Source organism: Pseudopipra pipra, chromosome 4 (assembly GCF_036250125.1).
Source record: "Pseudopipra pipra isolate bDixPip1 chromosome 4, bDixPip1.hap1, whole genome shotgun sequence".
Taxonomy (NCBI): domain Eukaryota; kingdom Metazoa; phylum Chordata; class Aves; order Passeriformes; family Pipridae; genus Pseudopipra; species Pseudopipra pipra.
This window is the reverse complement of record NC_087552.1, coordinates 1,061,886-1,328,579: the sequence shown is the minus strand read 5'-3', so window position 1 is coordinate 1,328,579 and position 266,694 is coordinate 1,061,886. Positions and strand designations below refer to the sequence as shown.

Below are 266,694 nucleotides of genomic sequence, written 5' to 3'. Positions count from 1 at the left end.
GAGGGTTATAAACAGCAAAGTCTGTGGAAAATGAACCTGTCCTTGTCCCGATCCCGCTGAGCAAACCTGGAACCGTGGCTGCTTCCTGGCAAACCTGGCGTTAAAGTGGCAGCTCTGCGGGGGAAGATCCGGGCTCCAGGAGGCACTGGGAGGCTGTTCCAGCAGGAATTCGGCATGGAATTGCGGGCTGTAGGTAGAATTCATCCAAACCTGCAAAGCTGAGACCGGAACCCAAACCTGGGCCCCCTGCAGAGAACAATCTTTGTGCTGCCCTGTCGGCCAAAGCCACTGCCCAACAGTCCCCTCGTTTGACTTTCTAGGTGAATTGTGCACAAGCCAGTCCCCCATTCCCTATCCAGGCTGGGAGTGCTCGTGCCCTTGGCACAGATGGCTCTGGCTGGGCAGGAACTGAGAGCAGGACGTGGGGCAGAGTGGATCAGCTGCCCAGGGAACGTCCAGGAGATGAAGCTACGGGATCCTCATTCCAATCAAGGGAACACATTCTGTCTCTGGCAGGAGCCGGGAGCCAAAGCAGATCCCGCCTGGCCAGGGTGGGGGGCAGCAGTTGGATCCACTCTGGGGGAAAGCCCCTGTGCCTGCCAGGAGCTCTGACTCTGTTTGTCCTGCCAGCTCTGACCAGTGTCAGGGCCACTGGGAGGGATTCAGAATCCACAGAAATCCCAAATCCTACTGAGGGACTCAATCAAAGGAAGAAAGTAATTTTTGTCATAAAAAGCTTAAAAAAACTGTTAAAAATTCTAGGACAGCAATCCTGGGATTCTCAGGAAACTTAGTAGTGCTCTTGGTTCCATTTCAATGTATCTTTAGTCCGTCAATGAGCAGCTTGGAGAACTTCCCCTGGGGTTTAGAGGCTGAGCAGGCTTTGCTTTGGATTGCCTGGCACCTCTGGCCCCAGCTGGTGCAAACACAGCTTGGGCCAATGTGGTTAAACACACTTTCCTACAAAAACAGTTGCTGTATCCCCTAGAAACTACCCCAAGTTTGCAGATAAAAATGTCACCTCTGTCCCTCCTCAGTTATCCCAGGTTTTCCAAGCTGGTTCAAACACAACTTGGGCCAATGTGGTTAAACACACTTTCCCACACAAACAGTTGCTGTATCCCCTAGAAATTACCCCAAGTTGGCAGATAAAACCTTCATCTCGGTCCCTCCTCAGTTATCCCAGGTTTTCCCGGCTGGGAGCTACAAGGAGGCTGTAAATTGAAAGGCAGAAAGAGAAGATCTGTCAGCAAAAGGCACAAAGAAGGGGACAGGTTTCAAAAAACATTTCTGCAATCTAATGAATAACTCTTTCCAGTTTCCCAGGGAGAAGAACAGGAACTCACAGCCACCAAGGCCTGACAGTCCCCTGCAGCCAGAGCTCAGCACACAGGCAGAGAGGCAATTCCAGCATCTAAAAGAAAAAAAAGAAGAAAAAAGTGATTTATTTTGGTTTCAAGTTATTTTAAGTTGTTCCAAGCAAAGCAAGCCTTGCTCTGGTTTCAGTTGGGTGAACAGGGAGCGCTGGGCACAGGGCACGTCATTAATGCCCAGGGGATGGGGCTTTGTGGGGGAGGGAAGAGCAGCTGATGGAGTTGCCCAGTCCAATTCCTGCCCCAGGCCTGACTGGCCCAGGACAAACCCTCTGGCAGGCAGTGGTTTTGTTCCCTCTCATGGTCAGTGCCCCGTGTGTCCCTGTGGGCAGTGCCAGGCTGGGGACAGGCACACGCAGCTGGCAGCACTCTCTGCCCCAAACAGCCTCGGGGGGCAGCGCAGCCCCGGGGATCGAGGGGGGCTGGAGGCGGCCCAGGAAAGGACCCCCCGCTCCCCCCGGGGCAGCTCCACAGCCCCCCTGCCCTCTCTGCCACGGGGGCCCCGCTGCTCCCCCGGCTGGCACAGAGCCCCCTGCCCATGGCTGGCAAATCAGGGCCAGGGCTCGGCCTCGCTGCAGCCGCCCCACACAGGAGCAACTCAGGGATCAGCCCAACATTTCCCTGCTTGGCCACTGCAGAGACCCTCAGTTCCCCTCAACAGGTTCCTTCTCTTCCCAGCAGGTTACCTGAACTTTAACACCCACAACTGTCTGTCTCTCACCACTCATCACATCAGGTTACCTCAGTGTGTTCATTCCCTACCCTGCAGGAAATGAACCTCCTTTTTAACCCCCAAACTTTCCCCTTCCAGCCCACTCCTGATTACCTCTTTTTGAACACAAAATTGAGTCATTCTCTCCCTGAGTTTACCTACCTTTTAAATCCCAGAGTCTTCCCTACCTGCACACTCCTGATTACCTCTTTAGGACCTCCAAATATTCATGCTCTGCCCTGCAGATTTGCTCAAGTGGGACCTCCAAAATTTCCCTACCTCTCCACAGCTGATCACCTCATGTATACCTAAATATGTTCATGCTCTACCCTACAGACCACCTCAAGTTTACTCTCAAAACTTCCCCCACCTCCTCACCACTGACTACCTCCTTTTTGCCTCCAAATATTCATTCTCCACCCTGGAGGGTTTCTCTAGTTTTCCCTGTCCACTGATGACTGCCTTAGTTTATCCCAAAATGTTCATTCTCTCTGCCAGACACTGCCACACATTTTACCCCCAGAACCTTCCCTGGGCCCACTGTGGTGTCCACTCCTGATTGCCTCCTCTGCACCTCTCAGGATTCATTCTGGACCCTGGAGATTACCTCAGAGATTTCTGCCCTGAATCTCCCCACCTGGCCACCACTGATTACCTCAGTTGACCTCCTGATGTCCTTTCTCTCCCCTGGAGATAACCTTGTTCAAAACCCCCAGAGTTTTAACTCAAAATATTCATTCTCTGCCCTGGACGTTCCCTCAAGTTTTACCCCTGTAATTTTCCCCATATGTCAACAACTGATTACCCCAGTTTACCTCAGGATGTACATTCTCTGCTCCACGTGACCTCAACATTTACAAAAACATATTTTCCCTCCTTGCCCATCACTGACTGCCTCACTTTACCCCAAGGTATTCATTCTCTCTGCTACAGATTCTACTCCCAAAATTCTCCTTACCTACCCACATGTAATCAGCTCCTCTGTACAAATACATGTTCATTCTCTACCCTGTGGGCTACCCCAAGTTTACCCTAAAACACTTCCCAACTGTCCACCACTGAGTACCTCATTTATCCTTCAAAATATTCAGTCTCTGCCCTGGACGTTCCCTCAAGTTTTAACCCCAAAGGTTTCCCCCCATCCTGCCCACCCCTGACTGCCTCAGTGTCCATCAGGAGGTACATCCTCTCTGCTACAGGTGACCTCACTCTGGACCCACTGCATTTTCCTGACCTCTCCACATCTCAGCAACTCACTTCTACCTCAAGATGTTCATTCTCTACCCAGCAGACCACCTCCAGTTTACTCTCAACACTTTCCCCACCTCTCCACCACCCAGGAACTCATTTTCACCTCAGAAGATTCACTCTCTGCCCTGCAGATTCCCACAAGTTTTACCCCCCACATTTTCCCTGCAGGTCTGCAAGGTTTACCCCAGTTTACCCCAGGAGGTGCATTCTCTCTTCTCCACATGACCTCTGATTTTACAAACACAAATTTTCCCTCCCTGCCCACCACTGACTGCCTCACTGGACCTCAAAAGCCTCATTTTCTCCCCTAGGTGACATCCACACTTACCCTCACAGTTTTCCCTGCTTGCAAACTACTTATTACCTCATTTTTACCTCCAAACATTCATCCTCTGCCACACAGATGACCTCAAAGTTTCCCCCAAAACCTCCTCACCTGTCCACTACTGTTTGCCCCAGTTTACCCCAGGAGGTGCATTCTCTCTGCTGCACATTACCTCAGGTTTGACAAACAAAGATTTCCCTCCCTGCCCACTGCTGACTGCCTCACCTTACCCCAAAAGATTCATTCTCTCTGGGACAGATTGCCCCACATTTTACTCCCAACATCTGCCTTACCTGTCCACGTCTGACCAGCTCCTTTGTACCTACAGAGGGTCATTCTGCACCCCACACACACCTCAGGCTTATCTCAAACCTCTCCCCACCTGTCTGCCACCCAGTGCCTCATCTTTACCTCAACAGGTTCCTTCTCTTCCCAGCAGATCACCTGAACTTTAACACCCACAATTGTCTGTGTCTCTCACCACTCATCACCTCAGGTTACCTCAGTGTGTTCATTCCCTGCCCTGCAGAGAATGAACCTCCTTTTTAACCCCCAAACTTTCCCCTTCCAGCCCACTCCTGATTACCTCTTTTTGAACACAAGAGTCATTCTCTCCCCAGAGTCTTCCCTACTGCACACTCCTGATTACCTCTTTTGGACCTCCAAATATTCATTCTCTGCCCTGCAGATTTGCTCAAGTTTCACCCTCAGAAATTCCTCTGCCTGTCCCCCTACTGACTGCCTCACTTTGTGGGGGTCAAATCTGTGGCAATGTGCAGCAGAGAGAAGGAATATTTTGGAACAATTTTCCCTACAAGTCCACCACTGAGTACCTCATGTTCATCTCTCAATATTCATTCTCTACCATGCAGATTACCTCAGATATTTCCCTCCCAATTTTCCCTATGAGTCCACAACTGATTACCCCAGTTTACCTCAGGATGTACATTCTCTCTGCTCCACGTGACCTCAAATTTTACAAACAGAATTTTTCCCTACCTGCCCAACACTGACTGCCTCACTTCACACCAAGATATTCATTCACTCTGCTACAGATTGCCCAGATTTTACTCCCAAAATTCTCCTTACCTACCCACATGTAATCAGCTCCTCGGTACAAATACATGTTCATTCTCTACCCTGTGGACTACCCCAAGTTTACCCTAAAACACTCCCCAGCTGTCCACCACTGAGTACCTCATTTATCCTTCAAAATATTCACTCTCTGCCCTGGACGTTCCCTCAAGTTTTAACCCCAAAGGTTTCCCCCCCTCCTGCCCACCCCTGACTGCCTCAGTGTCCATCAGGAGGTACATCCTCTCTGCTACAGGTGACCTGAAATTTTACAAACACAAATTTTCCCGACCTGCCCACCACTCACTGCCTCACTTTATCTCTAAATGGTCCTTCTGTCCTCTACAGATGAGATCAAGTCTTACCCCCAACATTTCCCTTCCTCTACATCACCAATTATCTCTTCCTGGCACCCCAAATTTCCATTCCATCCCTACACATTCCCTGAGTGTTTCCCTCCCAAGCATCCTTCTTTTCTTCCCTGTTTAATAACTCACACTCCAGCCCCAGGCTCTCCACTCCCCCCTCAGTGGGACCCCTCCAAAATGCCACCTCCCTCCCCTCTGCAGCACCTCACCTTTTCCTACACAAACAGTTGCTGGGTCCCCTCAAAATTACTTTTCTGCAATCTAATGAATAACTCTTTCCAGTTTCCCAGGGAGAAGAACAGGAACTCACAGCCACCAAGGCCTGACAGTCCCCTGCAGCCAGAGCTCAGCACACAGCCAGAGAGGCAATTCCAGCATCTAAAAGAAAAAAAAGAAGAAAAAAGTGATTTATTTTGGTTTAAAGTTACATTAAGTTGTTCCAAGCAAAGCAAGCCTTGCTCTGGTTTCAGTTGGGTGAACAGGGAGCGCTGGGCACAGGGCACGTCATTAATGCCCAGGGGATGGGGCTTTGTGGGGGAGGGAAGAGCAGCTGATGGAGTTGCCCAGTCCAATTCCTGCCCCAGGCCTGACTGGCCCAGGACAAACCCTCTGGCAGGCAGTGGTTTTGTTCCCTCTCATGGTCAGTGCCCAGTGTGTCCCTGTGGGCAGTGCCAGGCTGGGGACAGGCACACGCAGCTGGCAGCACTCTCTGCTCCAAAGACACTTCTGGCCTCCTTGGCAAACTGCCCCTGACACTTGGTTTTCTTCAGGAGAAATTAAGGAATTGCTCATGGCAGTTTGGAGATGAAGTTATCCCAAAGGGAAGGAAAGAACAAATATTCCTGTCAGAGCCCTTGGGATCTGCTGGGCTGAATTGGGAAGGGCCCATTATCTGCAGAGCAAATACAGGACAACCTCAAACACAAAGCCCAGCCTGTCCAGTGGGGTGTGAAAGCACCACTGGGACAAACCTCCACTCTCCTGATTCTTTTCAGGGACTGCTCCAATCCAACTCTGAAGCTGCCAAACCCAAACTGTCCCCAGTACTCTGGAACAACAGGATCTTCTCAGGGATGATACATTGGAAGCACAGTCCCAGCAAACACTCCCAGACACACAGAGGCACAACTGGAGCTCATGGCTGGGGCTGGGAAGGGCTGCAAGGAGGACACAACTCCCAGGTAGGGGAGCCTCGGCAGCAACAGCAGCAAATTCCCAGCTTGGATGGCAAAGCAGAGAGACAAAGGCTGGCAATGCCCATGGCATTGGTAGCTTTCCCTTCTGCTCCCTGTGGGGCCACAGCCCGTGAGGAAATCTCCAAGGGGGACAGAAGACCTCAGGAGGCAACAAAAGACAGCAGCGTCTGTTGCCCTGGTCCTGTTCCAACTCAGCCTGCGGGCCCAAACCTTCCCCCTCCAGGGAAACACTGACCTTCCCGGTGTCAGGCTGGAACACAGCCCTCATTCTCACCTTCCACACGCTCCCAGGCTCACCCCAAATTCAGGACAAGGGGCCAAAGGCCACTCGGGCCGGGGCTCTCTCTGTCTCTGTGGGCTCAGGGACTGCAGCCACCAGGGCCCTCCAGCACGGACAGCCTGGACCCAGAGCAGATCCCTGGGCATTAGCAGTGTCCTGGGCATCCCTGGAGACAGAAACCATCAGCCTCTGGGATAGCACTTCATTGCTGGCACACACAGCCTGCCAAATTTAGGGGGGCAGCTCTCGGACCACAAAGCCCAGTCTGACCCAGTTCTCTGGGCACCAACACGGACTCCACAAACCCACAGGAATGAGAATGTTCTGCTGCTTTGACAAACTTCAGCCCAGCTTTGCAAACCTCAGTCCCTGCAGCTCCTGCTCTCCAGAGCCCCGTTCAGGGCTGGCTCCAGTTCCCTGGAGAACCTGCCCCAGCCCCACTCTGGGCCAGCCTGAGCAGAAGCCACTGGGCTGCACAAGGAAGAACCCTCCCCTGGCTGCTGCAGCTGGAGGGAGATCCAGCTCCCAATGGAATCCTGGCAGCAGCCTCCCAGAGGGTCTCTACCCAGCCCTTAGCAGTGGCTCAGAATGGCAGCAGCTCCAGTGCCAGCTGGGTCCCTGCACGAGTCCTTGTCCCAGCCCTGCCACACGGACACACACGGGAGACACCCACGGGCACACAGGTCTTGCCTGCACAATTCCTCACCCACAGCTGAGGGAAAGCCACACAATATCAAGAAATACCCTGGGCTGAAAGCACTCATCACTCCAGTCCATCAGGACTTGGAGGCAGTTGGGGAGGCAACAGACCCAAATTCTAATCCTACCTCTACATTTCTAACAGGTTCTCTTAGAAAGATCCTGGACAGGAACTCAGACAATAGAACCCAAACACTGCACAAGCAATAGCAGAAGGTTTGCCAGGAAGAACAGAAGTTCCTTGTTTTCCTTAACGCTCTGGGAGTGTAGGACCCAATCTTTGCAACCAAGGGACACCAGAGATGTGATTAATACTTAAACCTCTCCCCCATGGTTCTGTCTCAGAGAACTGGGCCAGCCCTGAGCTACTCCCAGGTGCCTGCAGTGCTTTGGGGAGGGGCAGGACAATGTCCCACTTCTGCTTGGAAACATTCCAGATGAGGAAAAGCCACTTCTCTTCTCTCTCTCTGACCCAGAACCAGAACAGTCCTGTGGGACAACACGGACTATGCACGGATGGCCCGAGTCAGTGGGGGGAAAAACCCTAAACAAACCAAACCACCCCAAATTTCAAGATAAAAACAGGCTGCTTCCTTAATAGGAACACACCAAACTCATTGAAGCCAGAGAGGAAATTACAAACAAACAAACAAACAAAAGACCCAAAGAGATACTTTGCATTGATCATTCCGAAGGAAATTCTCCACAGATCAGAAGCAAGTACCAATACTTTGTCCTCTATTGAAAATTAATGACTTGAGGGGCTGGACATGTCCAGTGAGGGTTCAGGGCTCTGGTGGGTCCTTTATGGCTGATCCTGACCGGCCCAGGCCAAACCCAACCACCCCCATCCCTGCTCCATCCCAAACCTGGGGGCAACATTCAGACAGTCTGGAAACACTGCCCTTCCCTGCTACTCCGTCCTTCCTTACACATCCAGTGCCCAGGGAGCAAATGCCAACACCAGGAGAGAAACGTGTCCCTCTGACTTACCCCACCCCACGGGCAGCACCAGGAGCCCCCAGCCCGGCCGGCGGGGCTGCAGCCTCTTGCCTTTGGCTGCTCCCAGCCCAGGGCACTGGGCAGAGCTGGGCTGGATCAGGGCTTTGGCCTGGCCTGGAAGAGAGGAGAACAAGGCAATTAAGGGCACTGGGCAAGTCAAAGGCTCCTGCCCTTCACCCTTCTCTTCAATTGCTCACTAGAGAGTTTTAGCCATGAAAAATCCAGGGGGGACAACAAATAAAATGGGACCTTTTCCACCATTTTTATTCCTCTCTACTTCAGGCACTAAAAGGAGGCTCATCTTTCTTACTGCATTCCTTGCCCCATTTGAACAGAACCCTTTTCATTCCAAACCTCCCTTGGGAGTCAGTCAATCCTCTGCCATTGGACTTTGGGCAAAGGAAGAGACATCTGGGACGATGGACCCCAGGAAATGAGGGAGAGAAACCTGACAGGGAAAGGATTCAAGGCACTCCAGAACTCAGAAATGTGTTCATGCCTTGCCAGCCCACCCCCATTCTGTGCCACCCACCTGAGCTGGGCAGGTGAGGCCAAGGCTCCCCTTCCTGCTGCCAGTCACTGTCCCACCACATGGATCCCCATGCTGGGCAGCACTTGGAAAAACTTGGGAAAGACAAAAGGGAAATGGCACTGCCTGTCAGAAAACATGCCCGTGAACAAACCTTCTGGACAAATGTAATCCCATCCCTCTGCTCCACTAAACCCAGGGCAGGCAGGTCTCTCCAGCCCAGGGAGAACAGGAAGGAGAACTGCAGGAACACAGGCAGGCACAGGCAGCTCTGGGCACTGATTCCCTGCAGACCTCTCTGCACTTGGGGCTCTTGGCACTTCATTTATAAAGAATGGGGGGCAGCAGCCCAGGAATGCCCCTCAAAAACACAGAGAGAGAACAGGAACAGGGGTTGTTTGGGAACAGGCTGTGTGTCCAGCAGGGATGGGAACTGGAAACACGGGAGGCTGGAGGAAGGCAGGGGGGGAGCACGGGCCTGCCTTGGATGGATCCTTTTTCCCTTTGCTCAGGGGCCTCAGCTCCACCCTGTCTGAGAGCAGCAGGGAACTGCTGCAGGGGAAGAGTTCATTTAGGCACAAGCCAGTGATGCAGCCACTGGGGCAGGGCAAGAGGGGAGAGGAACTGACACAAAAATGACACAGTCACCACTGAAAGGGACTTTATTGAGCTGCAACACAAACACATTCACAGCAGGCCAGGGCAAGAGGTGCCCCCAGGACCAACCAACACAGCAGCTGGGCTGGCAGGAACACCCTCTTCTCAAGTTATGGAGCCAGGGGCTGACAGTTGGGATCTATCCCAAAGATGCACTCAGGCATCAGGGCCAAGTCCTGCCCAGTCACTGCAGACAGTTCAGCCCCAGCAGCAGTGGCATTTTCTGCCTCTCCCTCCAATATTATTTGGGACCCAACAGCTCAAGGCTGTGGAATTTTAGCTCCAAGGGTGGAGGGCACGGAACAGCTGCACACACCTTGGCTGCCTTGGCCCAGCACACACTCACTGCACCTGCAGCCTTTGAACAACTTCTTCTAGTTGATCCCAGAGACAACAACTGCATATTGTTCATAAAACCAGTATAATTACTGTGATCAGTGGATGGATTAAAGTGTTCAAAAACTTTGTAGCAGGAGGTGAGAATCTTGTAAATACGTCCCCACCAGTGGGGAGCAGGGACTTGTTCTACCTGATGCCCAAAATCATTAATTGACCCCTATAATTACTGTTTGCATTTGGTGATCAAGTCAAGTCTTATTTCAAAGTTGTAAGGCAATAATTTGCACTTACATCCAAAGAAACCCCTGGTTTACTTACACTGAAGTGTCTTATTTTTCCAGCATGGTATCAGTTGGTGCACTGCAGAAATTCAGGAGACAAAATCCAGTTAATTTTTGCAATCCAGGATGTGAATACAGCCCTCCAGATCAGTTCATTGGTACTCATTAAGTCCTTCTGTGCCTCATTTCTTTGTATTACAATATACACACCATGGCATGTGCACTCAGCCCAGTTCATAAGTTACTGCTGTTCCCCTGTGCACAACAATTACATCTTGGGGAACCATTAGAGAGCTGCCCAAACTCCCCATCCCATTCTGGAGTGAAGGGTGGGGGGTAAATACAGTGGGCATCCCTTGTGCTCCTAAATTCAGCACTCGGGACACACCTGGCCCAGCTCTTTGCCATTGGTTACCAAACAATTCCATGTCTCCACTGTCTACAAATCCAATACCAGCTCCTGTTCCTCCCAGTCCCGTGTCCCCCCAGCCTCACTGCCAGGGGCAAGATGGGAGCACTGGAATCAGAGTGGGGAAAGGAATTCTGTTATCCTGATGATGTTGGGCTGCAGGACAGAGGCAGCAGGTACCCAACAGTTGGACCAATATTCGCCTCGGGAGGATGATGCCAAACTGTGCCATCCCCTGCCCCAGCTGATCCCTTTGCTCTTTTGGCAGCACTTCCCAGAACAGCCCAGCAGGCAGAGCCCAGGGGACGGCCCTGCTGCTGTGACACTGGGGCTGGGACTGGCACCTCTCACACAAGGGGGACAACGATGCCAGGGAGACCCCCTGGACCCAGCACCGTAAGGGAAACTACAGCACTGCATGGCAACAGTGCTCCCAGCCCCTGGAATCACATCCATCCAATCCCACTGAGGGCACCAACAGCCGCCCGCACAATGAGCCCGACAGACCCCGGCCCTGCCAGAGAGTCCCCCCGGGCACAAAGGGACACTGACCCCTGGGCAAGGGCCACTTGCTTCCCACGTCACCTTGTCCTGGGGTCCTGGTTTGGAGCTGCTTTTCCATCTCCATCCAAATCAAACCAAGGCACCCGACCCAGGCACCTTTTCCAGGGAACTGCCCGGGCCAACAGCATCGCCCAGAGGGACCACAAGGGCTGTGAGGATGGCCAGGATCCACAGGTTCTGTAAGGTATCAAGCTAGAACATGGCAATATCATTCCCTCCACTAACATTTATTCACAGGAACATATTCCCATTTTCCTTGTCTGCATTCAATCACTAATTCCGTGAGGGTGTCACTTGGGAGCCAAGTAGCCAAACCACTGCCAACTGACCCCAAATCCCTACAAACCTGACACTGCCCTAGTTCTTCCTGTTTCATTCCCACAGGTACAGTGTCTCATTCAGCACATGGACTACTTTTGCCTCCCCCGTCGTGACTCTGGCACAGGTTAAAAGCTCCTGCTTTCCAAAAGTGCTTCCCACTGACAGATTTGGCTGACCCAGCAGTGAGCCATGCATGCTCCCTCTCTGCTCCCAGCACTTGCTCTGGGGCTTTTCCCCATTTCCCCAGTGATTTGTGCTCACTGTCCAGGGGATCTACACTTGTTGCTTCAACCACAGGGCCGGGGGCAACTCCCTCCCGAGGCCTCGCTCCTGCCCCGACCCCTGCTCTGGCTCTGGCTTGGATCCACCATCTCCATTCCATGGGGCTGCCTTCCTGAGCAGGGCCTGGCCTGGGCATCCTGGAGGAGCTTTTTACCCAAGGCCCTATGGGGATTTCAGGCCCTCTTATCATTTGTTAAGTTCCCTCTAAAGCCCAAGAACATACTCAGAGCTGCTTCTCCAACAGGGTCTATCTTGGGCTGGCTTCCAGTAACTTCCTATTCCCAAATCCTAAGGGCACTTCCTTCCTACCTGTAACAGTTCATTAGGATACATGCCCAGATTAAAGACAAGTGCCACAAGCATTCAAACACACAAAATATCTTTATTGCAGTGAGAACAATAATAATAATAAACTTAGCAAAGAGAATCAAAAGTTAAAAAAGGATACAAATGAACTGCCTTATTGTGTGGCATTAAAACAAATACTAAGAACAGCATTCAATACAGTACAATATTAACTAGTAAAAAGGGAGTTAAAGGGATACCAAAAAGGATCTTAACACAATATTATGGATAACTATTAACACAATATTTGGTTAGTAAAAGGGGAAATTAAAGGGAAAATATTATGAATACTAAATAAAGGGTATTAAAGGAACACTAAAGGATATTTAAAGCCTTTTTTCCCCAATTGCTTCCTATCACTAACCTGTGCCCACCCCCCCAGCCAGGCAGGGCTGTCAGGATCTGCAGCAGCTGGTCGGTGCCCATCCCTTAGCGGGCGTCCCCGCGGAGCAACACAGGCTCGGTGGCAGGATGAGGATCGCTCAGCTCAGCAGTCCTGACAGCCCATTTGATCAGCTCCACATTACACCACGTAGGGCCAGGACGCAGTGTAAGGGGAGGCCTGAATGGCAGCCAAACCCCGCCTGATCATTGCCTGGTGGCAACAGCCTGGGCCTGCCCTACTTGTAGGGCAAGGGGCCAGCCACCCCTGCCCACATCATCTTCCTCCCATCATCATCTTTCTCACCCCTAGGGATGACCTCTCCCATGGTGTTTCAAGGGTAGATGTACCTACCTTGCAAGATGTAGCAGAACCAAGGAAGAACTCAGCTCTGATAACAGGGGATATCAGGCTGACTTGCTGAAAAGCACAATGGACCTTACAATTAGCTTGTGCCATCAAGTTACATTGTACCACACTCGAGCTGGTTTCACAACCTAATAGGATTTCTTTCTCATGCCTCTATGCTCCATTGATCATCTAATTCAAAAGTACCCCCCTTACACGACCCTACTTCTGCCAGAGGCTCCAATTGGCATCATTAGCACTGGCAGGAACCTTCAGTTCCCCCTCTGCAGCTCGTATTGGCCACAGGTCTGGAGCCTCTTGAATTGCTCCCCGAGCTGTTTCCAACCCTCCCTGCTGCTCATTTCCCACTCAAACTCACACTTCTGCCCTTAGACTTTATGGCCCAGGCCAAGGACTGGTCCCAAAGGAGGACCTTGTTGTCACCAAAAGCCAAACCAACCAATAAACTGCTGGGCTTCCACCTTGCTCTGGGGGTGACCAAGCCTGAAGTCTCCTGCCTAGTCCTGGGCAAAACTTCCGGGGGACCACAACACCTCTGAGATCCTAAAAATATCACAGGTTGGGCAGGTGCTTGAATTTTGTCTGGATTAACTCCCCCCCTTCCTTTCCATGTGCTGCACTACTCACTCTAATGGTGCTTGTACTCCCTGAACCATTCCCTCACCCATCCAACCATCCCTTGTCCCCTCTCTGACAAGGACAGTGGGTCCAGGTGTTCTGCCACGCTCCCAGGGCACAGGGTGGGACTGTGGAGCCACCCTCGAGGGGGGAAACGTGCCCTGCCTGCCCTGCCCAGGGAAAGGGAACTGCCCCCAGTGTTCCCCAGCACAAGGCACCCTTGGGAATATCCACTGCAATGGGACACTCAGGGACAGCAACAAGCACTGCACGAGGCTGCTCTGGCACAGGACCAATTTAAGCTCAGCTTTTCTCTGGACCACTTCACTTTGCTTCCCACCTCATCCTGCAGTCAGAACTTGCTGTCCTTGCAACTTTTTAGGGTGACCATAAATTACAGAGGCCTCTGCTCCAGCACCCACGAGGGCCTGAACCATCTGACAGGATCCATTTTTCCAGGGAATTCAAAGCTCCACCTGAGGACCAGGGTCTTTTCTCACCCATCCCTGTGCTGCAGCTTGGCCTCCATCTCACTCTGCTTTCAGTTCTCTCCATGGTTGAACATTGGTAGCCCTGGCCCTGGGCAGAGCTCGGCATCCTGATCCCATCCCTCCTGGCCCCGGAACCGCTGACTCAGCAATGGGGGGCCCTCCATTGCCAAGGGCACGGTCCCGTCGGGGCTCACGGGGGGAGCAGGAGGTCGAAGGCTCCATCCCTGCTGCTACAACCTTCCACCACTACAGCCAACAGAGGGGCCTCTCCAGCCCTGCCTCCCAAGGCATCCTGAACTAACCCATCCCAACTCCACAGGACAAACTGCTCCCTCTCTGCCCAGTCCAGTCTACTCTCAGCAATGCCTGAATCCATTGCAGGGACCTTGCTTTGAGCTCCCCAGGGCCGGGCACCCCGAGGATCTCCCCGAATAATCCTTTCGGTGCGCGCTGGAGTCCTCGGGGTGCCCCAACCCGGGGGGCACCAACAGCACTGTTTCTCCAGGGGGCAAAATTTGGTCCTAAAACGCAGGGGGATCTTGCCTGTGTCCCAGACTGGTCCGGGGATCTGAGGCCCTTCCCGAGAAAAATCTCGGTGCCGGCGTGAAGGGCCAGAGATCCCTTGGAGCCACGGGAGAGCAGGCACAGAGTCCCTCCTGGGGGGAAATTCTGCTGCCTCAACTCAGCTCTTCAACGAAGCCTCTAAGACTCAGCTGGTGAGTTTTAGAAGCCAGGCATTCCTTGCTTACAACACCCTGCCATGATCCCAGCCCAACGGGTGCCCTGGCAATCAGATCCCAAAGGGCACACGGAAGTGTCTCCACTGCAGCTGATGGGAGGGGTCAGCATTACAGGAGGGTTCATTTTCCTTCCCTGCATTCCTGTTCCACATTCAGGGCATTTTCAAACACTTACTACATACACACCTACCCTTAGAAGGTTTCCAAGGGGCTTCACCGAGGGCCTTCCCAGGTCTGCTCTGTCTGGAGCCCTCAAAGTCCTCAGTGCCTGCCTTAGGAACCTCAACACAACTCACCTGCTTACACAGCAACTTGCTGCTGCTTGCCTGCTGCCTCACTTTCCTTCTTCCTTCTTTCTTCACCTCCCTTGCTTGGTCCCTTTCAATCCCTTGGCTCAGCTCTCTGCAGTTTCCAGGCTACATCCCACTGCAAAAAGGATCAGCTCTTGTTACATCTCAACATGCACATATCATTCCCACTTTATACTTGACCCTAAGGATCCACTTTGTTCTGCTCACCAATCAAAAGGAGCTTTCTGAACTCAAGAATAACAGACCCCAGGTCCTTTTTCTGCAACTTCAGCTGCTATCAATGTGACCCACAAGACCTGGAAAGGCCCTTCCCACTTCACCTGCAGGGCTGGCAGTCCCACCACTGGACACGGACCCAGTGGCTGGGCAGGAATGGAGGGGCTGGGGCATCCAATCCATCGGCCCAGGCGGCACCAGGAGTTCCTGGAGTTCCTGAGGGGAGAGCCTCAAGACAACAAAGGATTAGGAAAAGGATCATTTTTAACTTTATTTTGTATATCTCCTGGAAGATGGGGAGTTGGACAAAGCCTACTGGTGCAACAAGGACACACTCAAGGCTATCTATTCAAAGGATCTATAATGGCCAGTCTTCGCAAGCGAAGATTTGGGAAAGGTCATAAACCCTTCGAGCCTGCGCAGTGGATTTTTTAGGTGAGACACAGCGTGCGCTGAACTGAGCCCACCCTTTAATCCTGAGGTTCATCTGCCGGGGCCGAGCAAAGCTTGGACAGTGGCAGTGAGGTCCCCAGGACGTAGCTGGATTGCCATACAAGGCTGACGAGCTCCAGCTGCCCGGGGGGCCGGGAATTGAACCCGGGTCGCAGCGGTGCGAGTCCTGCACTCTAACCACTAGACCACCAGAGGCCCCTTCAAAGGATCTACCAGCACTCAAAAGCTATCACTGTCCTTCTTGCAGGGGGAACTCAGCAAACTCTGTTGGCCAAGAGCCTCCTGGAGGATTTCCAGCTTTTGGGGCTCCCTTTTAACCATTTTTCCCATCACTGTAGCTGGGACTGTCACCTGCCCTACAGAGGGAACAGCCCACCCAGTTCACTTGCAGGGATGCCATTAACTCAAAGTCCCTTCTCAGGGGGGGTCACTGCACACCTTGTCCTTTGTTTGCCCTCCCCACCAAAGATGCTTCCAACAGTTCTGAGACATCTGGCAGACCCAGAGCTCTCCTCAGGGAATGCTTTAGCTGCTTAAAGGCTGCCCTTGCACCATCTAGCCAAGGCAGCAAATGCTTACAGGCTGTTGGAAAAGTTGGCAGAACAGTCTTACCACACATCCAGAGGGAGCAATCCAGAGTCCATCCTGTCCTACCATTCCCAGCAAGGCAGTTCATGGGCTGTCTGGGGCTCAGGGAGGAGTCAGGGGGCTTCTTTTCTTCCTTCCTGCTTTCCAGATTTTCTCCTGCCAAAGCAAAGGTTTCTTGGCTTTCCTTGCTCAAGTAGATGCAGCAAAGGCCATCTTTTCAATCCAACACTGGAAACTGCTTCAGGTTGTCATTGAAGGGGGTTCTCTCAGGTCCTGCACTGATCAATCATCTTGGACATTGGTTTTCTTGGCAGGTTCTTGCATTCACGTCCTACAAGCAAACCAGGATGAGCCAATTTAGCTGTTACTGCAACCAATCCAGTCTGGCATTCTGATTTTAAAGGATACTGGGTTTGCCTTACCAGGAGAGATCCCACATCAGGGGTAATACCTACAGGTTCTGCCCTCTTCCACTCTCCTGCAGTTCCATGGCCCACACCACAGGAACAACTGCAGCTGCCACTTCAGTCAGGACCTTGCTGCTGACAGGAGTTATTCCCTGCACAACAAGAGCTGCTGCTTGGACACATTTAGTTTCAGCAATTACAGTTTCAATAGCCCCAGTTTTCCATTTCATTTCTGCCTCAACTTTTCCAGTCCATCTCTTCCTAGCACAGGTTTGGGTGAGTTTGGCAAATAGACCAACCGAAGAATTCCCCCATGTTTTCCCAGTTTAACCCCTGTCACACCAATCACCTTAACACTGCCAGTCCTTAATTCTCCCTCTATTGGGTTAAGGACTGAGGAAGCTGGACCTGTGTCTGACCAGGACATGTGCAAACCAAATGCTGGGGACTGGAACACCCACCTGGCACTCCTGCAGCTCTTACCATTACATTCCAGAGAAAACAGCCAATTGGACCATCACTGCTCATTTCTTAATCCCAATCCCACACTGCTTTGGCACTTGGAGCACCACTTTTAGAACCCAATTACAGCCCATTAGAGAGCTCCATGTCTAGCAAGGACAGGGACCCCTGGGATACTCTCAGCAATGCCTGAATCCATTGCAGGGACCTTGCTTTGAGCTCCCCAGGGCCGGGCACCCCGAGGATCTCCCCGAATAATCCTTTCGGTGCGCGCTGGAGTCCTCGGGGTGCCCCAACCCGGGGGGCACCAAGAGCACTGTCCCTCCAGGGGGCACAATTTGGTCTCAAGGCTTCAATGGACAGCCCAAAAGGCATTTCAAGAGCCCTTCTCCTTGGAACCCACCAACGGGTATGGGGAGGAAGCCACAAGAAGGCCTCATTTCTAAAGGCAGGGGGATCTTGCCTGTGTCCCAGACTGGTCCGGGGATCTGAGGCCCTTCCCGAGAAAATCTCGGTGCCGGCGTGAAGGGCCAGAGATCCCTTGGAGCCACGGGAGAGCAGGCACAGAGTTCCTTCTGCAGGGCCAATTTTCCTGCCTCAACTCAGCTCTTCAAAGAAGCCTGTAAGTCTCAGTTGGAGAGGTTTAGAAGCCAGGCAATCTTTTATTCCTATGCTCTTAAATCATTCCAGACCGCCAGGTGCCATGGCAATCAGCTCCCAAAGGGCACACACAGGTATCTCCACTGCAGCTGACATGGCAGCATTACAGGAGGATTCATCTTCCTTCCCTGCATTCCTGTTCCACAGTCAGGACATTTCCCAACACTTATCACCATACACACCTACCACCCTTAGGTTTCCAAGGGGCTTCACCGAGGGCCTTCCCAGGTCTGCTCTGTCTGGAGCCCTCAAATTCCTCAGTGCCTGCCTTCGGAATTTCAAGAGAACTCACCTGTTTACAGTGTAACTTAGAGGTGCTTGTCTACTGCCTCAGTTCCCTTCTTCGTTCTTTCTTCACCTCCCTTGGTTAGTCCCTTTCAATCCCTTGGCTCAGCTCTGTGCACTTTCCAGGCTACATCCCACTGCAAAAAGGATCAGCTCTTGTTACATCTCAATACTCAGATATCATTCCCACTTTTTTCCTGACACACAGCCATTAGGCCAGTGTCTCATGATTTAAAGCAGAGTTTGACTCCTCAGTGACAACAACAGCTACAGCCCTGAATCCTAACACAGGCTGAGACACAGACACGGATGGGAACTCTGAAGGATCCACTTTGTCCTGCTCACTAATCAAAAGGAGCTTTCTGAACTCAAGAAGAAGAGACTCAACATCCTTTTTCTGCAACATCAACTGCTATAAATGTGACCCACAAGACCTGGAAAGGCCCTTCCCACTTCACCTGCAGGGCTGGCAGTGCCACCACTGGACATGGACCCAGTGGCTGGGCAGGAACGGAGGGGCTGGGGCGTCCAATCCATCCGCCCAGGCGGCACCAGGAGTTCCTGGAGTTCCTGAGGGGAGAGCCTCAAGACAACAAAGGATTAGGAAAAGGATCATTTTTCCCTTTAATATGTATATCCCCTGGAAGATGGGGAGTTGGACAAGGCCTACTGGTGCAACAAGGACACACTCAAGGCTATCTATTCAAAGGATCTACCAGCACTCAAAAGCTATCACTGTCCTTCTTGCAGGGGGAACTCAGGAAAATCTCTTTGCCAAGAGCCTCCAGGAGGATTTCCAGCTTTTGGGGCTCCCTTTTAACCATTTCTCCCATCACTGTAGTTGGGACTGTCACCTGCCCTACAAGGGGAACAGCCCACAAAGTTCACTTGCAGGGATGCCATTAACGCAAAGTCCCTTCTCAGGGGGGTCACTGCACACCTTGGCCTTTGTTTGCCCTCCCCACCAAAGATGCTTCCAACACTTCTGAGACATCTGGCAGACCCAGAGCTCTCCTCAGGGAATGCTTCAGCTGCTTAAAGGCTGCCCTTGCACCATCTAGCCAAGGCAGCAAATGCTTACAGGCTGTTCTTAAAAGCTGGTATAAAAGTCTTACCACACATCCAGAGGGAGCAATCCAGAGTCCAGCCAGTCCCACCATTCCCAGGAAGGCAGTTCATGGGCTGTCTGGGGCTCAGGGAGGAGTCAGGGGGCTTCTTTTCTTCCTTCCTGCTTTCCAGATTTTCTCCTTCAAAAGAAACAGCCACCTTTTAAACCTAAGGTTGTTATTCAAGGTGGTTCTCTCAGGTCCTGCACTCATCATTCATCTTGGCCATTGGTTTCTTGGCAGGTTCTGGCATTCACATCTACAAGCAAACCAGGATGAGCCAATTTAGCTGTTACTGCCACCAATCCAGTCAGGCATTCTGATTTTAAAGGATACTGGGTTTGCCTTACCAGGAGAGATCCCACATCAGGGGTAATACCTACAGGTTCTGCCCTCTCCCACTCTCCTGCAATTCCACTGGCCCACACCACAGGAACAACTGCAGCTGCCACTTCAGTCGGGACCTTGCTGCTGACAGGAGTTATTCCCTGCACAACAAGAGCTGCTGCTTGGACACATTTAGTTTCAGCAATTACAGTTTCAACATCCCCAATTTTCCATTTCATTTCTGCCTCAACTTTTCCACTCAATCTCTTCCTAGCAGAGGTTTGGATGAGTTTGGCAAAGAGACAAACTGAGGAATTCCCCAATGTTTTCCCAGTTTAACCCCTGTCACACCAATCACCTTAACACTGCCAGTCCTTAATTCTCCCTCTACTGGGTTAAGGACTGAGGAAGTCGGACCTGTGTCTGACCAGGACATGTGCAAACCAAATGCTGGGGACTGGAACACACACCTGGCACTCCTGGAGCTCTTACCATTACATTCCAGAGAAAATAGTCAATTGTACCATCACTGCTCATTTCTTCTGTGCCACAGCAACATCATTCCAGGCCTCTCACTGCCAACCCTATGCTTTTCCCAGCAGCTCCAGTGGCACCAGAACCTGCCCTGAAGGCACAAAGGGTCCTTTTGGGAGCACCACGACCCATCTGGACTGTAACACTGGAATTCCATCTCCTGGACAAGCTGGGAGAAGCAGGGAAGACAACCAGGACCTTACAGGTCAATTGGGGGCACCTCTTCATCCAACAGCAGCTCCAAGAAAGGTACTGAGTCAACACCTCACCAAAAACACAGGAAAACAAGTGCCAACACTTCAACAATCACTCCAGTTTTCAATTGATAAAGCAACACTGAAGAAAAGCTTTTCAGACACTTGGGAAGAGTCCATCCCACTTTAACCAGTGTGTGGGACTTGTTCCCAGCCTCCTGAGGTTCATTTCCCACCTCACTCAGGGCTGCAGTATACCTGGTTCTACACACACACACACAGGGAGCTGCTGCTCCTGCATTCCAGTCTCCTGGTTCTCCTTGCAACTCCTCCAGCTGTTTGCCCAGCTCTCCAGTGCCCATCCCTTTGCCCACTGCACTTGTTCACAGCCCCAGGGCTCCCAGGGCCACCCTGGGCTCTCCCCTGCCCTGACACTCAGGGCCCTTTCCCAGCCCCGACTCCATCCAGCACTGACCCAGCTGCTGCACCTGCAATTCTCCTGCTCCTGCCCTCCCTCTGCCTGCAAAACACCCCTGCCAGCTCCTGCACCCCACCTCTTACCTCCCAGCAAAGCAGAGCTGCATCCTCCTGGATCCTCCAGCTGGATGCTGCTGGCTCTGGGCAGCTCCCACCCTTCAGCAGGGGATGCCAAAGGCAGCTCTGGGGACTGGCCCGAGGGCAGGGACACCCACTCTGGCTCACACCAACACTCAGCCAGCTCAGGCCTGGGCTCTTCTGCCTGCAGGGCAACAAACAGCCAAGCAGGGACACTGGGACACTCCAAGGAAACAGGGACAACACACTCAGCAGCCTGGCACACCACAGCCCCCAGACCTGCCCAGGCTCCAGCTGCTGCACAGACCTGTGGCAACACAGGACCCAAACCCACCCCCAGCACAGACAACCCTGGGCAGGTCAAGCTGCTCATTCCCAAACACAACCAAACATCCAGTGCCACTGTCTGCCAGCCCCTGCTCCCAGCAATCAGTCATCTTTCCCATTTCCTTTCTTTACAGGTCCTTCCATTCACATTCTACTATCAAACCATGATCAGCAAATTCAGCTGTTACTGCAACCAATCCAGCTTGGCTTCCTAATTTTAAAGGATACTTGGTTTGCCTTACCAGGAGAGACTCTGCCTTAGGGGTAATTCTTACAGCTTCTGTCCTTGCCCATTTTCTTGGAATTCCACTGGCCCACACCACAGGAACAACTGCAGCTGCCACTTCAGTCGGGACCTTGCTGCTGACAGGAGTTATTATCCCTCTGTAAACACCAAACTGCTTCAATACAAACAATCCAGTGGACACTACAACTCCTTGGCACTTTCAGTGTAACCAGTGCAAGTCAGTTCCTAAGTTACACAAGCTTTTCTTCTCAAGTTGTAATTAATTAAGATATCAAAACAACAACAACTGTGAGATAAGAGATCCCCCCCAGTGGTTCTACTTTTAGGGAAACAAAAACCCAAACCCCCATCCCCAGTACTACAATAGCTCAGCTCCCAGAAAAGCCCAGGGGCTGTGCTGGGCTTTTGGCTGCCCTGGAGCACAGGCAGGAACACGATGTCACCACCCCACAGCCACAGCTGAGAACCCAAAGAGCAGCCACACCAGCAGCTCCTGCCAGCCCTGCTGGGCTGGGCCTTGGGGAGGAAGGGCACTGACCTTTCTTCCTGCCTAGGAGCAAAGAGCCTCCTTGCTGAGCACTTCTCCTGCCAAGGGCATCAGCTCAGATGGGAAGTTCATCAAGGGCAACTTCTTGCACTGAGCAAGATTCCTCTTCCCTGGACAATCTCTTTGCAACTGAACTCCGAAGTACACACAAGAAGTTCAGGCTACATCCCACTGCAAAAAGGATTAGCTCTTGTTACATCTCAACACTCAGAGAGCATTCCCCCTTTATTCTTGACACACAGCAATCAGGCCAGTATCTCATTATTTAAAGCAGAGTTTGACGACTCAGTGACAACAAGAGCTGTTGGAAGAGTAGGCATAACAGTCTTACCACACATCCAGAGGGAGCAACCCAGAGTCCACCCCGTCCCACCATTCCCAGCAAGGCAGTTCATGGGCTGTCTGGGGCTCAGGGAGGAGTCAGGGGGCTGCTTTTCTTCCTTCCTGCTTTCCAGATTTTCTCCTGCCAAAGCAAAGGTTTCTTGGCTTTCCTTGCTCAAGCAGAAGCAGCAAAGGCCATCTTTTCAATCCAACACTGGAAACTGCTTCAGGTTGTCACTTACAGGGGTTCTCTCAGGTCCTGCACTAATCAATCATCTTGGCCATTGGTTTCTTGGCAGGTTCTTGCATTCACATCCTACAAGCAAACCAGGATGAGCCAATTTAGCTGTTACTGCAACCAATCCAAGCTGGCATTCTGTTTTTAAAGGATGCTGGTTTGATCTTACCAGTAGAGATCCCACATTAGGGGTAACACCTACAGGTTCTGCCCTCTTCCACTCTCCTGCAGTTCCATGGCCCACACCACAGGAACAACTGCAGCTGCCACTTCAGTCAGGACCTTGCTGCTGACAGGAGTTATTTCCTGCACAAAAAGAGCTGCTGCTTGGACACATTTAGTTCCAGCAATTACAGTTTCAATTTCTCCAGTTTTCAATTTCATTTCTGCCTCAACTTTTCCACTCAATCTAGCACAGGTTTGGGTGAGTTTGGCAAAGAGACCAACTGAGGAATTCCCCAATGTTTTCCCAGTTTAACCCCTGTCACACCAATCACCTTAACACTGCCAGTCCGTCATTCTCCCTCTATTGTGTTAAGGCCTGAGGAAGTTGGACCTGTGTCTGAGCAGGGTACGTGCAAACCAAATGCTGGGGACTGGAACACACACCTGGCACTCCTGCAGCTCTTACCATTACATTCCAGAGAAAACAGCCAATTGGACCATCACTGCTCATTTCTTAATCCCAATCCCACACTGCTTTGGCACTTGGAGCACCACTTTTAGAACCCAATTACAGCCCATTAGAGAGCTCCATGTCTAGCAAGGACAGGGACCCCTGGGATACTCTCAGCAATGCCTGAATCCATTGCAGGGACCTTGCTTTGAGCTCCCCAGGGCCGGGCACCCCGAGGATCTCCCCGAATAATCCTTTCGGTGCGCGCTGGAGTCCTCGGGGTGCCCCAACCCGGGGGGCACCAACAGCACTGTCCCTCCAGGGGGCCAATTTGGTCTCAAGCTTGCCATGGACAGCCCAAAAGGCATTTCAAGAGGCCTTCTTTGGAACCCACCAACAGGTATGGTGGTGGAAGCAACAAGAAGGCCTCATTTCTAAAGGCAGGGGAATCTTGCCTGTGTCCCAGACTGGCCCAGGGATCTCAGGCCCTTCCCGAGAAAAATCTCGGTGCCGGCGTGAAGGGCCAGAGATCCCTTGGAGCCACGGGAGAGCAGGCACAGAGTCCCTCCTGGGGGGACAATTCTGCTGCCTCAACTCAGCTCTTCAAAGAAGCCTCTAAGACTCAGCCAGTAAGTTTTAGAAGCCAGGCAATCTTTTATTCCTATGCTCTTGAATCATTCCAGCCCACCAGGTGCCCTGGCAATCAGGTCCCAAAGGGCACACAGAGGTATCTCCACTGCAGCTGATATGGTAGCATTACAGGAGGGTTCATTTTCCTTCCCTGCATACCTATTCTATACTCAAGACATTTTCTAACACTTATTACCATACACACCTACCATTGTAAGGTTTCCAAGGGGCTTCACCAAGGGCCTTCCCAGGTCTGCTCTGTCTGGAGCCCTCAAAGTCCTCAGTTCCTGCCTTAGGAACCTCAACACAACTCACCTGCTTACACAGCAACTTGGTGCTGCTTGCCTGCTGCCTCACTTCCCTTCTTCCTTCTTCCTTCACCTCCCTTGCTTGGTCCCTTTCAATCCCTTGGCTCAGCTCTGTGCACTTTCCAGGCTACATCCCACTGCAAAAAGGATCAGCTCTTGTTACATCTCAACACTCAGATATCATTCCCCCTTTTTTTCCTGACACTAGGCCATTAGGCCAGTGTCTCATTATTTAAAGCAGAGTTTGACTCCTCAGTGACAACAACAGCTACAGCCCTGAATCCTAACACAGGCTGAGACACAAACATGGATGGGAACTCTGAAGGATCCACTTTGTTCTGCTCACCAATCAAAAGGAGCTTTATGAACTCAACAATAACAGACCCCAGGTCCTTTTTCTGCAACTTCAGCTGCTATCAATGTGACCCACAAGACCTGGAAAGGCCCTTCCCACTTCACCTGCAGGGCTGGCAGTGCCACCACTGGACACGGACCCAGTGGCTGGGCAGGAACGGAGGGGCTGGGGCGTCCAATCCATCGGCCCAGGCGGCACCAGGAGTTCCTGGAGTTCCTGCAGGGGAGAGCCTCAAGACAACAAAGGATTAGGAAGATCATTTTTTCCTTTAATAAGTATATCCAATGGAATATGGGGAGTTTGACAAGGCCTACTGGTGCAACAAGGACACACTCAAGGCTATCTATTCAAAGGATCTACCAGCACTCAAAAGCTATCACTGTCCTTCTTGCAGGGGGAACTCAGCAAACTCTGTTGGCCAAGAGCCTCCAGGACGATTTCCTGCTTTTGGGGCTCCCTTTTAACCATTTTCCCCATCACTGTAGCTGGGACTATCACCTGCCCTACAGGGGGAACAGCCCACACAGTTCACTTGCAGGGATGCCATTAACTCAAAGTCCCTTCTCAGGGGGGTCACTGCACACCTTGTCCTTTGTTTGCCCTCCCCACCAAAGATGCTTCCAACACTTCTGAGACATCTGGCAGACCCAGAGCTCTCCTCAGGGAATGCTTCAGCTGCTTAAAGGCTGCCCTTGCACCACCTAGTCAAGGCAGCAAATGCTTACAGGCTGTTCTTAACAGCTGGCATAACAGTCTTACCACACATCCAGAGGGAGCAATCCAGAGTCCAGCCCGTCCTACCATTCCCAGCAAGGCAGTTCATGGGCTGTCTGGGGCTCAGGGAGGAGTCAGGGGGCTGCTTTTCTTCCTTTCCAGATTTTCTCCTTCCAAAGCAAAGGTTTCTTGGCTTTCCTTGCTCAAGGAGATGCAGCAAAGGCCATCTTTGCAATCCAATACTGGAAACTCCTCAAGGTTGTCATTCAAGGTGCTTCTCTCAGGTCCTGCACTCATCAATCCCCTTTGCCGTTGGTTTTCTTGGCAGGTTCTTGCATCTATATCCTACAAGCAAACCAGGATGAGCAAATTTAGCTGTTACTGCAAACAATCCAAGCTGGAATTCTGATTTTAAAGGGTACTTGGTTTGCCTTACCAGGAGAGATCCCACATCAGGGGTAATACCTACAGGTTCTGCCCTCTTCCACTCCCCTGCAATTCCACTGGCCCACACCACAGGAACAACTGCAGCTGCCACTTCAGTCGGGACCTTGCTGCTGACAGGAGTTATTCCCTGCACAACAAGAGCTGCTGCTTTGACACATTTAGTTTCAGCAATTACAGTTTCAATAGCCCCAGTTTTCAATTTCATTCCTGCCTCAACTTTTCCAGTCCATCTCTTCCTAGCAGAGGTTTGGGTGAGTTTGGTAAAGAGACAAACTGAAGAATTCCCCAATGTTTTCCCAATTTTACCCCTGTCACACCAATCACCTTAACACTGCCAGTCCTTCATTCTCCCTCTAATGGGTTAAGGACTGAGGAAGTTGGACCTGTGTCTGACCAGGACATGTGCAAACCAAATGCTGGGGACTGGAACACCCACCTGGCACTCCTGCAGCTCTTACCATTACATTCCTGAGAAAACAGCCAATTGCACCATCGCTGCTCATTTCTTAATCCCAATCCCACACTGCTTTGGCACTTGGAGCACCACTTTTAGAACCCAATTACAGTCCATTAGAGAGCTCCATGTCTAACAGGGACAGCTACCCCTGGGATACTCTCAGGAATGCCTGAATCCATTGCAGGGACCTTGCTTTGAGCTCCCCAGGGCCGGGCACCCCAAGGATCTCCCCGAATAATCCTTTCGGTGCGCGCTGGAGTCCTCGGGGTGCCCCAACCCGGGGGGTACCAACAGCACTGTCCCTCCAGGGGGCCAATTTGGTCTCAAGGCTTCAATGGACAGCCCAAAAGGCATTTCAAGAGGCCTTCTTTGGAACCCACCAACGGGTATGGGGAGGAAGCCACAAGAAGGCCTCATTTCTAAAGGCAGGGGGATCTTGCCTGTGTCCCAGACTGGTCCGGGGATCTGAGGCCCTTCCCGAGAAAATCTCGGTGCCGGCGTGAAGGGCCAGAGATCCCTTGGAGCCACGGGAGAGCAGGCACAGAGTCCCTCCTGGGGGGCCAATTTTGCTGCCTGAAAACAGCTCTTCAAAGGAACCTCTAAGACTCAGTTGGTGAGTTTTAGAAGCCAGGCATTCCTGCACACTGTGAGATATTTTAAAAGCTTACTGAGTGAAAAAACAAAGCTTTTATCAGTGACATCTGATCTCAAACAGTCAGCTCCTTTCTCCTTTCAGTACAAAATTATTTTCAGGGAATCATTTAATAGGAAGTGCCCAGGAACCCCAGACTGTGCTTTCCAGAACAGAAAATAAACAGAGGGAAGGAGCTTTGCACAAGTGTAACATACTCCAGAACACACCTGACTTTAGTTTTACTCTGTATGTTCAAATAGAGCAGAAGACAAAAACTCCAGCAGGGGAGCTGGCACATTACCCATGGTACCCTGAAAGTCCCCATTAAGAGACCTGGAGAAAAATTGCAGTTGTGCGAGTCCCTTTTGCCTGCAGATGGCTGGGGATCCTCTCCATCCACCTCGTGCTCTCCCAACAGCAGAAAGGGGAACCTCAGGGACACGGTGGCACTCGACATCCTGCTGAGAGAACAAGGAAACCTTTAGCATAAAGGGGAGTTGGAATCTAAAACTTCCTTTCCTGGGAGCTTTGTGAAGCCTGCAACCAAGAGGGGGAAAATTTGCATCTCCTTTGGTGCAGGTGTCAACAGAGGCCAACAGAGCTTTCACCTTTTTCAGACAACTGTGCCCCTTTTGGCTCCCTGGCAGCTCCAATGGCCCCAGAACCCCCTTCCTGCACACCCACGGCTGTCACACACAGGCACCCACACACCTTTGCTCCAGCCCACACGGGGCCAACATTTCCTCACCCTGCACATCCCAAGGGGAGTAGTTTTGCTAGAGAGCACAGCAACCCCCCTGTCCTTGCAAACTGCCTCCCTGCAAAAAAAGGAATAATTTCTCCTGGACACTCCTCCCACAGTCAAGGTCTTTTAAAATGTGCTCAGGGTCCCTCCCAGCTTCTGCCTGTCCTTGCATTTAAAGGCATGGGCATGTTTCAACAGCAAACCCAGCTCCTCACTGGCAGGATAAGCCCTGCTCTCACCTGGACAGACTCCCGGGCTCGGCACAGCTGTGGCTCATGGAGCAGCTTCCCAAGGCCCTTCTCTCTCCCAGCAGGAAGCACAACTCGCCTCCACTCCCCAGCACCAGGGGAAACCACGAGCCAGGCTGCAAACTGACACAGAACGAGCAAAAAGCATTAATGCAGCACCAAGAAACCAAGTTAAAGCAGTCTTTGCCACGTAACCCTGCACGGGGAAAGGCTTTGGGATTCCGAGGCAATCCCTGAGACACCCAGAGAGCAACAGCCCCGCAGCCCTGCCACGGCTCCCCCGGGGTCACCCGGCAGGGAAGGACCTTACCCGGCCCCCGCTGCCCAGCACAAGGCGCCCCTAAACGCCCCCCGGCTCCCCCGGTCCATAACCCAGCGGCCAAGGCGCTCTCCCCTCCGCAGCCCGGGCAGCAGCGGGGCCGCGCCCTCAGCCCTCACACACAACCGACCGCACCCGCCCCGCCGGCCCTTTATACCGCGGGCCGCCAGCGCTGCCCAATCAGCGCTCGAGCGCCGCCGCCCAATCCCAGCCCGCCTGGCCCTGCGGCCCCGCCCCGCCCGCTCAGCTGAGGGAGATCGGGAACTGGGGACAGGAACCTGCTGCTGGGGGAGAGCCTGGAGATGGAATTGCACACGGGCACCTGAAGCCCAGGCGATTTGCTTGCCTTGGCAAGGCCCTGTGTTGCTCCCAGTCACAGGAAATCTCTGTTTCCCTGCCCATCCCTGGAGACAGGTGGCCCCTAAAATCCCCGGCAATCAGGAAGCACAGGCTGGAGGAGCTGGCAGGACCCAGTGGCCGTGTGTGCTGTGTGACACCGTGTCCTGCAGCCCCACGGACCTGCACAGCAGGGACAGGTCCTGGCAGCGTTTCAGTGCCGAGGCCAAAGCTGGGGCTCAGGGACAGCTGGGGCACGTGGCAGCTCTGGGAATCTCTGCCATGGATGGCTGGGCATTCCAGGACTGCCTGCTGGGCAAAGGAGCTTCTCTGCAGACTGTGGAACCAACAGGTCTCATGGACTGTAAGAAGCCAGAACTGCTGCAGGACTGTAGAGGAATCTGGGTCAGAAGAGACAGTTCAAGGTCTCTAAGTCTGACCTCCTGCTCAGGCCACAGTCACCAATGGGATCGCACCGGGCTGCTCAGGGAGGGATCCAGTCATGTTTTGAAACATTCCACGGATGGGGATACCACAACTTCCCCAGGCAACCCGTTCCATGAGCGACTGTCCTGACAAAATACCTCCCCTCCTATGCAGTTGGCAGCAACAGCTGGGCTGGCAGGAGCAGAACCTCCCTGCTGGGCCATTCCCCAGCAGCCCAAGTGCCCTGCACAGGGCTTGGTGCGGAGGCCTGGGCGGCTCGTTCCTCCAGCTGGGCATTTTAGGAGCTGCCCTTGCCCCGTCACTGCCAAGTCCCTCTGGCAGTGGTGCAGCTCCTCAGCTGGAGTGCCTCTGAGGGACCCCCGGCCACGTTTCCCAGCAGCTGAAGGAAGGGAGGGTCACCCCCCAAGCTGGGCTGCCTTTCTCTCGCTGCCTTTTCCCCACCTTTACACTGCAGTGACAAGAGCTGCACTTTCCCAGGGAACGGGGCAGTGACAGGGCAGAGCAGCAGGCAGGAACCCCCTTCTTTTCTGCAGCCCAGTGACTAACTGTGTGTGAAGGGACAGCGACTCTGGTACCAACTCCACCTCCCACTTCTTGTCACAGATCGATCTGAGGCACTTGTCAGGTCAATACCTGCTCTTTTCAGGAGCACCAGGCTTGTGGTCAGTGTCCTCATTGTAGCCCACGAATCCCACTAGGTGTTAAATCAGCCTCTCTGTCCTGATTCTTCTCATGAAGAATTAGCATTAGTGTCAAACCTTGTAAATGAGATACACAAATTATCCTGGGAGTGTCTATGTTACAAGCTCAGTTTGGATGTGTTGCTATCCCGAAAAATGTGGGAGGGAACAGTGACACCATCCCTGCAGTGCCAGGGCTGGCCTACATTCCCAGGAGAACTCTGGAGGGAGAGACAGAGAGTTTAAAACATGAAACCCTGGCATTGCAATTGTTATTTCTAAGGATGTGTTTCTATCTGATACAGTTGTTGGGGTGATTACTCTGGAGAGTGTTTTGTACCTCAGGCAGTAAGTCTGGTGTATCAGCCTCCTCGTGAGCAGGAACCAGCAGGTTCCCCAAAGGAATGTTATGTCAGACTCTGTCAAACACAGCACGGAGGTGAGCAGGAGTGGTGCTTGTGCACAGCTGAAGTGAAGCACACTTGGATTCGAACTGCTCTGGGAGATCTTTGTTGAGATGGGTATTTCTGCACAGCTTCTTGTGACATGTCGAATTTAGAGATGAGCTGATAAAGGCAGTGACACTGTTCTGTCGTCACTGAGCTTTTGAGGATTTCAAACCCCTTATTATTAAGTCCTAAATCTCTACCACTGCTTATGAAATGGATGACACCATATCAGTCTCTTTGAGGGAGCCATGGTCACAATAAAAATAACAAACTCAGTCATTTCTCTATGGAACAGGCACAATGTCACAGCAGTCCCTGTGCCTTTCTTTCCATGGAGTGGGTGCCTAGTTTGGACTCTCTCACTACACCTGCACTAGGAAGCAATGCTGGGTCACGGCTCCTCTCCAGGGTTTTTCCGCACTGTCAAACTCTCCGTGTGGTTCAGTTGCACAGTTCAGAGCGACTCCCCAGTGGTGTCCCAGTGGTGTCCCAGACCTTGCTCAGGACCAGCCTGGGGATGGCAGGGGCAGGGCCATCTCTAACAGAGTGGGTGCAATTACCCTGATCGGGAGGGTGAAATGTAGAACTACAAGAACACAGCCTATGCTGCACCTCAAGGACAACACAGAGATCCTGGCCCTTCTCGTGGATGGGAACAAGGACTAGAGAGCCAAACTCCTTTCCCTGTAGAGTTATGGCCCTCTGACCTTCTCTGGACGTACACCCCCAGGTGTGCTTCACCTCACCAGCCTTCGGCTGTTTAACCACTCCTTAGTTTCCCTCTCAGTAAAGGAACAGAAACAGCACCCTCTAGTGGGCCATCTAAAATAGATGGGGCGAGTCACTAACAGGAGACTTCTGTTGCCATGCACTAATTAAAAAGGGAGCCAGAAGACGCACTCAGACACTTTCCTTCCCCCAGCTAAACTTGAGCGACATGGGTCTCACTTTATGTGATTTTGCCTCTACCCAGTTAACTGAGTCCTAGGACAAGGCATTGCAACGTGCACGGTGTCAGTGAAACACGTACACTTACTGGTACAAGCGTACTAATGCAGTTACCTGTGCCTTTTTGAATCGATTCACTCCTGAGTAATTACCTCTGCAGAGGAAAAAGCACGGGGCGGTAGAGGAGGGAGGAAGGGAGGGGCGAAAGGAGTGGTCTAGAGGAATATAGAAGAGCGGAGGTGGGAGGCCGAAGGCCGCGCACGCAGGGACAAAATGGCCGCCTGAGGGCGCCCTCGGGGGCTCGAACCTCCTGGGCCCCGCCCCGCGCGCGCCGAGACCGGGGCCGGGGGCTCGTTCCCGGGGGTCCGGGACCGGGGGCTCGTTCCCGGGGGTCCGGGACCGGGGGCTCGTTCCCGGGGGTCCGGGACCGGGGGCTCGTTCCCGGGGGTCCGGGACCGGGGGCTCGTTCCCGGGGGTCCGGGACCGGGGGCTCGTTCCCGGGGGTCCGGGACCGGGGGCTCGTTCCCGGGGGTCCGGGACCGGGGGCTCGTTCCCGGGGGTCCGGGACCGGGGGCTCGTTCCCGGGGGTCCGGGACCGGGGGCTCGTTCCCGGGGGTCCGGGACCGGGGGCTCGTTCCCGGGGGTCCGGGACCGGGGCTCGTTCGCGGGTCCTGCCCGTGCCCGCTGCGGGTTCCGGCCGGTGCCGCCTCTCGCCTGGCGGGACTGGGGCTGGGATCGGGACCGCCGCGGGCGGGAGGAGCCGCTCCGGGGCGTGCGCTGGTGCCGAGTCCGGCGCTGCCGCTGCCGCTCCGGCTGCGGCCATAGCGACGCTGGGATCCCACCAGGGAACGGGACACGGTTCCGCTCGGGCCGGGGGAGCCGGGGCTGCGACAGGGCACGGGCAAGGGAGAGCGACGGCGGTTCCGTCGTGCCTCCGATGCTCTGTGAGCCCGAGCAGCTGCCCGTCTGTCCCTGTGTCCGTGTGTCCATCGGGCAGCGCCGTGAGCGCCCCTGGCCCAGGAACTGGCACTGACCGTGCCGCGGGTCAGGCACAGGCTGGTCCCAGCTCTGCCTTCAGCTCTCCCTTCCCTCCATGCCCTCAGAACTCACGGGATTTCAAACAGCGACTTTTTACCCTCCAATCAATAAAGTGCAGCTTGTCTGACAGCACCTGCCAGGTGAGATCTGACCCTCTCCTTCCTCTCCCCCCATTGCTCTGGAACTCACACTCTCCAATGGCAAACCCCATGTTTGTGGAAGTCCAGTTGAAATATTTAATCTTTATTTCCACATGGGGAGGGTCCTTTATTTCCACAGGGCCTTGCCACGTGAGTCAAAGCAGGGGAAGACTTGGGATGTTGAAGGTTTTATTGTCATGTGCTCCCCAATACACACACAGCATCAGGAGTGGACACCTGACAGACAGAGCAATGAGCTTGGAAGAAAGGAAATTCAAGGGTCCAAGGAGTATCTGCACTGGGGGCTGGAAACCTCTGCTGAGCCATTGCCACTCTTCTTTCCTCTGAGGGACCCCACAGGGGCACCAGGATGTTGCCAGAATTGGATCTTCGGGGCCCCAATCACTTCACAGCATTAAATGGGTCGGTCCTGGGGATTCCTTACGGGGGGGCAGCAATTGCATGTGAAACTTTAATAGCCCACTGAGAAATGAGAGGCCTGTGACAAAACCCTGTCATCTTCTTAAAGAATACAAATCAACCATTTCTCTACAGCAGTTTAGTAGCTTAAATTTCCATTCTGTCCCTACAACACAGCATCTAATTCCATCTCTGGATTTGATCTTGGCAAAAACAAGAGTCACCTGCCCTCGGCGTAAATATTTAGTACATAAAATACTGTCAAGAAATCCACTTTTTAATAAATATCTGTAGCTCTCACTCCCCTATACAAGTCCTTTACAGCAATGGGCCGGAGGGAGCGTGGCCGGTGGGGCTGAGACAAGGTGGGGATTGGCATAAATTAATGATTGCAGTCGGATGCGCCGTGCTCGGGGAGGTTTGGAGGTGAACCATGCTGGAAAGAAACATCTCTCAGGCCTTGAAATCCATGCTTCCCGTCAGGAAAAAAATCCTCTCTTTGAAGTCTCGGCGGCGCCTGTTCTGCCTCTGGGTGCTGGTTCAGCACGGACGTGGGGGGCACCTGGGAACCCCTTTGGCCTGGGACCAGGACAGTACTTGCAGTATCTACAGGGTTTCTGTATCTCAAAATCAAGCATCGCACTGATGATGCCCCAAACCCCCCAAGCCCCTTGTGCCAGCAGTTTAAATCCTATGCAAATGAAACCCCTCCTTTTATGCTAATGCTGCTTTAAACACCAGCCCCTTGGAATGTCCATGGAGCAGAACAACACAGGTAAACAGTTGTGTGACAGCACAAAACTCTTATGATAACCCTGATTTCCTGCCCTGTCCAGGATTTACTCAACAGCTGCAAAGGTGCTTGTGCAACATCCCTTTCCAGGGATAGATGAGCCAAACAAGTCCTGAGGGCTCCCTTGGTCCGTGGCAAAGGTGTTTTGTCAAGTGTTGCTGTCTGGTCCCGCCTGCAGTGGGGCGTTTCCTCCAGGTGAGTGTTTGGAACCCAAAATCATGGGGGAGGGTGAGGTCAGGGCCGCCTTTGGGCCCAGACTGGACGGAGCCCTCAGCGACTCCTACTCCCTGCCAGGAATGTTATTTGGGTTTCCTCTGTGCATCCCAGCTGGGCAGGGAACACAGGGCAGGAGGAGGCCGGAGCAACAGAAAGTGAACCAGCACTTCTTGTCCTTTGTATATCCAGGGGACGAGCTGTGCCCTGCAGTGTCCTGCCCGGGGCACACAGTGCACTCCAGGTGTCCAGAGCTCAGGGAATCCCCCCCGGAGTGCCCAACAAAGCCCCGTTTCCATGGCTGTCCTCCAAAAGCCTTCCCGTTCATCGGTCCACAGGGCCAGCCCTTGGAGGCCATCGCTTCCCAAGGTGCTCCTCGCTGTTCCCAGAGGTCCTGGCTGGTGCAGGAGCCCCTGCTGCCATGTTCTCCGCTGGCACTGGAGGCAGAGCCCTGCGAGGACCAAGGCTGCTACTGTTGGCAGGGGCCTGGTGCAGCAAAGCCAAGAGCCGGGAAGTCTTCCCAGCCGGAGGAGCTCTCCGGTGTGGAACACCGGTGCCTTTAGGCTCGGGGCTGGAGGGTGGGATGTGCCACTCAGCCTCCTCTGTCGCTGGAGGCGGCCGGCCCAGGGAACTGCTCCTGGGCAGGAGCTGAGCCCGGGGGGGCACCGCAGGGGTGGGCACTGGCGGAGCCCTGGTCAGGCTGCCCGGATCCAACGGTGTGTCCCTCTCGGTCCCGGCAGCTCCGGGAGGTGGGAAGGTGCTGCTGCGCTGCCCGCAGGATTCGCAGCACAGCTTGTGGTAGCCAGGGATGGAGCAGTACCGGGCCAGCACTTCCATCTGGCAGAAGATGGATTTGTCTCCCAGGCAGGGCTCGTCTGCAAAACAAACATCCTGGGGATGGGAACCCAGCCATGGGCACTGGGATGCCCTGGCAGCACTCGGATGGGCACAGATAAAGGTCTGCCCATGGCTCCTCAACCATGGGTGGCTCTAAACAAGCCCCCGGAGAAACTTTGCCCTGCTCAGACCCCACCAACACCCCAAAAATACCCAAAAAAACCCGCTGGCAGTTGGAAATGTCAGCACATTGTGTTTGCAAGGAACTCAAGACAGCAATTTCCAGTGCCAAACCTCCTAGAGCTCCCACACACCAGCCAGGTACATCCTACCCACCCAAAATCCCTGCCCTTCCAGCCTGAGGACATCATTCAGCAGCAGCATTAAAGCCAAGGGAACCTTCACTCACAAAAATTAAATCCCCAGCAATAGCCTTTGGAGATGCCTTAAAATAAAAGATTGTTGTTACATAAAGTTCTGTTTGGATGAAGTTTAGAGTTTTCCAGGGACCAACTGGAAGTGCAGAACTAATGGAAAGTGTTACCAGATGGGTCAGACCTGAGGTGCCCTGAAAGCAGGCATGTGCATCCCTTTCCTTCAGGAAAAGAACTTCCAGAGGCCCCTCCCGAGGCTCTGAAATGAAATCAGCTTCTTGCATGAAGCAACGTCCTCACCTGTGCACAGGTGCTGCCTCACCACGTGCCAGGAGTGTGTACAGCCCCCCCCCCTCTCCTGATTTAAAATACCAACTGGAGCCTGACATCAGGGGGGGTGAAAATCAGCTGAATTCCAGGGAAGTTGGTACCAAGTTCCCCCAGGGACACCACTGGGGCTCGGGGACGACAGTTATCATTAGCAGATCCTATGGAATATAAACCTGTCCCTGCCCTGATCCCAATGAGCTTCCTTGAATCCTTCGCTGGTTCCTGACAAACCTGGCATTAAAGCAGCAGTTCTTCAGGGGAATATCCGTGCTCCATGAGGCAATGTGAGGCTATTCCAGCAGGCATTCAGCATGGAATTCTGGGCTATAGGTATAATTCCTCTAAACTAGCAAAGCTGGTACTGAAACCCAAATCTTGGCACCACATAGAAAACAATGTTTTTCCTGCTGCTGCATCAGTGAAAGCCCCTGGGCTGGGAAATTTTGGCAGTCAAATGTGCAGAATTCTATAAATCGCAGTAACCAGCATCACCCCGAAACAACAAACCAAGTCCCAAACAATTCCTTTTGCCTTTCAGTAGTGACAGTGACCCTTATTTGGTCCTGTTCTCCCACGGTTCATTTTGGGGTATCAGTTTACACTGGTTTAGATTCCATGACTCCGCCCACAGGGCAGAGATTTGCAGTTGTGCTTTTCTACTTCCAGGAGGTTCTGAAGCAAGTCATATACTCACATAATCCCTTTTTTTTATTTTTTAGGTGAATTCTGCACAATTCATCCCCCATCCCCTATCCTGGCCAGGCTGGTGGGCAGCAGCTGGATCTGTTCTGGCAGAGAACACCCTGTACCTGCCAAGAGCTCTGGCTGTTTTTCCTACCAGCTCCTGATCAGTGTCAGGGCCACCGTGAGGGAGTTAAAATCCAGATAAACCCCAAATCCTACAGAGTGAATAATCCAAAGGAAGAAATGCATTGTGGTCCTAAAAAGCTTAAAAATCTGCTAAAAATTCTATGAGAACAATATAATGGGATTCCCTGGAACCCTATTAATGCTCTTGGTTCCATTTCTTCTGTATTTTTATTCCCTCAATTAGCAGCTTGTAGAACTTATCCTGGAATTTAAAGGTTGAGAAGGGTTTGCTTTGGATGGACTTTCACCTCTGGCCCCAATTTGTGCAAGCACAACTTGGGCTAACACAGTTAAACCCCTTTTGTGCACATGTGCAGGAGAGACCCCAGTGTAGGGAAGCACCGACTGCCCGGAGCTGTGACATCCAGAATTTGCCAGACCGACCACAGGAAAAAAGCTGGATTCTGTGCCTGACCCCACTCCCAGCACTGTGCTCTGCAGGCAGGAACTGCTCCCCCCACTGCAGCCCTTCCACCCGTTCTCTTACCATCACAGGGAGCGAGCTGGCAAACCCTCACGGACTCAGGCCGCTCCCCGTCGCACCGGTCCCCAGCGCGGCACAGGACCTGCCGGCTCTCGGTCCCCTCCCCGCAGGTCACTGAGCACTGCCAGACACAGAGGGGACAGCTTAGGACTGACCACACAGATGAATAAGGTCTTCCCTCCAAAACAGTCATTGTACCTTACAGAGGAACTCAAGTTTTACCCGAAAATTTTCCCTACCTGTCCACTACCAATTACCTCACTTTTACCTCAAGATGTTCATTCTCTGCCCTGGAGATTATCTCAAATTTAACCCTCAAAATTTTCCACAGATGTCCACTACTGATTACATAATTTTTACCTCAAATTATTTATTTTCTACCATGTAATTACCTCAAATTTAACCCTAAAAATTTCCCTGCCTGTGCACTACTGATTGCCTTAGTTTACCTCACAGTAGTCATTCTGTGTGCTATAGACTACCTCAAGTTTAATTCAAAAGTTATCCCTCCTACTGATTACTTCATTTTTACCTCAAAATATTTGCTTTCTAAACTGGAGATTACATCAAGTGTTTCCCCTCCCCAAAATTCCCTACCTGTCTGTGACTGACTGCCTCAGTTTACCTCTAAGTGTCCCTTCTCTCCCCTAGAGATCACCTCAGATTTTCCTGCCAAATTTTTTTTCCCTCATTTTTACCTCAAAATATTCATTCTCTACCCTTAGATTATTTCAGGTTTTATCCCCCAAAACTTCCCTAACTGTCCACACCTGATTACTTCATTTTTACCTTAAAATATTTATTTTCTACCCTGGAGATTACCTCAAATTTGACCCCTCAAAATTTCCTGACCTGTTCAATACTGATTGCTCGAGCTTACCTCAAGATGTTCAGCCTCTCCCTAGGGATTGTCTCAGATTTTAACCCCAAAAGTTTCCCTACCTGTGCAGTACTGATTGCCTCAGTTTACCTCAAAATGTTCATTCTCTGCACTACAGACTTCCTCAAGTGCACTCTAAAATAATTTTCCCTCCCAGTCCCCTACTGATTACCTCATTTTTACCTCAAAATGTTCATTCTCTACCCTACAGATTATTTCAACTTTTACCCCCAGAAATTTCCCTCCCTTTTCACGACTGACTGCCTCAGTTTACCTCAGTGTGTTCATTCTCTCCCCTGGAGATTACTGAGCACTGCCAGACACTGAGGGGCAGTTCAGGACGTTCCGTGTCACAGCACTGTGCACAGATCCCCATGTCCCAGCCAGCCCCTGGCACCGCTGCCCACCTGGGACCAGGGTCCAGCTTTCCAAGGCGCAGGACACGGTGCCCGGTTGCAGGACCGGCGGCTCTCAGGGCGATCCCCGCTGCAGAACTTGGCGTGGACGGAGCGGTTGGTGCCGTCGGGAAGAGGCTGGATGCAGCGCACCGTGCGTAGCTGGTAACCAGAATTCCCACAGGTTTTGGTGCAGTGTTCCCACTCATCTGCTGCCCAGCTAAAAGGAAAATGGAGTCAGATACCATCATGCCTGTTGTCCAGCTGTGTCTGCCCCATCCCTGGAAGTGTCCAAGGCCAGGTTGGATGGGGCTTGGAGCAACCTGGTCTAGTGGAAGGTGTCCCTGCCAATGGCAGGGGAGTGGAATGAGATGAGCTTTAAGGTGTCCTTTCCAACCCAAACCATTACAAGGTTTTATGATATAAATGTATATATATGTGTGTGTATATATATATTTAAAATATACTAAAACCAGCCAGTCAGATCAGTACCCATTCTTACACAGGTAGAAATTCCTCTACATATTTCCTCCAGGAAATATATCCTCCTACCTATATCCTCCAGGCTGGAAAGCCGTCAGCATCCCACCACATTCATCCCACCCAACATGGCTGGAGCAATCCCTGCTCTCTGTGCCTGGCTGCACTCACAGGGGCTCCGTGCACTCCTGCAGGTTGCACATCCTACGGATGGGCTTTGGCTTTTTGCTGCCTTCACAGAAGCTGCGATGAACCATCTTGTTGTCACTCTTCCTGCGGCACCCGTATTTGGTGTACTGGAACCCTGGGAAACGTGTCAGAGAAACCAGGAAAACCACATCCTTGTCAGAATGTTTGGTTAAATAGGAGTTTCCTGGCCTGTTAAATGGGTTTACAAGACAATATATTTTGGGGTTTGCATTGCCCATTCTTTGCCTAAGAGCCATGGACACGCCATGAATACAAATACTCAGGAGCATCAGTGTCTGAGTATGGACTTCCAGAGTGGCTTTGGGGGCTGAATTTAAACATCTAAAAAGGCCTTTTCCTTCCTAAGCTGAAGGTGTGACACTTGGGAACAATCAGGCACTTCAGGCATTTAACAGCTTGTGCTGCTGTTAAAAAAGGAAGGCCAAGGATCCTAAATCATTCCCTTCCCCCAATTTTTTTTGTAATCTGTCCCTTGTTACAGGTGCCCCATCCCTTGCTCACCTCCACCACAGGGTTTGGAGCACTGGGACCAGCTCTTCAAGGCCCACTCGAAGGTGTCCGTGTCCTCCCGCAGCACGTTGTTGCTGTGGATGGTCGGCACCGAATCCTCGTGGATGATGTATTTGTAAGTCAGGCTGGATCTGGTGTCGTTCTCCCGAGGAATGATCTACAAATAACCAGACATAAACCCAGAGCTGTTACTGACTGCTCTGCAAAGCAAAGACACTGAGCTCTGAACGATCCTTAAGGTCCTTTCAGACCCCCAGCCCCGTGTCCCCAGGGCTTGACGCGTCACCCACCAGCACCACCACGGCGTCGTGCAGAGGCCCGTCCGTGTGCAGCGTTTCGATGTCGTCCTCGATGCTGTATTCCCACTGCACGCCCAGGTCGATGAAGGATCGGGATCTGGCCTCCTCCCCTTTCCCGTTCAGGATATAGTGTCCTGTAGCCTGGTTCTTGATTGCTGGGAGGAGTGAGAGCAGAGTCTGTTGTGCCTCCACCACAGCAACTGGGGTGGCACGGGGAGGGGTATTTCCATCAAGTTGTGAAAATACCAGATTTTCATCCCATTTTAATTTCCTCTACGCACACAGGGGTGTCCCAGATGCTAAAATCCATAAGCAAAGAACTGAGGAATTGGAGCCTGGGTTTGGGTTCCTGCAGCACACCTCAGCAGCCAGGCACAGTGGGGATTACTATGATGATGATTAGGAGCCAATTCATTAGCAATCTGAATCACAGAATGGTTTTGATTGAAAGGGACCTTAAGGATTATCCCATTCCAACACCCATTTAAATATGGACTCCCATTCTTTTCTTCCGGACAACTTTTTCCAATACACCATAATAATAATTATTGATACTGAATTTGATTCATCCCAGCAGTGCCCATTTCCATGCAACAATCTTTGGTTAGTAAACATGCAAACTCGGGTCAGTTTAATGTTTTGGAGGATTTAAATGAGCAGTAGGTGTTTGTTTGCTGAAGTGTGAGACTGCAGGACTCAGCCCTGACCATGCCATTTGGAAAGCCCACATTTACCCAACCCCTTCTCTGGGTTCTCTCATCCCTTGGGTTCTCCATCAAGAGCTCCCTGTGCTTCTCCTCAGGGCTTGAACGAAACCTGAGCAGAGAAACACTTACCAAGGAAGTGAGGAGAGGCCTCGTCTTCTTGGATAAACACATGTCGAGCCCCAGGAGGGATATCAAACATCTTAAGGTACCCTTTGGCACGTGCAGGGTCAGTGGAGGCAGCAGGGATGGAAAGAGAAAGGAACAGCCATGGTCAGGAGCGCAGGGCACGGCCCAGCTCTGCTTGCAGGAGAGGGATCCACCAGCAACCGAAGAGCAGGGCTGGGAGACACGGAGCCAATCGGTTTGGAACGTGTGGGACAAGCCCTCCCTGGGCTCTTCTCTTCCAGGGAGAGAAGAGACACCAGTTACAGAACAATTTGCCACTTCCCAGTTAGGATCAGTTTAATATTTACAGCCATGCTGCTACAGGCTGGATCTATCCACGACTCAGGTAAAAAGATGTTCCCTGTGTTCCTCGGCACATCAGAGCACGAACACAAATATTCCTCATAATTTTCCCAAATTACTCCTCAGCCAGGCTGTTGGGTTAGAAGCCCTTGCACTGACCCAGTGTGTTTTCTGCCTCCTTCATCCCAGACAGGGGAACACTGTGACCTCCTCTGGGCAAGGGAAGGGATCCTCTGCTCTTCCCTTAAACAGAACGCTTGGAATTAATGCCCTGGGAGACCAATGCAGTCATTCCAGTGACTGGGGGTCACTTTACCAGCATAAAATATAATTTACATTGTGGTCAAATGCATTTACAGCACGTCTGGACCCATCTGGCCAAGATGACCAGTCAGTGGAAGTCGGACCAGTGACAATCCGTGGGGGAATTTTAAGTTGCATACTTGCAGATTTCATTTTCCAGAAAATCAAACTCTTTTTGGCACTTCTTGCTTAAATGTTTCCCTGTTGGAAGAGGTCAATTAGTCTTTTTAATGACCAGATTGACAGAGTCAGGGAAAAGCAACCACCATTCCCTGAACACCTCCACCACTTCCATATCCACCCGTAGTCAGGGGCTGATGGGCAGCAGCATTCCCTGAATGGGATCAAGGGGTGGTGTTAAGCCCATTACTGTCAAAGTTTGAAGGACTCTGGCATTATCCTGTGTCCATGAGTGTGACACAGAGCCCAGAGCCCCCAGGAACTCCAGCCAGCTGCAGGCAGATGTTATTCCTACCGAGCTTTTTGGGAGTGCGGGTGAAGGTCCCCTTCACGGTCCGGCAGTGGGAGTCATCCCCGCCGCAGACCCCGCACTGATCCTCGGCCTTGTTGGAGCCAATTTCCTTGTCACAGCCCACTTTCTGCAGAAAAAAAGCAAAGACTGGATATTAGGAGAGAATTCTTCCCTGTGATGGAGGTAAGGCCCTGGCACTGGTTGCCCAGAGAAGCTGTGGCTGCCCCATCCCTGGAAGTGTCCAAGGCCAGGTTGGACAGGGCTTGGAGCAACCTGGGCTAGTGGAAGGTGTCCCTGCCCACGGCAGGGGGTGGCACTGGATGGGCTTTAAGGTCCCTTCCAACCCAAATCAGTCTGGGATTCCATAATACGAAACAATCAGTGGAAGAGAAGTGGAGCATTTCCATGGGACTGGTCTGTGCTGTTCTCTAATTTAATTTAAATCTCCAGGAATTATGAGGAACGCGATGCAGCAAATATGGAATTTAGAGACATCTGCCAAGTCTCTCTCTGCCCTTGAGCTGTTCCCATTGGTTGTCCCTGGGGCAGCTGCCACTCACCACACATTCCCCACGGACACAGATGCTGTAGGGATCCTTGTAGGAGCAGCGAGTCCCATCATGCACCGGCTGCTTCATGTGAGCCACATCCCCGGTTTCCCTGGACTGGCAGTACAGGTGACATCTCTTGGGAGCTGTGGAGCCAGGGAAGAGAAGGAACTGCATGGATGGACAATGATCCAGGTGTGCTCCCGAAAAATATCCCACTGACAGAGCGAGGAGTGAGAAAGGACAGGCAGGTTTGGGAATGGGGATGGGGGCAGAGCGGTGGGACAGGGTGATTTAGGAAGGAACAAGTGGGGAATTTGGGGGGGATGGGGAAGTTTGGGTGGGATGGGAAGGTCTGGGGAGGGAACCCGGGGATTTAGGGCAAAAGTGGTGGTCAATTTTAGATATAAATGGGCAATTCTGGAGTCATAAAGGTGAATTTTAGGGATAAACTGGGGGATTTGGGGGTAAAACTGGGGATTTGGGAGTAAAATTGGAAATTAGGACAAACCTCATGCTTTTGGATGTAATTGTGCAATTGTGGGGCAAAAAAGTCAATTTTGGGAATAAAGGGGCATGTTTGGGGGGAAATGGGGGATTTAAAAGTAAAAAGGGCAAATCTGGGTTAGAGGGAAATTGGAGGTTAAAATCAGGGATTTAGGGCAAATCTGGTGATTTTTAGACATAACTGAAGAACTTAGGGTCAAAAGTGTCAATTTTAGGGATAAATGGGCAATTTTGCGTGGGAAATGAGTAATTTAGGTCAAAAATTGGAAATCTGGGTCAGAGCAGGGAATCTGGGGGTTAAAATCTGGGCTTTAGGGCCAAACTGGTGATTTTCAGATAAAACAAACAGAGGGGGTAGGGGGGAGAAACCAACTAATTTGCTTTTCTGGGAGTTCTGGGCCTGTCCCTGCGATCTCCAGGCCAAGGGGAATGGCTTCAAACCCTTTCAGGTGGCACTAAAGGCTCAGAGCAGGACGCACGGTCGGGGTGCTCGTAGGGCAGCCAGTGGTGCCGGCTGCCCCGGAACTCCAGGTGGGAATTGCGCTGCTGGCACTGCTGTGCCCTGAAGTCCTCAAAGTGCTTCGGACACTCCTCGGTGCTGCACAGCTGGAACTCAAAATTGACCCCGGCGCAGTCGTCACCTCCGTTGATGGGCCTGTGCGGAGAAAACATCCCAGAGATTCTCATTAGGGAGAAATTCTTCCTTGTGAGGGGAGTAAGGCTCTGCTTAGGTGAAATTTAACTTATGGAGCCCTCATCTTTCAGAAAATCAGATTTATTTTCAGGTAATTTAAGCCTGGCTCCTGAGATAACTATTCAGGTTAAAACTGTAGCCTTTCCCATAGTTCCTTCGGGAGTAAAACTCTATATCCATTTATCCAGGCCCCACAGTTCCAGTGGGATTCTGAGCACCCTGGGGGGCTTGGTACTCTTTCTGACAATTTCCAGGGTGACCAATACATATTATTTACAACATCTTCCTCTGCATGATGTGTTCACCCACTTCTCTTACATTCCAAGGCTTGCTTCCCATTTAATTCTTCACAGAGCCCAAACCCCCTAGAAATATGTCACATGAAAAAAAATAAATAAAACTCCATGTACTCTTAATACAGCTCTGGTGTATAGCTAATAATAATTAATGTAATATAGCTCTACTGTATTAAAAAAAGTATATAATTATATCCAGTCTATGGCAGGTTTGGAATTGGATGGGCTTTAAGGTCCCTTCCAACCCAAACCATTACATGATTCTATGATTCTGTGAAATTCTTTGATTCCACGAAAATGATCCAATTTCCAGGGTCCTGAACAGAATCTCCACCTGAACCCTAATTACCATTTCAAATGGCCCCTCCCTGGACCCCCAGGAGGGTGCAACCCCCAGACCTACATTGGGTTGTTGCACTGGCGCGTGCGGAAGCGAACCCCAGTTCCACAGGTCCGGGAGCAGGAGCCAAACTTGGTCCAGGGTCCCCAGTGTCCATCCTGCTTCAGCTGGTTGGTGTTCTTCCACATGCAGTGACCTTTGTAGCACCACTGAGGGAATTGGGGCAGGAAACAGGTGAGAACAAACCCCAAACCCAAATCAAACACATCATCACAGTACAGGAACATTTTGCTGCTGCCTGGGGCATGCTCAGATGGTAAAAGTGACTCTCCAATATCCCAAAAGACAGGGAATTTCCTAAAAAAACAGGTATTTGAGTATAATTTTATAACTAAAAATGGACTGGCAGCAGGACACCCACTAATGGGGATATTAAAGAGAAAAATCAAGTGCTACTCCTCAGCCTACACAAACATTTGCCACATGGGGTCTGGACCACAAGCTCTGAGCAGCCACCCCACAGGAATGGCATCATCTGCATCCTTGGATTCCTAAAGATACTTGATGGACACTTTGCAGGAAAGAACCCAAAAAACATAACAAAAGGGTCACAGAATGGGTTACACCTCCATTGGGGTTTCTATGCCCAAAACGTGTGACAGCAGACCTTGTACAGCTCAAGGAATATCCTAGTGGGAAAGCACAGCCTCCTCTCTTCCCATCCTCTCGCTCAACCCAAGAGAGGCTGAGCAATTCCCTCTGTTTCTCTCTGTGCCCTTTACCCCAGATGAACAACACTGTTGGTTTTTTTCCCCAAGACAAACACAGTGCAAAGCCCAGACTCACTTTTCCAGGGGCACATTCCGTGCCGTCGAGGGGAGGTCCCTTCTTGGTCTTGCAGAAATAGGGGTTGTCGGGGTGGCTGCACCACAGCTGCTTGCACGGATCAAAGGTTCGGAACTGAAACCCACAAGAGGCGGAAGATGAAATGCAGAACCTGAGGTTACTTAGAGTTTTTGGGATAAGGATCCAACCCACTCCGTCAATCCATCTCACACACACCAGTGAGTCCCGTATCTTCAGGGCAGTGCTTAATCCCTGCATCCCCCAGCCCTGAGCCAGTGACAAGAAAGGAGACAGCCAGAAGTGGGAGGAAACTGAGAGTTTTTTCCCTTTTCTTCCTCGGGATCACTCCCACCAGTCTGTGTCACGTGGACTGTGCTGCCACCTACTTGCCCATTATCCCACAGGACTGGGTTTCCCCCATAAATATCCCTCTGCTCTTCAGAGCTCTGTTTAAATACTCCATTAACTGCCCTCCAATGATTATTATCCAGTTATGACACACTGCAGCTCCCCAGTCAGGCCAGGCCCCCCGGGACGTACCGCTGTGCACATCCTGTAGCCCACACCGAAGTCGAAGCGGCACTGCTCGTCCATGGAATAGTTGATGCCTGGCAGCTCAGGAAGCTTGGGCCAGTCGTGCTCGAAAGGGTCGTCAAGCAGACAGTCGTAAGAGCTGTGGGAAGAGACACAGGAAAAAACCAGCATGAGCAAATGTATACTCCTAATTCCTGCCCCGTCCCGGGAAGTGTCCACGGCCACGTTGGACAGGGCTTGCAGCAACCTGGTCTAGTGGAAGGTGTCCCTGCCCATGGCAGGGGGTTGGAAACATGAGCTTTAAGGTCCCTTCCAACCCAAACCACTCTGGGATTCTGTGACAATCAGAGGCCTATTCCAAATCCCACTGGAGTCAGCGGGGTCTTTCCACTGCCTTTCCACCCCCAGCAGACGGGCCGTGGGACAGCCCCCAACAAGCACACAGCATTCAGAGGTTAGAGCCTTTCTAACACAGATTTGAAGGGAAAAAGGGCCTGAAAAAACAGGGATCAGAGCCCGGGTGCAGCGGGGAGGCCTTACTGGATGTATCTCCTGAGCTCCTGGCCGCTGCAGCGGGACCAGTGGTAGCGGTGGAAGGCGGCCTGCACCAAGGGGGCCATGACACTGCCCATCGCCGTCTCGTCCCCACATCTGTTCCCCTGCCCGTCGTGCTCCATGCCCAGCCTGGAACAAAGAATACCTCTCAGAGCCACTGCGACACAACTGTAAGGAAACAGCTCTCCAAGAGGTGCCAAGTCTGACTCGCCAGCCCAGGCAGCTGGGGAGGAGACAGCAGTGAAGGACACACAGCCACCTCCTGTCTCTGCTGGGCCTCCCAGGTGCCTTCCTGACCCTTCCCTCACCCCAGACAAAACAAGTTCCCCCTCTCTCTCCCCTTCCTTTCTTCCACCACTTGTCTCTTCATTGCCTCAACCACTGCTGCATTCCCAGGGGACGGAAATAAAACCAGGACAGCTTCCATAGAGCCATTAAACCCGACCCCCCTGGAGCAAGCAGGAGGTGCAGCAGCACATTTTGGTGGGATGTGATTGCAAAAGTTACACTTACACGTGCCCAGTCTCATGAGCAACAACAAAGGCCGACGAAAACCCGTCCTCGTGGTTGAGGGTGCAGCTCCGGACCGGGTGGCACATGCCCGTCACAGGAGCGTATCCTATGGAGAGACACCAGGCCTGAGTCTTGTGCCCAGGACGTGGATTTTAAATGAGACCCCCCAATAAACTTCTTTTTCCTCAGGAAAAGCTAAAATTGCTCTGAGTCCAGGGCAGCCTGACCAGTGCCTGCCCTGATACAACCCACACCTGGGGAATCCTGCCCATTAGCATTAGTTCCCTGAGTCCCAAAGATGGATGCAGGTGTCAAAGTGGCTGGGATGTCTATAAACAGAAATCTGCAGTGAAGGATGCAATAATATAAAGGGAAGTGGAACACCAAGTACATCGAATGTTCCCAGTGATCCCTGCAAACACAGGAGCTTGGACAGAGTAAAGAGGTGTTGATTTACAACTCTCAAGTATAAAAATTAGACCTACAGTGGGACATAAAGGGCAAGGACCCATGGCAAGGTCTCCTTGCTTTTGAAAAAGTCTGTGGAACAAAGAGCAGGAAGTGCTAGCAATGCAATTCCCAATTTTTCCTCTTTTCTGGCAGACGCCAGCCAAGAAACACCGAGCCCAGAGAGCTCTGCTCCAGGTCAGCTGCATTACCTTGCATACCAGCGGGCCCAAAATCTTGCCTGGTTAAGAAGATGGCATGGTCGTGGTGCTCGGCGTGGCCGGGGTCCGCCTTCTGCTGCTGATAGGCCCAGCGGCACACGTTCTCCAGGCTGCGCGAGGGGTTCCCCCTTTCGATCAGGCTGATGGACTGAAGGAGCAACACCTTAGAGCCAGCAGCTCCACCCACGGGCAGGGAATCCACACAGAGGGTGGATTCTCTGCCCAGGAGCTGAAGGTGGAGAGCCGGCTCACTGACCTTTGCGTACCCCAACATGATCATTCGGACCAGCACGACGTTGATGTGAACGCCCAGGGACTCGTCGTGGTAAATCTCATTCACCTGAGGGGAAAAGAGGGAAAATTAAAAAGAAAACAACCCACTGATGACACCAAAGGAACTTCCAAGGCCACGGAGTAGTTATTTCAAGTGCTTGTTCCACTACAGTCCTCTCAGAGGAGGATTCAAGTCTCAGATCATTTCCACACATTGAGGAATGTAGACTCACTTCCCATCACCACATACCCCTCATATGGAACTTTGGGAAGCACACGTCAAGGTTCCCTTCTAAGTTTCACGGATCAGGGCCCAAAGAAAAGGGGACCAGGGAAAAGACTTGAAGTTCAAACGCTGCAAATCACAGAATCCCAGACTGCTCTGGGTTGGAAGAGACCTTAAAGCTCATCCTGTTCCACCTCCCTGCCACCTTCCACTATCCCAGGTTGCTCCAAGCCCCGTCCAACCCAGCCTGGAACACTTCCAGTGCTTCTTGTTTTGAAGCATAGTTTTTTTAGAAAGCAATTAATGCTGCTGCCCTACTTTTTCAAGATCAATTAGAATTCCGTGGTCACTTCTGTACTAGAAAGAGGCCTTGTGGAAGGGAAGTTAGAAAAACAGAATTATGCAGATAAACCAAAAATTGTCCTTCTTTGAGGCCCTTCCCTGTGTCTGGGAAGGTGAGAAATATCCTGGCACCAGAGTGTGAAACATCTGCAGGTCCTCAATGAAGCTCCTCATCCCCCTAAAAACAAAATAAATATTATGCTGTGGGCAACTGGTGAGAAACAAACACCCCTGTTCAGAGGCTGCTGGGTTTGAGCAGGAGTTAGAAGGGTTTCTATTTTTCAGTCTGGCTAAACAGAGCTTCCCTCTTCCCCTCAGGGAAAAAGGTCACTGGGAGGTTTCCAGACTGTGGACACGAGGATTTGAGCCCATGGTTTAAACATGCAGTCCCTGGGGCTGAGAGCAGTGGCAGCAGGACAGTGGGACAGGGACAGCAGGACAGTGGGACAGAGCTCAGGCTGCCTGTCCTGTGAAGCAATTATCCCAAAGGTCAGTTATTCCTCTCCTATTTCCTTCCCTTCATGCAGAAGCATCACTCCCACAAAGGGCTGGGCCAGGAAAAACGTTCACAACTTCCCCTGTGCCAAGAGACAGCAGGGAGTTTCCCAGAGACAGGAGTGACTTCCCAGGAGACAAAAAGGACCCTGGAATTGACCTAAGGTTTCAAGTCTTCAAGATTTCCCCATAACCCCCTTTTATCCCATCCTCTGGATGGCTTTGGGTAGCTGGGTGTCAGCTCACCCTGGCTCTGGCCCCACAGCTGCTCCCAGCAGATGGAGCCTCAGGCATGTAAAAAACATGGAAGTGGTTTGGGACATGGATCAGCCCTGCTGCTCACAGAGTTATAAAGGTTTTAAAACTAAAAAGACAGTATTCTGCAATAATGTGTAATGGAGCTTTATTGTTGATGTACCATGGGGTACGTGGGGAAAAAGAAATTATTTCCTGAGTTATTCTGGAAAACACATTAGTTGGGTTAAATTCATATAGGGATAATTTTTTCCTCTCAAATTCTAAATTCTCAAATTTAGATTATTTGCAAGCCTAAGCAATTATTTAAAAAAAATTCCAGGAATGAAAAGGTAAGTGTAAAACATACAAGAATATTCCCATGTCCATCAAGTCATTATTAATGAGAAGCCTGTTCCTCATCTCTGTCCTTAGGAGGCTGTTTTTCTTTCCTGAAAAACCTTACAATCCCACAGTTTCTAAGACAGATCTTCTACTTGTACTACCAGGAGGTTTGCTCAAGAGAGCCATGGGGGGTTTAGAACACTTTTTTTCTCTACATGTTTATTTTTTGGCCAGGTTTTCTCTAGAACTGCGTTGCAGGAGGAGCTCGGAATTACTAGAAATGGATCATGTTTACATTTTTTCCTTACTGTTTTTCAACTATTTCCAAATTCTTGGAATTACCCTCGAACGTGTCATGCCCTAGAAAACTACTGTGAAAAAGATGAAAGAAAGGAACATCCTGAAAAGAGAAATCCATATTCAGTAGCAGCCCAAATGATCCCACTGCTATTATTCCCAAGCCAGGTGCTCCTACAAAAGCTCCCAAGAGCAGCTCCCATTCCCAAAGAAGCTGCAGCAGACACTCACGATGTTCATGAGGGTGAGGAGGTAGTTTTGGACGTGTTCTTTGCCGTGGAATCTGACGACGGAGTCGTCCACCCCCAGCAGCACCTCGATGTTGTGGTCGTCGTCTCCCGCGTGCCGGCGGCGCCGCAGGGTCTCGTTCAGCTGCTGCTCCACGTGGCCGTGCAGGGAACTCAGTGCCCCCAGGAGGGACCCTGCAAGGACAGTCAGGCATCAGTCGAGTCCTAGCTCCTGTCCCATCCCTGCAAGTGTTCAAGGCCAGGTTGGACGGGGCTTGGAGCAGCCTGTGCCCCTGTGGCTGTTCCTGTGTCCCAGCTGGGAGCATCCCCATTCCTCCACTCTTCCCATAAATGCACAGGGATCTCCCTGCTCTACTAAGTCATCCGAGCAACCAGCATCCAGCAGATGGAGAGGAACAGTCCTGCCTTCCACTCGTGGTGTAACGGGGCACTTCTCCCAGCAACAGCACAACTTGCAGCCCTTCTCCTCCACGCTGGAATTCATGAATGCCAAGGCTGCAAGTCCACAAAGTGTCCCTTCCCCTGTTTTCAGTGCTCTCAAGAATGCCCACCCTGGGACAGCACACCAGTGGGAAAATCACAGACTAGCTCCACTTCCAAAAGTTGCTGCAGCTGGCGAAGCTGCCAAGCACAGCATCCAAGTGAAACCCAGCTGAGAAGTGAAGCAGTGGGTCCTTTCCCTAACTGCCGTGCCCTGTCCAAAAAATACCGGCTAACACAAGGGGTTGATCCGTTCTCTTGTCTGTTTTCCGTAACCCAGCACTTCAGTGCCTTCAGGGTCAAACAGTGAGGATCAATCCCAGGCTACATGTACTGCCAGTAGCTCTGTTTCAAAGGCTGCAGTGTGCATCCATGGCCAAGCACTTAACAGAACACAAGGGATCTAAGTCCATCGAGTCCAACCACTCCTACAGCACTGTCAAGGCCACCACTAACCCATGCCCCCAAATGCCACATCCCCGTGGCTTTTAAATCCCCCCAGGGATGGTGACACCACCACTGCCCTGGGCAGCTGTGCCAGGGCTGGACACCCCTTTCTCTGAAGGCATTTTCCCTCATGTCCAATCTAAACCTCCCCTGGCACAACTTGTGGCTGTTTCCTCTTGTCCAAACATTTGTTACTTGGGAGAAAGACAACACATGAGGCAACAGTGAAGAAACACACAGAACCAGTCTGGCTGTTTGGGGATTTGGGCTAGACAGACTAATCCGTGCTAATCTCATTCTGGAATTAGCTGGCTCGTTATGTCTTCCTTTTTTATTTTGCTGGTCACCTGCATCACTTACATCCCGATGGTATCAGCAGGAACAGATCAGCCTGTGCTCTCGTGCCAGGGGAAATGGTTATTCTGGGTTACAGCACATCTTTCCTGGAGTGTAACTGTGGAAGAATGGAACTACAGCTCTTTCTGTGCTATTAAAGAAAGCCACAATCTGCCCAATTCTAATTCCATCTATGGTGTCATCAGCCAAACCTCTCTGTACCTGAAGAGAACCCTCAGCATTGCTCACATGGGAGACTCTCACCATCTTATATTGTAAAACACGTGGGCTGAATTCTGTGCTACAAATGACACTGTTCCTTATATATATATATATATATATATATACACACACACAGCCCCTTAAATCTATCTCTGTATATATGGTCCTCCTATGTGCTTACTTGCTCAATTGCCTAATTTAGCCTTTTCCTGAATACAGAGATAGGAAAAGTGTCTAGGGAAGATCCACACCTTCACTAACTCAGAATTAAACTAATGAGAAATCAGTTTGGAACCAACTGAGATCAATTTTAAGTCCCTTGCCAAAGAGTGTGTTAATGTATAAAGAGTCCCTAAGGACAGATGTGTTCTGCAGCTACTAAAAAATTCCATTCTGCAGTTCTCAAAGTAAGGAAACTAGGCCAGTCCATCCTGCCGCTGCCTCCTGAGGCTTATTTTCAAGTGTGCCTTTTGAAAAACCAGGGAAGAAAAGAAGAATCATTTAGTTCAAATGCAAATTCCAAGCAGTTCCAACAGAATTCTCACTGATCTCCAGAAGAACTGTGTACATGCAACATTTGTGTGGTGCTGCTGGTACTGCCTCATTAAGAGCCAGCAGCAGCAGAAACCACCCAGGTCGTCAGGGCTAAGACACGATGACAGCATGTCCTCATTAGGTTCTGGGATGGGCTGCAACTCATGGGCTTTGATTTATAAGGTCCTTAAGAACCAAAATTCTGGCAAGTTATGCATTCTCCCTTATCTTTTCTTACAAGTTGCCTGAAATTGCCTTTTACTCCAGAAGCATCAAATGAGTTTCTAATGCTACCACCACAGTTTTGTGGCATGAGAAGAATGTGTCCTGTGCCGAGGACCCTGCCCCGAGCCCCTTCCCATGTGGAGCATCAACACTGGGACCTGCAGTCTCAACGCTGGATTCAGGGCCTTAATATTGTCAGTGTCTCTGGAGGAGAGTTTGTTTGCTTAACTGCTGCCAAAACTTCTGCTTGTTTGTTTTTGGGGGCTGAGGAAAGAGTTTGTATCTGCAGCGACCCCAGCCGCGCCAGTTGGCCATAAAAATACACAGTTTTACTCCGTGTTTCACTGTATGTTCAAGGCTGTATCCGTGAAGCACTTCCAGAAGCCCCTGCAGGGCATCTCTCTGGGATATTTCACAATAAATAAATATTATCTCTGAAATTTTGATAACACAAAGCAAGCCAGCTCTGCTGCTGCAGAAACACGGTGCAGCAACACAGAGGAGAACATGGGATTTAACATTCCCCTCAAGGCACATGGAACAATTACTTGAGCATTAGCGAAAACCAAACCAAAAAAACCCAGAACAAATCTCTTGTCATAGAACCACAGAATCCTTGAGGTTAAAGACTTCAGATCATGAAGTCCAACCATTCATCCATTATTGCCAAGTCCCCATCAGCTGGATGCTGTCCACCACGTGGCCATGGAAGTGCTGCTGCACCTGTGAGGGTCTCAGGATGTGGCAGACAGGATTTGGTGGTGGTGTCACCCCTCGTAAAGGTGTCTTGGTGTCAGAGGAGGACAGACAGTAAAGCATTTCCTAATAGAAATAAAAATGCCAGCAACCCGGTTCAGACACCAGCAACTTCACCACACTGAGGAATGAAGAAAACAGAGAAAAAAGTTCTTGTGACTTCATAAAAAGCCCGGGTATCTCTCACCTTCCTGAGAATCATTAAGCTCGGAGAATTACCTCTGCTTATGTTCTCTTCCACCCTTGGGAGAGACAGTGACTGGCAGATTTACAAACAAACAGGGATTAGAGGAAGGTCTGAATCTTGGGGCTCTGCAGGATTAGCTGTGAAATGCACAGCCTCCATGGGCCACAAACACAGACCCCAACTCACTTTGTTCTTAGACTTAAAAGAGAAAACAAAACATTTTGAAGTGCTGACTGCTTCCGTGAAATATGTGCTTCTCTGGTACCTGAGCAATTCCAGCTGCAGAACGATTCTGGGAAGGATGGAAGATTTCCTGCACTGTGTTCCTTGCTCTGACATCACGGGAAGGCTCTTCCCTTCCACGCGCCGTCAGCGAAACCCGCTCTGAGCACTCACTCACACGAGGGCTTGATGCCAGGGCACACTCAGGGAGCCACGTAGAAAGGCATCATCCTCTCTGTATTTGAATAGAGCCAACTCGGGATAAGTTTTTCCAATGGAAATGGCTGGAATTTTACCCCATAATTTTCTTGTCATCGCTTCCCTACCTGGCATGAGGCTTTCTAGGACTGCAGGTTATCCATACCTGGCAGCAAACACACACAGAACATAGCCAGAACTTAAGGAAACTATAATTAAATATGCCTGAATTTAGGTCAGCTATTAACTGTTCTTTTTCCATCCCATGACCAGAAACTGGGAATACAAATAGAAAGGAGGAAGTTCAGCCTGTTCCAGAGTTCTCAGTGCTGCAGAACACACTTGACACACTACCTGGACAGTTTGCAACAGCTCTGCACTTACCTGATTCCTGGTGAAAGTGCTTTTAGACCTGTGGAAATGTAGTAGTGATGGTGCTGGTGGTGGAAATGTCGCTGTGAGGTTCTAACATGCAAGCAAAAGATGAGGAATAAGGCTCAGGATCAAACCGAGCCTGTTTGGAATAAGTGCTATTGCTCTCCAATAATGAAAAGCTGAGGGAAGACACTGAACAACCAAAGAGGAGAAGCCCCTGAGTGACAGTTTCTCCCTGCACAGCCCACAGACACGGCACCACCTCGCCTGGACACCACTAATACCAGATCACAGCTCCGCGCTGGCTTAACACGGCCTCGGGACTTGCCCGGCCTTGCCCTGGCTCATCTGCTCTGCACCTTATTTTTAGCTGGGTTTTAGCCCTAACAGCCAACTTAGCCAAGAGACCGTTACCCTACAACTATGAACCACATCTCCTACCATTTCTGCTTTCCTAGTAGCAAAAAATCCTCCCCTCTCACATTTCTTTATTTCTCTCTCTATATATAAATAGCAAGAATTCCATCATAATTTTGGTTTGGAGGTACAGATGATTTGGTGTCTAGTTTTGGTTTCTAGAGTTTTTTTTAGAACAGGTTAAAAATATATTCTTACATGCCATTATTCAAAATACTTAACCATGGAATTTCCCTTTTCCCCACAGAAAGGGGAACCCCCTGGTTACATGGATCGTGAGTAGGGCTGGAATCTTGCTTTGACTCTGAATTCTGAATTCTGAAGGACTTTGCATCTCCTAAAATGTAATAAAAACAGTCTCTTGACAATTCCAAGTCTTTACTACAAGCTGTCCCTCTTGCTCCAGTAGAGCAACTTACACATATAGTTCAGAGACTTTATCTACTTTAATCCCAGGAGAATATTCTGTTGGATAAAGGCCATAATTTATTGGGATACATGAAGAAGACTCAAGCATTTGGGCCTGGCTTTTTAGGAGACCTGAGGAACACCTTCTGCTGGTGGTTACATACAAAAAGAGGACACACAGAAGTCTGTGGGTCACAGATTAGACACACATAAACCAAGCAAACCCATTCCTTTGTCACTTCACGCCACACCAAGTTCTGCAATTCAATATCAGTGGAGCCTCTTAAACACCACTGCAAAAAAAAGGTGAAAAATAACACAGAAAAAGTCCCATTTTGCAAAATCATCAGCTGTATCAAAGTCCAGAAGTAAGAAAAAAGCACCTGTAGAGGCTCTGGAATTCAGTTTGCAAAGGAGAAAGAGTAAGTCAGCAACCATGTGCAGCCTGGCCCACTGCTGAGGTGCACACCTGAGTATCTGGGCTGCTGGAACCAAATCCAGTTTGGGTATGGGAGGGCTTATTTCCTACAGCTTGGAGTGGCCAGCCCTGTACTTCCAAAGTTTCCAGCTCCTAAGAGCATTGAGTCCATGCTTTTATAAGTCAGAGGATCTCCCAGGAACATCAGAGAGCTCTGCATTAACAACCTGGAAAGCACTCATGCCTTCATGTATCATTACATCAACCCAAAAATCACTTTTACTTCAAAAAGGCATACATTTAAAGCATCCTCAGATTCCTAAGTGGAATAATGCATTATAAAAGGACAGAGCAATCCAAAAAGGGGGGTACCCCTAAAGCCCACCACATTCGGAAAGCACAGGCTGCATTCATAATTTATTTGCTAATTTAGAACTTACTGGAAGAAGAAATGCTGGATAGCCTGAGCTCTCAGCATTTTTTGGACAGCTTCCCTGAGATTCCAACAGGCTTCAGAGGAGTTCCAGGGTCTAAACTCTTCAAACAGGTGTTTTCAGCAGCTGACCACTACCAGGAGCTTTCAGTGCTTGAGGAAGTTGCTTTGGCAGAGATGCTGCCCCTCAGTGCTCATTAACTAAGTAGTTATAGCAAGGCCTTAAAATTATTTCAATCCCAGTCTGGATTCCTTAGTCCTTGGCATGTGAGCCAGCTTCTGCCAGCTGGCTGAAAGCATGGAGAGAGCCATGGAAGGGTTGGGGTTTGAAGGGAGCTTAAAGACCTTCTAGTTCCACCCCCCTGCCATGGGTAGGGACACCTTCCACTTAACCAGGTTGCTCCAAGCCCTGTCCAACCTGGCCTTGGACACTTCCAGGGATGGGGCAGCCACAGCTTCTCCGGGCAAGCCAGTAAAGGAATTTTCAGTGGCAAAGAATGGGGCAAATTGGGGCAGTTTCCACAGTGAGTGCACTAACAACTCCTTGGGTTGCTCATTTCTCTGGGATAAAGGGAGACCTGTGTTTACATACAGCTGCTTATTTTTTAAAAGCTGTATAAGGACTGTGTTCCTACAGACCTGGGACCTGTTACTGCCACGGGAATGGTGTGAGAGGACACGGCCTGGCCAGTGCAAGCCCAGCCACAGCCCTGCTTGTCACAGAGCAGCCCAGTGCTCTGTGTCAACAGCAATTACCCTCCAGTCATCACCTTATCTGCCTTAAGCCTCTGCAAGTCGGCAAAGCCAGCTACACTGCCCAGACACAACAGCGGGACCTCGGGACAGAGCCCCGCTTCCTTCCACGGGGATTACTCCAAGTGGAGAGCTGTGCCTTGCTCACACAGCAGTACAGACACAGCCCTGCCCAGCTCCTGGGGATGAACTATGGAGCCCTGCAGTTGCTGAGGAAGGACTTGTACAAGCCACCAATGGGCAGGTTAATAGTTCACCTAAATATCCGAAAATCTGTGCTCTGGAGCAGCCCCACAAATGACACAAAATCCCCGTGGTGGAGGCCTGCCAGTCTGATCCACTCAGGGAGAAAACTCTCCCACTGTGATCCATGCAAGGGGAAATCTCTCACAACAGCTCAGGGAACAGTCTTTGCTCTTTTCCAGGACAGATTTGCATTCTCCTGCCTATGGAGAAGCTGAAGAGCTTCAGCTGAAGGGCTCTGCATGACCCACCTGGCCTGAGCCAGAAGTGCTGTCCAGCTGGAGAGCAAAGCCAGGAGCAGCCAGGTCAGCTCAGCTTTTCCATTAAAGTAATGACCCACACTGAAAACACATTGTAAAAATCCAAGGGAAGAACGTCACAGGTGACAAGGTGGGGCATGGCAACCTGCTACTGCAAAACTGCTGAAGGACACTTTGGTGGCAACAGTGGAAGACCAAAAAAGGTGCTTTGAATGCTTTTCCTGTAAAAGCAAAGAGACATGAACACGCTTCTCGTGGACTTGCTCCGAGTTCTCTAGAGTCTCCAAGGGACAGGGCAGACCACTGCCATCACAACATAAGCACCAGTTAACACTGGCACCTGCGTCCTGCCCGCTGCCCTGGCAGTCCTCCCCTGACCTGTCTTCATGATGGAGCTCCAGAATCTGGATAATCGATCTAGAGGAACCTGGCTGGAGTGGACATTTGACCTGTTACAAAACAGAGAATCATTAAGGCTGGAAAACACCATCAAGTCCAACCATTGAACACATGAACTCTGAAAGGCCAAATGAGAAGTGGAGAAGGGAAGAGATGAAACTCTGTCCAAGTGCCAAAGCCAGAAGTTTTGAACATAAAGAAATCAAAGAAGATTTCTGAATTTAGTGGGACTGAAGCAATTTCTTTCCAGGTCTCACACATTCAGAGAAGAGGTAAAACAGAAGGAATACCTGGGCCTGGCTCCATTCTAAACTTGGTGAACATCTTCACAGGTATAAAAGGTAAAATTAGAGTCCAACCCCCTCAGTGTGATTCCCTTGCACGGCCACCAGAGCAGGTGGAAGCCAAGGATGGGAACACCACAGGCAGACACAGCTGTCTGATGGTTTATGCTGAGATCAGCATTTAAGGGAGACAGGAGATTGGAATTCACAGTATTCACTCACATAAAAGGAATAACTGAGTGTGTAAAACTGGAAAAAAAAATGTGGGAAAATATTTCTGCAGTCCATATTACCGAGACAAAGAGAACTTCAAATGAGTCACAGAGCGCGGGTGCGCGACAACGGCTCGCTTCCTTCCCAGGTCTCACTGCCCTGGGACTCCTTAATGGAGCTGAAAGCATAATTGTCCTTAATTGCTCAGTTGGCACTAAGTGGATTCCAACCTTCTGACAGGACAAAGCCCAACAGCTGGTTTTTGGAGCCCGGCCTTCCGATGAGCCCGTGCACCTGCAGCGGCCACGTCCATGGAGGGCTCCTCCACCACTGCCAGGCAGCAGCAGAGCCCTGTCTGCATGCCTGGGAGGTCCCCTCCCACCCCAGCCAGCCCAGGATTCCATGACCCTATGAGATACGTGCATTTAGACAGATACATTTAGACAGATATGGTACATTACAATATTTAGGTATCAAGGTATATGAAACTGAAGTTTTGCAGAACTTCATTTGCCCATCGACCCCATCACAAGCTGAAAAGCTTAATTTTTTAACTCATACGTAAGAATTGGCTGGAATGCTGAAGATGGAGTGGGGGATTATAAATATATTCCAGATAGCTGTGCTGGGTTGACAAATTCTGGTTCTTTGTTGCAAAATAATATTCAGTGTTACACAGGCAGATTTTGTGAAATCACAGAAAGCCAGTCAAAGCCTCTGCTCTCTCCTAGTCACACATCTTCTGGAAGAGAGGATTTTAAAGCTGGAAGGGCTGACAGGGAGGGAGCAATCCTGAACTGAAAGCCAGCTCTCAAACCTCCCAATTCCTTATGGAGCAGAGCTCTCCTGCCCACCCCTCTGGCTATAATTACATAGAGTACACCCTGAGTGTGATACCCTTATAAAAACCACACAGCCCAACATTACAGACATATTGATTTTCAGGGAAAAACGGAGCAAACAGGCAGCTTAGGAGGGTTAATTTTGACTGTCACACCACAGAACTGGTTTGCAAACATTAGAGTCTCACCTGTGCTTTCCTGTCGCCATTCAGGGAGGGGAAGAGTTTCCTGCAAGGCCCAAACACAGGCCCCCAGAAACTGGCACAGAATTATTTCATTATGGATCCATCCCCTTCAGTATTTCCCTTTTTTTCATATAGACTCTTACACAACGAGGCATTTTTTTTTTCCTTTCCACCTCCCCAAATTCCTACGAGCGCGCCAGCCTTGCCTGCACCTCGCACAGATGTGTTATGAATATAACTCACACTGTTTCCACACAGGATATTTTGATCATTCCCCTCTCCTTTTCCCCATCTCGATCCCGTCCAAAATAGCACAGAGTCATAACCATAAATTCTCCTGTTCTGACCTGAAAAAGCTGTGACTAAGGAGAGGGAGTTTTGTCGGCGAGGTTCATCCCTGCTGCCTGCCATGGGAGGTGAGGTCTGCTGGAGGCATCTTCCACAGGGAATTAGTACTTCTTTCTGCCCAGAACTGACCTTCTCCCTCCTCACACTCAAGGCCATTCAGATAAAACCATAAATGTCCACCTCTTATGTTAAAATTAATTTGAATACATCTGAACATTATTGCTAGAACCTCACCACAACGCGTGAATATCCCAAATGCCATTTAGTTGTGGAATGACACTTCACGAAGCACTTCGTGCCCCTTCAGTAGCACACTCTCTCTATGAAGCTGCTCCTCGAATCCAAGGAATTTCTCTGTGAGAGGAGAGCTGCCAACTTTCCCTCTTTGGCAAGCAGGGTCCCATTCTTGCGCCTCTCTCCATTTCCTGCACAGTGTTGCTTTAACGAGCCCTTCGGTCTGGTGGAAAGCTAACAGGGATGGTGAAAAAAACCCCATAATAATAAAAAAAGAGATGAACCTGAGAGGGGAGAAGATTTAGGAAGAATTTTCCATAGCATATACAATGGGTCTGACTAGAAATATGACAAAAAGAGATAGTCCTTCTCCTCAAAAGGAGGGAAAACAACCTGAGGGTTTAGTTTTAGACACATAAAGGGGCCTCTCAAGCTAATCAATAAATCTAATGACTTAGACTTACAAAGAAGAACTGCTTAGTCAAATATTGTTTGTGTTGCAGGAGTGCAGGAATACTGTAGAAACAGCAGTGAGACAGCCCAAGGCACCAAAATAAATGGTTTATGGAACTGTCATCCAAAAATGCAGCCTTCAGCTTGGATTCAATCCCTAACTAACACAAAGGCAAGCTTATCCCAACCCTGGATCCCAGTGTGACAGTGTGGTTGCAGTAGCTGGATCCCCAAAGTGATGTGAGAGTGACAATCAAAGGTGGGAGAAAAGCTGTCCCAAATTAGGAAACAACAGAACTAACCAATACAAGAGAAGAGCTGAAGTGGCAGGACAGCAAATAATCCCAATTTTAAAAAGTGCATCCAAGCATTAGTCACGGATAATAAGCCCCTCTTTCTTGCCACACGGAATTTCAGCCGTTTTTCAAAATTCCACTGGCATAAATATAAAGGAAAGGCTCCAACTATAAACTGTCACTGAATGCTGTTGAACTTGGGTTCCTGCTTTTTTTTCCATGAATGCACTGTAAGTCAGCATTCCAAGAGCAACAAACGTCCCAAACCCGAGATATTTCCCAACAGTCCATGGACCATGAGAGTGTCCAAGATAAGGGCACAAATATGCACGAGGCCATTCTCCTCAGACCCCACATCCACAGGGGAAGGGGTCCTCAAAACCCCAGGTGGATCTGCACCAAGGGGGTCTTGGGCTGGGACAACAAACAGCTTCAATAACCCACCCAGAGCACAGAGATCACTGCATTGCTGTACTGAAAATCCTGAAAAACAAGGAACATCCAAGTCCTTAGTGACATGGAGCACCTGCTTGGGATGTGGGAGGTTTAATTTGGATTGAAGCTCTGCCACTGTGGAGCAGCCTTTTCCAAACCTTGGGCATCAGATTACCCACTGTATTCAGGGTAATAGCCTCCAGTGTCTTTGAATATCCCACTCAAGCTGTAGATACTATCATCATCCCCAATAAACCTTCACAGAAGGTGCTAAAAGCAGCTTATTATGTCCCAGGTACCTGAAGGTTTTACAGATGCTCTTGTCCAACTCTGCTCTTCCAAGGGAAATCACCCGAGGGAACTCACAGTCCAGCAGCACAGATGAAAACTGCCTTTCCCTGCTTTGGAAAGCCAGCTGCTGCCTCAGTTTCCCCAGCATCAGAGCCAGAGCCCTGTCTTTTACCTGTGCAAGTGCCTCACTACTCTCACTGTACACCTGCACATGGAATGCAAACCATGGAGTTCTCTGGAGATACTGGCAGCTGGGACACCTGCACACGGTGTCATCACCCGCGAGCCTCAGGAAAGGGATGTTAAGTTCAACACAGAGACTTCTCTCTCTTTAAAGAAATGTAAAGCCTAATTTCTTAAAGGCTTTAAAAAGGGAGCCAGGGCAGCTGGAGGCAGAGGATGCTGGGTTTCCACGGAGCGTTACATCTGAGGAACAGCTGTGAGTCAACCTGCGTGGCAAAGGTTCAAGGATACAAGTGCTCAGCTTTAAATCCCACAGATACAGGCAAGGAATGACCTGCAGGAGAGACACTGCTGGCTTGTCTCCATCACTTCCTCCCACAAATGCCACAAGTTTCTTCTTTACACAGGAACAAACATCCTAAATCAGTGGTATTAGAGGGCCTGATCAAGAAACAGGCATTTGGGGTTTAATGCCTATCAAATTTCTTTCACTATCAGCAATTCTAAGTGAGCCAGGAGATGGAGAGAGAACACATCTGCTCACTGCAGTGCTGGTGAGACGCTCCTAATAACGATGCAGATGTTTCCAAATGGAAGTGGATGGGATGCCCAGATGGCTTTCATTGTCCTATTTTTCCAAGCAGCCCAGCAAACTTCAGATGTAAAAAAATAAATATGAATGATGAGTCTGTCTCGCCAGCAAAAATAAAGAGCATGTTTGACAAAAGAGCAAACAAAGCAGATCTGAGGAGGTCAGAACTTCATCAGCCTTCCTCCAACTAAGCCAGTGTCTGATGAGCCCCCAAACCATGGCACAGTGCTGCATGAGCCCTCAAAGACCAGATCCTTTTAATTGATTTATCTCCCCCGTGTTCCCTCTTAAAGAGAACTGTTAACTAAAGGAAGACTGCTTTTTACTTCTAGTAGTAAATGTTCTCGGCACCAGAAACTTGGAAGCTTTGAAGTGCTGGAAGTAATGAAAATATATTGTTACTTATTCTTGGCAGGGAAAACTCTGCAAACTGATTAAGAAAAAGGGCTTGAAATAAATCAAGAATCAACCCTGTGAAAGCAAACTGAGAAATACCATTAAAATACCAAAGCACAGGCCCAAATGCATCTGTTTGCAAATTCACTTGTAATCAGGCATAAAAAGAACATGGAGTTGGCTGTGGAAGAACCTGAGCAGAACCCAGGGATATGGAAGTGCAGTTTCAAGGACTGTTCAGGACTGTTCAGGTTCTATTTAGAACAGTTACCAAAATGAATTATATGGTCCGTGGATACTCTCTGCCTGTTGGTTAAAACTGAGAATGGCAAAACTAAAAAAATTAGGAAATAAATTATCTTGTGAACTGGTTATCTGTTGCTATCACAGACCTAAGGAATCCAGGGCTTTTGCTGAAATTAGTTATATCATCTGTGATGGTATCAGTTATATTTTCCTCATAAGCCACAGAGCATAACGAGTTACCCTTTCACTCTAAGATACTTCTCACGGATTTCCAAAACAGCTTTTGCCACAGATGAAATGAAAGCAAGAGATATACTTGGAATTGCTCTCAGTCTAGATGTACCAGCTGAATTTTCCATGTCCAACAAGATGATTTCTAGGTTAAGTCTGAGATATTTGTCCTATGCTGTGAAGAACCATGGAAGATCAGAACTCATTTTCACCGTGAGTTGGCTCTGAGCTTCCTTTCTGCTCTAAGCAAGTGAAAAAAACCCCAGAGAGAATCTTTATCATCAAATCAAAGATACTCAAAGCCAAATGAAAATCTACACCCAGAAATGGAGGAAGCAGAAGGCACTACTTTGTAGCTGGACACAGTTAGGGAGTCCAAAACCTAAGTGAAAACGGGTAAACGATTACAACATTAACTCTGCCATGAAAGGGAGGAAACACACCCAAAGCCTTGAGGCCCAGAGGCTTCATGAGCTGCTGGAGGGCAGGGACCAGCCACAGTCACTGACTCTCACTTCTCTACACCACTAACAGAGTTACTGCTGCCTCTCACCTTAATACCTCTGACAGATTTATTGTCGAGCAGAGAAAAGCACAACTGCTATTTCTCCTGGAAATTGTGACTTTATGTTCCCTGGAACTACTAGTGAAGAGAACTGGAACAACAGAGCAGAGCTCTCCATTAAGGAAGCACAAATTTCCTAGGATGGCCTTGTATCACCTGTAACTGTTTCCAGAAGAGACTGAAAAAGCTCAGTTTACAGTGTGTTTAAACCTGTTGCACTTGATTTTTTTAGCACCTGAAAGATTTGTTATTATTAGCATTTTGCACAAGATGATCAGTGTATTTTGAAGTTTTCATTTTAATTTACAATAACCAGGTGGTGCTGATTTATTATTTGATGTCTGTAGGATTACAGAACGCAATTATTTGGCAAACAAATTGTTCTTCAAACTCGGTGATCCAAATTTTGTATTATGACTACAACATACATTCATTTCATACAAAAAGAGCCCCTGCTAATGATTTCACACGTTCTCACACCCCATCACTCCCTGTCCTCCATGGAGGATGTGAGTGCCCGAGTGGAAGGGCAAACCTATTCCCTGCAGGCGTGTCACTAACTGTTGGGAGGCAGCAGCCTGCTTGTTGTCTGGGTGGAGAGTTAAGACACCGAAGGAGACACCAGAGAGGCACCCAAGCCCTTACTGGCATCCCTCCTACAGGTATGTGCTCAAACTTTTCCAGGGAATGTTTAAAAACAGGCCCTGCAAAGGAAGATGCACCAGTGAAACGCTTCCCTTGGCTACTCCTACGGTCCAAGCCAGCAAAGCTCTCATCCCTCACTGGGTTCTCTTCCCAAACCACACGGTATTTGCTGGAATCCAACCCAGATTTCCCACAGGTCAGCCTCTCACTGTCACCAGCTTCCCTGAGACTTCAATTCCCTCTTTTCCAACTCAAACTGCAAGCTCAGACTTGTGTGACTTTTAATAACCCCCAGAACTCAAATTATCTCGCCGATCCTGTCCCATGTTATTGGAATACTCCAAAGAATGATTAGACAAGGCATTCTGGCAACCTCCCCCCCCCTCCCCGTTTTCTTAGCAAACAACAGCTGGGCCATGCTGTTACTCTGTGGTGTTTTACTATTGCGTGGTGGAAAGATTTATGCGCTTGTGTAACCCAGAAATGGGGCTGAAGAAACTCGGTCCACGGGGAGCAACGTGAACTACAAGGATGATGTTCTCACGTTAGTCATTCCCATCTGCATTCCTGGCAGCTCCAGCTGCCCAGTTCTGGGTCATCCCACGTCAGACAAACCAGATAAGTTTACTTCTCATTGACACCATGTTTTGGAGGATGCAGTGAGCAATACACGTGGTACGGCAGGAGCTTCTCCACGGGACCCCACCAAAAGGAGGAGCACAGCATCCAAATCGCTCACTCAAAGCATACCAGATCCATCTTCCTTTTCTGTCATAAATCAGGGATGCCTCCATGTCATCCAGATATTTTCAAAGATATGACTGAAGTAAATTACCTATGGTTTGGATTCTTACCTGTTTCTAAAATCTTTCTAAAAACACCCATTAAAAACCAGGTATCTCTCAGTGGGGAAAAATGCCAGAACTGTAGTAAATTAGGGGTAGAAAGTCCAGTAAGAGCCACAGGGTACGGAAATTACTATTTGATGTTAGGACACAAACTGCTACATTTTAATTCATTTTCCCATCAGAGACATAGATTCAAAAGCCAACTGCAGAACAGACTGATTAAACAAGGCTCTTCCCTTTCCGTGGAAGAGTCTCTCAGTGCTGTCATTTCGGTCCTAAATTTGTACGAAGCGCATGTAAAACACATAAACAAGGCTCAGCCCCCGCACGCTGTGGGAGGACTCATTTCCTTCAGTTCCGGGCCTTTAATTCACATAAACTCACCCTGATAAGGCAGTCTCTTCTGCTTCCCATTCCCATGTTCCCAGACAGGGATGTTCTGGTACATACATCCTGGTACATACCCCATTTTACACCACCCTGGTCCCTTGGCCGAATTCAGAGCACTTTTAACCCCCTCAGGTGCATCCTTCTAATCAAACTCAGCAGTAGAAATGAGTCAGTTCTCACCCAAGGGAGGGAACTCAGTCCCACGTGGATCACCCAAAGGGTGACCCTCTCCTTGGCATGTCTTTACCTCTCCAAGAACATCATCTCTAAACCAAACAGGCTTCTTCATGTGGGAACAGCTGCTTTCACAGTATTTAAAAACCTCTGCTGCCCGTTATCACCACTGTTCCTTCAAAGTTTTCTTCTTCCTATGCAATTTAGGGGCACAGGGAGTTTTCACTGGAAAACTGTACGAGCCCTGGAATGGCCTCAAGCTGCATGTACTGACCTGTCTCCAGTTTTTCAATTTTCCCTTCATACAGATTTTTCTGTGTGTTTTACTACTCTGGCATTGGGTGCCTGCAGTTGGAATGAAGCCTTTATCCTTGGTTTTATTTAAGAATCATTTTCCTTTGTTATTGCCAAGAAGAGAAGACGACTTAAGCAGATGGATGTCCCCACTGCCATCATCGGGCCGTAAGAGCAACCTCCCCGACACAGACACAGCACATCACTCACTTCACACTTCTGATCCATTCCTGCTCAAATTTCTTTCTTAAAAAAAAAAAAATTACAAGCTTTTCCTCAGCTATGAAGTCTGGGTTTGCTTTTCCTTCCTAAATACATCCATCACCAACGCTCCTTCTCCTTTGTACCATGCTGTGCTGTTCCTGTTCTGTTTTGCTGACTACTTTTCCCTTGATTAAGCAAACTGTTACCTGAAAAAAAAGAATTAAAAAACCCATCCCAATATTCAATCAAGAGCTTGAGAGAATCCAATTAAGTTTCAATTTTATAGAAGAAGGCTAAATTAAAAGCAAAAGCTCCAGCAGCTCTGGATAAGAGGCAGGATGTCTTTAGACAATCTAGGTTACTGCCATCAATAGAAGTTATTTGAAGGGCCTTTCTTGGGGGACTACAAGAGAGCTGGAGAGAGACTTTTGATTAGATATTGGGAAGGAATTTTTTCCTGTGAGGGTGGTGAGGCCCTGGCACAGGTTGCCCAGAGAAGCTGTGGCTGCCCCATCCCTGGAAGTGTCCAAGGCCAGCTTGGACAGGGCTTGGAGCAACCTGGGAGGTGTCCCTGCCCATGGCAGGGGGGGAAACGAGATGAACTTTGAGGTGCCTTCCAACCCAAACAACTCTGTGACTCTGTGATGATACAAGAACGCCTGGACCGAACAGAGGATGTTACACAATGTGGTGTGCTCGGTCCCCACAGAAATCATTTCCATCTTTCCCGTTATTCCTGATTGCACAGGCTCATGTGGTGGGCTGGGCAGTATCTAAAATATCCTCCACCAGAACACAGGTCATGAGAAATTCTGCTGAGAAAGAGTTCAGACACCCTCCGGCACGACGGCATCCCTGAGAACCACTAACCCCACGGAAGGGCCGAGGGAGGTCTCCCGAGCAGGCAATAGTCTTCCCATTCTTCTACCTTCTATTCCAGGGCTTCATTCCCAGGCAACCAGGAGCAATTCCCAAATCATTTCTTCCTCCTACATGTTTCCCACCTGGGACAAAGACGCTCGAAGCCAGTGCCATGGCAACCCCATTGGACACACAAGCACTTTGGTTCTTTGGGGGAAATGAAAGTTCTGAAAGGAAGCTGGGAGATAAAGGCTCCTGTTCCTTGTTTCCCACTGTTAGTTGGTAATTACAAAAATACTTTCATCTCAAGTGCTCTCTGGGTGACTAGGTTGTCATTTAAAAAATACTGTGATGGGAAGAGGAGGATGAAACAGGAAAGCTGTGAGTACATTTACCACGCCGTGTAACCTCCACACTCAAGGTTGGTTCTCATCATTCTACCACAGGAAAAGAAAGTGCATGGAAAAAATCACAGAAGAATGAACAGGAGGAAAGATAAATCGAATTCTCAGTGATCAGCTGGAGCAGAATATGATCCAAACCCTGCCTCGTCATCCCACTGACATCAACCTGAGTCTTCCCACCGACTCCAGAGGACTTGGATCAGGCTTTTATGTTTCTGAAATACAATTTGGGTTTTATTTTACCACACTCCTGAGTCTGACTCAGTAGAACTTGCACAGAAGGCCTCCTGGGTGCAAATCTGATTGTAAATTCCACAGTCCTTGGCCTGTTTCTGTTGTTTCTTGGATGCTTTCAAGGAATAAGGTTAATGATCACACATCTTGGTGATGTTTCTCAGCTTATTAACAAAGAGCAGCTTCTTTTCATCCTGCTCAGACAGAATGATATCATTGTTGTTCTTTCAAATCCTCCCAAAATCAGGCTTTTCCTGAGAGAATGTCTTTCCATCCCTAAATGAAAAGCTGTTTTGGTGAGAAAATCCTAAAGATTTATTTAAATAATGTTTTAACATGACAGCCTCACACATTGTTATATTTTTTTCTGTCTGCACAGCTTGCTTGCTCTCTGACTCTCAGACATGGAGTCTTTGATCTTCATTTCTTTTTACCCTTAAGAGTAACTATTTTTTGCTTTAATGTACATTATTTGGGAATAACACTCACAACATGAACACTGACCATGAGTACCTGCAGTACTCAACTCAAATGAGAAGCACAGATGTTCGGTGTCTTTAGGATCAAGACTTAAATGACTGGGGAAGTCGAGCTTAAAAGTGTCATCCCAGGGCAATCCGACATGGAAAAGCTGTCAGGAGACTGTCGGGTGTATTTACACCCCTGGAGAACTCTAGACATTGTCCTGCTCTGGGACAGGCTTCCCAGACCAGACCTAACCAGATGCTCATCCCAGATGTTTAAAAACAAATGTCCAGTGTCTCATCCTACCGCATTTCAGAGTTTTTCCAATAGCTGGGATTCCCCAGGGCAGGCCTTGGCTTCCATCCCGCAGAGCAGGAAGAGCTTCCTCTGTCCAGAGGAACCAACCTGAGCTCAGCACTTCAAACCAGCAAACAGACCCACCCTGTGTGATGGAGGTCACAGGGACCAAGAAGGACTTGGGGTTTATAAAATGATTTGAACAATCAGTGGTCAAGACCCACTGCTTCCCTGCACTGCCCCACTTGGCAGAAGAGAGATCAGATTCCAAGGAATACAGTCAAATAAGACCCTCTGAATAATCAGACAGTTTACCCATGACATATAAATAGTCAATCCTGCCACCAGTCTGTCATAATATGGAAAATTATCCACATTTCCCTGATATCACAGACTGAGAGGAGAGGCATTTTATAAGCATAAAAGCTATAAAACTATCCACTTTTCCCTGATATCAAAACAACCCCCAAGTAGTCAGGGCCATTTATATGCAGGAGATCCTATTCACACCAGAATGATTGAAAAGAGTGAGGTATAAAAAGGCAATAATTAATGAAGGGGTCTTTTAAGGAGCCTGAGTTGGGTGTACACACACACAGAGAACAATTCCCCACAGGAATGGGGCAGGATTTCCAGTCTGATTTCTGGAGTGTCTCATATAAGGCACTTCTAAAGAAACCAATCTCTACACAAAGCAAATGATGAAACCAATACATGCAATATGCTGCTGTCATTTCCTAAAGAGGCTATCCAGAGACATGGATACCACAGCCAGGAATCAGCACAGGGTGCTGCTTTGGGGTGAAGGCTGAACCCACACTGTCCAGTAGCTCGAGGTATCCCAGTATCTTCCCCAGAACCCCAGATTTCTGGTTCCCAGCTAAGAAAGCTCACTGACACTTCACCCCAAAAAGCAGTCATAAATAAAGAGACAAGGATAGATATAAGTGTGCTGACTTCCATGAGAACACAGTACATGAACCAATTCATGTCCCTTGCACTGTGATCACGGCTAAAACCTTGCTCTCAGGATGGCAGCTTTTCCACTTAAAACTCCTACGCTCACTCCGTCCCACTGTTTGAACAATGTCCAACCAATTCCCAAATGCTATAATATCCTGCAGGAATTCCAGATGTCCTGTCAGACTGAAAGCTCTTCCACATAGCTGGAGCTGGAAGCTTTCCTCTTAGGAAACTGGCTTTCTGTAGGGAGAATAGGCCACAGTGTGTCCCGTGTCACCGTGGAGGAAAGGCTTCCACACAGCATCTCCCAGCTTTTGCAACCACTTCACTGACAACGACAGCTTTAAGTACTTTTTTATCTTAATGACTGTTTTGTTGAGTCATCTGTCATCTGTTGCTGAGAACTTGGATTTTTGTCTGTGCTGGCTGAACTCCCAAACCACCAGCAGACCATTCTCTGCGTCACTGCCTCCGGCCCGGGCACGGAGGTGGGAGCAGAGCCAGAGAAGGAGGAAGATGTCCATGGCATCGATATGCCGCTGACAACTCCACCGCTGCAAACATTTCCTCAGGCTCCACAGGCTTGGGCAGCTTGCTATAACCTTGGTCATGGAATCCTTTCGGTTGGAAAAGCCCTCCAAGATCACTGAGTCCAAATGTTCCCCCAGCAATGGCAAGGGTACCACTAAACCATGTCCCCAAGTACCACCCCTTCGTGACTTTTAAATCCCTCCAGGGACAGTGACTCCACCACTGCTCTGGGAAGTGCAATCCATGAAGAAATTTTTCCTAATATCCATCCTAAACCTCCCCTGACACAACTTGAGGCCAGTTCCTCTATACCTGTTACCTGGGAGAAGAGACCGAATCCCACCTGGCTCCAATGTCCATTCAGGGAATTTTGACTTCCTTTCTGAGAAGGTCTCCCTGAACCTCCTCTTCTCTGGGCTAACTCCCCCCAGATGCACGAGCTAAATTGGAATAACCTTGCTGGGGCACCAAAAGCCAAGTAGCTCTAGTTCTGTGTGTTGCATGTTATTGTTCTTTATTTCCCAAACCCTTTCAAGTTCCATCAACATGTGAACACAACATATGAACAGGAATTTGAGAAGCTGAGAGATGCTGAAAAACAGGCAGAGCGCTGACAGGGAGCGGAGCTGCTCTTTCATCCTCAGCCCAGAGGCTCAAAATCCTCAGCACCCCCCAATGCAACGCCCTGGCTTGTAAGGGTTTGTGCAAAATTAAAAAAAACACACAAGCAAACGGATTAAACTACAGCATAATTATTCTCAGACACGATAACTACTCTCAGATGGACCAACCGCATTATCTTCAAGGCAGAGGGAAATCCTCGGATGTGACAAAATACATCCGCCCCACACAAGTGCCTTCGGACCGCCTTAATTGCAACCAGGAGGAGGAGGAAAACAGTCAACTGGCACAACTTCACTGTTCCTCGGAAACAAACAGGACCCAAACTTTAAACAGGAGTTGTGTGGCCTCCTTCCAAAGCTTCCACAGGCTGGAGTCACCCGGAACAGATCTGCAAAGAACCCCCCCAGGGTACTGTACCTTCTGTGTGGACGTCGGGGAGCACGTCAGGAGGATGCTGCGCTACCGCCGACCGCCGGTACACCATGTGGATCCTTCCCTTCTCCTCTTCCATCTGCTTTCCTCTTTCCAAGGGCTCGATGAAGTATTCATCCTCATCAGTTCTTATCATTCCAGCCTGGTGAGAAAGAGAGAAAGCGTGTCCATGTCACTGGAGAGCCTAAAGAGGTCTGACAAGCAAATATCAAGGGGGTGCAGAGTATAAAACGCTTGGAATATTACTGTAACCAACAGATTTCTTTTTCCTCTGCCCCAAATTTCATCAATAAAAAGAGCTTGACATTTTCCAAGTGAATGAAGGGAGAGAGAGGGGCAGAAGCAGTGAATCTTCCCTGTAAACTGTACTGCCAACCAAGCATTTCCTTCCCCCCAGGCAGGTGCTCAGAGCACGTACTTTTCAAGGCTCCCTTGGAGAAAAGGCTGTGGGGTGGATTTTCAAGAAAGAACTATGTAGTGGAAATTTTTTAATTTTTTTCCACAAAAACACATTGATGGAGCAATCCAGGAAAGCACAGTCTGCAATCTTGGAATGCTATTAATTTTACTGCTTTTTTCTTTTAAATTAAGGGCGTTCAGAATTTCCACCCGCTGAAGGAAGTAGGGTGGAATCTGTGCTGCTGTGGAGTTCTCTAGAGCTGTCCTCTGTATTCTGGGAAAACGGGAAGACAACGGGACCACCAAAATCCAAAAGCAGCCTTTGGGGCACAGGGGCTGGAATAAACCTGCCTGTTCCCAGAACCATCTCAGCCCTGAGGCTTGGGGAGGTGGATTAACTTCCTGGCTTTCCTGTAAACTCTCTTCTCCCAGGAGAGAACCCAGAAAAAAAACCTGCCCAAGGTCCAGTCAGCACCCCATGTGCATCCACCTTGCTCCCCAACATCTGTGTTTGTCTTTAAATGACTCCTGAACATTAACATTTCATCCCTGCATCTCTTTCCGTCCTCCTTGATCCAGGAGCAAACCGAGGGGATTCTGTGGAATTAAAGCGATGCAGGAGCAAGAGCTGGTGGAGTTCATAATAAAAGGTAACTGGGAGCAAGGCCAAACCCAGCCCTGGCCCAGACAGCCCACCTAGGAGGACTTCCCAGAGGACACTAAGCCTTGCATCCTTTACTGGACAGTCCACGGATAAAACAAAACCTCAGAAAACGGATATAGTTGGGTTTTTTTCCCATGCAAAAGACACAGACAAGAATAAGGGAATTAGCAACAATATAAAGCCTTGAGAAAATAACCTACAAGGGCAGGTTACACTAAGGAATCACTTCCCCAGCCAAAATCAACAGCATTTAAGGGGGAACATGATTCCCTATAAATATGCATGGGGTGGCTGCTGGAAAAGAGGAAAGAGCCCTTCATTCAGGGAGCACAATGGAGAGCTGTGGAGTGGCCATTAATGGCCACATTTAACTTTGGTGTTACACATCGGGGTGGGATTTCCAGAAGTATTTTAGGAAGTCAAACACCCTGTTTGTAGTGGTTTGCAGTGAGGGAGAGGCAGTTAATTCCCAGGTGAGTTTTAGAAAGGCCACCCTGAGTGTCAGGAAGTGAAAGGGTTTGTTCAGCAGTCACACTGTTGGCCATTATCAAGTGCTGCTAAAACTGATGTTACCTGAGTGTTACCTGAGAGTAGGAAAGGCCTTGGGTTCTGCTCCCAGTCTCCATCCCAAACTCTGCTGGTATCTGTATTCTGAACACCTGGTGTTCTTTTAAGACACAGGATCTCCCACAGAGAAGATAATGATATAAATTATGTTTTTAATTGTGCTGAGTGCCTTTGTGCCACAAAGAAATAGTTTTTCAAACACTGATGTGATCCACTGGGGAACTGAGGTGTTAATTAGCAGCTATTTCTCCTAAGCCAGCTCTGAACAGCGAGAGAACTTGAACTGTAAAGCTGCTTTAAGCAAATCAGAAACCCAATATGGAAATATTTGCCAATTTCATTCTTCTCCTGGAAATTCAAGATCCACAGAGCTTTCCTGCATCTTCATTTGTATTGCAGGCACCTTTTCTTTGTCTCAGGATCCACACCCCTTCTGTCCCACACAGTAACGTGCAAACACCACGTGCTGGGTCTTGGCTGGCAAGATTTGAAACAGGGCAGATAAGGAGCTTAAAAAATTGAAGTTTAACATCACGTTCAAGGCTCTACATTCACGTCCAAGCAGAGCAGGCTGTCAACAAGGTGGAAGCAGATTAATAAGCAGGCTGAGTTTGCTCAGCAGCAGGAGGCTGTCTGTAGGAAGCTGGGCTGCACTGGTCATCCATGGCAAGAAAGGAGCAAGAAAAAATCAGGAAAAAGCACAGGGATCTGAGGATGCCAAAATCCCCTTCCCTCTAGAAGGAAGTTCCAACTTGGGACCCTTTGGTCACACAGAAGTGCAAATATGGAGTAATAAAGCCAGGCTGTGCTGTTGGATTCTACCTGGAAGGGAATCATGGGAAGAGCACAGCTCTCACCAGAGCACACATGAAGCAGGCACATGTGAAAGAGTCAGGGTTAGAAGGAATGCTGAAGACCCATCTTGTTCCACCCCCCTGCCATGGGCAGGGACACCTTCCACTAACCCAGGTTGCTCCAAGCCCCGTCCAGCCTGGCCTGGGACACTTCCAGGGATGGGGCAGCCACAGCTTCTCTGGGCAACCAGTGCCAGGGCCTCATCACTCTTAGAGTAAACAATTTCTTCCCAACATCTAATCTAAACCTTCCCTCCCTGAGCTTAAGGCCATTCCAACTAAATTTCCATTCTGTGAAAATTAAACCCTGAACACCTTAAAAATTAAAAGCAGAAATGTGGATCTGAAATATGTATGGAATATCCCATACACTATGTGGGGTACAGCACTACCCCGCTCCCCTCTCAGAACCAGGACACGGGAACCAATTCCCACCCTGAGCTGCACATCAATCGTGCAGCTCGTAGTGAAATCTCGAACGAGGGTCTCCGCACACGGAAAGTTCAGCTCAGGAAGTTCCGTGTGCCATCCCTCGTCATTCCAGCCAGCATCATCCTTGATTTCCCCTTCCACCAACGCCAGGACCGCAGCGAAGAGCTCAGCAGTCAAACCAACACAAGGCTGTGCCTCCAGGAAAACGCTTCCTTCTCACCATTCTATCCATGGAATCGGAAAACATTTCCAGGGCTCTTCCTCCACTCCTCATCCCTCCCTTTTTCCCCGCTGGACAATCACAGGTAGCTGACAGCTCTATCCTGCCCCCTGCTAAATAGAAGCCCTATTGAAAAGCATCAAGAGCTCTGTGTTCCCTCAGTTTAATATCCCAGCCCCGGCCAAGCAGACACTGCCTCCTGCCAAGACAAACACCTGGGCCGTGGAATGGGGAGGGGGCAGGTCCTGGAGACAGCCCTCCAGTCTAAACTTCTTAAGGAGTCCAGAGAAACATGCTTTTATAAAAGAGGTGCTGCCTCGTCTGAAAACACGGATTCAGCCCCAAAACACTGCTACCTTTCACCCTCTCTGTTGGCTTAAGGTGGGTTCAGGCCGGTGACTGTGCAGAACCTGCGTCACTCCTACCTGCTGCTCCGCTTCCCAATCCAAAGGAGAAAAGCTTTTGGAGTCGCACCGAACACTGGTTGATTTATTGGAAGAAAAGCAAAGAGAAAAGCTTCACCCACAGCACATTTCCCTTTGCCTGCCTCCCCCAAAACTGAGCCATAGTGGGCGGACACGGCTCCTAAGTTTGTGTAGCTCCAGGGTTAGACCCTCAATTCCTTGGGTGGATATTATTTCTCGTGCCTCACAGGATCCATATTTTGACAAGAATCAACTGATTCTCTGGGTTTCTTTTCAAAAATATTCTAGAAGCTTCTGAAGTTGTAGAGTTTGCCTACGATGCTCCTCTTCAGTTCGTGCCAGGGCCTCACCACCCTCACAGGGAAGAATTTCTACCCAGTACCCCACCTAACTCTGCCCTCTGGCAGTGGGAAGCCATTCCCCCTTGTCCTGTCACTCCAGGCCCTTGTCCCAAGTCCCACACTCCGGCAGGTAAGGGGACCCAGGCCCTGCTGGAAGGGAAGGGGAAGGGAAGGTGAAAGGCATCCAAAAGGACGTACTTCCCTCCCTCCACATCTTCTGCATGTTAAAGTATTTATGGCCTCAACATACTTGGCATACAAAGAAATACTACACGTTAGAAGAATGCTGGAAAAAAGTAATATGGCAGTGCTCTGCACAGTTTGGAGAAACAGATGTTATGGATCCAGTTGCCAGGTGCCTACAGAGGAGGTTTGCAGATGGAATTCCTCCTCCCCCGTGGATGGGTCTTCAGTTGCCATGGAGGTGTCCGGGGCTCGGGGCAGACACCATGGTTTTGGGGTAAAACATCCCCATTTACTGACCCTCCAGCTCCAGCACCCTTGGAGTCATTCCCAGAGGAGTGAGCAGGAATTCCACAGCTCATCTTCCCTCTCTGGAAGATCAGTGTGATATAAAATCCGTGTTTTATCACATGTTTTATCCTGGCAATGCATCCCAGAACTAAAGCAAGAGCTCCTCTATCATTTTAGGCTCCATTCTTGAAGGGTGTTGAACACAGCACAGAGGGTTGGGATTTTTCTTACGAATTAAAACCATGAAACCCGTTCCTGAGTCCAGTGAAATATTCAAAGAGGACGCACCGCTCAGGCCTCGCAGCCACCTGAATTACTCACACAGCACCAGCTTCTGACCAATCACCTCATATCAGATTTTCAAATCGAAAATCTTCTGCAGCTGTGAAGAAAAAAAAATCTTATTTGTTCAACCAAATACCAGGATGAAGATTCAGAAACAGGATGAAAACATAGGAATGTTTAATATCCTCTTCCAAACTACGGGTGCAATTTAGGAAGGAGCAGATAAGACACACTCGTACTAAAATACTGAATCTCATCTGCCCAGAGGAATCGAAGCCTCTCAACACACTCATTGTTGTATCACTTTACAAAGCAAAAAGCATTTGGGAGAGCCACCAAATTAACCAAAATTCTGTTGAATTTTGCACAAAAAAAGAAAAGAAATTGCAGCATATTACTGGGTCACTGCACTGGGCTGAAATGAGTCTTTTTAGCCTCCTCTATGAACATCCGTAAAAAAATTCCTTTATGCTGAAATTTCTCATGCTTGGTTTTGATCCAAACGTTGGGTTTCTTTCTTCCCCTTTCAGAAAGTCTAAGAAAACTCAGTGGAAGTCCTTAAGAGTTATATGAAAGCAGAGAGAAAAAACAAACTTTGCTTTTATGTGGAAAAATATGTCTCTATTTTTTGTTCTTGGAAAACCTACCGGGATTCATTTTAACAGCCACGCAGAGCTGGCAGGCCAAGTGCTTTGTCCTTAAAGAAGGAATAGTGAGTTCAAAATATCAGTTATTAAAGAGTAAAAAATATGCATGGAACACGCTCAGAGCAGTCAAGCTCCCTGATCCCAGCGTATCTCTGCAGAAATATTTACTGAGCACATGGTTTGTCTCTGTGGCAGACAGAGCAGGGCTTTGCTAGGAACTATTTCATGGTTAAATGGCACAGGAGACAGCAGAAATCACTTACAGGGCTGCCAGTGCTGTGGTAAACCTTGTGTTTTCCCAGCTCCTGCAGTCGTGGGATGACACCAGGCATAGATTCCTCTAAAAAGTGGAAAGGAAAACACAAAGCAAGGACATCTGATACCCTCTGAAGAGGGGAGAATAAGAACTGGATACTCCAAAACTACAAAGCAAATAAAACCGTGCCAAAGGATGAAGATCTCATGATCTGGAGGTCACCAGCACTGTGTCCACTGTGGCACACTAAAGAAACATGGATTTACCTGCTGCCTTTCCAAGGTAACAGAAAATTCAGTCCAAATTGTGTGTGAGGAAGGCTCATCTCCTCAGATGTAAGTCAGAGAAGGAGAGAAGACTGATTACCATTTCCTTGGAATACTCAGTGGATCAAAAGCTAGGAAGCACCCAAGCCTGTAATATTTACATCAAACTCATTTGAAATTGTTTCTGTGTTCTTGCAGGAAAAACAAAAACAAAAACAAAACAAAAAAACAACTATGGTAAAATCCCTCAAAGGAAAATGAAAAGTAGTTTTACACATTTGATCAGGTATAAAAGAAAAAAAAAATAAAACAAAAAACAAATGACAGTGGGATTTGTATGAGGTCAGGAAGTTAATTTAGTGTTGTGTGGTTGTAGTTTATTAAAGCTCCCAGCCAAGCTGCAGAAGCACTCAATGAAAACCAAGTATCTGTTTAAAATAGAAGCGAAAGCAAAGGTTTTTTTAACAGGAACAATAGTGCTGCAGCTTCTGCCACCATTTCAAGAAGCTCCTGATGAAACGTGAGGGCAAGAGATGGAACCAACTGGCTTTTCTTTCCCTGACTCTTTCAGAGCCTGGATCGGAGCGCAGTGGTTACAGCATGACCCTCCCAAACAAACTAGGAACAGGTAAGAGCAGACAAGCCCTTTTTCTCAATGACCCTGCACAGCATTTTCTTCCCAGTCGTGTTTCCTGCCCTGTTGCAAACCCCAGACCATGTGGCTCGGGAGCCAAATTCCAGCTCCAAGCGCGTCCAGCGCTGAATAAACACGGGCCATCAAAACAGCCCCTCTGAATATGGCTTCTGTCCCTCCACCCCACCGAGGGCACTCCCAGCCTCACCCCGCCTCCCCCATCAATGGGAACTTTGAGAGAGCCCCCAAGGATTAAGCTGGAGAACATTGGCTATTTCAGTAGCTATTTACTTTGCTTTCCTCAGACACACGCCTTCCCGCAGGTGACACGTGGAGGCAGGACATGAATGAGGAATGAGAGCCCAATTCATGAGCTCTGTGTGTGTTATCAAGGCTCCACACAACTTATACAATCTGGGGTTTATTACTAAAGCTATAAAAAAGGCTTGTACTTAAGTCATTTTAATAAGCTTGGGCTATTTTATAAACTGTTAGTTGTGAGCCTCCAGGAATCAAAAAAACATAAGAAGCGCACACTGCTCTGGGAACAAAGAGCAGAAAGATCCAGAAAGGAAATTCTTTGTCCAAGTGCCCTAAAAGAGGTGTTTTGGGGAAATGCATTGCCAGGACTACAAGGTGGGATTCAATATCAGCTACAAAAGAGATACCCAGAGCAGCACCCAGCCACCAGCAGTTTGTTCCAGACCATTTTTAACCACATACTGACCCGGAACAACAGTTCCAGCCCCTACATATATTGCTTGAAGGGGAGGAATTAACACGTAAACCCTTGATTTGCTGTAAAGAGCCATTTTTCAAAATCAGAAATAAACAATAAATAAAAGTCTGAAGGTGTGGCAATCAAGCCCTTGAAAATAAACACTAAAAACTTGTGCAGCACCATGTCCAGACACCTGGACTGATCCCTGTGTCCGTAGCACAGCAGCCATGGACACAAACCCTGGCCAGGGCCCTGCAGGGTCCACTCAGGCTCCAAGAGCCTGGGCTTTGCTGGGAATCACGAGCCCTGGTTTTAAGCAAGGAATTACTACAACCAAAGCGATGAGGGGGAAAACTGACTTACTTCAAAGGTAGATTTCAAATCCCTCACTGGAATGTGCTCCCAGGCCCCTTCTGGATCTTTCCTTCTCCCCCTGAGAAATCACACTTGGGGAAGGCTAACAGAGGGTGAAAAACAGAATTCTTAAATTTGTCCATGTTTTTGGAAAACCTGTTACCCAAACAGACTGCAAATTTTCGTGCTATGAGATGTATTTTGGGCCACTTTGGCCTACATGAAGTCCACAGAAGTAGATATGCTACTTGTATATCTATCCAGTTTTTCCTATGACCACAATCCATTTGGAATAAAGGGAGAAGGAGTGGCAGCCTGCAGAAAAATTATAATTTCAGAGGAGGACTTAGTGGTTCGATCAGCCTTCAAAACAAAGAGGATACAACCACGTGGAAACTCTGAGCACCACCCTTTTTATACTTGCTACTATTAGTTGTAAATGAGAACAGGAGAAATGCAAGGCAGGAGGAGAGGAAGAGACACAAGGGCTTAGAAATGAGGCCCATCTATCACTACACCAAATCTGGCCCTGTTAGAAAAGCTTACAAAAACAAACAAGAAGAGATAAATGGAGCCTGAGCAAACATCTGCATCAACTTGGACTGCACTCCGAGAAGTAAGGATTAAGCACCCATTTGCTTTGAGCGACAACTCCAAGGACAAGCAAAGTAGATGCATAAAAAAAGTCTGTATTATATTATTTTACACTATATATACTTGAGTTCAAGCCCCACAGCCTCCCTTCTCAATCAGTGCTTCTCCCCTCTGCGTTTTACACAGGAATCCCCGAGTCCTGAATTAGCATTTTTCCAAGTTTCTGGAGCTCCTGCCCTTTGAGAAATCCTCTTTCCTATGGATTGCTGGGACTGAAGAGTCCGTAGGAGCCTGTGGGAAGTGCCACCCAGCAGAGAGGTGACGGGGATGGAGTGCAGCTGCAGCCCATCAATCCCAGTTCTTAAATCCTGCCAAGTGCCGCGGAACGCCAGCGGTGAGAGCAGGCAGGGCCGGGCACGGCAGGTCACAGGGAGGGAATTACTGTGGGAAGAGCGCAGGAGGGCAGGGCAGCAGGAATATCAGAGCACTAAATCAGCCTAAGACGCTGCTGCCATCTGCCCAGAGTGGCACGGAGCCCCTTCCATCTCCCCAGGCTTTATCCCGGTTTCCTGCGCTCTGCCCTCCCAGGAGGTCCAGGATTACCACATGTCCCCTTGGCCACAGACCCCAGCCTGGACTGGGAAAGGCCTCCAGACCCGAGGGGACGGTCCCAATCCCAACCCAAAGCTCGGCAAGAGTCTCCTGTGCACTACAAGCAGATGTTCAGCAGCAGTCCAAGTGTTTATCTCCAGAATGCTATTCCAATACACTGGGAGAAAACACCAGTGGCTCCTAGAAAGCTGTTTCTCCATTTAGGAACTCTAGTCTTGCCAGCTTGGGGGTAATCAGGCTGAAATAATACGTTTAGAACCAACACAGGAACAAGCAATAAGCCTTAATACTTCAGTCCTGACGGAACAAGGGCAACAAAAAAGCATTTGAAACAAATCAAAATGCCCTGAAACTCCTTGGATCCCACATGCCTCAACTCCAGCAGATTTTCAGAGCTTTTCCTGAAGCAAGGCTAAAGGCTGTGCAAGTACCTCTAGTCTGAGATACTCCAGCCTGCAGTTGCCAAAGGAAAGCAGCTGTGAACACGCACAGACATGTTTCTTCACATCTCCATATCCTTAGAAAAAAGGGATGGCAATAAGCAAGTGAGGAATAATCCATCACAAGTGATAGATCTGAGCAGCTTTGTTTGGTTTTTTTAATTCCTGATGGTTGGTCTGTCTTCCAGGATTTCCCTGGTTTGGCAGCTGAACACTGCAAGCCAGGCAGACTCCCGAGCATCCTCCATTTGCAAACAGCTGTACTTCCAAATGAGAACACTCAGCACTGGGCCTGAAGGCCATGGAACCCCAGTAAACAAAACAAACCCAAAATAGTTTCCAATAAACAAAAAAATAAGTCTCATTTTCCTTGGAATCTGAAGTCAAAGACTAGAGGTTCATTGCACTGGGCCCAGCCCTTTGATTTCAAACCAGCAAGGTTAATGCTCTAGGAGAAACAGAAACCAGCATTCCCACTTGGCATTGCATGGATGTGAACATAAACCAGATCCCAGCTCAAACACAAAGGCACTCGTCTACAAAAACATCACAGTGGAAGTACAAGCTAAAGGCACCACACAGCAACACCTGCTCAGGAAGCTAACTGAGAAACTGAGCTCATTTTCTCTACAACAACAGGTAGAAAAGTGGTTTAAGCCATTGTTTGTCAATGTTAGGCTTGCTGCCTCCTCTTCATTTACAATGTGAACCAGCTGTGGTGGTTTTTTGAGGCTGGCACCTTCCACTCCCCAAGGATTCTGACAATAAATATCACTACTTTGATGAAACAACAGCAGAAATATCCACTAGAAACCTGTGGAAGCCCCAGCTTCCTGACACCCAGTGAAGAAGACAAGAGGCAGCTCCTCCCTGACTAATGAAGTGTTCTTCTGCCATGACAAGTGCAGGCACATGCACATGTGGGCTTTTTAAATAAACAGAATTATTTTCCAAGGGAGATTAAGCAGATGTGAAGATAGGAATTTGCAAAAGTGATGGCACACAGACAACTTCCACTGCAGAAGTAGATATGCAAACTATTTCAAAACAAAGTGTCCAAATATTTGGGGTTTTAAATGTAAGTTTAGATTGAAGAAAAGACTGTGGGCAGAATCTTGCTTTACTAATGCAAATGCCAATTATTCCATGTATTTACAATCAAGCAATCAAAATTTAGCTCCCAAGTGCTCTTTTTCTGTTACTTATGATATCAAGCTTCTTTTCTAAGCTACGCATTGTGCAAATTGCTACTCCAGTGATTCCCTTCACTTTCTCCCAAGAGCTCAGAACCCAGCTGGCTACTCTGGAGAGTGTCTAAATTCCTTTGAAGTCAAAAATAAATCTCTCCAACAGACATACACATGGCCTTAGAATTTCTCACTCTTGTTCCAGTTTCTGTTAAGCCACATTATCTCACCCTTCACATCTTCGGGAAACACTGAGGATCAGATATTCTAGCTGGGTTAAGAGACACACAGTACAGCAACAGAGAAGCCAGCAATGGTAACTGCAAGTTCCTTTTGCTACCTCTGGAGAAGCCAGGAGAAAAAACACATTAAATAACTCTTCAGGATTATTTATTTATGTCACACTCACATGATTAGCACTCCCAGAGATGTAACAACAGCTCAGGTTGTGACAGAGTGACGCGGGAGCATTTATCCAGTCCTCTCCTCAAAGAAAAAAGCCCACATTCTCCTAGTCCAGTCCCTAAAACCATGGAAAGTACATGAAGTGCTTCTCCTAGGTGCTATGAGAAAAAAAGGACACCTTCCACTATCCCAGGTTGCTCCAAGTCCCACCCAACCTGGCCCTGAATGCTCCCAGGGATGGGGCAGCCACAGTTGCTCTGGGCAACCTGTGCCAGGGCCTCACCGCCCTCAGCCAAGAATTTCCTCCCAGTATCCCACCTAACCCTGCCCTCTGTCAGTGTGAGGCCTTTTCCCCACTGAAAAGTCTCTTCTGGCTTCATTTAACTGCAAACAGCCCAGGAGCAGCTTGCCAGCCACATGGCAATCTCTGCCGGAGCCGCCGCACTCCTTAGTCTAATTCCATTTAATCCAATTTCTTGTCTTCACGTGCTGTCTCCACACAACAACTTCATTCAGGATTACTGCTAAAATCCAGCTCCCAGTCCCAGGGTCTCATTCACTGGAAGGATTCCATCAGAAGCTGCATCTAGCCAGGCAGATGTCTGCTTGGCCTTCATAAACATAGCACACTGACAACAGATTCTCCTAAAAAAAACCACCAAAAGCCCTCCAAACCACACCAAACTGACATAGGTTATCACCTCTGGTCAAACCACCACCAGTATTTCCTTGCTTTAAGCAAGGGAAGTCAAGGAATTGCAGTCTGAATGGGTATTTGGAGCCCCTTCTGCAGTAATCCCACAGTGAGTGCAGCCTGCTGCGAGGTGGGAGCCTTCCTAGCAAGGACTCATTGCAAAATGGAATCAGATCATGACCAAGTGGCACGTGAGGGGAAGAGGGAAACACTGCCAAGAAGGGATGCCTGGTGCAGACCTTTCCATGTGACTGCTGTCCCAAACAGCAGGAGGGTAGCCAGGAGACATTCATCTCCCTGGATGTTGCTGGCATGTTCCACCGCTGCCCCCAGGCCTCATGGAGCACAAGGTGAGTATTGCTGGCTTGCTTTACCACATGACTGAATCCAGGAATGGTGTGTGGGATCCATATATGCCCAGCCTTTCACTCTGGGATTTGGGCATCTGCTGAGCCACAACGAAATCCCAAGTGTTCACAACCAGACTGAGAACAAACCCTTAACAGATGTGACCCACTCAATTCTCATATGACACCTCCTGATGAAACAAAACTGCATCTAAGAGAACAAAAAGCGTGCTCACTTTATAAATAAACTCTTTAAAACTTAAAGCTGCTATTCTTGGACTATAGGGCAACCTGTGATTTTGCTACCTGAGAGTGCTACAGAGGGATGATCTGGATGCCAGATTCTACATTCAGTCATCAAAAGGTCACCTTTTACATTTAAAAATGTCTTTGTTATTAATTTTCCTGTTTGTAACACCTCACGAGAGTAAAAAGGACACCCAACAAGACACAGGTTTTATTTCTCTCTCTCACACCGGTGACATGAAGGGCTTTGTTCATCAGCCTCAAAGGATCTATCTCAAAGTAAAGCAGCAGGATTGTCCCCATCAGTGTTTTCTAAGGGACTTAAGTTCTGTAAAGGACATCATTAGCAAGGACGTGGTTAAAAGCAACAGCAGCTGTGCACCAAGCAGCAAACCCCAGACCCAGGAGCCGTGAAAGCAGCCTTACCAGCCCGTCACAGTTGCTGATGGCCACCGCAGCTCCGGGGATGTCCGTGATGTCCCCCACGTAGGCGCAGTTGGTCCACAGGGGCTCCCTCTTCCACAAGCGCTCCGTAGCAGTCCCAGCGTGACTCGCGTTACCGCCATCGCTCCCGGCTTGCACAGAGTCTTCGTACCACTCCACCACGGCCTCGGGGGCCAGCAGGCGAGTGTTGGGCTTCAGCCGGAGGTGGAATTCCCTCCCGAAGGCAGTGACGTTGAAGTAGAGCTGCCTGGGGCTCTGGGACACCTCCCGCGGCGCTCGCCGTTGGTGACTCGCAGAGAGGATGTTGGAGCTGTAGCTTCCGTCTGCATTGGTGCTAATGGGAATCACCAAACCGTACGGCCTCGGCCTGCTTTTTCGGAATTCTGCCGAGAGAAACACCCGAAACCAAACTCAAATTAGAACAAGAGCATGAAACGAGCCTTAGGACTCAAGGAACTTGGTACCTCACACCTCCCCTTCCAAAATTCCCAACTGAGGATTCCTGGTCGAACTACCAACACAGGAAAACGTAAGGCACATGTCACTGCTCCTCCCTTATCATGGAATCACAGAATAGTTTGGGTTGGAAGGGACCTTAAACACCATCCAGTGCCACCCCCTGCCATGGGCAGGGACACTTTCCATTAGACCAGGCTGCTCCAAGCCCCGTCCAACCTGGCCTTGGACACTGCCAGGGATGGGGCAGCCACAGCTTCTCTGGGCAATCTGTGCCAGGGCCTCACCACCTCACAGGGAAGGATTTCATTCTCTCATTTGTTATTATAAAACTTAAGAGAGAAACCCCTGAAATATTCACTGACGTTTCTCTGGGCAGTTCCCTGGGGTTCAGGTTTGCTCCACAGCCCCAGGAGAGGCAGCGACCCTTCCCAATTCCCCCTAAGAAATGCCACACAGCTCCACTGCACACCTGGCACAGAACTGCTCACTCCTGTGTCAGGACCCCCATTAAGATTTTGAAAATTAAGTGCCAGGCTTGGTTACAACCACAATTTGCATACAGGTTACTCAGGAAATACAAACAGGGAAAAAAATCCAGTGGATATCACACGCCATTGATAAATTGATCCATGCCAGCAATGGTAAAGGCAAAAACTTTTCCCTCTACAAATCCCCTTACCCAGCAACTTGCTATTGCCTTTCCTCTGACTGACAGAGATCAAAAACAACAGAAAAGCTAATTATTAAAAAACCCCCACAACACAGAACTGCACAGATTTTACCTACATCCTGCACTTCAGTGCAACAGAGAGGAGGCACAACCCCAGCAAACCCACAGTGTTGGTAACACCAGAGCAGCTCAGTGGCACGACCCCTGGCCAGGCCAGTTTTACCTGCTCACAGTGTGGCTCACACCTGGGCTGAGAATTAACAGAGCAAAAGCTCAGTAGCCAGTTCCTCTCTCCTGGTAGCAGAGGCTGCTGCTTTTAAAGGACTTACACATTCAGTGAGTAACTTCAGGAGGAAAATGTTCCTAATGGCTTCACAGAACTGCTTTTCATTTTCTTTCAGGCCAGTTACTAAGGAATTTGACCAAAAAACAATGTATGGTACTAGTAGGACGAACACAGACATTTCAACTCTTGCACTACAAATTATCTTAGTATACAAATACTATATCCCAGGAATGTGACAAGTCATTTCCAAGCCCACTGCTACCCCACATCCTACAGCCAGCAGCCACAGGGTGGGTTTCAGCAGCAGCCAACTTCACCTACTTTGCCACACACCCACAAGATGAGGTTCTAAAACTGGCATCCTAATTAGGCCATTATCCTTAGGATAATTCCCATTTAAAGCACTGGGAATTCTCAGCCAGGATTGCTAGTCTGTCTCCTTAGAGAAGGGACCAAATTAAAACTCTGAAGCAATTTTTATTAATTAGACACCGGGCCGTGCACAGGAGACAGAGCTGCTGGGTTGTACATCCTAACTGGGTCAAAGTAAAATCACTGCTCCTCACATTCCCGGGGCTTCAGGGCTGGGACTTCACTCCCAGGCTGACATTCCGCCTTTTACCTTGCTGAGATTCCGTGTGCCTTGTTCTTTTCTTTTAAAGCGGGAGGTTCAGTGCACCACAGTCTGGGGATGGAATTCTGTGCTTACTGCACAACAGAGAAACTGTTCTGCACATCTCACAGATAAATTCCCACATTTCCACAGGCTGGGGCAAAAAAAAAAAAGGCTATTTTGCTAATAAGAACAGCCAGCTAGCCACAAGAAGGTAGGAACAAAGGCTGGAAAATGAGAACTGTCAAGGATTTGAGTCAGCAAAAGCCCTTTCCAGAGCCTGTAAATGCTGAGCTAGAAGAGGAAATGCCTTTTGTTCAAAGGCAATTAAAATTAAATGGGACATGACTGAATCCCGAAGACATCTGAACTCCTCCGCTGACTTACATTACCCTTTTTCCACAGACTGCACGCTCCGAGGAAATGCTATTCCAGCTGTAGGTGTTCCCTTTCCTAAGCTAAAATTTCAGAGTCGATCTGCTCTGCTAATTCCAAGCTGACAGTGCTGATCAGAGCAAGAGGAAAAGCACTTAACTGCAAATTTTCTCCATTTTTTTTAAATCTGGCTTTAAACTGCTGCTCCAGTTGCACAATGTTTAAGTTGAAAGGAAGCACTTAAGAAGGAACATCACATTCTTTCATTGTGTGCCAAAACATAATTAGGTAGAGAATGCCTCTGAAGAGAGCTGGTTTTTTTCCCCCTCAAATACTCATTAAACTGCAGAATTAACACTGCTGGCTCTCCCAGGAGTTGTCTTTGCACTGTACAACAGCTGGGGTTCCAGAATCCTAAACTTTTTCCTTTTTTATCACCTGCATTTGGAAAAACATTATTTTTTTAGACACAAGATTCTGTGAAATACATGGATCAAAAATTCCTAATGTGGCTGTCCACAGGAGAGTTCCAAATGCCTAAACATCTATTTGAGAAGATTTCAAAAATACAGTCTCAGCAAGAGGACTGGATCTGAGGTGACACCTTGAGAGCACTTCTGTGCCGGCACCTTCTGGCTGGAATTCACAGGCTGTGACACAACCAGATTGCTGGATGGCAGGAAAAGTACTGGGGAAAAAACAGTTACCTGCTGCTGCAGGGATGGAGAGCACAGCGTTTCCAGAGGGAGACTGTGCCACGCTCCGGGAGATCACACTTCCATTCTGCAGGAAAGCACAAGGGAATGACACAGAGCTGCTCTGGTCACTCAGCAAAGTAATGCTTTATAGGACCAGATGGGTTGGAGACCACCAGACAAGCCCAGCAGGGGTTTTGTCATCACCATTTTCTGTCCCCATCATTGGCTGGTGGCTTCCAGAAACAAAGAAGCAGTTGTGGTGCCTCTCAACAACCTGGATCACTCCAGAACTACTGTTTGCTCTTTTTGGCTGCCTTTAGGTGGCAGAAACGCCCACAGAGAAAGACAGAAAAGGGCAATGGTTTTCTTGAGAATTCCCTCACAACTCAGCACCCGAAGAGGGATGAGACTGTGCTGTACCTGGACACTGCAAGTTGGATGAGTAAAAGCAATGGACTGCAAGGATAGAGGCTGATGTGGGACATGGCTCTGGTGCCCTCATTGCTGTACTTTGCTGTCACTGGCCCCAGGGATACAGACAGCTCAAGAAAAGGCTGATGTGGTGTTTTTGCAGCCTCTGCAGAGCTGCAGGTGCTTTCTGCAGGCAGCAGGGCCTGGCACCATTGTGTCACGGGTCAGATCCCAGATTTCTTACAGAAGTGGCACTGAGCAGTGATGGAGCTGCCACTGTGTGGGAGGCTAAGGAGAAGTGAAGATGCAGCACAGCCCCGAGCATCAGCACCTTCAGGCTGACTGTGCCACGAGTGACACAGAACCAGTTCCTCCTGACAGCCCCCAGGCACTGCAGCACATTGTGCATGAATGCAGGTAATTAAATGTGGTAACTCCCTGAGCCTGTACTGCAGTCTGTGCTGATATTTAACAAAAATAAACCCCCAGGTGCTTTAGTTTGCCCTAAGTGACTTCTCAGGCGAAAAGATCAGCTGCTGACAGCAGCCAGCCCTGGGCCAACTCAAAATACACAACAGCAATGCAAACAGACACTTGGTAGGGGCTCAGAAGTAGGACAGCACATCTGAGGCAATCCCAGTGCAGGTTTTACCTCCAAGTCATTCTCAGCTGAGGAAGCCACAGTTTGAAGCTGTGGCTGCCCCATCCCTGGAAGTGTCCAAGGCCAGGCTGGATGGGGCTTGGAGCAACCTGGTCAAGTGGAAGGTGTCTCTGCCCATGGCAGGGGGTTGGTACTGGATGATCTTTCAAGTCCCTCCCAGTCCGAATCATTCTAGAATTCTATGGTTCTGTGCTTTTTGAATCAGAATTTACAGGACCAAACAGAGTCCCAAACGTTCCTGAGTACAGCAATGCTGAGGCCGTGAAAGACAGGAAGACATTAAAGGACAGAAAGTTGTCTTCCAGATTCAGGGAGTTTGCCTGATGTACTGTGTAATTTAAAAGATGCATTCCTATATAGCTTATGGTTTCTGAAATTCAAATACAACCCATTTCTCATGGAAAGGACTAGAAATAAAACACAGGATCAGCATACCACTGGAAAAACCCTCTGTCTGCCAGTTAGCTTTAAATGTACCTCACCATCTCCATTCCAATTATTCAGTGATCGCAGTGGAAGCCAACCTAAGCCCAGGAGGATGCAGTGCCAGAACTGAAATCGAGACAAGACTTCCAAAATTTACAGAAATGCTTGAAATTCTTTTCTGAACAAAACCTGAACCAAAACCTCAGGGCAGGGGGTCTAACGGCAACTGGAAGCAGAACTGCCTGGATCCATTCCCACTGCTGAAGAGCTCCAGAGCACACTCGTGTGCAGGGACACACACTCAACAGCGTGGTGAAAGGCTCACTTCATACTGGGTAAGGCAAGGAGCACATAGGATGGCATTCCCTGGCACTAACACCCTTGGAGAGGGAATGCCAGCTTCCACATCCTCCCACCACCTCTTCCAACCCATAGAGCACCCAATTACCCACTAGTCTAAATGAACACACAGCCTGAAGCTAAACAGTGGGTGCATCCTCCCTGCCTTTGGGAGGAGTCCAACAGGCTGAAGTTTCAGTATGAAGCACCTCACGGGCACAAACAGGCACCTTTCCCTTCAGCACCTGCATGTACCACTGACACCAAAGTCGCTGCATGGCACATTCTTACCCAGGACTATCAGTCTACGAGGCAACAGCGAACAGCTACAGATTTTATAACTTCTGTAGGTTTACATTTCAGAAGGGAAGCACAGACACATCAGGATGCCAAACTGCAGCACGAGAGGACATGCAAATTCAATCCATGCCACGTCACCGTGCAACTACAAATGCTCCTGGGTGGCAATGGTGGGGAATGCTCGCCTGCATACAGATCATTTCTCCAGAAAATCACTAGTTTGTTGAGTTTGCTTCTTTTATTTCTGCTTTGATAGCAGCAACAATAGCTAAAAAGACTTACCTATTTGGATCTGCTGTTCTTTAGCAGCCTGCAGAAGAGAAAAGAAACACATGCACCAAGTTGTTAGTGCAATTACTATGCAACGGGGGACGGCAGAAGGCTGAAAAATCACTTGGTCTGCGCTACACTATTTTATACGTTTCTGCTTTTGGTTTCCAGGGATGGCAATTCTTCCTTAACTGAATAAACAGCTGTTCCCACCAACATACTAACAAAGTCTGTAGCAAGTTTAACATAAAGGGAGCTGCTAAGCAATCCTGATTTTGAATGACCCCTTCTATATATTGTGACACTGGGTCAAACAGTAAGTTTGGTGGCCATAGCAAGGCTTTAATGCCAGGGAAGTGATGAGCTCCAAGAAGCACGGGTGCCGGGGCAGAGAGCTGACAGCGCTCCTTTGGATCTGTGCTAGAGAACTGGAAAGCCAAGTGGACTTCCCGAGTGACCGCAGGGACTGTGGCAGTGACCTGATGCCGCGGGGTGGTACCTGCTCTTGGCAGGGGAATGGGACCCGGGAGGACGGGATCTGGAGAGAAGGGGCTGCCGCTGCAGTCGCCAGCCCGGGCCGGGGATGCCGTGCCCGGCTCGGGGCTGCTCGGATGCGGCGGTGTACGGCGCGGAGGAGGGCGGACAGCCGCCGGTCCAGCCCAGCCCGGTGCCGCCCGCAGATCCCGGGGTAGCCAGGGAACAAGGGAGGACCTGGGGGCGCATCCCGGGGCGGCGGGCAGAGGGACCCGGCGGGCCGGGGGGCTCCCCGGGGGAAGGGCGGGCAGGGCAGGGGTCCCCTCACTCACCTGCCGGCCGGGCGCAGCGCGGGCCCCCAGGAGCGCGGCTGCCACTACCCAGAGGGGCAGGAGCACCATCCCGAGCCGGCCGCCCGCGCCCCGGCCCCGGCCGCGCTCCGCCCGCTCCCTCCTCCTGCCGCTCCTTCCCTGCCCTCCGGCGGCGGCTCCCGGGGCCGGGGCCGGCAGGGCGGGCGGAGAGGCGGCGGGTCCCCCGCGCCGCCTGTTGCTGCGCGCCCGCCGCGACCCGCGGCGCTGATAAACCCGCGGCGGCTCCGCCTCCGGCCGGCCCGGCGCTCCACGTCAGGAACGGCCCGGCCCGCCGGGAACCGCCGGGGAACCGCCGGGGAACCCGCCCGGCTCCGCGCACACACACAGACACACACACACACACAGACACCGAGAAGTCCTCCCACCGCGCTCCCGCGGCATCCTTGGTGCTCCCCGTCCTTGGCACATGTGCCTGAAATCCACCAAGAAACAACCTTCCCTTCCGTCCATCCATTCATCCGTCCATCCCGCCATCCAGCGCTGCCTGCACAGGGATGCTGGCATCACACCCTGACAGGGACTCCCACAGCAGCTCCCCAGCCTGGGACCACATCCCCAAGCTTCCATATTTCCAACCAACCCAAGGCAGTGCAGAGAAAGCTACTGAGTCTTAACATCATAGAATCGTTTGGGTTGGAAAGAACCTTAAAGTTCATCCAGTTCCACTCCCCTGTCATGAGCAGGGACACCTTCCACTAGCCCAGGTTGCTCCAAGCCCCATCCAACCTGGCTTTGGACACTTCCAGGGATGGGGCAGCCACAGCTTCTCCGGGCAACCTGTGCCAGGGCCTCACTACTTTCATCATAAAAAACTTCTTCCTAATATCTAACCTGAATCAAAGCTCCTTCAGTTTAAAACCATCACCCCATGTCCTGTCACAACAGTCCCCAAGGGTCGCACTGGACTGGAGTCCGACACCAAAGTGACTTCTCTCCCCACCAGCCAGGAGCTCAGCACACAACACAAACAGCAATGGTGCCCAGCCTGGGCAGAACCCAAAATCCACTCGCACAGGACCTTCCACAGGCAGAAATCTTCACAAACACGCTCTGTATGTTCTTGGTCCCTTCTCTTTCCCTAGAAGATGTCACACAGTTGAGATTGTGTGTAACCAGTTAGTAACAGACATCACTGTGCCACCCCCAAGGGTGGAACAAAACCTTTGTGAATACTTTTTAGGAGCCAGAGACTAAACAGTACTCAAAGCGAGGACTGAATTTTGTCAGGGTCAGAATTAGCCAGTGTTCCGAACATGTGGATACCAATACAAAATCCAGTTTAAAACCATTCTGTTGTACCCCCTGCAATACCACTCCTGTGAGACATCATGACCAACCCAAATCACTTTCTGATGGCCTCACGTATTACAGACACAGTTTGCTGCTGCTCAAACGTTCTCAGAATACCAGTGACAGCCTAACTAGGAGTTTTAATTTGACCCTGCCCATCAGAATCTTATCTACATGAAAAAGAAAATACTAGTTCTACTAAATCTAAGTTGCCTTAAAAAAAACCATTAAAGAGGAGGAGAGCTCCAGGTTCAATTTTCAGGAGACACCTTCAATATTCCAACCACAGCAGCCCTGCTGTTTCAGAGGACACAGGTCCTGAACTGCACCATGCTCTCTCACGAAGCCAAAAAAAGAAAAAGGAATTTTTCTGAGAGTGAGAATGTATCTGTTATTACACGTGTAGGATCATTTCTGTACATAAAACACACAGCAGCCCGTCACACTGAGCACACCAACACCATAACCTCCGGCAGCTGCAGGAGCCACTTCTGGGACAGCCCAGAACGGGAAAGGCTGAGGGGCCTGTAAATTGCCAGCTCCAAATTCTACACTGAAAGGTAATTCCCGTCCTGTGCAGCTATCCCACGTTTTATTTCCCTCGTGGATGTTCCCTAGGTGACCTCTGAGCTGCCTTACTGCACCCTGGTTGATGTCCGTGCTGTGACACACCCGAGGCCCTGCACACCCCTGTCTGCTGGGTGACCACGGACCTGCACAGCCCCAGTGCTCCTGCAGGCTGATGACAGGGGCAGCCTCTGGCATGGCAGAATCACTGCCTTGGCCTGGAAGAGACCTTACACCTCCTGCAGTCCTGCCATGGCCAGGGACACCTCCCACAGACACAGGGATCCAAACTCCTCACCTCTAGGAGAGCTGTTCCTATGCTCTTAAAAACACCCTTGCCATACAGTGTTGTGTCTGTCACCTCCCCTCCTCCATTTCTGAACTTTCCCAAACTGGCTTAAAAAGTTTCTAAATGTCAAAGGAACCAAGATACACAACAGACAGGGCTGGGGGCCAGGGCAGATATTCTGTTTTGTGGTCTGTCAAAGGCTTGACAGAACTGTAAGGGAGCAAAAATAAGGTGTTAAAATTAGATGCCTCACTATTTCTACTAAAAACCAAGAGCGAGTGCCACAGCTGTAACACATGTAAATTGAGGCAGTATTTGGAAGTTCAATTAAAGCCATTTCTCATCTCCAACAGCCCAGCTTGGCCCCACTATTATCAAAGAAATCACAGATTTCGTGTTGTATTTCAAGTCTGATATACATTCATATGCATATATGTATTTACATATGCATGTACATATATATATATCTGTTAAAAATCTGTTAAGCATTTGCAATTCTAAAATCCCTCAGGCTTTCCGCATCTGTGCAGCTTTGGCTGAGGCACGAGACTGACAGCCACAAATATTTTATGAACCTGAGGTTGGGCCCTGAAGCAAAGAGGCACTGAAATCTGGAAGGCTTTGCACAGGGCCAAGGTTTGGAGCAGGAAGGCTGCAGCAGGACTTGGCAGGGGTAACATGCTGGGGAGTAAAACGTGGCATTACCTATCTGGAGCACCGTCTCCGTGAGGTCTCACATCCTCTCGCACACAAAACAATTTCAAAGTAAGGTTTAATTGGAGCAAGAACTCAAACTGAGACATTTAAAGGACCAAGAGAAGTTCCTGATCAGGAATTCTTGCAATGCTACTTAATACAGGTTTCAAATATTGATTTTTTTGAGACAAGCCCCTTGTAAACTCAACTATCACATCTAGGAGTCATATGTATAGTGTAACTTAAATATAACATCTAGGAATAACACCTATAGTCCAGGCAAATCCCAGTCTTCACCAATCCTGCACACATATGTGGTTTAATGCTCAATTTTGCAGTGACATTTCCTGATATTTAGGAATAATGATAATTTACTGAGCTTCTGATCTGCTATGTGCATTTGATGATCTTTCTTACAAGCAGCCAGTTTGGAAAGCATTAATTCTGTTCTTTCTGCTGAAACTTGGCTTTGGTGTAAAATCCTGCCTTCCTTTAATGACCTTGTGCCTCAGGTTCTCCTTCTCCATGGAGCCTGCCCAGATGGAAATATAAGCCAAGGGGGGGGATCCCCCATGAGGCAGGGCTGGAGACCCAGATCCTACTCTGTGACACACCAGAACATGTGTCCAGGACCTGCTCAGGTTTCCAGCCTTAATAAAAAGTAGAATTCACAAGAATCAGATTTTATGTCTAAAATATTGCCATTACAATGCAGAAACCCACCTCCTCTCCAGCTGCCCTGTGTGACAACTCCAGTCATGCTCCTAAAGCCTTTTTGGCTGAGATACCACGGTTAAATTAATTTTAACCTCATTTGCCACCCAGTGACTCGTCATTTCAGTTCCAAACCTGCACAAGAATCTTTTTTTGGCATTATCTGTGTAAGAAGGGGATCCCAGTACCAAGGTGCCAGACAAGGACCACCAGACTGCAGATGAAACACAAGCACTCTGTAAGTGACAATGCCTCCAGTTTCTCCTTCATGGTGCATTAAAACAGACTATTAAACCAAACAGACATAGTTAATTGTTTTAAAGCCACTATTAATCTAGCAGATTGTTACATGAAGAAATATAGTGCACCTGTTATTTTTAACAAAGCAGCCTAAGATTTATGGTCAAGATTTAACCACAGGAAACCGGAGAGAAAAAATGTGAGACACGAAAATTGCAGTTGTAAAGTACACTGTGAAAAATAAAAAGGAAAGGAAGGAGGTAGTGGTTGTGAATTTTGCATAATAGGTACATGCCATAAAATTATTCCTGTTCTAAGGTGGCGGGTTTTGAAAAGATGTGCGCCAAATAAAATGCAAATAAACCCACCCTGAATCCTCAAAAGAAATGATAACCCTGTTCCATGTGTAGGTTAATGGCTGGACTTGATGATCTTGAAGGTCTTCTCCAACCTAAATGATTCAGGGATTCTATGTGCACCTCCCGCTGGCTTCACCAGCTCCACACTATTCCTTTGTAACTTAGCAAGTGCTTTGGTTTTAGTCACATTCTTATAGAAACTTTCGGGGAGGGGGATGACTGCAGGGAGAGAAAGTGAGTATTTTTTCAGTGATTGCATTTCTGTCCCTGATTCACACAAAACAAGTTTCCCTTTGGAGGGAGGGAGGTTGCACACTTCCAACACTCCCTTACCTCTCAAACATAATGAAAATCAGCTCTCCTGATGTGACTCCCTAAACTCAGAAAAGGCAAAAGCTGCACCACAGAAATTAAAAATTAAAAGTAAAAATCAGTAATATCCTGTTAAAAGTCAGTTCCCTCAGTGCCAATGGGAGTGGCTGATTCAGTTCCAGCTTGGATCTCCCTGCTCCAAAGAGTTAGGATGTTACCTGGTTACCTCATGAAATACTTCAAATCTGTCACACCAGTAGTTTTTGTCACAGCAGTTTCTTTGATTCTATCCCAGAAAGCCATTCCATGACACAGGAACAAGCCCAGCAGCTGGAGGAGGGCTGCCAGCAGTCCCGACGTAAACGTTTTAATAGTGTTTTAATAACCACTGCCGTTGGATCCCAAGAGATAACGCCGCTCCTGGAAGCTGCCAGCGGCTCCAAGGGCACGCTGACCAGGACCAGGGGAAGTTGCAGACTGCATCCCACCTAACCATAACCCTACACATCAGCTTGGCATGATTATTATATTAGTGTCTATGGAGAAAAGAGGCAAACAGTCGATGCCACTATCTTTCCATTAAATGCATCTTGGCATCACAGGATGCCAGGACAGAGACCCCTGGCTCCCTTAGCCCTCCTGAAAATCCCAGCCAGGAGCTGTGTGCACAGATCCTTCCAATCCACACCCTTCCTGGGAAGGCATACAGGTGGGCAAGAATTAATACTTTGACTTGAATTTCCTGGGACGCTTCCAAATCACTTCCATTTCCAGGAGGAATTAAAACAGGTGCTTTGTCTCCACAAAGCGGCTTAAGCTAAAATCCTGATACCACTTGCTGCTCTCACATGGGGTCATGGTCATTAAATATTTAAGCCAAAACAACAGTAATTTGAGGCGAGAAAGCAGCAATGTTTAGCAGATAAACCCCTGCCTGTCCGGATTCCCCATCTCCGCTCGCTCTCCACGAGGATCCAGCTGCTTTAAGAGCTCAACACATCCATGAGGCACAACCCCAAATACTGTTTAAAAACCAGAAGCTTAAAAGAAAATGAGAACTGAGCTTCTGACCTTACCTAGGGTCATCTCACCACGTCACAGCCGGGGTTATTTCCAGGGCAGCGTGTGAGAGCTTTCACTGCAGCTGCTTCAATAGGACTTGGCCTGGGGATTAATGGATGACTTCGGCTTCTCTTTCTTACCAGCCTTTGCAATTCAGGAGAACACACAGAGGATTTCTTCTGCAGCAGTTGAGGAAAAAGACAAAAGTAAGCTAACCTCCTGACCTGCACAATAACCTCATGGAGGAATCCATTCAACAGTGCTGCTTGCTGTTCCTGGGAAAAGGAAGAGAAGAGGAAACAATACCTTGGATGCTGCTGAAGAGGGGAAACTACCACAGCAATACTTTTGCTCAACCTCTGGGCAACTTTTAACCAAAGAGGAGGGAGGGAAAGGGAGACCTCGAGCAGAAGGGACCATGACATGGATGCTCATGTTTGGTTTCAAGTATAGAAATACATCTATAAATCCCAGTGGAGTTAAAGGAGGCTGCTCTGCCAGCTCCAATTCCAGCATGTGACAGTCTGTCACCACCTGGGCATTCTCCAGAGCTGTGCTATGGCACAGGGGCTGCAGCTCCAGAAACCCCCAGGACAGCATGGGATGGTCAGATATTCTAATCTGCATGAAAAAAAGGGATTGTAATACTACACAGGGTATTATTTTGGGATTTCATTTACATTCCAGACTGTTTGCAACAAATTGCACGATAACACCTGAAAATTCACCTCAGGTTAGTGGTGTAGTTACACAAAGGTAAGGGTGTACATGAAAAGATGTGGGGAAATATATATAAACACAGACTCTTCATTGCTTCCTGCTGCTTTTCTGTTGGTTAGTCAAGCTCATCAGTGTTTATGACATCAAACACAACAGACAAGCATATATCTGTACTATGTTGTTACAAGGAGAAATGGTTAAAATCAATTTCAAAAGCTCAGCTTTGTTCCTACTGAAATTCCTCACTACAGTATTTGTGACCTACGTCCTATTTCCCCTCTCTTTTGGGGGTTTCAAAGTGCACTTTTGCTTTTGTACGATGACTGTATGGAGAAATGCTTAAAAATATAATTCTTTATCGATTTATTTGGTTTGCACACCTTTATCCAGACTGGAATGCTCAGTTGAAGTGGCCCCTGGTTCCAGGAGGTGCCCTACAGTGTTGTCTGTCCCACACAACACTTCATTTTGAAAACAATTAAAAATGGCAAAGCATCTGAAGACTAAGAAAACACTCAGGTTTCCTTTTGTCCAATAGAATTTCTAAAAGGATATCACACTATCAAGATCAGCATAATTAAGGGATTTCAATCTCTCCTCTTTCCATCTTTATTTCCCAAATGAAACCATGGTACATTTTGCAAAGTGTAACCAGTAATACCATTTTTCCCCCTCTTGAGCCTCAAGTCGTGTGCCAAGTCACACAACACGTGTCCTTTGTTGGAGCTCTGATACCTCTGTGGATTTACTGGATTCAGCTGAGTTCAGCCAGTGAATTCAAAAGCTGTGCAGGAACATGAACAGCCACGAGCTCAAGGGCCCAAGCATTCTGCTGGTTTTAGTGGACTTAGAGTAGTAATGAAGGAAGTATAATTAAAGCATATTCCTTACCTTACAGTTCCAACTTTAGTTGGGAGTCTTAGCTTCCCCTCAGCCTCCCAGTCTGTGCAGCAGGTTCTGACTTTAGGACAAATTACAGGAGGTCCAAAACACAGGTGTAGCATTCAGCTTCAAATGGGAAGTTCATCCTCTGAGGAAGTTCAAGCCAAATTTAAAATATCAGTAACTGCCACTGCCAACATCCCTCACCTGGCTTCCCTTTGTCAGAGCCTGAGCAAGAGTCCCTTCAGTGAAAGTACTGAGCAATGTCCTCTAGTGAAATAGCCAAACAATTAGAATTTGTAAACTTGGATTCTTATTAGAAAAGAACTGCATTTTAAAGAAAAATGTGGGGTTTAATCTCAAAGGAAGAAAGGGCTTAGACCATCACTATTCAGTGTAAAACAAAATAAAGAAGCTCTCCTTTAATGATTCTCCCAGGGTGCTATGCAGCATCACACGTGATCTTTTTCCTAGTCTCTTAATTTGCTATTTGCTGCCTTGCTGCTTTGGGGAAGAGACACTTGATACCACAGTCTTTTCACAGGCTTCATTCTACACTCAACTAGAACTTGAATTCAGCACAGGCGAATGAGGGAATTCAAACCCTGGGCAAAGTGAGTGCCAGCTCAGTGCTCACTGATTCCATATTCTAGAAACTAGAAACCCTCCTTAATCCAGCCAGCTGTGGGACATGGGTGATCCCCTTCACTTCCTACTTACCCAAACCACTGATCAGGATCCATCAGTCAGTGGCTGAGCCCTTCAGTCTTGTTTATCCCCCTTAGGATATGGTGTTTCTAATTGCCCTACAAGACATACTGGCACAGTCTTCCCATTTTCCTGAACAAAAACCAAAAGACTTTCTGAACGTGAGGCTCACATGTTACAACGTGAGTATTTAAACCTTTTCCTCAAAACCTTCTGTGGAAAGCCTAAAAAGCAATCACACAGAATACTAAAATGTGACTAATCTCAGCACTTTTTGGTCAGTCTGAGTAATTTTTAGCTGGCTTTTTAAACCCTTTGGGCTGGCAGCAGCATGTTCTGGTAACACCACTTTTATCTTTTGCAGTACATTAACTTCTTGTCCTTTGCAGGTTTTACTGAATCTAACGCCTTAAAGACAAATAAAATAAAACAGTGCATAATTTTATCTATTTTTCTTTACAACTCTGTAAAGCTCTGTATTCCACATGATTTAAACAGCAAAACCACTCATCAGCTCAGGTCATTTAAAAGGCTTTTAAGTATTGGGCTGAGTTTATAGGAAAGCTTTCCCACACTGAAATCTTGCTCTCACTGCGGAGGTCTGGATGATTTAAAGTTGCCTTCCTGGGCCATCTGTGCCAGCAGTGAGTTGTCCCCTCTGATAAGGGGCAGAGTGGAAAGAAATCAACAGTAACTCCTTAAAATCACCCTCAGTGGGAGGGGTGCCTGCCAGAGGTCAGGAATCCCAGCCCTGCTGCTACTGAAGCCCTTCATTTACTGTCCAGTGTTCCATGTGTGAAGTGATTGAGTGGTTGCTCTGTTCTGCCTTTCTAAGGCACTTTCTATATTTAACCCATCACTGTATAAAACACCTCGGTGTGCCTCAAGTATGGGAGGCAAAAACAGTAGGCAAATACATCTGAAGGGCTCAAAGAGAGCCCTGAGGACTGGGAAAAAAGAGAAACCAGCATTGAAAATAACCTGAAATATTCTGGAGTGACAATCACGTTTGTCCAATAAAACGTTTGCCTGTTTGCCCAAAATAGGCTCCAAAATAGCTGGAGGATAAGAGGTGCCTTTAGAGTGAGTCATTGGAAGGAAAACTGAGTCCCTTTGGTGGGCCCAGCCCAAGGACCATCGCAGGCAACGGAGGCTGTGACCCTGCCTGGGCTTTGACTTCCCCCTCCTGATGGCTCCTGAGTGCTGACAGCACGGCAGTGCTTTATTCCCATTTTCATTTATCCCGTAATACCATTCCCAGCCCTTCATCCGTGCCTTTTTTTCATCCAAGCTTGCACTGATGTGCTCCATCTGTGCTGGCCTGGGCTGGGACTGCCCACCTCGTGTGAGTCAGCAGCACAACACTTGCTCGAGATTCCTTAGCCAAATATCAACATAGTTATTGACATTAATCCCACTCTACCTACACCAAAGCACTCCTGTTTTTTATACAGTGATACAGAAGAAGGAGACATCCCCAGCTGGCACAAACTGCTGGAGTTCCTTAGAAAACACTGGAATGCCACCGGGTGAGTACCTGACCTCACCAAAGGGATTACAGGATTTCAGCCTAAAATACAGATTAATAAAGGATATTGTTGCAACAAGAAGAAACAAAAGGAAGAGGCACCAAGTGAAAAGAAGAAGTATGGTAGGAAAGAAAGCTTTTTGGACAGTTAAAAAAGACAGAGCCCAAGCTAACAACTCTGGAAACCCTCCTGCTGGTATGAAACTCCTTATCAAAGGACCCTTGGCCTTCTCAGTCTGGCTGATAAGCTGAGCAACCTTTCACTTCTTATTTAAAAGCATCTCTTTAAAGTAAACACCTTTCCTGCCAGTGAGGATCCAACCCAAGGTACATTATTTTCCATCGGGGAGGCCTTTTCTCCCATTACAGGCATTCCCATACACCATTGTCAACACTGAAGTCTAAATTTAGTGGAAAAAGATCTTTGGTCTCACCCTCTCACTTTGCAGGTTTATCTAAGAATCAAGGGAGTGATGAACTGTCAGTACAGGCTACATTTTCAACTTCTTCATCTTTGTGACTGCTACCATTTATTAGAAGTCAACATACAGGCCACTAAGACATCTCAGAAATGGATTAAATTGAAGCTACATGATGGAAAAGTGCAAATAATTGTATTTTTTTTGCTATTTTACTCTATAAAGAAGACTTCTTTTATGACTGTGTGTACATATGTGCTTCCTTAATATGTTTGGGTTTTACTGTCCAATTTTAACAAAATTTGGCAAATGGTGGAGATCTCCAAGACAGTCTCCTTGTCAAGGAGACTGTTCCTGCTAAATCTGCAATGTAAGCAGTAAGGTGAAGGAGTCCAAGTGGCTTTAAAGACAAGCTGCAACATCAGCCTCAAAAGGAGAAAAGTCCTTCAAAACAGATGAAGGAAATACAGGAATTCCTTCTTCCATGATATAATTTAAGTATTTATACTTTACTGAAGCAATGCCATCATATGCACAGAAACAGTTCATAAATGAAAAACAGAAAGATTTGCTTTTGACTGCACAGGTACCTGTTGAAAATTAATTCTGGATTAAATGCCAAAAGTACTCAGTGTGATACAGAGAAACCAGATTACCCCTAAAATACTTGTCAGAACTTTTCCTTAGGGGTCTATGAAGCCCTGTGCTACAGTAAAACACTTAAGCACGTGAAGAACAGGAAACATCTATAATCCCATATAAGTGCTCTTATTTTTTTTAGCTTCCTGAGTGCTTTGCCAGGGGATACGTGTACATATCATTTGAATTCAAAGTGTAAAAGCAGGAAATGAGAAAAATTAATGATTTAACTGTTAACCATTTTAAAAGATTTTAAATTTTCCTAGGAATTAGCCTAGGAGCAAAAAAATGGAAAAAATACCCATCAGAGTCTTACTGATTTTAAATCCTGAACTAGGGATTTCCTAATAATATTGAAGCTTCAGAAAATCCAGGCTTGGATATTTTTTTTCAGTTTCGATACTGGTATAAAATCTTTTCTTGGAATTAAATCCTAATTTAGGATTGCAATCTAGCAAGAAGGAACTGAAACAAAATGAAATCTAAACCTGCATGTCCAGAAGTGACACATTTTAATATTCTGCTGCCTAAAGTTCTGAGAAAATATACAGCTCCCTTCCCAGGAAATTGGTTTTCATCACTTCAGAGCAAAGCTGGCTTGCTGTTTCTGCACCTGTACTCAGCACAATATGCTCTGCCTTTTCAAATAGGATACTCAAGGTATAATCCCACTGTTGGGTGCAGTCCAAGCTATGAAATTAGATTTACTACAAGATATTTGATGCCAAGACTGTGACATGAAAAGTCTGAGCTGAAAACAACTAATGGTTGTGACTGAGGGAGTCTCAGTAGGCCCTGCTTTTTGAAGATTAAACTTTTCCCATTTAAATAAACACAGAAAGATATTGGGCTGGTACTGTGTTAAAAAAAAAAATCCAGAAAGTTAGAGCTACCTTTATTAGGCAATATTCTTTATTTCTCACCAAGTAAAGATTATTTCGAGTACCTAATTTCAAATGGGGAGGTGATGCAGCTGCTTCTGCACGTTGGGGCTGTGCAGGCACTCAGTTACCAGGGCACACACAGCCACAGGTAGGCTGGAACAGTGCCAGTACAGCAGCAGACTGGCTGGAATCACTTTGGAATTAGATAGGCACAGCTGTCTAGAACTGGAAGAAGCCAACAGAGGACAAAGAAATATCTTGCTGAAGTGTTAAGAATCTTGTACCTCAGGTTACTTATTTCTGTGAACGAGGCAAAACCCTTGGAGTCAGAGGGCTGGCTCACTTCTCACTGCTGCAGTCCCAAATCAATAACTCCCTCCCTCCCTGCTCCTCACTCTCACCTTCTTCCTACTTTGCTCAGCATCCAGTGTTCCAAGGGTGACCTGCTGATGTGCTCCCCACACCACAGAGTGGGAAACCACAAAGTGTCTGGATGGACAAGTGAGACACTGAGACTCTTACCTGCTGCCTGCCTCCTTTCTGTGGGTGACCTTGCTGCTGCTGCCAGCTGCACCACAGAGCCATTTCTTTGGAATTCACCATTCCCAACACGGTGGGAGCCACTGCTTGGCAGCACTTCTGCACCTCTTGACTCACACAATGCTCTTGGCTCATTTCATGTCCTTTCCTTGAGCTACAGAGAAAAGAAACAAACTGTTGAACACAAAAATCAGCTTTAAAAAATGTCACTCAGTGATGTAATCTGTGAATTCTGTGTTCTAGGAAGAGGAAACATGCTCGCTTCCAGACACATAAAAGCTCCAGCACATATAGCACAAGAGAGAAAATCAACTCATCTTCATCAGAAATCTACTTTAACATCTCAAATATACTTGAAGTGACATTTAACCTCACCTGAGAAAGGTAAGAGGTGATTCTTCATCCTCAGAATCAGCACTGAGGTGAAAGCTGCAAGCCCAGATGGTGCCTCTGCTGTGCAAGGTGCTGGATGAAAACACAGGACAAGAGACAACCCTGCAGAACTTACAGGCAAAAGACATGAAAAGAAAATGGAATTAAAGGTGGACAGGATTTAAGTGTCCCCCAGTGCAGGGCAGTTTGCCAGTTGCTGTTCCCTTTTTTTTTTTTTAAGAGAACACTCACTGGGAGTTCACGTGCACAGGCTGCTGAATAAAAGCAAATGCCATCCAGGTCACTTTGAGTTCCAGGAACACAGAGGCAGCTCATTTGTCTGCAGCTGCAGACAATGGATTGGCAGTGCAGGTCTGGGAAGGACTGAGGTGTCACCAGTACAAGCAGCACCAAGTGACAGCTCACATTTATGCAGCATCACAGCACCTAAAGAAAAGCGACCCTGAGGAGGTCACTCCAATTCCCTGAGGGATTTAATAGCCGTGGAAAGTCAGAGTGAAGGAACTGCTGGCCCATCCTTGTGATGTTAGAGCTCCGACTGCCAGCAGGGATAAGGGGAACAGTGCCACGGGGGCTGTCACTGCACAGCCGGGTAGGAAAACAGCCTCTTCCCAACTGAAACGACTGGAGAAAATTTCTTTTAAAACTTCCACCTACTTCTTTGAGGAAGAGGCCTTCAAGTGGAACTTTTTTTTTAATGGGGCAGGAAACACCCCTTGATGCTTTTATAATTAAAGCAGGCAATGTAGAGATAGTTTACACAAAGCCACTGTTATTTGGGAACATTTACCTCAAACCTCAGGCCGGGAACAGTGGGGAGACTACAATCAAAATGACAATTCCGACTGCTTTGGACCTTCATTTCCATGCTTTCCATCCTCTGAATGGCTCACACACACTGAAACCACCCGGCATTTCAGGCAGCACATTTGACTTAACAATGAGGGGACTGCCTCGGGCACCTTCGGGGTGCTGGGAATGACATGGATTTGCATTTGCAAAGTCCCTTTTTACTCCCTCCCCATACTTTAGCTTCCTTATCATCCCGCCCTGCTCTCCCGGCCACCCCATCACAAGGCACAGGATAAAGCATGTACACAGGCTGACCAAAACAGGCAGCAAATGCTGCTCCCAAAGCCTCCAGCTCATCCTAACAAATCCAGATGTTGCTGTCGGAGCCTGGCCTCGCTGCGCACACCAGCTCTCTGGTACTGCTTTAACTGTGGTTACCGCTTGGAACTGGGAAGAGGATCGCTCCCAGGAATGCAGCTTAAACGAAGCCTCTGCATTTTAAGTGGATGTGCTGTTTGGAAAGCAAAGCTTCAGGAAACAAGGCAAGGCACAGCCTGGAGAAGCACTTCTCCGACGGCGGCACGGCTCAGACTGCAGCAGGAAGGAGCAGCGCGGCTGAGAACAGCCAAACCAGAGACAATGCGAAACCTCTGCGGGCTGTTTGACATTGTGGGCTGGTCCTGGAGCCAGCGAATAAACCCAGGGGCTGGGAATGCATTATCCAAACCCTGACCCCGGCCAGATATAATTATTTGAACAATGCAAATTGGAAAAAGATTTCATCTCAGATAGTTGTGCCTGAGATGGAGATTCATAGTTCATTACGTATTTATAATGAGAGGACTTTGCTTTCTCAAAGGCACGATAATTATCAGCTTCTAGCAGCTTTTGCATTGCAAAATGCTGCTATTTAACCCACTTGGCAGCTGCCGCATTCAAACAGCCATCTAAAGACATTATTACATTTATCTGCACCTTCGCTCCTCCTTGTACATCGCTAGATTCCATCCCTTCCAGAGACACCATTTTTTAGGACAGCATTTCCCGCATGAAATAGAATTGAAGAAACCCCTCCATCAACTCCTTATGGTTTCATAAATAAATAACTTCTGTGTAAAACAGCATTTACAGAAAATGCAACAGACACATTTTGCTGGAAATGTCAGTCCCAGAGGAAAAATCAGTAATAATTTACTATAGCATAGCTACTGGGCAGGAATAATATTGTTTATTAGCAAAAATTATATGGCAAAAGAAATGTAACTACGGGAGTATCCTACAAAAAAGGTCTCCTACGTGATCCCAGATTCACACACAACTTCTAGCTAATACATAAAAAGTTTAAAGTAGCTGCCAGTATTGTTTTCTTCAGGAAGGAGCGAGTATCCAAATATTCTCAGCTGGCATGGGTGGAATTCAAGAGAACCTGCACTGACTTAGGCCTTTGGAGGAGGTGGGTGTTCCCTGAAGACTCCAGCAACTCAGAAGTGAAAATGAGTTCTAAGATGAGCCCTTTGCAAATTGCTACCCAGGAGAAAACACAAAGAGGCAGCGAGAAAGAAGGATATTCTGCACAGAATGAGCTAATCGAGAAGTAAAACTAATTTAGAGAATAAGAAATGGGGCTTCCATGTCAAATCTGGAATTGAAAAATTGCTCTGTCCAGCAATCCTACATGGAAAGTCGCTTGAACTTGGAAGTGGGTGCCTGGTTTCAAAAGGATTAGTTACCTTTCCAGCTTTTATATCCAGCTCTTTATGGGTCTCGGGATCACAGTAACTCACCAGCTGGATGCCATCAGCATGTGCAGTACCTAAAACAGCATAAACCAGAGAGGCAAAAACCTTCCTCATTTTGCAAGGGAGGAGGTGCCAGAAGACTTACACATATGGCCGGGGCCAGGGTTCCCACCTCGGGAATGGGTTCCAGGGCACCATTCCAGGCAGTTCCAACCCCAAATGAGCACTGCCAGTAACACAGCACCAGTTCAAACTGCTTATCAGCCTCAGAAAAGCTGAGTAAGAACCGGAGATTAAGTTTACGGTTCATATTGTGACAATACCTTCTAATTCTGAGGGGGAAGCAAAAGCAAAGAGCAGCTGAGAAGGGCAGGTTTCAGCAAGAGGAAGAAAGGGACTGGCCTGATTTACAGCTGTGTGACTTATGGCCACATCTGGCAGTGTAAGGCCAGGGAATTTTATGGGGGAGGAAACACCCCTTGATGCTTTTATAATTAGAGCAGACAAAGTAGAGATAGTTTACACAAAGTGACTTCTTCTTTGGGAACACTTACCCGAAACCTTGGGCCAGGAACAGTGGGGACACTACATTCAAAATGACAAATCTGAGTGCTTTGGACCTTCATTTCCATGTGTTTCACGCTCCTGAGTGGCTCACAGCAGAGACTAGAAATGGGGTTTAATTCCCACTGCTCATCTGTATAAAATTATTACAGGGAGAAAAGTAGGTCCTTTCTGTACACAACAATAATGAGAATTCTTATCTAAAAACATCTCACACGTGCTCAGAAAAGCCAAAGCAGTTTCTGCTGCTACTTAAGCATTTTGTTTCAATGATACTCTGACTATAGAGCTGGCAGAGACAGCACTTGGCTGCTCTCTGTCCTGGCTACAAGGCACAGGAAAGCCACACAGACATTGGTCCTTAAATTTTGGCAGGTTTTGGGAAAAAATCCAGATCCGCTGAAGCAGTTTGAGCTGTTAGACAGAATTCATGCTTCTAATTAGGATAATTCACTCTAATAGGCCTCCGAAGGCTTTCCAATTTTGGCAAACATCTTTTAATGAGGCTCCAGTTGGATCCGTATGTCTTATATATTAAAATATTTTAAATAAACGCTCCATGCAGAAATCTTCCTGATCCTCAGAAAAAATGAGTTAGAACAACAAGCTGAAAAAATGGTACTAATACAAAGGGCACAACTTCAGATGAAGAAAAGGAGAAGTGTTGTCCTAAGGAAGATTCCTTTTCCATCCTGGCAAAGCACCATCCGTTTCAGCTGGATGTTCCTACTGGAATGGCAGGGAGCTGTGCTGCAATGATACAACTGTGGATTTTACTCTGGATGTATTAAGAATAATTGCTTACCCTGTGACCTGTGCAGAAAATCCATGCAACTGCTCCCACACAGAAGGTTCCATCAGCTCAAGGAAAGCAAGGGAAAGCTGCAAATTGCAGAGCTGAAACTACAGCACTAATAATTCTTCTGGTATGAATACCTGAATCCTCCTACTTCCCCAGGAAGAGAGTATAAGCAGAGAATGGCAGGGGAAACAGAAATACCAAAGCAGAGAGTGAAATATGAAAAAGGCTGAGATACTTCCTTGGAAGGTGAGGACCTAAATGCAAAATGGAGAGTCCATAGAAAAAGAAAATTGAGAGAGAGACAGTTGGTATTTCCCAAAGTTCTCCTACTGAAATGATGTAAAAGTGAATATATTCAAATGTCTGAACAGCCCCTAGGGCTGGGATTTTCTGAACTCTGACTTCATTTCCCTTAAACACAGATATTATCTCAGCAACTTCACACCAAAAGAAAACAGAGGTGGTAGAACCAACTTGGGTGCTCCTGTACCATGATGAAGACTCTGAAATAAGGGATCCTTCTCTCAGGGTATACATAGGGCAATATCAAACTTCTGGAAGGTTGGACTAGGAATGGTAAGGGTAGACTTTCTCACTCTCATTAAACTGGAGAAGGTTTGCTCTTGGAAAGATTAGGTTGTGTTTAGCTGCCATTTGTCCAGTGTAAACAAACCACTGAATGCAAAATTCATACCTGACACACACTGACAGATCCATCTCATGGATCCAGCAAACTTCAGTAAGTTCTGAATTTTTTTCAAATCCATTGACCTCCTCCACGCCCACTGAGCTCCGTTTTACCACATAAGCATTGCCAAAGGAGTGTTCCAAAGCAGACAGCCCAGTCAATGCACATTGCACTGGAGACTGAGGTGGGGCAGAGTGCTGAGGCAGCTGTGCTGCTCCTGCCTCTTCCTTTACAGCACACAGTCATTGATTTCCTCTCCTTTCTGGTGCCAGCAATGTTTGTTTTTCTTAGGTTAGTCATCTCAAAGAAAAGTCACCCTTCCCTGTCCTATCCCCCCCCAATCAAGTCAGAACAAAAGGAATCAGTGACAGTCCCAAAATTTATTCTTCCCCCAAGAAAGGTACAAAGCATAAAATGGATGTTTTGTGCTGGGGAAGGACACAAGACAGTCCCTCTGCACAGAGCCCAGAGTGATGCCAAGAGCTGTCTCCCTTTGCAAGGACTGAGGATGGAAAGGGCTGAAGATTAACATGCTCTTACTGTCCCACATGTGACATTAAGTATTCTGCAACATGGAAAGGGACTTCTGTCCCAAGGGAACATATCCCTATGGCTCTCCTAAAAGCCTCACATATCCCACACAGTAACTCCCATCCCATTATTAACACAAAATCACTTTTATTCAACGATTTGTATCCCTGATCAACACAAACTCAGAACTGGCCAAGCTGACTCATGGAACTGATTTTCCTCGTCCTCTGCTCGTGTTGGTTGCTGGTGAAATGGAGCAAAGGCAGCACCCACCCTTCATCCAGACACCGCACCAGTCACTGAGACATTCCCTTCAGAGGAGAGTGAACTGTCCCCCACATGGCAGTGGTGCAGACATGGTCAGCAACCACCCAAACACTCCCTGAGAAACCCCAGCCTCAGCGTTTCCTTTCATTACACCATGCTGAGGTCAGCTCCCCAACATCCCACAGATGTTTAGTCAGCATCTGTTCAAAGCCCCCTGCACTCTCTCAGGTATGTCTTTGTTCTCGTCACCTGTGAGAGGATGAAAGAGTCAAAAAGGGAGCACTGATCACTTTATATCTAATCACTTGCATCTCCTTCATTTATCCTTCCCACACCAGGCAGGTAAACTGGAGCTTTATCCTTTCCCTCACTCCTCTCCCTCAGTGTTTGAATCCTGCAGCACAGGAAAACAGAACAGCAGTAGCCTCTTCAGGTTTCACTGGTTTTTTGATTTTCTGACTCATTTTGTCACTCTTACACCCCTTGGCCATGCTTTGGGACTGAATTCTGACTTTGGCTGCAGCAATCACCAGAGCCTGGGTGGGCTGAGCATCAGAGCTCAGCCAGGGATAGAGACAGGCAAATATTATCTCTCTATTAATATGTTAATGACTCCTGATTGCTGTGAGCACTAAATGATTTCCCTCCCAGTCTGAGAGGTGGAACAGAACCGACACCTCCATTTGCCACACAATAACACTGTCATCAGCCTGAAATTTGGGCTGCTTCTGAGAGGAGTTATTGCTCTGTGAAAACGAAGCACACTGCTGCTGCTATCTATTAATTATCACCAGTTGGTTTCTGGAAAAACACCATGCTATAAATACAGCTCAAAAGGTGGTTTGCTGAGGTTTCCCTTTAGAATCCATCCACTTAATCAAGTCACAGCCAGAAGGATGAAGAAGAGCCTGTGGGGAGCTGATCATCAGAGACAGTGCCAAGATCTTCATCAGTTGCAGCAGTTTAAAATTACAACTTTCCAATTTCAAGGAAGGCTTTAGGACACTCTGAGAGGTAGTGCTCCTTACTGGAATTCCTCTTCCCAAGAGGCTAATGCCTGCCTGGCACTCTTTTTTCATGCCACTGCTGGCTTTTAGCAGGTTTAATCCTGCTCCTGTGGAAACCTGGGCAAAACTGAAGGAATTCTAACTCTAAAGACAGAGATAAACCAAGAAGTAACAATAAGCAACTAATGTGCTGAGCATTTAAAAAAAAAAAGAGAGAGAGATTACTCACAGACTTATTCTGAGGTCAGAGATAAAGCTTGTTATAGGTTTGTAAGATTGTTCACCACCTGCATCACCTGAGCCAAGGAACACTGTTTATCCTTTATGGACTTAGTTAAAATAATTATATTGATTGATTTTTAAACCCTTTTTCTAATAAATGGACTAATTCCGTTACAATGCATCTCAGCTTTTATTATGATGATGCAAAATGCCCTCTTTTTGCCATTTGGAAAGAATTAAGACTAGGTAATGCATTTAATTACAGTAAAAACAAGAAAATATATTAGGAGAAATAGCAAAATAGGCCACATGGATGCATGCAGCAGTTTTCTTGACAGCTTAGGGGAATTCTCTTAAAACTGATAACTGATCACACACTGTCTGTCTGTGCTGCCTTTTAACAAAGTTAAGCACATTTTAGCACAAATGCTGTAATCTGCAGTGACCTGCTGGGATACAAATCAAACCTCGGGCTGCTGGCTACCAGCCAGGTAAATTCAAACTATGTGACAAGGCCTCTTGTACTTTTTATTGCTTCTTTTAAATCCCAGGTTTCTTTAAGAGAAAACCCTTTGCACTTCTCCTAAGTACAGTTTGCCTTAGTATAAGAAATGTGCTGTGACAATAAGCTGGTCTAAATCAAGACAAATTCACTGATTTAATGGAGTGATGCTAATATATATTATTTGTCTCATGGTTTCTACTATTTGAGATGAAATGGGTCATTGTGCCCTTGTTTTAGGTCTTTCATATCCTCATTTTTACAACAATATAAGAGCCCAGTATTTCCCATCCTGGCATTAACGTGGCATTCCTCCAGCATTTTCCACTTTGCCTGTGACAAGGCCATGACTGAACTAACCCCACGGCAGAGAGTGAAAGCATTACTGCTAAAATACAGCCTGACTTCAGCACAGGCTGACATTCCGCATGGATGCTTGGAAGAAATCACTCTTGGCAGCTCCTGTAGTACTTGGTGCTGTTCCCACACCCCCATTCCTGGGCTGATGTAATTAGAGGGCACACAACTGGCTTAAGCTCCTACAAGTGAGTGCAAATGCTTTATTTAAAGACCAGCCCTGGACTCTTAAAAAAAAATTTAATTACAAAAGCCTTTTACCTTGACTTTCACCTGGACTGACCGTGACAGTCTAGAGCTGGAATTAGCATTTCTCACTGCAGCTCATTTGTTCTCTGTGTGTACCTACAGTCAGCTATTTCCCTCACCTATAGGAGGAATGTCAATGAGTCCAATTCCTGTGATCCTGTTAGGGTCAGTCAGCTGCCACTTCCTCAGAAGTCTTTCCAAGGAATGAGAGGGCACAGACAAGGCAGGGGTAAAGCAGGAACATGACCCTCCAGGAGAAGATTTCTTTGCAAGAGCCAGGCTGCTCCAAAGATTCTGCAGAAATCTCTACTGAGAGCTGGAATGAGCTTGGAAGATCTCAGGATTTCTAGGGCTGCTACTGGGACAGGAGGAACACAGGATGTCAGGAGTTTTATCCCACAAAACAGGAGCCAGAACTGCCTGACTCATCACAAAACAGGCTTTACCATAGAAATTATAAAACCATGAGTAAGTGAGGAGAACTTTTCTGGGAGTCTGCATTTCTTCCCATCCAGCCAGACAGCTGAGCTAGGACTTCCAGAGAAATACTGAAATTACCTTCACCACACACAGAGAAGACAATACTTATCTGATTCTTACAGTAACATATGCAAGGGTGATCACTGGATCTTTTAACTCCAGGTCCTCAAACTCTGACCCACTTCAAGTGGATTTTTGAGAAGTAGTACCTTTTTATCTCATCCCAATCACAGCCTTATGCTGATTCCAATCTCTATTTATGCTTATAAACACCAGCTCTTGAGGCAGCAGCCTGAAGACCTTTATGTGATAGAGTCGCCTTCCTTTGCAAAGTTTCTGTTTTTCACCAGTTCTGCAGATCCCTTGCTGCTACTTCTAGATCTGGTTTTGATTTTAAAAGAATATGGAAATGTACACGGAGTAAAACTGCATTATTAAGGACTTCATGTCTTTTACAAAATCCCTTTGTTTCTGAATTAGCATTATGGAAACAAACACAAAAGAGTCTATAAAAAAACCCTCTTAATTTTAATAATTATTGGCTTTTGATATCTCTTCTCCAAAAAACTCTTTGTTTCATTGGCCACCATTAAAATGTCTGCCCTTAAGGTTTCTTCCTTAAGGTTGGACATGGGGTGAGGAGATGCTTCAAACCTCCTCATAAGATTGGAAAGAAATTCCTAAAATTAATTATATTACACTATATATCACCTTCCTTTTGTTCTCACTGTCAAGTAACATATGTTGAAAACTCAGAATGAAGTAAAAGCATTCAAGGCCCATTCAGGTAAAGTGTTTTATAGGATATGAATGAACAAAAACCAAACTGTCTGAGCAAGAACGAGATTTCCCAGGTGCCCAGAATCAGCCTACCACTGATCCCACTGACTCCAACTACAGAAACAGGAGGCTGAGGAGGAATGCTTTGGAAACCCTACCACAACATGCAAATTTTGTATGAGAAACATATAATGGACCTCCATCAAAACCAGGAGGAAGGAATGCATTCTGCATTTCAAGGCCTGAAGGAAAGAGCTTTTATAGGCTGAAAAGAAAGGAACAGAAAGTAAATTTGGCTAGCTAAATTGGAGAGAGGGGTGGATTTTTGTTTGTTTGTAATTGGCATAATTTTTAAATGAAGGAATCTGGAGAATATTAACAGTTATGCCTAAATCTGTGCTGAAAATATTTTTTTTGTCATTTTAGAGCCAAAAATAGCCTCTTGCCAAAACCTGTAAAATGCTTTTGAAACAAGGAAAAGAACAAAAAAAAAAAGCACCTTCCAAATGGAATTCTCAAGTCTCATGGGCAGGCAATCATCAGCTCCAATTAGTCCCTGGCAGGGGAGTCTGAGCAAGAGTGATAGACTCAGTGCATCCAAAAATGTTTAGTCTAGACTAAACCACACTGGAATCCTCCGCAGACCAGACCTCAGCCCTCTGGATCCCTGACAGCCATCTCTACTGGCCACAAACAGCAACACAGCCTGGATCCTATTCCAGGCTTCCCTCCCACCTCTCCTTATCTAGCCCAGTGCTATTCCCTCTCCCAAACCCACAGGGGCTCAGGTAAAAAGCTGTTGACTGCTGCAAGTATCTGAAGGCTGCTTAATGAACGTAGGTAATGCTCCCCTGTGCCCCCAGTCATCTGTACAGTGAGCATGGGAGCCAAACCCAAAATAATAAACCCAGAGAAACATGTTCATCTGCCTGACAGCAGCCAGAAGCCACTGTTGCCAAAGAGAAAAGAGTCTGGAGCTGCTCCTTCTAAAACATTGTCAGCACAATTAATTCTGAAATATGCTCTGAAAACATGGAATGTGGCCCATCTGTCCCAGCTCCTCGTGTGTATTTAATGATCAGGGAATAGGAACTCGGTGTTTCATCGCCCAGCTCAGCTTCCCCACACAGAGGATGCAGCCACTAGTTAAGAATTCCCTCCTTTCCCAAACTCAATCCTAAATGGCATCTCCAACAGAAAAGGAAGTCCCCGACTCACCAACTCCTTTGTCACCATCCCATCATCACAACCACCAGCCCATCAGCACAATCAAGTAAGATTGCAGCATTATTTTTCTTTCTTTATTCTATAAACTGGCCACTGGCATTAGCAGAGAGAATCTGGTACTTCCCTGGAATCCCCAGAGCTGCACCCATTCCTCTAGCAAACCAGAAAAGGGGCAGACATTCAGATCAATCTGTGGATTGAGCCACAGGAACTCAGGGGGCTGAGACCTGACCTGCCTGCCCAGAGGGGAGCTGCTACATCCAGCTCTCATCCATAATTGTCCAGGACTCAGAATCCTATTTTTCCACTGAATTCCAACAAGAGCTCAGCCTGCTAAATAAAGCCAGGCTGGCATTTTACACATCAGCAGGACCATGCACTGAACAAAACAGTCAGAACCTTCTTATAAAAGGTGTAAGGAAGAATACACAAGGTCAAACAAATTTACAACAACTGTCACTCAAACTTGTGGTAAACAGGCTGGCACCTTTAATAGAGTAGGATTAGATAATGACTGAGGATTTGGGAATTAAAAAAAAGGTAGTTAAAATAATGTTCACTGGATGCACATGATTCATTGCAGTTACACCACACCATGAATTTAATCTGTGATGATTTCATAAGATCACACATGAAAGAAGTTAGATAATTATATAGATACTAGATATAAATTGTATAGAAATATATAAAACACCATAATATGTAGATAATAAATCAAACAAATAATATACATAAAATATTTATATTTGCTCTTATGCTGTATCTTTCCTATGCTTTGCCTCAAGACAATGTTTGCCCACTTAATGTGACCCTTATGAAAAGGTCAATACCTGTATGTGCATTCCAAGCTTTTCAAATCAAGACTTTGATGAGTGATAACATTTGCTGGGAAAACAAGCCCTGACTCCCATTTCAGCACATCATGGACACATTTATATCACTTACTGGATGCACTTACCTGCTTCCACTAAAAGATGTCCCCAGGTGGAGCAGGAATTAATCGAGGAGCCACCTCTAATCACAGTAGCACTGGAGCCACCCATTACCATGCCTTGTGTAGCCAGAACAGATGTTTAACTGGATTCTCCTGGGATTTAAGAGTCCTTTCAAGGAAAAAAAAAGCAGTACATCTTGAAGCAATCAGGCAAAGGATTGTAATTCTAATTTAAAGATAACCATTGGCAAATTAAGTCTATCAGTTAAGCAAACTTTCCTAAGGAAACAATGCCTAGTTTTCTTGGGCTTTACAGGTTTATGCTCTTGCTTCAGGCCAGAACAGCTTCCATGGGCTGCTGCTCTCTGGTTTTTGAGATAGACTCTGCCTTCTTTTTTGTACTGCTGCTCTGCCCTGGCCTCTGGTCACACCTACCCCCCCACACAACCTGCAAAGAATAGCTTGTACCTTACAGCTCTAGAAATAATGCAAGTTCAGAGGGACCTTTGGAGCCTGCTCCATAAACACTGAATTTAGCCTTATTCAGCATTATTCCTGTATGAACTTAAAAAGAGAGATAAAAGAGGTCTCACTGCATCGAAATTCTCCAAGCTCTCTCCAACAGAACCCACTCTGAGGATGTACACAAAGTTCAAATGAATTAAGACCAGAGTTCATGTTCTCCTGAAAAGCCAAACCAAAATGACAGAAAGGCCCTTTGAAGCCCGAAGGAATGTAGGAAACCAGAAAGGCTACTCCTGTTATGCTTCCAAGGCTGTCCAAACCAGGAGCTGTGAGAAATCTTGTTCACCAGCAATTTCCAGTATGATTTCTCACTGAATAAATTTAATCCAGAGGCAGTTCCTAAATTATAGCTTGATAAAATATCTGTAACAAATATAAAAATAGCTTAAAATCTGCCATAAGCTTTAGAATTACATTTTCCATGGAGCAGCTGGAATGTCCGGGGCAACGTGGATACACTTTCTTGTGGACTGTCTATAAAGTGGATTAAAGATTGGCCACGCATCCTTCAGCCAAGTTTTGGGATTTGCTGGATCTCTGCAGTAATATCAGGAATGCCACATCATGTTGCCAAAATCCAGAGTACTACAGGAGAAGGGATGGGCCTTAGTAGTTTCTGTTTGAACCCCTGTAAATAACAGTTCCCTTTTGATGCAGAGGGAACTTCAGGAATGGAAGAGGAGAAAACAGAGGTTTTCTCTATAATCCTGGCAGAGCTGTGGTCCTGCTCAGGCTCAGACCTACAGCATCCCCAGCCTACCTACATTCAGAAGTCACCAGGAACAACTTACTATCATATTCCAATCATACTTCCCAAAGTAGACAAAGAGCCTGACTCACTCCTCTCTTCATCCAGTACAGAAACATTTCTTGCAGTGAGGTTTGGTTAAAGGCCAGTTCTTATAGACTTGAAAAAAAAAAACAAAACCCAACAAAAAAAGAGCCATTATCTGACTCCAACCACAGGAACATCTGAATGCTAAACATGGTGAAAAAAGGGCGTCTTAATAGCAAAAACATCTGCTCTTTATAAAGTGAGATTTCGTGCCAGCAGTGCAGAAAATGAGTGAAGCACTATGGCAGTGCTACCAGTTCCATGTGGATTATGGAGGTCCTCAATTCCCCAAGGAAACCCATGCTAGAAGCTCTTTATTTTTGACTTGGAGCAACCTGGTCTAGTGGAAGGTGTCCCCACCCAGGGCAAGGCCTTGGAACAAGAGGGGCTTTAAGGTCCCTCCTGACCCAAATCACTTTAGGATTCTATGACTTGAAGCAGCCTGGGTTTAAGCAAACCCAGCAGCACTTCCTTCTGAGCACCTACAGCAGGTGAAACCTCACTGCTTTGCTTTCCATGGCCTCTACCAGGTATAAATCCACCAGAGGGAACAGTGGATTGGAAGCTGTAGGAAGGAATGACCATTCCTGACCACATCCTATTTCCTTTCAACAGATTCTGGAGAGATTTCCTTTTGAAAATGAACATTCCAACTAAAAGGGATAAACAGCACTGGAAACACACCCTTGGCATCACTAACATCCCTGGGATCAACAGGGGAATGAGTTCAGTGAGATTATTCCAAGCCCAACTTTGGCTAGGGATGCTGAGCAGCTCCAGAAGAACATACAACGGGATCCAACGGGAATCTCTGCCATCAAGGCCTTGGGCTTTCCAAGCACAAGGACAAACCTGTCATTTAAGGTACCAAAACATAAAGCCCCTTCCTGTCTGCCATCCAACTGCCACACATATGGAAACCTGGAACATAGTCCTCCAAAATCCAGCACCACTCTCCAGACTGAGAATAAACACCCCCAGATGCAGAAGCCTTTAATAATTTTTTAAATATAAAAGTATAACTTCATTTCCTCTGTTCTGCTTAATTCTGTTCTGGGTATGTAGTGGAAAAGGTCAGAGAAAATGAGATTTCATTCAGGGAACTGATTCATTCTCACAGAGTTTGTTACAGAAAAAGATGGAAATGGATATTCCCAGAGGACAGTGATGTAATATTCTTGCACACGCTGATGAGTATCTCAAGAATCCAGTCCTTAGGAGGAAATATTTACTTTTTTCTGGCTAAACTGAAGTGGTTACTCTTTTGAGGACTACAAGATCCATCATTCAATATGACATCGCTTTCATGCTGACTTTTTTCCTCCTTTTAAAGCAAAAAATGCAAAATAAATACTTAATATCTGTTGGACTTAATAACCTCATTATGTGCAGGATTCCCTGTGTTCACCAGCACGTTTCTGAATCTGTGTCTGCCACTCCATCCTAACCCTGGCATGCCTTGCCTCAGAGGTAGCCCACTGTGCTCACATACCTTTGCTGCAGTCCTGAAGACCATCTGATCACGTACCGAGGGGGCAAGAATTAAAAAAAACATGCTTTGTTTCCTAAGAAAAATTTATTTCACACAGGGGAATTTAGGATGTGGATTCCCTGTAGAAGGATAATTTAAATTACAACAAGCCAGTTCAGATGAAACCAGGATGCTCTGTATTCCTTTGTGGAAAGAAGTGAGAAAAACGGGTAATCAAATTTAGAGTCAGAATTGAACTCTCGAAGTTCTGATATATGTTGTCAAAACTAGCAGAAATATCAGACCCTGTTAATTCCTCCATTCCTTAATTGACATGGGCATGATAAACTGCTGTTTTTCTTTGTTCCTGTGAACTTCAGAAAGACTCAAGCAAACAAGGTGCTCAGAGAGTGGGGCGAGCTCTGCCAGGTGAGGGTTCCCAGGGATTCTCCAAGCAGCAGCACTGCCCAGAGCTCCCTGATTTGTCTGGATGCAGCTCTTCAGGCATTTCAGGGAATGGCTCCTGATCTCAAAGCAAGAGCAGAGTCAGATTTAAATTGGTCTGATTTGCTGTTTGGCTGCTGGCAGACAATAAAACCTAGCACACCTGCAGAAGCACTCACCTCCCTAAATCTGGGACCTTTCCAACTCCTGGTGTTCATTCAGAGGATATGCTGAATGTTCCCATTCAAACCCCAAAAGATGGGCAAGTGTAATTATTGTAAAAAGTTTAAGTTTCTGTATGGAGAGACTATGGGAGATTGGAAAAGTTCACAAATCAAACCAGTTTTTCCTCAGATTTGCCTCCACACTGCTACCCCTTTCCAGGAACTCCAGCGTGTTGTTACAGAAGGAGATGAAGGAAAAAGCTGGATGAATTAAAAACCCACCCAACTAATAAGAAAACCCAACTTCAGCCAACCACCTAACACAATAAAAGAAGAGCCTTCCTTCTGCTTCTCCTGACAATTCCATAAGGAAGCAGCTGGCACATTGCATCCTGCTCTCAGAAGACTTCCATCTCCCAAACTGTGAGATCCAGGACCACTTTTACCTCTTTTAATGGAACAGCAAATCAGAAAAGATTATCACAATGTTGCCTTTCAGCCTCTTCTCCTAAACATGGACAAAAATCTGGACATTTTCTGGGAATGTCAGTCACTGCTGAGAAAAAGTCATTTCCTCCCTGATAACCTGCACTCAAAGCCTGAAGTGATTAAAGTGATTACAGGTCTGCCTGGAAAATGGACATGTCTGTACTTTCTGGGAGAATTCTTTCTCTTTTAATTTGGTAGGAGGAGACTCAAATCCCAGAAAAATGAACCAGTTTTGTATTTCTGAATATAGTTCCAGAAATTCTGGTATTTCTGAAAATAATCAAGTTCGATTTGTTTTGTGGTTTAAAAAAAAAAAAAAAGTCTTAATTTATAGCTGTTAAATTCATGTACAAATACAACTAAGAACAACAAAATTCCTCCATCCAAAAGATGGGGGGGAAAAAAGGGAAATTCTTAATTGAAAAAAGCCAATTATTTCAAACCAGATGAAGTGCTTTTAAACAACTTTGGGGTTTGTGGATTTTTTGTCTCTACAAGCCTCTAAGATGGGAGGTTGGTCTGTAGTGTGACTCCCTGCAAGCCAGATTTAGCTGCAAGAAATCCATGGAGTTTAGTTGCTTATCTTAGATTGCCCAGACTTTAATGGCCTGGAAACACACAGAGCAGTTTTGCAAGATCAGATTTTTCAAAAATTCCAGTATTGGTTTTGTTTCAAGCTGGCTGGAAATCTCTCCAGCACAGATTCTTTTACACTGGTTTAATAGTTTGAGTTTCAGCTGAAATCTGGAATTTTAAAAGCATATTGCAGGCTTTTGAAATTTCTGCTTGAAAATCAGAAAGCACTTGGATTTGGGTGTGATTTGAGCGGTGACAAAAACATACAAAACTCAGCCATTTCTCAGTATATTTCCCTGTCACTTTGCTTCCAAGTTCTGCTTCAGGATTAAAGAATTTATCTTAATGCTGCGATGCCATTTCCCACCATAAATACTGGAAATGTGTCAGACCCCAAGACCTGTCAGCAGAGTGACAAACTTTTAAAGGTAGGTCTGAAAAAACCTGACAGTTCTCAATGTCAAACTCCTTTAAGTATCTTTAACAGGTTTTGTCCCATATACAGGACTCTACAGGGTCAGAAGAAATTATTTGGAAATTATACAGTTATGCACAAACAGAATGCCAGATCATGGTTTTTTTTATGATCCATGAAAAAGAGGTCAAAATTAAAACAGAGTATTTTTGACTTAAGACTCCTCAAAAACCCAGCAGCTACCAAAAGTGTCCAGCAACAAGGAATCCAAGTAGTCTCTTTGCTGCAAAAATATGAATTAATAGGCTTTACTGAGCAGGCAAAACTGCATTTCAACACAAGAGCTAAAATTTTACTGTACCTTCGGAAAAAAAGGGTTTCGGTTTCACAAGGTTACAGGCCAGCTCCTTTCATCTCTGACCCACAAGGCACAACTCTACCGTGGGGCAGCTTCCAGAAAAAACTGCAGAGGCAAGAAATCAATCCATTAGGATTCCAGGAAAACACATTTGATTCAGTAAACAGCACTGTTTGCAAGCCTCCTTTCCAATGGTGAAGCTCTACTCCGAAAATACGCACAGGTTGTGTGTGTACGTACCAGGAGAAGCGTTGGAGAACTTGCCAAATTGTGTTAGGAAATATGGCTGAGATCATTATTTAATTATAAACCCATCTTTTAACCACCCTTGCAGCACAGAACATCCAGGGTATAATGCACATCCTGTGCATCCCTCCACCTGCTTCTCATCTCTCAGGGACTCTGTGACAACAGAAAGAGTGAGCAGGAGCAAAGGCAGAGCTTGTGTTCAGGCATCCCAGTAATCCCAGCAAAACCCAGGCCCTCGAGACACATTCCTTTGGACAATTTCGGGACCACTATGATCTGTGGAAAGCACGAGAAGATGGACTGTGCAACAATCACAGGACCTGTCTGAAAAATCTGTTCCTGTGTACAGGAACACCAAAGTGCCAAAAAAGTAAACAATAAGTTGTTGATTAAAGTCAGTAGTTGAGAATATTTGAAGTTAGTATTTCAGAACATCAGGTCATTTCTCCAGACTGTGTTCTACTGTCATCTAAAACTTCCTCTCAGCCGAGTTTTTAAATGTTTTGTTGTAGAGAGAAGTTCAGACTGCTTGGGATCACAGGACAGAAGGGCTCATGCTCATATAAAGGAGCGTTAGTGAGATTTTAAGTCTTCCCTAAGTATTTCCCGAGGCTGGATTTTATTGTGTTTAAAACAATGCTACTCCATTAGCATCTCGTTTGGCAATATAGACTGGAGCTGGGTGTCAAACAAAGGGCTAATGACCGAAAATACTTTGGACCAAGTGGACAGTCAGCCCATCCCCACAGAACCAGTCCCTCTCTAGCACAGTTTTCCACAGGAACACAGGTAGTGTTTATTCAGGGCAGCTAGAGGGACCTGATCCACACCTTCGGTGGTGCCTGGCAGCTGCTGGAAAGCACCCCAGTATCACCTCTCACCGCTGCTAATGGTCAGAGAACACAGCAGCAATGTAAACAAGCCATCCTTGAAAAGCTCCCCAAAACGCAGCAAAAAAAAAAAATCATTCTTTTAATGCACAAAGTGGTGCCAATCCACAAGAGTTCCCCTTTCAGCAGCTGCCAGGATAAATTTCCCCTTTGGGCAGACAGTCCGAAACCTGAGCCCGTAGTCCATGAGAATGTGCAGCTTGACTTGAGCACACAGGGAAAAAAAACCCGGGGAATTCTGCCCAGGGAAATTAATCATTCTCAGCACCTCTGCAGATCCAGTCTGTCCCTTCAGCCCTGACCTACATACTGCACACACGGCGCTTCAAAACAATCTGACATTTAAATCAAAACTGCCCAGCTTCCCGCTCCCTCCCTTCATTCCCACTGGACAATCAGTTGACTGCCTGCCCTTGGAATAACTTATTTAGTAGAGTCTCAGGACATTCATGGTCTCCACTGGATTTTTTGCACCCCAGGATTATCCTGAACTGAGATTAGAGTTGTCACCCAGTGTGGAGTTTGTTACACACCAGCTGGGTTTCAAAGCATATGGGAATGGTGGTGAGCAATGGACAGGGAACATTTAAACAGAATCCCAGAGTCCCAGAATGGTTTGGAGTGGGACTGTAAGGATCACCTGGTTTCACGCCGGTGCCATGGACAGAGAACCTTCCATCAGAATAGGTTGCTCCAAGCTCCAAAGCAATGTTGTCACATCCACCTGCTTTCTTGGAGCTTCCTTGAGAAAAGGGGCTGCTCAGAGAAGAACTTCACTGTGCAGAACCTCTGCAAAATCAAACAAATTTTCCAGTTAAGGTAGAGCAAAGCTGATTCAGGAAACTTTTTGTGATGAATAAGTCGAAGACAGCAGGCACAGACCAAGGTGAATGAAGTGAACAGAAATGTGAGCTTTTATTGCAAAGAATGGCAAGCATCAGAATATGGTTGTTTTAATTATCTTTTTAGTTGAGACAGTAAAACTTAACACATTTACATTTCCCACTATGCCCACATGCACTATAAAACAAACATCATCCCAGCATTAGTGGGAGAAAGGTCCACTCCTGGCAAATCACTTCTGCCTCCTTTCAAACAGTTAACTGCAAAATCCATAAGGCTGGGGCCCATAAAAATGGGATGGAGCAAACAGTAAAACAACATGGAAGTGTAAGTGTTCAAGGAGGAACAACTCCAGCCAATGTGGCTGTGATTTCACACTTTTCCACTGTAAAAAAGAGGAGCCCGTCCCCATTTCATAACTCCAGGGGGAACCAGCTCCACATTTTCAGGATTGCCCGGAGCTGTAAGTGAGTCACCCCTCACCTGAGGCACTCAACGGGCAAGGGAAGCTCCTGGACTAACTGATGTACTGAGAGGAAGGAGAGAATCCAAGAAATTGGAGTGTCTGTCCAATGCTCTGGAGTGTCCAATCACTCACCCTCTCCCCCTCCACTTGGTAATCATTTTATTCTTACACTGCTGCTTTGGGATTTATGATGGAATAATGCCTACTCCTTTACCTTTAACTTGCAGAGATAACTGCTAATGGGTAAAATTTACTGTACCTAAGGAGGCTGTTTCCTTTCCTGCCCCACACTCCTCTCCCACAAAAGGAAAGCATTAATTGAAGCCCCAGCAGTCAGAGCAAGAGCAACGTTTTCCAAAACTGTTGCGTTCCCTTTGTTTCAGCGCTGTTAAAACAACGTGTGGCACACTCCATGTGCAGCCCTCAACAGTATTTGCTGCTGCCTTCCCCCACATTGTGTAGCAGGAGGAACGGCCCTGTGAGAGCCCACAGTTACCCTGGTGGGGAGATGTGCTCACCCACACCTAGTTGGCTGCACATTCCCAAGTGCCTGGAGGAAGTTCCAAAGGGATGCACTGCTGTTCCTGGACAGTGGGATCCGCTGGGGAATCGCTGTAGTCACACAAACAGACAAAGCCTGGAAAGTGAACAACGTCCTACGTGCAACATTTGCTATTAAATACCTGAGGATGAAAGTGGAACGAAAAGAAAATTCTATAAAAAGTTGTGATTTTAATAGTCTCACTTACTAAGTTCAGTTTTCTGGAGACTTGGCAGGCTTTCCTGGAATGGACTGGGATATCTGAAACCTCTTTTGTTCTCTTTTTCCTTTTTTTTTAGCGTAGCTATTTGCAACCGTCAATGAGTAGTGGCAAAATATGACATTTGGAATTAACCCTGAAATCCTGGAATTGTCCAGTGACCAAAAAAAACCAAAGCAGAATGCCTCAGTCTTCAAGCAGAGTATCCTTAATCCTATTTTAATAACTGGTTTTCACTGTGTTACCATATTATTTTATATTATATCAACCTCTTGATGGCTGACACGCTCAAAGAGCAGCAGGGAAAGGGTTTTTACTTCAGTATTTCACAAGAATTTTATATGGGCTGTGAACTCTTCTTGCAATCTACATCAAAACATTTGTGTGTTTTCATTCCAATGGAATCTGCATTAATATCTTTCCTTAATTACAAATTATCTGCTCGTCGCAGGGAGTCCAAGTGCTTTGGAGGCTACAAACCCAGAGCATTTTGATTTTAATAAAAATAATAAAATTTGCACAGTGCCCCTGCTATTTTTTTTTTTCCAGCCATCAGATGTCTGGACTAACTGCACATTCCAACACTTTGGAAAAGAGATTCTGCCTCATGTAATAGCTAAAGGAATGTTCCAGTGTCATTGCTGGGGAGGATGCAGAGGGCTGAATGCATTTAAAAAACAACTTGAAAAACCTACTCTGTGTATTTTTTATGAAGTCACCTAAAAACTTTGTGTTTCCTGGGTATGTTTTAATCTCCAGGCAACACAGTTCTGCTCTGCCTAGGACAGATCCCTGGGTATTTCAATCCACACTGTGCTGCTCAGGCAGCCAAATGGCAGGGAACAGAGTCCAAAACCAGCCTCAATCCACATGATTTTAAGTTTGCCCATCACCAAAACATGTAAATATAATGGGATACAAACTCTGCCCTCAGTCACCTGACATTAGATATTCCTGCTTCATCTAATAAACCTATTTTTAGACAACTTCTTATTGAAACAGGCTTCTCATCGATAGCGAAATGTAGATGATCTGAATAAAATGTGCAAAAAAATAGGCTAAAAATCTGAAAATGTGTTGATTAAACTTCAAAATACCAGGATTTTTGTTGTATTTGGGTTTTGTCACTTCGTGTTGCCTTTAAATGCTAAAATCAATGTAAATTGTCTGTTAAGTGCAGATAGATCAGTTCATTTTATCCTTAGTAGAAATGCACGAAAGGACCACAGACTTTTTGAACAGACCTATGAGGAATGAAAGCAAGATGTTGTTCATGGGCTTTAATAAGGCTCTGTAGAAATTATAAAACCTTGACAAATCAAACAATCAGCCAGATCATGCCAGGTTTGAACAACATCCCCCCAAACCTTCTGCCCAGGATCTCATTTCCTAGGAAATTTGCCGCAGCAATGCCCACATGCAGGAAAGGTTATCGATTTCTCTGCATGCTAAAACCTTTCTCACATGAGAATCCATAAGGGAATACGTTCTAAACTGAGGGAAAGCTATTTTTTAGGGAGGGTAAAATTGTAAACTTACTGTAGGACGTTTCAGAGCATCTTTGCAAATATCCTAAAGCCACGAGGGGCTGAGGGAACACTCGTGAGGGGTAGACAACACTCTGTCCAGATCTGATGTGCCAGCCCAGCTCCTGCTTCTCCAAGACCAAAGGGAAGAGTGCCAGAGAAAATCCGAACTGCAGGCAGCCTGCATGTTTGCCATCATTTTCATAAAAAAACCACTCCAAATAAAATACAAATCAAGGGATTCTGTGTAGAAATGTCTCCCAGGCACAGCAAAACCCCCAAAGACCTGGGGTATCAGGAAAGGAGGTGCTGGTCCCACCTTTGCTGGCACCTTGTCCTGCATAAAGAACATGAAGGTGCAAAGTCTAGAAATGTCATTCTGGGGCTTTATGGCAAATTATTAATTGGTTTGGTGAATAATGCCGAATTTCTAATGTAGCAGAAACCCAAAGTATTTGTAAAAATGTATACATAAACTCCATTTCTCCCTTAAGGGCATCATGTGTGATTGTAAAGCATTTTTGCAAGTCCTCAGCAGCTCCCAGCTCTGTCCTACCTCCATCACTTATCCCAAGGAAAAGCAGTGGGGTGAGTGCACAGGCCACAGACACACACATGGAGCAGGAATGGGCTCTGCCCCAGTTTTCCTCCCATTCCAGCAGCCAGGATGAGGCTCCACACCATCTGGCAGAGTGTGGGGCTGGGCACTGTGCTTGACTGCACGGTGCCACCTGGGCTGGCCCACTGTGCACTGGGCTAGGAAAATAGCAGTATCACATTTTCCAGCTTCATTCCAGCTGATCCCAAGAGCAGCAAAGTTTCCACATAAAGCAAATGGCACTTTTTCTTTGTATCCTGCCAGTCCTTGCAAATGGTACAGCTGAGAGCAGGGGTGTTTAAGTGATGAGAGTCATTCTGAGAAGAAAGGAACCATTTGCTCTAGACCTTTTGATGTTTTACCTCAGGCTGATGTCAGTCTCAGGATGAACAGATACATAAATAACAAGTAAATATACAAATAAATATACAAGTAATTTGCATGAAAGAAGCTTCCATTTTTTTCATAGCTGAAGGCTGACAAGGAAATTACTGTTTATAAAATAAGAGGCATTTTTCTTGTATATCTGAGAGAAATCAATAGGAAGAAACAAAGACCAGCCCCACAGTACCTAGTATTAACAGAATGTCTTATTCCTTCACTCTCTAAAGGTCATATCCCCAACAAACCTTGAACTTGCAGTTGACTGGTCTTGTGGACTTGACTGGAGCTGGGGAGGTTCAGGAAGCTTAGGGATTTTTATTTTAAACAGTGTTTAAACCAGCCATACATCCTATGGAAGGGGAGGGGAGATGGCTGACCCAGGGTGAGATAACACTGCTTTTCATCACGTTTAATTGCCAAAGAACATCTTGCACTTATCAAATAGAGAGGGGAGGGAGAGGTCACCCCTGCGCTCTCCCATCTGCTTTTCCAGAAGATTCCTGCTTCCTCTCCCAAAGCACTGTGCAGTCCCACTTTCCTGCTGGGTTCCAGTCCCAACAACTGCACCAAAGAAGGGGTTGCTGAGGGTGGGCAGTACAAGGGGAAGTATCACCAGTCACATCACCCCTGCTGTGCCCATGAGGATGCCATCCCGGATTTCCAGTCAGGAATATACCAGGTGGGAGCTTTTGGGGCTAAACCTGCTACACAAATGCACATTACTGTGGCCAGCATTTCATTTCAAATGGAACATATTTGTCTACCAAACAACTGAGGCACTGGGGAACGCTGGAATTAAGTCAAAACATGAGATTCATGGCATGCTTGCCAATCCTAGTAGCAATCTGAAGGAGGGCCAGGTTTGGCATCTAAAAGGATTGTTTTTCACTCCTATAACAGCAGTGAAAATGAAAATTGGTCCATCAAGTCCAAACCTGGCAATGGATCCCATGGCCCTGGGACTGAGACTTCTTCGTGGTCTGTGAATGCAACACATGCTGGAAAAAGGCAAACAATTGACATTTGATCCCATCTCCAGGTCTGACAGAGAAAATTAGAGGCCTCCCATGCAGATCTTGTTTGGAAAGATAGAAGGGAAGGCAGAGGATTGAAAAACTAGGTACAAATAGCACTGGGCCCCATTTTGAGTGAGAGACATCTCCACAGAGCCACAGTCCAAATTTACAGTGGATTTACAGTTCCTGTTGAACACTGGTTGCACCACAAAACATGGAAAGAGAAGAACACAATAAGGGCCTTGGGTCCTGATGGACATCCTGCTACAGGTTGAATCAGGTTCCCTGGCTTTGTAAACTATAGAAAATAAAAACCACGAGTGAGAAATGGTATCTGTTTTCTATTGGAAAGCCAACCAACGCCTGTCACAGGAGTTTGTCAACATTGCCAGGAACTGAAATTAGGGCTGTTTGTAACTATTTATAAATCAGATATCTAAGGTTCATAGACATAAGTCTGAAGGGATTCTTGCACAGGGACAAGGAACTTTATGAGGACATCCCAAAAAGCTCTTGCCTGCAGGTGAGACATGATAACTGTTGATACGGACATTCTCATTCCATTACATCAATTTTAAAAAAAAAGGTGAATACTTCACCCCGAAGGCCCACGGACGCTGCAGCCACATGGATGGACTGTGTTGAATTTCCAGGTTGGAGGCAGCCAGGTTTCTCTCTTCCATCTTTGATCTCCTTCAGACAGCTGGAACCTGCCTGTGAAGTGCAATGACATATAAGATATGATTGTCACTGACACTTCTCTCTTTTCATCTTGGTGACCTAAGGCAAGGCTGAAGTGGGTGCTGCCAATGCTACAAACAACGTTTTGATCCTGTTTTTTCTCTTACAAAGTCAGGGCAATGCTAGATTCCTAAGGCATGGGGCCTTGTCCAACCCTACATTCCCTGGGAGATAAGGAAGGCATTGACTTTGGCTGAGAATATACAGATGGAACTGCCCAGATGCTTCAGCCAACTGAGCACAAACGAGACAGAACCGAGTTCTGTTTGTCCATCCACATTCCAGCACTGGAAAACTCCTACCCAGACAAACTGCCTAATAACCTGGACCAGACAACTGTGACCAGAGCATCATTTCAGCACTCAAACAGGGATACAGCACAAATGATTTACAATATGAGCTTAAGGAAGATACGCATTGGGTCACAATTGCTGCTTGGACTAGACTGGAAGGAATCCAAAAACCAGGAGGAAGGGAAAGCATTAGTTAATTAGAAGGGGAGATCAAGAGCTGGCTTCTGTAAAGAAATCTCAGCTTTGAAATCCAAAATATTTAATCCCAACTACCAGTGACTCTTCCAGACCAATGGAAGGATACCTGGAGTCTCTGTAGACCAACAAAGCCCCACCACAAGTTCTGTGTGTCCTTGAACTGAGCCAGCAAATAACAGGAGTGCTCGTGCTCCTGGTGACTACTCATGTTATCCACAAAATCAGAGACTTTTCGGAGTGAGGAGGAATATTGGTGACTGAAATTTGTACAGATGGAACACTGCCTGTCGTGTGGGGGGAAAATTGGGGTCAATCTTATTAGACATAATAGGACTCTATTCATTATGGATGAAAAGATTTGGCTCTTACCATTACATGAGAGGATCGGTGCAGCTGTGGTTTAACCAAACTCACAAGAGGGTGAATGAAGCTACCGAGACAAACTAGACAGCAAATTTCCAAAAGCTGCTGGAATATTTAAGATTCCACCTCGTCTGGTCGATGCCTGTAAAACATAAATGCAATTTCCATTATGAGAAGCAATAACTAACAAACTGCTGCTGGCTTATATAAGAATTATTGGGGCTATCAATCCATATCATCAAGGGATAAGCTGCTCACCAGCTGGGATCAGGAAGAAATCCCCTCTGCTCCAAGCCCACCATGGCTACAGTGTTGGATAATTAACAGGATATTGAGGAAAGGCAGATTAACACCTTGCTTTAAAGCATCCAGAAGTGGAATATTAGGCCAGATGGTCAATTATCTGTTCTACTAATGCAACTCTTCTACTCTTGAAAAAAAAATACACCATTGCTCAACAGAAATTCCCAATTATTCCTGGGTTTGGTGCCATATGAATCACTAACCGCTTGAACCACTGACATTTCAGTGGTTTTACTACAATCTGTGGCTCCTGGGATGTCTCAAAGTCAGGATCTCTCCTGCCACCCTCACTAATCACCACTGCAAACCAGGGAAGAGCCCCCTCTGATTGCCATGGCAAAGCCATAAACAGATTCCTGAGTCCCCAGGATGCACAGCCTTGGTTTCTTGTCCTTCTGAAATCCATCTGGATCACAGCACAGTGCTGCCATTCTGCTCCAAAGTGAGAGCCTGAACTGTCTAACAGAGAAGAGTCACCTATTTTTTTTAGATGAGATGCTCATGTCAAAGAACTTAGAGAGAATAAGAGACAGCGAGTATTCAGCCCACATTAAATTATTTTGGCAACGAAACTGATGAAGAAAAACACAATAAAAATGCTGAAAAGAACTTTTCCAAATGTTTCTTTGAAAGAATTTGTACACAGACAAGAGCTGCTGGTCCCACACCAGACTCCTGGGCCAACCTTTTCTTTTTCCCTTCTCTTTTTCTAAAGATTTTATTGGTACCCTTAAATTTTCAAGGTTTTTATAGTCAGAGAGAACGTCCTGCCAATTACTTTTCCTCTACAACTCTGCAAAGTTTGTTTTCAGTGTTTTACCGTTATTTTTTAGTATTCTAAGGTTTTGAATGGTACTAAAACTATAGTTCATTAAGACTCTAGTTGGACTTTGGCCTAATAATATTTGCCTTTAATTCTGTATAAAATGGGACAAGAGTTTCTGAGCTATATTTGTTTCTAGAAAAATTACTTTCTTTTCCTTAGGACAGAAGAAATATCTGCTTACTGCTATTTTACTCAAAAAAAGTGTTTTCAGAAAAACGCTTGGGAAATATTCAAATCATGTCATGTAATGGAAAGCTTTACCAGGATATCCTGGAAGTTTTGGAAAGTTCCAAGCTGTTTTGGGTTACACAGCCTACAGCAGGCTGTGAAATATATACAATACTGGGAAAGAGATCACGTTAGCTTTTAACCACTGTGCTGGATGAGCACAGGACAAGCAAAACTCACGTCAGAAGCTCAAGAGATGAAGTCATGTCACACTTGAGCTGCACTGAACTTCCTCAGCACTTCTGGGAGCTGTCCTGACCGGTCCCTAAGCTGCGTGTGCCCTCCCCAAAGCAATTCAGAAGTTCTTTACAGGACCAAAGACATGCTCGGACACTCCCTTGGGACTGGCCTCAAAGCAGTGGAATTCTCCTCCCTCCCCATTAATCCCTGATGTACAACAAATGACATCTTGCAGGGTTAGGAAAAAATCTTTTTTACCAAACAAACCCTATTGTCTGTTTGATTCTTGTGGTTTCCCGATGCTGGCTGCATTTTGGGGACAGCAATAATTCCGTAGGCTCTAAATCAGCCAGTGGGCTGGTTTGGAGGCTGCTCTTGTGAGGACACCAAGGAGCCTCTAACCACACTCCACAGCAGCAGCTCTTTCACACACACACAAAAAAAATCTTAAAAATCAAGAATGCTTTCATTAACATCCTGTGTGCCAGTCCCAATTCAAGCTCTCTCAAGGATTAGGAATGCCAGTATAATTCTATAGGAAATGCTGGAAACTACCCCAGAAAACTCCATGGTGCAAGTTAATACAGTAAACCCGTAAATTCAATACATCTAAATCCAAACTTTTAGTTATGCAATAATATAAACTGCAGGAACACTTTCCCTGGCAGTGTTCAAGGCCAGGTTGGATGAGGCTTGGAGCGTGGAAGGTGTCCCTGCCCCTGGCAGAGGGTTGGAATGAGATGACCTTCAAGGTCCCTTCCAACCCAAACTATTCTGCGATTCCGTGATAAAATTTACTGCTTACATTTCCTTGGAACTTGCTAAAGCCCATAAGAAGATGGTATATGTTTTATAATTGGAGCAGCACAAGAAATACTAATGAAATTAATAATGATCCTGTTATGCTAACATTAGACTAACAAATAACTTGAGTCTGCTATTCCCCAGAACATGGTTATTTTTCTGAAGACTTATTAGTTTTGGAAACACTTACCATGCATGTTGTGTATTTTTCAGGAACAGAACAACACTTCTTCTACCCTTTATTGGATGAGACATAAAATAACAAATGCTGAAGAGGTGTGGCCATTAAAAATCATGTGCTGTCACTGGCGAGAGCTCCAGCAATCGAGCCAGCTCCCCAGGGTAGAAAGAAGAATTCTGTCTCTTATCCACTTCCCAGGTTATTCCAGATCCCAAGTTCAGGCAGATCTAATATAAAACTGCACTTGATGACACCTGCAGTTTTGAAGCCAAACCTTCTCTCTCTGCTACATCATAACTTTCCTTCCACAGCAAGGGGAAATTCCTGACTCTTCACTGACATCTGGCATTCACCTGTCACCCACAGTACTAAATCATCTCTATGGTCCCTTCCAACCCAAACCATTCTATGACCTTAAGAATTAGATTCTTTTCTATAAAAAAATTATTGCTATTAAAAAGAATATTTATATGTAGAAAATAAATATTTTTTAAAAAAAGAAAATCTCTTCCTGACATCTTCACTTGAGTAACAGGTTTACACCTACCAGACAAAAATGCCTGAACTATTTCTAACTGAAGCTTAATAAAAGTCCAGAATAAGTTCTGAATTGGTGATGATAATTTTAAATCTTGAACTTTATTCTGAATAATTTTGAGACACGTAAATGGTTTAAGTTTGAACCCATATTACATAGAGAGAACTACAGAGCACCTTGTATCTATTCTTTCTCGTTTTAATGTATATCGAACTGTTAGCCATTTCCAACTTTATCGCCCCTCTTTTTTTCCTCCTCTGGCCAGCGATTTTTTCCCCTACAGTATGTAAATCTAATCCTCAGGTAGATTCTTTGTCCTGCTGAACTGAAGTCAGAGAAATACACCGACGAAAAGGCCCCTTCCAAGTTTCTCTTTCCCCATTAGCTGCCATAGCTCTCCCCCCAGGATACTCATTTATTTACAAAGACCTGCGAATTACAGCCCTTGACAGTGAAGTATTGGTGCTTTAAATAATTGTTACTGGAGACACATCAGCCAGACAAAGAGGCAAAACCTTGGCTGGGATAGTTTTCCCTCCTCACAACAAGATTTAGTTGCTGTGTCCTTTCTGGAGAGTGGTAAAACCTTGGAGCTGGGGATGTAAATATCTTGTCTGGCTGAGCTAAGTGCTGCTGTAGAATACATTTACTAAATGTTCTAGCAGAGGTCAGAAAATTGCTTGGAATGGCTTGGAAGCTGCTCTTGAATTAGAGACAGTTGGTACAGAAAACAGTTTCATGATAATCAGAAAAATGTTAACATCCTGAACGCTTAAGAGTGTTACCTGGTGAGGGGAAAAAAAAAGAGCAATTTAAAACTGATTTACTCACCTGACTGTAAGAGACAGTGCATTTTTATTGCATCATTCACAGCCAGGTGACATGCAGAAGAGAAGAGCCTGGATGTGCCAGCACTTCCCCCCCAGGTGTTTCTGTCATTCCTCGCCTCTTGCCTGCCTCCCTGTCATCTCCTCGATCCCTCCCACCTGAGACAGCCTCGCCGTGGCCTTGTACTCCTTCTGCTGCACCTTCGAGTCCATCTCTTCTCCACCTGAACAAACACAGTTTATTTCCATTTTGCAAACTGTCAGAATATCTACTGATTTCTCTCTACTTGTCTAGTGCGACTCAAGCAGAAAGTTGATCTTGGATGCACCAAAATATCTCCAAAAACTATAAATCACGGTGCTGCTTTTCCAGCTACAGAGCAGACAGCACTGAAGCCTTGTGGAACAAGTCTGTTCTCTCCTCACCTCAACATGAAGGTTCAAGAGTTCTGGGTTCTAATCTGGATAACTGGGTAAATTCTGGAAAATTCCACTGTAGCGTGAAGTGGAATTTTCAGGTGGATCTTTTCTTTCTAAGTTTTATACACACCTCTCTGCTCCTGCATTGTCTGCCCAAAATGGCGGGCACTGACCCAGGGGCTGCGCCAAAATGGCGGGGACTGCCCCAGGGGCTGCCCCAAAATGGCGGGGACTGACCCAGGGCCTGACCCAAAATGGCGGGGACTGACCCAGGAGCTGCCCCAAAATGGCAGGGACTGACCCAGGGCCTGACCCAAAATGGCGGGGACCGACCCAGGGCCTCGAGAGCCCCAAAATGGTGGGGATTGACCCAGGGCTTCAATAGCCCCAAAATGGCGGGGACTGACCAAGGGGCTGATCCAAAATGGTGGGGACTGACCCAGGGGATGATCCAAAATGGTGGGGACTGACCCTGGGGCTGCCCCAAAATGGCGGACTGAGCCGATAGCCTGTCCCAAAATGGCAGCTGACCCATGGTCTGGTCCAAAATGGCGGACTCCATGGATAAAATGGATTTAAAAAGCAGCTAAGCCCACGCTGGATCCCAAGGGGGTGAATATATATCTTTCTCTCTCGTTTTTCTTTCTGTGTTTCTTTCCTCTCATAACTTCTTCTCAAAATATATTGTAAGTCAGGCCAAAAAATTCCAGTCAATGCCTCAGTAAGGGCCTTGTTGTGTCTGGATAAATTCAAGTTTATGAAGTGCCCCTATTTTGTCGGGATGTTGTTTTAAAATTTGCCAAGTACCTTATTCTACCTTAATGTTCTAAAGATTGCAAGTAAAAGTGTGTTAGCGAATCTCCTGAGAATTCTGTTGTTTCTTCCACGCCTCCCCCTAAGCCTGCTGAGGGGCCCGGGGTTTAACGATCTTTAATTCTAAATTAGTTCTTTAAAAAAACCAACCAACCAACGAACCAACCAAACCAAACCCAGGTCTCGCCGAAAGGAGATCTCATCTTGTAAATGGCTCTGGATAAAAAAACCTGCCTTTTATCCCACTCTGGTGTTCCCAGGTGCACCATTCCTGGCTCCCCTGTGGTACTTAAAAAAAAGCCGTGTGGCTGCGGCACCTGGGGGACACGGGTTAGCGGTGGCCTTGGCAGTGCTGATCCTGGAGGGCTTCTCCAACCTTAAAGGCTCTATTTCCATGACAAAAGAAACGTACTTGCGATGTATTCCTTGGGACCGCACCTTCGGGCTCCTTAGGGCAGGGGTGCCCTCTCCTGGGCGCTGACTCTGCGCTTCCCACCCAGCTCTCCTCTACTTCGAAACTTCCCAAAACTGAGCCTGAAAAAAAAAAAAAAAAAAAAAAAAAAAAGGCCAGTTATTTGCAGCTGGCTCAGAAAAGTCTGCGAAACAGTAGAAGGCACTTCATTCTATCAGTGTTCGTGAAGGGGGAAAAAAAAAAAATCAGTGTTTTTGAGAAAAAACAGTTAGAAAACACTGATAGAAGGAAAATGTGGTTTTGGGGTACCATAAAATATTTGGAAAGTTGCTAACTCCTGGATAACCCATCCCTTAAAAAATACTCTGCTCCGGCTGGGTTCAATTTCAGCTAAGAACTGTCTGAAATTTGGAAGTCAAGCACAGAAGAGTCTTAGCTAGAAACCAAGTTTTTTTCTAGAGCATTATATTAGGGCCTAAAATCAAAAAGGACCACAAGGACTGCATTTTTCCCCAATACAGCAGCAGTATGGAAAATCTGGGAAAAAAAATAGTTCAGGATTGCTCTTTGATTATTGAAAACCTTGAAAAAAAGATTTGTTTGTTCTAGACAGTAAAATACTTGGATCAAGTGTTGCTTACAAGATGAGCATCCTGAAAATAAATCTGAGAAGCCACTTCATAGTCATTACAAGAAAGCCCCAAGAAAAAGGTTCAGAGTAACTATCAGAAAAGCTACAATTTACCTTCTCTACAATAGAGTTTTCCCTTGATAAAATAATTCTGAATAAAAACACGAGTTTCTACTACAGCCCAATTAAAAATCTCATTTTTTCCTGTTACAGACAGGAAATCACTAACTAGATCAGCAGCAAAACTGCAGATCATGTTAAAGCTCACATGTACAGACCCAGACTGAGGGGAGTGTATATATTTAGGCACTAGAATATACCTATTACACCAGTGTTTTCCAACTTCATTTAAAGCCCAGCCATGTCTCTCTCAGCAGGGGGAAGCTTTAGCCACCCCCGGGATGTGCTATTAGAAGTGGTGACACCTCTTTGCATAAAAACAATGCTGGAATGCTCAGCGCTGAGGGATCCATTTCCCTGAGCACTCAGACGTGGCTAACGAAGGGATTAATTCACCCCAGGTATAACTGCAACCACCGCAGTAAGAGAAAAAGAGGCCAAACACGTTTCAAGGTCAGCGCAAGTTTGTTCAGAGTTTGCACTTTTTCCACCACCCATTCTCTCACACGTCTTTTTACTGGTTTGTGTTGGGTTTTTTTGTTTGTTCCCTCCACCCAACAACTGCAAAATGCAGCAGGTTTCAGCAGTTAATTCTCCTGGGATAAAGGATATTTTCTGGCTATATCAAACACATATCACTGTTTCTCAACCCACCTTGCTGCATCTGGCAGAAGTCTGTCAGTTTGTCTTTCCAGGGAACGAAATCATTACAAATGTTTCCTAACCTGATGCTTTCAATCTGGACTTTACCAAAAAGCGGAGGTTTTTATGGATTTGAGAGAAGACAAATGCTTTTGAGCATTTCTTCACCTAGCAAGTATGAGGGAAACACAGAAAACCCTAAAATACTGCGGATTTTTCAGTAAAGAGTACACACAGAATACAGGGCCTTCTCTCACATCTGGCATCTCCAGAATGTTTGGATGCTTGAAAAATCCTAAGAGCAGAAAGCTGGAGTATGGAAGCTTAGCTAAATCTTACCTTTTTCTCCCTGAAAACTCAGTGTGCTGGGGTTTGGGTTAACCCTCATTAACAGGAAGATGGGAGAATCAATGGAAACTAATCCATAATTCCTGTCTCTGCCTTTACATGATGCTGTATCCCTATTTTTAAAGCAATTTCACCCTTTGGATAGAAGTCAAAAGGATCCATGCAAAAAATTTAATACTCCAAGGAGGAGGAAAAAATTGGTGCTGTGCTTTTTCAACTTGCCAAGTTAAAGGAATGTTATTGAGGACTCTCTTACATAAATGTTCCTCGACCTCTGAATGAACCAACAGGTCTTAAAAACTGCATTAGCCAAAGCAAATTCCCACAGCAAATGAAACATTTAGCCGAGTGCATCGGGTTTTTCTCGGAGCAGCACAAAGGAAACTCCAAATGGCAAGTTAGTGTTTCCTGTTTGGGTCTAAATGAGCTCAATAAACTCGTGGTGAGCAGCTGCCAGCATCTAGATAGTAAAACTGGAATACACCACACTAATCCTCCAGGACGACACAGCTAAAGCTGATGGGAGTAGTTTAAGGCAAGTGTGGAATGCCTAAAGTCCAGATTACTGCTAAACTACCTATTGCTCCTCAAGGAAGGCAGAGAGCATTAGGAAAACCTTCCTCATTCAAACCTGGCATCTCATTCCAACTTCATTCCCCACAGCATGTCCCAGAGCCTCGTGCAGTCCACAAACCCCTGAACATCCATTATTCTGTGCACTGAGGCAGAGCTGCCAGGAGTGACACAGTCTGTGGCCATTTAACACTGCACTGTGACACATTTCCTCTTTGGGTCTGGAGTAAAATATATATCAACATACAGTCTATTACATAAAAACTAAAATTCAGTACAAACCAACCTCTGCGTGGATGTTACAAAAGAATTTTGCAGTCATCCAGATGCACCGATCCAGGGTGATGATTACACACCTCAAGAGGTGAATTCGTGTCACATGTAACATTAATGAAGTTCCCGGAGTAAATTCCTCAGAGCAAAACTGTCTTCTGCACTCAGGAAAACAGCTCTTAGAAGTCAGGTCCTGTTTCCAGGGTTCAGTGAACTACTATGACATGCAGCAGAAAAACCTGTCTTATGGCTGTGCTCATGGTGTGAAGGAGCACAAAAACTACAAATACAACCTGCATTTCAAAATTCCTTCATTAGTTTTGATTATGCTCCCCTACACAAAGCTTTTATGGCATCAGAATCAGGCCTCTCCCGTGGCTTTGGGGTGGTTACACCCTCGGGTTTACAAAGACACTCAGCATCCCAACAGCATATTTCAGCAATAAAAGGTAACACAGGCTGCAAGCCTGGAACAGCAATTAAGTTTGTTCCCAAAACAAAGAGTCTTTGGGGATTTAATCAGTGATAAACTTCAGACAGCTCACACAGTTGACCTCTCAGAGCTTTTGTTCTGCAGCTTGAAGAATATTCTAAACTTTGAGAGAGCAACCGTGAGGAGCGGTTCATTTGCATAACTTCCTTCCATAAACCAGAAATATTTAGATGGAAACAGGAAGAAAGGATTCTACCAAGCATGCTGGAATGCTTATCCATAAATCTTAAGGTACGGGGAAAAACAACTGTTTGTAGTTAAATCATGTCAGTATTTCTGGCAATCATTTTACACAGGGAGCAGGAGAAATGCTTCTTTGCCCTATAGCTTCCAAATTGTGGCATCTTCAAAGGGACAAAAAAGAAACAATATCATTCTACTCTTTGGAGGGAGAAAATGGAGAAAAGGGAGAAAAGATAAATGAAATCTTTATCCCACTGAAATCAGTCACAGAATTCCTGCTGGCAGCAGCAGGTTTAAGATTTCAGATTCTCTGGGAGGATGAATTTAGATTAATTCAATCAAGTGAAGCATAAAAATAAACACACTTGGCCAAAATTTGGAAAAACTTTGGCCCATAGCAGGTCCAAGTGATGCTCATCCAAAGAGCAATGATGAAAAACAAAACCCCATTCCAAACCCAGGGATTCTGACAGCACAGGAACACAACAGCTTCTTTGGTCAGCCCCCAAATCTGTGTTTGCACTATTTAACTGTGTAAGAACATCCTCTCGCCTCACAGGATGTGGAGGAAAAAGATTCTAAAAGCCTGAAGCACCAAAGAGATTTCATCTGGCCAGAATATGGGAGTTAGCTTTCCCTATATCCAGTATTTCCCTATCTTTAGGATTTCTAAAGCCTATATTGTGGCCAAGGCCTCGCTGCTGCATTTCAGCGCCTCCCCGATTTCAGCCTGATCTTCCACCCGCATCTTCAATCCAAACTTTGAACTGCCACAAGAGCAAACAGCTTCTGACAGCAAATAACATGCTCTAGAGTCGCTCCTGAGCCAGCCTGTTCTTCTTTGGGATCCAATCCCTGGGGAGCTGGCAGCACTGGAAAAGCAAACACACTTGGAGCTTCGCTCCACGCTCTCGCAGTCTGTCAGCCACACTCTGGTCCCGTTTGACGTGCTCATGCCAACATCCCCATCCTGCAGCACTGGGAAACACTGGGAAACAACACAAACACAGCCCTGGGAATGGGAATTACCTGCAGGACCAGCTGGTATGCTGCATTAACCAACTCAAAGCATCACTGCTCCTATTTTCTCCCGACTTCTAGAATTAGTTCACTCCAAACAATCTGCATCAGAAAGGGGAAAGGCCACAGTATATATTTTAAAAAATTGCACTCGTGTGCACAGTCGGTCTCTGGGGACTTATTGCAGAAACCATTACTCTAAAGATCTCCAAACAAAGCTTATCTCTCAGCCTTCCAGCAACAGCATTTAAAGTGGAAAAATGCAAGCCTAGCAAAGCTTTTATTAGCAAATTAATCTGAGCTTGTTTATGTTGTAAAATACAAGAGAATTATTGGTTGCACTCTGGAGCAAGCACTTAAACAGGCAGTAATGAAATAAAACCCATGAAATGCACAGCAATTACAGAGGAAAATCAAGGATTCTTGGCAAATGCCCCCACTTGGGAATCAATGGACCCACTTCCAGTCCCTCCCTTCCCATTTTCTTTCTGACAAAGCTGCACCTTCTCCGCTTACAAAAGTTGATAAGGACCTAGTGCTCAACTGTAATTCTGGCCACGCATTAAAGAAATTCCTAAAAATAAGGAACAGAAATATTTCCAAACAGCTGAGTGAGTATTAAGTACCTCTGCTTTACAGAACCTTCAAAAAAAGTATCTTGTTTCATTACATGGCCAGCTGGACTTTAACAAAATGCACAAAGAACCCGAGTTCTAAACTAAATCTAAACTAAAATCCCTTTAGTTTAGTACCCACAAGATTTAGGCTACATTGATATGGAACCTCTAAAAAGTTCCTCTGCCAACTTCCAATTTCCAGCTCCTCCTCAGAGCAGAAATAACATGCCTAGAGAGTACTGCCACTATTTGTATTTTATTAGATACATTTCTAAGCAACTGATTTCCCCCAGTAAGAGACTTTATTGTTTATTTTCTAGACAGAAGGGGCTCGAGGTCAGGAATTCATCCAGAAGAACATGTTCTCTGCCTGCAGCAGCTCCCATTAAGGTATGTTTGAAAAGCCTCTGTCAGCAACCCCAGCAGGACAGGGGTCAGTTTTCTGTTCAAACCGAGGTGCTGAAAGAAAATCATTGCACTTAAGTGCTCTGGTACCTCCACTAGACCTCTCAAATCCAGCCCAGCCTTTCAAAATTTCCAGGAAATCCATATTTAAAATGTCATCCTATCAGAAAAAGTTCAGGGTTCACTGTTTTCTAAGACACGCTCCCAAAGTGAAACACACACACAGGGACAAATGGGAATCCAGCACAGCCCTCAAACAGGGAGGAGGACCAGAGCCAGGCAGATGATCTCCCCTGCTCAAGTATTTAAGTATTTCCAAATTGACCAAGTCTCTGCCTGAAGATTCCTGGCCCATCTCAGGCCGTCTTAAAACACGAGAGTGGAAAAGCAACTTCTTGGCTGGCTTTACTTGGCTGCAGAAGCACATTTCAACAACTTGTGACAGCACCCCAAGTTCTCAGCTGGACTCAGTAACAAGCACTTTTTCACTGCTCAGGTGTGCCTACAAAAGTGTGGGTTCCCTGCAGGAAGACAGGGGACTTGGCACAGGGAAATGTGTTTTCCTTCCCTACCCTTCAAGCCTAAAAGGACCAGGTATTATTAAGCCTCAGAGCACACAGTACAATACTCCACATTTTCATAGGGATTTGAGTACCAGGGGTTCTGAGGGCTGGAAGATTTCATTCCAAAGCCAAATCCCTATAAATAAGGCAGCAGCAGTCTTTTTCTTTCTTCCTTGAAACAGAACTAGGGGATTATATTAAGTAAAGCAGGTTAAAAAATGTTATTTACCACTACTCTAATTGCAAAGTTAATTAGGCAGTCAGATTATGAGCTGGCATCTTAACAAATGAGTCCACAAAGCTCAGCTCCTTAAATAAAGGAACATATGGATGTGTGCACTCACCTTAACCATGAACCAGGTTTACACAGGCTTCTTACCCAGACCCAAAGCCCACGGCCCAGAGGGGAGATGTGTGCACCAAAAATTGATCAAAACCATCACAATGCCACTGATGAAAAGCTGCAATCCCTTATTCTCAATTTTCTGTGATCCCTCAAACTTGAAAAACAGAGCAAAACCCCTCACTCAGGAGAGCAGCAGCTGCTGTTGCTGAGTGCTACACTGAGCTTCAAAGGAACAAGGTATTTTATTTACTGCTAGAAATCAGATCAATTAAGTGCAGGTAGATATATCTATATAGATATAATATATATCAAGCGAATCAAGGAGGAGTTCTGCTGCCAGCTGGCCACATGGCTGCACAAAGGGAGGGCTTTGCAAAGACAACCAGGGATTGTCCTGACACCTGCCTGCTTCCCTTGGGCATCCTCAGCCACAAAGAGGGAGCAGTGAGTAAGTTCTGTCCATTATTTTCAAGCTCAGCAGTGTTCAACGCTGGGCTACTTCAAAGGGGCACGGCAGCGAGGTGGAAAAGCAGTGTACACTGTGAAGGACAGGCTGATTAAGTCCTGAAACAGCACCAGGATGAAAGATAGAGGAAGAAAAATGTTCTAATCCCATGCCTGCTTGCCCTGGGTTTCAGAACCTGGCAGCCCCACAGCTGACAGGGGCTGGAGCACCCCCCTGTGTACAGCAGCACCTTCAACAGTACTTCAGCCCTTTTTTCTTTCCAGAAACCATGGAACTGTGCCAAAAAACACACTTTGCCCTCGAAAAAAATTCTTGCACTTCAAGGAATCCACCCCAGTAACTCGGCTTCGGATGAAGAGTTTGGATTCCCCACTAAAACACCTCCACAGAACCAGCAGGTGGGCTGGCAAGGTGCCAAGTTCCCTGGCAGACAGCAACACTCCCCTCCAGCACCCTGGAAGAGGTGTTGGATCACAGGGACATCTCACTCCTCAATGGGACACGGACCAACTCCTCTCTCCTGCAGTATTTCAGGCTAATAAGCAGAGGGAAGTTAGGAAGGAAATGGACCTCCTTTCTAAAACCTCAATTATTCTATTACTACTGGCTTTGGATCATTTACTTACCATTTCTTTGTTTTTAGCAAAGCCAGAACAGGAAGCAAACAGAAGAGGTGGTGACACAGTTAAGCCAAACAGAGCTCTAGATCACGTTACTTCAGTGATACGGTGCCATTACCAAAGAATCCTGCACAGGCTTCCTCAAGAGCATGTTTCTCAGACAACACAGCAACAGGTTTTTCTGATTTCTCCTCCAGAAACCCTCCTCAGCCCTTCCACAGCCAACCTCATTCAACCTGAGACAGCTCGTTACATTTTTCTTTGATCACTAATCCCAAATTAAGAAGTGTGCAGTGTGTGCTCTCCCAGCTATATGCACAGAAAGGGATCCCAGCCAGGATATTTCAGCAATTTGGAGTTCTGTCACAACAGAACCCATTCAGGGAACTTGTACTTCACTCATTTCAGTTCCCCAAGTTCATGCTCCCTCCTAAGTACCTGCAGTATTCCAACAACCCTCTTCTAGAGTCAGGGTTCACCTCAAATAATGCTGTAAGAAATCCACCTCCAAAACACACTTGCTGGAGGAACCTTATTCCCTTTTAACTGGCACTGGCAGATCTCAGGTGTGGTTTCGTAAGATAACAAGGGTGCAAAACGAACATAAATAAATGGAGAACTGCAAATCTAACACAGCCAAGTTCCTGCACTGAACATTCCCTCAGAGCTGTACGGAGCACCAGCTCCCTCTACTGACACTTTCCCAGATAAAAATTCACCTTTGCACCGACTTTTTCCAACACCTTTGGCAGAAGTAAAATGACAATATGACATTCAGAGAAATATGTAACACCCTTTAAAAATCTAGAAACCATTTCCTACCTGTGATGCAGACCTGGAAAGGGCTTTATCACATCAATTCTGACCTCCTTGCCTGTGGGTTTTGAATTTTTAAGACACCATTAGATGAGATGCATTTTCCTGCTTGCTTTGACTTGCAGTTTCACATGTTTTTCTTTTTAGTAGAAGAATATCCTGCCAGCATCCAGGTGTAACTCTAACACTGATGTTCTGAGATTGATAACCAGACAGTGAAAACATGCCCACAGGCAAAGGGCAGCGTTATTAGTACTGTGATATCCACACTTTTTCTCCAAAACTGCTGTTTTCTGTCAGAAACTCTATCTCAGCCCTACCTGTTGAGTTTCACTAAGCTATCACCACAATTCAAATAAATGCTTCCAAATCTGCATTAGAAATTCCAATCCCGATTTTTTGTTAGTTTACATCAAAATATTAACTTGGAATATTAAAAAACTTAAACAAATATTTCATGACCACTAACAAAAAAATCCCAAACAACCTCTTTACCTTTGGGACTTACAGTAAAAAAGAGGCAGGCTTGTATGAGTCACATTTTATTTAACACTCACCTGCACAGCTCCTTACAGTAATTCAGGAGACAAACCTGGATTATTGGACTGCTGTAGTTGCAAAACAACCACCCTTGAAACAAAGCTTCCCAATGAAGACACATCTGTGCAGACCAGTACCCTCTCTGTGGCCTTCAGTGCTTTATTTGGAAAATAAATACACAGCAAATAAGTACATCTCAGTAAAACAGCACTGCTTCACTCCTGAGACAGCTCTTCCTGCAGCTCAGGGATGTCACTTCTTAAAGCTGTACTTGGCAGCCAAGGCAGCCCCGATGTCCCTGTAAGGAGTATCCGAGTCGGATTTGGTCCTTGGAATGCAGCAGAGCCGCCGGAAGGCGGGCGAGCGCAGCAGGAGGTTGTGGGAGAGCCCCACGAGGCTCGAGGACAGCCAGTACAGCGCCAGGGACTGCAGGGAGACAAACAGAGCTCGCTCAGCTCCCGGGAGCGAGGAGGACAACAGCCTTAGGCAGCTCTTCCCAAAGCACAGCCATGGGCTACCCCCAGTTACTGACAGGAATAACTCACCTAAACCACTCCTCCTCTCAACAACAACAATGGCTTCTGTGTCAAATGTAACTGTCTGTGTCTCTGAACTCTTCTGGGCAAAAGTGTCATCTACACTGAGGCTTGCAGTTCATAAATTAAGGCATGTTAAACTTGTTTCAACTTCTGTATTCCAGACTATAAACTGATGAGAAAACAACCAGACACTTTGTTTTTGCTAAGAATATTCTGCAGTAGAACACCTGGTAAAAATGAGAAGTGTTTGAAGAAAACTCTGAAACATGTCCCCATTTAAAACTAGCCTGGTTTCCTCTTTCACTTAACAAACTCTTGCCTATATTACTTCATACATAAAGTTTTCCTCTCGGTTTTGAGACCACACAAAGGACATTAACTTGCTCTGAACATCCTTCCAACTTTGCAAATTCTTCCCTCTTGGACAACAATATTCCAAAGGCACGATGAATTTAAACACGCTTGTAGACAAAACATCTGATGTGTTTTTAGGCAAACAGCAGCAGAAATAGAAACCTGTGAGGCACTTGGGCTGCCCCTTAGGCACCACAACACACCAGTCATGGGTGAAGAGCCACGAAAGTCACAGCAGTACTTACGGAGGGGACTGTGGCAGCCACAGGGATCATGGCCACGGACACCACACGGAACAAATTCGTCACGAGCTTCTGGAACCTGGACACTTGCATTTTTTTTTGCAAAGAAAAGATCTGAAAGAGGAGACACTCACAGTTATAAACAGGTTCTTTTTGACATGACCAAGCTGAGGGTTAACACCCAGAAAGCTCATTAGAACATCATTCTAAGAGAAATTTCAGTCAAAACTAAATTTTACCGTGGCTCAAGTAAATCTGAGACAGGTCACATCACAATTTGTCATCTCTGAACAAGACACCGACGCATTCAAATGCACAGAACAAAGAGGTTATTTTTCAGTTCTGCCCAGTGCATTTAAAGCAGTGATAATCTTATGTTTTAGAACTGGGTAATACTGGCTAAAAATTCAGTGAAAAGAATTATCCCTTTGCAATCTCTGTGTTTATTCCACTAACGTACCTCCACTATCAGCAGATTCACCAGCCCCAGGGAAACGGGCAAAATCCACGTGGAATCAGGTGCCGTGAGGTCTGTAAACCACAGTGCTCCTCCTGAGGAAAACTGCTCTTGAACTACAAAAACAATTTAAGGCAAGTACAGAATTGAGTAGGATTTGGTGCCTCAAGTGAGCCAGAGCCGTCCCACGCATTACAATCCAACCACACAACTTTCTAGGTACATTTTAGCTACGTGATAAATGCTGTTAAAGCAGAAATCTGTGGTTCAACAGATTTTAACAGTCTGCTATCAATACAAGTGAAAACAGGTAGGAGATAAAAGCTGAGAGCCAGCTTAGCTCTCAACAGCCACTGAGAGGTAAACCCAAAGTAAAAATTACTTTGATCTCAACCACCACTTTACAAGTCAATGAGGAAAATAAGAATGCAGTAACCTATAGTGTTTATTTCATGTTTTTGAAATAATTATATATAATATATATACTTATATATATAAATATAACAATTATATTTTTATTACTAACTGCATAACTAGCTACGTTTTTGTTTAGAAGAACAAACTATAAACTCATCTCTAAAGAAAATATATATAATTTTTTTTATTTAAAAACCATCACACATTCACCTTGTCCATAGTATTTCACAAGGAAGAAAAACAATACAGATTAACAGTGAGTGTGGCGTGGCATGGGTAATATCACTTGCTAAATAGGATTATCAGGCTATATTAAGTTTAAAACTAAGTTCAAACTATATTAAGTTTAAAAACTCAGTAGCTGACTTTTTATATCAGCTGATACATCCAGTTCAAGAGGTCGTGTTCTGTAACCAACAGAGGGTCTGTGAAAACAGCAAATGAGTAAAACATGACAATGAAAGAAGCCACCCGTGCACGTTAATCACCTTGTGAGCCCACGGCACCGACGCTGCAGTTGCGCAGAGCCAGGGACACGCAGACCCACATGGGGATCTGCACCCACACCAGCAAGGTGGCTTTGAAGGGGTGGCAGTTGTCCCGAATGTACAGCTCTGTAACAATCCTCCGCAGGTTCTTCTTGAAGTGGAACCTTCGAGAGAGAGAAAAACAACAGCTCAGAGCTTTAAAACAGATAAAGGCTGAAAGGGAAAAGAGCAAACGAATCGTAGGAGGGGAAAGAAAACCTAAGCTTTGGGCACGATGGCAGAATCTTTGTGGGCTGTTCCCTCCTGCCACCCCTCGCTCTGGAATGGGTTTGTGAGCTGTGTACAATCCCCCTCGTACCTGGCCACCTTTTCAGACCAGCCCAGCTGCTTTCCTCGCACTGAAACCTCATAGCGAAGGCGCTCGGCGAGTCCTTTAATCTCAGGCTGCAAGTTTTCCAGCTAGCTAAAGAAAACGAGAAATGTTTGGGCAAAGTTGCAGGCAACAACCCCTTCTTCTTCCCTCCTTTGTTATTAATTATCCCTATGTAATTAAAAACCTGTACAGACATTAACCGTATTCATTGTCACTCTATAATGTAACTTAACAACTGTACAGATATTAAACATATTAATTACCACTGTGTAATTTAACACCTGTACAGGTATTAAACACGCCTGAGAACGACAGGGCATCTTGTGAATGTCTTGCAGACAAGGCAAGTGAACACCTTTTATCTTTAAACAATATAGCCATGTGAAGATAACAGTGGCAAGTGTAACAGTGACAAGTATTTACAGTAACAATCCAAGATACTGCTACGGGAAGCGAAGACAGAATTTTATTAGATTTTATACGTTTTTAAGAAGAAAATTGTTTCTATCCCAACTGAAATCAGGGCAATTCTTAACAAGCGTCTTTTTGCCTTCATTCAGGACTTGTGACCAGCTACTTTACTTACAAAGACCCACCAACTTCAACGCCACCTCAATGGTAATCAACAAAAGTACTTAAAAACCTCCGAAAACCGGTGGAATAAAAGAATTGTTACGTTTATTCCTCGCCCCCCTCACAGCCCCTCACGTCCCTCAGAGACCCCTCAGCCCACCCCTCATGGCTTCCTCTGCCGCTCGGAGCCCCAAAAAAGCAAAACTCCCCAAAATCACAAGACCCGCTGCAGTAAACGAACTGTTATTAAGAACTGTTTAAAAGACGCTTATTCCACGCCCCCTCGCTTTCCCCGCCCTCAGCGCCCCGACCTTGGCGAGCAGCCGCCCCTGGTGCGCGGCCAGCGGGAGGGTGACGGCGGTGCGCAGCAGGGCGGCCCCGCCGGCGATGGCGGCCCACCAGGGTAGCCCGGTGGCCGCCTGCAGCGCCGCCAGCCCGCCCTCGGCCCAGTGCACGGGCTCGGAGCTCGCCGCCCACTCATACCAGCCGCCGTCCCCTCCGCGGCCGCCCGGCCCCGCTCCCGCCGCCGCCGCCGCCGCCGCCCGCGGGGCCCGCGCGCCCGCCCGCGCGAGCCGCCACATGGCCAACGGCGACCCCGCGCACCCAGGTGTGCGCATGCGCGGCCCGCCCAAGGGCGGAGCGCGGAACGCCGCGGCCGCCATGGCGGGTAAGGGCAAAGGGGCGGGCAGGCAGCGCCGCTGGGCCGCCGCCCTCACGGGAAAGAGTGTCTGCCCCCTCCCTGACCTACATTGCCTCTCCAATCGTACCCATTACTCCTTGTACAGTTCCCCTGCAAGCCCCTTCCGGTACTGGAAGGTGCGGCCAGGTTCTCCAGGCTGAACACCCCCAGCTTTCTCAGCCTGAAAACTATATTCATTAATGAGCAATTATTCATTCCCCATCAGTTCTCCTGCCCAGCCAGGTTCTGAACTGTGTCTCCCCACCTCTTGTGGAGCAAGGAGAGGTCTAAATACCCCTTAAAACCACACACTCTGCACCATGTTCTCCTCTCCATGTTCATCATAACCCTGGTTGTTCCCTTTTCTCAAATAAAGAGCACCTGCCAGCTCCCAAAAGAGCATGTTCCTTGGTTTATTGGACAAATAAAAAGCATTATATTGTGGAACAATTAAAAAAAGAAAAAAATGTATCTGAGAAAAAAAAAAAAGGTCCAATTCCCTCCACCCAGGATTTCCCACTGTCCAGCCACAGCGGTGGCATCAAGCCTGTGCTGCCCCAAACATGGATTGAGCTATCAGGTGAACAAATACTCTGGAATTCAGTCTTAATCAATACTGAGTACTGTTCCTCAGTAGGATTAACAATTAGTAACCTCAAACAGCACTAAAGCCTTAAGCAAATGCTGTAGCAGAGAGCTGCTGGTCACACAGCAGAGGGGAAGGACACACAGTACCACCACAGTAAGGTGTGAGATGGAGTTGCAATCCTTTTTCTGAGCAGTTCTTCATTTCAGGATCCACGCTGTTCCCACCACATCTTCACAGGATGTACTTGCAGCTGAAAAAGGAGCTTGCTTTTATTTAGAGCACCACCTAAGGGCAGGTATATGGACATGGGTATGTACAAGGCTTGTGCCCACCTCAAATACCACAGGATGTAAAAGGCAAGGGGGGTATTTTTTCTGGCTTTCAAAGGAGCACCACAATAAAAACAAATAGTACTTCTTAAATCTGAGTTGCACATTTCCTTTAAACACTATGCACAGGAACTGCAGGGGGATCTTGACTGGATCAGTGCCACTGCTCACCCAGTCTGGCCTCAAAGGGCCCCCCAGACTTTACCTCCTGGTACTGCTGTTCACAGGTGACAGCTCCTGGCTGTAAGGGAATTCCCACCTGAACTTCTCCAAATAAACCTTCACAGGGCTTTTTCTGGAATAAACTTGCCTTTGGAGCTTTCAGCAGGGAAGCTCTCATTTCAAGCAGAGAATGTATCTATTCTCAAAAAAAATCCAACACATATTTATTTGGGAAAAGCCCTCTGATAATGCCTAGGGGTTTTTTTGTTTTTATAACGTACTTAAATTACACAAGTAGAAAAGTTATGCTTATTAATAGTTTAATGTATGAAGGAAACATCCAGATTTCTGAATATGAAGGTACATATCTCACATTAATTTAAGTCTACATAAAGTAGAGCCTCTATAACTGACATATTGAAATTTACTTTCTGCTTAGCCATTTGTTATGTAAACAATTGTACATTTATTTGCCATTCTAAAACTTCAGGATCAAGTTTACATAATTTTGCTAAATTTCTGTGTTTGCTCAGAAGCAGTTTACAGTACTAAAACCAACCAGCCAAAGAACAGCTTCAACAGAAAGTTATGTCAGAAAAAAAAAAAAAAAGAGGAGGAAAGGAAAGAAGAAAGTCTAACTAAGTTGAAACATATGATGGTGGGGAATGGGTGGTCACAATGTTCACAGAAAAAGGTCAGTTAGTAAGTTCTTCTGCAAAAAGCCTACACACTTCAGTCAAGCACATCAGTAGAATGATCTGGGAGCACATAAACTGTTTCTGCCATTTGTGGTTTCCTCTGCAAAACAAGGAATCTCAAGGCCAGCACGTTGATCCCACTCAGCCCAGTTGGTTCATATGCACACTGTTCATGTGAGGTGTCCAAGTTCCAGTCCACACCTGCAAGAGAGACCTGTGTTAACCCTTGGCTTGGGGCTGCTCAGAGCAGGGCACAAGTCACAGGGACACTGCAGGGCCCAGGAGAACTAACAGGACTCTCTGCATGTGCCAAAGCACTTGCAAGGCCTGAATTCCTCCAGTTCCCAGAGTGAGAGACTCACCCTCCTTTTCCAGTTCAGATTTGATATCAATCAATAACTTGATTTCTGGCACCTTATCTCCCCCCAGCACCCTCAGCTCTGAGGAAAGCCAAGTCTAACCAAGTGAAGCTTTCTCTGAGGGACAAAAAGTTTCCTCATTAAATCAGAAACCACCTCACTGTGGTCAGGAGCCACTTCAGAGCAATACCTGAACTGTGGCCAAACCCCCTCTTCCACACACCTATGGTCTGCCAGAGCTGGGAGCTGTTCCCTGGAGCTTGGATCATTCCCAAGCAAATTAAGCCTAGAAACATCTTTATTTAGTAACAGTGTAACAGAGCTCACAGTCTAATTAAAAATAAACACAGGATACAACCTAACAAGAGCCACTGATGTTCCATTAGAGTATTAGTTGCTGAGTAGGAACAAGAGGTTTAGGGGAATTAAACGCTCTGCCTAAATTATATTTAGTGGACAAGCCAGGCAAGATCAGAGCAGCAAAGAGCTACTTACTCCCTTCCTATTAGCACTCCTAACACAGTCAGGAGTCCAGCAACAACCCCCTGCTGGTTTCCATTTTTGGGAAGGGAAAGCTTAACTAACAGCAAAAATAAACAGCTTTTCCTACCAAATTTTGCCCCAAAATTTGTTTTCCCAAATGCAGAACCGCACAGACAGGAATCACGGTGGTTTTGGGTAAAATACACAGTGTAAAAAAAGGGAACAATTACCGTCTGAGGCCCGTTGTTCTCTGTGGAATTTGAAACCATCTTTATCAGCGAGTTCCAAGATGGGTCAGCAGCATGAGGCCCGTTAAAGATGGGGCCTCCAGTACCATCTGTGATGGGGGCTACGGGAGGAATCATGGCGTTCCCATACACAGAAAAAGGCATTCCCTGAGGGCAAGGAAAAGCAACAGTCAGGATGTTTTCGTGGACGCTGCTATCCCTGCACAGACAGAAGGGCTAAGAGGGCTTGGTGCTGCCTATCAGGCCCAAGGTCATTACCCCGACTTTTGGGAAGTCCATGTATCCTGCAGGAACGGGCTGATGGAATGTACCGGAAGGCGCGACGATCCCCGTGCTGTCCCTCTCCATGGCTTGGTGGGAGAACACGCCCGGGTCGGACATGGGCCGGTGGATCATGTGGCTCCCCATCCCGCTGTGACACCAGTCCACTTTATCTGCCAGCACAGAGACACAGCGTTACCCACACGACAGCCCCTCCTCCTGCATCCCCCCCAGCCTCAGCTGTGCCCCCTGCCCAGCCTGCAGCTCCTGCACCCACCAAAACTCTGGCACGTGTGGCATGGCGAGCACCACGCCGTGCCCCTGCAGCCCCCCAGCCAGAGCCCTGAGGTGGTGCCAGGAGCTGGGAACAGTTACCTGTGACCAGGGCGCTGCCCCTGCCATTCTCCTCCACCTCAACAGCAAAGCTGGCATCTGGGCTAACTCTCCCTCCTCCAAAAACCTCAATTCTTTGTGCCTTTGGTGCTGTGAAAAGGGTATGTATGCTACGAAGCTCCACTTCATTACCATTCTTCCATTTATTATTTAATATTCTAAGAGACAGAGAAGTACTTTTGCAAAGCAAAACCAGAAAATGACCAGCCCCAGACAGGTGCTCGTGTACTAATTACATGAATTCACCAGGGGGAGCTTGGTATTGGCGCTACAGTTCAAACCTCAGACATTCGTAAAGCCAATTTTCAAAACAAAACATAAGGAAATTGTATTTGGAGAAGGGATACAAAAACATTTCTGAGACATCTCATTAGTCAAGAAAAGCCAATCCTGTTGTGAACTGAAAATCAAAACATTCAAGTAATTGAAAAAAGTAGAAAGCAAGAAGCATTCTGAAGGCCAAGACAGGCACAAAGGACAACTTTTACAGCCAGACAATATAAACAAATATTACATTTCTAAAGCCTTACCTGGGAGAAGACCACTAGTGAAGTAAAATGAGGTTTGTATTTGGGGATAAACCCCAGGGCAGTCAGTCAGTTAAAACCTGAAGCTGCCTGGACTCAGTCAAGCAGCAGAACAGGTTACTCAGAGGGGCTGAGCAGTTCCCATTCCCATTCCTGCAGGTTTTCCCGGGCAGACTGGATAAAGCCCTGAGCAACCCTGTCCAGCCTCATGGCAAACCCCATTTTGTGTGGGAGGCCGAGAGGACCTCCAGAGGTCCAATCCAGCATGGTCTTATCATTCACATCTCCCATCCCAAGAAAAAAAAACCACAGAAACTAACAATCAAACCCAACCCCCCCCATCAATATGACAAAAATTCATCAGTCTCCTCTAAGTTGCATCCGAGACTCCTGGCGAGTTTGCTGAAGTTATTAATAAATTATGAAATACTGAATTCTATGTGACTCCAGGAGAGCCAAGAGCTTGTGTTGGTAAAATGCAAATGGCTGGAAAAAACAAAAAAACCCCAAATGTAGAACATTACCACTTAAGAGAAGCACCATCCTTAGCACAAAAAGCTCTATCTTGGCTACAAATTAAATATTATCTCCTACTGTACAAACAATCTCTTTCATCAACAGAAAACCCCCAGACAGTTATCTTGAGACACCTTAATTTCCCCTCTTCCTAAATCCAACTATCCTCACCCAGTTCACCCCTGTAAACTCTGTGGTTTTATTTTTCCTGTTACTTCTTACTTGGAGTACCAGATCTTCACAGCCAGGGCGTTTCAGAACCGTTTTGTGAGACCTCAGTAAAACACAAATAACTGGACAGGAGGGCAAACACAAGTCCCCGCTCCAAATCCCTCGGAAAGAGCACTCCTGTATTTTGAGGCACTCACTTCTGCATCATCCTCCAGCACTGGAGTGAGTTTGGGAAACACAACACTGTGATCAACTCAAGTGCACCTATGAACACCACATACCTTGACTGCCACCTATACCTTCGAAGGACCAGATCCCACTATGTCCCACTGGAGCAGCCAAGTTGCTCCCAATAACAGAAGGAGTAGACGTTCCAGTTTGTCTAATACGTGCAGACCGTTCAGTCCCGATGGGAACAGGAACTTTTCTGTCCTGAGAAACATTACTGGGCTTTTCTGATCCCAAGGACACTGCTGAAGGGGTGGGAGAGGGTGCTCGTACTCCAGAGGACACGGACTGAGCAGGAGATTCTGCAAGGAGAGCAACAGGAGCACTTAGTGGTGGCAGCCAGATCCCACAAACCCACCCCTGAACGTCCAGCAACTGGCAGTGGGGAGCTGGTCAATGCCAGGTTCATCCAGCACACAGTTCAAGATAAATTCAAGTCTTACTTGCAGATCAGAGAGACCTTTACCATTGATTCAGTCCCTTATATAAAGTGCTTATCATGCCCTGGCAGCCCAGCCATTGGACACACAAGACAGAACTTTAAAATGAGCATCACTCTTTATCAGAAGCAGAGGATTTGAGCATTATAGCCAGAACCAGAGCTGAAAGAAACCCAAAGAAATCCATGCTGCCGTTGGGTTTATTTTTTTCCTCTTTTTTTTTTAATTTCATTTTTAAATCCTGATTTGTTCCCTGTGGGCTCTTTGTCATTATTTCTGCCAATAAATCAGACTAACTCATTCCCTGAATAAGCCAACACTCAACAGCTTCTTATTTTTTTGCCCACAGAACTGCCCCGCACAGGCAGAGCTGGAGGAAGGCACCAGAACCTGCCCCAAGGATTTTCTCTCAGAATTCCTTACACAGTTCTGTGAGATCCCTGTATTTACACGGCAGCTTCTCACCTGCTGCCCGCTGAGCGGAACTCACCGTTGGATGCTGATGAACACGGGGGCAACAAACTAAGAGGGGAAAAATGCTGTCTGTTAAAATTAGCAGCTGCAGGTGCTCCGCCGAGAGGTGCCCCGGGCGCGTAGATCTGCCCTCCCGAAAGGTTTGAGGCAAAGTTCCCCAGGTGTGTAGAAGAAGGTGTTACAGAAGCATAGGGGGAATCCATACTGACAATACCTAAGAGAGAAACGGGCACAAGTGACTCCCAGGACTCCAGCACCTCCCTCAAGAGCTTGCCCATACCATGGAAATAAGAAGGAAAGAAGGAAAACTTATATCTTGTGCATTTTTGGGGGTGTGTGTTACTATTTTCCAAAGAAAACTGGGAGTCTCAAGCTTTCCACTTTGCAAGTCTGGACTGCACGTGGCAATTGTGCTGTACATATAAACCAAGAATGATTCCTATTTTATTAACACCAAATGGCACCAATTATCCAAGATATTTGAAATACAAGATTTACTGCTCCCTTCAGGTCCTTTCCAAGGAAGAAAGGGGAAAATAAAATCTTAGGGGTCTAAGATTTATATATCTGTATATCTTACGGTTATTGTCATATATCAGAATGCTGAGAAGTATATTAAAATGACAGAATTCAACACCATCACATTCACAAAACGGGAAAAAAAACTGCTGTTGTATTGATTCATAAACAACTCAGAGGTCCTACAAAAACAGGCAGAGATGGTCCAAACCACGTCTGTACTTTCTGAAAGCTACAGAACAGGTTCCATGACAACCCCCTGGCCTCTGCTTTGGGCAGAGGGCTCAGTGTTTCCCTACAAATTTCAGGTAGTCAAGGAAATAACATTTTTTGCTCCAATTTAGTAATTAAGAGAACACATCTCTTTTAAGTTATAAGTTCACACCTGGAAGACACTGCATATTTTTTTTACAGTCTCAGGACATGTTACCACAAACCAGAGCAGGCATTAGGTGGTGGTAGGGAAGGGAGGTGGAAACAACAGTGAAGTGTTTGATTATCTCAGCTATCAGAGCAGAGCAGACTGCAATGGCAAAAAGAGTGACTTTTATCAAGCTCATCAGCTGCCACCCAGTTATCAGATTTGAGAGGGGGCACTTAAAAAGGAAAATGAGCTCTACTTGGCTTGAAAAATCCAGGAGAAATTGCATTATTAAGGTGTGGACACAAAACACACTTACCTGAGGGACTTGGAGCTGGCCTCTGTAACGGTGGCCTAAAACCTGGGGCTTTGGAAGTGTCAGACTGATGTAACGGATCTGAATTTGGCAAAAATGAGGACTTTGCGGAGAGCATGGATTCCGGTGGCGTCTGAGATGAAACGACAGACCCACCCCAGAAGGCATGAGCAGACGTGGGGCTGTTCTCAAACAACGTACTAAAGGGCCCGAAAGGCAGAGTAGCACTGAAGTTGTTCCCCATGGGCTTGTTCGCCGGGTGGGCCGAATTCTGAGAAGCACTTTGTGTACTTAAGGTAGAAGGAAGCTGCACTGAAGAAGGAACACTGTGGGGCCTTTTGATGTGGTTCACGTTGAGGACTGCGACGGAGGAGTTTTGCACAGGAGCTGGATTCTTGTGGACGCTGCCGGTTGCATGGACAGGCGGTCTGATGGCTGGGGTTTCCATCTTCGCTGCGGGCTGGGCAGACCCCATGGACGTCTGAGACACGGGGTAGGTCATCGGGGTGTTGGTCGGACCCGCCACGGGAGCAGATGAGCTCGTCGCCGCTAAATTCGGAGGCACAACCAGCCGAGGATCTGGAGCAGGAACCTGAGGTTGCTGGAGAGGGGGCCTGGCCTCTGGCAGAGGAGCTCCCGGGGGCTGCTGATGAGCGGGATGCACGGAGGAGCTGCCGGTGCCGGGGTTGGGCTGCCTGCTGCCGGTCGAGCCGCTCGCCTCCACCGCGGGCGGGCTGCCCGCGTCCGCGTCAGACGGAGGCGCACCTTTGTTGGGAGAGGCCGCGGCCGCGCAGTCGGAAGGACTGCTCCTGGCGACGCCCGCGGGCTGCGCGGGAGGAGAGGGAGACGAGGGGGAAGAGGCGGGGTAGTGTTCTTTGGCAGTAGGAGTTGGATACGTGGCGTTGGTGGGCGCCGTGCTCGTGTTGCTCGCCGTGGTGGTCACGGTGGTCGTCGTGGCGTTGGACGTCTTCACGACCGTGACGAAGAGCTGTCTCCTGACCGAGGGGGAACTCGGGCTGCCGCTCGCGGAAGAACCAGGCACAGTGGAGGCCACCGAAGTCGTGGTCGCCGTGGGACTCGTCGTCAGAGAACTCGCCGGGTTCCCCTGAGCACCGCTGCTGTTCTGGCTGTTGTGGCGAGGCACCATGTGAGGTTTCGGCGAGTTCGTGGCTCTCGCGGGGCTCAGCGGCCGAACGGGAAACGGGCCCCACGTGGACTGGGCTGGTGGGAAAGTACCTCCGAAGTGTGTCATGGGCAACCGAGGCGGACGGATCTGCTGGAAGGTCTGAGCGGCGAGCAAAGCGTGTGCAAACTGCGGAGGAGGATACGCCAGCGGGAGGGAGACTTGGAAACCAGGCCGCACGTTGTTCACGGGGTTCTTAATGCTCTTGTGAGTGGAGGCTGAGGAGATGGCAGGCACGGAGAGCGCGGAGGCAGGCTGGGACGCCGACGAAGCAGCTACGGTGGTCACTTTGATGCCCACGAGAGAACTGTTAGCAGCTGTGGTGGTGGCAGGCGCCGAGGACCCCATTTTGGAGTTTGCGGTCGAACTTTTCAAACGGTTCTTTGGAATAAGTTCATCGATTTCCTTATCTGGATCCTTAATCAGAGCATTGATCAACTGCGTGGCCTGCCTGGTTGATTCTGTGCCACCCCTACGGAAAGGAAGGAAGGGGAAAGCACATCTAAGCATTTCCATACATTATAGCCAAGAACCTCCAACACACGATCCACGATCCAGCCTGCCTTCTGTCATGCTAACACAGACAGGAAAATAACTCTCCACCTGAAAACTGAGCTTGGCAGGTTCCTGCTGCTGACAATTGCTCAAGAAGCTCAATTTGAAAACTCTGACTCTCCCCAAAACGCCAAATGGTTAAAATATTTACTTCCTTAAACAAGTCTACCTATTTAGCCATGTCCCAGCGTTTATGCTTTGCCTCATCTCACAACCTGTATTTAGTACCAACACATGGTGGTTGTACTCGTGCTTCCCCATTCACCTCCCCTGCCCCAAAGTGATCTTCCAAGGAGCAACCAGATCAAGGCTTTTCATTTTTCTATACAGACACCTGTTCTACAACGAGAAGATCCCCACAGGAAGGAGCAAATGAAGGCTCCTGCTCACCTAATGGTGATGATCCGATCTCCAGTTTTATCCTTCTGTTTGTCAATGTCTATGTGCGCTCCCGTGCACTCCCGGATCGCGTTGATGTTACATCCTCCTCTGCCAATGACTCTGGAAATTACAGTTGATGGAACAGAAACCTTCTTGGATCTGTATAAAAAAGAAACAATATTTAGTGGGAAACGCTTCTGAGGCAAGAAGCTGTGGGCAGGTTGTCAAAATAATCTATTTCCTGATTCAAGCTACGTAGCAGCAGTTTTGTGAAATCTCAGCCCCCTTAAGAAGGTCATTCAGTAGGTCATTCAGTAACTCCAGGGAGGGCTACACAAAGGACAGCAACAAGGGGAAATAGGGGAGAATGTTGTTTACCTTCTCACAACTTCCTTCCACCCTTCTTCTCTCTTCTGACCACGTTTGGGACTAGCAATGGTTAGCTTTCCGTTTGGAGAAGAAAGGGGAGAAGGAGCAGATTTTGTGCAAGTAGACAAGGAATTATTTGTCACTTCATTAATAACTTCAGACAACCTGTAAAAGAAATGAAATGCTGTTATTATGTGGGGAAGAAAAAAAAAAAAAAGGATGACTTGTACTTTGCATGCAGGGTCCCAGGGACTTACTTGATGGATGACTTGCCAGGAGCTGCTTTCCTCTCATCCTTTGGACAAGTGACAAGCACCGACGGTTGCTTTTTGTTGCTCTGAGTGTTAGTGCTGGCCGTGGAAGAATGATTGTCACTCTTGTGGCTGCTGTTGCTATTGCTGCTCTCGTCGCTACAGCTGGAGATCCTCATGTTGTCACTGTCACCACTCTCACTGGTGCTGCTGCTCTTGGATTCCCCGTTCACCTTCTCGGGCTGGCTATAGGAAATTGGGAGCTGATCATCAAATATAATCTGAACGTTATCAGGGGTTACTTTGTTTTTCCTGTTTTTCCTCTTGGAGCTTGTTGTGGTGATGGTGTTATTCCTCTTCCCATGGGATCCTGCTAGTGTTGTCCAGGTGGCAGATATGCCTATGGTGGTGGTGGTGGTAGCACTGGGAGGCTCCATTGGGACTTCAGGATCATCTGATGGAAGAATAAAAAAAACCAGGAGTAAGTTAGCTTGTGTGGTTTAGCTTTCCAAATCACACCTGTCCTATCAAACTACTCAGGAATAACTTCACAAGGCTCCAAACACCACCCAAACCCAGTAACTGTGCAGACATGCCTAAAACTATAGGATGTCATAACATGGAGCTTCTCCCCTTTTTATATCAACTCATACAGAATTTCATTTTTTTCTTGGAATAAATGCAGTAGCAATTTAACAAATCACCTTCAGCTTTTAACTTCTCTTTCTCCTGAGCAGCTTGAAGTTCAAAATTCTCTTTATTTTTTGCCTCTATTTCTTCTAGTTTTCGCCTTTGTTCTTCTTTTTTCTTCCTCCTCTTCTCCTTTCTTTTCTCTCTTTTGGCAGCCAAAGCCAGTCTCCTGCTTTCTTCCCTCAGCTACAAGTCAAGCACATGGAACAGCATTACAAGATTGCCCATGCACTTCAAGAAATCCAAATGCTTTCTATTTCCTAGGACGTTACACCTGGATTTTTCTGTTAACCTCCTGCTACAGTATTACGGTTTCTAGTAAATCAGTGTATTTTATTTAAGACACAAAACAGGGTTTAGGCCTAAAATCCATATGACTGGAAAATGCCCATCTGTCTTGCACTTGACAAAAACACATTCAGAAATCCTTCTTTTGGGTACAATGTTATTCCAGAGGAAACAGTTATAGTGACATTTCCTCATACTATTTCTCTGAATAATAGCAAAGATCAAAGATTACCTGAAACAACAAGATGCTCATCTGTAGACACTCCAATTATGGTAATTACACAAACCCCTACACACTCAATACCTACTTTCACCGACCTCATCATCCTGAAGGAACGTGAAACTGGAATTTTACCAAAGAAGTATTCCCAGCTCCAAACTCTTCCCACTTGCCTTCTCCAAGTCCAGTTCCTCCAGCAGAATGCTTGCATTTTTGTTGGCTTCTGCAGCCTGTCTATCTTTGGCTTGAACAATTGACTCCATACACAGGTGGCACTTCTTCAGCATCTCCTGAAATGAGAAAGTACACCGACCCTCAGTTTCCAAAGTGTTTGGATGCATGACGTCCAGCCTACACTAATAATTTAGTAACCATTTTTTTGCTATGTTTCTTCTCAAGAATCCCCACGGGACTCATCCTCTGGCTGAAAGCTGGTGGCCAGCAAGCCGAGGAGAACTCACAACGTGGCCTCTAAAGCTGAGGCACAGCACTATTCCCTCTCCCATCTCACCTTGTCAGTGATGGTTGCTATGTATCGCATGCACTCCGAGTCGGATGGGAACTGGTTCACCTCCTTCACCAGGTAACGCACCACCTTCACGTGCCCCTGCAAACACAGTGCAAGGATGACTCTTTCAGCCCAGCTGCCTCTGGTGTGCTGACAAACACTGCAGTCCCAGCGCTCTCAACCCTTCTTTTTTACACCTCTCACCTCCTGAACTAGTGGGGCACGCTTCTGCACACTTCTGACAGCAGAGAAGGCACAGAATTGCAGTTCCTGTCATCAGATTGCCCTTGCTCCAGCTGTACTTCCACAAACTTCTGCTTCTGGGGGTTTTTTTGGGGGGTTTTCAGATGCCCAGCTCTCACAGCTGTAGGCTCCTACACTCATCTGCGATCCTCCCAGTACTGCAGCACCTCAACTCCACTCCCTGGCTAACAACAATCATCTCTAGACTCAGACTGGGCTAAACTGCACTTTTTTAGACCAAAGTCCTCATCCTCTCTTGCATAAAGAACCAAACCAATTTCCCCCCAGTTCTACCACACACAAACGCCCTGCAATTCTCACCCCTCACACACTCCAGAACCAGCCTCAGTAAACTGCTTATAAAGCAAATTCCTACTAGAATTTAACACAGATATTACACAGGTGACACACACACCTATTTTGGAATATTCAAGGCCAAGTACTAAAATGAACTGACATAGTGTCTGACAGCTGCATTCTACTTCTAACAACTGTGTAGGGATGATCAAGACAAGCCCAGACGAGAGCCAAGCTGAACTTCACGTCCTACCTTTCGGAAGGCTGCCATGAGGGGAGTTATTTTCCTGTTATCAGCTGCATCCACGTCAGCTCCAGCCTGAACGAGCAGCTGGACGACATCGAGGTGCCCCCCGTTGGCTGCCAGCCAGAGCGGAGTATTGCCCTTCTTGTTCCGCACGTCGATGTGAGCTCCCCTGCAACACCAAACACACCCCTTCAAACCCCTGCTTCTGGGCAAAAGGAAGCACTCTGACACCAAAGAGAACTTCATCTGAGCACCTGTGATAAATGCAAATTCACAGGAATGGTCCCAGACACAGAACCTTTCCCATTTCCTACCCTGGTGTATATTAGGAAATATTATTGCATATTGGGAAAATTAGTCTAAGTAAGGCCATATTTCTGTTTAAGCTGTTCATTTACAAATCCAGTACCTGCTAATGAGGAGCTCACAGAACTTGTAGTGCCCTTTGTCTGCTGCAATGGTTAAAGCTGTGTCTCTGGAGGAAGGAACCGGGGGAGCGTTTACATCTGCACCTTTGTCCAGCAGGACCCTGCCCACTTCTGCGTATCCCCCCGAGGCTGCTTCCATCAACGGGGTGAGACCAGTCTGGGACAAGCAGGCAGGGAAAAGAAGCAATTATTCAGAGGGGAAAGGGGGTTCACTTGAGAACAAGGATTTATTTCAACTTCCAGGAACATAATGGTTTATTATTCTTATGCTTATAGGCACCTTAAGATGAATTAAGGCTTCAGAAGAAACACTTTTTGATGAACCGTGTAACCACAAAAACCCTCCCCTCTAAGTGCAGCCATTTTTTTCTATACAAATTTTTTTTCTATACAAAATTTCTATACAATATACATTTTGTGTAGAACTGTATAGAACTGTTGTATAGAACTGAACTAGAAAAGTTAACTTGCACAAAAAGGCAAGAAAACCAGGTAACAACAGCCAAGTGAAGACTTACAAAGCAGCACTTTTTGGAGACTTGTGCAGTGTTTGCTCTTTACCTTGGCTCTGTGTTCCACGTTGGCTTTTCTGTCGAGCAGCAGGCTGACCACCTCAGTTCTCCCCTGGAAACAGGCCAGAGTCAGAGCTGTATTCCTGTTGGTCTCGATCTGGGCATTTATGTCGGAGCCCATGTCCAGTAACAGCTTGACAGCAGCAGTGTGCCCGTTCATGGCTGCCAGCATCAAGGGGGAAATGCCCAATTTGCTACCAGTTCTGAAAGAGAAGGAAGAAAAAAAAGCCAAAACTCTTTAAAAAAAGTCATTTCATAAACGTGATTATGATTAACTAGTGAAGGCAGAGTACTTATCCAAGACTGAAAAATCAGCTACACACCAATTACTACTGAGGAACCTACAAGAGGTTCTCCACAGTAGCATCACATAGGACTAGTATTTCCACTTAGAAACACCATGCACGTCACTTTTTAATTGCTTTAAATTTATGGGCATCTCTTATGAGGAGCACGACTTGGGCTTGGCCCTTCCCTTTGACCTGTGCAGTGCACACCTGAGCTACTTTCTACCTCCTGATGGATGCAAAAGCATCACCTACACACCCACACAGAGTAAACTACGCAGGGAAAACCAAGGGATAACACACATGCTTTCTTCACATAACTCACAGCTAAAATCAGGGGAGGAGGGGTGCAAAGGGAACTTGCCTGGAATTGATTTCTGCCCCAGCATTCAGCAGAATCTTGATAATGTTCACGTAGCCACCCGAGGCGGCGAGGCTCAGAGGTGTGTAATCAGAAACGTTCCTGTGCTCCTTGTTTGCTCCTCGAGCCAGCAGCAACTCCACCACCTGCAGGGTGTCAAGAAAGAACATCTGGTTTTCTCCAGAACTTACAAATCTATCCAGGACAAATGGTTTTCAAGCCTGACTATCCTGTTGGAAGATGTCAGTGGTAAGAAAGCCATTTCAGTCACTTGCTTCCCTACACTCCTCGCCTCCATGAACAGATGAGGCTGCAACCATGTTCCCAAAGCCCCTGGAAAACTTCCTGTAAAAAATCAATTGCTCATTGGCATGCTTCAACCATTCACACCAAATTGCACAACATAGCAAGAGCACCCTTTTTATGATTATTTCAGCAGTCTTTAAAGACTGCCAAAGCCACAGATTCAATGTGAATGCAGCCTACAAAGTACTCCTGCTTTTTGTCCTCCCCTGCAGAGGACTTCACAAGAAACTCAACTGTCTGGCAACTTAAAATAACAATGTACACGAGGTGAAAACCCCTTGTGTCACCTCTCGTGCAATGTTTAATTTGCTCCACTTTCAGTTCTTAGGCATAAAACATGTTTAGATTAGACCTGCACAATTCTCAATCAGAATGTTTTCCCATGAAATCACAGGACAAATATAATGTCAAACACAAAACTGGGGCAGAAGGGTATCCTGACATCACCTCTACTGCCCTAAGCCCAGTGTCTTCCCATTTTCTTTCCCAAAAGCCATGATGTGGCTCATATATGGAACCCACTTGTGTCTAACCCCTGCTTCTCAACAACACTCATCACATTCACTTTCACACCTAATTATGCTGGCAAAAGGCCCACAATGAGGCACTAATGACAGCAGTCATGAGGACACCTGCACAGTTATCAAAGGAGAGAAAGCAATCTATAGAAGACGTGTTTTAAAGCATAAACTGGAAAATGGGAACAATGTGAACATCTTAGCATCCTTCTAAACCACACCATCCTGAAATAAGAGCGCTGAATTAAGTGACTGTAACTTTTCTGGAAGGCTGCCTTGCTATACTGACACAATATATAATTCACACTCTGCTTTTGAAGAGTAAAGTTTTACTTCACCTCTTGTCTCCCTCCGGAACAAGCCAAAGACAAGGGAGTGTCCTTGGTTCTCTCAGACTGGGCTTCAATATCAGCTCCATTATCCAGTAAGATTTCCACAACACCCACATGACCGGCTGTAGCAGCCAAAATAAGCGGAGTAAACCCTGAAATGGAAAAGGATGTTTGAAAAGCCCATGTTCATATCTCAAGTGATGCGAGTTAAACCACCCAAAAATCAAGCCTAAATAGGCTTCACAAAAGGACTGGGTTTACTGGGGATTTATTTGGGATGAGAGGCTGGCAAAGCAGAGAGGGTCTGTACTGCCATGGTGAGAGACCCACCTTTCTTGTCCCTGTGCTCGATGTTGGCTCCTCTCTCCAGCAGGGTCTGCACCAGCTCCTCGTGGCCTCCAGCACAAGCCAGTGTCAGGGCTGTGTCATGGTTACTCTCAGTCTAAAACAGACACCACGTACACAAGATAAAGATTTGCTTTTTCAAGGACAGCCCATGCTATACTGCACATTAGCCAAAACAATAAAAAAAAATTTATAAGCTAAAGATGTGTTCATTGATTCCCCTACAACTATCTTCTGTGTGCTAGTTCCTAACAGGATTCTACCTCCCGAGTCAGCTCTGCTGGGAGATTTAAGAAAAACTCCTGACAAGAACTGAGATGCTTCAGGAACTGAGTTGTCATCTGTGTTCTCCTAACCAGATTAACTTCTTTATCACTGCTTGACTGTGACCTTTAGATGGTATAATGAAGGTAAGACTTCTATCTTTAATCTTAACACTCCGGTTCAACCAAAGGCTTGGTCACAGCAGAAACCAAGCCAAGTGCCACAGGCAGCTGAGGTACCCAGGACTGGCTTTCCAGAGGTTTCTCTCCCTTCCTCCACAAAGATCCCATGCCTTTCCTCTACTGCATGCTGCCCAAACCTCAGCCATGTTATGTACAGCCCAGAGCTCTGCACACATGTATGCCCAAGCAGTATGTGCATGCTTTTTGGTGATGGCCAGCTAGCTCTAAGTCAACATGAAGTCGCCCTTTTAACAATTATTTTCAGTGCAAAAAAAGCCCTTTCTTTAGTGGAAATGAGAGCTTGAATTATTTCCTCTTGTTAAAAAAAAAAAATTTCACAGAAATTATTAGTTTCAAGACTTCCATATGTCTGTGATCACTGGCCAACAACTTGAAGCACAACCAGAAAAATCAGTGTGCAACATTCTAAAGCTTATTGTTGTCTTAGCATATTAGGCCAGAAACATATTTAATTTATCAGTAGACAACTTCGCTGTTTCTCATAAGCCTGACAACAAAGGAATAAAAAATACAAGTGTTCAGTCATTCAGAGACCTCCTCTTTTGTTTGGTGAGAGCACAGAGCAGAGTGAGTTGCAACTCTTCAGGGAGTTGTTCAGGCTTTCCAAAAGCAGCAAATCCAGTCCCCAGACCCCAATCCATTATGCAAGAGAGCTGTTTACCACTGCTGAATTATTCAGGGTGCAGAGAAAATCAGCTCTGTGGCTCTGTGAGAGCAGCAGGCTCACCTGGGCATCGATATCTATAGCAGGGTAGATGGGCAGCATGGCTGAAGGAGAAATGATGGGACTCGGAGTCGGCGTCTGAGGTTGGGACACTGAGGTTGCAATGCTGTGGGTAGGAGTGTTTGACATTGCAGATGCTCTTCCACTCACTGCTGTTGGACAGAAGAACCACACTTAGTCAAAGCAAAACACCCCCAAGTTTGACGTGACAATAAAGGGAACTCCCACCGACAGACAGAGCTCCCTGAAAACTGTATTTTCCACCAACATATATATTCCACACATTTAACCCAGTCTTTGAACATTTAACTCTTTGAATTTAACTATGAAAAAGGTTTACTGTATTCAATCAAAGAAAGAGTTAAGTATCAGCTTGACTTGTTGTCTAGAAGCCCACCACAAGAAAAAAATTATTATTATTATTTTTTTTTAACCCGATGATCTTTCCTCCAACAAATCAGCCATTATTTGGACCAGAGTTCCATACCTTTAGAAGTAGGGCTGCAGAACAACTCCAATCAACGGGTATCTACACATTTTTCTTAAAACAGTTTAAATATTTTCATATAAAGGTCTGTCCAACCTTCACCCTCCACCCCCCCATAAACACAAAGAAAAAGCAACAGGGTCAGGATGCTCACATGGCAGAATTTGCTGAAACCAGAGAAGTGGAAGCTTTGGAGCAGCCAGTTTGCAGAGACTTTGGCCAAGGTGTTAGGTAAGCAAAGGTAACACCATTTACAGGGATGACAGTGTGTGGACATGACACAGAGAGCACTGACTGCCACACTCCCCGAAACTCATTCCATACACAGCAGGTTCCCAAGTACAGAGAGAACTTGAATCTAAAACAGCCTTTGGGGAAAAACTCCCATTTTCCTACTTCTCCTCAAAAGAACTCAATGGGTTGTTTTCTCCCTGTCACTTCTCCAGGTGTTTCTCAGGTGGGACAGCAAAGGAGCAAACGAAGCACTGCTCACTTCTGTCCAGTTGACAAAAGCACCTTGAACTGCAAAATGAAACAAAGTTTTCCAACAGATGCCCCAAAACCTGTACCCTAATATTCCAAGTTGTGTGCTTTCATCTCTGCTAAGCACCCGTGTTTTACACTTATTATTAATTTCTGTACTTCCTACAAAAAATCCCAGCAAAGCAGCTAATAAATGTCACTGTGAGAAACAAAGAACCCCCAACTTCTAAGGCAAAAAGTATCATTAACCTTATATTTAAGGGTAAATCAGAATTCAGGATTCAAACTCCCTTGATCTTTACGTTCAAGTGCCTTTTGCAAACTTATCTCACCTTAGAAATCCCACTGGTATGGATTAAAAGAGACATAAAGAAGCTATGATGAAATATTTTGATGTAAGGTCAAAAACAGCACGTGTTTTAAAGAGTTGCTAAGAATTCCTGTTCCTGTCCCAGTATGGGGACTGAGGAACATCTGCTATGTTACAAGAGACACTATTAAAGTTCTTAGACTTAAAAAAAAAAAAAAGGTTAGTTAAGAAGGCCTTAATTCAGGTAAAGTCTATTCTTCACTTTTGCAGTGAGGGGGAGGAAAAAACCCCAACCCCTCCTTCCCCCCAAAAAAAGAGAGAGACATGTATGATTCATCAATAATCCACAAATATACTTTATATCTCTACAGCACATTTCACTAGGACACAACGTTTATTTTTATGGGTAATGATTTGATGATACTTATTTCAACATTACCTGCGCAGAGCTGTAATTTATAATGACCGTGCCAAGGGTGACAAACAGAACCTTTACAGTGCCCAAACTCAAACATCCCAAGTTTTCACGACATCCCTGAGCACTGGGAAGAGCAGCCAACTAGCCTGATCATCAAATCTAAACACACTGATAGTCCATATTTATCTTTTCCCTCTGCTCCTCCACCCACTCTAATGGACTAGTGGCAGAATGGAACTCCAAGGCTGTACTCCACCATGAAAACATCATTACTTCATGCCTGGGCTAACCAAGTCTTCAAAGCTAGTTCACTAGCAGAGTGTTTCAGACTATCAGTTTTGTGCTAACTGATACTAGAGCTGCTCTTTATCTTCATTTCTTTCTGGGCACACCTCAACTGTCTCATAATCCAAATGAAAAAAGGCCACCTCACAGCAGCTCCCTTCTCCCCCTCCCGAGAAGCATTTGTCTTACACCTTTAGACTCCCCTTTCCTCTTCTTGAGGACCATTCCATGTCTCACTAGTGCTGGCTGACTGTGGGCACAGTGCTGTCCTTAGGCACTCATTCCTTATCTCCTGGAAGGTCAGCAGTGCACGGATAAAGGCTGTTCCACACTGCACTGCAATGAGCCAGGATGAGGAACTGAATACAAAAACACCTTACAAGAAATGCACTGCACACCTCAGCTTTCTCCAACTGGTTTCAGGCCAACTCTGCAGGCCTGTTGCACACCAGCTCCTCCCGTGCCCTCAGTTCTTACAAGCCGTGCTCCTGTCACACAGGCTCACCAGCACTCCAGAGCACTTGAGATGCACAGCATGCCTCGGATTACAGCAGCCCAAGCTCTGTTCTGAATTCCAGTGCAAACCCAGCCTTGCTCCTGGGACTGAGGGCTCCAGGGGTGGTTATCAGTTCCAGTGTGCAAGGTGTCCTGGGGCAGGGCAGTCCCACACCAAACCAGCTCCTGCTTGGGTCCCAGCTGGCACACAGCCTGGTTTTCCTGGGATGCTGGCACTCCACAGGTATAAGGACCTACAGTCAGTGCAGACTCTTTGTCATGTATTTAGACAGGTTCATCCCACAAGGTCGCTTCCAGGAATTCATCTTATCAAGTGCTTCAAGATTCCTGAAGTTCCTTGTGAGGCTCTGGGACTCAACATAACCCTTTCAATAGTTTCTACTTGGAAAAAAGTTCACTATTAAAAACAGGGCCTTTTTTTTTTGTTCTGTATCTTTACCATACCACTCAACAGATTAAATGTTTTCATTCGAGACTTACATAACTAATACTAAAAAATACTTCTTACAAGCCTCACAGCAAAGAAGAACACCTGAAGCTCAACAGTAAACTTTTTGCATGTCCTCAATTCCAGCAGGATCAGAAAAGTAAAAATGAAAGATTATTTACTACTTACTCATTGTTTGCAACTAATTAGGCACAGAGATGCACATTAAATCAAGTTTGCACAGCCAAGGTGAAGCTTTGTTTCTGTAACTGGTGCTGTAATCACAGCTCTGCCATGGAACTAAACTCAAGGCATCTCAGAAATAGGAATTTAAATCCATGGCAATACTCTAGAAGCTTCTATTAAAGCCACACTCAGAGCTACCTATCAAACATTCAGGTGCTGTTTGAATGTTCTGTGTTACACTGAGACCATTTCAGCTCCATGCTGAATTCTGATATGAGTATTCAGGCTGGCACTGACTTGCTGTACTCAGGTCTGTCTCTGCTCTCACTTAAAACCCCCTGAAAATCAGCCCCTTCCCAGAAGTGAGCTGAGCCCTCATTCCCAGGTGCATGTGTGCACACAGGTGCTAATGAGTGGGGCTGAGCAGCACAAAAACATTCACTCCCAAGTCACAGGGCAAATACTGCCATGCTCCAAAAGGCACGCACAGGAATTTGGGCACGTGGCAGGTGACCCGAAATCACGCCTTCTCAACATGTTACATGCAGTTAAACACATGGCAAATGTCCTAACTCCAGGTTTAAGTTATATTTAAACACAACTGAAGAGCATTGCAAAGATTCTTTGCAGTTACCAGGAACTGTAATTATCCCAACTCTTGAATTGCTATTGTCCTGTATCCCAGCATCTCCACAGGAAAGAAATTTTCACTATCAGAGCACGATAAATGTAGTTTTACATACTTTTTCATGCATCCATTTATTTTTATTCACTTCCAGTCTATGTCTAGGCTTCACTTCTAACAAGAGAATTCCAGTACAGAATCTCCGTAGCTCCTCTAACTTTCTGTCATCTGTAATGAGGCTTTGCCTGGATACCAAGTCACTCATTAGGTGCCTAATTTAAAAAGTGTTGTTCCTCGTGTTTTAAACAATCCCCACCTGGTAGTTTAGCCATTTACCATACCTTCCATTCACTCTGCTCCATTATACTCCAACTCCTGCAGTACAGCAGGACCAGGTCTGGGCTAAAACCTTTTTGGAGACCTGCTGCCCCTGGCACACATCCCTCATCCCAACATGCTTTGCAAAGCTGACTTGTTCAAACAGACAGCACTTGGGAAAACAGAAGTGCATCAGCTGAAGCAAGAGCACCTTGGTACATTTTCATCAAGTGACATCATTTTTCAAGACTGTCCTGCCAGTTCATCCGTGTTCAGCTGAGGAGTCCCAGCGAGCACCACAGCCACTGCTTTAGTGTGGAAAGGGGATTCAGTGCAACACAACTGAAGGGGTGAAGTAAAGCAACGCTAACAACTCACATATAAACCCCACTTCATTCTTTTATTTTACTACTCAATGCCTTAAAGCACTGATGTCACTGGGCAAAGAATTCTCACAAGTGACAACAAGCCCCTGGTCAGGCTAAACATGGTTCTTGCTGGCAAAGCAGCCATTTTTATGAGGAGTTATTTTTACAAGTCACAGGATTATCATCTTTTTTCCCAAATAGGAGTAAAAACTTTGCCTAGATAGACTATTTGAGGCCTGCTAGAGCAGCTCTTATTCAGAAGATAAGCCCCTCACACATTCTAGGCTTAATGTGGTGCTGCAGTTGCTCACAGCCTCCTCCCAGTCAGCTCTCCGCTAGTCCAAAGTACTAACCAGTACTGTCCATGTGTTGTTTCTGAGCTACAATCAGATCAAAATACAACTGTCTGTACCTAGCACTGGCCCCCAGAAGTTATGAAGAGTTAAAACTGCCACCTCCACCATACCAACCTGACCATCTGGCACCATTAGCTCGGCCCTGCAAATTGAAAGGTTAAAGCTAGTTTTCCCAACGCCTCAAGACAGGGATCAGAGGGCGAGTGGTACTTGCTGTAGAGCTCATGGGAACACACAAACACACACACACACACACACATAAAAAGAAGTGGACATACCCTCAACTGGTCAAGCAAATATTATACCTGCTCATAACAACGTAAACCCACCTGCCATGATGTCATCCAGCGTGTCATTGAGCGTCTGAGCAGGGCTGGCTACCATTAACCCTTGCTGTGTTTCTGTGAGTATTCCTTGCCCCAGCCCTGCTAGTTGTGCTTGGCCCAGCACTGGCTGTCCAACTATAACACCTTGCAGTTCTGTAAGGTTTGCGATGGACCCTGGAGGTAAGGAACCTGCTGCCAGAGGCAAAGCTTGTGGCATGGCCAGAGGCTGAATTGGTGCAAAACCCGTCTGCGCAGCAGCTTGCTGGGGGTCATCTTTAAGCAAGATGGGGTCCACTTGCTGCAATCGTGCATAGTCTCCCTCTGAGAGTTGTTCTCCTACCCCAACGGGAGTCAGTAGTCCCAGATGCTGGCAAGACTGTTGCTGCTGCTGCTGCTGGAGCTGAATTCTTTGCGCTTTTACCTCTAGATATTGCTTTTTTAGCTGCTGCTGAGTTTTCAGCTGTAACTCTCGCTCCACTTTCTGCAGTTCCTCCAAAATCTTTTGTTTCTTCTGAATTTGTTCCTCTCTCGTTTTGTTCAGCTCCTCAATCTTCTCTTTGGTGAGCTGGTCAGCGTGTGCCAATTCCAGGGACTGCAGCTGAGCGTTCTTCTCTATGGCTTCTTTTATCCTCTGCTCCAGCTCTGTCAACTTGCCCTGAGCCTCTTCTACAATGCTCTCTGGAGACTGATTGGTGATGTAACCCTGTACATCCTGGTTGTTTGCTGGCAAATGACTGCTGGACTTTTGTTTAGAAGCAGCTGTGTGAAAAAGAAACCCCCTCAGAACCAATGGAAGTGCATACGAATGGCATCCTCATTACAGAGCTACTGCTGGGCCCTGCCCGGCCGGGTCCGCACCGAGGCACAGCACCCACAGGAGCTCAGCGTGCACTGAAGGCCCTCCAGGAACACCTACCCACTGGAACCCACTTCTGCACATACAGCCCAGCTATCCCTGCGCTACGGTGACAGGTCTACTCCAACAATCGTTATGCTTTTGCCAAAGGAAGCGATTGTCTCGAGCCGCTGTGACCGAGTGCTGCTACAAGAAAACTGGGAGCAAAAAGCAAGGGGATGCTGTCTCTTTACTTGGTGTTCTGTGTCTGGTGTGCTGTTAGGTCATGAACACATGCTTAGGGATGAACACAGCCCAAGGGATGCAAAAACATCTCGGGGACTGGTCTAGGCCACCGGTTTTGCGACTGACTCGGTACATTTTAGTACTCGGTACATTTACACTTTCTAGGACTGGGAATCCTTTTGCTCCAGGTATCCAGCTTTGCTCAGGTGACAAACAGCGCCAGAACCCAGGATAGTCATTTAGATTTAGCAGGATCTAACAGGGTGTGTTTAGCCACTACATTTTATCCATAGCAGACATGATTTTGCCTGTGTCAAAACTCAGCTCTCTGCCCAAGCAAGGCAAATATTTCAGCCTTCCTGCAAGAACGAGCGATGGACTAATCCAACTGGTCTTTTATGCAGAAGTCCCCAGTAACACAGCTGACATGCTCTGCCATACCAGGTGGAGAAGCAACAATCGGTTAATTTTGAAGGGCGAAAGGCAAATCAAAACCCAGGATCTGAGGCAGTGGAGGTGCCCGGCTTCTTCCAGCCATCCTCGCTGTATCTCCAGAACAATACAAGTGCACACACAGGATTAATTTTAGGACATGCACGCCTGTATTTCCTACTGCTGATCCTTGATAAAAATTGGTTTTGAAAGAGAATTCTTACGTACAGAAAGCGTTAAGTGTCAAAATGGCGACAGCAAAATAGATGCAAATTTAGTCCTGGGAGGACCTGAGCCACATCAGACTAAAGGTTTTATAGCACAAGAAATTCCGCCTTCAATCCAATTAGTCCAACCCACTCCGAGACTGCTAGCCTAAGGAAACACAAGTTATCAAATCAACTACAATATGGAGATTAACGTGATTTTTGCAACTTCCATTATCCAATTTCTATAGGCTTCTGGGTGACATTTTGCATTAGTCCAGTATGTCAGACTAATAGAGATTTTAACGTATTTACTTAGGCAGATTTCTTGACGCTTTGTGATTACAGGGTCAGATGACTGATACTTGGTGGATAAGCAAATCCTTAAAAAAAAATAAATAAATAAAAAAATTCAAAATTGCAGTTTCCTTCACTGAATCCATAAACACTCTTCATAGGAACTACTCTGCTACAAGTGCAAGTCTCTACCTTCTGCCTCGGAAGGATATGTAGAAAATAAGCTGCAGAACTAGGACTGACCTTTATTTCTGATGGGAAGGGTTGTGGCGACATTAGCAGGGGGTTTGTCAGGCTCCTGGGGTGGGACGACCATGGGCAGCGCCTGCACTGGTACTCGAGGAGCCTAAAACGGCGGAGACTAACAGATTACTTTCCTCATACTCTATGCTAGTTATAATGCAACAGAAGGTAAGCAAAACCTGTTAGAAAAGCAGGCTTCAATGGTCACTAAGAACAGTTTATATGGTTTTTATTATGCTGAGTTCAATAATTAACAACTGGAGATCATCTGATCTTGATACGCTTTGCATTTTTAACCTAAAAAATTACTTGCCAAACCACACTCAGCATGGCACAGTGCTGTACTGTGGTACAGCAAATACAAGCCACAACGGGCCACAAATTAAATTCTGAAGAGCCTCATTAATGCAGACCTTTACTCTTGCTGTTTTTCCTCCCCCTCAACACTTTTTCTAATAATATTTAGAGACTAATAATAATTATGAAAGCACTATACGATAATGCTCAAAAGCCTTCCCCATTTTCATGACAGCTCAAAGTAATTTTCGGTGTGTTCATGAAATGACATGAGTGACTCCTCTCTCATCTTTCAACTCCTGAGTAAGCTGCAAAAAGAACTGCAAAAAAGCCCAGAGCCCACCGGCCCTGAAATCTTACCCTGTTTAGATCATGGGATGGTGGGGTCAGCTGAGTGGCATCGGGTGGAGGAGCAGAAAGCAAGTTGTTTGGGTAATCTAAAAGGTAACAAACCACGCTGGTGTGACCACCTTTGGCTGCCTCGATGAGCATAGTGGATCCATCCTGGAGAGGGGAAGATCACGGAGTTAGAGAAGAGCTCCAGCAAAACACCACCACAGCATTTTGGGAGACACAGCGCAGTACCTAGTGCCTGCTGTCTGCCTTAATAAATGTTCACTCCATCTGCAGCAAGTTCACATCTAAACCTAAGGCCTCGATGAACTATTTAAAAAAAATAAATTAGTACTTTTAAAATGTTTCCTTCCTCTTCCACAACTGCAACCTTGCAACTGGAGATCAACCTTTACATTCATGGTGATCAATGGACCTGCACTCCTAACCCTGACTTCTATAAATATATTCATGAGCACAACACCTGCCTGTGGAAACACTGGCTCTTGAATCTTATTTCCATTTAAATCATGACATGCTGCATCAGTTGCAGAGAATACAAAAGGAGAGAATTCGCTTGGGTATCCTTAGTTTTAAGATGGATGATAAATTAACTAAGAGGAGAATGAGGGAGCTGAGGGACAAACCTTCAGTCTGTGTGTGGGATCAGCACCATGAGCCAGCAGTAACTCCACAACTGCCAAGTGACCTCCAGCACAGGCCAGTGACAACACTGTGTGATCATTGTTAGCTGTGGTCCTGTTCACATTTGCTCCTGCAAAAACACAGGGGGAAAAGATCAGGTAAAAAAAAAAGACTTCAACAGTTCTTCAAAACAACTCTACCAAAAGCAACAGAATTTAACTACTCTGCAATCTACATGGGGAAAATTCCATCCTGCTGGCTGTCCTGCTCCATACAGGGCAGAGACAAGAAAAAAAACATCAGAATCAGCTCAAGAGAGAGTAAGTAAGAATCCAGGCTCTGTATTAAAGCATCAAGCAAGTTACAGTCCAAACCTGGAAACCTACAGGCACCTGAAGCTAAAACTCCTGAAAACTGCTCCAAGGCTGCACCAGGGGCATGGAGACCCCAGTAACCTCTAGTACTGATGCTTTTCCCAGGAATTAAAGACTGGAATACATTATTTTTATCACTAGTTGCATTCGCACTAATCTCAGCAGAAACAGAGGTGATCATTACATGCCTCATTTGAGAATCAATGACCTACTTAAGACATTTGAAACAAATCCAAGGAAGCTACACTAGTTCTGACATGTTCTTAACTCAGAGTATTTCTAACATCAGGGGAACCCAAACCTTTCCACGCTCTTACCTTTGCTAATCAAGAACTGAACAGTGCAAACATGACCTGCCCTGGCAGCTTTCATGAGAGGGGTTCTTCCACCTTCTGATTCATGCTCCTAGAGCAGATAAAGAAAGGCTTCAAAATCCAAAGTACCACATGTGAAAGAAGGCCAGTGAGCCCCGGGGTTTTTTGAATGGAAAGGTTTCAGACAAGGAACATCATTTTTTAGTGTTTCACAAACTCAGACGTAAATACCCAGCTAACATTTGAACTGAGGGTAGGTGAGCCATCTACCACCTGTCTCTGCAGAGGTGTGAGACTCTTGGACAAGCAGCACTGAGGCACATGGTGGGGATTTTAGTTACACAGGATGTCTCCTGCCACATTTAACTGCGCTTTCTGGCAACACACTGACGTACAAGCCCACTGAAATGTATAAATCACTTTACCTCCACCACTGTAATTCTGTTACATTACACCAAATACACCATATCCAAACAGAACTGTCTGTTGCATAAGGAAAAGAACAAATTTGCAGGTAAAAGGACTAACCCAGAATCAGCTCAACAATTCGAAGCTGAATACGTGACAAAAGAATGAAATCCCCTATTTTCCTGTCCAGGCAACCTTGAATGGCTTGGAAATGCTTTAGACATCAGTCATCAGAGTAACTGGTTAGTGCAACTGACCTCAGCACTTTCAGGTAATTAAACAGCCTAAAATACATTAGAGAACCATCACCATTTCTCAGTTAGAAGAAAAGGTTAAAAGATAATTGCTATAGCTGTATTCAAATTTATTGCAAACGTGTAAATCTTTAGCAGTGAACACAAAAACAACAACAAAAAAATTAACAAACCATCAGACATCGATCATTTTATTTCCTAATTCGATTTTTTTTACAAAGGTAATGACTTACCAGATCTGCACCTGCCTGAAGTAAGACATCTGCTACATCAGTGTGGCCATTTTCACAGGCATATGTCAGCGCCGTGTCACCTGTTGCTGTCGTGGCGTGCACGTTAGCCCCTGAAAAAGTGGTGGCAAAACCATCTAAGTTTTATCAAGTTCAGTACAGAAAATACGCAAGTCTGCATAATCTTTACAAGATCAGACAGCAAATTAAACTTCCCCCTTCCAATCCAACAGCTATTAAACTGTTAACTTGATCATACTCCACAGGAATAAAGAAATAAACTCTAAGTCCAGTTCCAAGCAAGTTTACATCAATTCAATCTTCAAAAGCTAAATTAAGAGTTCATCCAGTAAATTATTTAGGGCTCCACAGACCCTTGCAGTCAACTTCAAGAAGCTGCTAATGCAAATATAATGAATATCGAAAAAGATATTTTTCTCTTAGAGTCAGATTAAGCCCTTACAAAATTGTTAACAAATTGACTCCATACCTGCAGCTAATAAATATTTAACGAGCTCCAAATGTCCCTCTTGAGCAGCCTCCATCAAAGGTGTGGAACACCCAAGTTCTATATCAGCTCCTGCTTTAATGAGGAAATCTGCCACTTCCAAAAACCCTCCGCAGCAAGCCAGAGTTAAGGCGGTTTCTTGCGTCTCCTCTGTCTGAGCATTGATGTTTGCTCCTTAAAACAACAAAAAACCCCAGTTAGAATAAGCAGGATCAGCAGACAAACCATTTCCTAGTTCACGAGGCACCTTATCACCAAAGCAAACGAAAATCCCATAACTTAGTGCTTTTCCCCCCAGAGCTGTACAGCTGCCTGGGGAATTCCAGGCCCCCCAGTAGTTACCTTGCCCCAGTAACAGTGCCACCATCTCCTCGTGGCCTTCTCGAGCTGCCTCCATGAGTGGTGTGTAGCCCTCGTCGTTGACCTCCTCCAGGTTGGCCCCCCGCTCGATCAGCAGCGCCGCCAGCTCGACGTGCCCGCCGCAGGCTGCCAGAGTCAGCGGGGACTCGAACGAGTCCGCGGGCATGTTCACCTGGGCACCGCTGTCCAGCAGCAACCTCGCCACTTCCACATGGCCGTCCTGGGCAGGCCACAAAACAAGGTCAACACACTGGCCAACAGAACAACTGCTTTTCTCCACACCTTTGTCACAGGCTCAACTTCCCTCAGCAGACACAGAAGGCAAGGGGTGAGTAAAACGAGTCCAAAAATATAATTCAACTTGCTTAACAGTTTCCCTCTTTTCTCTAAGCATTTGGATAAAGGCTAAAGATCTCCTCTTAAACAAGCACCTGAAGAAACCTCGAGCACGTTTTTACTGAATATGGTTCAATTCAAAACTAAAATGCCATGAACCCCATATCAAAACTGCCTGTCGATGGTGCAAGTGACAAGCTGGACAACTTCTTCGTATCAGATTCAAGTGCAAGTGTTTGGGATCAACTTACTTGAGGGGGGGACCCCAAAATAAAGCCCAGAAAGTCGAGAGGGAGCTCACCACTATTTTAGAAGCTGGCCTCCTCCAGAAGAACAACACTGAAATCTTTCTGCTTCCCTCCTTTCTCAGGAAGCAGCCGTGTACACTGACCTGGCCTGCCTCTTGACTCCTGCAAAACTATTTCACTGCTCAATTTAACAGCAGAGTCAGGACCTACTTTCTCCCTCCAAGAGAAAGCCAAACTGAAACCATTTGTCACGGGTTTCTCACACATCCCAGGACCCACCAGAGCAACAGCCTTCCCTTGGCAGGATCCTGGCAGGGTTTTCCAGGTACTGTGACCACGCTATCAAACCCGTTCTACCAAAAGGTAGCTCATAAGTTCTTTCTTCCTTCAGAAATATTTGAGCATAGGATCTCAGTCATGTTTTCAGTATGCCATAAATTCAGGAGCTATTTGAAGTGGCTTTTCAGCTCTGTGTTTACACTGGAGGCCTGACAGTGACACATCCAGCTGCCATTCCATTCTGCTTCTGTTCAGACAGAAGCAGAGACCGGCCTGGTCGCTGTGCTCCAACAACAGCACAAACCCTCCAAGCTGGTTTTCTCCACGAGGAAATTGCCATCATTCCAACTTGGAGTAACCACAGCCTGACACACCAAACAGGGGAGGGCTGCAGAGAATAAACAGCTGCTCCCAGGAACCAAGGTTGTCTCTGAACAAGGTTAAGTACACCTTGATCTCAGATTAAGTCCTAAGAGGCAGCAAATCGCAGCCACTGCCGTCCTTGCCAAGCTGGAAACCACAACTCCAAAAAGCTCTTTTCCAGACAAAACACCAAACTCCATCTGACATTTCTCCGCTTCATTTTCCCAAGTGTTTTATGCCTTCTTCTGATATCCAGGGAGCAAAACACGATTTCCTCTTGGAAAAATATCTAGGACATTAACTAGGACATATTCACCTTTTACATGAAATGACAGTACTATTTTAGGGAGAAACTCCAAGACTCCATAAAGAATCTTTCCTCAGGGAATCGCAGAGACGGCGCCTCAGCCATCAGGCTCTGGCAAGACAGCTCAGTGCTCGCCCCGACCCAGGAGGAGAACGGCACACAGCAGCACCAAGGTTGGCTTCAAAGCCCCCTATGTGGGCCAAGCAGCCTGGAGGAGAACTGCTGAAGCTTCACCACACAAGGGAATTTGATCCATAAACCTTGCCATGGGGTGGGGCCGTTCAGCTCTCCTACAACAGCCAGGAAAAGCCTCCCAGCTGCTAAAAGAGCAGAAGCGGTCCCTGAGCGAGCTGCACAAGAGCACCAGGTGGATTTTAGAGACGAAGCTCTGTGGGCATCAGTGCTTCGGCGAGAGGAAACGCAAACCAGACCAACCTGCTGCTGGCTCCCACAAGGCAAGTGCCATTGCCCAACACCTCATTTGCATTAAATCAATATTAGCTGCAGTCTGTAAAAACTCTCTTCCTGAACGCCCTGTAGGACAAGGTGTAAACCCTCCCTCGCTACGCCACAGATAAACAGTCCTGCAACACACAGCCAAGTTCAATGCTGTCCTAGAGAAGGAGGTTTTCTTGTGCTGTTGGAGAGCAGTAACTGTTTCTGCATAAAAAACATGCGGAGACGGGAGTCCCTGCTCTGCTTCATTTCACACTGCAAGCTCCTTAAATACTGGTGGAGAAAGCTGCCTCCTCTCTGCAGCAGAGCTGAAGGTATGAGACTCTCAACTGTCTGCCAGCTCTGAGCAGCAGTGTGGAAATGCCTCCCTAGGAACAGCTTCCTGCAGAAATGAGAGAACAATTTTATCCTGTTGCTCAGTAATTCTTAATAAAAATTAGGTCTCAATGTTTTTGTGAGTCTTATGGCCTTTTCTCGGTCTGTTGGTGGAGGTAAAAGGGGGGGAAACAGTGGCAAGGAAAGGAAGGCTCGATCCATAGCTGTGCCAAAAAGATGTCCTGATGGGAATATGACTGACACATCAAACAAGGTAATTTTATCATCACCTGCCAGGCCAGCGCCCCGGATATTTATGTGGCTGCTCTAGTAAGATTTCAGGGTGAGATAAAGGACAGCTGGAGTCCTGTTTATCTACGTGACTTTCTTTCCAACAACTTTTGAGAAGTATAATGGTTTCTGTTAATGATTCCCCCATCCAAAGCCATTACCTTCCCTGAAGAGACACAACTGGCTGATTTTAGAACCGCTGCAGTTGTTTCAGGGAAGGGCAGGCTAAACAGGGATTTACTGCCCTCTTCCATGGCCACGGGTTCACAATGTGACACTACACAAGGCTAATGGCATGAAAAACCCAACCCATGAGCAATCCATTTGGAGAGAAGGAGAAGAAGGAAGTTTAAAAGATGAATTCTCAGTTTAACAGTGAAATTACATATTCAGATGAATACAATTGCCTCAGATAGACAAAGCAGCAACATCAAAGTACTGATTAGTAAGAAGTTAAAAATTTCCCCTTCCACTTCCCAGTTGCTTCCCAAACAGCTTCTGATTGTATGTTTTCAAGGAACACGTGGCTATATGAACCACATTTAAACATGTTACATGGGTAACCACCTACACTGACAGACAACTCAGCTTACAAATTCCTTCCACATCATCTAGGTATGTGAAATGCCTTCAACAGCACATCCTGTTTAGCACATTAGAATTCTTAAAAGTATTTCAACAAATACTGAGAAAGCTCCCACTTGAAGTTCTGTGATTTGTAAATTCCACAAATTCTGTAATTTGTAAATTCTCTTACCATGCAAGCCTCCATGAGAGCAGTGTGCATCTCGTCTGTCTTGTGCTCCTGGTCTGCACCAGCTTCCAGCAGAAACCTCACCATTTCCAGGTGGCCTGTGTGGAGAAAATAGTTCACAGAGACAAACTGCTTGAGAAAGTGCGTTTCACAACTCACAGAAAGCATCTAAAGTACATAATGAAGGTAATGGATGGCCACACTGTAACACAAAATACCCACTTCCTCTGGAAAGGCGTGTTTGTATCTCTGCAGTCGATATGCAGAGGGGTTTAACAGTGTAGTTACTATAAATGTGATCCAATTCACTGCACACACAAAGTCTTAACTTTTCACCTCTGCTTTCCAGCCTCACTTCAGGCTTCAGAGGCCAAGAACACCCCCTCAGGGAGAAAGGGTTTTGGGGTCTCACTTCTCTCTTTCAAACACTGGCTGTCTTTGCTCTGAGAGCCACCACAAAAAAATCCCCCCCCCCGGTTTAGGACAGCCTTCAGCAACAGTGAACCAAGAATTTATCAAGGCAGACAAAAAACATGAATGAAATGCTAAGACCCAGCTTCTACACAGGTGCCACACAGGTACCTCTGCTACCAACATCAGCTACTCTGTGATGCCAAGGGCCACCCTAATGGCTCCAATAAAACATGTCCTGAGTGACTATAACAGCAGTTGCTGAGCTGAGGGAACGTATTTGGCCTCTCAATTAAACATCTTCATCCCTTCACTGAGTGATGCAAGATTGCTGCCTAAGGGAGACAACAAAGGGCTGTTGCCTAAGCATTGACACCTAAAAGGCAAGCTCTTTGATTCTGCATGGTTTTCAAGTCCTAAGTCCTATAAAATTAAATAATTTCTGTATCTCAGAATACAGCTACAATACAGAAGGTCTAGCATGCTTATTCTATAGCACTAGTTCCCTGTCTCCTAATTCATTTCACAGAGCACCTTCAAGCATCATAACTCAGACCAAAGGTTTATATCCTGACACTCAAACTCTCCACACACACGCTGTGGGATATCACAGCCAGGGGTAAAAGCATCACAAAGTGTCTGTTCACAGCCTTTAAATGCACTTGGTCCTGGACAGCAGGGCTGGAGGACCCCGTGTTGGAGACGAGCTCTGGGGCCGTGCCCCCGTACCTTTGTAGCAGGCCAGGGTGAGCGCGCTCTCCTTGAACTCGTTGGAATGCGTGTTGATGCCCGCGCCGTTCTCCAGCAGCACCCTGGCCACCTCCACGTGCCCGGCGCTGCCCGCCTCCATCAGCGGCGTGTGGCCGTTCTCGTTGTGGTCCTCGATGCTCGCGCCCGACTCCAGCAGCACCTTCACCACGTCCACGTAGCCCCCGGCACAGGCGTAGGTCAGGGCCGTGTTGCCTAAAGCCGGACAGAAGGAGGGTTGGAAACACAATTTCAGGGTGTTCCTGCAGTGGGAACTTCACCTGATGCTCCCTTCTGTTTTTACCCAGATATCTGATGGAACAGGGTTTTCCAAGCTACAGGGAGGGGAAAATAAATAATGGCACCAAGCAGCTCAGTGCTGATAGACTGAGGATCTCCTTGTGCCTCTGCTGATGCACCTCTCTTCGCTTTGCCAGCCCAGCTTCCATCACAAAATCCCATCCTTTTTCCTGTTAATCAGCAGGGACACGCTGTGCTCTAAGAATGAAAGCTCAAAACAGGGAGCAGAATGAACTGCTGCTTCCAAATCAAGTTTTAAACACCTCTAAAGGGCTGGCTCCAAAATGCCCATCATCTTCACATCTCCCTAGACAAACCACAAAAACATCAATCTGAACAGAAACAGTCCAAGAATCTGCCTTTGTGAAAGATACCCTGAAAAAAGTTAAAGGTCAAGGCAGTATTGTTACTGAGACTACTTCACTGAAAAAAATACAACAGAAGTAAATAAGGTGTCTTCTGGTACCCCTCTCCTCCTCACTCAGGGCCATCTCTCCCTTCATCAATCACTGCTGACTCCACACCAGCTCTCCACTTCCAGGCTGCAGAAACTTAGACGACTTCCCAATTTGGTCACTTCAATACAAATGCCTACCAAATTCTCACGGGAAGAGGGGGAAGGGGGCCATTTTCTCACGTTTCCTATTTTCCCCTTGGTTTCCTAGACCTGCCATCAAATAATTTTTACGTATATACACAAACTTACCAAACTGTGCTTAAAATGTGACAACAAATCCTACATACTCAAACACTTGTCAGTTACTAAGTGACCCGATCCACCTTTGTATGTCTGCATCCAATAGTATTTTGTCTGCATCCAAGAACATTTTAGAGTTTAATTACAAAAAAGAGAAGAATTTAAACAGTAAAACCACACGGAAGCATTCTGCCTTGCTTGGCTGAGAGCCACTCCTCCCAAACTTCCAGGCCAAGCTCCCCAGCAAGCGCAAATCCCAGCTTTCCAGGGGTTCCCAGCACGCTCTCACCTGTGGATGACTGTGCGTTCACATCAGCACCATGAGCTAGCAGTAGCTTGACAATTTTGACGTGCCCGCCGTTGGCAGCGGCCATGAGAGGCGTGATGTCTCCCTTGATTCCCCGGTCCTCCACATTGGCGTGCATTGCCAGGAGAACCTGCCAGCACACAGGGATCAACAACACCCCAGGGACAAACCCGAGTGCCTCAAACACCACCCCGAGCCCCCACCTTCCCCACGGCGTTGTGTGAGAAACCCCTACAGAAAGTAAGCACCCAGAACGCATCAGCAACATTCAGTTTGTGTGTGAGACTCATCTGCCAGCAAACTGACATTTCCCGCTCCATTAACACCCCCTTCCAGGTGCCCAAGCCTGGAATAAATTCATTTCACACTTCTTGTACGACACACACTCGTACTACAAAGAGCCTGGAAACCAACCTGTGCAAGCTCATAATATCCTGCTGAGCAGGCCAGACAAAGGAGGCTTTCCCCTTCTTCCGTGTGCTCATTCACACTCCGGCCCTCAATGAGCAGCTTCCGCACGGCATTTACATCTCCTTCGGAACAAGCCTCGGCCAAGCTGCGGCTAAAGACAGAGAGCATTCAGCAGTGAGAGTGGACTGGGCTTGAAATGCCTGGAATCCAACCTGCCGTGAGGACACAGTCAGCAAAAAAAGGAAACATGAGCTAAAAACCTGCCAACTGCTAATTAAAGAGGTGCCAGTTTTACACTTGAGGTTTCCCAGCTAACTCGGCTGAAAACTGTCATGTCCACATCCACTCCTGTGATTAATTTTTAACAGAAGCTTCCAGGAGAAACATTTCCAGGAGACCCCAGGACCAGAGGACATGGAAATCACCTGTCCATCCTAGGAAAGCTTTATTTGTTCAGCACTGTAACTGGTAATGAAAATAAAACGAATCATCCGCATCACTCTTCTCCTGGAAAAAAATAAACCACTTCCCCTCTGTGCTGTGCTGAAAACACCAGCATCTTGTAACCAGACACAATTTTAATGTATGGAGAAGTAATTCTCAAATACGTCTGTTCACAGCGTGTCCATGTTTATTTTTATTTCTCAGATCCTCTGTCCCGGTAAAAACTTTGGCAACAGCCACTGCTCCCAAGAAAGAAGAGGTTGGGGAGAAGGAGGGATGCACATAGAACAGAAGCAGCCACAGCCCAAAATAATTCTGCTTTTCATGTGTCACGTCCCCTCATCAAGGAATGTTCCTTTGGAGTTACTCGGTGTAGATGGAACAAATGTCCAGCCAGCACAGCAGCACTTGTTCTTCCTACTAACTATGCTTCCACTTTATTTAAGCTTAATGGAAGCCCAGAAGGAAATAAATTTTTTATTTCCCCCCTAAACAACCCAGTAAGACAAAATCCAACTACTAAAGCCAAGGAGTCCAGCATAGGAGTAGCGAATCCCTGTCTGAGCCTCTGTCCAGGGTCCTAAGTGATGCTGATCACCACGAAGCCCTGGTCCCTCAAGACTGTTTTCCTCCCTCAATTAAAAAGGCACTTTTTGAAGTTCCCTAAAAGGTGTTTTTTGATCGTAAAGCTACTCTCATGCTGCCACTGAATGACCCATTCTAGGATCTGCAACTTTTTGGTACAGTTCTAAGGCCCGTACTATTGAAGAGCTTAGAAACGCTTTTATAGCCGGTCACAATAAATTCCCTGGAGCGTGATTCCTGAATTCCAAGTGGCTTTAATTGCTGCTTCGCTCTCCACTGCCAGACCTGCCAGTCCAGAAACGTTTAACAGGAGAATCCCAGGTGATAACCTGGCACCAATTCTGCTTGAGTAAGAGTTCCATCCCCCCGTGGTCAGCAGCGACACGAGTGTGCCCCGGGGCTGCCTTACTTGTCGGTCTGGCCGGCGTTGGCCGTGCTCTCGGCCCTCATGCGGGTCAGCGCCGCGGCAGCTTCATCCAGCGCACAGCTCACCGACGAGGTCAGCCTGCGCAGCACCTCGGGGTCTGCGAAGGCCTTGCCGTCCGCTGTCGACAGCTTCCCGATTCCTGCCGTCGCAATTCCAGTGCCAGGCGGGGAGAGGGAGAGAACAGACAAGTTCAAATTGAGCCCGTGAGACCCCTCCGTGAGATCCCTCGGCAGAAACATTGCAGGCACAGTCAACTCCAGCTTCCACCACGACAGGATTAACCATTTACAACACTAGTTTAAAAGCTGCACAAGATTAAAGCCCTCCAATCCACAGAAGGCAACGCTTTTCAACTAGTGACAACTACTTAATACAAGCAACTACTAAAGCTTTTCATGCAGCAACTGTTACAAAATAAACCCTCACTCAGCAGTTTAGGGTTTGATACAAGGGTGCAAGCACAGGTCAGGTGTTCATTTTGACACAGGCTTTTAGCGATCCCTCACTGGAGGAATGTGACACGAAGCACCTTCCCACGATTGTCCAAACCTGGAAATGCTGTCTGTGAACTCCTTTCCCCTCTCTGACACCCTTGCTGAGCCCCCCCCCCGTGGTACAGCTGCAGCTGTATCATGCTCCCGTGGATTAGCCTTATGCAAGCGATTCCAGGATGGACTCGGGTAAGGGCTCCGGGGTTAAACCTGTACGGGACACGAGGACTTACCCGCAGCTTCAAGTAAAGCTTCTAATCTTGCCTGGGTTTCGGGATCTACTGTTCTCAGGTCAGCACCATCAGCAGTACTCGACAACAGCAATTTGGAAGCTGTTTCCAACATGGGGTTTTCGAGGTCATCCTGATCCAAGATAAACGATTCCACCTGGAAAGGAACAGATTTGGTTTAAGAATGATATAACTGACCAAAATAGACCTAATTATCCTTTAAGCATTTGCTTTTTAAGTACTTTGTTGGCCTCAGCTATCTCACTTCAAGTCTGATGCCTCCTAATGCAACATCCAAAGAAAACAACCAAAAGGAGCAGCAGCACTTCCCACATACCATCAGCTCCAACACAACACACACCAGCTTCACAGATTCTTGCTCAAGAAAACCCTGATTTAAACCTTTGTCTACAGAACATGCAACCCATTGTATCTGCCTTTTTCGGAAAACAGACACTGAGTGGTCCAAGTCCTCCTCAAGATTCCACTTCCCTGTGCCCTCCATTTGTTTTGTTGTGAAACACGTAGAAATTAAGGAAGAGAGGGGTATATTTAGAGAGGAAAGCCCCTAATATCCAGTTGTGCTAGCCTGCCTGTCAGAGGGGGCAAGCAGTTTAGAGAAGACTCTAAGTGTTCCACAAACACACTCTAAAAACTGTGAAGTAGTCATTGTAACATTTATTAAATTAGAAAGACCTATCTTAATCACCCCTCTATAAACTCAACAGCTTCCAAAATTCCCTGTTTCAAACCCCAAAGGAATTAAAAAATAAAAGCCAATCCCAATCCAAAATCACAATCGATCCAAACCCCACTCTGCCTGACAGACAAACCACATGTCCCAGCCACCCCTACAACTGATTACACTTCAGTACCTCTGCATAAAAGCAGCACTGTCTGTAGTACAGCAGCCATCTATTTCCACATGGAACACTGCTCATCAAGACAGAAATACAATTTGTTTTATTTCTTCAGCTTCATGTGTGTCTCTGAAGTTTCAAAGCAGTCCCATGAGCATCACAAGTTGAGATTCCTGCAGATAAATGCCCCAAGATTCCATCTGTGTGGGCAGATGAACCAGAGGAGCGAGCGGTTCATCTCAGGCCTCCCGGAAGGTCTCTCCAGCCTCCCATCCATTCTCCTGTCACAAGGGCAGAGCTCAGACAACTTTGCCTTCTGCCTCCTGCTCAACACTTCCTAGGATATGTTCAGCTTCAACCTTTTTCATTAAAGAAGGCAGGCTGAGAACCACTTCCCAAATTTCTTTTTTACCTCTTCAACAGCATCACTGAGAAACAAAACCTCTGGTCAGCTCTTGGCAATACACAAATACTCATCTCAAGGGCACCTCTGAAACCTCCCTCTGCTGCTCTGCAGCCTCTCTGCCCTCCTCCTCCTCCAAACCTGGGAACACGGAGCTGAAGGGGAGGACTTCCAGCTTCAGATTCAAGTGGCTCTGATGCCAACAGTGGGACAGTCCTGCAGCATTCCTTGTTGCTCCTCAGCACTACTTTTCCCAAGTGATACCCACACAGGCTGCTCTTTCCAGTTTATCAAACTGGTGAGGGCAATTCCTGGTTTCCTGCCCGGTCCTAAGAACTTTCCATTGCTGCCTAACCAGGGTCCTTCGCCCATCACTGCTCCCTGCACCTACACCACCAATTTGAGGCCAGTTGTGGTTCATCTGAGGACTTGCCATTTGTCTCCTTCCAGAGGACAGGCTGCTGCAGCAAGGGAGAGGAACCGCTGTGCTGCTCGGGAGCCAAGGGACACATTTTCACCACTGGAAAGGCGAATCCGGAGCCGTCGGAAGGATTCTTGGCTCACCCAACTCATGCAAAATCCCAACTGCTCAGACTAACTGAAAAAACCCTCCTCCCAGGGAGATAGTGAACAGCTGGTCGTGGTTCTTCCTAACACTATGAAATATTTGCTAAGAACGAAGTCAAAATAGGAAAATGTCTCTCCCCCACTCATATCCTCTCCCCAAAATTAGGTCTTTTATGCAGTTTAAGTTTCGAACGGAAAAAATCTTCCAGTCCTCCTTCCAGCTAAGAATATGAGCATAGTGTGATCAAAAATAAACAACCCAAGGAGAACGGGGAGAAGCAGCAATCCACCCACAAACAACACAGCACCAAGACACCCACGAGGGACCAGGAGAAAACTTCCTTCCAAGAAAGTTGAGAATGTTTGTATTATGTGCTGCCATTTAAACCATTTCAGAACAACATCAAGACACTCATTTACTGAAAAAAACATTTTAGACTATTTTATAGTATTAAATATAGATTAAAAATCTTTCCTTTTCCAAGGTAGAAGAGATCCAGCTTCAACCTGCAGCTTGCAGACTTCTCACCCAGTGGTCCAGTTACACTCCCCTGTAGTCTCTAAGTTGTCGTTTAGATTCAGAGTTTTCTTACAGTTACAGTTTTGCCTTTTCACCTTTCCAGCATGACACCAAATACCATACAGGGGATAGAGACAAAAGACACAGTGTCCAACAGTGGGGGAACACAACTGTGTTTTGGTAGAAAACTCCTCTTTTGTTTCTCAGAAAATCCTGCCTTCTCCACAGAAGCTACAGACTGAAGACAAAGCATTTCCATGTACCAAGCCAAGTAAACAGACATTTCCTTTAAAGGGCTTCAGATGTATTTTATTTCCCCTAACTTAAAAAAAAAAAAAGTGTAGAATAGCACACAAATGCTCCACCTCACATATCACAATGTTTCATCTGCGTTCTCCGTCAGTATTCCTCCGATCCAACAATGCTCTGACATAACCCAATTGTTCAGACAGGCCCCAACACACAAGTCTTTTACAAGACTTCTCCTCTCTCATCCTGCAAAAAAAAAATAAAATCTCATGTTCTGTACTTGCATAAGTTTACTTGGCTCATAATCACTTCTAGTGTACTTGATGCTTCCACAATCACACAGAACAAACTTCCCAAGTATCTGAGATGCTCTCAAACAGGACTCATGTCTGCACACCCTGAAGACAGCCCTGTAAGATGTCAGTAATTTTACACTTTGACTGCCAAACACAAAATAGTGAACATGCCTTTTAAGAAATGCCCAGTTAGGACACAAAGACAAAGCACACCTGAGCTGCTCTGACACGGCTCTTGCCATCACACAATGCTCAATCCAACAGAGACAGAACTGAGCTCTTGATGGGAACTCCACCTTCAGCCATCTCTCTCAGCAAGCCAGGCAGAGAAATCTGCCATCAGCACAGATCCCACCGTGGACATGAGTCCATACAGAAGCTTCCACATCATCTCACAGAGATGTGAATTAAGGTCAAACAAGACTCTTCCTTCCATAGTTTCCCTCACAATATAAACCCCAACAAACCCCCAAATAACTACACACACAGAAAAAAACCAACCAAACAACAGAAACAAACCCAAAAATAAAAACACCCACGCATTAAGGGCTTGAAGAAAAGCTTTGAGCTACCCATTGATTCCAAATTTATTACTTATAAGGCTAAACATGGATTAGCATTTTCCCAATTTTACATCACGCCAGGGAGGGAGGAAGGAAGAAACATTTCGCCTACAAACAACTGTCTCTTCACATGGGAGAAAGAAAACCAGGACCCAACACCAAGCAGCTCCTCTAGAACCACACCATCAACTAAGCTATCCAGCCAGGCAAGTCTCCTAAACACCAAAATGGGTATACAATGCCTAAATTAACATAACAAGCTTCAAATGACAGCAACTCTAACCTTATTATCAGGAGAAGAACCTGCCACCATTACCACAGAGCTTTATGATGAACTGAACTTTATCGATGGGACAGAACAATAAAATCAACTCTTTCCAATGTCCTGTGTGACTAATGGCAGAAAACACTTGGTTTCCAGCACCCACCACCCTCTCTTCAAATGCCACAAGCCCATTATTTATCCACCTAATAAACACATGGCTCTGCTCATTAATTTACAGAGCATCTCTAGCATCAGGTTACCATCGATTTATAGTTTTGCTCAATCACAGCTGTGCTGTGAGGACAACCCAGAGCCATTAAGAAAAGGCTGTAAAAAGGTCATTTTCTGCTTCCTATCTCAGGTCCCCTGCCTGATTCCAAGTGCCCATTTTGCCAATCCCATTTCCTGCTCCCTCTCCTTCAGGCCATCCTGCAGGCACACAGTATTGCTGTGCTCCTGCTCTCCAGCATTTAGCCAGGAACGAACACAGAGCAATCACTCAAGACCCCACATCACATACAAACTACATACAAACTCCAAAAACTAAAATAACATGGCTGTAGCACGTGCAGAGGAGCAAAGAGTTGCTTAAATGGTACACCTGGGCACTCAGTGTCATGACCCAGCCCAAACACTTGCTCAGGAGACCCTGAAAGGCACCTCTGGCCAAACACCCAGTGACATCTCCCTGGATTTTGGCCATGTGTAATAAGAAAACAGACAATATAGTATTTCTCTGTCTGGAAGACATGCTCCAAAGCAGCACTAAGCAGTTCTTGAGGCAGCACCACGGCAGCAGAGCACTGCAGTGAGGTGTCTGGCAGTCAGGCTCACAACAGCTCTCCACAGGCCGGGAAATAGCAACTCGGGCTCATTAAAATAACAGGATTTATTTTTTAACCTTCAGTGTTTTTAAGCACTGTGTTTTTAACACAACAACAGCATCTGAAACACGATTTGGATGAACCACACTAACCTAGGCAAGTATTTTAAAAGACAAAAAACTGTACCTTTCATGAAAAATTTTTTTTTTCCTGCAGGTTTTGTCCTTATTCCCAGGGCTGGTCCCTATTTTTCAGGTTTACAATCCAACACAGCTTTTCTCAGATGACTCCCATAACTTCTGCCTTACATTAGGCACTGAATACAAGGTAGAATTTGCTAAATTTTTACCTTGGCACTCAGGCCTTTGGTGTCTGACACCCACAGGGTGCCAAATGGATCCTATAAGCACCAGTACAAAGCCCTTCCAAAGAACCCTGTGGACAAGGAACAGCCTAGTGGCTATTGCCAGGTAGCAAACTGCACCTCCCCAAACAAACCTTACTTGACACTGCTTTTGGGTTAGTTCTTCAGGAGGTGCTCACTCACTGCCCATCAGCAAGGCCTGCAACAGTTGATTTTTTCCAGCTCCCAAATTTTTGTAGAGCAGCAAAAAGTTTTTGAAGACATGAAATTTAGTAAGGATTTTTGAGGCCATCAGGTGTTGCAAAGCCACCCTCAGACCAAAACCACCACCAGGTCAGTTAATAAACTTCAGTCCTACTACGCTGACTTTAGTCCCACACTCCAGATTCTTCCCTTACTCAGCTAAAAGTGACCCCCTTCGGGTGAGCAGCTTTAATCCTGATTTCCATGAGGAACTCCTCATGCCTGACCCCCAGCCACACTGCCTCCCCTGGCGCTCCAGCAGCTCCTGTCCAAGAGAATCTCAGCTTTCACTCCGGAACAGTTTTAGCTCTCACACCTCCGAGACACTGCACCAAAAAAAAAGTACATATCTCTCTCTCTCAGCCTTTCATACAACTTTGATGAGCTTTTCTTTACAACAACATTTTTCGCTGTTCACTCCAGGAATGCACCCTATGACTGTTTCCCCCAGAAATAGCAACGTTTATACCATTATCCTGCAACTGGAACACACAAGAGGAAATAAAACCCCTTCCCAGTGCAAGAACAAAGTCCAGCTCTGGCTGGTAACTAACTAAGCTCCTTTTGCACAACACTGGTAGGTATTTTTAATGTCTTATATCTAACCATTTGATGCCCATCAGGGGATTCCTGAGGCAAGAGTGGATTAAAACAGAGAGATGATATATTTGGAACGTGGCAAACCGGGCCAAGTATTTTTCACCTCATGATCTAAAACCCAACAGGCAAATAGGCAACCCAAAACCTGCAAATTGTGATATATAATACACCATACTAAAGCAAGAGCTCCATGCCTGCTCTCCCTCACCCTGCTACCTCTAAGCCCCCAGAACATCACCTCTGATGCTTTCAAAATGCATGAACCCATCTCAGCCTCAAGACAGCTCAGCAGAAAAAATACTCTGATTTGAAACATCAACACAGAGCAACCAACTTAACATGCCTTCGAATAAAACAGTGGGGATGTATTTGGGCTTTCCCAAACTAAATATTAAGGCCAAGTCTATGGCTCTGCCTTTTCACCTCCATGTTTCCAGGTGAAATTACCACTTAGCTACACAGGTTCCAAGGCGTTTTAAGACGCAGATCTTCACAGCATTAATAATGTATTGTAGAAAAAATTCCATCCAAGCTTTACTGAAGCCAAGGCTCTGGCAGTGCCTGCTATTTCTGTGGATCAAACCAGAGTGTCACCACTGGCCAATTTAGATGACACAGCTCTGAAGTGAAAGTGATGGTTTCCTGGCTCCTTAAGACACCATTTTCTTTATCTGAAGACCAGCTCCCTGGTCACTGCAAGGGAAAGGAGACAGGGCAGCCAAGTGCAGCAGATGATCCTGCCCACCCTATTTCAGCCTTGCAGATTTGGTGGGTTTTCCTCCAATCTCTTTTCCATGAGGAACAAGCTGTGTGGTTCTCACTTGCCCTTCCCTGCTACTACAGCAGCACTGTCAGCACAGACTCCGTCTGACAGCACCATCTCTTCCCTGCACAGTGAGGATCACTCCCATTTATCTGGGATGCACAATCACAGCTGTTGTCTTCCCAACGTGGACTGACCCTCCCCAAACCAAAATGCCTCGTTCAGCAGAAATCTGAAGTCTGGCAGCTGGAACATCTCGACAGTATCTTCTTTCATTTTATTCCTTCAACTGTACACTCCATTTCTCTCACTGCTGCCAAAAAAAATACCAAGGGGGAGGGAGGTGAGAGGAGTAACAGTCCTTGCTGCTGAAATGGCATAACAGAGTCCCCAGACTGGCACCAGGCGAGTCTCTGCTGCAGGGACACCTGCATTAGGACTGCAGTGTGCTTCTGATGACGAGACAGGTGCTGAGGTATTCACAGGAAAATTCCCTCTCTCCTCCGCACGCTGCATCCCCAGCAGCACACACGGCAAGGAAAACAGAGGCAGGCAGGCTGAAAGCTGTGGCTGGGAGAAGGCTGTGAAATTACAAGGAATAATATTCTTTTTTTTTCTGTCTCCAATCCTAATTCCAAGCACTTGGCACACTTCCACATTAAGCAAATTCGTGCATTAGCTGGTACTCAGCTGCAACCATTCGTGCGAGAAAAATGTCATGCCAATGTAAAAATAACAACACCTCGTCTCACCATTGTTTCAAGTTCCCTGCCCCAATTTCACATTCATGGGGGGGGAGGAAATAAACATGTTTTAGTCTCTGACATGAATAATGAGATATAAAAATCACAATTAAAAAAAACCATTGGAACATGTCCTCATGCTTCTGAAAGCTCAGCTTCAGACAACACTGTTAACTCAAAAATAAAAAGCTGCCACATTTCTGATAAAACCCCCTGAACACAGGTTTGCACCTTCACTCTCCCTCCAAACCCCACAAAAGTTGAACTTTTGAGAGAAACCATCTCTTCTGGAGGGGGCTTGGAAAGAAGTGACCACAAAGCAAAGCTCAGACAGTGTATAAATAACTCCTACACAACTACATATATATATATATATATATATATCAGCCAAGACGTGGTGTTGTACCTCAGAGCCACAGACAAACAGGTAACACCTTTATTAAAGGCTGTTCCCACGCTGGTGCAGAACCAAAATGGAAACTGCTCTCTGCAAAATACCCCTGACAACTGAGGGATACTAAAGGGACAGCCTGAGCCTGTGCAGGCAGTTTTTGCCACCCTTAGCAAGTCACCTGTCACACCTTCCTCACTGCTGAGTCTCTTTAGCACAGACAAAGCAAAGGGAGCACAGAACCACGAAGGAGGAGATGGTCCAACTGAGCTTCCCAGAATCACCCCCTCCCTGCGTTGCCAAAATCCTCCAATGTCACACCTGAACAGCAATGGCAGCCCCCCAAGACTCTCTCTCAAGTACCTGAGTTAAGCATCACTTAAGCTCCTTACCAAGTTACTTATAGGGCCACTAAACTGGAGTCTCCTCACCACAGGTGTGAAAAGCTTAGGGGGGTTACACTCCCTCTGACCCCCCAGACTGTGCCATGGGCTTGGTAATAAGAGCTACAGAAATGGCATTTTAGAGTTTTCCTCAAGGACAGCTCAAGGACTCTCAACCTTCCCGGTTAAACACATCCCAAGGACCCACCACCACAGACTCAGACAGATCCTCACTCGTGACACAGATCCAGTAGTAAGAACTAAGGACTGTAAAGAACACAAGGAGTACAGAACCGTGCTGCTGTATGAAGTTGTTCCAGTTTTGTCACTCAATATGTAAAAACTGGGAAGCACACTAAGCATGACTCTGCTCCTAACAGAAGATTCTGGGCATCCAGCTGGAGCACACCTCATTCACAGCAACACCAGCACCTCCAGACGGCGAGTGCACTGCTAAAAAGGGACTGAGGAGTCCTGCTGTGCACTGTTACATCCTATTCCTCACTGCCCTACTTTCAAGGGACTAATTATTCTCTTAAGCCTTGTCTAAGGAAGGTGAGCTTCCAAGAAAGAGAAAATCCTTCTCTAACAGTTGGTCACGTTCCTTTTCCACCGGACTCACCTTTTGCCTTGACTGTATATTCCAAGGCTAGATTTAATTAATGCTCAGTACAAGCACTCCTAAGCCTGCAGTGAAGCACCTTGCTGCACTGACAGATCCACAGAGACTCACTTGGATCCTTGGAGCATCTTCCTGTAAAGTGACAACTAAGCCAAGGGTGAAGACCTCAAAGAAACCCCCCAAAACCCTGCACTGTTAAAAGCACAAATGCATTGTTTCTGTGCTATCTCTATAGGAGCCAAGGTTGAAATACCAGTGATAATCTATTATCTTTATGTGCTGGTTTAAGGGGAAATGAACTCAACTCAAAAGAGAGATTATAAGACAGAATAACAATTTAACAAAATAATACAATAAGTACAATTATACAGACAAACAATTGGGTTTAACCCACAAAACCCAAATGTATAACCCAGCACCCTGGGGCATGAACAGAGTGGTGTTCTTTGGGCCCCCTGAGTCCCAAGTAAAAAGGAGAGGGGAAAACCTGTTGGTGAGAGTGCTGGTGCAGCCTGGTTGAGAAGTGGTGATCTGCAGTCCTCCTCTGGATCCCAGGAGTGGTTAAAAAAGTTCCAAGACTCCAAGATTATATTCTCCAGTTCAGGCAGGAATGCTCAGTACTTCCCTCAGGGCACCCTTTGTGGAACTCCCCACAAAGAGTGTGAGGACAGAAGCACCCTCCTATCTCGCAGGCCTCTTAACACCTAGTTTATAGCCTGAGGATCAGGCTGCTCTGGGCAGAGGGTGCAAATGGCCTATTGACAACAGTTCCTGGGAAATGGCATGGAAGGCTACAGAATACACAGTTTTGGGTTACACCCATCCAGTGATGAACTGGTCCCAGCTGTTCTAACTAGGACACTTTATTACTGATTAAATTCAGGGGGCTTCTCTACACATTTGTTGCCTGTGGAGTCTTCAAGGAGAAGCACCTTGAGCTTTCTTTTCACAGCTCAGTAAGCAGCCATTTCTCTGTTACTCTCAGCCTTTGTTGTAACACACCAAGACCCTTCACTAATCCTCAGAGAAGGGAGTTCACAGCAGCTTTGCACCACTAAAAGTGGCCCAACTTCTCACAAATGCTTCTTCCTGGAATATTTTTCCCTTCTTTGCTTTCCCTGGCCCGACACACTGTGTCCAAGTTTCAGCTCAGAACTGTGCACACCCATCATTTCCAGCCGAAACAAGTTGTTTTTCTAAGGACTGTAGCTCAGCCCAGCTGAACAATGCGAGCACGACATCCCAACTTGGATGTGGACAAAGGCAGCAGCAATAAAGCCCTGGGCAGAGAGAGCTGTGGGGCCTTGCCCTCCCCCAGGTTTGCTCACAGCGAGCTGCCGTGTGTCCATGCAGGAGTGGCTCACTCCTCACAGCACAGCCAGCTCTCACATGACCCAGAGCAGCTCCTCTGCTTGGGAGTCCATGCCAAGGAAGCTGCTCAACTTTGCAATCCATGCAGATCCAGAGGATTTATAGCTCATGGTGTCAGTCACAGGCAAGACCACCCCCCTAGCCCTCAATCACAACCACCTCTATCCGTTCCAAACACATTTTCCCCAAGGAAGCCTCCACACGGTGCATTTTCCCTGACAGAGTACGCTCCATTTCTAAGGTTAAGCAGAGACAAACCACGGATTTTCCCAGTCTTCACCAAGAGATGCTTGAGATTTTTACACTAAATGTGCTAGAAAACATTTCACAGCCAGCAGAGACTTTCAGCAATCAGCCCAGTCAGCTTGGCCACGTTCCTCCTGCGGCTGCAAGGACTACAGCAGTGGGACAGCAGCTACGACTCCCACCAGGAGCATACTCTCCTGGGCACTCACTGTTGTCAAACGACTCATTTCTCTCTGTTTCCCAACTCCGATCCAAAAGCCAAATTTGCCTCCAAAACAGAGGGCAGCTCACATGCTCATTACACCCCAAAGCTTCCCAACAGAAGACAGACAGATGTCCATTCCATGGAAGTTTTGACATGCAGACAAGCTACAAAGCCAACAGGAATTTCCTTCAACAATATCAGAAGGCAAGTGATCCACGTTTGCCCACATATTTTCATCCCCAAACACAGATGCTGAGATATACAGACTGATAAAATCACAGGACAGGAGAAATAATAGGAACAGAAATAAAGGATTAAAAACCTTTTATTATGTCACAAGTTATTCTGATTCCTAATGCTCTCCTTTGACTCAAACACCATGTCCCTTGTCTCTAAGAAACTCCTTGCCTTACCCAAAGGTTTCCAGATAACAGCTCTGGTTTTTTTTTTGGAGTGTAGCCCCCATGACAGTGTCTGTAGGAACCCACCAGCAGCACCCAGAGCCACCCACCCAGCAGGACCAGCTGTCCTTGTCTCCTCAGCGATGATGGCTCCCATGCATTGCTGTCATGGGAAAAGCAGCCCACAGTGCCACCACTCCACAAAAACATGATCAACCTCTGTGAATCCAGCAGACACTTGAGAGGCTCTGTGCATCACACCGATTTACTGCTCAACTGGATCCAGGCTGCACACAAACCTGATCCTTAGGAGACTTCCCCTTCCCAGCCACAAAGCCCTTCAGTCACCAGCAAAACTAAGGGAATCCATTTCCCTGCTGCACAAACAACTCCACCTTCACTGCTGTAGCAGCACCTCGAACACCTTCTCATGTCCAAAAACCACCTGGAGAGTTTTCCTCAGAACACTGAGGGAATCATCCAGCTGTGGTGCAACATATGCACCTCACTGCACTTCCCAGCCCTCTCCACCACCTTGCTGGGAAGGGCACAAATCAAAATAGAGAGTCCAAAATAGCAGCAGGGATTGAAGGAACCCTGCTGTGCTCTACAAAAAGCACTGTCACACAGCCCCTCCCCAGCCCTCCCTGTCCCCTCCAAGGCAGCACACCGTCTCTCTGCCTGTGCTCAGGAAGGTGGAGATCTACTCTGGAGGAAAAGACACGTCCCTGACAGACATCCATCTCTCCCACCACTGCAAGGAAGAAAAGCTGTTCTCCTCCCACTCCAGTCTGCCTGTTTTGCCCACTATGTATAACCCATTCTCCCTCCAGAACAGTTTCTCTCCTCCAAGACAACACTGCAGAATAAAAGCCTTGAAAAACATTACTGCAAATGCATCTAAGCTGCCTATTTCTTCCTCAGCATTCCTGCTAAAAGGAAATCCTCTCAGACTCTCAGTTCTGACCGCTCCTGCCCATACTCTGCCATGTGCATTTCGGGCAGCAGTCACCCAAAGGACACACAGATTTACTCATTCACTCACTGTGGCTACTGAGCACAAAATGCAGTGAGTGAGCGGCCTGAACTGCACACCACCAGTTGGGCTTGAAACAGAAATAGTTTTAAGCTGCCCACATGTTTTCTTACACAAATTTGGCAGGAAATCCTTCCCTTCTGTAAGTAGTTTTGGTCGGCTGCTCTTCACGACAGCAAGTGCTCTGCACCGAAGGATGAGGCAGCAGAAGGGAAGGAGGACATGTGGAGGAGGGACAGGATGAACACACAAACAGCTACTCTGTTCCAGTCCAACTCAGAATTCCCTCTGGCATGAATGAAACACTGACATGTGCACGGGCTTCTTCACAGCAATACAGTATCTGCTGGGGAGCAGATATGTAAAGCAAAAAGCAGCAACGGGAGAACAAATTTTTTTCCTCGAGCAACGCCATGTGTTGCTTGGCTTAGTCACAGCTTTGCCTTCCCACCACCAGAGCAATCAGAGCATCAGTCCACTGACACAGCACCCCACGAGACAGCTCCACCCCTCCCTTCACAGTCCCAACACAAAACACTATTCCAGGGTCCGCAAGAACCAAAGAAATGTGGTTTCTTTGTCCCACAACTTGTCTTTCTTGATGGCAGGTGCTTGCTCCTTTACCCAAGCCATGCTACACTAAGTGACCCATGGACAGGACATGTGGACACTGAAGCACGTTAGAAACAAGAAAAACTACACAATGCAGAGGAAATTATTGTTCCTGGAAGGACAGAGATGTCAAACATTTCTCTACTGATAAAAAAAAGATGCAGACTCGGCAGATGCACATTTTATTTCCAGCGTGCCCAAAGTTTCAGTGAAATGGCCAGGTTGTTTAGCTTATGCAGGTTTAGCTCCCATTCCCCTCACCTTAACTTCCCAAGGCAGGAAACAGCAAAGACACCAGCAAAGGTGCTACTGCCCAAAACTCACCATCCAGTGGAGCCTGGAGACTCGGGAATGGCTCCATAAGGAAAGTGTTTTAAATGAAGATCAGGAAAAGGGTTCATCGTAAGAAAACCAAATGCCAAGTGCCATTCAACTGCAGAGCAAGCTATAGAAATCCTCCCCCCCTGTGCAGATGACAAGAATTTGCTTGTATCCTGCCTCCAGAAGTTCTGCAGCCCACATTCAATTTAACCCACCAGGATCAGGGAGGGGACAGTAGAAACCAGAGGTCCTTAGAGGACCTCTACATTTCTCCATGTAATTATCCTGCTGAAACAATTACTGTTAGTAATAACTGCTGGTATCTCTCATCATGCAGCATAACCAAGTCAAAGTATTATGTGGAGATATTTATAAAGTTAACCAAAAGCAGTTTGGGAGGATATGACTAGTTAGGTCAAGAGCTTTGACATTCCCTCGAGTTATTCCCATTTAATTCCTCGGTATTTCTTCCTGCCCTGTAAAGTTCACTGGATAAACAGCTGTGCCACTGTCCCAAACCACAGACCACACTGACACTGCCCAAAACTGAGCCAACAAAGCACTGCAATGAACCAGCTCAAACTCAACGCGGATTTCCTTCCCTTTTTTGGCATTTACAATGGGAGGATTTTTTTCAATGAAGGAATCAGTATGGCCTAGTTCACCAACCTTCTCTTCCACAGAGAAGCAGGAGGATAAAGTTACAGCAGGAGACAGTTGGATTCAGTATCTGATTAGAATTCCTATTGTTACTGCCTGAGGAACTGAGCACAGAAGGAATTATTTCTAATAATTTTGACTCATTTGGTTAAAATTCTGACAAGCCTGACAGCCACTGAATTCTTCCACCAATACAAACTACTGTTAGGCATACCTAATAAATGAATTACAATTTTTTTTTTTTGCTCTATTTGGCACACCCAACTGAAAGCTGCTGCATATTGAACAGATTTGAACAGTTTTTACATATGGTAAATGAACAGACTTGTGAAGGTAGCTAAAGCAAGGCACAAGTATGACTATACCAAATGTATCTATTTTCCCCATCATATCAAAACCAGGCTCTATTAAAAAAAAGTAAGTCAAGGTTTAAGGGCAAAGAAAACAATTTAAGTGGAGTCTTTCCTTTTCACTGTTGGCTTCCCATGTTAGATATAAACATCACACGCCAAGTTACTTCGAATCACCATAATTTTGATGTCTGCTCTCCTCTTAATACTTCCAATCACAGTTGTTCCACAAAGATATTTTCCCATATTTATCCCATGTTTACAAGGGCATAAAGCAACAGAGAAGCTCTATTTATACCAGGCAGCTCCCTGGGTTTCCTTCCCACAGGATTCTGATGCTGAGGCAGTGCAACAGGTTGTTTGGAGTGTGGGTTACAGCTTCAGAGCATGTGACTTCCCATCAGTCAACACAGCCAGCAAATTCCAGCAAGGCAAAGATCTGAAGAGATTTCAGGCACATGCAGGAAAAAAAGGAATGAGTACCTTAGCCATGAAAACAACCTTTTTACACATTTCCATGGAAGTTTAAAGACAGGATATGTGGAGGGTGCAAAAAAGGGGGAAAAAAACTAAATAAATCCACGTCTGAAAGACCTCTCTCAATTCTCTCCATGTCTTTCACTAAGGACTCAATCTGAACAAACAGCTTAAAAGATGAAGAGCCTGGGTCCAAAGAGACCTTTGCAAATCACATAGCCCACCCACTAGTCTAGGCCTTGGTTAAGCTTTCCCAATTAGCAAGGCCCTCACTGGCAGGCACGACCACTGAATAACACTGACCTTTCAACAGCAGTTACCAAGTATGAAGTTGCTTTACTGCCTTAGAGGTTTCTCGCACAATAATTGCCTTTTCATATTACTACACCAAGAACAAACCATTACTGAAAAAGATAAAGCAATAAAGCATAAATAACAAGAATGGTTCCAAATTACACCATCAAGCTTGTATCCTCTTCCTGCAAGTCAAGGAGAAACAGCTTAAGATCTGGAGAAATTCCATCTCCCAGATTTTACTTCCCATACAAGGGAACCCAGCTCCCGCTCCCTGCCCTGCACAACAGTCTGATCAAATCAGCTGGGAGGGGGCAAGTAACAGAAATCCAAGATAGGATTTGTTTTTCTACAAGGTCCAACACATGCTTGTTCCAAGCAAAAATGGGCAGATGAGGCAGTTTGAGCAGAGCAGCTCCAAAGGACCCGGAATCACTCAGGATATTCTATGATGGAGATCACCAGGGAACGCTGGAGCACATTAGTGCCTGATACCAACTTCATACAGGCAGAGTCTTTAACAAGATAGGAAAACAGGTAAAAAGTAAACCAGACAAGATTACCAAGAGAAACTGTGACAAAGAAAACAGGGAAAGGATTAGCCCCTTTAAGAGCTGGAACGTGGGAAAGCTACTAATGCCCAAATACTGCAATATAATGCTGATTTTAATCTTCAGACTAAGAGACTACAATGTTTATAAATATTAAAAGCCTTGGCCTGTTAAAGAAAAGAAAAATTGCATTGCAGAGGCCTCCCTGATCTCTCAACGTGCATTGTAGACATGACTCTGCTATTCCATGTTTGCTCTCCCTTCCATCAGTGTTCCATGGAGCAGTCAGGAAATACTCCCAATATCACAGTAACAAATGAAGATTTTTTTTTTTGTCTGATTTCATGTTTCAGCTCAAGGCAGGTGGGAGATATTTACCTTACACCACAAAGCTGAAGGACATAAAAGCAGTTAGTAAGGACACAAAGGAAGTGCCACATACGGGCTCGTGCTGGACTCCAGTCTGCCTCCCTAAAGCTGAGCACAAACCAGCTTTCAAAGAACCTGAAGGTCAGAGCACGTGGCTGCTCTCTTCAGAAGTCTCAAATCAACAGAGCAAATATACATTTACCCCTCCACTCTCCTAAGCTTCCTAAGTGGGTTTCTGAGCTGGCAGACCGAGTTCAGCACACAATAATGCAGACCACATCCTCATCTGTCAGGACAGAACCTATTCTCCCACCCCAGAAAATGTTTCTGCTGACTAACCCAAGCAGCAAAAGCACAACTACAGGTTAACACCCACTCTGAATACCATACTGAGGTCTCCTGTAACGTAATTATTCCTTCACTGGCACACAAAAGCCCAAACCCGAAAGGTTACACTAACAAAAAAAGCCTTGTGTCAGTAAGGTCACACACCAACCAACAAGCATGGCCAGGATCCAGGAGCAGAAGAACCCAGTGAACGGAAGCTGACTGCACATTTACCCCACGGTGCTGTAATTTCATTCAGCTGTATTCCCACACAAAGCTCTCAATGCCAGACTCAAGGGCCAGAGCCAAGACAACGTTCACCTTCAGCTGAGAGCAGCAAAGCAGCTCCGGTGCCGCACCAAGTGCACCTTCTTTGAAGGTGGCCTAAGCACGGGGTGGCCAGGACGCCGCATGAAATCCTCTGGGCTGACAGCCATGCCTGCCTGCAGCTGCATTACATTTGCTGAAGACTTACTTCTGCTTCATCCCTCAGAAGGGATTTTGGCCCCAGAAGCACTCACACACCCCTGGCAGGAAGGGCCTCAACAACATCTGAACCTCGGTCTCTGCGCTAACTCAACAGAACCAGCACTCTACAGAAAACACCTTTTTTTCCCCTATTTTAAATTATCACCAACTTAGAGGGAAACCATTCTTGAAGATTTTGTGAAGAGGCAAGGTCTGATCACTCCAAATTTAACCACATACTACGTAATTCCTGGTATGTTCAATGCAACACAGGTGACAGATCCTGCTGCATAAGCAAGAGCAGTTCTCTCAACCGTCACGCTGCTGTCTTGGAATGAGCACCAGAAACTGCTCCATGGGACATAAAAAGCCCTGAAATGGGAAAATAAGACACACACCTTAAACACACTGCTCCAAGTTACAACAGGAACAAGCTCTGAGGGAATGAAGCTGTATTTCTGGGCACGTCCTGGAATGCAGGACAATTACTTCGCCTCCACTGATGTGCTAAGAAATTATGAACAGCTTCCACTGCTACCAGGGATTCATGGACTGATTCAACCCTTCATTCACACACAACCCAGGCCAGACAAGCCATTCTTGATTCCTGAGGATGTTTTACCGGGATCCGGTCAGTCTTGTGACCAGGAAGAGAATGTGACGAAATTATTGAAAGAAAAGCCACCACATCCACTCTGAGAAGCAAAGACGTAACTGCTCAAGTCACACAACCACCCCAAAATTCTGCTATACTGACAAAATTAACTTCCCAGCTGCCTTTCCAAACAGGACTATTAATAAGCACCACGTACCTTATTAATTTGATACACAATGAAGCTTCACATAACAATTGTGGTTAAAACAAAGAAAAAAAAAAAAGAAAAAGCTTTCAGTATGCACTGAGACAAGTGAAGTACTGAAATATTTGTTTGGTGGCACAAAGCCCAGTTCACTCTTGCTCTTCCTACCTCCCCACACAAGCCCAGCCACACGAACAGAGGCTGGTGGAAATGCCTTGCTCACACATCTGCACTGGTTTCTTCAGCACAAAGTGAACAGTTGAGTTAATATTCTGGATGCAGTTATGACAAACAGTTCCAAGGGTCACACCGAAGTTAACACCAAGTATTCCCACTGATTTAAAATTTTAGAGCAACCTAAGTGTGGCCACTAAGGGAAAAAGCCTACCAGCTCAGCATCACTGGAAGAACTGCTTCGTGTGAATTCTGACAGCAGTTAATGAGGTAGCAGCTTCTTGTTACAATAAAGAATACATGCAAATATTTTGACAAGTCATCTGGCAATGAAATCATGTTTTTGCTTGCAAAACCTGAAAAACCACAGGAACAAGAAAAAGGTATTTCATGGAATGGTTTGGGTTGGAAGGGACCTTAAAGCTCATTTTAGTTACAACTCCCATGGGCAGGGACACCTCCCACTAGACCAGTTTGCTCCAAGCCCTGTCCAACCTGGCCTTGGACACTGGCCACAGCTCCTCTGGGCAGCCTGTGCCAGTGAACACTTCTTTGAACTATTACAGTGAATACAACCTGGAACAGAGACCTGTGTCACTTGGAACGTGAGTTTCACTTTACGATTTCTAGGCTGGCCTCTCCATTTGGCTGAAAGGGCATTTCCAACTCAGCCTCACAGGAAGGGATAATGTCATTTATTTCATAATAAATCACTGCTGCAGAGGGAGATCTGCTTCTGCAGGGGAAGCAAGAGCAGGCTATGCTTGAGACAACTGGAAATGCAGTAAGAGAAATCACATGGTGCAAAAACGTGCCCCTCTGCTCTGGTGAGACCCCACCTGCAGTGCTGCATCCAGCTCTGGGGTCCCAGCACAGGAAGGACATGGACCTGTTGGAGTGACTCCAGAGAAGGCACCAAGATGATCAGAGGAACTGAGCAGCTCTGCTGTGAGAAAAGGCTGAGGGAATTGAGATTGTTCAGCCTGGAAAAGAAAAAGGCTCCAGGGTGACAGAACTGCGGCCTTCCAGTCCCTGAAGGAAACTTACAAGGGCCTGGAGTGACAGGACAAGGGGAAACAGCTTCCAATTGAAAGAGAGGAGGTTTAGATTGAATATTAGGAAGGAATCCTTCCCTGGGAGGGTGGGGAGGCCCTGGCACAGGTTGCCCAGAGAAGCTGTGGCCGCCCCATCCCTGGAAGTGACCAAGGCCAGGTTGGACGGGGCTTGGAGCAACCTGAGATAGTGGAAGGTGTCCCTGCCCATGGCAGGGAGCTGGAACCAGATGACCTGGAAGGTCCCTTCCCACCCAAACCATTCCCCGATTCTGTGAATCCGTGAAAATGAAACACCGGCGCAAACGAGGATTAAAAAGCGCGAGTTGCGGCAGGCAGCGGCTGAAATCCCCGGTGCCGTGCCCACAATGTCACCGCCGGGGGTGCGCGCCCCGGAGCCCTCCCGGCCCCGCTCGGCCGCGCTCCCGCCCGGGCCCCAGCGAGCGCCGCAGCCCCAACGGCCGGGGGACGGCCCCGGGCGCCCCGCGCCGCCCCCCCGGCCCCTTTGTTCGCGGCCCGGCCGTACCTCCAGGATGTCCTCCAGCACGTACGCCTCCATCGCGGCCGCCCCGCCTCAGCGCGCCGCCGCCATGCCCCGCCGCCCCCTCCCTCACGGCCGGGCCCCCCCCGCCGGCGGCACGGGAACAGGAAATGGACCGTTCCACCCCGTGCGCGCCCGGCGCGTACCACCCGCGCGCGGGGGGGGGCCCCGCGCCGCCCCACAACGCCCGCCCCGCGCCCCTCCGCCGCGGGCACGGGGAATGCACCCACAGACCGGGAAACACGAACCGAACCGCCGCCTTCTCGCGTCTCTCACGGATCCTTTCACCTCCTTCCCCGCCGCCAACTCGCAGAAAGCCCGGCCCTCGGATGAGGCAGATCCGTGCCGTGGCACATTTGTTTCTGTGCTGTGAGCCGGCTTCCCATTACGGCAAAACCTCATCTAACTAACCCGCTTTTCAATGCTGCTCCACCAACTGCTGCGTTTCCAACCGCCCCATCCTCTCCTCCTCTGCCGCTCCAGGGTGGCAGCAATTCCAGAACTAGGCTGTGACACCAATACCAAAGGTACTGACCCCATCTCCCCAGTGCGGCTTTGAGGACCGTCACCTATCCACCAAGACGGGCATCCACTTCTTAGCGACACTGCCTCACCCAAAACATCGACTGGACCAAAAAAATTTAATTTTATATGTTCCATCAACACAGGAGGCAGTGATACCCGTTCTGCACACAGTAGGTCAAAATCATTGAGCAGTCAGATGTGTGGCTGTCAAAACAATTCATTTTCCAGTTCAAAACATGCAGCATAAAAAAAATAAAAATCTTGTCAACCCCACAAAAGTCTCCTCTCTTGTGATCTCATTTTAGCAGAGCACAAAGGGGTCTAATGGCCAAAGGAATTAAATTCACATTCCGACTTGAAGAAATGCTCACAGTAATCACTTAGTTTAATCAACATCATCTCTTCCCAAAAAACACTCTAATTTCAAAAAACACTCCTCAAACAACAAGAATATTCTTACCCAATTCCTAGAAAGCTGACTAGATTGGCTAATAACATCCTAAACAGAAATTCTAGTTATCAGTCTAAATTTTAGGCGTAGATATATGTTCTTCTGTTAAAAAATAATGTTATTTAATCACCTAAAATGGGAATTACATCCTACTCACCCATCACAAAGTACCTCATTTTATACAAATTCAATACCTGCTCAGGCTGCCCATACTATTTTTCCACTTTAAGGAACACCCCAAATTTTACACTGTTTACTAGAATTAACTCAAGGAAGAAATCACAGGATAATATTTTGTGATTCCTCTGGAGTCCCGCTTTTAGGGCAGCATTTCTAACATCCCCAGCAGCCCCTTGCAAAGGCTCCTGTGTACACACAACCCAGCAATCACACACCAACGTTAGCCCAAGCACAAAGCTGTCCCTGCCAGCTTGAAGGATTTCTTTGTATATATATAAAAAAGAAAAGAGAAAAACCAGCCACCACCTCCCACATAACACTCATGTCTCAAAAGACTAGTTATTCAGTCTTCTGAGCCTCAGAAAGAATTAACAGACACCTTATATCACACGGAAAAAAAGCATAAAACACACAACTTAGCGCTGGGATCGAGATACTTCACAGGACCCCACTGAAAACATTTCCAAATGGAAAGACAGCCTAACACAGGAACAAAAGCAGCTGTCTGCTCCACACAGGGCCAACTGATGGCATGGGCTCCTTCAGCTCCACAAAACAACCCAAGACTCTCAGGAGGAGGAGGAGGAACAAGCCCTGAGGGCACATCACCCTCCACGTTTGTTTGAGGGCAGCAAACAAAACACTCCAAATTTCACACTCAAAACCCCCATGCCCCGATCCCCTTTGTGCCCCTGTTGTTCCCTCACCTCCTCCCCTCTCCTGGCCCACCTTAACCCCCAGCTCTCTGGTCCTGCCTTACAGAGAAGCATTTGTTTGCCAAATGACACCTCGTACTTCCCTCTGTGCTTCAAAAATATTTACAGTGCGGAACACCAAACTCCAAACAAAGCCCATCCCCAACCCTGTGTTTTACTGAAGATCTCATGGTGCAAAGTAAAGCCTTTAATGCAGGTTTCCATTCTGTTCCTGGAAAATAAAGAAATAAAACAAACAAACAAACAAAAAAAGAACTTTCTAGGGGAAAAACCAAAACATATTTCAATGTCTGTGATTAAGTTCTGTCGTGTATCTATTGTGTCTTTCTGGGTTTTACACACAGGCCAGGAATACAGCTTCAAATTCTGCAAAGGTAAACACAAGCCCATTTCTTCCTCACTTTCAAGTCAAGCTCTAGGAATTACTCGAGGTGTTTGATTAGAAAAGATAAACCACCTTATCTTCCTGAAGCATCTCAGCTTTACTCTGAAGGGCACGATGCAGTCTGTGCCCTCGTTTATTACCATCAACTGCTCAAAATCAGCCTTTTCTCCTGACCAAGAGGTGCCTCAAACCCCCCCAGCTGTCTGAGCTGCCCCATCCATCACGTCCCTCACAGCCTGTGAGCCTAAAACACACAAACCCCTTCTGTTCCCCACACAGAAGGTGGGAGAGGCAACATCTGAAGCACAGCTTGAGGAGACAATCTTAGCCTTAAGAAGAGAGGGAAGGAAGTCCTATTTCAAGCTACACTGAAATGTGTTAGACCAGAGGGAATCCTGAGAGTGTTCTGGGAGAGGCAAAGTCAGGGATGGGTACAAATCAAGGTTGGTTTACTCTGAACTACCCAAACAGCACTGGTAACTAAAATAAAATAAAACTATTTGACCAAAGGGAGAATAAAAACCTCCACAAGAACACAGTTGTTCACACAGGGTGGAGCTGTAAGTGCTCAAGAGCTCACACAGTTTTTAAGCAGATCCTTCATTCCGTCTTCCAGTACCACACAGGCCCCCAGGGATTCTGAACTGGCATCACGTCACCCTGAAGCACAAGCATTTCAACCATTGATCCGAGACAGATTCTGGCACCCAGAAATGTGAGCATTGAACAATTGATCAGACAATTCCCACTCTTATATCACAAAAGCACATTGTTATCTATTTCCAGCTGATCGAGCAGTACTGGTCACCAACTGTCCCAAAGCATATAAACACACTTTTTTGTGTGTTTTCAGAGCCACAGAGCACAGTGGCAAGGTTGGGATGTTTAAACCCTGTCCCACGCAGCCGGTAACACCTTATTCAGCAAAATCATGATGTGCATTAATTACTAAAAAACCAAATTATTTTGAGATGGAAAATGTAAAGAGTTGAAAATAGCCCTTCAATACAGGACAAATTATCACTCAGTTATCCCCTCCAACGTGGCTTTTCCAAGTATTTCCCTTTTCAGCAGTAGGCAGGCAGTCCGCAGAGAATCCAAAAGTTCCCAAAACAGTTAAGACCAAAAAGCAGGGTGGGTTTCCAGCCCCCATTTTGGGACATTCTGTTTATCTGCTAAGTGTAGAGTGCAAGGAGGCAAACTTCCCACCACTGTCATATGGAATACCTCAAGAACTCCGGTACCTATCACAATAAAAACCCCAAGCAGGAAACACTTGCAAAGAGAAGACTGACATTTCACATGGATTAGAAATACCCTAGAAATTATTAATCCCTAAAGGGGAAATTTCCATCATTAAAACGTTCAAATGACCAAATTTCCTCTTCTAACATGAAATAAAAACCCATGATAAGATATGGGAACAGTTGTTTATATGCAAGAAAACACTTGATGGTGCAAGGAATATCCAGATATTTTTCCAAAGGCTGCTTCAAACTTGTGCTGGGCCCAATTCTTCCCTTTTTAGAGTGATGATACTCCCACCCACGCTCATTTTGCTGGACCGAGCCCAGTTCTTCCTATCTGCTCCTAGAATAAAAACAGTTTTTCAAAACCCTCTGCAACTAAGGCAGAACTGAATGTTTCCCCAAACACACCCCCCTAAGGGTACTCACTGCTCCAGATAACTGCACTAGGATTTATCAGCCTTCATTAGGAACTACAGCCTAGAGCTTTCAGCAGTCCATCATATCACCATAACCACCAAGACACTACAGATGTTCTTCTCTGCTACTTCACGGATCATCTTTTCTTTCTGAAATAGAAAAATCACGTGATAACCCAAAAGTGTGACCTCTGCTTTGTACAAGTTTGCATCAGTCACCACTTGAGCCATTTGCAAGGTCGCTTAGTTCTATGTCAATACAAACCAAAAAGAGCTTTACACCTACTGTTCCAGCTCCTCCCTCCAGAGGGGTTCACCCAACTCCTTCCTCTAGATCCTCAGTGCTTAGTGACTATATAAAAACCAGTCAGTTCAAGTCTGAAGTCACGACCTTCATCTGCTTTCTCTATTTTCAGACTGAATATTGGTTTCTTTTCCCTCACTTCTCGCAGCAGTCGCAGCTCCACAGTTGTCAGCCTGACTGAATTCCCAACACCCTTCAGGCAGGCGCTTCGGTGAATTCCAAATAAAAGGAACCTACTCTCTCCCTTTATTTTCATTACTGGGGTGGGGGCATGCAGGGCTGCTGGGCTTTAACCTGATAAAGATTTACCCCCTTTGACACATACTTTTATTCTGTTTCCTTTTTATTCCCTTATCCTTATAACTTGGCGTCTCTTTCTGGGCCTTTCCGACTTCCCTGCCAGAAGCTGCAGCGGAGCTTTCACGTGAGTTTTCCAGTCACAAGACGATCCCTGCTGCCCATTCTCACTGTCACACCACCCTTGCTTCAGCTCCCTTACCTCCCACAGACAAGGAAACTCTGATAACAAATCCACATATTTTTCCTTCTCTAACAACCATGTAGCAACTCCTCTGACCATCCGAGATGACTTCCCACTCAAAACCACACTTCTCTGCCAAGACAGATCTTTCATTTCTCTCCAGCCTATTCTTCCCTTGGCCTAGGGCAGCAGCAAGGCATTCCAGACCCTTCTGACACATTCAGTGTTTTCTGTCCATTTGCTGTTTCAGGAAGGAGACAAAGCTGGAGAGGATGAAATTCTATCTAGGTTTTCCACAGCTCCAGGCAAAGTAGGATCTTTGAAATGTGTCTGACTTCACTACCTTTGAAAGTGCCATGATTAACACATCCTGGGTTTTTTATGTCCCTTTGAAAGACTGCAAAGCACTACAAAGGCTTCAAGAGTGACTATTTACAAGACTCTTGTATGGTTGTGACCTGTCTGATGGAACAACCTGCCCAGTTCCCTTCATAAACCCTCCCTCAGATCTGTTCTCCCCTGACAAAGCACTACACTTAGAGCTGACATGAACTATCTGGTTGTGGTGGGATTGGGGAAGGTGAGGACTTGATGATGTCCAGAGATGCCTTCCCAAACGGGTGTTATGTCCTTCCAGTAGTAGCTGGGGAACTGGGAATTTCAGCAGCCAAACTGCGTTACCATTTCACAGAAGATTTCTCATTCAAGGGTCAGTAAAAAAGGTGACCCATTCCCCAACTGAATTAAGAGCCAGCACCATCATGCCAGGAAGTTAAGGGAAATACAGGGATTCACCAACAGATTATACAAGCTCAAACCAAAAGCAGTCAGTTTATAGCACTTTTCCCAGGAACTGGAAGACAAGGAATGTCAAAAGTAAGCTCTGCCTGGAGTGAGATTGCAACACTCCAGTCAAGAGTCATAAGCTAATCACCTTCAGTTCTGTCAGCAGCCTCTTATTCTTACCCCATCCACCTCCAAACAGAGGCTGGATGCACAATGCAAAACCACTGCTGAAATAAGTGCTTATCTCTGCCTAAATGGAGCTGACACCTGAGCAGTTTTATAGCCCAGCAGGCAAGCAGCACCCTGGCCCAGAGAGACAGACCCTGCTCAGCAGCCAGAGCCTTCCATCCCAGTCAGTGCTTATGTCAGCCCCATTCTTTCAGATCTCACTTCCCCAAGGAAAATCAAAGCATGGAGAAAGGAGGAAAGAAAATATCTTCACTCATCCCTTGCACTGCCCTGAAGATGAACTGGAGTAGAACATCATGAAAAAGCAATAGTGTGAAGATACATTCCTGTGGTTCCTACTGGTCCAGTGGCTTTTCTCTCCTCTTCAAGGAGTCCCTATGATTTTGCTGTACAGAGAAACTGCCCAATGCAAATCCAAATGTACCTGACACAAAGGTGGAAAAGGGAGACAAAATTATATAAGCATTTCCAGAAGTGTAAGATTACTGCCACAAATTTTTGTCTAAGGGGAGCTTTCTGTAACAGATCTTCCTTTAAGTAATCCATGTTTTCACTGGGTAATACAACGTTCAAGTCTTTAGTCCAAGGACTTTGAATGCACTAAAGAACTCTGGGCTTGGGATAAACACAAGTAAGACTGGAAAGCCAACTTGGGACAGGGAAAATCCTTTTTCAAACAAATGAATATTCCTTTCCCATTCCACATGTGAAATATTGGTGACAGAAAAACCATGTATAATGTAAGCACCATGTACAGCTCAAAAACATTCATAGGAACACCTCTCAAATCCTAAGGCAGGTACCAATCCAAGAGATCTCCACATGAGCAGGTGGAAATTTGAGTGCAAGCTCTTGAGTAGTTTAAGTGCAGACACATTCCCTGCCAAGAGTTAAAAAACCCTTCAACCAGAAAAAGCCACTTTTTAGAACAAAGCCTCCTCTTCCTCCTCCTCTTTGAGTGGCCTCGTCCATCATTTACTTCTATGCATAAATTCCAGCTAAGTGAACGTTATATCCAGTATTTCCACGTCACATTCCAATCCAAGATCTGCTGGACCGGGATGTCCCTGCCTTCCTTCTCCTGGCGGTGAACCAGGTGGTTGTTTCAGCAGCTCTACATTCAGATATGCTGTTTGCAATGAACTCAGACTTGGTTAATACCAGATTTTGAATGCTATCCCAAAGGCAGGAATCCTAACAATGTACTTTATGTTTCCTTCTTTTACAAAGCAGTCAATGATCAGAGTTACTTGGCTGGCATCTTCAACTTCACGGGCTAAAATGGCTGGAAACCCTACTCAATCCACTGACAGGAATATCAAGCCCGGACATTAACGAGAGCAAGCCGTTAGATAAGGCTAAAGAAGGAAAAATACATCAACTGAATTACAAAAAATGAGATACTACTGTGATCTTTATTTTCTTTTAATATGGCTGCCCGCTTCTGGTTTCATCTGAGGTTACCTGGGGACCACAGCACAGCCCCAGACATTTCCCGTCAGTGCAGCGGCACCAGCTGCCAGATGGAAACACTTCCAGCTGAACACTGGAGTTCAACACCTCCTGTTCCCCCATCTCTTCTGCACTGGGTCTTCAGAAATAAAATCACAGGTTCAGTTTATCTCAGGTTACCACATAACACAACAATTACCCCACAAAGGTTTGCCCTCAGTCCAAGATGTGCTCGCAGCAAGAGCCTGCTTTTAGCCCAAGACTAACCCTAAAGACTTTCGAGAGTCCAAACCCAAAACATCTCCAGGAGTCCTCCAAGGCATAACTAAAGCCCTCAGAGCCCTGACAGGTGAGGCTGAGGTCCCCTGTCCCCCTTCCCACAGCAGGACCTCTTCCCCTCCACCACATTTAAATTACATCATACACACAGAGCCTAAAGAATTGTTTCAGTATGACAAAATTTAAGAAATGCTTTGGAAGTTCACAAAAAGTAAAGAAAAATTAGACTGGGTGCACAATACTTTTGTTGCAAATCAATTGCTTCAGTCACTTCTATTGACAAGTATTCCAATGGTTTCAAAAGGCTGCATAATCCATAACAGCCAACTCTGGATTACAATGAAAGCCACCACCGAAGACACAGGCCTTTCTTGAAAACATTCTGGGGCAGGGTTTTCCTAATGTAAAATACATATTTTAAATTAGAGTTTTACTAGTAACCTTACCTCAAGTCTAATTCTCACTGGAGGAAGAGCTGAGTGAGTGTGTGTCACTGGGTGTCACTACTTCACACACTCCTCCCAAAGCAGGAACAATAAAGTCACCAGAGGCCTAACGGAGGTCTTGGCCACGCTCTGACGTAAGCAAGCAGTGCTGGGACACAACACAAGTCTTCCCAAGCACGGGAGGAATTAGCATCCATATCAGCTTTCATAACAAACACCACACTTGGCACAGCTGTTCCAACAAGGCTTGGCTGAAGGGGGCACAGAGGAAGCTGTTACACAACTCGTTGCACTGTGCCATCCCGCATCCCAAGGAACTCTGCAGAACCCAAACTGCAATGTTTGTAAAACCCACCTCAACTCCGAGACACAAGTGCATTTACAGAGTGATTTCACACAGAACTGTAGGCATTCCCCCTGCATGCAAGCTCCAGAAAAGCCCTCTGCCCAAGTTCAGCACAGAAAGTTGGCCACTATATTTATCCCTGAGGAGATCCTGGATCAAGCTGATGCTTCACAAAAATACCAGAGTGCTGTTATGCCAACTTTCACTTCTGTTAGTGGCAGAGATGGACAGAAGGCATATGTTCATCCATGGAGCAGACTGCTATGTTCAAAGTGCTCTTTTCCTCTAAACCAGCTTGTTTTGTGTCTTATGGTTACCGTCACAATTGGGCTTTGTGACTTTTTCAGTCGGTGTTCAAAGTGACTCCTTTGCTGCACTGAGCAACGCAGAAGAGAGGGTCATAAACCAAGATGCTGCAATATTGGAATAAAATCCTGCTTTGTTCTTCCCTTTCTCCCTATTCTTAATATGCTGCTTTCAAGAACTTGAACAAATACCAGAAAGTCAGTGCTGATTTTATCTCATGAAGCTTGAAGTTTTTGAGCTACATGCAAAAAAAAGAATTCCGTGTGATTTATCTGTGCCAGCCACTTCCAAACAGAAGAACCAGAGGAAGTGTCAAGAGGACTGGTTTGCCCTTGAAGACAAAAATTGTCCCTGCTCTGTACCATTCTTACCAACTGGAGCCCTCCGAGACCATGCAAGTGTTTCTCTGACAGGCCTTTAAATGAATTATCCCCCCGAAAGAGGCTGTGCTCATCCTCCTCCCTGCCTGTTCCTGGCTCTTCGCTGTGTCAGCACAACCTCTGGTGCCTGACAAACTGGATCCAGGAACTGATCAACTGGAAACGTGGTTTTTCTGCTGCTGAGGGTTTTTTTTTAAACGAGATCATTTCCCAAGGGGCTGGGAGGAGCAATGAATGCCCTTTTTTTTTTTCCTCCCCCTTCCTCCAAGCCCAACTCCCCCAACTTCAGTGGGATTAGTACCCACGCTGACACAGGGGCTGAACAACACTGAGCACTCCAGGAAACAAAAAACCACTAAGTCACATCATGACTTGAAATGTTCAACTCCATTAAAGCACTGCTCCCCGTTCTGTGGAGGACAACAACTCACACCTGCAGAGCAGCATCCAGAGGAAAATTCCGCTGGCAAAGCATTTCAGGACAAGACTGAAGGAAAGGCAACAAACACCTGAAGTTTGGGAACAGTAAAGCTCCAGGACAGGAAAACATGTGAGTCACCTGCCAGACACAGATGCACGAGGGAGCTTCTCCTAAAGTGTTAAGTTCTGCTCGGGTGTGTGGGAAGAACTGGGAGGTAGAGCCGGGAGGATAACAACGACCTTCCTCCTCTTATCTCTGAATCACTCCCTGCCCTCCAGAGAGCTTTCACACACTCCCTTTCTGCTGGGGCTGCAACCCCCACGACTGCTCCTGCACAGCTGGGCAGATGTGCAGGCTTAGAAACAAGCATTCCCTGCTCATCAGGACAAGGGGAATCCAACCTGAGCCCAAACACAAGGCAGCCCCCCTAGCAGTTAGTTAGAACTCATATCACTCTGTGCAGGATGCCTTCCATTTTTACTTAAAAAAAAAATAAATCTAGACACTTAACTTTTTGACTGTTTCAACTTGAACTTGAGGAGAATGGAGGCCAAAACCCCAAACTGATATTCTAAATAGCAATATTTCGTCATATTTCTTAATATTCCGACATATTTCTAGCACCTGAGCAGCTGCCTATTTGGACATGTTATCCATTCTTGATGATTAACACCACATAAACTACTGGGGTGGGGCAGGGAAGACATAAAATCAAGGTTCATTTCAGCTCATTTCCTAGAATACACCATTACAGTCCTAAGGCTGGAGGATGCAGCTTGAAGGACAGCAGAGGAAAACCGGCTGTACATCAAACACCAGTAATGTGAATTTGTCAAAAAACTGCTTTGGGGCAACGCCAACAAAATCACCCTAATGACAACGTGCAGCCTAAAAGAAAACACTGCAAGCACACACAGAGATGTATTAAAGGCATGCCTGGCTTCGTGGCTGATTTCTAGCCTGGTGTACAACTATTAGCTCATGTGAAAATGAGGTGACACAACAGTTAAGGAACACCTCCAGTGGCTTTGGGTAGTCATGAGCTCAGGATGGCACAGGGGGGGCAATGTGGCTGACAAACCTCTGGAATACTGAGATAACCTCTCTAAGCACTGGCTTACAGAAAGCACTGCCTGCTGAAAACAGAGAGGAAATGCTGCCCTTCATTGGTCAAGAAGGGATTTTTTTTTTTCCAGAATTCCTGTGGACGCTGCACAATGACTGGATGGAGGTCACCAGAATTCCCACACAGACACCAAGACACTGATATTCCCTGGCAAAGGTAACCTCACTTTTCCCTTGGGTACACGTGTTAGCTGAATGACCTCGCCCAGAACATTTGCCAGCATTAATCCTTCCCCGGGATTTCTTCTGTTAAGGAAGTTTTCTTCCTTAACAGATCAAAGGTTGTGGACGTGACAAAAAAAAGCCCCACATTGGTGCAGAAGCTCTACAGACACAGCACATCTTCAGGATGCCATTTCAGTTTAGTCACCTACAAAGCCACCCCATCACCAAATCAGGAGAACACCATTTCAGAAAAAAAAAAAGCAAGGCAGAACCCAGCAAAGATTCTGCTCAAATGGCCTAAAACCACTAACATCAAGTTTGGGCAATTTTTATTTGACACCAAGTTAAAAGGACCTGTTCCCTTTAACCCCAGAAACAAAGGCTTCTTACTTGTCTTGGACCTGCAGCATTGATTTTTCAATTCCCAAATCCAGCTGCCAAATCAGCTGTATCCTAAATAAGCACCAACAGTTTTGGTTTTAAAACACAGACAGAGGGGAAAAGAACCAAACACACGTAATCCCGTTTGCTTTCAACCTTGACAGATGAGGAAATTCTCTCAGCCAAATCTCTTTCAAAGAACCTATTCTCTTTAAAGAGCTGAATTACTGGCTTAAAATATGGGGTGTTTGGCTCCAGCCTGCACAGTGGAATTATGTTTATAGGGACATTTCCTGAAGAAATATCTAAGGAAGTAAACAAATTCACATGGTGCCACCAATACTGAACTCCACCTTCTGCAGTGGTCACTTTATGCAGGGCCTTTTTTTTTTTTTTCAACCCAGATATTCAGTAATTACTTGAATTAAGTAGAGCAAACAAGAGAAAATTCATAATATTTATGATTTCTTAAAAAACTTATGTGCTAGGTGTACTCAGACTGATTTTCCTGGAGCCTAGTCTAGGAAGATAAGGAAGGGATGATAAAACATTTCTGCCTAACGCTTCCTGGGGTCAGTGGCATTCACTTTTTAACAGCCCTGGGATCGGCCCTCATACCTCAGGGATTTTTGAGAACCATCCTGAGGGATTTCATTATTATTTTGTCTTTGGAAGGGAGGAAACAAAGCAGTACCGGCAAAAAAACCAGCCAAAACAGACAGAAGAAAAGAGAATTCCAGCATAAACAACGTGGCAGAGCCCGAGACTGAAGTGCACCTCGGGATGTCACCCACTCCCAAGGACAGGGCCCAACAAGCTTCACACTCAGTCACCTCCCTGAGACCCAAGGACACCAAAGGAATGGCAGCAGAGTGAACACAGCAGCCCAGCCAGACTTACTGGCCCTGCAGAACCCAAAGGCTTTAATCCAGGACTCTAATTAAGAGAGTTGGGGCTAAAAAAACCCAGAGATTTGTAACATAAATTCTGTGTTCCCAATCAGCTCACTTGAACACTTAAGCTCTGCAAGCCTCTTCCAGTGTAAGTATTACACCCCTGTGCCAGTAACGCTCCTGAAACCACACCAGGAAGCCTGAGTTTTCAGATTAACACCTTAAATCTGAACCTAAAAAATTAAGAGTAGTTTGTTCTGTATGAAGGACCTGTGGTGTTTTGCTGTTCTACTTCCTTCATCTTACTACCTCAGTTCAATTACTAATTCAATTGCAGCTGAAAAAACAAAATTGACCTTGTATTTACAGCAGGCTCAAGTGAAACCAAGAATGCTTAAGAAACAGCCAAAGCATCTCAAAAAGCACCCTTGGCCTAGGACAGCACTTTCAGGTAGTTAATGGAGGATTGTGTCCTGGGAAACTAATTTGCACATCATGTAAGAATCCAGTGACAGAATAAAATGGAAGAGAGTACAGAAATAAACACAAATCCAAGATGGACCTACACCTTGGATCATCATGAAACTCAGGGAGAAAACTGAACTTACAAACCCTAGAGATGGATAAAACATTGGAAAGAGCAATTATAAACCTGACTGCCAGCAGCAAACCTCCTCTAAGTTCCAACACCAGAAATCAGCTTGAGAACAGTTTTTATTATACAACCCAACCTTTCTGTGTTCAGAAAGAACAATAGGGCTTCAAGAGAAGCCCTAATGCACTCTGGACATCGGATTTTCAAGTAGCAACTTGCCACCAGAAATTATTAATATTTTTTACCCTTTGTTGAAGACAAATACAGAACAAAATCAGTATGTATAAGAACACCTGCAAGGAACCTGCAAGCTGACCTCCCCTGCTATGTAACTCCTACTGTCATTGTTCTCATACTTTAAGACTCCTTTTCCTGTGTACTGAGCAAAGCTACCATTTTTTTACTAACTCATTTTTAGGGAAAAGGCAATTTGCCATTTGCAGACAGCACCAGACCACGCTACCTAAGATCTTGGCTTTTTGCAGTAATTTGCTGCAGTTTTGAAAAAAAAAAAAAATCCACCTTGAAGGTTGCCATGAACAGTGTCATAGGAGCTCATTAAGTTGCTGGCTTGAAATTTCCATTTAACTTCTGCCAAAGCTCTCTGCAGTGCCTGTGCTTCCACACGGACATCTGACGGAGTTTAGACACAGAGATGAAAACATCCGATTCCAACTCTTTATTCCGTTCCACCAGCTCAGCAACACGGGAGCCAAACGGTGCCTTCCCACTCCTGGGGTTCCTGTGACTTCAGATCTGCCAGGTTTCCCCTCAGAAAACCTTGGACTTGTTGCTACTGTACTCCTGATTTTTAGAAGCTGCCTCACTAGCAGTCAAATCTAGAAGCACTTTGCCTCAGAGATTAGAGAAGTCTTAATGTATTAGGCATGGGAAGGGCAAAAAATAGCCTAAGACAAACTGTCTTAAGTTTACAGAGATAATGAAGGGAATGGCTGGGAGGGAACACCAGTGTCTGCAGTGTTCCCACAGTAGTTTCCACTTACAGTAAAACCAGAAACTTATATTTCTTTCGTGTTCTTCATTCTATGTGCCTTCCAGACTGACAGTGGTCAGAAGACCACAATCCAACTACAGAGCTGGGCACAACTTAAGTAAATCTGAAATTAAAAAAAAATTTAACCCTCACACAACTAAAACCCCCTTTGTTTCTACTGTAGGATTTTTTTTTAAGTTTCTAAAAGCCAAAACTAACCACGAGGATGCTTTCAAACAAGGAAACCTCCCTTTTGCTTAGAACACTCAAAACACATTTCCTCCCCAGGAGCTGCTGGGAACAACTTTGAAGCTGGATGCTCTGCTCCATTAATGAGGCCATCCCCACGTTCACATTCCCAAAAACAGTGGCTTCAGCTGTGCATGTTCTACAAGCTGCATCATTTTATCCTGAAGTCAGTGGGAGAAAGACTAGAACAGATTTCTGCAAGCAACCTGCATGATCAAGAAAAAGAATGATTACAGATGACGCCCATGGCATACATTTTGCCACAAATCCTGAACTTCATCAACTCAGTATTATCCACTTGCTTGCTTAGCACTGCTTAATATCTTATCCCAGACCACCCAGTCTGGCAGAGCCTCCACTTGCTGTATGATGAAACCATGAGGGAAGCTTCCAGATGCCCCAACTGCCTTCCCAGCTATCAGTGTCTATAGCACATATCATACTGCTAAAAAAAAATAAAAATAGAGCCAAGCATTCTACCTCATGATATTTAATAATTTGCTTTTTTCCATCTCTCTGCAGGTCTCGAAGCATGTGAGGTAGGTGCCTAAGGCTCTGTAGGGCACAGCACAAAGACAAAGGCTCACCTCATGCAGGGAATTCCTCAACAACTGCCCGAACTCCTTGGCTGTCTCCGCCCTTCTCCTCACGCTGCACAAGTGATTCCACCTGAGAGCTCCCAGTATAAGGAGCCAATGGGAAGAATGGCCACAGACCACTAAATAAACCTGTGATTTTGCCAGTAAGTCTCACTCAACACAAATTCTGTTTCCTAATCTCAGGGCTTGCAACAGATACATCAAAGTCACTCAAGACACCAGACACCACCACAGCAAAACTCAAAGGATTCTGCTCAAGAGAGAGTTCTCCAAGCATCTGTAGGACTGCTGGACACCACAGTTTGGCACCAAAACAGTTATCCTACAACTTTTACACCTCAGAAACTTCTACCTACACGACGATGTTCATTTTCCCGAAACTCAGCACTACAGAAACAAAATGCCGGGTGTGAGAACTTGTTGTGACGTGCCTGTTGTGTGCAGTTTATCTCAGAGCACGTGGATAAAATGCTTCTTGTATCAACTTCAGCAGGGATAAAATGCAGAGTGCTGCTTGACCGGGGAAAAACCTATCAGCATCTTGGCCCAGCCCTTCCTCGAACCTATCAGGCTCTTCCTTCCTGCTCAATTTTTAACTGAAATGCAGATGTACCACTTGAAAGTCAAACCTTTCTGAAACTGAGTTCAAAGAAAAGCCAACAAACTTCAAGTGGACGTTTCTGAGGACACTACTCAAAGGAAAAAAAAAAAGCGGAAGTGCAGGTCCAGCTGAGGGGGTTACAGAATTAAAACCACCCAGCAAAGACCTGTGTGTGAGCACGGATGTAAATCAGGGCCTTCCAGCCTCGCCTGGCCTTTCCCGGAGATACCTACCTGAGAAACCGAGCATTAGACAAACCCGAGTTATTAATGCTTTCCTGGGCTTGGCTCTGCTTTACATGGAGGCTGCTGGCAGCTTTGGAGGGGGCGTTGAACGACAGCGGGACACCCCGGGCTGTCCGACGGCCTTCGCCTCGGCTGCACCTTCACCTGCTTTACCTGCACACTCTCTCCAAGACGACCTATTCCCGCGGCTGGGAGCGCCCACACCTTCCCAGACACTCGCCCAGCGCTCCGGCCTATCCCCGGAGCCCCATCCCGGGCGTGCCAGCAGCACTCCCACCGCCCAGCCCTCGCTCTCCGGGCTCCCATACCCATCGCGATATGGCACATGGCACGCAGCACGGCGGCAGAGGGCACCTGCTGCAGCTCCCGGGCCTTTCCCTTCGGCATTAAGGCACGCCAGGCTGGAAGGTGGCCTCTGGCTGCCGCTCCCAGGGAGCCTCCGACCCCCGGGGAAAACCACGGGGGGCAGCGGGGGCCGCTGCCCGCGGCGGGGGTGCCCGGGGGCGGGATGGGCCGTGCCCGCGCCACGAGGTGCTGACCCTTCTCCCCGGCGGTGCCGCAGGGCCGCGGGCTGGAATTATGAAACCGGATCATCGGGGAAACCCCCGGGGCCTTCCCCCACGCCGTACCTCGGAGACCTCCTCTTCCTCCTCCTCCTCCTCCTCCTCGTCTTCCTCCTCCTCCTCCTCGTCGTCGTCGTCGCTGCCGTTGTTGCTGCTCTCGCTGCCGCCGCCGCCGCTCTCGCTGCTGCTGGCCGGCCGGGCCGCCCGCCCGCCGCGCTTCGCCTTGCCCGGCGCCGCCTTCTTCTTCAGCAGGAGGTCGCACACCCGCACCAGCCCCGCCGCCCCGGGCCCGCACGGCGAGGGGGGCGCGGCGGGGCCGCTCGGCCCCTCAGGGGGACCGGGCCCCGCCGTGGCGCTGCCGGCCTCGCCGCCGCCGCCCTCACCGCCTCCCTCCTCCGCCGTCACCGCCGCCGCTACCGCCGCGCCGACCGCTTTCTCCATGGCCGGAGAGGAAGGAAAAGGAGGAGGAGGAGAAAAAGGAGGAGGAGTAGGAGGCGCCCGCGGCCGCTGCTGCCTCGGTCACCTCTAGCGCCGGCGCCGCCGCCGCGCCAACTCTCGCGATACTTCCTGGGGCCGCCGCTCACGCCGCTCCCGCTCTGCCCTGGCGCCGCGCGCGCTCCCGCTCTGCCCTGGCGCCGCCCGGCCGCGCGCCCACGCCCCTTATGCCCCTCTCCCGTTCCCGGCAACCAGAGCGCGGCGGCGCCGGCGAAAGCCCCTCCTCCCCCGCTTCCTTCCTTTCCTTCCGCCCGCGCCGCCGCCTCGGTCACCGCCCCGGCGCCGGAACCGCCGCGCGCGTCATCACCCTCAGCCCTCACCCCTCAGCGTTCAGCCTTCAGCCTGACCCGCCTCGGTGAGGGGAACGGCACCCCCGGCCAAGTCTTCCCCCCCAGCCCTCGGGAACGTCCCCCGGGGGTGGCCCCCGGGGGCCTCCCGCGGTTGCGGCGGTGCCCGGTCAGAGCGGTCTGCGGGGGCAGCGCTGCCCCCCGGGCGTGAGGGAGGGCGCGCGCGCCCATGGGCGGGAAACCCTCCTGAGGGAGCGGCCGGCGGGGACACCCCACAACGCGCACAGCTCCGGCTAAAAGCGGTGTTCCCTCACAGAGGGCGTGCGATGTGCGTTAAAAGGCAACCTCCCAACCCCCCTTCTAAAAAAGAAACTGTTGGGGCCTCGCTAAAAATGCCGGAAAATAAATCAGTACAAAGTGCGGTGGTGAAACCACAACGCGCAGAATTCCAGTTAAAGGTGATGTCCAGGGAATGACCGGACGTGCCCTGGTGTAGACAAGGTGGTGGTCGGTCGAAGGTTGAATTCGATGGTCTCAGAGGTCTTTTCCAACCTAAATAATCCTGGGGTTCTGTGTTCTTCCATCCAGTTCATTCACACCGGACACTGTGCATTCGAAGGTAACCTCCAAAACCCTGTTTTAAAACAACACTACTGAAAATGCCAGAAACATCAAAATTCCTGGGTCAATTGGACCGTGTTCCTTTAATGACCCCTGTTAACTGTATCACTACACCCCGTTTCCTCCCTCGGGCCCCCAGCCCAGACTTTTCATCCTTAAAATGTCCTCGGGATATTAATAGCATCACCTCCATTGGGGCAGATCAAGTCCTGCAGTACCAAAAGTTAAACATGTTAAGTATAAACATTAGTTAAATATATATATATCTACATAGATAGATATAATATATATAATATATAGTTAATTTAAATATGTCATATATTTAAATTTGGGCAGTCAGTGCATGCTCATTGGAGAAATGGGCTTTTTTCCATTGTTTTTTTTCAGACCTGTTGGAAATAAAAATTATTCTAACCACAGAAACATGTTGGAAAGGTCAGTCATAGCTCTAATGTCCTGGTACGCTACAGACGGTTTGGAATCGGAGTTTCAAGCCACAAACACCAATTCCAGTTATAACTATTCCAGTTCAGAAATGGAAAGAGATTGTCGTTATTTGATTATTTGTTACCTCTGTTATTTGGCTGGTGTTGGAGAGCACCACTTTTTTTTTTTCATTAAAAATAATGTAAATGCATTGATTTTTTTACTGGTTTCTATTGGGGTACAAGCACAGATTAAACATTTGCTATTATTATATATGATATATAAGATATTGTATGCATTATTTAGCATTTCTGTTGTACATTATTGCTGTTTGTTGTCATCACAAGAAGCAGAAAAAAGAACTGTGAGTGTAGGTAACCTCAGCCCTACCACCTGAGATTCACTGTGTGGTGTGACAAGGATAAGCGGGGAAAAGTGACCTCGTCCTCATTGTTTAATCCAAGAGGTGACTGACTTCTTTGAGCAAAACACATCTTGGATTCCTTTGGCTGTACAAGCAGCCAAACAGGTTGTCCAGATGCACCGAATTGACCCAGCTGGATTTGGGAAGGGCAGTTGCAGGGCTGGGTTTTACCCTTTGAGCTGTTGGTTGCCCTGTGTCTGTTTGAAGGCAGTTGTGCCATTAAGCTCTGTTACGTTGTGTCACAAATCTGCCTTTAGTACTGGGGGCATTTGCACCTAATTCCAGGTATCCATTCCAGCTGTTAGGCTTGGAAAGGGGCCAGTTTCTTGCTAATGAAAGCACCCGTGGTATTTTCTCTCTCTTCCTGGTATTCCCCAGCCCCCTGCCTGGTATTCCCCAGCCCTGGATGAGATGGAGGAGTTATTACCAGCCCTCTTGTGCTGGCACAGGCAGCGTGGCCTGGCCGAGACTGTTCCGTTTCTTTTATGGGGTGACCTCTGTCCTGTTCAAAGAATGGCACCTCCTCGCCCTGCGCTGCAGAGCAAGGCCTTCTCCTCCGTTTTTGTGAGCTCCAGTTTATCCCTGCTCTCCTTGCCACCCTCCTTGGAGCCTTCTGTGATGGGATGTGTCCAGAGAAGGGCGAAGGGCCTGAGGAAGGGTCCAGAGGATAAGTCATGAGGAGCTGGGGGAGCTCAGCCTGGAGAACAGGAGGCTCTGTGGAACAGCCAACACATTGAAAACCTCTTCTGTGGTGTAATTATCCACAGGGATCTGCTTCCAGTTTCCTATATAGCTGCTGGAAGCAGTGTCATCGTCAAGGTCAGGAAGCAGGGGGAGGGAATTTGTTTGCAATTGATATAGGAACTGGAAAAAGTTTGTAACTTCTTGTATTTTTAACCCAAACCCATGGCTGCTACATCTGCCACGAGGCTACCAAGATGATTAATCAAATAAACTATAAAATTAATCCAACACCCAAAGCCTGCCATTCTCACTGGTGAAAGCACTGGTTATCTTTGACACATACTGTTTTGCAGCTGTTGTTTTTATTCATATCATTCTGGGAATTTTGAAGCCCAAATTGTATTGTTTCAACACACATACCAAAGGGACTGGCTCACTGGACCTCCTTGGTGCATAGCATTGTCTCCCCAAAAAAGAGGAAGACCCATCTGAAATGGGAGGCAAAATAAACTAAAGTTAGACCATCGTGAATTATTTTTAATGGAAATAATAAAATCAAAGTTGTTCAGCAATGATGGACTGCTGCCCAAAGCAAAGGGAGAAAGAAGGAAAAAAGCACAAATGTCTCTACTTCAGAAAAGTACTGTTTTCTGTGATATACAATTTAAGATTTGTCTGAAACACTCTAGTACCTGTAAATTACATGTGGAAAAGAATGATTAAAAGCTGATTTTATGTAGCCATGACATTTGCTTTAAATTCTATTTTTTTACCATCTCTATTTCTGCATTACAGCAAGGTTCCTGTGAGCATCTCAAGTGCTGTGGCCTTGAGAGTAAAGAAAATGAAGACAATCCAGACAGACTGAGAATTTAAGAACAGTGGTGCTGGCTGGGGAGAAGTGCCTGGAGTTACAGCAGAAGGTAAATTTACATTACTGTTACCACTCAAACTCTGCATTTACATTCCAATTAACACACAAACACTCCGGTTCTGGATCACCTCTGCCTGCAGTTTGGTGTGGAAAGCCAGGTGATTCTGCCTTTTGGTATACTTATCCATCATAAATCCCACTTGGAAATACACCTATATGTCCTGCTCCAATGTCTTGAGAATCATTTGTATTCCACCTCAAATACCAGTATTACATGTTCTGATAGTTGCCCTTAAAACATCGTGCCAGCTTCGACCACTTCCTCACAGGGAGAACTGGGAAAGGAAAAACAAGTCCAGAAAGCAACCCTTTTAACAATTGATTTGCTGAAGAAACCTGCAAGTGCTCTGTTAAAAAATAAAACACTTGTTCTGTAATATATTTAGTTCTTTGGGAGTCTTAGTTAAGAAATGGCTTGAGCACTTGAAATCCTAAAATGCATTAGTACTCTGTGAGACTTATGTTTTAACACGCACAAATGGTTTTTCAAAGTGTACTTCAGGCTCCTAATTTGCTACACAGGCTTTCAAACTGTTTATCCTTTGTGAGTATAAACTTGAAAAACACCATGTCAAATTGAGGCAAAGGGCATCTGGGTGAGCTTCTGGATTCTTTCTCGTTCTCTTCAGATGCTGTCAGAGGTAAAAGTAAGAGACAAGACAAATCATAAGATGAAATGATTTTTTTTTTTGGTGCATTTTATGCATAAAGGATCTGTAATGCAAAAGTGCAAATGAGACCTCTCAAGCCAGAGCCACCTCGCCTGTGTTTGAATATCAAAGTTTATGTGTCAAATTAATATTTTGCTCTTTGAGGTTTGTTTTATTACTGGCATTTAAGGCAGCATCAACCGTGGACTGCCCAGGAGTCAGCTAGGAGGTTAAACATTTCTTACACTTTGTGTTTTGCCTGAGTTCTACCAGTCCATAACGATAATTTCTATAGTAACCGCTTTTTAAGTAAACAATTGATTAGTTCTGAAATTAGTCCTTGAAATGGCTTCTCTTAGAGCAGCCTGGGAGATCTCGGTGCAAGCAGCCTTCTGCTGACATGCAGAACAACGAGGTTCAAGCTGGCTTTTTCTATCTTCATATAAAGTGTGCCTTGAAAATATTTATCCTCCCAGGGTAATTTATCTCTGGACGAGGAAGGGAGTGAGGATCTCCGTGTAAAACTTGGTAAGACCTTGGATTCAGGGAAAGCAATGTAAGAAATGCCTGTGGTATCTCAAAACGGCACGTCAAGTAGAATAAGAACATTTTTTTTACAGAGTTCAAATTAGAACTAAAAAAAACTGTCTACAAGCTTTTAGTGGTCTGTAATTCCATAACCCCCAGGGTCCCAGGGAGTCTCTGGTTTTCCAACAGAGCCTTGTTTACTGTGTGCTGTTCTACTTACTGGCTCATGCTCCTTATTGCTGGTTCCTGATCTGTGTTAGGGGGCGGTTGGGACACATTTTTTTTAGAAAAAGATGAAAGCTCGATGTTTCTGCTATTTCAGTTTGACTCAGTAGGTGGAGCTAGAAGCCGGCAATCCTCTCACAGCTAAAACTGGTCTCCCTTCCCACCACTACGGAAAAGAAATTTTACTAAAGCTTTTGAGTCTTAAATGTATATGTCCTAAAACAGATATGTATTTTTTCATTCTACAGTAAAAATAAAGTGATTCTTTTCGTGTGATTTATTTCAGCAGGCTATACAGGGATTTTTTACAATTTTTACATTTACAATGCCATTGACTTTAATGCAAGATAATTACAACCTTAGGAGCTGCCTTCAACAGCTTCGTATTCCTGAATGAGTGACCATTTCAATAAAGAGCAAAAATGCTGATGGGGTGAATTTTCCTTTTTGTCACTTGTCATTCTCTTATTTTCTCCTCCATGAATATGAATTGATTTATATTTCTAAAAGAGGAAGTACCTCAAAAGCCAACCAGACATTTACCTGTAGCTGTCTGGTGAGTGAGCCCATGAGTGTGTTGAAAGGTAGGTCTGGATCTTTTATTCTCATTCATAAATTCTGATACACACTCAGCCTGAAACACCCGATTTGTTTTCTCAAGTGTGTCACTTTCAATTATAGACAAGGTATTAATTTCCAGTACTTAACATTGTGCTCCAGAGCTCAGTTTGAACACAAATTCCCAAGCTTACCTTCAGACATCCCTACAGTGTCTCCATGTTCACCAAAGCTCTTAAATGCCACTTGAGTGAGTTTTAAACCACCTTGGATTCAGCAAAGCGCTTCACATGTAGCCTTTAGGTACCTTAATTCCAAATCCTGCAGACCTCTTTGTTAAATAGTGACAGTCACTAGCCAGAAAAGCTGTTGAGAATTTTTGGAATGCTTTATCAGCATTACCTGGTATCTTAAGGAACTTCTCACCTTCTCTATTTCAGCTGTCTGTCTTTAGTTTAAAGAGACCCATGTAAGGACAATGAAAATATTTCTCAACAAGGGTACTTCTAAAAGCCTTACACAAATACTTTGCAATGGGAGCACCAAATAAATCCCACATCAATTATTATTAATCAGCAAGTCAAGTTTTCTCTCCCATCACCGGAGAGAGCTGGTCTCATTTTTAGACACATCATTATCACAAATTCTCTAAAACTGGCTCTTTCTCTGCCCACAGGAACATTGAATTTTTTTCAATTTCGAGGTCCACGGCCTCTCTGTGCAAATAGTTTGGTCAACAGTAGGTGGCAGACATATCCCACGTGAGAGCTTGGAAAAGGCTTCATCAGGCTAGTTCTTATGGAATGCTGGTGCCTGTTTACTCAGGACACACCGCAGCTTTCCCTGCCAGAGCTCCCTTTTAGGAAAGGATTAGGCTTGAACACCAGTTTTAGAGTCATCTCAGTATAACCTGAGCTAGACCTGCTTTTAGCAGGGACATTTCCTACTCTTCCACTAATCGGTCTAAAAAGATTTGTGTGATTTGGTGAGAAATAACTTCCTTAAAATATTGTAGAAATATTTTATGAAAACCTTATGAAAGGATCCAGGGTCCAACCTCCCTTTTACTGAGCTTGCTTTCCAGTGAAGCCAGGTGAGTTTTGGCACTGACTTCGATGTGAACAGAATTAGGCCAATGCTGAATATATTTCAAAATCCTTCGCTGAGGACCTGAAGCCGAGTCTCAATTTCACCACCTCCGCACAATAATTTTCAGTTCTGATGTTGCATCGTTGAATTTTATGACCAGCTTGAGCATGAAGTTTTCATTTGGTGGGTGGCCAGATAAAATAACCTAAGCCCATGTCAGTGGAGGTTCTGTTCTGTGACCCTGGGAATGGCATGGAACATTCTCTAGCCACGAGTCTCTGGGGCCTGATGACATGCATCCCAAGGTTCTGAGGGAACTGGCTGGTGTGATCTCTGAGCCACTCTCCATCCTATTGGAAAAGTCACAGCCGTCAGGGGAAGGCCCCAGTGACTGGAAAAAGGGAAATGTCACTGCAGTTTATAAAAAGGAAAGAAAGGAAGAGCAGGGAACTACGAGCAGTGAGCCTCACCTCAGTGCCAGGGAAGGTCATGGAGCGGATCCTCATGGAAGCAATGTTAGGGCATATGCAAGACAAGGAGGTGATCTGGGACAGCCAGTATGGCTTCACTAAGGGCAAATCATGCCTGACTAGTCTGGTCTCTTTAAAATCATCAAGTCCAACCACTAACCAATTGGCAATTGCACCGATAAACCATGTCAATTAGCTGTATCCAAAATGTTTCACTGGAAACATCAGAGTTCTGATAAACTTTCGTGAAATCCGTGGTTATATTTCCATATTGGTTCCGACAAACCCCCAGGGAAGCAGGCCCTCTGCTTGAGGGATTTCTGTCAAATGATCCAAGAACATTTGTGTTCTGGAATGTCAAAGGATCCATCCCAAAACTCCTTCAGTGCTAACAGCCAATGAGGCTGCAGTGCCCAACTGTGCACAGGGCCTTGGTGACTGAGACTCGTGTTCAGGTCAGGCTCTCAGCACCTTCAGCCTTGCTGGATTTATCTGGAATGGAGTCTTGAGTCCTGGCTCAGTGCTGGGCTCCCCTCTCTGCCAGTGAGAAATGTGGTTCAACGCCTAATTCGCACAGCTTCCAGCTTCCATGCCCAGGGAGCCAGGAATCTGGCAGTCCTGGGCAACCTGCCTAGATCTGCACTGATTTTAAGGGAAGTCTCAATCCTGTTTGCATGGAATGGCTCCTGTGCCTGTACTGTAGACCCCCACTCTGTGTTTCCAGCACTCAAAAGTCAAGGAGAAAAGTCAGAAACCCAAGTTCACTCAAAAGCGAAGGTGTCAGATAAGGGCAATTCCAAATTAATTTTTACAATTGAATTTCCTGAGTTATTCCTGAGGCCCGTGGACAGGTTCCAGATATGCCTGACTGGCAGTATTGCAGCGCTGCTGGTATGAGCAGGAAAGGCCTTTGGGCAGAGAGCAAATATCAAGGACTGTCAGTGGGGCTGGAGGGCAGCACAGAGGAACGGCCTGGCGAGTGTAGCCTCGGCCTGATTGATCCCAGAGACAGCACTGAAAGCCTCATGGGCAAAGAGCTGGGTAATATTTCTTTGCATGGCTTGGGAAAGATTCTCGGGTTAGTGTTCAAATTTAAAAAACCAGACATCACAGCTGGTCAGGCTGTGCAGAGCCACTGTGCCTGCTGCCTTTTTAGAGTTCCCTGGATGTGTGGGCCCATGCTTTTATTGCTTATTTAAGGGAACCACAGGGACCATACAGATCATTGCTAACCTCAATCACAGCTTTTGGTCTCGGATGAGTCCTGATTCTGGGAATATACTGAGGAGCCTCTCTTTTAAAATCAGCCTTGAAAAGCCTTTCTGGAGGCTTTCAAATTCAGAGAGACTGAATTTCAAATCCTAATCACTTGCCTCCTTTGAAAATCAGAGTTTGCGAGTACTACTCTAAAGAAAAACAAACAAACAAACCAACCAAGCAACATTTCCTCTGTTTTGTGCTATTTTTAGTCATTTCCTTAACTCTGGGAATCCCAGGCTTCCGGTGTTACACGTCATAGCGTAACAAATCCAGGTAAAGGAGAATATAGGAAGGAAAACCAGAAGAAAGACAACATTTTGCTGCTGCTGCAAATCCAGTTCTGTTCTAAGAGATGGTTACATCCTGGTGATATCACTGGGAATCCAACTCACAGTTAAGGAAGTACTGGACCTGGAACTACAAGCCAGAGCTCACCTAATAAATGTGGTCCAGTTGAATGCTGCTTGAAAAACTTTGAGCTGTTAAAAACAATTGGTATTTACAGCAGAAAAGTACATGTTCTTAGGTTTGACTAACTGACCCTTGTTTCTGAGGCTCAGACAAACATTTGGAAGTACTTTACCGGGCTTTTGGATTTCACCTGGGGAGACAGGAGGCTCCACATTTCATTCGTGGGGTCTCAGAATTCATTACAGCAGTATAAAACTGGATTATCTTTCTATCTCAGTGAGTGAATGACAGTGCCAATTTTAAAATGTCTTAATCTGCCTGCTCCAGTAACAAGAACTTAAAATGGCTTTACAAAGTTCTGTTCTCCTGCTAAGGTGCCACTTGAGTCCGTGACTCTCAGCTAAAGAAATACTGAAGGCAGTAGGGAATATAGGAGGTAGAAAATGCTATTCTTGCTCCAGGACTTCATTTAAAATAACTATCTTTCCATTTTTCAAAGTTGTCAGGGCTTTATCTTCAGGAATTGTTTGCTCAGGAAGAGAGGAAGGAATAAGAAAAGAATCACTCTCTTTTCTCCTTAATGCTTGAGCATTTACAAGTTGTCTTAAGGAGATGAACTGGTATCTTCCCAAGAAAGAAAGCAATATTAAAAAACCCAAGGCCATAACAGAAAAAAGCAGCACAAGAGAACAATTATAGCAGCAGCACAGATTCTGTTTCTATGGAGATGGACATGAAAGAGAAAATATTTATTTAGCTTGGGAGTTTTCAGGCCAGAATGGGAAAACTGAGAGTTTACAATGAAAGTAAATGAAAATAGGACAAAATAAGGGGGGTCACCTGCTCAGTAGCACAAATTTCCCACAAGTCCTACAGCCCCTCTAGACACACAGCAATGTTTTCAACTCTGGAAGTGTTTCAAGTTGGGAGCAAACCCAGTGGGGCTCTCAAAATCATTGGTTCATTTTCAAACTGCTTTGCTTCTGATTTTAGCAAATACACCTGCTTACACTTACGAGAAAAGTTTGTAGCCATGTTTTTAAATAGATTGGAGATCCTGGGTAAATGACTTAAAGGAATTAAAAACAAAAAAACATCCCAACATTTCCTTCTCAAAACTCAGAAGTTTTCAGTATCTCTTTTATTGTTAAACCTGAAGTGCATCAGACCTAGGGAAGAAATATTAACAACCTCCTGCCAGACAAAAGCTTTCAGCCTTGGCTCTTGACTGAACCACGTCCCGTGGCTCTTCTCTCCTGCCAAAGGCCATCAAGCAGCACAGCAGAGCAGCAAAGAAATTGGAAATTGAGTGCCAAAATGTTTCTGGGGCACAAGTGAACGCACTGGACTCCAAAGGCCTCCGGGCAGTTATGTAAGAGGGAGAAAAAAGATCCCCAGCGACAGTGGTATCATGAACCAAACATCAGTCACACCACCACAGCCACCGCGGTTCCAGGGAGCAGATCAAAGGCTTCAGAAGGAACACTGGGGCAGGAGACCTCCCTGAGAAGGACCTGCTGAACTGAGCACCACTGCACCGGGGGGGGGTTTCTTTGCCTCTCCTGTTTTGTGTTTAGATGCAATATTTGGGTACGCCCATACCAAAACATCACACTAGTTGTGTTTGAGGGACCTTGTAGCTACAAATGGATAAAAAGATCAAGCCACTACTCCCCTAGTTTGCGGATTACCGACTTGTGCTGACAGAGAAAAGAGTCATGGGGGTGTGGAGAGAAGAGAGAGATTCTGACAAGTCCCAGAATATGCCTGCTGACACCCTCCCAAAGCACCCAAGGCTCTAAATTTGGGTACATTCAAGCAACTGGCTGTTTAATAGGCAAAGCAAAGCTGTGCTTGTACCTGCTGCCAAAGGATCATGTTGGCAGCTGGTACTTGGTAAGGAAAATAGCCACCATCCCCACACTATGGACTCTTGAGACAAATGGGTAGGGGTGGTAGAATTCCCTAGGGATCAAATGTATAGAGTTAGCAAGAACAGTCATTCTGGTTGATTCAAAAATCCTTGTTTTAATGACCAAGAACTCTGTAAAACTGCAGGTGAGTGGCTGATGCCCCAACATGAACATTTAGCCTCAGAACTGAGGATGTGCCCAGGAGACACACGTGTGTCTCCTGGAGTGCTGTTAGCTACACCTGAGCAGGGCTCTGCCTGTTCTGCCACAGTGATCAAACCCTTTCCATCTTCATGGTTGCTTGTTTTACATTGATGAGTCCATCTCTGTTCAAATAAAAGCCATATATCTGAGATCTCTGGCTCATTCTGCGTGGGAGCTAAACATCGGTGATAAGAACAGCAAACATCATGCACCAGAGCAGGGAAAAAACATGATACCTGGTACCTGTCCGTGTGTCCAGAGCTACAGACATTTATTTAGAAAATGCTGATCATTACAGTTATTAAAAAATGAGCTACTGTCCAATGGAAAAAAGAAAACAAGCAAGGCTCGTGTCCGCAGGCACGGGGCTGGAAATGTGAGCTGGCAACACCTTTTCCAGCATTCCCTCACCTCCACCTGCAGACAGGTGCAAAGGAACGTTCTTTTTGCTGGTTCCCTCCGCTTTGGCAGAAGAAAGTTTTACACTTTGAGGAAGAAAAAAGATCACTGGCTGGCTGCCCTCCTTCCTGTTATCATGAGATATGTAAAAAGCCAAAGCAAAGCCAGGAACAAAACCCCCTCCAAAACAGAGCTGTGGTTACTGGCACAGTATGTCCTAAAGTGTCTCTGGGTTTGGTGTGTGTCTGGTGGCCCACTCACACAAACAAAACTTTGGGTCTTGAAAACAAAGAAGAAACAGCAGTAAATAAAATTGAGGGGGTTACTTGACGTTCTTTTGGTTTTGAGACATCACTTTGAAAAGGACTTACTTTCCAAAAGGGCTCTGGCAGTTGTTCTTATGATGATATATCACATTTTTTAACTCGAGCCATTAGAGTACATTTTGGTCCACTTCTTATCTACTCTTTCACTTAGCACAGGCTGGTATGATGGAATATTTAAAAATTGTGCATCCTTTTTTTTTTCAGGTCACTTACTCTTGGAATTCCTGTTCTTTGATCCCCCACACCTGGAATAACACTAGTTACCACCTGTAATGTGTGTGAAAATGGATTCATCTTAAAATGCCATTGATGTATTCCTTTCTCTACTAACAGGACAGCTTTGGTGGAGGGTGCACCACACAGAATTGTGTAACAGGAAGCTCAGTAGAATATTTAATATTGTTAAACAAACATGAGCACTGGAGTTCAGCTCCCTCTCAGCAGGTATATGAACCATTGGCATGAAGTACAGGACAGACAACAGAAGATATCTAGAAATAAACATGGACCCTGTATTCCAGACTTACATATTAACTCTAGGGGAACAGGAGTGTTCTTGCTAACACTGCACAATGCTGCAGGGGAAAATTCCAGAGAGCTTTCAAGATGCAACATTTCATATTGAGGCTTTTTCTTGGCCCAAGTTCCAGCCTTCCCCTCCAACCTTTGACTGTAGTTTTCTGGAGAGTGCTTTGGTGCAGCTTGAGAGCATCTCAGGAGCTGTTCTAAGTAATCACTTGCCACTGCCACAGTTTTTTGCCACTTCATGGTTGTCCACAAGACTTCTAAAGGTCTGTTTCTGTCTCACTGAATGCTCTGTTAAGATATGAAAGGAGATGGTTCTTTGATATATGGACAATAAAATAATTACAGACTGAATCATTTAACCAGCTCTTTCCTGAGATTTTGTTAGGTTAAAGCAGCACAGGCCTGAAAAGTCCAAATTGTTCATCATAATTCCCATCATTCTGCAGGAAGGTGGGATTTTGCTACAATTACCTGAAAGTAATCCCAATGTCTAATATTATGACATTTCTAACATTGCTTTTCTGCCAACCTGGCTTTCCCTGCACCATCCTTTGTGTAACAGGTATCCACATAACCTTTAATTCCCAAAACAGAGCCTTGTTCCTTTAAACCACTAACAGGAATGCTGTTCTTTACCTACAAAAATCTCAGGAGAGCAGACTTGGCAAAATACAAATCTCTTTTGAAATAGCAGCAGCCAGTAGAAATTTCATCGTTTCAAACTGTTCTGTGAACTCATTTAAGGCTCGTGTGGTTATTCCTGGAGAACAGAACGGCCTTTCCGAAACACAAGATGCATTGCCCTGGCATTTTGCTCAGTGGAGGTTGCCTTCAGGTGTTTTATGCTTAGACATGTCATTTGATTTATTTCGGGCACGTTTGAAAGTTTGCTCTCAGGAGCAAAGGGAAGTAATTTTTTTAATTTATTTTTTCAGATTTCCAGAAAACTGAAAATTGATCTGTTCTCGCTACTTCCATTAGGAATAAAACAGGGTTACAGCAAAACTGCCCAGCTGAGGAGAGAAACAGAGTAGAAAAGGGAACCTTAAGGACAGAGCAAGGAGCTGCAAGACAGAACACAACCTCCAGTTGTGTGGGTTGACATCCAGACACTGGGGAGCTAAATTCATTAAATAAATCCCAGTATTCCCCACTGTGGAACTACATCACTTTGCACTCAGTAAGGATCCAACCTTATACCTGTTGGGGTTTTTTTGAAGCCTCTCACTGAGTGTTCTAGAAAAATCATTTCAATTTTATTCCATGTCCTGGAGCTCTGTGCAAACTGCACAATTCTTCCTGTGTCTGATCTCCTAAGTTACTGACTAGTGAATAGGACATTTTCAGAGAGGAAAGTGGGGCTTAATTAAGAGATTACTCTTGGGAGGATGTCAGTACAAATGAGGAATTGCAAAAATTCTGAAATGACAGCCCTTGCTCATCTACCCATGTGTTTGGCTGTTTTTATGGACCCTGGTGAGCAGCAGCACCCACAGAAAACCAGAACATGACCTAACAAATCAAATGCTCAGATCAGCCCTAGATGCCTAGATGAGCCCTCTCATCTTCTTAAAGTGATTTAAAATTAAAATTCTCTAATTTCAAGTGGACAAAGTCCTGTCTGGGTGAGTTGTTACTGCACAATACCAACCTGCTTTGCTTCTGAACAAATACCAGCAAAAAAAAAAAGGCTATAGGATTAGCCCTGATGACTTTTTCATCTGATGCCTTGAACTCCTTGTTTGTCATTTGATAAGGAAATTTACGCAAAACTTTATCTTTTTGGGTGCTGGAAGGTTCGACCTCTTTGGGACAAAAAGGCCCAGAGTAACAACACCTAATAAATAACTAATATCAAATTCATTTTTGGCAAGGGCAGCCCAGGTTTTGTAATCTTCTTTGGGCCAGATGGAAATGTACAAATGCCAGCTCAAGGGTTAATGTTTTACAGGCACAGCTAGTGAAGGGTATATAAGCACATGCTCTCCCTTTGCTCTTCCTAGCAGTTCTGAGCAATTTTGCTCACATCATAATCTGAAACCATGAAGTGGTTAACGTTAATTTCATTTATTTTCCTCCTAAGTTCGGCCAGATCCAGGAACCTGCACAGAGCTGCACGAGATGCAGGTAAGAAAGGACTGATTAGTTGTCTCGGGAGTCTTTGTTCTATCAATTTAATGCCTTTAATGCAGTTTGGCAAACAAGGAAGAGTTGGGTATCTGCAGACAAACGGACAAGAAAGGTTGCCTGGGCCAAGTATGAGTTGAAGTTCTTATGCTCTTAAGTGTAAAAGCTGGGTGAATGCTGAACTCTTGTGACAGTGTGGCCTGTGGTGCCCAGAGTGTGCAGCACAGCCAGAGTGGCAGAGCATCACTGTTCTCTTTGCTTTCCTTCCTAGACCACAAGAGTCAGATTGCCCATCGCTACAATGACCTGAAGGAAGAGACATTTAAGGGAGTGTAAGTGAACGTTCAGCTTCCATTTTCTGCTTGGTTTTTTTGTCTCTGTTGATATTGTCCCGAAAAGGGAAACTAAGACACACAGTATGAGCTCGTGAGGAGTGTGGATGTCTCACTGAAACACTGAGTTAGCCTCTTACTGTGCAAAGCCTATGAATATTCTAAGACCTGCAAAAGTCATAATGACTTTCTTGCTCTCTGGGAAAAGAACTCCCTGCAAACCTTAGGAAAAACCTCTGTTCCTTATGTGAAAATAAAACAGACATGAGGAATATAGGTTTGATATCCTTAGAATGAAGAGAAATTATGCTGGATTGAGACGTTGCCAGAAATATCACAGACAAACCACCAACCTCAAAAACCAAACCTGCAATGGGTTTTCTGAGACAGTTCAGTGATTTCTGTTTCAAACTGGATTTGGGAAAGGCAGAGGGCTCTGCCAGGAACATAAGTAGTGAGAGAAGGCAGCCTGAAGATCATAATTTGTAACAGTGGCCAAATCCAGTTTAGGTTATGGCATTTATGAATATGCTGGTAAAAGTGGCAGAAAACTCCAATCAACAGTCTTTTCTGGTTTATTCCTAATCTATTATTCAGGATTCTGGTTTTGGGAAGTAAGGTTAAAAACATGTTCAGAAGGGAGGTGAGAAGAGGAAGGATGTGGGATCTGGCAGGATGCTCTTCCTGGTACCCTGGTTAACCTTTGTGCATGTCATTTGACCAAACAAGTTTAATTCAGAAGCACCTTTGAAAATCCTGACTGAGATGTTTCTCAGCTTCATATTCGCGCCTGTGTTTTGTGTTTCAGTGCCATGATCACATTTGCCCAGTACCTCCAGAAATGTTCCTACGATGGACTGTCTAAGCTGGTGAAGGATATTGTTGATTTGGCACACAAGTGTGTGGCCAATGAGGATGCTCCCGAGTGCACAAAGCCACTGGTAGGCAGTGAATCCTTCCATGTTGTGTTTCTCCTCAATCTGTGCAGCTGCCAGGATCACCCCTGCTGAGGGTTTATACCTGAACCTCTCAGGTGTGGCTGCTGGCATCAGCCAATGCTCAGCTTTTAGTGCTCAAACAGGGAACTTAGTTTTGTCACATTCTAAAACTCTGCCTTTCAGAAGTGCCCAAATGAGACCAAACACCACAGCTTGGCACATTAACTTTAGCATTGCCTGGAAAGAAGTGTTGGCATTTAGTACAAAATCCCAGCCGTAAAGTACAGACCTAATTCTGGGTATTAAAGTGACCCAACTGCGTGGGTCACCTAGATATTGGTTCTCCCTAAAGGCTTCCCAAGCTGCTCATGACACAGAATATCAAATCTTTCCTTGATAATTCTGAAAATTCCTTTTAGTTGGATTATAAGTAAAAGGAGATCATTGTCTTGCACAGAGTATTTTAGATTATAATTAACGTTTTTTCAAAAAAGCATTGGAACAGTTTGGATATCAGATCACATAAAACTTCATAAGATTGTGTGAAAAACAGTAGATTATTTTGATTTATGGTCTAAATCTTAAACAGTACAAACATATTTGCTGTTCAGCCTGGGCTTTCTTTTGCAGATAAACAGAACATACATCCCCCTGTCTGTAAGCACTAATTCTGACCCTTGGCATCTCCCTCCCAGCCCACCATTTTCCTGGACAGAATCTGCCAAGTCGACCAGCTCCGCGACTCCTACGGTGACATGGCTGACTGCTGTGGGAAAGCTGACCCCGAGAGAAACCAGTGCTTCCTGTCCTTCAGAGTTCACCACCCAGACTTCATTCCTCCGTACCAGAGACCTGCTGCCGATGTCATTTGCACCCAGTACCAGGACGACCGGGTGGCACTCCTGGGAAAGTAAGGAAAATGGATGCTTCTGCTTCCTTACACTTATCACATTCAGAATGAGGGTTAAGGGATCACATTTTATACATCTTGGGTGACTTTTCTTCTCCAAAACCCCTGAAAGCCCACGGCCTTTCAACACTTATTTAATAACTTGGTTTCTCCAGCTTCCCACTACCCCCGTTGTAATTGGCAAGAATGAAGAAAGATAACAGTACAAAGAATAAAAATTGGCAGTAAAATCTTGGTGAAAGGGCCACAGATGAATTTTTCACACTGAAAATCAGAATTTTCAAATATTTGACAATGCATTTTTTAAAAAGCAGACATACATCAAACCAGGTGGCAGACAACATCAGGAGTTCACCCTTCCCTCACTTTACTGAGTCCTGTGGGGTTTAGCAGGGCATCTCAGGCTTTATGTCAGGAAAGTAGATTTCATATCTAAACTGGAAAAAAAAGTTAGAGGAGCTGCAAGAGATTTAAGGCTATTTGCTGTTGTTGTTGGCACGTGGAACTCAGGTTTTCCTCTTCCTTCTAGTTTCGTCTACACTGTTGCAAGGAGAAACCCCTTCCTGCACGCCCCAGCAATCCTGGGTCTGGCTGCTGAGTATGAAAATGCCCTTAAAACCTGCTGCTCAGAGAGCGATATTGCTGCTTGCTTGGATGACAAGGTACGGCAGATTTGCCTCTGTGGATGGACACTAAGCAGCTGAGTGAGAGACAGGCAGGATTTTGCTGTTCACACAAGTCTTGGCATGAAGAACTTGCAGAGGCAGGTCAGGAGTGATCCCACGTGTTGGATGCGACCCGTTGAATGTGACAATGTGCCCCCTGTCCCCACAGGCATCTGCCATCAAGGACAGAGCCAAGGTGATCGGGGTGCAGCAGCAGCACGGGTGCCGCGTCCTCGAGAAGTACGGCGAGAGGACCTTCCAGGCAGAGTAAGTTCCAGTTGCTTTTCAACTCTTTATAAAGAGTGGGCTTGTCAGCCTGAGGGTGAGGACTAGGAGAAAGCTCAGCTGTGGGAGTTGCAGAGCAATGAAATTGTCTCTGGAACAAATCCAGGAGATGCAGAGTTAAATGATGGAATGTCACTCGGAACCAGAGATTCCAGTGTGTTTGATCCATATTTGTTCCAAAGCTGTGCCCCATTCCAATGCCCACAGCTTTTAGTGATGGGTACATCACTAGTCAGCAAAGTAGGTTGCTGGTTTGAACCTTAAAGCAATGAGAAAGTCAAATTTGGCAGAATCACAGTTGTTAAAAGATTGAGAAAAACTTTTACAATTACGAAGTGGATCCCCTGCCTGAGCACAGAGAACTGCTTCTGTGACCAGCCTGATACACTAACACTGACTAGGATTACCTTACAGATATAGTCAGCTTTGATTTAAAGGTTTAATCAGGACTGTATCCGTCTGTGCCAAGAATCTGGAGTGCTTTCCAACCACGCAAGAGCAATGGGGAATTCTTACACAGACAAGAACCACCAGAAACCTGTTTCTTTCTGGCTATTTTTAAGGAGCTCTGGTTTACTCTAGCAGCTGTCAGTGCCCTTTTTTTTAGCCACCAGAAATTTGATAAGAAGAATGAATATTTCACTGGAAGAATCCTGACCTACCGTATCACGTGTTAGTGACTTGCAAGGTTTCTGTTCCCCACGCTGCTTTAAAACAAGGGTATTTTTCTCCTCTTCTCCCCAGAAAACTTGTTCGCATGAGCCAGAAATACCCCAAGGCTCCGTTTGCAGAACTCATCAAGTTGGTCCAGGAGGTGAAGGGTGTCTACAGTGAGTGCTGCGAAGGGGACATGGTCGAGTGCGCGGATGACTGGGTAAGCTCACTGGTTCAAACAAATGCTTACATACTCGAAAAATGTTCAGAAAGACAACAATTTGTGCAGGCATTCACAGTGCAGGGAACTCACACTTGTGCTCAACACTGCTGGAAGGTTCCTCAGGCACTGAAAAACTCAGGGTCAGCTCAGCTGTTCCTGGAAGTAGGTTTTGGCCCAGTTCTGGATCTAGCCCTTAAGGATCATGAGGGCAAGGAGCTGTTGCTTGCAGCAAGTGTGTTTGGCTGAAATCAAAACATTTATCAGGGAAGTTGTTTGATGGTATTTACTCCCTTTAAATCAATCATAAACAAAGGAAAAGGCAGCAGAGGCAAAAGGGCCACAGTTTTTTTTCCTGTCCTGTCAGGTGCACTGCCATTAATCCAGCTTTCCTGTAGTGCCAATGAATGCTGGAGAACAGATTAACAAATCTGTGCAATAGTGACATGATTTCAATATATCCTGGCTGACTGAAACTTGGGCACACTTGTTGAACCAGCTGGTGTCCAGTGCTCTGGGATGTTATCATGTTTTGTCCTCTGCCAGAGCTGGGCATCTGTCAAGACTGACAAGATCCATCAGGTGTCCTTGTGACAGAGCACTCAGTGACTCGCCTTGGTTTTCCAGAGTCTGTGAACATTGTGTTTAGCACACACAGGACGTGCTCCTCCCTCTTGTATGGAGACAGCATTTCTTTAGGAAAGTGCTAAGTGCATAGGTGACCTGAATGAAAATGGGAGAGTCCAAAACAGAGAGAGGAGACTGATTAATTAATGTCTTTAAATTATTATTTTATAGCTTGTCTGATACTATGTTTTAATTTTACAGTCAGAGCTCATGAACACTTTGTGCTCTAAACAAGATGTTTTCTCAAGTAAAATCAAACCCTGCTGCGAGAAGCCAGCTGTGGAACGGACCAGTTGCATCGTGGAAGCAGATTTTGATGAAAAGCCTGACAATCTTCCTTCACTGGTTGAAAAATACATTCAAGATAAGGAAGTGTGTAAAAGCTATGAGGCAGGCCACGATGCATTCCTGTCAGAGTAAGTAGTGCCAAAAGCATTCCAAGCTCATTGTCTGCCTGACTGGATCCCACCTGCAGAGCTGTCCTTGTTACTGTGTTGTGCTTGGTGCAAGCAGCCAGTTATTCAGGAGCTCTAATTCTGGCTCGTGTGCCTTGCAGGTTTGTCTATGAATACTCACGGAGACACCCCGAGCTCGCCACAACAGTGATTCTGAGGGTTGCTAAGGGATATGAAACACTCCTGGATAAGTGCTGCAAGACAGACAACCCTGCTGAGTGCTACGGACACGCTGTAAGTGTAAAGCTTTGTTTGCAGATTACTGGAATGCTTGGCTGGTACTTGCCATGAAAGTACTCAGCTGGGGTTGAGAAGCTCCTATGGAAGAGCAGACAGAAAGCTTTGGAGAGTCCAGTCCCAGGGGAAATTAAGTGCTCTGATAGGACATGAAGCAGACCAGGGCCAATGGCAAGAATACAGGGTTTTTCTCAAATCACAGAGTAACATTTCAGACTAGGGTGATTCAACTGCCTGATGCCTCTGTCTCTGTAAAGTGATTCTACTTGTCTTGAAGACAACAGTTGATAGCTGAATTATTCTATGGGCTCCATGGCCTGCACTGCTTATGGATTGTGGCTGCTCATGGATTGTGATGGGAATGTGCAGGACCAGCTCACATAGAGACACCTAAACTTAGGTCTCTTAATCTTCAACTCAATCACACACAAGACATGACACAAGTTGAGCCCCTGACAACTTTGGCTAAGAGACAGAAAGAGTTCCCCTCATGGCTGATAATCCTATACTTGAAAAATATTAACTTGATTTAGACAAACATAAAACCCCACTGCTTAGAAAGTAAGTCCAACAGATAATTAATATAAATTAAATTTCAAAAATGTGTCTGCTTTCTTGAAGGGAATTTCTGTTAGAACTTAAGACCCACAAGGGAATCAAGTCCTGCCTATGCCATCCTGGCTGTACAGAAGTGATCAACCTTGCAAAATGAGTATTTTGTAGTTAATAAGGTTTAGAGGAGGTATTTGTATGACTTTTACCAACAAGTCCTGCTCTAATGTTACTGATAAACTTGTGCTTGTTTGCAGGAAGAGGAACTGAACAAGCACATCAAGGAAACTCAGGAGCTTGTGAAGACAAACTGTGACCTTTTCAATACCCATGGCGAGGCAGACTTCCTTAAAGGGTGAGCATTTCCTGATGAATATTCTGGAGTGTAATCAGCTATGCTGGCAGCTTTGGGCAAATTGATTTGTCTTCAGAGGTTAGCTCTGCTCACATTTGAAGAATGCTCTGCTAACAGTCATTTTGATTTGGCTTTGTCAGAATTCTGGTCCGCTACACTAAGAAAATGCCCCAGGTATCAACTGACACCTTGCTTGAAATTGGGAAGAAAATGACAGCTGTGGGTGCCAAGTGCTGCAGCCTCCCCGAGGAGAAGCGTTTGGCTTGTTCTGAGCGCTACGTGAGTACATGCATTTATTCTTCTCCCTTCTCCTCCTGGAGATTTCACTTCTCAAAGATACTGAGTTCTGGTGAGCGAGCAAACTCGCAGTGATTTTTCATCAGCACCGTGCTAAGCATCTACCTGGCAGAATTCCAGGTCTGTTCATTTTTAATGGATGTGAGAGCCTCAATGGATGTTTGAAGGTAGCTTGGGAAAATGTCACTTAAACTTTTCTCTCCCTCAGAAAGCAAAAGTAAGTTCATAAAATCATAGAATCATGAGTCACAGAACATGAACCCATCAAATGGCCTGGGTTGGAAGGAAGCTTAAAGATCATTGAGTTCTAACCCCCTGCCATGGTCAGGGACATCTTCCACTAGACCAGGTTGCTCAGAGCTCCGTGACTGAGTCTGGGGCAGGTTGCATTTGGAAAAGCAAAACGGTTTCTTAAAAACCCCAGACTTACTGGTTGTAGCCCAACACCCAGACTGTTAGCAGATAGGAAATGCCCAGCTCCAGGAATATCTATTTATTTTAAATTTGAAACCAATGCCATTTCCCAGCAGGTGTTAGATCCGACGGCTTCCACTTCCAGTGATGCTACTGCGACACAAACATCACCTGGTTGTTCTGCTTCTGGGAAAAGTGTAACTCACCTTTGTCCTTTTCTTTTCAGCTGAGCATCGTGATTGAAAAAATGTGCAAGAAACAGGAGAGCACACCCATCAATGACCAGGTCACACAGTGCTGCAACGAGTTCTACTCCTACAAGAGACCATGTTTCACTGCCATGGGCGTGGATACCAAATATGTGCCTCCCCCGTTTGACCCCACGATGTTCAATTTTGATGACAAGCTGTGCAGCGCTCCGGCTGCCGAGCGGGAAGAGGGCCAGCTGAAGTAAGCTCCAAGAAACACTTTGTAGGAAAACTTGGGAAGCGTAGCACTTTGAGGGGGTGCAGAGGGAAGCTCCACTAGTGACTAGAGAAAAGCAGAGGGAACTACGTGTCTGCACTGACCTGGTCAGTGTGTAACACCGTGCAGTTTGGAAGAGGCAAAATAGGGGTTTTTTTTTCAAATAAAATCACTCTCTTAACTGACAAGTTTTAGGTAGGTCCACTGCCAGTGCAAGTCTTAAGATGTACTTAGATAAGACAGCATACAGATCATTTCCTCAAGTTTTTCCCCCCCTGTAGGTGGGTTAACACAAAACAAAGAGGTGGTTGTGTAAGACTGGGAGTTTGGAGTCACCAACAGGCACAGGCTCCTCTAGGCATGACCAAAAAAACCCCATAAGTGAGCTGTGCCTGGTTAGAATGGGGTCTTTTGAAATGGGGCACCCAGCTACAACAGGCAGCATTAACTGTGTCCTGTGGCTTTGCTTCCAGACTGCTCATCAACCTCATCAAGCGCAAGCCCCAGATGACAGAAGATCAAATAAAGGCAATTGCTGGGGGTTTCACTGCCATGGTGGAAAAGTGCTGCAAGGCAGCAGACGTTGACACGTGCCTCGGAGAAGAGGTAATTCCTATCTTCTTTTTTTTAAAAAAAAGCCCAAACCTAACCACAGAAAAACCCCCAATCCAAAAACACATATGGAAAGCTGGAAACTGTGCACTGGAAAAGTGGTTCTGCAAACTGCTCTGGCCACTTGTCTGCGTGCCCTTACAATACATGTGCAGAGCATAACCTATACCTTGGCTGTGCAGATTGTAGTCATTAAAGAATTTCATTGGAAAGGTTGTGTAAGGGTAATCTAGTCCAATCATCTGCTCAAAGCACATCTAAATCTTAGATTAGATAAAGTTCTTCAGGACCTTGTCAGAAGAGTTGAGTATTTACAAGCTGCAGTTGAAAAGTATCCGTTTAAATTTAAATATCCATTCAATTTAAACTTGATCTCTAGCATATGTAAACTTCCTTTTGTGCTGCAGATCCTTACAGAACTCTGGGACTACCAGTAAAAAGTGCGTGTGGATCAGTTATCAGAACTGCTTAGCAAATACAGATATATTGGCAGGGGGAGTTCAGCTGATTATGCCACAGGAAAAGTTTTATATGGAGCCATATTGCATTCCCAGGAAGTTTAAATGACAGTTTCCAATAGCACCCTCATTATCATGTAAGGCATAGAACTCTACTACTAATATCTTAAACTGCTTATTGACTGAATCCTCTTTTATTTATATCCAAAGTATTGCACAGGTAAACATATTAGGAAGACTCAGGAAAGAATTATTTTGTCTCTAATCCACTCCAAAAGCTTCTTTTCTACCTTGGCAAAAACGAAAGATACCCAGCATCCAGGAGCAGATAGATTATAGGGTCAGGAGGTACCATTAGAATGATCCTTTGAACCACAATTCAGGCACAAGTTTAAGTTTGTAGCAGTTCCTGCTCTTGGTTTCTCTCTCATCACTGTGTGTGTTCCTTTTTCTAGGGTGCAGCCCTAATAGTCCAGAGCAGAGCCACATTAGGAATTGATGCTTAACCCAAGGTAGGCGACAGCAATAATGCACGTTATCTTTGTCTGTGTCTGCCCCTCCCTGCCCCCCCTTCCATCCACTTAACTCCTCTGTCCCCAAAAAGTACCCAGCTTCCCTTTCACCACCGCCTTTGCTTTCTCTAATGGATGTTTTACCACCTGCCATTGCACAGGACACAAAAAGTTGAAGCACTACCAGTATGCTGCCATTTTACCAAATACTCCTTTTTGTCTCTCCAGTCTAGGTTGCCAGTGGGAAAAACATGAAGAAAAAAATCCGTTCTTTGTAACTTCTCCCACCCCTTACCCTTCTTCCTTCAGTACTGAATGAATATTTCATGACTCTTCTGGTTTTTGTCAGACCATGTGCTTTTCCAGAAACTTTTCAATTCCTTTACTTTGAGAAAAAAAAATAAAAATAAAAGCTTTATAAAACTGCATCTGACCTTGTCTGTTGGTGACTACCATAAGGCAAAGCTCTGCAGTGCTCCCTACACCAAATGGTAGCTCTAAATAGAATATATGGGCAGGGATTCCATATTCCAGATTTTTGTTTTCTTTATTGCTCTTGGAAAGTTTGTAAGAAAGAATATGAAAGGTGGTAAGATATTTAGCCAGACTTTAATACCCTGATTCTACTGCAGGTTCATTTTAGGCTTTACTTCAGCCATTATAATTACATACTTAAGAGAAGGTTCAAAGGTACTGTTTAGTCTAAATAAATTTATTAGCAAGGAGCTCTTATTAAAAAAAGGATTATTATTACATCAGCCACAAATCAAGTATCTCTTCACTTGCAAAGAGTTGCAAACAGCACTGATTTTAAACACTTTGTGTAACAAGGCATTTCACAAGGGCAGGTTTCTCAGCCTTGAAATGCTTTGTGCCCGGAGTTCTTGAACTGGGAGTGCTCTCCAGGCCACAGGGTTAAATATTTAAGGCACTGGCTTGAAAATTGAACAGAAAGACTCATCAATCTTGTTACAGTTGAAAGGTTTGAACATTCAATCACTCTGAGTCATAGTTACATGTCGGTTTAGAGAGTTGGCGTGACCCCAAGGCATTCACAAACATCAAGATTCCAACTTTTGTGAATTTGAGGAAGAATCATTTGGCAGTTTCAGTTCAGCTTTTCCCCTTAGCTTGAAGGAGCACAAACAGTCCTTATAAAGACCATTCTCATATCTAATTAATCCAAAAAGGTGACAGTCATTCCCTGCAGCTAAAACCAACCTGCTCTAGGATGGTGAGGCTGTAGTGAAGTGGGACAGGTTAAGCCTGTTGGTGGCAGGGGTTCAGGGAAGATTCTGAGGCACAAAAATCAGCACCAACCCCACAAATCTGTCAAAAACCTTGAGTTTCTCATTAGATTTCCAGCTCCTCCTCACACCATTCCACATCAGGATTCCTACATGTGCCCCTTCCTTTCCTGTCACAACTGGTGTGGCTTTTCAAATGCAAAGCAGGTGAAGGATTCCATCCAGCTTTAGTAATTGAAAATGTGTTTGTAATTCACGTGTCTGTCATTTTACTGGCTCCAGAGAGATACAGAATTAACAGAGAGATTCTTTCCAGAGAAGGAGGAGGGCAGGGTGGAAATCTGAGTAGTGAAACTCACAGGGTAGAATTCTGTCCTCTGACCAAATTGCACTTTAAATGAAACCTTGACATCCCACAGAACAGTCCTCCTGGAACACCTGGGAATTTATTCCCAACCCCGGGGCCACGCCAAGCACCCGGTGCACTTTCCACCCACATGCCATTGGCACAAAACTCGTACCCAGTATGTCCTCCCAAGCCAGAAACAACTGGGATCGAGAGAAGCACTGCCAGAAAAGCAGTGAGGAAAGTTGTTTCGTTCCCAGCCAAATGACTCCAAGGAGCCAAAGGCCAGAGGGATTTGCTGCCAGCTTACAGCAGCACGTGGGTGTGCGTGGCCTGGGCACGCTCCCTCTGGCACTGCCAGGGGTGATCCTGTCTCCTGTGCCCGTACATTCACATTCTGCCACTTGACATCAAACCAAAGGGCCCCACAAAACACCTCAGAGTGACTGAAGACGAGGCAGAAAACACACATGGATGAGTCTTTTTGTTCCCTGAAGTTAAAAGAAATTGAACCGGATCCTTTTAGCGAGACAGACGATGGTTTGGATTACACCACGTACAGCTTTTCAGCATCCATGGGCCCAGAGGAGGGCTGGGGAACAAGGGAATTCTTTAATACCATGTCAAAAATTGCTTGGTTTTCCTGAAACAAGTCATACTCTGTACTGAGAGTCCATACATTTATAAAGCTTTGTAGAAATAACAAGGTCTGGGCTACACATCGAGTCAGAAACAAGGTTGAGACGTGCACTTTTGACAAAATACATTCACTCAGGAAATCATCTCTGTGACAAACAGAAGTTTCCAAGTGATTCTGGTAGAATTAATCATTGACAGGGGCTGAAAAGAGTAATTCTTGCCATCAGACTCCCCAGCACAGCCAAGTAATCACAGAATCATTAGCAGCAATGAAGTGAACAACTTGGGATTTCCATCCTATATTGCCTGCAGGCCACACAGTCTGGAAAAGGTTTCCTGAAGAGACAGGTAATGAGGTTGCATAGCAACATCCCTGCCACACCTTAGGTTTTGAGGCACAGATTCAGCCCCCGTCACACTGTCCCAAGTATCTGAAGGGAAAACCTTCCTCTCTCTTCCATAAGCTCCCAAGGAGACCCTAAAAGCCAAGCAGAAAACCCTGCTGTGCCTCAGTAAGCCTCGAGTGGTAACACTGCAGCCAAAGGAGTGGATTAGGCTGGATCTGACCCAAACTGCCACAGTGTGTGGAAAGTCAATCCCGTGTATCCAGTAAAACTGAATCTGTCCATGCAGTTTCTGCACTTTGAAGGACAATGGCAACTTCCTAATGATGAGTGAGTTCCCCATTGGATCTCATTCCTAGTGTTGGCCACACTCCTTTCCAGTTAAGCACTCCACACGTGTCCCTCCTGCACATGAGTGTACACCGGACACAACCAAGAGTGACAAGGGTTTTCCAAGGAAAGTGAAAAGCAGTTCCCCATCCTGCTGAGCATGGAAAGGGACACTGGAGACATTGAATTTAGAGGGTTTTAAATGGGTGCCCCATCCCTGGAAGTGTCCAAGGTCAGGTTGGACAGGGCTTGGAGCAAGCTGGCGGGGTGGTATGAGCAGAAAGGTGCCTCTGGGTGCCCTGCCCACGCTGCGAGTGCCCCCCACAGTGCCCTGGTCCCTGGCAGGGCCGTGGGGACACTGGTGGCACAGGTCTGGTGGAGTGCACAGAGGGGGTCTGTCCTTCTGCATGATCAAGCACCGCTGCCACTGCTGGGTACACGTACAGTGTTGACTTGGAGTCAGATCCAAAGGTGCTTCACAGCCACAGCTGCCAGTTTGCGTGGCTGCACTGGGCAGACAGAGCCTGCTGTAGTGCCACTGCTCATCTCATGCTGTGTTTGGGAACCTGCTGGTTCCTGCTCATAAGGAGGCTGATAATCCAGACTTACTGCCTGAGGTACAAAACACTCTCCAGAGCAATCACCCCAACAACTGTATCAGATAGAAACACATCCTTAGAAATAACAATTGCGATGCCAGGGTTTCATGTTTTAAACATTCTGTCTCTCCCTCCAGAGTTCTCCTGGGAATGTAGGCCAGCCCTGGCACTGCAGGGATGGTGTTTAATAGCAGCATAAGAAGAACTGACAGTCACTGTTTCCTCCCACCTTTTTCAGAATAGCAACACACCCAAACTGAGCTTGTAACATAGACACTGCCAGGATAATTTGTATATCACGTTAACAAGGTTTGACATAATGCTAATTCTTCATTAAAAGAAATATGACAGGGAGGCTGATTTCATATGCATTTAGCATTGAAAGATTTCCAGCACATGCAGTGAGACTTGCACTGCTGTCTGACAGCTTTGGCTCTCTTGGTCTCTGCTCAGTCAAAGAGGAGGTGCAGCCAACAGTGCTGCTGTCCCCTTCTTTGACTGCGCTGGGGTCCTGGTGAAGAGAACGAGTCTTTGTGTACAGGCAGAGACAGTTTAGTTTAGTTTGGGGTCTCCCTCCACAGACACTGCAGAGGAGCACAGAAATGGGAGGGTGTGGCTTTGCTGGGGTGTTGGATGAGATTTTAGAAGCTGCCTGTCTCCGGGGATGGGCAGGGAAACAGAGATTTCCTGTGACTGGGAGCAACGCAGGGCCTTGGCAAGGCAAGAAAATCACCCCGGCTTCAGGTCACCGTGTGCAATTCCATATCCAGGTTGTCTCACACAACAGCAGGTTCTTGTCAGCCAGTTCCCAATATCCCTAAGGCCCATATCCATCAGCCCAAATGCTGCAGAGCTGCAGCTGTCAGCAGGAGGGTGGATTTCAGCCTCGAGGTGCCCAGTGGTGAGCGGGCAGGAGGCTGCGGTGTCAGCCCGGCACAGCCCTCGGGACCCTCCCTGGGCCCGTGGCAGGGAAGGGGCAGGTCCCTGCTAACGTGGCCCTGCTTCCAGTTGGGCTCCAGGGCTGAGCCGGGGACAAACATTCAGGTCTCTCGCCACAGGGAACAGCGGAAGGAAGCCCCGTGTGCCCAGCTGGAATTAGAGCAGGTGCACCCTCCAGGACCGACTGGCTCTGATTTCTCTTCCTGAATCTCTCCAGGCTCCGGAGGGGCACACAGCCCCCGGCACAGGCCACGCTGGGCTCGTTCCTGCTGTGCTGGATGGGAGGCTGTGCCCGTCAGACCCGCGGGTGCTGGGGACCTTCCCGGAGCCGTGCAGGGGACAGGGACAATCCCTGATGGAGGTAAAAGAGCCTCCTTTTCCCTGAGGCTCTGAGCTTCCCATCTCAGCTGCTGCAGTGCCCCGTGGGCAGCTGGGCTGGGCTGGAGGGGCACACGCGGTGTCCCGGCCGGGCCGTGACCGCGGAGCTCCCACCGCCCTTCCCCGGCCCCGGCGGGAGCCGCGCGGGGGGAACGGGGGCGGGGCCGCGCCGAGGGGCGGGGCCGGGAGGGGCGGGGCCGCAGGGCCGGGCGGGCTGGGATTGGGCGGCGGCGCTCGAGCGCTGATTGGGCAGCGCTGGCGGCCCGCGGTATAAAGGGCCGGCGGGGCGGGTGCGGTCGGTTGTGTGTGAGGGCTGAGGGCGCGGCCCCGCTGCTGCCCGGGCTGCGGAGGGGAGAGCGCCTTGGCCGCTGGGTTATGGACCGGGGGAGCCGGGGGGCGTTTAGGGGCGCCTTGTGCTGGGCAGCGGGGCCGGGTAAGGTCCTTACCTGCCGGGTGACCCCGGGGGAGCCGTGGCAGGGCTGCGGGGCTGTTGCTCTCTGGGTGTCTCAGGGATTGCCTCGGAATCCCAAAGCCTTTCCCCGTGCAGGGTTACGAGGCGAAGACTGGTCTCAGTTTCTTGGTGCTGCATTAATGCTTTTTGCTCGTTCTGTGTCAGTTTGCAGCCTGGCTCGTGGTTTCCCCTGGTGCTGGGGAGTGGAGGCGAGTTGTGCTTCCTGCTGGGAGAGAGAAGGGCCTTGGGAAGCTGCTCCATGAGCCACAGCTGTGCCGAGCCCGGGAGTCTGTCCAGGTAAGAGCAGGGCTTATCCTGCCAGTGAGGAGCTGGGTTTGCTGTTGAAACATGCCCATGCCTTTAAATGCAAGGACAGGCAGAAGCTGGGAGGGACCCTGAGCACATTTTAAAAGACCTTGACTGTGGGAGGAGTGTCCAGGAGAAATGGTTCCTTTTTTGCAGGGAGGCAGTTTGCAAGGACAGGGGTGTTGCTGTGCTCTCTAGCAAAAATACTGCCCTTGGGATGTGCAGGGTGAGGAAATGTTGGCCCCGTGTGGGCTGGAGCAAAGGTGTGTGGGTGCCTGTGTGTGACACCCGTGGGTGTGCAGGAAGGGGGTTCTGGTGCCATTGGAGCTGCCAGGGAGCCAAAAAGGGCACAGTTGTCTGAAAAAGGTGGAATCTCTGTTGGCCTCTGTTGACACCTGCACCAAAGGAGTTGCAAACTTTCCCCTTCTTGGTTGCAGACTTCACAAAGCTCCCAGGAAAGGAAGTTTTAAATTCCAACTCCCCTTTATGCTAAAGGTTTCCTTGCTCTCTCAGCAGGATGTCGAGTGCCACCGTGTCCCTGAGGTTCCCCTTTCTCCTGTTGGGAGAGCACGAGGTGGATGGAGAGGATCCCCAGGCATCTGCAGGCAAAAGGGACTCACACAACTGCAGTTTTCCTACAGCCCTCGTGGGAGGGACTTTGAGGGTACCATGGGTAATGTGCCAGCTCCCCTGGTGGAGTTTGTCTTCTGCTGTATTTGAACATAAAGAGTAGAACTGAAGTCAAGTCTGTTCTGGCGTATGTTACACTTGTGAAAAGCTCCTTCCCTCTGTTTATTTTCTATTCTGGAAAGCACAGTCTGGGGTTCCTGGGCACTTCCTGTTAAGCGATTCCATGAAAATAATTTTGTACTGAAAGGGGAGAAGAGCTGTCTGTGGGAGGTCAGATGTCCCTGATAAAAGCTTTATGATTTTTCAGTCAATAAGCTCCTTAGTGTGTAGGAATGCCTGGCTTGTAAAACTCACCAGCTGAGTCTTAGAGGCTTCTCTGAAGAGCTGATTTCAGACAGGAAAATTGCCCCCCCAGGAGGGACTCTGTGCCTGCTCTCCCGTGGCTCCAAGGGATCTCTGGCCCTTCACGCCGGCACCGAGATTTTCTCGGGAAGGGCCTCAGATCCCCGGACCAGTCTGGGACACAGGCAAGATCCCCCTGCCTTTAGAAATGAGGCCTTCTTGTGGCTTCCTGCCCGTACCCATTGGTGGGTTCCAAAGAAGGCCTCTTGAAATGCCTTTTGGGCTGTCCATTGAAGCCTTGAGACCAAATTGGCCCCCTGGAGGGACAGTGCTGTTGGTGCCCCCGGGTTGGGGCACCCCGAGGACTCCAGCGCGCACCGAAAGGATTATTCGGGGAGATCCTCGGGGTGCCCGGCCCTGGGGAGCTCAAAGCAAGGTCCCTGCAATGGATTCAGGCATTCCTGAGAGTATCCCAGGGGTCCCTGTCCCTGCTAGACATGGAGCTCTCTAATGGACTGTAATTGGGTTCTAAAAGTGGTGCTCCAAGTGCCAAAGCAGTGTGGGATTGGGATTAAGAAATGAGCAGTGATGGTGCAATTGGCTGTTTTCTCTGGAATATAACTGTGAGAGCTGCAGGAGTGCCAGGTGTGTGTTCCAGTCCCCAGCATTTGGTTTGCACATGGCCTGGTCAGACATAGGTCCAACTTCCTCAGTCCTTAACCCAGTAGAGGGAGAATGAAGGACTGGCAGTGTTAAGGTGACTGGTGTGACAGGGGTTAAACTGGGAAAACATTGGGGAATTCCTCAGGTTGTCTCTTTGCCAAACTCACCCAAACCTGTGCTAGGAAGAGATGGACTGGAAAGGTTGAGGCAGAAATGAAATTGAAAACTGGGGATATTGAAACTGTAATTGCTGAAACTAAATGTGTCCAAGCAGCAGCTCTTGTTGTGCAGGGAATAAGTCCTGTCAGCAGCAAGGTCCTGAGTGAAGTGGCAGCTGCAGTTGTTCCTGTGGTGTGGGCCAGTGGAACTGCAGGAGAGTGGAAGAGGGCAGAACCTGTAGGTATTACCCCTAATGTGGGATCTCTCCTGGTAAGGCAAAGCCAGTATCCTTTAAAATCAGAATGCCAGACTGGATTGGTTGCAGTAACAGCTGAATTTGCTCATCCTGGTTTGCTTGTAGGACGTGAATGCAAGAACCTGCCAAGGAACCAATGGCCAAGATGATTGATCAGTGCAGGATCTGAGAGAACCCCTGTAAGTGACAACCTCGAGCAGTTTCCAGTATTGGATTGCAAAGATGGCCTTTGCTGCATCTGCTTGAGCAAGGAAAGCCAAGAAACCTTTGCTTTGGCAGGAGAAAATCTGGAAAGCAGGAAGGAAGAAGAGAAGCCACCTGACTCCTCCCTGAGCCCCAGACAGCCCATGAACTGCCTTGCTGGGAATGGTGGGACGGGGTGGACTCTGGATTGCTCCCTCTGGATGTGTGGTAAGATTGTTCTGCCAACTTTTCCAACAGCCTGTAAGCATTTGCTGCCTTGGCTAGATGGTGCAAGGGCAGCCTTTAAGCAGCTGAAGTATTCCCTGAGGAGAGCTCTGGGTCTGCCAGATGTCTCAGAACTGTTGGAAGCATCTTTGGTGGGGAGGGCAAACAAAGGACAAGGTGTGCAGTGACCCACCTGACAAGGGACTTTGAGTTAATGGCATCCCTGCAAGGGAACTTTGTGGGCTGTTCCCCCTGTAGGGCAGGTGATAGTCCCAGCTACAGTGATGGGAAAAATAGTTAAAAGAGAGCCCAAAAAGCTGGAAATCCTCCAGGAGGCTCTTAGCAAACAGAGTTTGCTGAGTTCCCCCTGCAAGAAGGATAGTGATAGCTTTTGAGTGCTGGTAGATCCTTTGAATAGATAGCCTTGAGTGTGTCCTTGTTGCACCAGTAGGCCTTGTCCAACTCCTTATCTTCCAGGAGAGATATACATATTAAAGGGAAAAATGATCCTTTTCCTAATCCTTTGTTGTCTTGAGGCTCTCCCCTCAGGAACTCCAGGAACTCCTGGTGCCGCCTGGGCCGATGGATTGGACGCCCCAGCCCCTCCGTTCCTGCCCAGCCACTGGGTCCGTGTCCAGTGGTGGCACTGCCAGCCCTGCAGGTGAAGTGGGAAGGGCCTTTCCAGGTCTTGAGGGTCACATTGATAGCAGCTAAAGTTGCAGAAAAAGGATGTTGAGTCTCTTCTTGAGTTCAGAAAGCTCCTTTTGATTGGTGAGCAGAACAAAGTGGATCCTTCAGAGTTCCCATCCATGTTTGTCTCTCAGCCTGTGTTAGGATTCAGGGCTGTAGCTGTTGTTGTCACTGAGGAGTCAAACTCTGCTTTAAATAGTGAGACGCTGGTCTAGTGGACAAGTGTCAAGAATAAAGGGGGAATGCTGTCTATGTTTTGAGATGTAACAAGAGCTGATCCTTTTTGCAGTGGGAGGTAGCCTGCAAAGTGCACAGAGCTGAGCCAAGGGATTGAAAGGGACCAAGCAAGGGAGGTGAAGAAAGAAGGAAGAAGGGAAGTGAGGCAGCAGCCAAGCAGCAGCAAGTTGCTGTGTAAGCAGGTGAGTTGTGTTGAGGTTCCTAAGGCAGGAACTGAGGACTTTGAGGGCTCCAGGCAGAGCAGACCTGGGAAGGCCCTCGGTGAAGCCCCTTGGAAACCTTCTAAGGGTAGGTGTGTATGGTAATGAGTGTTGGAAAACGTCCTGAATGTGGAACAGGAATGCAGGGAAGGCAAATGAATCCTCTTGTAATGCTGCCATATCAGCTGCATTGGAGACACCTGTGTGTGCCCTTTGGGAGCTGATTGCCAGGGCCCCTGGTGGGCTGGAATGATTCAAGACCATAGCAATAAAAGATTGCCTGGCTTCTAAAACTCACCAGTTGAGTCTCAGAGGTTCTTGTAAGAAACTTTAGGCAAGACCTGAACTTGTGGTGTGTGCTCTTGAGTTGAATTGGAAAGAGATTGTCCAGGGAACAGGAATGTTTCTCATTCCAGGACGTTGCACTTGATGAACTTCCCATCTGAGCTGATGCCCTTGGCAGGAGAAGTGCTCAGCAAGGAGGCTCTTTGCTCCTAGGCAGGAAGAAAGGTCAGTGCCCTTCCTCCCCTAGGCCCAGCCCAGCAGGGCTGGCAGGAGCTGCTGGTGTGGCTGCTCTTTGGGTTCTCAGCTGTGGCTGTGGGGTGGTGACATCGTGTTCCTGCCTGTGCTCCAGGGCAGCCAAAACCCCAGCACAGCCCCTGGGCCTTTGTGGGAGCCTGAGCTATTGTAGTACTGGGGATGGGGGTTTGGGTTTTTGTTTCCCTAAAAGTAGAACCATTGGGGGGGATCTCTTATCTCACAGTTGTTGTTGTTTTGATATCTTAATTAATTACAGCTTTAGAAGAAAACCTTGTGTAACTTAGGAACTGACTTGCACTGGTTACACTGAAAGTGCCAAGGAGTTGTAGTGTCCACTGGATTGTTTGTATTGAAGCAGTTTGGTGTTTACAGAGGGATAATAACTCCTGTCAGCAGCAAGGTCCTGACTGAAGTGGCAGCTGCAGTTGTTCCTGTGGTGTGGGCCAGTGGAATTCCAAGAAAATGGACAAGGACAGAACCTGTAAGAATTACCCCTAAGCCAGAGTCTCTCCTGGTAAGGCAAACCCAGTATCCTTTAAAATTAGGAAGCCAAGCTGGATTGGTTGCAGTAACAGCTGAATTTGCTGATCATGGTTTGATAGTAGAATGTGAATGGAAGGACCTGTAAAGAAAGGAAATGGGAAAGATGATGGATTGCTGGGAGCAGGGTCTGGCAGACAGTGGCACTGGATGTTTGGTTGTGTTTGGGAATGAGCAGCTTGACCTGCCCAGGGTTGTCTGTGCTGGGGGTGGGTTTGGGTCCTGTGTGGCCACAGGTCTGTGCAGCAGCTGGAGCCTGGGCAGGTCTGGGGGCTGTGGTGTGCCAGGCTGCTGAGTGTGTTGTCCCTGTTTCCTTGGAGTGTCCCAGTGTCCCTGCTTGGCTGTTTGTTGCCCTGCAGGCAGGAGAGCCCAGGCCTGAGCTGGCTGAGTGTTGGTGTGAGCCAGAGTGGGTGTCCCTGCCCTCGGACCAGTCCCCAGAGCTGCCTTTGGCATCCCCTGCTGAAGGGTGGGAGCTGCCCAGAGCCAGTAGCATCCAGCTGGAGGATCCAGGAGGATGCAGCTCTGCTTTGCTGGGAGGTAAGAGGTGGGGTGCAGGAGCTGGCAGGGGTGTTTTGCAGGCAGAGGGAGGGCAGGAGCAGGAGAATTGCAGGTGCAGCAGCTGGGTCAGTGCTGGATGGAGTCGGGGCTGGGAAAGGGCCCTGAGTGTCAGGGCAGGGGAGAGCCCAGGGTGGCCCTGGGAGCCCTGGGGCTGTGAACAAGTGCAGTGGGCAAAGGAATGGGCACTGGAGAGCTGGGCAAACAGCTGGAGGAGTTGCAAGGGGAACCAGGAGACTGGAATGCAGGAGCAGCAGCTCCCTGTGTGTGTGTAGAACCAGGTGTACTGCAGCCCTGAGTGAGGTGGGAAATGAACCTCAGGAGGCTGGGAACGAGTCCCACACACTGGTTAAAGTGGGCTGGACTCTTCCCAAGTGTCTGAAAAGCTTTTCTTCAGTGTTGCTTTATCAGTTGAAAACTGAAGTGATTGTCGAGGTGTTGGCACTTGTTTTCCTGTGTCTTTGGTGAGGTGTTGACTCAGTACCTTTCTTGGAGCTGCTGTTGGATGAAGAGGTGCCCCCAGTTGACCTGTAAGGTCCTTGTTTTTCTTCCCTGCTTCTCCCAGCTTGTCCAGGAGATGGAATTCCAGTGCTACAGTCTGGGTGGGTCATGGTGCTCCCAAAAGGAGCCTTTGTGCCTTCAGGGCAGGTTCTGGTGCCCCTGGAGCTGTTGGGAGAAGCGGAGGGTTGGCAGTGAGAGGCCTGGAATGATGTTGTGGCACAGAAGAAATGAGCAGTGATGGTCCAACTGGCTGTTTTCTCTGGAATGTAATGGTAAGAGCTGCAGGAGTGCCAGGTGTGTGTTCCAGTCCCCAGCATTTGGTTTGCACATGTCCTGGTCAGACACAGGTACAACTTCCTCAGTCATTTAACCCAATAGAGGGAGAATGAAGGACTGGCAGTGTTAAGGTGATTGGTGTGACAGGGGTTAAACTGGGAAAACATTGGGGAATTCCTCAGTTTGTCTCTTTGCCAAACTCACCCAAACCTGTGCTAGGAAGAGATGGACTGGAAAAGTTGAGGCAGAAATGAAATGGAAAACTGGGGTTGTTGAAACTGTAATTGCTGAAACTAAATGTGTCAAAGCAGCAGCTCTTGTTGTGCAGGGAATAACTCCTGTCAGCAGCAAGGTCCTGACTGAAGTGGCAGCTGCAGTTGTTCCTGTGGTGTGGGCCAGTGGAATTGCAGGAGAGTGGAAGAGGGCAGAACCTGTAGGTATTACCCCTGATGTGGGATCTCTCCTGGTAAGGCAAACCCAGTATCCTTTAAAATCAGAATGCCTGACTGGATTGGTTGCAGTAACAGCTAAATTTGCTCATCCTGGTTTGCTTGTAGGACGTGAATGCAAGAACCTGCCAAGAAACCAATGGCCAAGATGATTGATCAGTGCAGGATCTGAGAGAACCCCTGTAAGTGACAACCTCGAGCAGTTTCCAGTATTGGATTGCAAAGATGGCCTTTGCTGCATCTGCTTGAGCAAGGAAAGCCAAGAAACCTTTGCTTTGGCAGGAGAAAATCTGGAAAGCAGGAAGGAAGAAGAGAAGCCCCCTGACTCCTCCCTGAGCCCCAGACAGCCCATGAACTGCCTTGCTGGGAATGGTAGGACGGGCTGGACTCTGGATTGCTCCCTCTGGATGTGTGGTAAGACTGTTCTGCCAACTTTTCCAACAGCCTGTAAGCATTTGCTGCCTTGGCTGGATGGTGCAAGGGCAGCCTTTAAGCAGCTGAAGCATTCCCTGAGGAGAGCTCTGGGTCTGCCAGATGTGTCAGAACTGTTGGAATCACCTTTGGTGGGGAGGGCAAACAAAGGCCAAGGTGTGCAGTGACCCCCCTGAGAAGGGACTTTGAGTTAATGGCATCCCTGCAAGTGAACTGTGTGGGCTGTTCCCCCTGTAGGGCAGGTGATAGTCCCAGCTACAGTGATGGGAAAAATAGTTAAAAGAGAGCCCAAAAAGCTGGAAATTCTCCAGGAGGTTCTTGGCAAACAGAGTTTGCTGAGTTCCCCCTGCAAGAAGGACAGTGATAGCTTTTGAGTGCTGGTAGATGCTTTGAATAGATACCTTGAGTGTGTCCTTGTTGCACCAGTAGGCCTTGTCACACTCCCCATATTCCAGGAGATACACATATTAAAGTTTAAAATGTGCTTCCTAATCCTTTGTTGTCTTGAGGCTCTCCCCTCAGGAACTCCAGGAACTCCTGGTGCCGCCTGGGCCGATGGATTGGACACCCCAGCCCCTCTGTTCCTGCCCAGCCACTGGGTCCGTGTCCAGTGGTGGCACTGCCAGCCCTGCAGGTGAAGTGGGAAGGGCCTTTCCAGGTATTGTGGGTCACATTTATAGCAGCTGAAGTTGCAGAAAAAGGACCTGGGGTCTCTTCTCCTTGAGTTCAGAAAGCTCCTTTTGGTTGGTGAGCAGGACAAAGTGGATCCTTCAGAGTTCCCATCCGTGTTTGTGTCTCAGCCTGTGTTAGGATTCAGGGCTGTAGCTGTTGTTGTCACTGAGGAGTCAAACTCTGCTTTAAAAAATGAGACACTGACCTAATGGCCTCAGGTCAAAAATAAAGGGGGAATGATATCTGAGTGTTGAGATGTAACAAGAGCTGAACCTTTTTGCAGTGGGATGTGGCCTGGAAAGTGCACAGAGCTGAGCCAAGGGATTGAAAGGGACCAAGCAAGGGAGGTGAAGAAAGAAGGAAGAAGGGAAGTGAGGCAGCAGGCAAGCAGCAGCAAGTTGCTGTGTAAGCAGGTGAGTTGTGTTGAGGTTCCTCAGGCAGGCACTGAGGACTTTGAGGGCTCCAGACAGAGCAGACCTGGGAAGGCCTTTGGTGAAGCCCCTTGGAAACCTTCTAAGGGTAGGTGTGTATGGTAATAAGTGTTGGAAAATGTCCTGACTGTGGAACAGGAATGCAGGGAAGGAAAATGAACCCTCCTGTAATGCTGACCCCTCCCATCAGCTGCATTGGAGATACCTGTGTGTGCCCTTTGGGAGCTGATTGCCAGGACCCCCCTCGGGCTGGGATCATGGCAGGGTGTTGTAAGCAAGGAATGCCTGGTTTCTAAAACTCACCAGCTGAGTCTCAGAGGCTTCTTTGAAGAGCTGAGTTGAGGCAGCAGAATTGCCCCCCCGGAGGGACTCTGTGCCTGCTCTCCCGTGGCTCCAAGGGATCTCTGGCCCTTCACGCCGGCACCGAGATTTTCTCGGGAAGGGCCTCAGATCCCCGGACCAGTCTGGGACACAGGCAAGATCCCCCTGCATTTTAGGACCAAATTGGCCCCCTGGAGGGACAGTGCTGTTGGTGCCCCCCGGGTTGGGGCACCCCGAGGACTCCAGCGCGCACCGAAAGGATTATTCGGGGAGATCCTCGGGGTGCCCGGCCCTGGGGAGCTCAAAGCAAGGTCCCTGCAATGGATTCAGGCATTGCTGAGAGTATCCCAGGGGTCCCTGTCCCTGCTAGACATGGAGCTCTCTAATGGACTGTAATTGGGTGATAAAAGTGGTTCTCCAAGTGCCAAAGCAGTGTGGGATTGGGATTAAGAGATGAGCAGTGATGGTCCAATTGGCTGTTTTCTCGGGAATGTGACTGTGAGAGCTGCAGGAGTGCCAGGTGTGTGTTCCAGTCCCCAGCATTTGGTTTGCACATGTCCTGGTCAGACACAGGTCCAACTTCCTCAGTCCTTAACACAACAGAGAGAGAATTAAGGGCTGGCACTGTTAAGGTGATGGTGTGACAGGGGTGAAACTGGGAAAACTTTGAGGAATTCCTCAGTTGGTTTATTTGCCAAACACACCCAAACCTGTGCTAGGAAGAGATGGACTGGAAAAGTTGAGGCAGAAATGAAATTGAAAACTGGGGATATTGAAACTGTAATTGCTGAAACTAAATGTGTCCAAGCAGCAGCTCTTGTTGTGTAGGGAATAACTCCTGTCAGCAGCAAGGTCCTGACTGAAGTGGCAGCTGCAGTTGTTTCTGTGGTGTGGACCAGTGGACTTCCAGGAGAGTGGAAGAGGACAGAACCTGTAGGCATTATCCATAATGTAGGATCTCTCCTGGTAAGGCAAACCCAGTACCCTTTAAAATCAGAATGGCAGCTTGGATTGGTTGCAGTAACAGCTGAATTTGCTCATCCTGGTTTGCTTGTAGGATGTGAATGCAAGAACCTGCCAAGAAAACCAATGGCCAAGATGATTGATGAGTGCAGGACCTGAGAGAAGCACCTTGAATGACAACCTCGAGCAGTTTCCAGTATTGGATTGCAAAGATGGCCTTTGCTGCATCTACTTGAGCAAGGAAAGCCAAGAAACCTTTGCTTTGGCAGGAGAAAATCTGGAAAGCGGGAAGGAAGAAAAGCAGCCCCCTGACTCCTCCTGAGCCCCAGACAGCCCATGAACTGCCTTCCTGGGAATGGTGGGACCGGGTGGACTCTGGATTGCTCTCTCTGGATGTGTGGTAAGACTGTTATGCCAACTTTTCCAACAGCCTGTAAGAATTTGCTGCCTTGGCTAGATGGTGCAAGGGCAGCCTTGAAGCAGGTGAAGCATTCCCTGAGGAGAGCTCTGGGTCTACCAGATCTCTCAGAACTGTTGGAAGCATCTTTGGTGGGGAGGGCAAACAAAGGCCAAGGTGTTCAGTGACCCCCCTGAGAAAGGACTTTGAGTTAATGGCATCCCTGATGGTGAACTGTGTGGGCTGTTCCCCCTGTAGGGCAGGTGATAGTCCCAGCTACAGTGATGGGGAGAATGGTTAAAAGGGAGCCCCAAAAGCTGGAAATCTTCCTGGAGGCTCTTGGCAAACAGAGTTTCCTGAGTTCCCCCTGCAAGAAGGACAGTGATAGCTTTTGAGTGCTGGTAGATCCTTTGAATAGATAGCCTTGAGTGTGTCCTTGTTGCACCAGCAGGCCTTGTCAAAGTCCCTATATTCCAGCAGATAGACATGATAGAGTTTAAAATGATCTTCCTAATCCTTTGTTGTCTTGAGGCTCTCCCCTCTGGAACTGCAGGAACTCCTGGTGCCGCCTGGGCCGATGGATTGGACGCCCCAGCCCCTCCGTTCCTGCCCAGCCACTGGGTCCGTGTCCAGTGGTGGCACTGCCAGCCCTGCAGGTGAAGTGGGAAGGGCCTTTCCAGGTCTTGTGGGTCACATTTATAGCAGCTGAAGTTGCAGAAAAAGGATGTTGAGTCTCTTCTTCTTGAGTTCAGAAAGCTCCTTTTGGTTGGTGAGCAGGACCAAGTGGATCCTTCAGAGTTCCCATCCGTGTTTGTGTCTCAGCCTGTGTTAGGATTCAGGGCTGTAGCTGTTGTTGTCACTGAGGAGTCAAACTCTGCTTTAAATAATGAGACACTGGCCTGATGGACAACTGTCAAGAATAAAGGGGGAATGATATCTGAGTGTTGAGATGTAACAAGAGCTGATCCTTTTTGCAGTGGGATGTAGCCTGGAAAGTGCAGAGAGCTGAGCCAAGGGATTGAAAGGGACCAAGCAAGAGAGGTGAAGAAAGAAGGAAGAAGGGGAGTGAGGCAGCAGGCAAGCAGCAGCAAGTTGCTGTGTAAGCAGGTGAGTTGTGTTGAGGTTCCTAAGGCAGGCACTGAGGACTTTGAGGGCTCCAGACAGAGCAGACCTGGGAAGGCCTTTGGTGAAGCCCCTTGGAAACCTTCTAAGGGTAGGTGTGTATGGTAATGAGTGTTGGAAAATGTCCTGACTGTGGAACAGGAATGCAGGGAAGGAAAATGAACCCTCCTGTAATGCTGACCCCTCCCATCAGCTGCATTGGAGATAGCTCTGTGTGCCCTTTGGGAGCTGATTGGCAGGGCACCCATGGGGCTGGGATCATGGCAGGTGTTGTAAGCAAGGAATGCCTGGCTTCTAAAACTCACCAGCTGAGTCTTAGAGGCTTCTTTGAAGAGCTGAGTTCAGGCAGCAGAATTGGCCCCCAGGAGGGACTCTGTGCCTGCTCTCCTGTGGCTCCAAGGGATCTCTGGCCCTTCACGCCGGCACCGAGATTTTCTCGGGAAGGGCCTCAGATCCCCGGACCAGTCTGGGACACAGGCAAGATCCCCCTGCCTTTAGAAATGAGGCCTTCTTGTGGCTTCCTCCCCGTACCCGTTGGTGGGTTCCAAAGAAGGCCTCTGGAAATGCCTTTTGGGCTGTCCATGGCAAGCTTGAGACCAAATTGGCCCCCTGGAGGGACAGTGCTGTTGGTGCCCCCGGGTTGGGGCACCCCGAGGACTCCAGCGCGCACCGAAAGGATTATTCGGGGAGATCCTCGGGGTGCCCGGCCCTGGGGAGCTCAAAGCAAGGTCCCTGCAATGGATTCAGGCATTGCTGAGAGTATCCCAGGGGTAGCTGTCCCTGTTAGACATGGAGCTCTCTAATGGACTGTAATTGGGTTCTAAAAGTGGTGCTCCAAGTGCCAAAGCAGTGTGGGATTGGGATTAAGAGATGAGCAGTGATGGTCCAATTGGCTGTTTTCTCTGGAATGTAATGGTAAGAGCTGCAGGAGTGCCAGGTGTGTGTTCCAGTCCCCACCATTTGGTTTGCACTTGTCCTGGTCAGACACAGGTCCAACTTCCTCAGTCCTTAACCCAATAGAGGGAGAATGAAGGACTGGCAGTGTTAAGGTGATTGGTGTGACAGGGGTTAAACTGGGAAAACATTGGGGAATTGCTCAGTTTGTGTATTGCCCAAGCTCACCCAAACCTATGCTAGGTAGAGACTTCCTGAAAGACTTGAGGCAGAAATGAAATGGGGGAGAGGGCAGAACCTGTAGGTATTACCCGTAATGTGGGATCTATATGGGTAAGGCAAAGCCAGTATCCTTTAAAATCAGAATGCCAGACTGGATTGGTTGCAGTAACAGCTAAATTGGCTCATCCTGGTTTGCTTGTAGGATGTGAATGCAAGAACCACCCAAGGAACCAATGTCCAAGATGATTGATTAGTGCAGGACCTGCGAGAACCCCTGTAAGTGACAACCTCGAGTAGATTCCAGTGTTGGATTTAAAAGATGGCCTTTGCTGCATCTCCTTGAGCAAGGAAAGCCAAGAAACCTTTGCTTTGGCAGGAGAAAATCCAGAAAGAGGGAAGGAAGAAAGGAAGCCACCTGACTTTTGAATTAGATGATCAATGGAGCATAGAGGCGTGAGAAAGAAATCCTATTAGGATGTGAAACCAGCTCGAGTGTGGTACAATGTAACTTGATGGCACAAGCTAATTGTAAGGTCCATTGTGCTTTTCAGCAAGTCAGCCTGATATCCCCTGTTATCAGAGCTGAGTTCTTCCTTGGTTCTGCTACATCTTGCAAGGTAGGTACATCTACCCTTGAAACACCATGGGAGAGGTCATCCCTAGGGGTGAGAAAGATGATGGTGAGAGGAAGATGATGTGGGCAGGGGTGGCTGGCCCCTTGCCCTACAAGTAGGGCAGGCCCAGACTGTTGGCACCAGGCAATGATCAGGCGGGGTTTGGCTGCCATTCAGGCCTCCCCTTACACTGCGTCCTGGCCCTACGTGGTGTAATGTGGAGCTGATCAAATGGGCTGTCAGGACTGCTGAGCTGAGCGATCCTCATCCTGCCACCGAGCCTGTGTTGCTCCGCGGGGACGCCCGCTAAGGGATGGGCACCGACCAGCTGCTGCAGATCCTGACAGCCCTGCCTGGCTGGGGGGGTGGGCACAGGGTAGTGATAGGAGGCAATTGGGGAAAAAAGGCTTTAAATATCCTTTAGTGTTCCTTTAATACCCTTTATTTAGTATTCATAATATTTTCCCTTTAATTTCCCCTTTTACTAACCAAATATTGTGTTAATAGTTATCCATAATATTGTGTTAAGATCCTTTTTGGTATCCCTTTAACTCCCTTTTTACTAGTTAATATTATACTGTATTGAATGCTGTTCTTAGTATTTGTTTTAATGCCACATGATAAGGCAGTTCATTTGTATCCTTTTTTAACTTTTGATTCTCTTTGCTAAGTTTATTATTATTATTGTTCTCACTGCAATAAAGATATTTTGTGTGTTTGAATGCTTGTGGCACTTGTCTTTAATCTGGGCATGTATCCTAATGAACTGTTACAGGTAGGAAGGAAGTGCCCTTAGGATTTGGGAGTAGGAAGTTACTGGAAGCCAGCCCAAGATAGACCCTGTTGGAGAAGCAGCTCTGAGTATGTTCTTGGGCTTTAGAGGGAACTTAACAAATGCTAAGAGGGCCTGAAATCCCCATAGGGCCTTGGGTAAAAAGCTCCTCCAGGATGCCCAGGCCAGGCCCTGCTCAGGAAGGCAGCCCCATGGAATGGAGATGGTGGATCCAAGGCAGAGCCAGAGCAGGGGTCGGGGCAGGAGCGAGGCCTCGGGAGGGAGTTGCCCCCGGCCCTGTGGTTGAAGCAACAAGTGTAGATCCCCTGGACAGTGAGCACAAATCACTGGGAAATGGGGAAAAGCCCCAGAGCAAGTGCTGGGAGCAGAGAGGGAGCATGCATGGCTCACTGCTGGGTCAGCCAAATCTGTCAGTGGGAAGCACTTTTGGAAAGCAGGAGCTTTTAACCTGTGCCAGAGTCACGACGGGGGAGGCAAAAGTAGTCCATGTGCTGAGTGAGACACTGTACCTGTGGGAATGAAACAGGAAGAACTAGGGCAGTGTCAGGTTTGTAGAGATTTGGGGTCAGTTGGCAGTGGTTTGGCTACTTGGCTCCCAAGTGACACCCTCACGGAATTAGTGATTGAATGCAGACAAGGAAAATGGGAATATGTTCCTGTGAATAAATGTTAGTGGAGGGAATGATATTGCCATGTTGTAGCTTGATATCTTACAGAACCTGTGGATCCTGGCCATCCTCACAGCCCTTGTGGTCCCTCTGGGCGATGCTGTTGCCCCGGGCAGTTCCCTGGAAAAGGTGCCTGGGTCGGGTGCCTTGGTTTGATTTGGATGGAGATGGAAAAGCAGCTCCAAACCAGGACCCCAGGACAAGGTGACGTGGGAAGCAAGTGGCCCTTGCCCAGGGGTCAGTGTCCCTTTGTGCCCGGGGGGACTCTCTGGCAGGGCCGGGGTCTGTCGGGCTCATTGTGCGGGCGGCTGTTGGTGCCCTCAGTGGGATTGGATGGATGTGATTCCAGGGGCTGGGAGCACTGTTGCCATGCAGTGCTGTAGTTTCCCTTACGGTGCTGGGTCCGGGGGGTCTCCCTGGCATCGTTGTCCCCCTGTGTGAGCGGTGCCAGTCCCAGCCCCAGTGTCACAGCAGCAGGGCCGTCCCCTGGGCTCTGCCTGCTGGGCTGTTCTGGGAAGTGCTGCCAAAAGAGCAAAGGGATCAGCTGGGGCAGGGGATGGCACAGTTTGGCACCATCCTCCCGAGGCCAATATTGGTCCAACTGTTGGGTACCTGCTGCCTGTGTCCTGCAGCCCAACATCATCAGGATAACAGAATTCCTGTCCCCACTCTGATTCCAGTGCTCCCATCTTGTCCCTGGCAGTGAGGCTGGGGGGACACGGGACTGGGAGGAACAGGAGCTGGTATTGGATTTGTAGGCAGTGGAGACATGGAATTGTTTGGTAACCAATGGCAAAGAGCTGGGCCAGGTGTGTCCCGAGTGCTGAATTTAGGAGCACAAGGGATGCCCACTGTATTTACCCCCCACCCTTCACTCCAGAATGGGATGGGGAGTTTGGGCAGCTCTCTAATGGTTCCCCAAGATGTAATTGTTGTGCACAGGGGAACAGCAGTAACTTATGAACTGGGCTGAGTGCACATGCCATGGTGTGTATATTGTAATACAAAGAAATGAGGCACAGAAGGACTTAATGAGTACCAATGAACTGATCTGGAGGGCTGTATTCACATCCTGGATTGCAAAAATTAACTGGATTTTGTCTCCTGAATTGCTGCAGTGCACCAACTGATACCATGCTGGAAAAATAAGACACTTCAATGTAAGTAAACCAGGGATTTTTGTATGTAAGTGCAAATTATTGCTCTGCAAGTTTGAAATAAGACTTGACTTGATCACCAAATGCAAACAGTAATTATAGGGGTCAATTAATGACTTTGGACATCAGGTAGAACAAGTCTCTGCTCCCCACTGGTGGGACATATTTACAGGATTCTCACCACCTGCTACAAAGTTTTTGAACACTTTAATCCATCCACTGATCACAGTAATTATACTGATTTTATGAACAATATGGAGTTGTTGTCTCTGAGATCAGTTACAAGAAGTTGTTTCTCGTGTGTCTCTGCCCTGCCCAGGGATCAAAGGATCAAAGGGAAAGATGAGAAGTTCCCTGAGAATTGAGCCCTGGGGCTGCTGCCAAGGCAGCCAAGGTGTGTGCAGCTGTTCCGTGCCCTCCACCCTTGGAACTAAAATTCCACAGCCTTGAGCTGTTGGGTCCTAAATAATATTGGAGGGAGAGGCAGAAAATGCCACTGCTGCTGGGGCTGAACTGTGTGCAGTGACTGGGCAGGACTTGGCCCTGATGCCTGAGTGCATCTTTGGGATAGATCCCAACTGTCAGCCCCTGGCTCCATAACTTGAGAAGAGGGTGTTCCTGCCAGCCCAGCTGCTGTGTTGGTGGTCCTGGGGGCACCTCTTGCCCTGGCCTGCTGTGAATGTGTTTGTGTTGCAGCTCAATAAAGTCCCTTCTAGTGGTGATTGTGTCATTTTTGTGTCAGTTCCTCTTGCCCTGCCCCCGTGGCTGCATCACTGGCTTGTGCCTAAATGAACTCTTCCCCTGCAGCAGTTCCCTGCTGCTCTCAGACAGGGTGGAGCTGAGGCCCCTGAGCAAAGGGAAAAAGGATCCATCCAAGGCAGGCCCGTGCTCCCCCCCTGCCTTCCTCCAGCCTCCCTCCTTACAGTTCCCATCCCTGCTGGACACACAGCCTGTTCCCAAACAACCCCTGTTCCTGTTCTCTCTCTGTGTCTCCCCTCACAACTCCCCTCCTCTAATCTCCAGGGGCCCAGGCCCCTGTTTTTGAGGGGCATTCCTGGGCTGCTGCCCCCCATTCTTTATAAATGAAGTGCCAAGAGCCCCAAGTGCAGAGAGGTCTGCAGGGAATCAGTGCCCAGAGCTGCCTGTGCCTGCCTGTGTCCCTGCAGTTCTCCTTCCTGTTCTCCCTGGGCTGGAGAGACCTGCCTGCCCTGGGTTTAGTGGAGCAGAGGGATGGGATTACATTTGTGCAGAAGGTTTGTTCACAGACATGTTTTCTGACAGGCAGTGCCATTTTCCTTTTGTCTTTCCCAAGTTTTTCCAAGTGCTGCCCAGCACGGGGATCCATGTGGTGGGACAGTGACTGGCAGCAGGAAGGGGAGCCTTGGCCTCACCTGCCCAGCTCAGGTGGGTGGCACAGAATGGGGGTGGGCTGGCAAGGCATGAACACATTTCTGAGTTCTGGAGTGCCTTGAATCCTTTCCCTGTCAGGTTTCTCTCCCTCATTTCCTGGAGTCCATCATCCCAGGTGTCTCTTCCTTTGCCCAAAGTCCAATGGCAGAGGATTGACTGACTCCCAAGGGAGGTTTGGAATGAAAAGGGTTCTGTTCAAATGGGGCAAGGAATGCAGTAAGAAAGTTGAGCCTCCTTTTAGTGTCTGAATGAGAGAGGAATAAAAATGCCACATTTTATTTGTTGTCCCCCCTGGATTTTTCATGGCTAAAACTCTCTAGTGAGCAATTGAAGAGAAGGGTGAAGGGCAGGAGCCTTTGACTTGCCCAGTGCCCTTAATTGCCTTGTTCTCCTCTCTTCCAGGCCAGGCCAAAGCCCTGATCCAGCCCAGCTCTGCCAAGTGCCCTGGGCTGGGAGCAGCCAAAGGCAAGAGGCTGCAGCCCCGCCGGCCGGGCTGGGGGCTCCTGGTGCTGCCCGTGGGGTGGGGTAAGTCAGAGGGACACGTTTCTCTCCTCCTGGTGTTGGCATTTGCTCCCTGGGCACTGGATGTGTAAGGAAGGACGGAGTGGCAGGGAAGGGCAGTATTTCCAAACTGTCTGAATGTTGCCCCCAGGTCTGGGATGGAGCAGGGATGGGGGTGGTTGGGTTTGGCCTGGGCTGGTCAGGATCAGCCATAAAGGACCCACCAGACCCCTGAACCCTCACTGGACATGTCCAGCCCCTCAAGTCATTAATTTTCAATAGAGGACAAAGTATTGGTACTTGCTTCTGATCTGTGGAGAATTTCCTTCGGAATGATCAATGCAAAGTATCTCTTTGGGTCTTTTGTTTGTTTGTTTGTTTGTAATTTCCTCTCTGGCTTCAATGAGTTTGGTGTGCTCCTGTTAAGGAAACAGCCTGATTTTACCTTGAAATTTGGGGTGGTTTGGTTTGTTTAGGGTTTTTCCCACCACTGACTCAGGCCATCCGTGCATAGTCCGTGTTGTCCCACAGGACTGTTCTGGTTCTGGGTCAGAGAGAGAGAAGGGAAGTGGCTTTTCCTCATCTGGAATGTTTCCAAGCAGAAGTGGGACATTGTCCTGCCCCTCCCCAAAGCACTGCAGGCACCTGGGAGTAGCTCAGGGCTGGCCCAGTTCTCTGAGACAGAACCATGGGGGAGAGGTTTAAGTATTAATCACATCTCTGGTGTCCCTTGGTTGCAAAGATTGGGTCCTACAGTCCCAGAGTGTTAAGGAAAACAAGGAACTCCTGTTCTTCTTGGCAAACCTTCTGCTATTGCTTGTGCAGTGTTTGGGTTCTGTTGTCTGAGTTCCTGTCCAGGATCTTTCTAAGAGAACCTGTTAGAAATGTAGAGGTAGGATTAGAATTTGGGTCTGTTGCCTCCCCAACTGCCTCCAAGTCCTGATGGACTGGAGTGATGAGTGCTCTCAACCCAGGGTATTTCTTGATATTGTGTGGCTTTCCCTCAGCTGTGGGTGAGGAATTGTGCAAGCAAGGCCTGTGTGCCCGTGGGTGTCTCCCGTGTGTGTCCGTGTGGCAGGGCTGGGACAAGGACTCGTGCAGGGACCCAGCTGGCACTGGAGCTGCTGAACAGGACCAGGGCAACAGACGCTGCTGCCTTTTGTTACCTCCTGAGATTTTCTGTCCCCCTTGGAGATTTCCTCCCGGGCTGTGGCCCCACAGGGAGCAGAAGGGAAAGCTACCAATGCCATGGGCATTGCCAGCCTTTGTCTCTCTGCTTTGCCATCCAAGCTGGGAATTTGCTGCTGTTGCTGCCGAGGCTCCCCTACCTGGGAGTTGTGTCCTCCTTGCAGCCCTTCCCAGCCCCAGCCATGAGCTCCAGTTGTGCCTCTGTGTGTCTGGGAGTGTTTGCTGGGATTGGGCTTCCAATGCATCATCCCTGGGAAGATCCTGTTGTTCTAGAGCACTGGGGACAGTTTGGGCTTGGCAGCTTCAGAGCTGGATTGGAGCAGTCCCTGAAAAGAATCAGGAGAGTGGAGGTTTGTCCCAGTGGTGCTTTCACACCCCACTGGACAGGCTGGGCTTTGTGTTTGGGGTTGTCCTGTATTTGCTCTGCAGATAATGGGCCCTTCCCAATTCAGCCCAGCAGATCCCAAGGGCTCTGACAGGAATATTTGTTCTTTCCTTCCCTTTGGGATAACTTCATCTCCAAATTGCCATGAGCAATTCCTTAATTTCTCCTGAAGAAAACCAAGTGTCAGAGGCAGTTTGCCAAGGAGGCCAGAAGTGTCTTTGGAGCAGAGAGTGCTGCCAGCTGCGTGTGCCTGTCCCCAGCCTGGCACTGCCCACAGGGACACACTGGGCACTGACCATGAGAGGGAACAAAACCACTGCCTGCCAGAGGGTTTGTCCTGGGCCAGTCAGGCCTGGGGCAGGAATTGGACTGGGCAACTCCATCAGCTGCTCTTCCCTCCCCCACAAAGCCCCATCCCCTGGGCATTAATGACGTGCCCTGTGCCCAGCGCTCCCTGTTCACCCAACTGAAACCAGAGCAAGGCTTGCTTTGCTTGGAACAACTTAAAATAACTTTAAAACAAAATAAATCACTTCTTTCTTCTTTTTTTTCTTTTAGGTGCTGGAATTGCCTCTCTGGGTCTGTGCTGAGCTCTGGCTGCAGGGGACTGTCAGGCCTTGGTGGCTGTGAGTTCCTGTTCTTCTCCCTGGGAAACTGGAAAGAGTTATTCATTAGATTGCAGAAATGTAATTTTGAGGGGACCCAACAACTGTTTGTGTAGGAAAAGGTGAGGTGCTGCAGAGGGGAGGGAGGTGGCATTTTGGAGGGGTCCCACTGAGGGGGGAGTGGAGAGCCTGGGGCTGGAGTGTGAGTTCTTAAACAGGGAAGAAGGGAAGGATGCTTGGGAGGGAAACACTCAGGGAATGTGTAGGGATGGAATGGAAATTTGGGGTGTCAGGAAGAGATAATGGGTGATGTAGAGGAAGGGAAATGTTGGGGGTAAGACTTGATCTCATCTGTAGAGGACAGAAGGACCATTTAGAGATAAAGTGAGGCAGTGAGTGGTGGGCAGGTCGGGAAAATTTGTGTTTGTAAAATTTGAGGTCACCTGTAGCAGAGAGGATGTACCTCCTGATGGACACTGAGGCAGTCAGGGGTGGGCAGGAAGGGGGGAAACCTTTGGGGTTAAAACTTGAGGGAACGTCCAGGGCAGAGAGTGAATATTTTGAAGGATAAATGAGGTACTCAGTGGTGGACAGCTGGGGAGTGTTTTAGGGTAAACTTGGGGTAGCCCACAGGGTAGAGAATGAACATGTATTTGTACAGAGGAGCTGATTACATGTGGGTAGGTAAGGAGAATTTTGGGAGTAAAATCTGGGCAATCTGTAGCAGAGAGAATGAATATCTTGGTGTGAAGTGAGGCAGTCAGTGTTGGGCAGGTAGGGAAAAATTCTGTTTGTAAAATTTGAGGTCACGTGGAGCAGAGAATGTACATCCTGAGGTAAACTGGGGTAATCAGTTGTGGACTCATAGGGAAAATTGGGAGGGAAATATCTGAGGTAATCTGCATGGTAGAGAATGAATATTGAGAGATGAACATGAGGTACTCAGTGGTGGACTTGTAGGGAAAATTGTTCCAAAATATTCCTTCTCTCTGCTGCACATTGCCACAGATTTGACCCCCACAAAGTGAGGCAGTCAGTAGGGGGACAGGCAGAGAAATTTCTGAGGGTGAAACTTGAGCAAATCTGCAGGGCAGAGAATGAATATTTGGAGGTCCAAAAGAGGCAATCAGGAGTGTGCAGTAGGGAAGACTCTGGGGAGAGAATGACTCTTTTGTGTTCAAGAAGAGGTAATCAGGAGTGGGCTGGAAGGGGAAAGTTTGGGGGTTAAAAAGGAGGTTCATTCTCTCCAGGGCAGGGAATGAACACACTGAGGTAACCTGAGGTGATGAGTGGTGAGAGACAGAGACAATTGTGGGTGTTAAAGTTCAGGTAACCTGCTGGGAAGAGAAGGAATGTGTTGAGGTAAAGATGAGGCACTGGGTGGCAGACAGGTGGGGAGAGGTTTGAGATAAGCCTGAGGTGTGTGTGGGGTGCAGAATGACCCTCTGTAGGTACAAAGGAGCTGGTCAGACGTGGACAGGTAAGGCAGATGTTGGGAGTAAAATGTGGGGCAATCTGTCCCAGAGAGAATGAATCTTTTGGGGTAAGGTGAGGCAGTCAGCAGTGGGCAGGGAGGGAAATCTTTGTCTGTCAAACCTGAGGTAATGTGCAGCAGAGAGAATGCACCTCCTGGGGTAAACTGGGGTAAACCTTGCAGATCTCCAGGGAAAATGTGGGGGGTAAAACTTGTGGGAATCTGCAGGGCAGAGAGTGAATCTTCTGAGGTAAAAATGAGTTCCTGGGTGGTGGAGAGGTGGGGAAAGTGTTGAGAGTAAACTGGAGGTGGTCTGCTGGGTAGAGAATGAACATCTTGATGTAGAAGTGAGTTGCTGAGATGTGGAGGGGTCAGGAAAATGCAGTGGGTGCAGTGTGAGGTCACCTGTAGCAGAGAGGATGTACCTCCTGATGGACACTGAGGCAGTCAGGGGTGGGCAGGAAGGGGGGAACCCTTTGGGGTTAAAACTTGAGGGAACATCCAGGGCAGAGAATGAATATTTTGAAGGATAAATGAGGTACTCAGTGGTGGACAGTTGGGAAGTGTTTTAGGGTAAACTTGGGGTAGCCCACAGGGTAGAGAGTGAACATGTATTTGTACAGAGGAGCTGATTACATGTGGGTAGGTAAGGAGAATTTTGGGAGTAAAATCTGTAGCAGAGAGAATGAATACCTTGGGGTAAAGTGAGGCAGTCAGTGATGGGCAAGGAGGGAAAATTTGTGTTTGTAAATGTTGAGGTCACGTGGAGCAGAGAATGTACATCCTGAGGTAAACTGGGGTAATCAGTTGTGGACATATGGGGAAAATTACAGGGGTAAAACTTGAGGTAATGTCCAGGGGACAGAAGGAATATTTTGAGTTAAAACTCTGGGGGTTTTGAACGAGGTTATTTCCAGGGGAGAGAAAGGACATCAGGAGGTCAACTGAGGTAATCAGTGGTGGCCAGGTGGTGAGATTCAGGGCAGAAATCTCTGAGGTAATCTCCAGGGTCCAGAATGAATCCTGAGAGGTGCAGAGGAGGCAATCAGGAGTGGACACCACAGTGGGCCCAGGGAAGGTTCTGGGGGTAAAATGTGTGGCAGTGTCTGGCAGAGAGAATGAACATTTTGGGATAAACTAAGGCAGTCATCAGTGGACAGGTAACACTTGATAAACTCTCCAGGGTGGAGAATGAATATTTGGAGGTCAAAAGGAGGTAGTAAGTGGTGAGGAGGTGGGGAAAGTTTTGAGAATAAACTTGAGGTGGTCTGTAGGGTACAGCAGGAACATATTTAGGTATACATGAGGTGATCAGCTGTGGAGAGGTAGGGAAAATTGTGGAGGTCAAATCTGTGGCAATGTGCAGCAGAGAGAAGGAACATTTTGGAACAAAGTGAGGCAGTCAGCAGGAGAGAGGCAGAGGAATTTCTGAGGGTCAAACTTGAGCAAATCTGCAGGGCAGAGAATGAATATTTGGAGGTCCAAAAGAAGTAATCAGTAGCGTGCATTAGGGAAGACTCTGAGGGTTAAAAAGAAGGTAATCACTAAGGGAGAGGATGACTCTTTTGTGTTCAAGTAAAGGTAATCAGGAGTGGGCTGGAAGGGGAAAGTTTGGGGGTTAAAAAGGAGGTTCATTCTCTGCAGGGCAGGGAATGAACACACTGAGGTAACCTGATGTGATGAGTGGTGACAGACAGACAGTTGTGGGTGTTAAAGTTCAGGTAACCTGCTGGGAAGAGAAGGAACCTGTTGAGGTGAACTGAGGGTCTCTGCAGTGGCCAAGCAGGGAAATGTTGGGCTGATCCCTGAGTTGCTCCTGTGTGGGGCGGCTGCAGCGAGGCCGAGCCCTGGCCCTGATTTGCCAGCCATGGGCAGGGGGCTCTGTGCCAGCCGGGGGAGCAGCGGGGCCCCCGTGGCAGAGAGGGCAGGGGGGCTGTGGAGCTGCCCCGGGGGGAGCGGGGGGGTCCTTTCCTGGGCCGCCTCCAGCCCCCCTCGATCCCCGGGGCTGCGCTGCCCCCCGAGGCTGTTTGGGGCAGAGAGTGCTGCCAGCTGCGTGTGCCTGTCCCCAGCCTGGCACTGCCCACAGGGACACACTGGGCACAGATCATTGGCCCAAGTTGTGTTTGCACCAGCTGGGGCCAGAGGTGCCAGGCAATCCAAAGCAAACTCTGCTCAGCCTCCAAATCCCAGGGGGAAGTTCTCCAAGCTGCTCATTGAGGGACTAAAGATACATTGAAATGGAACCAAGAGCACTACTAAGTTTCCTGAGAATCCCAGGATTGCTGGCCTAGAACTTTTAACAGGTTTTTAAGCTTTTTATGACAAAAATTACTTTCTTCCTTTGATTGAGTCCCTCAGTAGGATTTGGGATTTCTGTGGATTCTGAATCCCCTCCCAGTGGCCCTGACACTGGTCAGGAGCTGGCAGGACAAACAGAGTCAGAGCTCCTGGCAGGCACAGGGGCTTTCCCCCAGAGTGGATCCAACTGCTGCCTCCCCCAGCCTGGCCAGGCGGGATCTGCTTTGGCTCCCGGCTCCTGCCAGAGACAGAATGTGTTCCCTTGATTGGAATGA

The 266,694-nt window shown here is 47.1% G+C and overlaps 4 protein-coding genes and 9 long non-coding RNA genes across 36 annotated transcripts; 6 read left to right on the top strand and 7 right to left on the bottom strand.

The window, feature by feature from the left end:
* The first annotated feature begins 10 nt into the window (after positions 1-10).
* On the top strand, positions 11-770 carry LOC135413810 (uncharacterized). Of its 2 annotated transcripts, none has more exons than XR_010430392.1 (2): positions 11-189; positions 321-770. It is a non-coding gene; the product is annotated as an uncharacterized LOC135413810 (long non-coding RNA). The 2 variants fall into 2 exon arrangements; XR_010430393.1 differs by having other exon boundaries at positions 11-193.
* Positions 771-10,140: 9,370 nt separating this feature from the next.
* On the bottom strand, positions 10,141-25,374 carry LOC135412606 (uncharacterized). Of its 4 annotated transcripts, XR_010429779.1 has the most exons (8): positions 25,054-25,370; positions 24,399-24,510; positions 23,947-24,076; positions 20,712-21,416; positions 16,200-16,506; positions 15,239-15,363; positions 14,900-15,033; positions 10,146-10,274 (listed from the first exon to the last, which is right to left on the bottom strand). It is a non-coding gene; the product is annotated as an uncharacterized LOC135412606 (long non-coding RNA). The 4 variants fall into 4 exon arrangements; XR_010429780.1 differs by lacking the exons at positions 10,146-10,274; positions 14,900-15,033; positions 15,239-15,363; positions 16,200-16,506 and adding an exon at positions 20,100-20,125 and having other exon boundaries at positions 25,054-25,363; XR_010429781.1 differs by lacking the exons at positions 14,900-15,033; positions 15,239-15,363; positions 16,200-16,506; positions 20,712-21,416 and having other exon boundaries at positions 10,141-10,274; positions 23,943-24,076; positions 25,054-25,374.
* Positions 11,920-14,350, bottom strand: LOC135412604 (uncharacterized). The gene is made up of 2 exons (XR_010429776.1): positions 12,959-14,350; positions 11,920-11,971 (listed from the first exon to the last, which is right to left on the bottom strand). It is a non-coding gene; the product is annotated as an uncharacterized LOC135412604 (long non-coding RNA).
* Positions 25,375-27,048: 1,674 nt separating the features above from the next.
* LOC135412605 (uncharacterized) lies at positions 27,049-28,001 on the bottom strand. The gene is made up of 3 exons (XR_010429777.1): positions 27,912-28,001; positions 27,531-27,655; positions 27,049-27,364 (listed from the first exon to the last, which is right to left on the bottom strand). It is a non-coding gene; the product is annotated as an uncharacterized LOC135412605 (long non-coding RNA).
* A 4,067-nt stretch (positions 28,002-32,068) lies between these two features.
* Positions 32,069-93,865, bottom strand: ADAMTS3 (ADAM metallopeptidase with thrombospondin type 1 motif 3). Of its 2 annotated transcripts, XM_064651350.1 has the most exons (22): positions 88,198-88,420; positions 87,404-87,431; positions 81,866-82,266; positions 69,361-69,517; positions 48,886-49,076; positions 46,699-46,782; positions 46,434-46,590; positions 45,775-45,880; positions 45,247-45,390; positions 44,713-44,845; positions 44,173-44,286; positions 43,390-43,535; positions 42,476-42,651; positions 41,502-41,635; positions 40,945-41,068; positions 39,828-39,908; positions 38,983-39,146; positions 38,684-38,849; positions 38,144-38,276; positions 37,505-37,712; positions 36,221-36,338; positions 32,069-34,197 (listed from the first exon to the last, which is right to left on the bottom strand). In XM_064651350.1, exons 1-22 carry the CDS (start codon positions 88,264-88,266, stop codon positions 33,647-33,649), a joined length of 3,585 nt encoding a protein of 1,194 aa, XP_064507420.1. In that variant the 5' UTR covers positions 88,267-88,420; the 3' UTR covers positions 32,069-33,646. The 2 variants fall into 2 exon arrangements, with proteins under 2 accessions (XP_064507420.1, XP_064507421.1); XM_064651351.1 differs by lacking the exons at positions 87,404-87,431; positions 88,198-88,420 and adding an exon at positions 93,780-93,865.
* Positions 93,866-93,929: 64 nt separating this feature from the next.
* LOC135412603 (uncharacterized) lies at positions 93,930-129,902 on the bottom strand. 6 transcript variants are annotated; one of them, XR_010429775.1, is made up of 10 exons: positions 129,116-129,902; positions 127,756-127,802; positions 125,231-125,366; positions 124,229-124,343; positions 118,760-118,824; positions 116,900-117,001; positions 111,644-111,788; positions 100,461-100,580; positions 95,377-100,239; positions 93,930-94,040 (listed from the first exon to the last, which is right to left on the bottom strand). It is a non-coding gene; the product is annotated as an uncharacterized LOC135412603 (long non-coding RNA). The 6 variants fall into 6 exon arrangements; XR_010429772.1 differs by lacking the exon at positions 100,461-100,580 and having other exon boundaries at positions 95,377-95,515; positions 100,068-100,239; XR_010429773.1 differs by lacking the exon at positions 100,461-100,580 and having other exon boundaries at positions 129,116-129,335; positions 129,538-129,902.
* Positions 129,903-130,028: 126 nt separating this feature from the next.
* LOC135412601 (uncharacterized) lies at positions 130,029-142,547 on the top strand. The gene is made up of 3 exons (XR_010429769.1): positions 130,029-130,143; positions 135,977-136,046; positions 141,023-142,547. It is a non-coding gene; the product is annotated as an uncharacterized LOC135412601 (long non-coding RNA).
* Positions 139,547-143,550, bottom strand: LOC135412600 (cytochrome c oxidase assembly protein COX18, mitochondrial). 3 transcript variants are annotated; one of them, XR_010429767.1, is made up of 7 exons: positions 143,167-143,550; positions 142,268-142,368; positions 141,910-142,073; positions 141,008-141,120; positions 140,551-140,661; positions 139,958-140,178; positions 139,728-139,838 (listed from the first exon to the last, which is right to left on the bottom strand). XR_010429767.1 is itself a non-coding variant. In XM_064651349.1 (6 exons), the coding sequence occupies exons 1-6, from the start codon at positions 143,515-143,517 to the stop codon at positions 139,665-139,667; spliced, it is 1,014 nt and encodes a 337-aa protein (XP_064507419.1). In that variant the 5' UTR covers positions 143,518-143,550; the 3' UTR covers positions 139,547-139,664. The 3 variants fall into 3 exon arrangements, 1 of the variants encoding a protein (XP_064507419.1); XR_010429768.1 differs by having other exon boundaries at positions 139,958-140,120; XM_064651349.1 differs by lacking the exon at positions 139,958-140,178 and having other exon boundaries at positions 139,547-139,838.
* Positions 143,551-144,917: 1,367 nt separating this feature from the next.
* LOC135412608 (ankyrin repeat domain-containing protein 17) lies at positions 144,918-214,741 on the bottom strand. 8 transcript variants are annotated; one of them, XM_064651353.1, is made up of 35 exons: positions 214,367-214,741; positions 179,670-179,823; positions 178,928-179,084; positions 177,493-177,640; positions 177,061-177,208; positions 175,757-175,990; positions 174,620-174,714; positions 171,250-171,487; positions 170,890-171,081; positions 170,403-170,512; positions 169,511-169,598; positions 168,822-168,949; positions 168,202-168,345; positions 167,545-167,647; positions 165,289-166,044; positions 160,184-160,332; positions 158,975-159,086; positions 158,651-158,796; positions 157,492-157,634; positions 156,830-157,043; positions 156,250-156,425; positions 155,847-156,009; positions 155,057-155,152; positions 154,719-154,835; positions 154,052-154,223; positions 153,354-153,801; positions 153,106-153,261; positions 152,737-152,886; positions 150,612-152,263; positions 149,429-149,626; positions 148,552-148,800; positions 147,039-147,146; positions 146,661-146,836; positions 146,385-146,549; positions 144,918-145,513 (listed from the first exon to the last, which is right to left on the bottom strand). In XM_064651353.1, the coding sequence occupies exons 1-35, from the start codon at positions 214,739-214,741 to the stop codon at positions 145,454-145,456; spliced, it is 7,920 nt and encodes a 2,639-aa protein (XP_064507423.1). In that variant the 3' UTR covers positions 144,918-145,453. The 8 variants fall into 8 exon arrangements, with proteins under 8 accessions (XP_064507423.1, XP_064507425.1, XP_064507428.1 ...); XM_064651355.1 differs by having other exon boundaries at positions 160,184-160,329; XM_064651358.1 differs by lacking the exon at positions 214,367-214,741 and adding an exon at positions 198,563-198,633.
* Positions 214,742-215,038: 297 nt separating this feature from the next.
* Positions 215,039-223,253, top strand: LOC135412613 (uncharacterized). Of its 2 annotated transcripts, none has more exons than XR_010429790.1 (3): positions 215,039-215,150; positions 218,033-218,160; positions 223,161-223,253. It is a non-coding gene; the product is annotated as an uncharacterized LOC135412613 (long non-coding RNA). The 2 variants fall into 2 exon arrangements; XR_010429789.1 differs by lacking the exon at positions 223,161-223,253 and adding an exon at positions 219,672-219,859.
* A 5,448-nt stretch (positions 223,254-228,701) lies between these two features.
* On the top strand, positions 228,702-238,275 carry ALB (albumin). The gene is made up of 15 exons (XM_064651362.1): positions 228,702-228,859; positions 229,131-229,191; positions 230,000-230,132; positions 230,825-231,039; positions 231,569-231,701; positions 231,874-231,971; positions 232,734-232,863; positions 233,692-233,906; positions 234,047-234,179; positions 234,992-235,089; positions 235,230-235,368; positions 236,027-236,250; positions 236,739-236,871; positions 237,791-237,847; positions 238,076-238,275. The coding sequence occupies exons 1-14, from the start codon at positions 228,775-228,777 to the stop codon at positions 237,839-237,841; spliced, it is 1,848 nt and encodes a 615-aa protein (XP_064507432.1). The 5' UTR covers positions 228,702-228,774; the 3' UTR covers positions 237,842-237,847; positions 238,076-238,275.
* Positions 238,276-242,933: 4,658 nt separating this feature from the next.
* On the top strand, positions 242,934-253,290 carry LOC135412611 (uncharacterized). 2 transcript variants are annotated; one of them, XR_010429784.1, is made up of 4 exons: positions 242,934-243,041; positions 243,293-243,417; positions 243,940-244,099; positions 252,786-253,290. It is a non-coding gene; the product is annotated as an uncharacterized LOC135412611 (long non-coding RNA). The 2 variants fall into 2 exon arrangements; XR_010429785.1 differs by having other exon boundaries at positions 242,957-243,041; positions 243,286-243,417.
* LOC135412612 (uncharacterized) lies at positions 247,544-250,045 on the top strand. Of its 3 annotated transcripts, none has more exons than XR_010429787.1 (3): positions 247,544-248,628; positions 249,212-249,860; positions 249,981-250,045. It is a non-coding gene; the product is annotated as an uncharacterized LOC135412612 (long non-coding RNA). The 3 variants fall into 3 exon arrangements; XR_010429786.1 differs by having other exon boundaries at positions 249,212-249,856; positions 249,981-250,033; XR_010429788.1 differs by having other exon boundaries at positions 249,212-249,889; positions 249,981-250,020.
* Positions 253,291-266,694: the final 13,404 nt, after the last annotated feature.

Excerpts from the sequence above, each read along its gene's own strand:
- ADAMTS3 (XM_064651350.1), bottom strand. The coding sequence starts at position 88,266 with ATGGTGCTCCTGCCCCTCTGGGTAGTGGCAGCCGCGCTCCTGGGGGCC. Across the intron at positions 41,636-42,475 it reads GCCCTACGAGCACCCCGACC|CTCCCAAGAGATGTCACCTG; the intron begins GTGCGTCCTGCT and ends CTGGCTCCACAG. Across the intron at positions 39,147-39,827 it reads GGCCTCTCCTCACTTCCTTG|CAATCAAGAACCAGGCTACA; the intron begins GTAAGTGTTTCT and ends CACTCCTCCCAG.
- LOC135412600 (XM_064651349.1), bottom strand. The coding sequence starts at position 143,517 with ATGGCGGCCGCGGCGTTCCGCGCTCCGCCCTTGGGCGGGCCGCGCATG. Across the intron at positions 142,369-143,166 it reads AGGGGCGGCTGCTCGCCAAG|CTGGAAAACTTGCAGCCTGA; the intron begins GTCGGGGCGCTG and ends TTCTTTAGCTAG. Across the intron at positions 139,839-140,550 it reads TGGCTGCCACAGTCCCCTCC|TCCCTGGCGCTGTACTGGCT; the intron begins GTAAGTACTGCT and ends GTCTCCCTGCAG.
- LOC135412608 (XM_064651353.1), bottom strand. The coding sequence starts at position 214,741 with ATGGAGAAAGCGGTCGGCGCGGCGGTAGCGGCGGCGGTGACGGCGGAG. Across the intron at positions 156,426-156,829 it reads ACGTGGAACACAGAGCCAAG|ACTGGTCTCACCCCGTTGAT; the intron begins GTAAAGAGCAAA and ends TGCTTGTCCCAG. Across the intron at positions 154,224-154,718 it reads AGGAACTGGACTTGGAGAAG|CTGAGGGAAGAAAGCAGGAG; the intron begins GCAAGTGGGAAG and ends CTTGACTTGTAG.
- ALB (XM_064651362.1), top strand. The coding sequence starts at position 228,775 with ATGAAGTGGTTAACGTTAATTTCATTTATTTTCCTCCTAAGTTCGGCC. Across the intron at positions 231,702-231,873 it reads CTGCTTGCTTGGATGACAAG|GCATCTGCCATCAAGGACAG; the intron begins GTACGGCAGATT and ends CTGTCCCCACAG. Across the intron at positions 234,180-234,991 it reads CTGAGTGCTACGGACACGCT|GAAGAGGAACTGAACAAGCA; the intron begins GTAAGTGTAAAG and ends GCTTGTTTGCAG.